General features: G+C 37.5%; 1 protein-coding gene across 6 annotated transcripts; it reads right to left on the reverse strand.

The window, feature by feature from the left end:
* Window positions 1–13,003: 13,003 nt before the first annotated feature.
* On the reverse strand, window positions 13,004–180,925 carry SPHKAP (SPHK1 interactor, AKAP domain containing). 6 transcript variants are annotated; one of them, XM_082464599.1, is made up of 12 exons: window positions 180,787–180,925; window positions 145,305–145,410; window positions 124,082–124,189; window positions 58,063–58,122; window positions 55,948–56,082; window positions 51,811–52,066; window positions 46,068–49,836; window positions 36,438–36,623; window positions 34,518–34,604; window positions 32,298–32,350; window positions 32,026–32,210; window positions 13,004–22,976 (listed from the first exon to the last, which is right to left on the reverse strand). In XM_082464599.1, exons 1-12 carry the CDS (start codon window positions 180,816–180,818, stop codon window positions 22,833–22,835), a joined length of 5,121 nt encoding a protein of 1,706 aa, XP_082320725.1. In that variant the 5' UTR covers window positions 180,819–180,925; the 3' UTR covers window positions 13,004–22,832. The 6 variants fall into 6 exon arrangements, with proteins under 6 accessions (XP_082320725.1, XP_082320729.1, XP_082320727.1 ...); XM_082464603.1 differs by lacking the exon at window positions 180,787–180,925 and adding an exon at window positions 158,440–160,312; XM_082464601.1 differs by lacking the exon at window positions 34,518–34,604.
* Window positions 180,926–288,358: the final 107,433 nt, after the last annotated feature.

Here is a 288,358-nt window from a genome sequence, read left to right on the forward strand (position 1 = left end):
TTCCTTATTTTTTATTCTAAAAAATTAAAAAAAATTTTTTTCTTAATAATTTTTTCCTTATTTTTTATTCTAAAAAATTAAAAAAAAATTTTTTTTCTTAATAATTTTTTCTTAATTTTTATTTTAAAAAATTAAAAAAAATTTCTTAATAAATTTTTTCTTAATAATTTTTTTCTTATTTTTTATTATAATAGCTTTATTTTATTTTATTTTATCCTCTGTCTTTCTCTCTTTCTATTTTTTCTCCCTTTTATTCTGAGCTGTGTGGATGAAAGGCTCTTGGTTCTCCAGCCAGGCATCAGGGCTGTGCCTCTGAGGTGGGAGAGCCAACTTCAGGACACTGGTCCACAAGAGACCTCCCAGCTCCACGTAATGCCAAACAGCGAAAATCTCTCAGAGATCTCCATCTCAACATCAAGACCCAGCTTCACACAATGACCAGCAAGCTACAGTGCTGGACACCCTATGCCAAACAACTAGCCAGACAAGAACACAACCCCATCCATTAGCAGAGAGGCTGCCTAAAATCATAATAAGGCCACAGACACCCCAAAACACACCACCAGACGTGGACCTGCCCACCAGAAAGACAAGATCCAACCTCATCCACCAGAACACAGGCACTACTCCCCTCCACCAGGAAGCCTACACAACAAACTGAACCAACCTTAGCCACTGGGGACAGATACCAAAAACAATGGGAACTACGAACCTGCAGCCTGTGAAAAGGAGACCCCAAACACAGTAAGATAAGCAAAATGAGAAGACAGAAAAACACACAGCAGATGAAGGAGCAGGGTCAAAACACACCAGACCTAACAAATGAAGAGGAAATAGGCAGTCAACCTGAAAAAGAATTCAGAATAATGATAGTAAGGATGATCCAAAATCTTGGAAATAGAATAGACAAAATGCAAGAAACATTTAACAAGGACGTAGAAGAACTAAAGAGGAACCAAGCAACGATGAAAAACACAATAAATGAAATTAAAAATACTCTAGATGGGATCAATAGCAGAATAAATGAGGCAGAAGAACGGGTAAGTGACCTGGAAGATAAAATAGTGGAAATAACTACTGCAGAGCAGATTAAGAAAAAAGAATGAAAAGAACTGAGGACAGTCTCAGAGACCTCTGGGACAACATTAAACACACCAACATTCGAATTATAGGGGTTCCAGGAGAAGAAGAGAAAAAGAAAGGGACTGAGAAAATATTTGAAGAGATTATAGTTGAAAACTTCCCTAATATGGGAAATGAACTAGTTAATCAAGCCCTGGAAGCACAGAGAGTCCAATACAGGATAAATCCAAGGAGAAACACGCCAAGACACATATTAATCAAACTATCAAAAATTAAATATAAAGAAAACATATTAAAAGCAGCAAGGGAAAAACAACAAATAACACACAAGGGAATCCCCATAAGGTTAACAGCTGATCTTTCAGCAGAAACTCTGCAAGCCAGAAGGGAGTGGCAGGATATACTTAAAGTGATGAAGGAGAAAAGCCTACAACCAAGATTACTCTACCCAGCAAGGATCTCATTCAGATTTGATGGAGAAATTAAAACCTTTACAGACAAGCAAAAGCTGAGAGAGTTGAGCACCACCAAACCAGCTTTACAACAAATGCTAAAGGAACTTCTCTAGGCAAGAAACATAAGAGAAGGAAAACACCTACAATAACAAACCCAAAACATTTAAGAAAATGGGAATAGGAACATACATATTGATAATTACCTTAAATGTAAATGGATTAAATGCTCCCACCAAAAGACACAGGCTGGCTGAATGGATACAAAAACAAGACCCGTATATATGCTGTCTACAAGAGACCCACTTCAGACCTAGGGACACATACAGACTGAAAGTGAAGGGATGGAAAAAGATATTCCATGCAAATGGAAATCAAAAGAAAGCTGGAGTAGCAATTCTCATATCAGACAAAATAGACTTTTAAATAAAGACTATTACAAGAGACAAAGAAGGACACTATATAATGATCAAGGGATCGATCCAAGAAGAAGGTATAACAATTGTAAATATTTATGCACCCAACATAGGAGCACCTCAATATGTAAGGCAAATACTAACAGCCATAAAAGGGGAAATCGACAGTAACACAATCATAGTAGGGGACTTTAACACCCTACTTTCACCAATGGACAGATCATCCAAAATGAAAATAAATAAGGAAACACAAGCTTTAAATGATACATTAAACAAGATGGACTTAATTGATATTTATAGGACATTCCACCCAAAAACAACAGAATACACATTTTTCTCAAGTGCTCGTGGAATATTCTCCAGGATAGATCATATCTTGGGTCACAAATCAAGCCTTGGTAAATTTAAGAAAATTGAAATTGTATCAAGTATCTTTTCCGACCACAACACTATGAGACTAGATATCAATTACAGGAAAAGATCTGTAAAAAATACAAACACATGGAGGCTACACAATACACTACTTAATAACGAAGTGATCACAGAAGAAATCAAAGGGGAAATCAAAAAATACCTAGAAACAAATGACAATGGAGACACGACGACCCAAAACCTATGGGATGTAGCAAAAGCAGTTCTAAGAGGGAAGTTTATAGCAATACAAGCCTACATCAAGAAACAGGAAACATCTCGAATAAACAACCTAAACTTGCACCTAAAGCAATTAGAGAAAGAAGAGCAAAAAACCCCCAAAGCTAGCAGAAGGAAAGAAATCATACAGATCAGATCAGAAATAAATGAAAAAGAAATGAAGGAGACAATAGCAAAGATCAGTAAAACTAAATGCTGGTTCTTTGAGAAGATAAACAAAATTGATAAACCATTAGCCAGACTCATCAAGAGAAAAAGGAAGAAGACCCAAATCAATAGAATTAGAAATGAAAAAGGGGAAGTAACAACTGACACTGCAGAAATACAAACGATCATGAGAGATTACTACAAGCAACTCTATGCCAATAAAATGGACAACCTGGAAGAAATGGACAAATTCTTAGAAATGCACAACCTGCTGAGACTGAACCAGGAAGAAATAGAAAATATGAACAGACCAATCACAAGCACTGAAATTGAAACTGTGATTAAAAATCTTCCAACACACAAAAGCCCAGGACCAGATGGCTTCACAGGCGAATTCTTTCAAACTTTTAGAGAAGAGCTAACACCTATCCTTCTCAAACTCTTCCAAAATATTGCAGAGGGAGGAACACTCCTCAACTCATTCTACGAGGCCACCATCACCCTGATACCAAAACCAGACAAAGATGTCACAAAGAAAGAAAACTACAGGCCAATATCTCTGGTGAACATAGATGCAAAAATCCTCAACAAAATACTAGCAAACAGAATCCAACAGCACATTAAAAGGATCATACACCATGATCAAGTGGGGTTTATTCCAGGAATGCAAGGATTCTTCAATATATGTAAATCAATCAACGTGATACATCATGTTAACAAATTGAAGGATAAAAACCATATGATTATCTCAATAGATGCAGAGAAAGCTTTCGACAAAATTCAACACCCATTTATGATAAAAGCCCTGCAGAAAGTAGGCATAGAGGGAACTTTCCTCAACATAATAAAGGCCATATATGACAAACCCACAGCCAACATTGTCCTCAATGGTGAAAAACTGAAACCATTTCCACTAAGATCAGGAACAAGACAAGGTTGCCCACTCTCACCACTATTATTCAACATAGTTTTGGAAGTGTTAGCCACAGCAATCAGAGAAGAAAAAGAAATAAAAGGAATCCAAATTGGAAAAGAAGAAGTAAAGCTGTCACTGTTTGCAGATGACATGATACTATACATAGAGAATCCTAAAGATGCTACCAGAAAACTACTAGAACTAATCAATGAATTTGGTAAAGTAGCAGGATACAAAATTAATGCACAGAAATCTCTTGCATTCCTATACACTAATGATGAAGAATCTGAAAGTGAAATTAAGAAAACACTCCCGTTTACCATTGCAACAAAAAGAATAAAATATCTAGGAATAAACCTACGTAAGGAGACAAAAGACCTGTATGCAGAATATTATAAGACACTGATGAAAGAAATGAAAAATGATACAAATAGATGGAGAGATATACCATATTCTTGGATTGGAAGGATCAACATTGTGAATATGACTCTACTACTCAAAGCAATCTACAGATTCAATGCAATCCCTATCAAACTACCACTGGCATTTTTCACAGAACTAGAACAAAAAATTTCACAATTTGTATGGAAACACAAAAGACCCCGAATAGCCAAAGCAGTCTTGAGAACGAAAAATGGAGCTGGAGGAATCAGGCTCCCTGACTGCAGACTATATTACAAAGCTACAGTAATCAGGACAGTTTGGTACTGGCACAAAAACAGAAACATAGATCAATGGAACAGGATAGAAAGCCTAGAGATAAACCCACGCACAAATGGTCACCTTATCTTTGATAAAGGAGTCAAGCATATACAGTGGAGAAAAGACAGCCTCTTCAATAAGTGGTGCTGGGAAAACTGGACAGGTACATGTAAAAGTATGAAATTAGAACACTCCCTAACACCATACACAAAAATAAACTCAAAATGGATTAAAGACCTAAATGTAAGGCCAGACACTATCAAACTCTTAGAGGAAAACATAGGCAGAACACTCTATGACATAAATCACAGCAAGATCCTTTTTGACCCAACTCCTAGAGAAATGGAAATAAAAACACAAATAAACAAATGGGACCTAATGAAACTTAAAAGCTTTTACACAGCAAAGGAAACCATAAACGAGACCAAAAGACAACCCTCAGAATGGGGGAAAATATTTGCAAATGAAGCAACTGACAAAGGATTAATTGCCAAGATTTACAAGCAGCTCATGCAGCTCAATAACAAAAAAACAAACAACCCAATCCAAAAATGGGCAGAAGACCTAAATAGACATTTCTCCAAAGAAGATATACAGATTGCCAACAGACACATGAAGGAATGCTCAGCATCATTAATCATTAGAGAAATGCAAATCAAAACTACAATGAGATATCATCTCACACCAGTCAGAATGGCCATCATCAAAAAATCTAGAAACAATAAATGCTGGAGAGAGTGTGCAGAAAAGGGAACACTCTTGCACTGTTGGTGGGAATGTAAATTGATACAGCCACTATAGAGAACAGTATGGAGGTTCCTTAAAAAACTAAAAATAGAACTACCATATGACCCAGCAATCCCACTACTGGGCATATACCCTGAGAAAACCATAATTCAAAAAGAGTCATGTACCAAAATGTTCATTGCAGCTCTATTTACAATAGCCAGGACATGGAAGCAACCTAAGTGCCCATCATAGGATGAATGGATAAAGAAGATGTGGTACATATATACAATGGAATATTACTCAGCCATAAAAGGAAACGAAATGGAGGTATTTGTAGTGAGGTGGATGGAGTTAGAGTCTGTCATACAGAGTGAAATAAGTCAGAAAGAGAAAAACTAATACAGTATGCTAACACATATATATGGAATCTAAGGGAAAAAAAAAAAAAAGGCCATGAAGAACCTAGTGCCAAGACGGGAATAAAGACACAGACCTACTAGAGAATGGACTTGAGGATATGGGGAGGGGGAGGGGTAAGATGTGACAGGGTGAGAGAGTGGCATGGACATATCTACACTACGAAATGTAAAATAGATAGCTAGTGGGAAGCAGCTGCATAGCACAGGGAGATCAGCTCGGTGCTCTGTGACCACCTAGAGGGGTGGGTAGGGAGGGTGGGAGGGAGGGAGACGCAAGAGGGAAGAGATATGGGAACATATGTATATATATAACTGATTCACTTTGTTATAAAGCGGAAACTAACACACCATTGTAAAACAATTATACTCCAATAAAGATGTTAAAAAAAAAAAGTTATCCTAATTATTTCTGGGAGTCCCTGGAAGTGTTTCTTGCCAGCTGAATTTACTCATGGTGTTTTGTTCTGGACTGCCTTGGATATGTCCTTGAACTTGAGGGGAACCATCTACTCTGCAAATCTGCCTACTTGGTACCGATTAGTGAGGACAGGTCATAGGTTGGTTTCCCAGAGCTTCGAAAGCTGCGAGGCCTGATGATGACAAATGGCCTTCTGCTTATATCCCCATGCCTCCCATAGTTCCCTGTGAAAACAGTTCCTTCAACTTTAATCTGCAGACTCGCCCTCCACAGGCTTAGACATCTGATGGTGGGGCTTAGTGTGCGGACAGATATCATACTACTCTCTGTTCTCTTTCTCAGTCCAACTCATAAACCTCTTATTTCTTGCAGATCATCTTTACTGAAATCAGAGTACTGCTGAGAGGACTACTGCATCAGGTACTGTCGAACATGCTCCAATTCCTCCAGTACCTGTATATCTAATATATTATAGAGGAAAGGTTCAAACATGTTTGATTTTGGCAGCTTCTTGTTTAAAGAATACATTTGGAATGTTCAATTATGAGTTTTAATCTTCCCAACTCCCACTCAGTATTCCTATCCAGCTTTACGCATGTTATGTAACTTTATTCTGTTAAAATTTTAGCGTCTCCATCATCTGGAAACTTGTTAAAATGTAGAATTCTGGTCCTCACCCTAGGCCTACTGAACCAGAATCTGCATTCCTGTTGAAAATCCCCCCATTTAACAAGGTACCAGATGAGTTGTAGGTGTCTTAAAGTTTGAGAATTCTGACCTCTCTTAGTCTACCATCCCCTGAATTTATGATTTAGGTAATGGTGAGCTGGGTAGTTTGAACCAAACCACCACTGAAATAAATAAAAAGAACTGGATAAGATACAAAGTGAACTTAAGGCAGTCTGGACTGAGAGACTTAGAAGTCTGACAGAGCAAGAAACAAATGCTTAGTGAACAAGCTAGAAAAATGGAAAAATAAAAACAAATAAGCCCATTTATCCTGATACATCTAGAGTAGTTAGACCTTAATAGTCAATCAACCCTTGATTAACTCTCTAGGCTCAGTTGTATTTCAACCCCTAAGTCAACCACTGGTTCCGATGAAATATAAAGCAGTGACTGGTTTAGCCTAGGTCATATGCCAACCCCTGGAGGCTGGGCAGGTACTAGTTTCCCTTTAAACAAGCAGATACAAGGATGGAAATTGGGAGTCAGTGGCATGGGAAAAATAGATGCTAGAAGATCCACTATCAAGAATCCATGATGGGAGAATGTATGTTCCAAACAGAGAAAACAGCTGGTGTAAGGTTCTCTAAGATCATGGATCACTTTTGGATTAAAGGAAAGGAACTGTTATGGCTGGAGTAAGTAGTGTTTGAAAATCTGTGCCCACAAAACCACAGGAACCAGACCATAGCTGTATCACACTGAAGGATGATTACATAACTGATTCATTATCAACTTTCTTTCAAAATAAAACAGAAACCTGTATTTTCATGGAGCTGAGATATGAGACTTGGAAAATATAGGGAATAGGAGAGTATAAATGCAGTAATATTACATAAAAGTTTCATTAAAAAAACACTTATGCTCTTCAAAATCTTAGCAACTGTACTTCAAGCTAAAGTTGACTACCCTCAATTATGGGTTCTATTCATGGACCCATGGACTTGACACTTGAAAGCTTCCCCTGAGAATCACCTGTCAAAGTATACTTTGCCCAGCTGAAAACTAGATTTATAAATACTTTAGCCTGTTTTAACTCTGTCTCAGCAGACTTATATGTCATTTTCAAGCAGGCATCAATTTGTGCGAGCTTTGCGAAACAGAATCAAGGATTCAGGAATTACATTGACACTGTAACTTGGATAGCGCCTTGCTGCTTACAAAGCATGTTTGCGAGTGTTGTCAAATTGAATATTTACAACAACCTTGTAATGAATGTATACTGATGCTCATTTTATAGACAAATAAGCTGAGGCTCAGAAAGGTTAGTGATTTTCCCAAAGATACACAGAGATGATCAGTGGCAAATGAGTCTCAAGGCTAGACTCCCTTATTCCAAATCCAGCACTCCGTTGGCTGTTGCCCTTTCCTATCATGATAAAGCAGGCACTACCAGAAGCTTGTCACTTATTAAAGTATGACTTGAATCACAGAATCCATATCTTGCTTTAAGTAACTGGAATTTCAGCAATAATTTGCCTCTAATCAGAATACTAGGATAATAGAAAATACAAGTAACCTACTTTCAGAACAAATGCACATAAAACACCACCTTGCTTCGATGAATCCTACGTCTTAGTTGTACATTCAAGACCTTCCAAATTTTGGCTCCAACCACTTCCAAATCATAAGTACTCCATTCACCCATCTCTGTGTCCTATATTTTCTTGGCTTTGAGACCGCATCTCATTACGTACTCTCTTCCTTTTGCTTAAAATTATTTTCCCAACACCACTTCCATTTCTGCTTTTCCAAATCTGATCTGGGATTTAAGGCACAGGCCACATGGAACCTCAAAGTCATTATTCTCCAGCTGAACCCTCAAGCTATCTCACTGTAACTCTATGCCTATCCAATGCTATCTCTCTTTCTCAAAATGTGTGTGTGAGTGTGGTGATAGAAAGGCAGATGGGAGCATCAAAGTTCTCTGAAGTTGTATTAGTCAGCTTGGGCTGTTGTACCAGAATACCATAGCCTGTGGGGCTTAAACGATAAATATTTGTTTCTCACAATTCTGGAGGCTGAAAGTCTGATATCAAGGCACCAGCAGGTCTGATGTCTGGTGAGGGGATGCTCCCTGGTTGGCAGATGGCCATCTTCTTGTTACATCTTCACATGGTTGAGTGCAGAGAGAGAGATTATCTCTCTCATGTCTCCATTATAAAGACACTAATCCCATTCATGAAGGATTCATCCTCACGACCCAATTAGCTACCAAAGGCCCTGCTTCCAAGTACTATCACATTGGGGATTTAGGCTTCAACACATGAATTTTGGGAGGACAAATATTCAGTCTGTAGCATTTTGCCTCTAGCGTCCCCAAATTTATGTCCTTTTCTCATGAAAAAGATATCCATTCCATCCCAATAGGCCCAGAAGTCTTAACTCATTTCAGCATCAACTTTAAAGTCAAAAGACTAATATCTCATCTAAATATCATCTAAATCAGATATGAATGAGACTTGAGGTAAGATTCATCCTGAGGCATAATTCCTCTCCAGCTGTGAACCTGTGAAACCAGACAAGTTGTATGGTTCTAAAACACAATGTTGGGACCTGCATAGTATAGACATTTCTGTTCCAAAAGGGAGAAATAAAAAAGAAGGAAGGCGTGATGGGTCCCAAGCAAGGTCAACACCTAACAAGGCAAACTCCATGATATATTAAGGCTCAAGAATGGTCCTCTTTGGCTTGATGCTCTGACTTCTGGACCCACTGGATCATGTAACCTGGGCAGTCACACAGGCCTCACACTTAGAAAGGACTTGCACTTGGTTTAAGGCTCTGCTGTTGCAATCTTGAAATTTTTAACGATTTTTGAACAAGGGGCCCTACATTTTCATTTTGCACTGAGGCTTGCATATTATGTAGCTCGTCCTGCTTCTTTGGTTTTAATTATCCCAACAAGTTGGTGGAAGGGAGGGAGAAGGAAAGGAACAGTCATCTCCTACTTAACTGGCCAATTTTGAAATCCTGTCTCTAGAGATGAGAAGAATTGATCTCTAGAAATGAGAAGAACGTGGCTTCAGAGCTGTACTCCTCAAGCCACTTCAGCTACCCCACTTTGTTCTTGGCTGCATGACTAATGGGTCATCAGCCTGTGCTTTTTTCCCTGTCCCCCTTGTGGGGAGGGTATTTTTCCTTCCCTTTCCTTGAAATCATGGGAGGGGAGCAGCAAGATTAGCCAAGATCACCCTGTAAGGAAGGGATTCTGATTTACTTACTTTGCATTGGCTGCCTGTTTGGCAAGCTGACTAGATGATTTTACCCTAAGCACATCTGAGTGAAGAAGAAAATTCCAGAAAAGACTCAGCTTAGATGAGAGAGGAAGAGGAACAACTTCGGTGCAGATAAGACTCTTACTGCTCGGCATGATGAGTTCGCCTAAGTTTATTGCAGACATAGTGGTAGATGACTGTGCTTGAGCTGTTTTGATGGTGCCCTTCCCATGGGGTTGTCTATTGGGTAAGAGGTATTGGGAACCAGGAGCAAGAGGCTTGGATGGGAGCCGGGAATAGAGAGGGAGAGAGAGAGAGAGAGAGAAAGCACATGGGGGAAGGCTACTGGCTGCAGGAAGAAAAGGTAAAGCTGAAATTATAGTTGTGTCTTCTATTCAGAGGCATATTCACAGTGACCCCACAGGGCTCTCCAAAACACTCACACATGTATCCCATGGGGACAGGAGATGTTTGCGTTCCTGCCCCAAAAAGGATATTATCAATAGGGTGATATTAACTAGAGAAACAATCATAGTCAACAGAGAGTTGCAGTTGAACTTCCAGATAAAGAGAGAAACATTTGCCCTGCTTCCTTTCCATCCCCCAGTGCCCAGCATTGGCAAAGATAGAACCAGAAAAAGTAGGGGAGGAAGAACAAAAAAAATAGCAGACACTGTCCCTTTTCTAAATTCAAGCTCCTCAGGCCAAAGCCTAGCTGGTGCTTAGCAGAAGGGAATAAGAGCTTTAAATCACACGCAAGAGCCAGGCTACAAATTGGATTAGACTGGCTGGAGATTTTAGTAATGAGAGAGAACAGAAACTGTGGGATCTGCCCTAGATTCGTAATAGGATGGCAAAAAGATATTTGACAAAACACAGTTGGCCTAGTTGTTGAAGAAACTTAAAAATGCATCATGTTTTTGTTTGCCTCATGTAATTCAGATTGTTTAATAAACCATTTGCATTTGCAAGTTGGCTGCCAGAAGCAGCCAGGGAAATGCTTTCCTGTTCAATTTTTCTTGGGAGCTGGAGAAAGATAGAGAGAGAGAGAGAGAGAGAGAAAGAGAACCCTCTATACAATTGCTTCCCTTCGGTTTGGGCAGTTTAGGTCCCAAATCTAGCCTTGAACTGATAAGGATTCTAATAAGGGAAGGCTGGCCCCAATGGGCTTAGTCCAGCTTGCACTCATCCAATCCCTGGGATAGAATGTGGAGGAACATGAATTCCTGCGTATAATCAGGTAACAAGGAGAGGGGTGCTGCTGAATAGGCCACCAAAACTCTCCACTACATTGGGGCCACCATATGTGATGATCATCTGCTTCCATCTGGCGATGACCCAGGTTGCCCTGGGCAGTGTGGACCAATTTCCTTTGGGCTGCTCCATGCCAAGGATCTCCTCCATTCCTCACAGTCAGTGGAAGTTGCTCATGCCCAGATAAGGAAAGGACAGGTGTCACTTCCAGCATGTAATTGGTGACCAATAGGACTGTATGCTGTGGTCACTTAGTCATCCTTACCCTTCTCCCCATGGCCTGCCTTAAGAGAGATTCCTCTAACTCCCAGACCCATCATGAGTCAGGCTTGGCATCTGTTTCTTTGAAAACACTCTTATTTATTTTTTTCTTTTTTCTTGCCATCTTCCGGAGTCAAGCTCTAAAAACAGAATTAAAAATTCATCTCCCAGTGTGTCTCTGTGATGTTCATTCTTCCCATGCTGAAAATTTGGCTGGCACACAATTCCTCTGGGCTCCATTGAACAATTCTGCTCTTTAGTTCACTAACTTTTATTTTGAGCAGATGAATGGTATGGCATTATTTGTTGAGAATGTTTAATATAACATTTTAAAAATGCTTCTGAAAGCATTGTGAGAGAAGCCAAATACTTTTTTTTTTCTTTTTGGTGATTTAAGAAGAAAATTTTATTGCCATTTTAAACTTTTGGAAAACATCTTATAGCCGGGTATTTATCCAGATTGAGGACATCTTTACATTTTGCAGTTAAATGATGTCTTTACCTGGAGGAAGCTTGTGTGAATGATCTAGAAGTACAGTCTCCTTGCATGGGGTACTCTAAATAGTTAACCCAGATTCTTGAATAGTCATCAACTCCACTTTCCCAGCCTTAACTTCTGTCAATGTCAAGTAAGTAACACGGAGTTTTGTTCATTTGTTCTCTCTTTATTTGGGGGGCATAATGGTAGCTGAGAAAATATATGATTGAACCAACAAAGGATGACTTGTGGTTTGTGACTGCTTCTTTTTCCCTCTGCCTTGTCTATCTTTTGACCTTTCTCACTTCTCATGCCTCCAATTTATGCCAATTTAAAACCTTGCAGCAGAAGTTGAGTGCAGGCTCTGGAGTTAATCTGACTGGGATGAATCCCGCTTTACCCGCTTTACCCGTTTCTAGTTCTGTGACATTCAACAAGCTACTTCTTCTTGCCATGTTCCAGATTCTTCAATAACGAAATGATAATAACAATACCTACTTCATAGGGCTGTTGAGGAGCTTAAATAAGTTAATATATGTAGAGCACTTAACGTGTGTCTGGCACATGGAGCAAATGCTCAGTAAATTTTAGTTGCTGTTGCTATTTTTCTTATTATCCTTTGCTACCTTGATTAGGTCCCCTCACACCTCTGAATCTCAATTTTCTCACCTGCAAAATTAGGGCCATAATTTTTTTCCATGCTCAAATGATTTACATGGACCTGAACAAGAAACAGAGAGGGAGTAGTCATTAGTAAAATGTTGGAGAATTAACACCGGGGAGCTTAATGCCAAGGCTGCCCTCTGTTTCGAGAATCGTAAGTTGAGGCTCAGACTTCAGTCAGATGCTAGTGGATATCTATCCTCCAACTCAAGGGCTTACCCAGACCTCCAATGTGGAGTCTGGAAAATTTATTTTCTCCCAAGGATAAATTCATTTATTTTTAAATGTTATTTATTTAGTCAGGGAGTTCTGAGGATGACGGTATTGCCCTTGACATTCTAAAAGACGAGGCTCCATGCCTCAGGCAACGGCGTGCTCCCGAGTCATCCGCCCATGGGCTCCTGAAGGGCAAGTAAACACAACATGCCGGAGGGGGGGGTGGTGGTGGGGGGTTGGGGGGGGAGCAGCAAGAGTTGGAGACAGGTCAGAAAACGTCAGGGTGGAATGTACTGAGATCTTAGTTGAAAGTGGAAAAATACGTAGTCTGAGAAACATGGGGGTGAGAGGAAAAACTGCCCAAAGAATAGGGATATATTGGCTCCTGTCAGACTTCTGCTCTTTTTTAAAAAAAAATTTTATTTTTAAAATTTTTGTTGAAATAGAGTTGATTTACAATGTTGTGTTAGATTCAGGCATACAGCAAAGTGATTCAGTTATACATATATATGTATATATATATATATATATATATTCTTTTTATTTTTTTTAATTTAATTTTATTAAAAAAATTTTTTTTTGGCTGTGCCTCCCGGCTTGTGGGATTTTAGTTCCCCAACCAGGGATCGAACCCGGGCCCTCAGCAGTGAGAACGCAGAGTCCTAACCACTGGACCTCCAGGGAATTCCCTATATATTCTTTTCAGATTCTTTTCCATTATAGGTTATTGCAAGATAGTTCCCTGTGCTATACAGTAGATCCTTGTTGGTCATCTATTTTATATATGGTAGTGGTATATGTTAATCCCAAACTCCTAATTTATCTCTCCTCCCCTCCCACCACCATGCTATCCCCTTTGGTAACCATAAGTTTGTTTTCTGTGTCTGCGAGTCTATTTCTGTTTTGTAAATAATTCTGCTCTTTGGAGTAAAGTTAACTCTTCAACCCTGTTCTCACCGTCGCCCACTAGAGGCATTTGTCAACGTTGTGATGGTGACAGGCTAGCTGAGTCTCTCTCAGTTGCTGAAGTGTAGGCAACAGCTGACTTTGTCACAACCTCCTTACTTAGTACAAAAATTACGTGTTTATATTGACCAGTGAATAAATAAATGGTGAGGGAACATTTCAAGTGATAATATTGAACTTCTTTAAAAACTTGCAAATTTACCTAAAGAGGAACTTGGAACCTCTGGGGTTAGGCATGATCTAAACGGATACTTTCCATCACTCTTTAACTCTCACTCTGCTTCTTAATTATGTTTTTCTGACACTTTTCACTGATGTTATTATATGCTCAATTAAATTTATTTTATATACTTATTTAAAAAAATTTTTTTTCTTTTTTTAAAAATTTTTGGCTGCTTTGGGTCTTTGTTGCTGTGCGCCGGCTTTCTCTAGTTGCGGCGAGCGGGGGCTACTCTTTGTTGCGGTGCGCGGGCTTCTCATTGCGGTGGCTTCTCTTGTTGCAGAGCACTGGCTCTAGGGTGCACAGGCTTCAGTAGCTGTGGTGCGTGGGCTTCAGTAGTTGTGGCGTGAGGGCTCAGTAGTTGTGGCTCACAGGCTCTAGAGCACAGGCTCAGTAGTTGTGGTGCACAGGCTTAGTTGCTCCGCAGCATGTGGGATCTTCCCGGACCAGGGATCGAAGCCGTGTCCCCTGCATTGGCAGGGGGATTCTTAACCACTGCGCCGCCAGGGAAGTCCCAATATATACTGTATTTTTATTATGGCTTGTCATCTGTAATCCTTGCTAGAATGGAAATTCTAAAATGCCAAGGAACTAGTCTTTCTCTGTTTCATTTCCTTGTGTCATGTCCAGTCCCAAATAAATGTTTGTGGAATGAACACCTATCAGAATGCCAGACATTCTGTTGGATTTCTTTTCTTGGCTTTCTTTTCTGTGAGTTGGATACTGGGCCTAGAAAGGCCTATGATGGAATGTCAAGAAATGCTTAGTTAGATACTAAGAGGCTGTTACGCGCATAAGAAGTTACAGCTTATTATTTTTTCAGAGCTATGTATAGGAGTTCTGTTGTAACTGATGCATTTTTTGAATGGTTTTTTTATTATGGTAAAAATATTAAATTTACTATCTTAACAATTGTAATTGGTGCATTTTTAATGAAAAGTAATACATTACATCTGCTTTGAGTGGCAGGTGGTTAAAACTGTGATCACTGTTTTCAGCAAATCTACACGAAGGAAGAACAAATTCACATGATTTGATTGGGGAATTAACATCAGGCCCTCGTCCCATAGGAGCTGAGGAGAAACTAGAAGTTCTTGGAGTTGAATGGAAACCTCTTTAGGAGCCATGAATGGGGCCCAGGGTTTTCGCTGAGGCATGAAACAGCCAGTGTGAACATTTATCTTGTTGTGTATTAGCCATGACATAAGTTATGTGAACTCAACTCTGTACTTCTGCTGGATTTAGAATTTTTGTACTTTAAAAGTAGTATATTTCTTAAGAGTAATATAGATTTCTTTATTCATTTTCTCTCCTTCCCTTCCCCTTCTTTTCCCCCCCTTCTTCCTCCCTCCCTCCCTTCCTCCCTCCCTTCCTCCCTTCCTTCCTTCCCTCCCTTCCTCTTTTTCTTTCTTTCCTTAATGTGTACATATTCTATACAAAAAATGTCTTTAAATAACATTTTCTGAGGTTAGAATCTGAGTCTTTTATGGGTTTTTCTCCAAATACATGAGTTCCTAGAGGACGGGGTTTCTTTAAACGAACATGTATTAAGGATTGCTTAGACACCAGGATAGATTAGGCACCAGAGGGAGGGTCTAAAAGCTGATAGCAAATGGAGAAGACATGAGCTCTACTTTCTAGACATGTAGAGTCCAGAGCAGGATTATGAAAACTGCATCCCTCAAAACTGTACAGGTCATCCATGAATTGTGTATGTGCACTTTTCCTCTGATTTTCAGAGAAGACTGTACCACAAAAATGTTAAGAATAACAACTACATTTTTTCTTTGTCTCTCTGAATACTCTCAAACTTTTCCTTACCTCTTTATCCAGAATTGTTCAAAATTGATTTCTCTACGTATTGCCCTGAGAATTTGGGAATCAAAGAAACAAACTGCTGCTTGATGTTTACTAGGAGGCCTCTTCTAATCATTATTTTCCTGAGACACTGAATTCCACACAACAATTGCTTTGCTCCTTACATTGGTATCACCTTTACCTTTCTCTCTGACAAATAGCAATTTGTAGACTATTACATTTGGAAGTGTTCTCATATATAGCATTATCTGTATCCTTTATTTGTTACATTAAAAAAAAGACAAAATGTTTCAGAAACATTTATTCATATGCTGGAGGGCACATGGCAGATGGGACTTAAGTTACTGCTTTTTCTACTATATCTTTGCACTTACATTTTAAAAGGAGATGCTGATGTCAAAAATTAAGAAAGAAGGAAATAAGTGAACTAATTTGGTGAAGCTTTATTAGACATTTCTATGGGTTTCACGAAAGGTCAATATGTGGTCTACTGCCTTTTTCACTAAAAATGTTGCTAGGTTTAAATTAACTGTCCTGTTGTTTGAAAGAGTAGGCAAGAGTAACCTTCACAAATGGCATACGTGACCATGGAGAAGAATCCAGTGCCCTGAAAACTAGAGACCCTCCTGGTATCATCCATCTTTATTCTAGCTCAACAAACGGTGATTTGATTCATTCTGCTTTCCTCTGTAAGAAGGAAAACAGAATGTATGCTCCTACTTTATCTGTGCCACATGCTACTCTTTGGGGTGTGACAGAGAAGGAAGGGTTGTGTGTGTATAAAGATTTGGGCCAGGGGTTCAGCTCAGACACAACACAATCTGCCGTGAAACAATCTTTGCACCTGGGTTTTGTGGTGCTCAGAGCACCATGGTAGAATCTGGACTTCCTGCAACATTCTGTACCAGAAACAGGCAGAGCAGGGAGTAAAGTAGAAAATGGGACAGAGTTCAACAAAGCAGTGGGAACCTTCCAAAGGCAAACAAATAATCGTTGATACGTATTTAATGAAAAGCCATTCTGAAGGACAGTAGGGGAAGAAATAGGAAGGAGATATGAAAACTGAAAAGAAGTGAAACTGGATATGAGGCTTTGAAGGGGCATTTTTGAGGAGATTATTTCAGGAAATGAAAAATTTAAGTGGTCAAAGGATTCTTGCAACAATAACAGTGGATTAGCATTTTGTTTGTTTGAGCACAGACAATATTTCTTGATAGGAAGGGAGGCCCAAAAATTCTTCCTCCTGTGCATTTTGTTCAGATCTGTCTGCACTCAATTGGCCTTCAAGTCTTGCTGATAATGTCCTGGATATCACTTAAATTCATCCCCAAACCATGAAAACATTCTCCTTTCTGTGATCAAATGTACTAATGCAACTAAAATAAAAGGCAAGTATTTTTAGAAAGTTTCACTTGCATAAGTTCAAAAGTAATTTTATAAAAAGTTTTGAGACACTTAATAAACCAGGTCTCTGGAAAACTAAGGAGAACGTTAAAGTAAAGTTGTGTTTCTTGAACTAATGGTTGAACATCATTACATATAAACCAAAGCCTCAGTTACCCAAGGCCCATTAGCTTTATCAGTTCAATTCGATATCTACCTTGGACAAGGCATTGTGATAGAGACTCTGACCAAATCCATAGGTGAGTTAAAGATGGCTCCACCCTCAAAGAGCGTACAATCATCTATGGAGACGCAAGTATTCAACTTCTCATGCTAGAAGGCAGATGGCGATGTGCTAGTTCAGGAAATGGTTAACCTAGGAGGCCTGGGTGCTCACACCCTGCACACCTCTTCCTAAAAGAGGTCTGTTTTCAGGTCTTGCCTTTGACTGGCTCCTAGGAGTTGAGCTGTGAGCCTCAGACTCATGAACGCCCCCTTTGTTCACAAAGACCCTCCAAATTTCTATTCTTTGTCTCATAAATGATTAGCTGAAATATTTGCACCCACTGATCAACTAGAGCAAAACGCTTGTTAACCAAACTTAAGTTTCTCCCCTTTCTCCAGGCTGCTGAAATTTAACCCATCCTCAGCTTGGTCCAGCATACAGCCTCTCCTTAAAGAGCCCCTTTGGGAATAGGCTGAGCCCAGGATAACATGTTCTCATCTACTGTCTCATCATGCCCGCCACCTGCACTGGTTCACTTTGTTCATCTCACTTTCCACACCTGGTTCTCTCTAGTCCTTTAGTCTTCTCTGTGAAAGAAAACCCCTTTTTTGCCAACCCCTGAGACACTCTCAGATCTCACAGCTGCAGCTTTCTTTACAATAGACACCAGTCCTCCTTCCTTCCTGCTGCAACAGTCCCTTTCCCCTTCTTGTAATAATCCTTTCCAATAAAGTCTCTCCTTATTAATGTCCAGAGTTTGTTTATTTCTTTTTATTTATTATTATTTTTGGCTGCGCCATGCGGCTTCCCCGACCAGGGATCAAACCCGTGCCCTCTGCAGTGGAAGTGCAGAGTCCCAACCACTGAACCACCAGGGAATTCCCAGAGTTTTATTTTTATTTGCCATTGTCCTCTGGCTGACTGGAGAATTCTTTACCTAAGCACATCCAAGCCTTCTTCTTAGTGAATAAAATAAAGTGCTCAGGAATCTCAATACTTTCTTTCTATAAAATCTAATAATTTTTGAGATTGAATATGTTTTTATTTATGTGGGCTGGTGTTTATAATGAGTGATTTTTGTTTACCAGCATAATTATCCTATAGAAAAAAGAAAATATATTTGTTTTGTCTAAGTTTCTGAATATCAGTACACACACACGCTTATAGTCACATACGTAAATTAATCTCAGTAAAATAATTTTGATTTTAAGAGATGCATTGTGATTTTTGCCAGATATGACTTTGTACTTGGAAAACATCAGATTGTAATTAAAATATTGACACAATCGTTCAGCTATTTCTACGATACCTTCCAGTTTTCATGTAGATATTAGGGAAACAGACTCCAATTTTGCCGCTCGTTGTTTTAAGCATGGTATGGATCATTTAGGGTCTCTTCCTTTTGGAAAATCACCATAAAAATTGCAATTAATAAAACTGTTGAGAATAGGAGATGTGTTATTATCCTTATTGTTAATTACCTGAATAATATTCCTTCTTTTCTTTTTTTGCTATACAATATATTCTTTTTTTTTTTAAATTAATTAATTAATTAATTTATTTATTTATTTTTGGCTGTGTGGGGTCTTCGTTTCTGTGCGTGGGCTTTTTCTAGTTGTGGCAAGTGGGGTACACTCTTCATCGCGGTGCGCGGGCCTTTCACTGTCGCGGCCTCTCTTGTTGCGGGGCACAAGCTCCAGATGCGCAGGCTCAGTAGTTGTGGCTCACGGGCTTAGTTGCTCCGCGGCATGTGGGATCTTCCCAGACCAGGGCTCGAACCCGTGCCCCCTGCATTGGCAGGCAGATTCTCAACCACTGTGCCACCAGGGAAGCCCTATACAATATATTCTTGTCGTAATAAGTTCTATTGAGTTCAAAGAGCACTGGTCCATTTACTTCTAAGACTGAAAATTTACCTCTAGTTCACTTGCATCTAGGTTGGTTTACCCCAGGTCTGTAGACTCCTTTTTGTCTTGTGACTCGTTCTCCTGTTGTTAAGACTTACTGTAAAGGCCACAGCCCATCAGTCTTGGGAGGGTGGGGGGAGAATGCCTGGTTTTCATGTTCCTACTGGGGTTCTCCAGACTAGGGGCTACAGAGACCTCGTCCTTTACCCTAACTCCTCCTAGAGCCTCAGGCTCTGCCTCTTCAAGGCATTACTTACACTAAAGGTCCTCAACCTGTGGTGATTTTGCCCCACAGGAAATGCGATATTAGGAGACTTTTTAGAGGCCCGTGAGGGGGAGTTACTAAACATCCTACAATGCTCAGGACAGATCCCCACAACAAAGAATTATCCAGCCCCACATGCCAGTAGTGCTAAGGTTGAGAAATGCTGATATACATAAATATTACTGATCCTAACTAATTTAGTCAAAGAATATTTTCTTTTTTTTTTTTTTATTTGTTAGTTCACTTTACTGTTCATTCAACAAATATTTATTGAGTACTGTGTGCCAAACACTCTTCCAAATGCTTGGGATACACATTATTTACACAATGGACAAAATTAATTTCTTCACCCACTGTGCCTAGGTGGCAGCATGCCTCAATACAGTGGGGTGAAATATTCTGCTAAGTGGTGTTCCTGCTATCAATTTTGCACAAGATAACCCAATGTCCACAGAACAGAAAAAGTGAGCTTTAAAAGTCAAATTTAAAAAAATATTAGTCCTTTGCTACCTTCAACTGTAACTTAGCCATCTACAAAGCTCCCAATAATTTGGCCCTTCTTAGTTCTTAGCCTTACTCTTTTTTTATTTAACATCTTTATTGGAGTATAATTGCTTTACAATGGTGTGTTAGTTTCTGCTTTGTAACAAAGTGAATCAGCTATACATAGACATATATCCCCATATCTCCTCCCTCTTACATCTCCCTCCCACCCTCCATATCCCACCCCTCTAGGTCGTCACAAATCATGGAGCTGATCTTCCTGTGCTATGCAGCTGCTTCCCACTAGCTATCTATTTTACATTTGGTAGTGTATATATGTCCATGCCACTGTCTCACTTCGTGCCAGCTTACCCTTCCCCCTCCCCATGTCCTCAAGTCCATTCTCTGTGTCTGTGTCTTTATTCCTGTCCTGCCCCTAGGTTCTTAAGAACCTTTTTTTTTTTTTAGATTCCATATATATGTGTTAGCATACGGTATTTGTTTTTCTCCTTCTGACTTACTTCACTCTTTCTGACAGACTCTAGGTCCATCCGCCTCAGTACAAATAACTCAATTTCATTTCTTTTTATGGCTGAGTAATGTCCCATTGTATATATGTGCCACATCTTCTTTATCCATTCATCTGTCGACGGACACTTAGGTTGCTTCCATGTCCTGGCTATTGTAAATAGTGCTGCAGTGAACATTGTGGTACATGACTCTTTTTGAAATTATGGTTTTCTCAAGGTATATGCCCAGTAGTGGGATTTCTGGGTCGTATGGTAGTTCTATTTTTACTTTTTAAAGGAACCTCCATACGGTTCTCCATAGTGGCTGTATCAATTTACATTCTCACCAACAGTGCAAGAGGGTTCCCTTTTCTCCACACCCTCTCCAGCATTTATTGTTTGTAGATTTTTTGATGATGGCCATTCAAAGAATATTTTCTTATTCAAAAATTGAAAGTGGAACTGTAACACTTGTCTAAGGGATAAATCTACCTTCACCCAATTACACTGTGACTATTTTTTTCTATGAGGCGCTTAAGCTCTTGGAGAAAAAATGATCAACCATTTGACAACAAAAATTTATTGATTAGTTTGCAACATTAGGTACAACAAATATAATTTCATCACATGATTACAATTCAGTATTTGTGCTTTGTAGGATAAGTAAACATTCATTTGAACACAACAAAAATCTACACACAATATTCTGGGGTTGTGTAAAAAATAAACATATCCTTTTCCATTTAGTACCATGAAGAACTTTCAGTTTGAGATGGTGGATAAATGTTAAAATTTGACATTTGTTTAATGTGTCAAATTAAACATACAACCTAAATTTGGACTATTTTTAATAATAAATGCCTAAACAGTCCTGGAAAGGATTCCTGGGGTGGGTGGTATGGAGGAAATAGAGCTTCCAATGAAGCTTTCTTGACATTTCAAGAAATGTCAATTTCTTGTCAATGTGGATGACACACAAGGCCAGCACTGATGGTGTGGGATCTTGTTCACATTTAAAATTACTTCACAATCTTAAAAATAGTGTAAGAGCATAGTATCTCAGGAAATCTTTAATAAACACTTTCTTTGATCAAGAAAATAAAAACCAGTCTAGTTCATTCAGTTGAAGGGAAAGAAGACTTACTGGGGAGAAGTTAGATACCTTTATTTTTCAAAAGAGTAAATTCCTGTTTTTAAAATACTTAAATGTGATAATATTTTCTTTTTCTCAAATTAAATGCTAGTATCCTTAAATCAGGAAGTTTATGCTCCTAACTGGTTATGTCAAATCCTGCATCCATCATTATAAATGTCATAAGACTAGCAAGTCTGCCATACGGGTACTTTTATAATGAAACCACAGAGCTCAAGGCTCAATATACGACTTAAGACAATAATCTCTTCATATTTTATGAACCTCTAAGGCTAACTCAATATATTATTTAAGATAACAATCTCTTCATAATTTACAATAAAAATAAAATGAAAGTTTATATTTTATATAATTTAATATACAAGCAGATTTTATCTCAAAAGATGCTCTTTTGTAAGAAAGCTTCTTCCTTTTGGGTAAGAGTTCTGTAATCATTTTACTCATGTAATATATAGAAGGAAACAAAACAATCTTTGATCTTTCTCTCTCTCAGCTGAACACCAATAGTTTTCTGATTAGCTACGAACCCAGATATTGTTGGGAGATGTGGAATATTTATCAGTGGGCTGTAGTGGATAAATGAAATCACCTGGTAGAGGACATTGATATACTCTTGTATTTCTGTTAATAACCATTGATAACGGTCTGAAACTGGAAAGCTTTTATATCAAAGTTTTGGAAATGTCTTGCCCATATCTTAAGTATTTACCTGGGCTGATAGACCCCTTAATCTGCTCAAAAAAGTAAAATAAACATTACAGCAGAGTTTATAAAATGATTTTGACCAGTGACTTTGTTTCCAGTTGATTCACATAATTGGAGACATTACATAACATTTTATATTATTAAAAATATGTAAGTGCAACTTTCCTGGAGTTTGGGCCTAGTTATAAGTTTTTAATTTGGGCCCATTAAAATTCTGTTTTTTCCAGCCATTCTAATACAAGTTCCTTTGAACTCACCCACCGGTTGTATTGATCTGTACAGACTGATATTTTGCTTTTCCTCAGATTTATTCTATGTGCAGCAGACTTGAACAGCAGATTTTTTCATAGCTCTGCTAATGTGATGTGATGTTTTGAGAAAGTTTAGCGCAAACCACTGTAATCTAAGCTGGAATGAAGGAAAGGGGTACTTTAAAGGCATAGCTGCCTTATCCCAGTTCCAAGAGCCAGTCAAAGAGACTCGGGGTCCCATCCTTCTGTTCCTCATGCAGTTTGCAGTACTGCACAACTGCATGAAAGATATCTCCCACTTTCCAGGACTTCTGATGAACCAGCTGCATGACATCTAGAAACTAAAGTAAAGCACAGGGTTAGGCTCACATATCACAGAGGGTCCTCAAGTTATCTCGTTCAACCACTCTTCCAAAGCCAATGGCTCTCCAGGTTATTTTCTAATATCTCTAGTGACAGCAGACTATATTCTAGGACAGTCTATTTTCTTTTTAGACAGTTCAGATTATTAGCGAGTTCTTTCAACTGAACTGAAATGTTCCTCATAGAAGTTGCCATACTTCGATTTTGGGAGACTACATGGAATTCTTCTTTCAACAGTCTATCTTTTAGATATTTGAAGAGTTTCCTCAGATCTGCTTTTCTCTGGGTTGGACTCTCTGTAACAGGCCTGTATAGCATGGTTCCCAGTCCCTTCTATCTGTGTCACAAATAATTTCTCATTGGATGTATACATTTATGCCAAATAAATTGTGTTACACTTTTGGGTAGGGTTATTTACTGGTTCCTCATTCCATGTTGAAAATTTCCCTCCCTCTTCATCAAGTTTCGAGAGACACTGGCTTTCCATTGGAACAGGAAAAGGAAAGATTGAGGAAACATCCTAGATTCGTCACCTGGTTAATGGTATCAGCTTCAGTTGGCTACAACGTAGAAAGTTTATGACTACAGATGAATTGTGAGTTGGAGCACTGGAAGGTGGGAAAAGCATTATAGATGGTTCCCTTCATGAAACTGTGGGATGAAGCCCAGAATGAAGGCTTCTCAAACTCCTTAGTCAGATACGTATAAAGAAAAGTAATGATTATAAGAGCCAAAGCCTGCAGGAAGTATTTACTTTCATGAATGTAATCTCATTTAATTCTGTCAACAACCCTGTAAAGCAGGCATTTAAAGATGAAAAATTGTGGGTTTGTGGGATGAAAAGTTGGCAGTAGGATGCATGGTCTTCTAACACTCCAGCCCAAAGCTCTTTCTACTATTGCACCCTATGCATTTTGGTCGTAGGAGAATAAGCCATTGATATTTATTTGGAACACTGGGAGAAAGGATAAGCTGGGAATCTGGTATCGTTTAATGAGGAAGAAAACCCTATTTGTTAAAAAAGATCAGGGCTGTGGTTTAGTTACTATTTCTTTAATGTTTCCTTCTAGAATTTCTTTCCTCTGCTCATTTCGCATTTGTTCACACTTTCAAGATCAGCCAGAAAATGGAATGCTAATTTTTTTCTGGTCTTTTCCTCCCCCCTCTTCAGTTTGAATTTGCTAATTCATTTCAATTGCTGAGAAGTTGTCTTATAGAGAGCTACTATTAAATTATGTTTCTTCTCCCAGCTGTGATGGCACCAACTACTGCACAGTTACAGAAATCAGTGCTTTATTGTACTCACTCGCCTTGTGTTGGCTTAATCAGAATAAAGTAATTTTCTAGGCTGGAAAATAAAATGCTTAACTTTTAATACATGGAAACATAAACATCATCTAAAAGATGATGTAAAAAGGGAGACCAATGGGAAGCTGATGGCAACAGTATTACAGATAGTAAATCTCCCAGGAAAGGACATCATCTTAGCCACCTCTTTATATCTAGTGCTTGCACCTAATAGGGACTTAATAAATATTTGCAGAATGACAAAAGGAATGAACCAAATGTGAGTCAAATGCATCAAATGCATTCAAAATGATCAAGAAGGGCTTCCCTGGTGGTGCAGTGGTTGAGAGTCTGCCTGCCAATGCAGGGGACACGGGTTCGAGCCCTGGTCTGGGAAGATCCCACATGCCGCAGAGCAACTGGGCCCGTGAGCCACAGTTACTGAGCCTGTGCGTCTGGAGCCTGTGCTCCACAACAAGAGAGGCCACGACAGTGAGAGAGGCCCGCGCACCGCGATGAAGAGTGGCCCCCGCTTGCCACAACTAGAGAAAGCCCTCGCACAGAAACGAAGACCCAACACAGCCATAAATAAATAAATAAACAAATACTTCAACAACAAAAAAAAAAAAGCAAAATGATCAAGAAGACTATTTGAAATATGGAGTAACATCCAGAATCCTTGAAGATGAACCTTGTCTAAATATTCATTCTTGAGTTTTATATAATGTATTTGCACATATATAGTTAAAAATTAGCATGCACATCTTGGGGCTTCTTACTCAATAATTTTCTACTGATAGGATGCTCCAAAAAAATGATTGGGGGGCCATGGATCTAGGCAAAGGCTGGGCAGAGCCTAGACTGGTGCAATGGTAGTGGGCAAGGAGGAGAGTCAAAGCTGGTCATAGGGCAGGTGTCTCATCACACTGTGCCTGGGAGTGGGCATGTATATTGTGGGGGTAAGGTGCCTAGGACCTTTCTTCATTGGTCACTGTAACAGCCATGGAAGGTTACTGCCAATCAGCTCCATCAGTCTCAGTGATAGAATTTCAGAGACTATTAGTTGTCTGGTTTCCCTCATAATTCTGCCTAGATTTCTGTCTGTTAGATCTGAAATTTTAGAGAGCTTAATCCTTTAGGTTAAGTCTTTGCTCAAAACACAAATACCCTCAGAAAGGGGAACATTACAGGTGGCTGCTAGTAATTTACGGAGATGCGTTAAAAATAATTTTGTGAGCTGTTACTTGTCTCTTGGTGTGTATAAAAGATCCCAGGCATGTTTTCTATTGCACAAAGTGGTAAAAACATAAGGCCTCAGGGAAAGGGGGGAGAAAGGCTAGGATGTCTTTGCATGATTTGGTTAATCGACTTTTCCAGCTCTTACTGGAAGTCTAGAAATCAGGTGCTCCTAGTGGAGAAGACTTGAACATCAAGGTTCTGAGGTCTCACTGAGAGAGGCTCATAATTCATTGACTTCAAGATTTCCCTTCAGGGTCATCAGTGGTCTTAGGCCAGACTCATCCCTTGAGGGTATTTGCTCTTCCTTAACATGTCTTATAAAGAAGCAGTCAATATAAAGTACACAGAAATATAAAATTAGCCTTAGCACTTTTCTTTTTTCTTTCTATACACACTGGTTCACTGGGCCACCATCTTATTCCCAACTTTTATCTCTCAGGTATTGCTCTGAGAAAGAATCAAAATTCTAGGGCCGATGCCAATATTGGTTAAACCTTTCCCAGAAGGCTGTCTGTTTCAGACCTTTCTGGAAGCCCAAGAGTAGCTACTTTCCATCTATTTGGGGCTTGCTGAAGCAGGGTCTCCCACTGTGGTGATGACCATAAGATGTTGTTGACTGGCCAAAGCTGTCAAAGTGCCCCATCACCTAGGCCACTCTGTCAGTAGTTTGTCGAATGGTCACACGCTAGAATCTGTCTCATGATTTCTAAATCCAGGCCAATATCCCAATAAAGCAACTTTTAAAAATGATCTGGCCCCACTAAATATAGCATGCTTTTAGGCCGTGATGACTTCATCTCAGACATCGAGATCTTGAACCATCTGTGGGGCTGATGAGCAGGGAAGGTCTTACACTTTCTTTTCTTCCTTCATTTAAAAAAAATTCTAGACAAAAATGAAGCTAAGATTGTGAAGAAACCAGAAAAGGACATTTCCTCCTTATTACTACAGCCTTGAAAAACTGCATTCTATTTAGCAGCTGGTTCTAGATCTTTCACTGTGTCTGTCCATGTTTTTGACTTGGGAATTTCATAATCAGCTTTAGTGTGTCAGAGATCTGAGTTTTTCTTTCCAATGCACTGACATATAAAAATCAAAATTTTTCATTTCCTGCTATTTCACAATCAATAATAATTAGGTTCCCTTCCTATGTATCATAGTTGGCATTTCCTTGAACAAATGTTTCGCCTTAGGTAACTAGAAGAATTTCTATCCTGTGATGGTATATCATTGGTAGACTCGTTTGAAGAAAAGTATCACATGGTAGATGCCTTGTATACTCTCAGGTGCATTTACTAAATTAGATTAATTGTTTACCAAATCATATGGTGGAATCTATGGGAGTTGTTGCAAGTCGTATGGGTTTTTGAAAACATTCAACTTAGATTTCTGAAAGCAGATACCTTCTTTTGCTCCAAGGTGAATTCCATTTCATTAAGCACAAGTGAGCTAGTCTTTATATTGCTCCTGCAATTATGGCCTGTAGAGTCGTGATTCTCAGCCTTGGTTGTACCCTAGAACCCCCAGGGACCTCGAGAAAACCCCAAAGCCTGGGTTTCATCCCAAGAGGAGAGTCTGATTTAATTGGCTCACGCACTGGGGTCTAGAAAAGCTCCCCAGGTGATTCTAGCACGCACTGAATTTGAGAACAATGACAAAATATTCAGTTCAAGGCAGACAATTTCTTACATTCACAAATGAAGAGACAATGTCTGTTACGGACTGAATGTTTGTGTCACCCCCTTCTTCACTCCCATTCATACATGGAAGCCCTAAGACAAAAATATGATGGCATTAAGAGGTGGGGCCTTTGGGAAATAATTAGATTTAGATAAGGTTATGGGGATGGGGCTCCCATGGTGGGATTTATGCTGTTATAAGAAGAGGAAGAGATGCCAGAGCTATCTCTCTGCTACATGAGGACAGAGAGAGGAGGAAGCCCGTCACCAGGAAATGCATCTGCTGGCACCTTGATCTCAGATTTCCTAGCCTTCAGAACTGTGAGAAATAAATGTCTGCTGTTCAAGCCACTCTCCATGGTGTTTTGTTAGAGCAGCCTGAGCTGACTAAGACAGTATCTAATTCTTCCGTATTTTTCCTTCCTTTGTCATGTATTTTTTTCAAAACTGAGACTTAAAGTGTAGTATTTTGGGGAAAGTTAGGTTAACAGTAAATGCCATCAACATTTTCTCTCTCATTCTCTTCCCACTGCTTTGCATGTGGAAAAGAATAAGAAATTAAAGGCGAGGCGACTCCTCTTCTGACTCCCACTTTCTTAGGAAGGTAAGTTTACATCTGTTTCCTCTTTGCACATTCTGTTCTATGCACTGCCTTCAAGAAAAGGAAGTAATTCTCAAAATGAGCTTAAAGATGAGAAAGGCACCTGATGTATTGCGAGGTCAGTCATCAGCCCATTCTAGCTCACAGAAGCTCATTGAATTTAAACAGAAGTAAAAGAGCTAGAGAAAATAATGCTTTGGCTTCAAAAAAGCAGAACAATTAGCTAATTGATATCTATTTTTAAAAACAATTGCTCTCATGATTCCCCCCCATCCCTGCTTTGAATTAAGTAGATTAAATTTAACTGATGTCAAGGTCATTGTGAATTAAATTCACAAACTGTTTTAGATTTTCAGGTGTTGGAATTCTCAGCAATCTTTCCTCTGGAATTTAGCATACTTTAAAGCCACCTCAAATTCTGCCACTCCTTCAGGATATTTCTTATGGAAGGGAGTCTCAAATTTTGGATTTCATTAGCATCACTGTACTTGAGCAAAGTTGTTAAAAATGCATATCTCTGGGCCCCACTCTTAGAAAGTGAGTTCCAAGAAGGGGTCTAGGAATATGAATTGTAAGTAAGTGTCCCAGGTGATTCTGTGCATTTGGCTCATGGTCACAGGGTGAGAAGTACTGTTTCAGTGTGATTCTCATTTTCCTTGTCCAGAATAAGCTCCCATCACTTTCACATTTGGTCTTTACAACCTGAGCCTCTTGGTTTATGTTCTCCCTACCTTGGGTCCTTCCTAGACTGGAATGTGAACTCCAAAAGGGTAGGATATTTTGTCTCTTTTGTTCCCTGTGTCCCCAGAGCCTAGAACAGTGGCGGCATGTTGTACATATTCAATAAACTTTTCATGAATGTTCCGAATGTACGACATTCAAGTGGACTTGGAATTTTAATGATTAGACAGAACACTAAAAGAGAAAGCTTGAAAAGGTGCCATTTATAGGAGAGGAGTGACAGTACATTGGGCACCCAGAATGTTTGGAATTTGCCTTTTGAATAGAAATAAGGCTGGAGGTAGTTAGAAGCTGACATTAGGTGCCCTTCAACTCCAAGGCTAAGTTCACAGGCAGTGGTGGGAAGGATGAGCTGCTTCGGTATTCATTCATGACATCCTCTGCCATTTTAGCTCATGCTTGAGACCACCATCAAGGGAGATGTGTTGGCTAAATTAATTTATCCAAAAAATTCAGAATTTACGCAAATAGGGACTCAGGGTATGTATCTGTGAATGGTGTTTCATACTCTAGTGACAGTGGGGGAATGTCATTGCTGAACTTAACAGAGACATTTCTTTAATCTTCTCCAAGCCGATGAGGAGCTAATGAGACACTGCTGCTCTCAAGTGACACAGACTCCTCGGTAGGAAGCCACAATCTCTCTTCCACACCACTTGAAAATGGCCACTTAACTTCCTGGCTAATTTAAAAACAATCAGAATGAGGTCTTCAAATGCGTTATCGGTAAAAGAAAGGATGTCAAAATTTTGCATAAGGGTTTGCTTTATTTCACCAGTTCTGTCATAGAACTGGGCACAGGCAGCGCCCTTTTATGGAGAAGCCACTATGTGGAGAGAGCCCTAACTGACTCGGAAAAAAACTGTTAGAAGATTCAGTCCATAAAATTACATTACTTGGAAATAACCTCCTTGAACTGATGCTAAATAGGAGTGAAACATCATTAATGCTTATCTTGATAACGCTAGTGGAACATTTATATTCTCAGAAAAATAGCTATGAGCAAGGCAGGCATCCTCTTGGAGAACTGAAAATCAGTGGGGATAAATAAATATCGTGTCAAAGCATCATGTACATAATTAAGGTGTTAATGACATATTCCTTGTCCTTTCATCTAAGGGGAATTTATGAGACATATATTCACATAGAGTGTTACATTGTTTCTTCAAAATGGTGGATTGTATAAAAATCTACTCCATTAAGAGACCATCTGAAAATGCACCAGGTAATGCTTTTATTCAGGGAGAGGCTCGAGATAAATTTGGAAACCAAACTGCCTTTCATTTTTCCAGGAAACTGAGAATGCACTCTGGCTGAGAATGTTCTTATTCTCCTCCCCATGGCAGGGGGTCTTGGGATTGTGTATGGCAGGAGGGAGGGGTCAAAAGTGAAGTGCTCTTTCACTGCATCCTTTGCACTAGGCAGGCTGGATGGTAAGGTGGAAGGAGAATTTATTAAATAGCAAACCACTCATCACCTTGCAAATAAAGGTATGCCAAGCATAGGATCGTATCTAGATTCAGAGAGTGTAGAACTGTAGGCAGTTCTAGGCCTGAAGAGAAATATGAATTACTGGCTGGAGAGAGAGGCTAAGTGGAAGAGGGCATGGAAAATAAATTAGGTCTCCTTCTCGAGTTTTTCAGTAGCCAATCCCATTGGCTGGGGATGCAGACATAGATACGCTGTTCTAATTACCATGTGCCTGAGCAAAAGGGTAGAGGACCTTTAATTTCAGGCTGTTGGATTCTGGCAGTGAGGGTTAAAATGCAGTTACACATTTTAAAAAGTCTAGATTGTAACTCAGAGGCAATCTAACTTGAGAGAGACACACTACTGACAGGTATCTGTGAAGAAAGTGGGGTTCTACCACTAGGCTCAAATATCACTATCTGAGGACTCTCTCATGGACTAGCCTCTGAGTACTGAGTTGCTCATCAGTAAAAAAGGGACAATAATATCCATTCTGCTCTTTTCACAGCGTTGTTGAGAAACAAGTATAATGAGTATGTGGAAGTGACTATAAGACATTAAAAAATGCACAGTGGCAGTGATAGGCAGTATGCTAAAGCAGCTTCCAAGATTTTCTGCCCTAATCCTCAGTACCATGAATAGGATGAGATAATTATGCCCTTATTATGTTATCTTAAATGGCAAAAGGGATTCTTCAGTTAATTTTAAGTCAATCAAAAGGGAGGCTATCTGGTGAACCTAATCTAATCCAATGAACCCATTAAAAGCAGAGAGTTTTCTCTGGCTAGTGGCAGAAGAAGTAAGAGAGACTGACAGCATGAGAGCCTGAAGGGACTGTGTGACAAGAAATTGGGCAGCTTCTAGAAGCTGAGAGTGGACCTCAGCCAATAGTCAGCAAGGAAATGGGGACTTCAGTCCTACAACCACAAGGAACTCAGTTAAGACAACAGCCCTAACAAGCTCGGAAGCTCATTTCTCTCTACAGTTTCCAGATAAGTGCCCAGCCAGGCTGACATGTTGATTTCTGCCTTGTAAGTCCCTCAGTAGAGAGCATGGAATTCACCCAAACTTCTGACGACAGAGCTGGGTACTGTTGTTTTAAGTTAGTGAATTTGTGACAGTTTGTAACACAGAAATAGAAAACCAATATAGCAACATTATTATTAATTTGAATTTTTTAAAAAACATACTTTTAAATTATGGAAAATTGAGCTTGAAGACATTGGTAGATGGATTCTTGCTTTAATCTTAATAACTGAGATTCTACAACAGTAAGTGGTTGGTCTTAGAGAAAGGGAGTTAGAGCGAGAGTTGCTATTAATTTAGATGTTGGCTAGGGATCTATTTCTTAGCTTTATATTTCTAGGTGGAGAATAATAATGAGAAAGCCCATCCAATGCAAATCTGTCCCATAGGGAATTAAAAATGCCTTCTCTTTGATGCCATGCAATAGTTTAATTATCAGGGTGGCCTCACATTGCTATTGGCTGAGGTCCACTCTCAGCTTCTAGAAGCTGCCCAATTTCTTGTCATGTGGTCCCTTCATGCTCTCATGCTGTCAGTCTCTCTTACTTCTGCCACTAGCCAGAGAAAACTCTCTGCTTTTAATGGGTTCATTCGATTAGATTAGGTTCACCAGATAGCCTCCCTTTTGATTGACTTAAAATTAACTGAAGAATCCCTTTTGCCTTTCCTTCTCTACTTTTTATTTAAATGAATGTTATGAAGAGGTTGGTTCCAGAGTGAGGAAACACACACAAAAATAAGAGTCTTAGAAAAATATCCCGTCTCCTCAATTTACTTTCTCATCATCACCACTAGCTAAGACAAACTGACGGTCAAAGAATTATCATGATTATATTTATGCAAGTGGAAGGTTTCAAAGTTCTAATCACAATTTTAAGGTGAAAAGTCAAGGAAAAAATTTAAATGGGTTAACTGGGCATTTACTGAGTTTTAAGCAGGGATAAAACACAAAGCCTTATGATATACAAACAGGGAACATGGTACCTTTTCGATTCTGTTTTCTTGAGATTTCTTAAAGTAGATAGTAGGGATTCCGAGTTCAGAGGCAGCTATCCACTGCAGAGTGGCTCGAAGCTCCGTGTCAGGACATTCTGGCTCCAGGTCAAAGTTGATCACCAGCAGGCTCCCCTGGCGGCTGGCCGTTCCCACTGGCATTCCAGAGGCACGTTCTGAATACAGATACAACTGCCTTACTACACTTTCCATAGGAAGATCACAGGCAAATTGTGTCTCAAAATTATGGGAACGTGGCTTACCCTCTGTGTTTTCTGACTGTCCTTTAAGAATCTCGTTTTCTTCTACTAATTCACTTTGGGAGAAAACAACAATATATGGTTGGTAATGTTTAGGAAGAGCAAGCTGTAAATGTTAGATGAGGTGATGGGTCTTACTGATCTAAAAGCTTCTGAAGTTTCATATATTTATTGTTTTTGTGGAATAAACTAAACAAATACTTGGGAAATACCAACGTGGCTATTACGTAGGACTACTGGGTCTGCAATGAATAACACCACCCCTAAAATAAAGGCTAGATAAACTGCATGGTTTTAGTTGGGATAATTGGTGTGGGAGACTCTGAGAGATGCAACCTTTTCTTCTTCTCAACCTCCCTTCCTTAAACCTTCACAGGTTTGAACAGTCAAGGAAGGATTTTGTAGGTAACTAGATCAGATTTGAGGACTTATCCTTCTTCTGTATTTGCTTGTCATTTACAGGACCATATATTTCCATCTTGAGACAATGATATTTTTCTATACTATGATAGCAACATAAACTTGCATTTTCATTTAGGAAAATATTTTTCTATCTATACTTGGTTCTTTGACCTGAAATAAGGGAAAAGACAATCACAAACTTTAGAACTTAAGAAGGGTGACAAAATATCTCAATTAGTTGAAAATTTTCTTTTTCTTTCTTTTTACCGGGAAGATGTAGTAGTCTGGGGGTGGTTTAGAACTAGATACTCATAAGGGAAGTGAGGATTTCATTAAATATAGTCATGTTCAACATCTGAAGCACTTTCACATAGTGAGTACTTATTAGGGAGACTTGTAAATAGTGAGTGGGAAGACTAAGTTAATGCTTTTAAAATAAGAGTATATGACCCAACAGCTGAAAGGAAGTGACCATCTTGGGAAGCCCATGGTTGTTCTGTATTTTTGTCTTGTCTAGAAATTAAACTGCAGGTGCTGTTAAAGATGTGTCTCTATGTGAGAGGATTCTCCGTTATAGTCTCTGTTACTGCTAAGATCTGGCTAATTCCATTGTATTCCTGGTGTCGAGAGAAAGTGTAATTGTTCTTTCATGAACACCTACTTATTTGTAGAAGAATGGCCAATTTCCCAAGGGTCTAGATTTTCTGCTAGATCTCTATCCAAGTGACATAAGTGAAATGACATATGGTACATACAATTTCTACTACTATGGAGATGCAGGATGCTGATATGCGTAGAGGTGGTCTTGGTTTTTTCTATCTGTAGTCTGTGGGGTCCTAGGCTCATACTGGGGAGAAAGATGGACAAAATACCTAAACAAATGTTTCCTGTAGGAGAAAAATAAATTTACCCCAAAGTGTTTTTGTTTGTTTTGCCTCCTTTAAAAAACAAAACAAACCCAAGATAATGTTTATGTTCATCTCTACCTGTGAATGATGGCTGTGTGGAACAATAAAGAATGCACTGCAACCTTTAATCACTGAGAAATATTCCCACAGGCAGGAAACCTGATTAAATAGTGAAATAAAAATGATTTAGCTATAGATAATAATTGAAAAAATAGATCAGGGAGCAACTTTAGTCCTATACTTCATTTTCCTTTTTCTGAAATTTCAGAAATCTCCAAATAATAAGTCATAATGGTCAAAAAGAGGTTTCAGTTCATTTAAATTTTCAGGACAATCACAAACTCTAGATATAGTCCTGACCTCATGTTGCCCTCGCTTTGTGCACCATATTTTATGACACATATTGTACTTTTTTCCCTTGGTCTTTCAGAAGGTCCTCATATTGTGGGGAGCAGATATAAAAATGACACATTCTACCATGGTGCCATTTGGTATTAGACTCATTAGTGGCAATAATCCCAGGCGTCTACAAGTAAAGGAAAAGCCATTCACACTATATTCTATTGAACAATAGTCTTTGCTGGTTGGCATAGTACAATTTAAATGGATTTTTGTTTCTCTGTGTCCAACTAGGTAAAATGACATATATGTCTGATTATATGGATAAGCTTTATCCAAAACGATTATATTATAGGGGGCAGATTTGAAATCCAGAAAGCAGGTGGTGGGAAGGGTGAGGCTACAGCAGGCCTGAGTTCTTACTCAAGTGACATGAAACCACACATGTCTGGGAACCTCAGCAGGACAGACATGATGAAACCAGTGGTCGGGAACAACCTGAATGATCAAAATGGATTGCCAGATGGAATCGGAGTAGTGGTCTCACAATCACTGCATCTCAGTGGCTACTTACTTAATCATGGGAGAAGATGGCATGCTTTCCTGATAAATGTCCAGGTCCATAATGCCAAGACTGCTAGTGGCACTACTGTTGCCATTGCTGACAAAGCAAAAGTTTACATATTAATGCCAGTCTCCACCACCTGGCCACACTGCTGACACTGATGTTCTACCGTTCTAAGAGGTTCTTCCTTTGGTCCCCAGAAGAATACTGCTTAGTGTCTAGGACTCCTAAATTGATGTTTATTTTGGACCAAATCAGGGGAAAACACAACAAAAGACATTTTTGGCTCAAGCCAATTGTCATCATCATCGTCATCAATGTTTCATAATTTCTGCAGCGGTCATACCTGGTGGATCACACCTAGTGGGTGACAATCAGCATGACTCCTTTCTTCCCCATCCTAGTGACAGTAAGGATGTTTATCCATCAGCAAGAGACTCCTTGGCTATCCCTCCAGAGACTAAGATACTTCTGAGAATGCTGGCTGAGGGGGAAGATACGGGAATGCTTATCTGCCTGCTTCTTGGCTTTTGACAGAAACCAGCGATGCATGTTCTCTTTTCCCTTTGCCATTCAGGGGATTTTTGTCAGGGATATTCCATAGGATATGCACTTGTCTCATTTTTTTCCTGAGGGGCTACAGAATTTACAAGTACAAAGTTGGGCAATGCCAAAGTTTTATAACTCCTTTACCTTAAAATCTTTGAGAAGGAACAACACCTGATACTTTGTGTGTTGTAGGGAAGGAGGGATCACATATTGCAACATTTTTGTAGGATGCACAATCAACATACGGTCTAGTTACTAGCCTGGAATTTGTTTACTGAAACACAGAAGAGTTGAGCCCATTTTTAGGTTCTGTCTGTACTTGCAAAATGGAATGCATCCAATTTCACCAAACTCACTATATTTCCTCATACCTTCTCTATTTTCCAGTGACGTCTCTTCCAAGTAAGGTTTTCAAAGGGTGAGTGCTGGGGTATCGTGTAATGGGACAGTCTTCCCTCAGGAGTTCCATGAATAAGCAACTAAATCCCCTCATTTCAAATTCCTGTCTTGGTCTTCGTGTGGGGTACTGAATGTATTCAGTGATTGAAATCTGATGACTCAAACATTGCTCTGGAGGTAATTAACTGTATAAACTTATGCTAAGTCCAGAGATTCAAATTCTCTTTGCTTTTTATCTCTATAGGATAACATTTCCCACCAGTTTTTGAAATTTTAGATAAATCATTTAACATGGTGAAATTTTCCTAAGTCTAAACAGACTGAACCGTCAGAAGTAAAATTTTCAAGGAGCCATACAGCCAGATGCATCAGAAGCCCATTTTCCAATTGGCCTTTCTGGAAAGTCTGTGGACTTGTTGGCCCATATCCAATAAGATTTTGGGTAGAAACGTGAAGATTCTTTTCATTCTCACCTCACAAAGGACTAGTTTTTAGTTTATGTCTCCTGATTGGCTCAGGTCCTCCCAAATCTGACCTCTCTTTAGCACCTCTCTAGCTTTTCTAGAGCAACAATACGGAGGGCAGGCAGAGAAAGGGGAGGAACAGTCTGGCCAAACAACACAGCACAGTGTGGAAACGCCTCATGTAAACCCAGCCTGTCTTGCATCTGAAATACAAATGAACCAGAAAGAAAGTATCAAACACACCAGGTGTAATAGCTGCTCTTATTTAAAAACTCACAGTTGTCATCATCGAACGCACTAGCTGGAGCTTGCAGAGAAGGGAACACACATGACTCTCAAGCTTGGCCAAGCTAATTGAAGCCATAACTGGATATTAAGCTAGCTCTCAGCACAAATTATGACGGGCAGTCTTTCCTTTTTGCGCTATTAGGGACCCTTGGCAGAGAATGACTAAAATGCAGTTCTGGAATCTGTGTTGAGACCTGTTGCCCTGGTAAGTCGTTTAAAGAGCAGGCACCTCATGGGTCGCTCGCTGAGCTGCAGGAAGCTGCTGGTGTCATCTGGGCTATCTTCCTCATTGGCGAGCTGGGACCAGCTGTCTGCGCTCTCTCCACTGCTGCCGGGAGGGCTGGAGAACTCATCGGGGGCTCTGCCTTCTGTTGACACTTCAGCCTCTGGTACATCTCGGGCATCAAGGCTGTCACTGTAGACCGTAAGATATTACTAAGAGTGCAGGCACAAGACTGACCTTTTCAGGGGAAAAGGTCAAAGTCAGAAGGGCAAAGATGGATAGCTGTTCAGTGGCTGATGAAATTGTTTGCATAATTGAAAAAATCAACTTGGAATTAATGAATACTTTCAATGAAAGCATTCTAGGGATTTTAAACATATAAAAGAAATCGGTAATCTAGAAAACGGTTGAACGGGCAACATGCGTTGATCAGTACACTGCATGCTCTGTCGAGCATGGATCTCCGCCATAGTGAGCAGAATGTCCTAGGACATAGATGGAATCTTCCTTTTAGGCTAATCCTCTGCTGATGCCCTAGGTCCCATTTTGCCTTTTCAGGATTACTCTCTACCAGCTTCCTTATTTCTTCATTTGATCTCTTTCTACTGACTCCCTCCGTTCATTTAAAAAACATGTTGAAGCAACCCGGCGTGCATACATAAGAATTATTGAAGGGCAGTGGTGTTTAAAATAAAGATACCCAGAGCATCCTTCCCCTGAGATTACGATTCAGGGCTTCTGCAGGAAGGCCCAGAAACCTGCATTTTAAACAACCACCCCTGGTGATTCTAATGCAAGTTGTATGTGGACCATGCTGGGAGAACAACACCCAGCCCAGTTTTGGTGGTTTACCAAACCACTTCTTTGCCATAAGTGCCTCTATACATATTTTACACTTGCAGCCACCTTTTTTTTTTTTTTTTTTTTTACCCCATCCTCTCCCTCTGAAACTGCTGATTTATATCAGCATCAATTTTCTGGATGAGCACCTTTTTATATCAAGCATTTAACCCTTGATCTGACAAGTTTTTTTCTTTGAAACCTTTCCTCGTTGGCTTCCCATGAATTTCTGCCTTTCTGGACACTCCATGCCTGGAACCTGGTTCTCTCTTTGTCCTTTAAACATAGTATAGCCAGCTCTGATTGATTCACTGCCCTCCTTTCCAGTCTGTCCCTAAGCAGTCTCATCTATGCTGCCTGTGAAAATAGCTTCCAAATCTGAGCTCCAGGCAGGGTCCCTCTTCCTGATTCTGGGGCTCTTTTCCTCAGTCGGTCTTCTGAACATCTCCAATCTGTCTCACTAACATCTCAGAATCAATCTATATAAAACAAATTCTAATTGCCCTCCCATCCTCTTCCTGTATTTCTTATTTCATTGACTTTTCTGAGTGTCTGGGCTTAAAATCTTGCAGAAAATTTCTGATTTCTCCTTGACCTTTACATTCAATCATTTGCTATGTTTTTCAGTTCCATCTCTAAAGTATCTCTCACATACTTATCTCTGTCTCTGTGCTCAGGTAGTTATGTTAATTTAGGTCTTCCTAAATCTCTAGAATTTAGATTTGGAAGGAACCTCACAGATTTCCTGTAGATTAGGATGCCAAAGCCCAGTGAGGTGGAATGATTTACGTGAAGTTACAACAAGAGTTGGTACCAGACATCGGATCTCAAGTTTTGAGACTCCTGGGCACTGAACCTTGACTTCTTGCCTGGACTATATTGTGTCAGCCTCCTAACAGTTCAGCCGCGACTATTCTTCCTCTTTCAAAACCGTCTTCACACATATGCCAGGTTAATGTTAATTAACATTCTCAAGGCATATCTTTGGCCTTTCATGTCAAAAACCTTCAAGAACTTCCTAAAGCTAAAGTCTTTCCTTCATGGTCTTCCCTTGCCTCTCCAGTTTTATCTGTCTGACTCTAGTTCATTACTGAGCAAAACCAGACTCTCTGCTGCTCCTCAGATGTGCCGTAAATTTCCTGCCTCTTGATCTTTGCCCCGTTGCTTCCTCTGACCAAATGCTGGAGACCAGGGTGCTTTGAGCACTGTTTCTGCAGTCCAGAGCTGTAGCTTCCACTTCTACCACGTGTCGTCTGTTCAACTTGGACAAGTTAATAAAACTTTCCAAGAAAAATAAGAATACTAACCTCATAATGGTTTTTGGAAGAAATAAGCTAGAAAATAAAATCATTTAATGCATTTATCTTAGTGCTTGCTATGTAAGTATATATTATTCTTTATTAGTAAATTACATAATTCATTAAGAATCATTAGTCTAATAACATTCTTTCCTGGTCCTTGTTTCTTACCATTCCTTAGCCAAGATGCTCTCACCTCCCCGAAGTCGTCCTTAATCTCCCTCCCTAGGGCCATCTCTCTCTTGAATGATCAAAGCAATTTGTCTGTTTTTCTTTCTTTTCGGTAGCACTTAATGCTTCCTAGTTTGCAGTCTAGTGTATATACCATACATTATTATTAAGAGTTTTTATACCTTTTTATGTATTTGGGTAGAGCTATGAACACATTAAATATTTTTTAGATGAATATGTTATTGTTAAAATTGCCTAGCTTCATAAGTAGAACCATATTCAAATTTAGATAGCCCTACCTGTTAAGTCTTATGTGGAAAGATCTGAGAAAGGTCTTTCTTGCAAGCTAACGGCATTCTGAATAACTACGGTATTGAGGTGTGGCAGTTTCTATCACACTCTACTGCTAACACTTGGTGAAAGCAGGTTTTTAATAAGCTTGACTTTCCATTTGTTTGCCTGGCACAGTGACACACACACACACACACACACACACACACACACACACACACACAAGTGCTCTGGATTAGAGATCAGACCATTTCTTTTCTCACAGAGCAGCTTGCATTCATTCTCTGTGCCCCAATTCCCTACTGCACACTACACCTGTAGTGAGGTTTGCACCACAGGAGAGGAACTTCAAAATTATCATGCCTGGACACATCTGCCTCTCTTTTTCTCCAGGGAGAGAGAGAGAGACGATGGAGGAGAGAGCACTTTGCTCTAGATTATAAACACATTCAAATCTTTTCTGCGGAGAGGAGGAGATGTCACCACCCTGGAACTGAATTAAATAGCTCCAGGGAAATGAATCACTGTATCTCTTTAGAAGTCTCTATCTTCAGGGTGAGTATTTGATCAACCTTCAGTCCAGGTGCCAGTGCTCTTTGCTCAGAAAGCCAAATGTACAGAAATGTGAACAGATTCATGGAAACTTTTCCCCATAGGCTCATCAAAAACAAATAGCATAAAAAAAAAAAAACAAAAAGAAAACCAAAACAAAAAAACTAATAGCATAAAAAGAAGGACATTAATGTTTGCAAACAAAAAGCAAGAGTGTATTTCTCAGTTGACGATGAAAAATATGGTAACTCGGTGAGTGGAGACTGGAATGCTTTCCTTGGCCCTTGTGCACGGGCTGTCGAGAGTAATGGCAGCTGCCAGTCCGCACTGAGAGCTGTCCTGAGGTTGGGAATTGCCTTGCCAGGGTTATACCCTCTCCCAGTGAGCAGCCCAATGACCAGCTGACACAGAGATACAAAAGCCCACCCTTGCCTCAATTTGCACTAAACAGGACAGACCATCCCAGCTTCAGGGTTTCCTATAGGATGCGCTGTGCCCTCAGGTGCAAACATATTTGGGGGGGACCATCTCCCTCTGTCCACTCTTGTCTTTCCTTCCTCCTTACCCATGTATGTACACTTTCCTCTGGCGAGCACTCCTTCACAAATTATATATATTTGCCTGAACTCTCCTTCTCGAGGTCTGTTCCCAGGAAATACAACTTAAGACACTTGATCACTTTTATGCAAAACACTTGATCGGTTACAGAAAGAGCTACATAATTTTCCTCAATCTTAGAATTAGTACTGTTATCCTTTCTCCAAAAATGGTTGTACTTTTTACAATATTTGTTAAAATGTGTTCTAGTATATAGTGTAGAGTTTCAAATGTATAAGTTTTGGGGTGTGATTAAATATCCCCTTGATATGTGAATGAATTACATAGGTAATATCACACCAAATCTTGTCCCTAAGATTCCTTCTCAAAGCATCTGTACAGGTGCGGTTTTGACATGTGGCTGGTTGTAGTGTGATCTGTTGCTAACATTTGGTGAAAAGAGATCTTTAATAAGCTTGATTTTTCTTTCAAAAATGTTGAGATTTTTCTAAATTGAGCAGGTAGAAAGGGGAAGAATGGATGTAGCCAAAGGAACATTCACTGAATTTAACTAAATTCAAATGAAAGATAAGTTAGTTCACTGATGACAAATAGAAACAATATACATATTCCCCAAAGTGGAAATGAGGCAAGTACTCAGCACAAAGGGGAGGGCTCCTAAACCATTTGTTTACTTGGTTAAAAAATAATTTCCTGGACTAATTCCTTACTGAATTAGGACCTTATGTTATTAAAAAAATTCATTATAGGGTATTTCTTACTAAATCAGAAGTTAAATCTCAGTGATTGACGTTAAACATCCAGCTTAAAAATGAATCTGTCAGTATATTTTATTTTATCTCAATTTCCCACTCTATTTACAGTAAATCTCATATCCCATGTCACATAACTAGGGATTCAGAATGAATAGTGATTATATCTAAAACACTAGTTTCCATTTTCTTTTGAGAGAAATTTATAGGTTTGTTCATCTTTCCCAGACTGAACCAGGAGGAAACAGAAAATATAAACAGACCAATCACAAGCACTGAATTTGAGACTGTGATTAAAAATCTTCTAACAAACAAAAGCCCAGGACCAGATGGCTTCACAGGCGAATTCTATCAAACATTTAGAGAAGAGCTAACACCTATCCTTCTCAAATTCTTCCAAAATATAGCAGAGGGAGGAACACTCCCAAACTCATTCTACGAGTCCACCATCACCCTGAATCCAAAACCAGACAAAGATGTCACAAAGAAAGAAAACTACAGGCCAATATCACTGATGAACATAGATGCAAAAATCCTCAACAAAATACTAGCAAACAGAATCCAACAGCACATGAAAAGGATCATACACCATGATCAAGTGGGGTTTATCCCAGGAATGCAAGGATTCTTCAATATACGAAAATCAATCAATGTGATAAACCATATTAACAAACTGAAGTATAAAAACCATATGATCATCTCAATAGATGCAGAAAAGCTTTCCACAGAATTCAACACCCATTTATGATAAAAACCCTCCAGAAAGCAGGCATAGAGGGAACTTACCTCAACATAATAAAGGCCATATATGAAAAACCCACAGCCAACATCGTTTTCAATGGTGAAAAACTGAAACCATTTCCACTAAGATCAGGAACAAGACAAAGTTGTCCACTCTCACCACTATTATTCAACATAGTTTTGGAAGTTTTAGCCACAGCAATCAGAGAAGAAAAAGAAATAAAAGGAATGCAAATCGGAAAAGAAGAATTAAAGCTGTCCCTATTTGCAGATGACATGATACTATACATAGAGAATCCTAAAGATGCTACCAGAAAACTACCAGAGCTAATCAATGAACTTGGTAAAGTAGCAGGATACAAAATTAATGCACAGAAATGCACAGAAAAATCTGAAAGAGAAATTAAGGAAACACTCCCATTTACCATTGTAACAGAAAGAATAAAATACCTAGGAATAAACCTACCTAAGGAGACAGAAGACCTGTATGCAGAAAACTATAAGACACTGATGAAAGAAATTAAAGCTGATACAAACAGATGGAGAGATATACCATGTTCTTGGATTGGAAGAATCAATATTGTGAAAATGACTATAATACCCAAAGCAATCAACAGATACAATGCAATCCCTATCAAACTACCAATGGCATTTTTCACAGAACTAGAACAAAAAATTTCACAATTTGTATGGAAACACAAAAGACCCCGAATAGCCAAAGCAATCTTGAGAAAGAAAAATGGAGCTGGAGGAATCAGGCTCCCTGACTTCAGACTATACTACAAAGCTACAGTAATCAAGACAGTAGAGTGCTGGCACAAAAACAGAAATATAGATCAGTGGAACAGGATAGAAAGCCCAGAGATAAACCCACGCACATATGGTCACCTTACTTTTGATAAAGGAGGCAAGAATATACAATGGAGAAAAGACAACCTCTTCAATAAGTGGTGCTGGGAAAATTGGACCGCTACATGTAAAAGAATGAAATTAGAACACTCCCTAACACTATACACAAAAATAAACTCAAAATGGATTAAAGACCTAAATGTAAGGCCAGACACTATCAAACTCTTAGGGGAAAACATAGGCAGAACACTCCATGACATAAATCACAGCAAGATCCTTTTGACCCACCTCCTAGAACAATGGATTTTATTGTCTTTCTTTAAAGACTATTGGACTCATTCTAGGTTAAATTAGCTTCAGTTCAGCCTGATTTTTCAATGCTTCTCTTCAAGTTTTGTTAGGGCAAGTTTAGATCAGTTTTTATTTTTCAGGGATAGTTTAGCCCTAATTCTATCGTATGATTTCTTTCAGGGTCTCTGCTAAATCCTGCATATGTTTAACATGGTTTCTCCACTGTGGCTGGTTGGAACTAAACTTTTCCTAGTCCTGTGTGAGCGTGTGGCATTGTTTAGCTTACAGCTTTCTAGCTTCATGGGGTTTCACCTAACATGCATGGCTTAGGGTTCAGTAACAGACTCGAGGGGATCCCTCTACAGACTTCTGGAGTTCTTTCTCTGAGAGTGCCCTCCAATCTCTGAAGCTTCAACTGAGTGAGCACTGAGTTCTGCTCAAATTTGTCCTCTTTGTACTTCTGTCTGAAAAGGGAATCCAGGCAGAAAGTTGGACTATTATAAAGCTCACCATGTTTGTTTTCCTTATCTCAGAATGCTGCTTGTTGTGAAATGTCTGACAACAGTTGTTTCACATATTTTGTCCACTTTTCTAGTTATTTACAGAGGGCGAACAAGTTCATCTTCAGTTACTCCATCATGGGTGGAAACAGTAGTCCTTTCACATTTATCTTTTGTTATAGTTTTCTCTGCAGATATGCCATTAAAGTTTTGATTCCAATAATCTAATTTGAAATAATTATGTTTATATCTAGCAATGTTTAATTTCAATGATTATACTTATCTCTTGTAGTAATTAACTGACTTTTAACTCTACCTCATTCTATTTTGATTGCAGTATTTCCCACTCCTCTTTTGTATACCTTAATTTTTCAAATATTTAAAATATGTTATATTCTGTATCTGAGCATCCCCACATCTGCAATCTTTGCTAGCGATAATTCTACTTTGATATTTGTGAGTCTTGCGTATAGTGCCTTGATTCCTGTGTATCTTGAAATTTGAAGTTCTGAGCCCATATTTGATAGGCATTATCTATCGAAATCCTTTGAGACTTGGGATTAAATATCAAGAGATTTATTTTTGCCTCTGCCAAGGTCTCACAGTGTTGTTAACCTAAGATTGCTTTAAGGTAATTTACCAGTTTGTGGTTTCCTACATCACACAGATGGTGCAAATTAGAACCCCAAATATGCATTAAGGCAAGCTGTGTTTATAAATTCGCAGGGGAATTTCTCTTCTACTCTGAGCTCTACTCAGAAAGATACGTTTTCTTATCATGTCCTTTTTCTGGTGGGTGGACTAGTTTCTAGCTAGAACACCATAATGCTAGAGATACACGTCCTTCAATTCAATTCTTCATTTCGCCGGCACCCTTTCTCTCTTCCTTTAAGTCTCGTCTCAAATGTCAACATCCTGTCTTAAGTGGCCACTTCCCCCAAAAGGTAACTCTCTACCACATTACTCTTTTTATTCTCCTCTCATCACACTCTACATCACACACTTTTTCCAAAGGGTTTTTCCATGCATCTTGTCTGTCTCTCGCGCTGGTGTGTAGGAGCCATGGAAACAGACACTAAATCTCTATTTTCTTCTGTGCTGACAGCCCCAAGGGCAGTGTGTATCACAGGTGAGCATGCAAATATTTGTTGGATGAATAATTATTTTTCTTGAAGCAAATATAAATGAATACACGACATAAAATATATTTCTAAAAAAATTATGTTAGGTCAGTGAGTGCAACATGTGAATGCTCAAAATTCTCAGTTTGGTGTTTATACCTTGTGGTCTCAAATTATCAAAAAGTTAGGTAATTGCTTTTCAAAAATCTCAGAGAAGGTGGCTGAGTTAAGAACGCATCGCTGCTCACCAGTAGGATAATATTTTCCCCCAAATCAAGAACTGGGTTATCCTAAATCACCCTTAAGCTCTTTATAATTGATATAATTTGGTACCTGGACAAACGTGCTAGCCTAAAATACAACAGGTATTTCTATTTGGGCCTGCCATGATGAATTCTGAATTCTGTTTCAAATAACAAAAAAGTAAAAAAGTAAGAATGTGATTTTTATTTCATCCTGTTGAGATTTTATGACGTTTTTAGTAAGAATTATGAAAATGTCCCTCAGAGAATAGCCTAAAAATATCTTCAGGACATGACACCTCCCCACTTCCAAACAATCAAGAGTGCCTGTATCATTTCCCTCCCTCTTGTGTATAAGAGGGTAGGAAGTCTTTCACAGGGCATTGATCTCCATGTTTAGCTATTTTGACATGTCAAATCCCCTGATAACAACTCTGAGATTAGAAAATGTGATCTAAATAGAACTAATTTCCCCTTTTGCAAATCCTGAGCATTCTCTAGTTTTAATAAAATTCTCACACTGTTCATAACAGGTTTCTCTTGGGAAAAAGATCTCCTGGAATAAAGGCAACCATATACCTTAACCCCAAACAACAACAACCATAAAGTAAACATTTATTGAGTGTTTGTAATGGCCTAGGTACGGAGGTAAGGGCTTGTGTACATTTCTTTATTTAAACCTTAAGAATCTTCTTATGATGTAATTATTACTATTATTCCCCCCCACAACAGGTGAGTAAACTGAGGCAGAGATAAGTAAAATTGCTTAGAGTGATGGTTTCAAGGTTATTTAGTGGAGATCATGTTCCATAACAATTCTTTATATTGCTCCACAAAGAAAAATATATTCAATACTTAGTCCTTATGTTTTGGAAAAGATTCAGCTCTCAAATTCCTAAGGCTGGTGATGTTGTTTTGCACTTATGCTATCATGGTATACCATGCGTCTAAAGGGCCAGCACTGTGGGACATGGTGTCCTTGCAAAGACCTTTAGAATAAGACAAAAAAGAAAAACTTGAGAGACCCTGGAGAAAAATGATACCAAAATATTTAATGTCAGATTCCAGTATTAAAATATATTTACATTTAACTGTTTTCAAATGCACAAGTTGATGTAATTTTCTTCTTTTGCTTGAAAACTGCCATGAATTAATTTCAGAAGGTAGCATTCTATGGGAGATAAATTGTAATGGGGAGAATGATACCTCATTTCTTCTGTTATATACATAAATCGAATTTGTTTTAGAGATTTAAAAAAAAAAACGTTCCATCTTTCTATTATAAGTGCATAGTAACCCAGGGAGGTCAATCACTATCTCAGAAATTCAGTTCTTGTGTCAGTAAGTCCCTAAGATTTAGAATAAATACTAATTAAGATGCAAACTCCAGTCTCATGCACCCTATCTCGTCTAAGAGGTCATTGACTCACCTAGGGTTTTGGCAGGAACTCACAGTAGTGTCTCCACCCCTCGCCACATGTGGGACCTTTTCTTCTTTCAAGCACTCTTCTGCTTCCTCTAGGGGGCTGCGTTTGGAAAGGACGTATTCAGGTTCTCCAACACATTCTTCTCTCTGATCTGTTTCGATCTGAATTAAAGGCACTTCCCTTGAGCAAAGTGATTGCCTGGTGTGGCTTAGAAGGACAGCATCCTGGCACGAGGACTTTTCCTTTCTAGAATCTAAACTGTCGTGGTTTGCAAGAGGCGCAGCTTTGCTTGGAGACGACATTGGGGGATGTTTGTTTTCAGTAATGGAGTCTTTCCTTGGGTAATCAACAGACTCCTGAACAAGCAGAGCTGGCCCACTTTGCACTCTGCTCGAAGCCAATCTGCTCGCACACTCCTCCACCTGCAAGGAAGAGCCACCGGAAGCAGGCTCAGCATCAGCTGCCCGGGCGTCGTCCACTATAATTTTGTTCTTCCGCATGAGGGCTTCGATTGAGTTTGCCCACGTCTCGTGAATTAACATGTTTGTGATCTGGTCGGCCCCACCTCTCCGATACAGGCAAGAGTCAGATTTGCAGAGACCCGACGAGGAAGCGCTACCGACCTGCTGCACGCTGAGGAAATCTTGCTGGCTGTTTTGAGCAAAGCCATCTAAGGAGTTGGCTTTGACGGGCACGTTCACCGTCAGCCTGGCGCCCAGGGATCTGCTGTTGGGCATGGATGACTGTCTGTAACACACCGGGGATCGCAGAGAAGGCGACAGCAAGCCAGTCGTCCAGTCCTGGCTGCTTCGTCCGGAGGAGGCGCCGTCTTTGCTCTCTCGTTCAATGTCCCTCAACATGTACCTGTAGAACTCCTCGGTGATGCTTTCGGTGCTGGACTGCTTTGAGGAACAGCTTGGCCTCACACGGAGGTGGTCATTTTTCCGGCAGGCCTGTTGCATAGCTGAGTTCAGAATACTGCTGGCATTCTTGCCTGCGTAGTAATCCAGCAGCAACTCAAACCCTCTTCCTTCATTTTCCATCTGGTTCACCATGAACCTGGAAAACTCATCCGTGATGCTCTCACAGCTCGACTGCTTGGACACGGAGCTGGCCCTGCTAGCTGGCTGGCTTAGGGTACTGGCTAAACCCAGGCTGTTCACAGACGCCCTGGCATTGGGGTCCTCCTCTGGAATGCTCTCACAGCTGGAGGCCTTCAGCCGGCTCCACCTGTCTCCACTGAGTAACCGACTCCGAGGGTAGCTCTGGGCTTGCCAGACACCGTCCACCATACAGAACTCTGTGAGGTTCCTGATCTTGGCCGCCACTTCGTCTGCAAAAATATTTACAGAATCTGGGACGTCCTCAAGGTTCATCGACTCGTCCACAACCCTGTTCATCAGCTTCTCTTTAAGCTCCGGGTGCTCATCTGTTTTCCTCTTGATCTCGCTGAGTCGCGGTGGCTTGTGTTTCCTCACAGGGGCCCCACCCGCCTGGCTCTCTTTCTTCCTCTTCAAGGGTCGGCAGGATACGTTGGGGGTAACCAGAAACTCATTCCCTCTTTTCCATGCACAGAACCAGGGTTGTTTTCCATTGGAGTTGTCAAGGCAAATCGCTGCTATTTCAGTTGCCATGGAAACAATGGTCTCTGCTAATTCTTCTGCAAAGTCTGCAATGCAGTATATGTCTGGGTGTTTTGCCGGTAGCGTGGACTGAGCAGGAAGCAGCAACTCATTCCCTAACAAAGACAGGTTAGCTTGAACTTCATTGTTTAGAGGTGAGGCACAATTGTACTTTTCTTGAGCATTTGGATTGATGCTGTCCTCAACGTCCTGGGAACTGATGTACTTGCCAACGGTTGGTGTCATTTCTCCCTCTGAAGGGGCTCTGCATTCACTCTCATTGTGACTGGATTGTTGATGAGGGTTTTTTGTATCCTCTCCCACCATTCCTTTCAGATGTATTTCCTTGGGGGCTGTTTGAACAGACACTCTGGGAATACAGGACAATTCAGATTGCAGTGGGGGGTTCTGGGAGAGGCCGGGCTTCTCTGGGCCCTTGCTATCTTGCTTTGCATGCTCATCGTCTACAAGATCATTGATAACAAGGCTGGTGCTATGCAGGTTGCTAAGTGGATGGCTGCTGGAGTAGTCAGTGGCTTTTGTCCATGCTTGACAAGTGGCCTGATTAGTTGGCTGGAAGTCTAGTTCGGTTTCCCTCCATCTGATGGTCTCCTGAGAAAGGACAGCGGGACGTTCACCAAGCTGTACAAGGTGGCTCATCTTCTTGAAAGTGAAGCATATCACATTGAAGAGCAGCTGATTTGTACTTTCCATTAAGGTGTCCAGGGTTTCAGATGAGTGCCTGCCACCGTTGGGGTCGATTATTTTATTTTTCTGGTGAACTTCATCGATGGAATGCTTCAGGATAACATTGGACAGGGTCTGTGCCACTTCATTCCCAAGGGCATTTTCTGAGCACAGGGTCTGAGGCTTTGAAACAGTTTCTACGATCCTCCTATTCATTGATTCCATGAGGTCTCCAATGCTGCTGTAGGCATTAGGTCTTGTTAAGACCAGAGTGGCCTCCTTGAGCAATGCCTCTGCAATGGCTTCGTACCCCAGCTCCATGCTCTTCCCGGTCACTGAACCACAAAGTGGGGGCACTGCTGCAGAAACCTCAGCTGCAGACAAGAAGCCACTTGAAGCCACAGGGCACTTCACCTCTCCTGTTTCACCCAGGCCACAGACAGCAACAGCACTTGCCACCTGAGTCATGCCACACAGAGCAGATGGAAAGGAATATTTGCTGATGGAGTGTTCCTTGAATACTTGAGATGACTGAGCTTGCACTGCTTCATTTCCTCCCAGTGGATGGTTTGAAACCAGGGATTCTTGCTCCATTTTGAATCTTTCTGTGGCCTGTGGACTGGAAATGGTTCCAATCACAGTGGCTGCACAGGCTAACGCTACTTCTAGAGCACTCTGGGGGTGTTTGCTGGAGTTCTCTCCAGAGAGGATGCCTGAAGTTTCAAGTGAGGCTTCTGTCTTGGGCCACGAGGAGACACCTGGCTCAGGGCCAGCATCGCTGCCTTCTGGACTCTCAACAATGACAATTTGGGGGAGCTCATTCCATGACCGAGGGACCCCGATATCTTCTGTGGAGCAACCACTGGCGAGCAGTGCACTTCCTACAGAAACACTGACTGCAGATTCCTGGGGTAGGGTAGGCTGCGACTGAGATAATCGAATAAATGCATCTTGCAGCACAGATTCTGCTAAATTCGTAGCATACTCGCCGGTTGTGGCTTCTCCATCTTTTATGGGAAGAATAGAGTTTGTGCCATCTTCATGGTCTCCCGGGTCTAAACTGCTGTCATGCTCAGAGAAAGTACCACATGCAGAAGGTCCATCTCTCTTAACCATCCCTGAGAAATAAGCATTGCCTGGAATACATAGTGCCTGTGATTTTCCCTCTTGACCTTTAAAATTTTCTGAATAATAATAATTTGTGGTTGGCTTATCATTCCCCACAACTTCACCTTTCCACTCTGATGGCTTGGTTGAGGGATCTAGACTCTGCAAACCTGTATCTTCTGCCACTTTTCCCAGAGATCCTTCTGTTTTAATCAACGGTGTATGATATTTGCTAACATATTTATCTTCCAAAGCATAAAGTAACTTTTCCTTTTTGTAATTCCATTCCTCCTGAGTGGCTTCCTTTGGCTTTTTATTTTCCAAAACATTGTCTGAGACATTTATATTTTCATAACCTAGTGAAGAGAAAATGAGGGTTACTATGACTATTTATTTATTTATTTATTTTCTTTTTTAAGACTCCATTTTTTCTAGAGCAGTTTTAGGTTAAAATTGAGACAATATACAGAGATTTCTCATATATTCCCTGCCTCCACATGTGTATAGATTTCTCTATTATGAACTTCTGCCGCAAGAGTGGTACATTTGTTACAATTGAAAAACCCATAATAACACATCATAATCACCCAGAGTCCACAGTTACCTTAGGGTTCATTCTTGGTGTTGTACATTCTATGGGTTTAGACACGTGTAATGGCATATATCCATCATTATGGTATTGTACTAGTTTCACTGGCCAAAAAATCCTCTGTGCTCCACCTATCCATCCCTTCAACTACCATCTGCACCATTGCCAAACTCCTGGCAACCACTGATCTTTTTTTACTGTATCCATAGTTTTGCTTTTTCCAGAATACAGGCTTTTCAGATTGGCTTATTTCATTTAGTAATATGCATTTAATTTTCCTTCCTATCTTTTCATGAATAGCTTGTTTCTTTTAAGTGCTGTATAATATACCCGCTATTACATTTTAGATAGCAGGTTTCCACGAGTCTAAAATAACATTTAATTCCTAAAGATGCCTTAAAGAATCAGGTATCTTTTTTTTTTTTTAAATAGCATTTTGAATGTTTCTTTAAGAAAAATGAATCCGAGAAGTCTTTTGAGTTTCACTGTGGACTGCCGCTCAACAAAATGGCTTTCAATGCGGGGTACGAATGCAAGTGCTAGCTAGAGTGCGGGAGGGCATTTGGGAGCTGAGGGCTGGTCACCGTGTTTCAGGGAGAAAGTAACACAGACAATTGTGTCTTGAAGCTTCCCAGTGGGTACAGGAGGAGAAGGGAGGATCTTCAGGTCACCTAAATCATGGCCTTGTTGAAAGAGTTATCCTGAAGTTGGCACAGGATTTGCCCCAAGGACAGTGGTGACAGCTTCTGGGGTATCCCTTCCTCTGTGGGGAAGAGTAACCCGTTGTTCACTGAGCTACAGACGTAGATGTAGAGAACGGACCTGTGGACACGGAGGGGAAGGGGAGGGTAGGACGAATTGAGAGATTAGGATTGACATATTACACTACCATGTGTAAAATAGATAGCTAGTGGGAACATGCTATAAAGCACAGGAAGCTCAGCTCGGTGCTCTGTGACGAGCTAGATGGGTGGGATGGGGTGCGTGGGATGGGGTGGGTGGAAGGGAGGTCCAAGAGGGAGGGGATATATGTATACATATAGCTGAGTCACTTCATCGTACAGCAGAAACTGACACAACATTGTAAAGCAATTATACTCCAATTAAAAAAAAAAGAATGAATAAATGAAAGCTAAGCACTTTCCTGGGTTATTTCCCTCTGTCCTGACAACAATAATAGTTAAATATAATAAATATGTATGGTTAAGTAATATATACAACAAACATATATGGTTAAATATAATAAATATAATAGTGCTAGGAGCACTGCTATACTTCCAAAATGTGGACAAGGAAACTGGGGCTCAAAAAGACTGGATAACTGGCCCCAGGTTTCACAGCCTCAAAGAGGCAGTGGTAGGACTCAGGTCAATCTAACTCAGTTTCAACTAACACATGGCTTTAATGGAAAACTTAGGGACGTTCACTTTCCTCCAAGTGAGAGTCTCCATCTCTTGGCAGGCAGGAGGATTTTGTTTTAAAACACATAGATTTCCTTCAGCATCCCTAAGGCATCTTTAGGGAGAATGGGGCCATCTAACCATTGAATCTGTTAAAGTGCCTCCGTCAGCATCCCCGCTAGTGTTTTCTTATTCTCTCTCCCTCTTCAAACTCCTTAAGTGAAGATTGTGATGTGTCAGCCAAACTGATGTGGCCTGAAACTTTTCTGAAATTTAACCCAGACATTTTGATAGGGTGACTAATTTCAGGATGCACATTGTTTTTGTTGGAAAGTCCTCACCGTTCCTGCATTCTTCCACCTCACTTTCCTCCTCCAAGTGCTCGGATGCGGTGAGAAAGTCTTCTTCAATTGAAGACAAGGAACAGTTTGTGTCATCCTCCACTTTTAAGATGTTTGTTCCCAGGTGGAGCTGCCGCTCCTGCACCAGTTCCAGACCAATCAAAAATTTGTTGATTTCAAAGATGATGCAGTTGGTACTGTTTGGTCTGTTCCCTCTTGCACACTGGACCAAGCAGATATCTGACAACCAAGGACACTAAAAGCAGAGAGACAAAAAGGCATTTGTTAAAAGAGAAAATATAAAACCATTCCCTCTGACCTTTCTTCTTCTATCAATCTCTCCTGTTAGAAGGAATGGGGACCTTTAAAATATTTGGAATATTTTCTGGGCTTTTATTGATGAACTGCTTGAAAACAATTCAAGTGGTGCTTGGGAACACAGGGTACCCAGGAGAAAGTTTGACTTCGTGGAAAATAGACTAATTATATCACATATTTTTGTTCTCTCCTGTCGAAGCAAAAATTGCCCTGAGCAACATTTACCAGGCACTGAAGACCTTATTCAAAGTTATTAAAATAGGAGAGAGAGGCCAGAACTGAGTTGGACCACAACTCCACTGAAACAAAAGGCAATTGCATTTTTAAGAGCTGGCATAAGAGGACTGACATCCATCTGTGTTTGGTAAGGAAAAGTAAACTTTCTTATATCTTCATGGCTGGAAGTAGTCTTGCAAATTGGAGCAAAGTACCCGCAGAAGTTAGGCTCCCACCCTTCCACAGAGACAAAGACACTAGCTTCGCTGATGGTTACATTTCAAAGAGATGGGTCCTAGGTCCTTCAGAAAGACATTCTTGGGGTGTAAAACTGGCAAAAGGCTTTTAAAAATAATTTACATCTCAATGGGGCAGAGAAACAATTTATAATGATAAGTTTACTAAAGTAAATGTTCTGAGAAAAGGGAGGTTTAGGGCCTGGAGTCAGGAGGAAGGCTATCTAAAGTTTAATCAAGCTGAGGGGAAAGTTAAGGCTGTCTTGGGCACCCCTCTTGATTAAATTGAATCCCACGTTCTCAGATCAATATCTTTTTCTGCCTTGGTGATATTCAGTACAACCTCTGCCAGTATTTCAGACGGATAGCGAGTATTTTCTCAATTACAGTTAAACTTTATAATTTGTATTGTTCATTTGAAGAAGTAGTCAAAATGAGATTTAAAGAAATCCCCTGGAAGTGAACGAATTCTGTCTAAAGGATGGGCATATGGGGACAGCAGTGAAGGAGGTCAAGTCATTGGCTGGTGTCCCACCGAGACCTGTTCATTCTGTTCAGTTCCAGGGTTACAGACCATCTCCCTATTCTCTGCTACACATTTTCACTATTCATAGTATTATTCATTAGAATAGCAGTAAAAAAAAGTTTCAATTGCCCACGCACAGATTACTAGTAAATCACAGACGTGTCTTGTGCGTTGGGGTTTTCATTTTTGTAAGAGGAACAATATGCTGATTTATAGTAATTTTTAAGAGAAAATTATTTGAATGGAAACAACAGTTAGTGGACAAAGGGAAGCAAAATAAACTTATCTCAAATGGAATTCAAAATGTCTGGGAATACTTTATGTCTAAATGGGATTATTTAAAACATGCTGACTGTGCTTGGAGTTGCTTAGGTCTCATCCTAGTTAACTTGACATTTTAGAGTCCTTGAGTCTGAATGTATGTGTGTGTGTGAGTGGTGAGGATGTGTAGATGCAGAGGAACACATACACATAGACATTTATATTGTATCTCTGGACGTAGTGTATCTTTTTCTGACATAAATATCATGTATCAATCTCTTTGATTGCATATTATAATTAGAGTAATTCTAGGACAGACGATTATAAAATGAAAAATTCAGTAATTCTCTAAGGGTCCAGGGATCCCTAGGGGGCTCCGAAATAGAATTTATCTCTGTGCTTATGTGATTAGGTCTGTTCTCAAGGAAGGTGGTCCATAATCTTGCTTTTCAAAGTGTGGGTTGTGTACTAGCAGCCTCAGCATCACAGGGGAGCTTGTTACAAATGTATAATCTCAGACTCCACCCCAGACCTGCTAAATCAGAATCTGCATTTTCAAGGAATCTTTTGGTGATTCCAGCATGCATTAACATTTGAGAAGTATTGGTCTATACCTTTTATGAAATTCACGAAGGATCTGTGGTCCCCCAAATGGTGAGGACCCACTGCTATAGAGTCATGAGAGCTGGCTTGATTAATTTTCTTTCCACTGAATTCAGACGTAATATACTAAAGTGAAATTTGATAGATACTTTCTGAGTGCCTATTATATGCAAGGTGTGCTGGGAGGTACAAAGATGAATCAAATAATTACTCTAGGGGATGGGGCATAACATACTCCCAGTAGATCAGACACGAACAAAAATAAAGTTGAACCCTAAGAAGCTGTCAGATTTGCAGGTCAAAATGATTGCATATTGTCATTTCATATCATTTAGACTAAATATAAATAACGAAGTGAAATGGGGTAGAAATCAAAAGAAATGTTAACAAAGCAATATGAGCAGTTAAGTAATACTTCAAGACAGACTTAGGGAAAGGTTGTTATTAAACATTCAATATTACACCGCTGTGGTACCCTTAGCAAGAAAATGTATTTTCTTTACAATCTTCTTGAAAGTAAATAAACATCCTGAGAGTCTTAGGTAAATGATGGCAAACAACAGAGCCTGTAAAATAATGGCAGATATTATTATATAATTTTTATGATAGTCTACTAGGTGTTTGCATATCTTATTACCTTTAATGCAAACAATTTTCTGTGAAGTGACTGGTGCTGCTGCTCTGTTACAGATGAGAAATCAGAAGCACAGAAAAGCTCACCGATTCTTTCAAAGTCACAGCAATATAACGTGGAAGAGCCAGCAATGCAATCCAGGTCTGCTGGACTCCAATTCCTGTGTTCTTTCCAACTCTCCTCATGGAGAGTTTAATTAGAAATCCTTACTAACAGGCCTGGTCCAGAAACCACTCTTAAAACTAAGTTTTGAAAATTGCTTTCGGTCACCATGGTTTTGCCTAGTATAAAGAGAGGGTACTTAGAGCTGTTTCTGTATTCTCTTTTCAAACAATTCATTTTCTCACTAAGGAAATGTGTTATTGGATTGACTGGGAAGAATTTTGTTCTAGGCTTGATGAGCAAATTGTAACAGGCTGTGTGTAGATTTTCACTAAGTATCTGGAGTACAGCAAGAAATAGTGGGTGGACCTCTGAATTTTTTGATATTTTGAAGGATTAAAGACTAAAAGAAGATTTTAAAACATTCCAGCAAAACTAAAACACAAGGAAGAGCAATTTAGAGGAAAACAAATGCTCACTATTTTAAACTGTAACTATCACTATCAACATATCTTATTTGAGAAAATTCGCGATCTTTTATACAGTATGTCTTTAGAAATCTTTTATGTGTTTTTCTGTAAATTGGTTAAACAATTTAAAATTTTAAAGTTTTCTTCAGTGTTATAATGATATATCTAATAATAATGAACATTAGTAGATTGAATGATAATAATAGTATTTTAAATTCTACTTTATTTTCGGTGATATTCTTTTACTCTGGGAACTTCATTTTTGGGCCTAGGAAACTCCATTTCCATCTTTCAGGCTGCTATCCTATATTTATTAGCTTGGCTGGTTTGATATATCCTAAGAAATAAATAGTATCCGGAAAGAAGAAATTGTGCAATTCTAGGACCACAAGGTATGAATTAGAATTTTGCTATTGTTCCTGAAACAGAAGACAATTCTGTTTTTGATTATACAGTAGATTTGTAGAAAACCAAGCTAACCAACCAATGCCTAGTGTGTCTGCTTTAGTTTAAGTGCAACTCAGAACCATAAACTTGAGAAGATAACATATGTCAGGAGTTGATGTAAGGGAAACTCTGTCAAGCTATGAGGGGCAATATTTAAGAGAAATACAAGTAAAGCCTATTCTTGAATACAAGGACATTTTTGATTCTTATTCTATGGGAGTCTATGTATAGCATCTATTTGGGCCTTGTACTGATTTGTGTCAAGGGCTGACCACAGACAACCTGCTACTAGTGAATAGGTTAGCAAGAGCTTATATTTCTTACCTGTGAAACTTCAAAATCTGCCTGGAGATTTCCAGATGTTAACCCACTTAGGAGGACAATTTCATTTTCTTTTGGCTTTTGGACATTCATGGAGCTTATAAATTTTGGAAGATCTGGTGAGACATTGCCCAATTTCTGTAGAACAAGAATCTTTATTAGCTTAGATGTTTTATTTTCACTTCCAAAATACTACCCCAAAATTATTTTACTTGCAAAAATAATATACTCAGTAACAATTCATAATATAGATTACTTAATCTATTAAGATTATTACTAGAAGAGATTGTATAAAATTGAAGCATAAGGTTTAGATGGGAATAGAAAATTTCCTAACATAAAGATTTAAACATTTTTACTTCTAAGTTTTCCAAAGTAAACACTTAATGATTATTGTGACACCACAGTTATACATGATAGTTTGGGAACTTTTTCCTTTTAAATCCTTGAATAAGAAACCCATTAACTAATAACCATGTGTTCTAATAAAGCCAATAATAATATTAATAATAAAATAATTACTAACATTGATTTTTCTGTATGTACTGATTACAAGGCACCATATTAAGGACTGTACATATGTTACATTACTATCTTCAATCACTGCAACACCCCTATATGGATTAGGTACCACTATTACTTTCCTTTCACACATAAGTAGCCTGAGATCCAGAGAAGATGAGATGAGTTCCCTGAACACCTTTATGTAGCTTAGTCAGTTTATGTATACCCTTAGGCATAGCAGAAGGTGGTCTCAAATCACACCTAAGTTCGTTAAATACAATGTTCTTTTTTTTTCTTTTTGCTTTAGTCTTTTATTGTGGTAGACATATATACTTAATTTTCTTTTACATATCAAACAGAAGAGTATCAAAACCTGAGAACACAAGCAGGGAATACTAAGAGATCCATACACAGCACAGATTAATTAGAAATACACATCTACATATGCATTTTATAGATTCTAAAAATGTGATTTTCATAATCTTACCAAATTTCCATTTCACATATATTTAAAAATTAATATCTGTCATCTATTTGCATATTTAAGTACTGTAATAGCTGTCCCAAAGATCACTGCTGAAACAGTTTTGTTTCCATGAAGATCACGTTAATCAGAGAAATGAGTAGGAAAAAAATGCTGTTAAGTTATAACGTGTCTTTTCTATGTCATAAAGTTTGATGGAAACACAGTTCTTAAGATGGCAATTGCTTTGGTCCTTCCTGCTCTCTCTTTGATGTACTCTGCACCATAAGTCCATCAAATGAAATTATATGTACAATTTCTTTTGAAGATCTCTCCAGTACTACACAGATGAGTGATATTTTGGAGCTCAGTGGAAGTCAATAATAAACAATCTGTATGGGCAATTGAGCTGGAGAAGCTTCAGGTGCAGCATCGTCAAGAAAAGAACATTGCGGGAGTAACTGAGTAACTTCAGGTCTACCATACTGTGATAATCAAGTGGCAAATGGTGTGCTATTATGCATTAAAGAGTGTTACACCAAATAGTGAAATCAAATCATCTTCAGCTTTGGGAATGAATCCTTCCCACTGTACCCATAGGCTCTAGTTCCGAAGGATTGAGTGGACCTTCAAGTTTTTGCATGTTGTCAAGGATTTACATCAGGATCTTACAACCTTGGACGAGCCTGGAATATTTAGCTGCTGCAGAGTGCAAAAAGTTTGAGTCCCAGATGAGTGTAGGGCTAGGAAACTGAGGTTAGATATAAAACATTTGATGAAAGCAGCAGGAAGGAGCAAACCAGAGGGAAGAGCTAGCTGGTATCAAGCGGGTTTTGCAAAAACCTTGGAAAAGTCACCACAGACTGAGTGTTTGAGAGTGGAGAAGGGGAGAGTAGAAAAGCCACTCCTAGGCACTGGCGGGCAGGAGAAAGCGCCTGTCTGCTGGGGAAAGCAAGTTTCACAAATATAAGGAGGGCAAACTGTGTAGGAAAGTGGCAGAAAAGGGATCAGGGAGATGGACTGTGATGAAACCACCTAATTAAAGAGTCTCCTACAAAGTGAGCATCATTTACGTGGAGTCACGTTAGTTCTCTCGTCAGTACAGCCAGTCGTTGAAGTGAGTTCCCAGAGAGTCCAGCTCCCAGTGCTACCTGCTGCAGGTGCTCTGTACTGCATGCGTCTTTGTTCACATCCAGGTTCACAAAGCACACCTGCGAAAGAGGGCAAATAGTGTCAATTAAGTGAAAATCATGACAGTCATTTTTGAAGAAAGCAGGAATTAGTTTGGGGCAAAGGATTAGAGAGTCATACATATTTTGTACAGTTGATCTGGCCTAGAAACATCCATCTTACCTTTGGACGTGTGCACCCAATTCCTACTCGTAGTTCCAACTGATCCCACCAAATGCCCTCCGTCTTTCACGGCCCGACAAACAAAACAAAGCCCCTTTGTATAGAACCAGTGTAACAGTCCCAAGAAAATCTTCAGGTTTATAAAGTGTTGTCAAATCTCATGAAATAGGAAAAAGACTTGTAATACTCTCAACTTCTGTTTATAATTGCAACAAACACTTCTTTCTATTTCCCTCTTTCCTCTTATTTCCTGCTCCCTTTCTCCACCCACTTTTCATATCATGTACAATCAATGGATTTCTCTGTCTCATTGTTTTAGTTAATTTTAATGTATTTCATCTTGTTGTAGTGTTTGCCTCTTCTGTAGTTATCTTAAACAAGTGTCTGAATAAGTAAGAGTATGAAAAGAACAGCTACAAGATTAAATAATAATTCAGAGCAACAGTAAAAGAATTGTACAATTTAAACACATCACATAGATTAAACAAACCACCATGGGCATTCAGATGGGAATGGTGAGAAGAAAATTTTAAGAAAATTTGCAAAGAGACAAGATACGTTATTGAGAGATGAATAGGATTTTGGTGGGTAAGGAAAGAGGCTGACGTCCCTGGGAGGTCAGATAGTATGAGTAATATTTGGAAGTAGGAAAGTGCAATGCACTGTAAAGAAGCAGGGAGAGGGGTCCTCGGGAAGATGGCGGAAGAGTAAGACGCGGAGATCACCTTCCTTCCCACAGATACAGTAGAAATACATCTACACGTGGAACTGCTCCTACAGAACACCCACTGAACGCTGGCAGAAAACGTCCGACCTCCAAAAAGGCAAGAAACTCCCCCCGTACTTGGGTAGGGCAAAAGAAAAAAGAAATAACAGAGACAAAAGAATAGGGACGGCACCTGCACTAGTGGGAGGGAGCCGTGAAGGAGGAAAGATTTCCACACACTAGGAAGCCCCTTCGCGGGCGGAGACTGCGGGTGGCAGAGGGGGGAAGCTTCGGAGCCACGGAGGAGAGCGCAGCCACAGGGGTGCGGAGGGCAAAGCGGAGAGGTTCCCGCACGGAGGCTCGGCGCCGAGCAGCACTCTCCAGCCCGAGAGGCTTGTCTGCTCCCCCGCCGGGGCGGGCGGGGCTGGGAGCTGAGGCTCGGCTTCGGTCGGATCGCAGGGAGAGGACTGAGGCTGGCAGCGTGAACACAGCCTGAAGGGATTAGCGCACAACAGCGGGCTGGGAGGGAGACCGGGAAAAAGTCTGCAGCTGCCGAAGAGGCAAGAGACTTTTTCTTGCCTCTTTATTTCGCGGCGCGCAAGGAGAGGGGATTCAGAGCGCCGCCTAAACGAACTCCAGAGAAGGGCGTGAGCCGCGGCGATCACCGCAGACCCCACAGCAACAGGGGCACAGAGGAAAAAAACGGAGAGACTCCCGCACAGAGGCTCGGCGCGGAGCAGCACTCACCAGCCCGAGAGGCTTGTCTGCTCGGCGGGCGGGGCTGGGAGCTGAGGCTCGGGCTTCGGTTTCGGTTGGATCGCAGGGAGAGGACTGGGGCTGGCGGCGTGAACACAGCCTGAAGGGGTTAGCGCACCACAGCTGGCTGGTAGGGAGTCCGGGAAAAAGTCTGCAGCTGCCGAAGAGGCAAGAGACTTTTTCTTGCCTCTTCGTTTCGCGGCGCGCAAGGAGAGGGGATTCAGAGTGCCGCCTAAACGAACTCCAGAGAAAGGCGTGAGCCGCGGCGATCAGCACGGACCCCAGAGACGGGCGTGAGACGCTGGGGCTGCTGCTGCCGCCTCCAAAAAGCCTGTGTGTGAGCACAAGTCACTCTCCACATCGCCCCTCCCGGGAGCCTGTGCAGCCCGCCACTGCCAGGGTCCCGTGATCCGGGGACAAGTTCCCCGGGAGAACGCACTGCCCGCCTCAGGCTGGTGCAACGTCACGCCGGCCTCGGCCGCCGCAGGCTCACCCCGCCTCCTCTGTACACCTCCCTCCCCGCGGCCTGAGGGAGCCAGAGCCCCCGAAGCAGCTGCTCCTTTAACCCCGCCCTGTCTGAGCGGGGAATAGACGCCCTCAGGCGACCTACACGCAGAGGCGGGTCCAAATCCAAAGCTGAACCCCAGGAGCTGTGCGAACAGGGAAGATAAGGGGAAATCTCCCCCAGCAGCCTTAGAAGCAGCGGATTAAAACTCCACAAACAACTTGATGTGCCTGCATCTGGTGAATACCTGAATAGACAACGAATCATCCCAAATTCAGGAGGTGGACTTTGGGAGCAGGATATATTAATTTTTCCCCTTTTCCTTTATTTGTGAGTGTATATGTATATGCTTCTGGGTGCGATTTTGTCTGTATAGCTTTGCTTTACAATAGCTTTATTTTACTTCACTATATTATAGCCTCTTTCTTTCTTTCTTTCTTTCTTTCTATTTTTTCTCCCTTTTACTCTGAGCCGTGTGGACGAAAGGCTCTTGGTACTCCAGCCAGGCATCAGGGCCGTGCCTCTGAAGTGGGAGAGCCAACTTCAGGACACTGGTCCACAAGAGACCTCCCAGCTTCACGTAATACCAAACGGCAAAAATCTCTCAGAGATCTCCATCTCAACATCAAGACCCAGCTTCACTCAACGACCAACAAGCTACAGTGCTGGACACCATATGCCAAACAACTAGCAAGACAGGAACACAGCCCCATCCATTAGCAGAGAGGCTGCCTAAAATCATAATAAGGCCACAGACACCCCAAAATACACCACCAGACGTGGACGTGCCCACCAGAAAGACAAGAGCCAACCTCATCCACCAGAGCTCAGGCACTAGTTCCCTCCACCAGGAAGCCTACACAACCCACTGAACCAACCTTAGCCACTGGGGACAGATACCAAAAACAACAGGAACTACGAACCTGCAGCCTGTGAAAAGGAGACCCCAAACACAGTAAGATAAGCAAAATGAGACGACAGAAAAACACACAGCAGATGAAGGAGCAGGGTCAGAACATACCAGACTTAACAAATGAAGAGGAAATAGGTAGTCTACCTGAAAAAGAATTCAGAATAATGATAGTAAGGATGATCCAAAATCTTGGAAATAGAATAGACAAAATGCAAGAAACATTTAACAAGGACGTAGAAGAACTAAAGAGGAACCAAGCAATGATGAAAACCACAATAAATGAAATTAAAAATACTCTAGATGGGATCAATAGCAGAATAACTGAGGCAGAAGAAAGGATAAGTGACCTGGAAGATAAAATGGTGGAAATAACTACTGCAGAGCAGGATAAAGAAAAAAGAATGAAAAGAACTGAGGACAGTCTCAGAGACCTCTGGGACAACATTAAACGCGCCAACATTCGAATTATAGGGGTCCCAGAAGAAGAAGAGAAAAAGAAAGGGACTGAGAAGATATTTGAAGAGATTATAGTTGAAAACTTCCCTAATATGGGAAAGGAAATAGTTAATCAAGTCCTGGAAGCACAGAGAGTCCCATACAGGATAAACCCAAGGAGAAACACACCAAGACACATATTAATCAAACTATCAAAAATTAAATATAAGGAAAACATATTAAAGGCAGCAAGGGAAAAAAAACAAATAACACACAAGGGAATCCCCATAAGGTTAACATCTGATCTTTCAGCAGAAACTCTGCAAGCCAGAAGGGAGTGGCAGGATATACTTAAAGTGATGAAGGAGAAAAACCTGCAACCAAGATTACACTACCCAGCAAGGATCTCATTCAGATTCGATGGAGAAATTAAAACCTTTACAGACAAGCAAAAGCTGAGAGAGTTCAGCACCACCAAACCAGCTTTACAACAAATGCTAAAGGAACTTCTCTAGGCAAGAAACACAAGAGAAGGAAAACACCTACAATAACAAACCCAAAACATTTAAGAAAATGGGAATAGGAACATACATATCGATAATTACCTTGAATGTAAATGGATTAAATGCTCCCACCAAAAGACACAGGCTGGCTGAATGGATACAAAAACAAGACCCATATATATGCTGTCTACAAGAGACCCACTTCAGACCTAGAGACACATATAGACTGAAAGTGAGGGGATGGAAAAAGATATTCCATGCAAATGGAAATCAAAAGAAAGCTGGAGTAGCAATTCTCATATCAGACAAAATAGACTTTAAAATAAAGACTATTACAAGAGACAAAGAAGGACACTATATAATGATCAAGGGATCGATACAAGAGGAAGGTATAACAATTGTAAATATTTATGCACCCAACATAGGAGCACCTCAATACATAAGGCAAATACTAACAGCCATAAAAGGGGAAATCGACAGCAACACAATCATAGTAGGGGACTTTAACACCCCACTCTCACCAATGGACAGATCATCCAAAATGAAAATAAATAAGGAAACACAAGCTTTAAATGATACATTAAACAAGATAGACTTAATTGATATTTATAGGACATTCTATCCAAAAACAACAGAATACACATTTTTCTCAAGTGCTCATGGAACATTCTCCAGGATAGATCATATCTTGGGTCACAAATCAAGCCTTGGTAAATTTAAGAAAATTGAAATCGTATCAAGTATCTTTTCCGACCACAACGCTATGAGACTAGATATCAATTACAGGAAAAGACCTGTAAAAAATACAAACACATGGAGGCTACACAATACATTACTTAATAACGAAGTGATCACTGAAGAAATCAAAGGGGAAATCAAAAAATACCTAGAAACAAATGACAATGGAGATACGACGACCCAAAACCTATGGGACGCAGCAAAAGCAGTGCTAAGAGGGAAGTTTATAGCAATACAAGCCTACCTCAAGAAACAGGAAACATCTCGAATAAACAACCTAACCTTGCACCTAAAGCAATTAGAGAAAGAAGAACAAAAAAACCCCAAAGCCAGCAGAAGGAAAGAAATTATAAAGATCAGGTCAGAAATAAATGAAAAAGAAATGAAGGAAACAATAGCAAAAATCAATGAAACTAAAAGCTGGTTCTTTGAGAAGATAAACAAAATTGATAAACCATTAGCCAGACTCATCAAGAGAAAAAGGGAGAAGACTCAGATCAATAGAATTAGAAATGAAAAAGGAGAAGTAACCACTGACACTGCAGAAATACAAAAGATCATGAGAGATTACTACAAGCAACTCTATGCCAATAAAATGGACAACCTGGAAGAAATGGACAGATTCTTAGAAAGGCACAAACTGCCGAGACTGAACCAGGAAGAAATAGAAAATATGAACAGACAAATCACAAGCACTGAAATTGAAACTGTGATTAAAAACCTTCCAACAAACAAAAGCCCAGGACCAGATGGCTTCACAGGTGAATTCTATCAAACATTTAGAGAAGAGCTAACACCTATCCTTCTCAAACTCTTCCAAAATATTGCAGAGGGAGGAACACTCCCAAACTCATTCTACGAGGCCACCATCACCCTGATACCAAAACCAGACAAAGATGTCACAAAGAAAGAAAACTACAGGCCAATATCACTGATGAACATAGATGCAAAAATCCTCAACAAAATACTAGCAAACAGAATCCAACAGCACATTAAAAGGATCATACACCATGATCAAGTGGGGTTTATCCCAGGAATGCAAGGATTCTTCAATATACGCAAATCAATCAATGTGATACATCATATTAACAAACTGAAGGAGAAAAACCATATGATCATCTCAATAGATGCAGAGAAAGCTTTCGACAAAATTCAACACCCATTTATGATAAAAGCCCTGCAGAAAGTAGGCATAGAGGGAACTTTCCTCAACATAATAAAGGCCATATATGACAAACCCACAGCCAACATTGTCCTCAATGGTGAAAAACTGAAACCATTTCCACTAAGATCAGGAACAAGACAAGGTTGCCCACTCTCACCACTATTATTCAACATAGTTTTGGAAGTGTTAGCCACAGCAATCAGAGAAGACAAAGAAATAAAAGGAATCCAAATCGGAAAAGAAGAAGTAAAGCTGTCACTATTTGCAGATGACATGATACTATACATAGAGAATCCTAAAGATGCTACCAGAAAACTCCTAGAGCTAATCAATGAATTTGGTAAAGTAGCAGGATACAAAATTAATGCACAGAAATCTCTTGCATTTCTATACACTAATGACGAAAAATCTGAAAGTGAAATTAAGAAAACACTCCCATTTACCATTGCAACAAAAAGAATAAAATATCTAGGAATAAACCTACCTAAGGAGACAAAAGACCTGTATGCAGAAAATTATAAGACACTGATGAAAGAAATTAAAGATGATACAAATAGATGGAGAGATATACCATGTTCCTGGATTGGAAGAATCAACATTGTGAAAATGACTCTACTACCCAAAGCAATCTACAGATTCAATGCAATCCCTATCAAACTACCACTGGCATTTTTCACAGAACTAGAACAAAAAATTTCACAATTTGTATGGAAACACAAAAGACCCCGAATAGCCAAAGCAATCTTGAGAACGAAAAATGGAGCTGGGGGAATCAGGCTCCCTGACTTCAGACTATATTACAAAGCTTCAGTAATCAAGACAGTTTGGTACTGGCACAAAAACAGAAATATAGATCAATGGAACAGGATAGAAAGCCCAGAGATAAACCCACACACATATGGGCACCTTATTTTTGATAAAGGAGGCAAGCATATACAGTGGAGAAAAGACAGCCTCTTCAATAAGTGGTGCTGGGAAAATTGGACAGGTACATGTAAAAGTATGAAAATAGAACACTCCCTGACACCATGCACAAAAATAAACTCAAAATGGATTAAAGACCTAAGTGTAAGGGCAGACACTATCAAACTCTTAGAGGAAAACATAGGCAGAACACTCTATGACATACATCACAGCAAGATTCTTTTTGACCCAGCTCCCAGAGAAATGGAAATAAGAACACAAATAAACAAATGGGACCTAATGAAACTTAAAAGCTTTTGCACAGCAAAGGAAACCATAAACAAGACCAAAAGACAACCATCAGAATGGGAGAAAATATTTGCAAATGAAGCAACTGACAAAGGATTAATCTCCAAGATTTACAAGCAGCTCATGCAGCTCAATAACAAAAAAACGAATAACCCAATCCAAAAATGGGCCGAAGACCTAAATAGACATTTCTCCAAAGAAGATATACAGATGGCCTACAGACACATGAAAGAATGCTCAACATCATTAATCATTAGAGAAATGCAAATCAAAACTACAATGAGATATCATCTCACACCGGTCAGAATGGCCATCATCAAAAAATCTAGAAACAATAAATGCTGGAGAGGGTGTGGAGGAAAGGGAACACTCTTGCACTGTTGGTGGGAATGTAAATTGATACAGCCACTATGGAGAACAGTATGGAGGTTCCTTAAAAAACTACAAATAGAACTACCATACGACCCAGCAATCCCACTACTGGGCATATACCCTGAGAAAACCATAGGTCAAAAAGAGTCATGTACCAAAATGTTCATTGCAGCTCTATTTACAATAGCCAGGACATGGAAGCAATCTAAATGTCCATCGACAGATGAATGGATAAAGAAGATGTGGCACATATATACAATGGAATATTACTCAGCCATAAAAAGAAATGAAATGGAGGTATTTGTAATGAGGTGGATGGAGTTAGAGTCTGTCATACAGAGTGAAGTAAGTCAGAAAGAGAAAAACAAATACAGTATGCTAACACATATATACGGAATCTAAGGGGAAAAAAAAAAAAAAAAAAAAAAAAAGAGGCCATGAAGAACCTAGTGGCAAGACGGGAATAAAGACACAGACCTACTAGAGAATGGACTTGAGGATATGGGGAGGGGGTGGGGTGAGATGTGACAGGGTAAGAGAGTGTCATGGACATATATACACCACCAAATGTAAAATAGATAACTAGTGGGAAGCAGCCGCATAGCACAGGGAGATCAGCTCAGTGCTTTGTGACCATCTAGAGGGATGGGATGAGGAGGGTGGGAGGGAGGGAGATGCAAGAGGGAAGAGAAATGGGAACATATTGTATATGTATAACTGATTCACTTTGTTATAAAGCAGAAGCTAACACACCATTGTAAGGCAATTATACTTCAATAAAGATGTTAAAAAAAAAAAAAAAAAAACCACAAAAAAAAAAAAAAAAAATGGTCCACATCAAAAAAAAAAAATCTTAAAAAAAATAAGAAAATATTTTAAAGCAAATGCTAGACCAAAGTCATTTCATCCCCACTTACTTCAGTATGGATCTCATAAAGGATTCGTGTTCTTATAAAGGAGAGCCCACTGAGCTCCCTAGCCCCTTCTACTATGTGAGGACACAGCCAGGAAGGGCCAGCCATGAACCAGGAAGAGGGTCCGCACCAGAACACAACCCATGCTGGTACCTTGATCTTGGACTTCTAAGCCTCCAGAAATGTGAGAAATAAATTTCTGTTGTTTATATGCCAAAAAAAAAAAAAAAAAAAAAAAGAAGCAGGGAGAGAGTCCGGTTGCAGCAAAGTCCTGGAGAAAGAAAAGTGTTAGAAATAAGGCCTTGGAAGCTTCATGTTAAATGAGGTCATGCAAATGAGGTTTTACAATATTTTACTAAAAATCATTCAAAGGTTTTTATTCCTAACATGCCGATTTGATGATACAAAACTGGATGAGAACATTAATTATCTGGGTATTTAGTCAGACGTTTGGACTTAAGTAGATGCCTGCAAGGATATGGGGACTTCTGATTTCAGTTAGTCGTTTGAGGTCATGGTTCCTTATAGTCCATTCTTTTTCTTTTTGAGGGAAAAAGAACCAGAATTGAAAGATTTTGGGAAAGGCCTTAAAAACTAAAATAGTTATATATTGCTGAAGTGTAAAGATCACTACTGTCTTCATCCCAAGTATTGGGAGATTTCTTCAAGTTTCCTGGGCTCAAAATATCTTTGCAGTGCATCCTACAGTATTTGCTTCTTAAGAGTAACTCGATGGGCATTTGGGGCAAGGAAGGGCATGAAATGCCACCCTCACTCTCATTCAGAGGTTCTCTTCTTTTGGGTTAATAAGATGGGTAAACAGGGAGGACTCGGGCCTGAGTCCTTTTGCAGACAATGCAAATGGAAGCATAAATAGTAGGTGATGCTTGGAAGGGGTTCATGCTCTAGAGGAGTTTGAGAATATTCATATAATGATAGTTACTTTGCCCTTGGAAAATTGGTTCAATACCCGTTAGTACTCAGGGACTTTTCTTTACATGCACTTGGGATGGCAGTTATTGAATTGATTAGACAATTTTCCATTCATCTTAAAGAAAGGTGCATTACCTGCCCCCTGGGCATCACAAAGCTCTATTATCTTATTTCCCAGTGGGAGAGGGCAAAGCAGAGAGACCAAAGAAAAGCATCTATAATAACCATTTATCTGCCCTCCAATATTGTCTTTAGTTTCTGAAGATGAACAATTTTTTCATTAATTTTCTGCTACAATGTGAAACTCTACCTATATTTGGAGGAAACCCTCCATATTTGCTAGCTGGGCCAAGACCAAAACAAAGCAAAACATAAACCAACCACTTGCTTATATTTAGTCCATATATATTTCTGCATCTCGGTGGTAGGGGAGGTTTTTAGGGCCTAATGTAAATCCAATTTTAGGAGATGTTCCTTTTGAAAAAGAATGATGAAATTCAAAATTCTAAATTAGATGTGAAAGTGAGTATTTATTTATTTAGAAGGAGAAAAGAAAACACAAAAAAATCTCAAATTTAAAAAGACTGACAATAGAAAGCCCAGAGATAAACCCACATACATATGGTCACCTTATCTTTGATAAAGGAGGCAAGAATACACAATGGAGAAAAGACAGCCCTTCAATAAGTGGTGCTGGGAAAACTGGACAGCTACATGTAAAAGAATGAAATTAGAACACTCCCTAACACCATACACAAAAATAAACTCAAAATGGATTAAAGACCTAAATGTAAGGTCAGACACTATCAAACTCTTAGAGGAAAACATAGGCAGAACACTCTATAACATAAATCACAGCAAGATCCTTTCTGACCCACCTCCTAAAGCAATGGAAATAAAAACAAAAATAAACAAATGGGACCTAATGAAACTTAAAAGCTTCTGCACAGCAAAGGAAACCATAAACAAGATGAAAAGATAACCCTCAGAATGGGAGAAAATATTTGCCAATGAAGCAACTGACAAAGGATTAAACTCCAAATTTACAAGCAGCTCATGCAGCTCAATATCAAAAAAAACCCAAAAAAACCCAATCCAAAAATGGGCAGAAGACCTAAACAGACATTTCTCCAAAGAAGACATACAGATTGCCAACAAACACATGAAAGAATGCTCAACATCATTAATCATTAGAGAAATGCAAATCAAAACTACAATGTGATATCATCTCACACTGGTCAGAATGGCCATCATCAAAAAATCTACAAACAATAAATGCTGGAGAGGGTGTGGAGAAAAGGGAACTCTCATACGCTGTTGGTGGGAATGTAAATTGATACAGCCACTATGGAGAACAGGATGGAGGTTCCTTAAAAAACTAAAAATAGAACTACCATACGACCCAGCAATCCCACTACTGGGCATATACCCTGAGAAAACCATAATTCAAAAAGAGTCATGGACCCCAATGTTCATTGCAGCTCCATTTACAATAGCCAGGACATGGAAGCAACCTAAGTGTCCATCGACAGATGAATGGATAAAGAAGATGTGGCACATATATACAATGGAATATTACTCAGCCATAAAAAGGAATGAAATTGAGTTATCTGTAGTTAGGTGGATGGACCTAGAGTCTGTCATAAAGAGTGAAGTAAGTCAGAAAGAGAAAAACAAATACCGTATGCGAACACATATATATGGAATCTAAAAAATAAAAAAAAGAAAAGTGGTCATGAAGAACCTGGGGGCAAGATGGGAATAAAGATGTAGACCTACTAGAAAATGGACTTGAGGACACGGGAAGGGGGAAGGGCAAGCTGGGACAAAGTGAGAGAGTGGTAGTGTATATATGGACCTATATACACTACCAAACGTAAAATAGATAGCTAGTGGGAAGCAGTCGCATAGCACAGGGAGATCAGCTCAGTGCTTTGTGACCACCTAGAGGGGTGGGATAGGGAGGGTGGGAGGGAGGGAGACGCAAGAGCGAAGAGATATGGGGATATATGTATATGTATAACAGATTCACTTCATTATAAAGCAGAAACTAACACACCATTGTAAAGCAATTATACTCCAATAAAAACGTTAAAAAAAATTGTAAAGCTACTATACCCCAATAAAAATTTAATTAAAAAAGAAAAATAAAAAAATAGAAAGACTGACAAATGCCACAAACATGAGAACTTTCAGAAAAATGATATTTTAATTAATAAGCTGCCCGGTGCACCTCCATGATACTTTTTCTCTACATTTTTGGTTCCATACTCTGATCATCTCTTCATATAAAAGCAGTTTTATGACATCATTTTCTCTAAAGAGAATAGAAAGATAATTCAGTCTTTAATACTGTTGATTTAAGTTTTTTCAACTTCACAAACTTTTATTGATAATATACATTTTCCAGGTGTTTTCAAATTTAGTGGGAAACCACTACATAATTTCTTTCATATATGGCTTGTTATATATTCATTAATTTTAATACCATTACAAGTTTGTGCTCTACAAACATAAAAATTTGGATAAATTCTCTTTTGTTTGATTCCAATTAATAAAGAAAGAAAAAGTTCATGGTTCATTTATAACTTTCAATGCTGTATTATCCAATTTCCCACCAGGAAAGGACTTCTGTGTTTTCTAGGCACCAAAGAGAACCCAATCTTGTATTTGTATTATAGCTAGTCCACAGACTAGCTTCTGGCACATAAAACCTTGTTTTCCCTTCACTATTTTATGTTTCTGGTATTGGGGATGATAGGACAGCTCATATTGTGAAACTGTCTCTGATCTAAAATCTTCATGCCGCAATGTCTGGCTGAGTCCATGATGGGAGCATTCAGGAAGCCATTCCTACATGTGGATGGCTAGCAGTCACTTAACTATACATGAAAGTGATCTCAAGCAACATAAATATGTCTCCTGTAAACACTAATCTACTCAATTTCCCTAAAGCTAGACCGCACACATGTCTGTGGTCACTCTTTTGACCCTCCACATGAGAAGAGATAAGATGTAGTGAGAGTCTGAATGGAAAGACACAATTGCAGTTAAAATGTCTTCACTTTGAAAATCACACAAACATACAACCATGTGAGTACCTGGGAGTGGGTTCTATGCAACCAAGGAGCCCTGAACTTTAAGCTTTGATGGTTTTACAGTAAGTGCCCTTCATGGTGAAATGGCCTCTGTGGTGAGAATGCTCTTAGCTTGTGCTCACTCTCTATGACCGTGGGCTGTTTACTTGAGATTTAGCCATCTTCCGTTGCTGAACTCCAAGTGGAGAGTATAAGACAAGACTCTGTCCAGAAGGGCTGGGGAATGGTGGGTATGGGGTAGCGGTTGTGTAGGTTGATGAGGGCACTAAGCGCCCTACATCTCTGAGGTTTATGGCTTGGTGTCAGGTGTTGAGAAGACAAACAGGTATTTTTCTTGCTCTCAGGGAGTTATGGTCTGCTGAAGGCAGAACACATCCCTAAAACGATGAACATGAAGTGCTAGAGAAGTGACAGGCCTGTGTGATGGTGAAGGAAGTTGGGAAAAGGGAACCCATCACAAATGGCATCTCAGAGAAGCTGGATTTGAAGTCAGCTTGGAAGGCAGGCAGGGCACATTTAAAAGCAGAAGAGGGAAAATGACACAAACAGTGCGTGGATGCTTTTTCCCCTGATCAGCACCTGCTGAGTAATGGTAAGAGGCTCTGTTTTAAGCACAAGCTGAGGAGAGGGAGAAGACAGAGGCTGTGAAGTCCAAGGCGAGAGAAGCTTCCTTGAGAAACTCCAGAGTGAGATCAAAGTGGGTGGAAGAAATGCCTTTCTTTCTGCACAATAAAAGACTCTGGCAATAATAGCAGACTTTTAAAAGAGTCAAATGAAAGAGGAAGTCATAATTTTGTGATACAGATGCTGTGCAGTAAGAATTGAGGGAGACCTATGGGTTAGAGTTAGGTATTTCCTTTCTTACAAACGAGGCTGCCGCTTCCATGTTATTACAGGAGGATATAAGGAAACTTGGTAATGGGAAGTTAAAATTTCTAGAGGCTTAGGGTGAGTGTTATGTGTGATTAAAATATTAAAGCCTGGGAGATTATTCATTATGGTTTAATGGGCTGAGTATTGAAAGGGGTCCCTCAGGGTCTGGAAAGAGCACTGCGGGCAGGGAGGTTGAGGCTGTATGTCTGAGACATCAGCCAATTAGGAATAAGATGTAATTACTCTGCGTTGACTCTTTGTCTCAATCTGGAGTGATGTTATTGAGTTATCTGTAAAATGCCTGAATGTGCAAATCCAAATATGTCAAATGATACAGAGAAAGATTTTTTTTAAAGTAGGCATGTTTGCTTAATTACCTTTGTTTTTAAACACAGTTCATTTCCTTCAGCCTTGACTAGATTAATAGCTCATGAGGGCAGGTCCTGGTCATTACTGTATTCTTAGTGCTTAGCATAGCTTGGCATTTGATAGATGCTCAATAAATCCTTGCTGATAAATGTACATGCATGAATGAAGGGAAAGCACTGTCACAGGTGATAGGTGTAATAATTGTTATTTTAAATAAATATTTTCCTTATTTATTACATAGTTTTCTTCCAACAAGTATGCAAGGGATTAAATAGAGAAGTTATCGGAGAATTAACTGGGCTAATATTAATCCAGTGATTGATATTGTTTAAAGTGCTTAGATTGGCTTCTTTATCCCATGAATAAGGATTTGCTAAAAAAATAGAAATAGGCAAAAAGTTGAGAACCATAATTGGTAATAAATGCACATAAAAGATATTAACGTTTTTCTTGGACTGAAAGCTCCTTTCTCTTCATATAAAATACATTCCACTCTGTGTCTGCACATGCCCTTGTTCAGAGCATCTGCAAACATATTCAGCCGTAGCAGATGAAAACACAACATCATCACCGAGAGAACACAAATATCTCTTTTCTTGCCTAAAGGCTAATTTTGTGGTTGTCCATAACTTTTAAATTCAAAGCCTCTCTTCTGTCATTATTATGGTTTTAAAATGAAATGTTATAGGAATAAGAATCACTGAGAAAATGATGCCACTTTATGATTTTGACTTTTAAATAATCTAATAAAATATTCTTCAAAGGTATTCATAAATAGTTAACCTTTTAATGTTTGTAGGCAATACATTGTTTTCTCTGTTTAGTTTTTATAGATTATTTAGTCAAGCCGTCTCAATTGTTTATTTTACCTCTAAGTCTAGTTTCATAAATGGAGGACCACGTAGACCTGTTTAAAAATAAAATTTTACTATGACGGTTTATTAGATAGTGATATAAGATATATTTTGGTAAAAGACTACTATGAGAAAGAGGTTAACCTTAAACCCTATTAAAATAAGAAAAAATAATTTTAAGTGGATTGTAATTCATAACAACTTTTGTAAGTTAATTGTATTTAATAGTTTTATTTCAATGCAAATTAAGTCAAACGAAAACAATACTAATACGTAACGTAAAAAATTCATGTTTGACTCTTTGAATTGACCCACAGAAAAAGAACTGGTGATGATTGTCAGGCTCAAACTTATATTGTATGTGGCCAGTTTTATTTTATCATGTATTCATTTCAGTCAACATTTTGGATTGTTCAGATAGTCAAATGCAACAGTCGAGAAATGCCATTGCATATCGCACTCACTAAAGGCAAATCCTGTGCAAAAGGATATATGACAATGGAGTTTTAGCCCAGGATGTGGGACCTTTGATTTTCTTTCCCGGGTATGTTTTCATCTCTCCTGAATTCAGCTGAAATCTATTAAGGAAATCATTCTTATGGAGATCCTGCTTAGAAAATGTTAAAAAACATGATGTCAAATTGCCTTTGGCATCTAGGCATTTGAATGTTTACTATGACCAAATATATACTTATGCGTTATCTTAGAAGAAACCCAATTCCTTATTTCTGCAGCTTCTAACAATGCAGCCATCTGGCCATGTGGCAATGATAAGATCTCTTAATTTGGTATTAAAATGCTGATCCACAAACCTTTCGAAGTAAAAATTGCTTCCTTTCTTCCCCCAACCAAAAGTCTTCAGCTAGATTCAGGAGCCAGGACCAAAAGCATCTTTTAAAGAATATGGCTTTTTCCCTATTAGTACTTTAGGCTGACGATAACTAAATTAGGAATTTATACATCAATGTTGTTATGTCACAGAGCTGTCAGACATTTTGGAACACACTTGACTATTTGGAATGATACTGCATTGGTATCCAGTTATTATTGCTTTGAAATGATTGAAGCAATCACACAAAATGAAATACGAAGTTTTATTTACACTTGAGACAGTCAAACCTTTCTGCTTTTTTCATTGTCAATATTTTTTAAAAATAACTTTGAAATGCTGTTTGGGGGTAGCTATTCAAGCAGTTTGTGATAAGAGACACAGGAAAAGGCATAGAGATTTCTGAACAGTGACAGATATTTTAACTAGCCATACATCAAGCCAATTTTATTGCTAACCTAAAAAATAAATTATAAATAAGGATGCTACTCAAGATTAATTGTTTATTTTCCCACAGTTTTTGTTGTTTTAAAAGACATTTCTTTTGGAGCAAGAGGATAAACTGGTATGCAATATCTGATATATATTTACCAGGTAAAGAACACATGGTATTTATTTTAAATTTCCATTTTAAAGATACTCTTTATTGAGATATAATTCATATACCATATGACTTACCCATTTAAAGTGTATGCTTCTATGTTTTTAAAAAAAATTTATTTATTTATTTTTGGCTGTGTTGGGTCTTTGTTGCTGCACACGGGCTTTCTCTAGTTGTGGCGAGCGGGGGCTACTCTTCGTTGCAGTGTGCAGGCTTCTCATTGCAGTGGCTTCTCTTGCCGTGGAGCATGTGCTCTAGGCCCACGGGCTTCAGTAGTTGTGGCACGGGGCCTCCGGTAGTTGTGGCTCATGGGCTCTAGAGCACAGGCTCAGTAGTTGTGGCGCACAGGCTTAGTTGCTCCTCGGCATGTGGGATCTTCCCAGACCAGGGATTGAACCTGTGTCCCCTGCATTGGCAGGTGGATTCTTAACCACTGTGCCACCAGGGAAGTCTCACTTCTATAGTTTTTAATATATTCACAGAGTTGTGCAACCATCACCACAAAAAATTTTAGAATATTTTTATCATCCACAAAAGAAAATGTATTATTAGCAGTCAATCTCTATTTCTCCCCAAATACCCTCTCTCTAGCCCTAGACGACCACTCATCTACTTTCTATTTCTATATATTTGCCTATTTTGGACATTTAGTGTAACAAGCATCATGTGTTTTAGAAGCAAAATATATATTTTTTGGTGACTGATCAACATAATGTTTTTAAAGTCCATTCATGTCATAGTATGTAAAAATAATTTGTTTTTTATTGTTGAATAATATTCCATTGTGTGTATATATACCTATATATACATATATATATTGCATTTTATTTATTAATTTATCAGTTTATGGATATTTGGGTTGTTTCCAAGGAAATATTAATTTTTCACAATCTCCCCTGGTAACTGAGGATTTGGGAATCATAAGATAAGATGATTTTTGACTGTAATTTTTTCATCTCTCATCTTGGCGATGAGAGCTTTCTCCTGTCACGTCTTCCTAATAAAAAGGGGTGATCTTAAGGAAAAATGATGCCCAAAGATGGTGGGGGCAGGGATGAGTCAAATTTCCCTTAGAACAAGGTTTATCTGGAAGTTTTATCTTTTTTGTATGTCAAATTGAAAGGAAAAAGAATACATTAGACTTGGCTCCATCTTGCTTACTTCTTCGCTCACAGATTATTAATACATAAAGAGCTGAGATACATTCCTGAACTCTCAGGAGTCATGCCCTGGGATAATGCAGGCAAAGAAGAGTCAAATGCTGATCAACTATCAAGTAGATGAATTATTATAGACATCTCGGTTGATGGTGGGGTATCTTCTACTCATCAGCACACTTCTGTTTTCTTTCTGATCAAGATGATTTCTCAAGTCTTCGCTTTGCCTACTGTAATTAAGCCAAGTTTCAGAGAGTCACACAGCAATCACTAGCATGTTTAATAGGGAAAATCTTTTTTTCTCGGGTACATGGAGCCTGTGTCAGGGAGGGGAGTAGTCAGAGGATTTATGTCTTCTGATAGATGAACAGCACCTCAGGAGGTGGTAGATGAGATATGTTTGCTGATCCTAAACATATCTAGAACATGAAATTCTTACCTGTTATCAAGTTAAATATGACGGTTCTACACATCTCACTCTTCAAAATTCGTTGTGCTCAAACTGCTGTTTTTTTGTTTAATAAGTTCTTACCACTCTCTTGGATGCCTTCAGTTCAAAAGGTTAACTCTACTTAATCTGGATAAGCATCCTCTAGCAAAAGAATGCTTGAGGGAGCAGGGCAGTCCCTGAATCATGGAAGCCAGGAATAACCCAGATTCTCAAAGTCTATGAACAGCCATAATAAAAGAACTAACAACAAAGAACTGAAGAAATAAGTAAGCTATGCAGCAGAGAGCCACCTAATTTTCAAAGCTTTCAAAATAATCCTGTTCTCATGTAGAGGACACAGTCATTGTTCAGAATATTAAAATTTTATAGGTTTCACCAAATAGCAATGGAGGAAATCCCAGACACAGTAAATGGGACAATATGCTCCCCATATCTGGCTGGACCATTCTCTCATCTTTGAGGCACAGTAGTGCAGAAATGACAGGAGGATGTGCTCTGCCTAAAGTGAAGCTTAGCTTCAAATCCTGGCTTCACTCCTTACCAGTTTGTAGTCTTAATAAACCATGGGGAAAATGGGGATAATAAAATATATCTGCTTTGCAGAATTTCTGTGAAGATTAGATGAAATACAAAATAAACAATTTTGGAGCAAACTGGATGACACTTTATTGCTTTCTGTGTTATAGTCCGTAAGGGTGAACTATTTGAAATTGTTGCTCTTTAATTTTTTTCATACAAAAAAATTTCATAAGGTCTAACCTAAATAACCTAAATAATTTGAGGTAGAATATTTATAAAAAACAGCTATTTATGAGTGTAAAGCAATTAAAATTTTGTTCCTTGCGTGTAGCTACTTCCTCTGCTACCCAAATCTTATTTACTTGGTATAAATATTTGTTTTAGTTCAATTATGTAAACATTATTTATTGATGAAAAACATTAAATTATTTTTTCTTAACCTTTATTTCTTATGTTTGGAACCAAATACATACAAGTACAGTGTGTTACCTTATTTTTCAGGGCTATAAAACATTTAATTAAGAAATGCCTTCATTCTTGTTCCCAGAGGTGTTTATGACTTAATTCATCTAAATACCTACAACTGTTATGGATGATGTTGTTATCATGTGTCATAAAACCAGTAGATGATTGCAACAGACATGAAATAGGGAACCATTTCATGAATATGAAAGTAAAAAAAATTATAATTTACAGCAGAAATGTAGACATATTAAAAACATGAACCACTGCTTAATCATCATCACTTATTTAGTTCCTTAATAAGAATAGTGCCGTTTGGGAGAACTTATAGATCTGGAGAGAAAACAGCCTCTATTCTTAGAAATAAAGATCTTTAATGAGAATGAGTAAACACAAACTTTTATACATACAGATCAACCATTTGAAGCCAATGCATGATTTCAATTTCTCAGTACAGCGTATAAAAGGATACATGGGTTAGCTTTATTTTAAAACATTTAAAAAGTCAGTTGAGAATGTGCTTTTCATCAGTATTGAAGCATTAATCAGTTAATTGACAAAAATCTTCCTCCAGGCATGATGAGACAGTTCACCTTTGACTATGGCATTAGGATGAAATGCTATAGATTTGAATTGCATATTGAAATATTGCATGGTTTTAAATTTTGTAGAATTTTATGTTTTAACTCTTCAACTAAACTTCCATAAAATTATTTCTCATTTTTCACCTTTAAAGTAATAAAGTTACCTTTTTCCTCTTCTTAAAGTCATACATATTTGCACAAAGGAAATGTAAAAAGTGTAGAAATTGATGTTTGTAGTCTTAGTAGCTCAATTATTTTAGAGTAGATGAAAGGCAATTTAAACACTTAAAATCACTGGGAATAAATGATAGTGAACCTAATTTTAAAATGCAAATAATTAAACCAAACTAATAAATAACTCCAAACTTTACCTCTCCAAGATATTTCAGGGATACTTGAGCAAACACTTATACCTCTTCAATAATTGAGATGCTGCAATTCCATTGGCATACGTAAAATATATGAAAAACAAAAACTCAGTAGCAACTGCTAAACTTACATCCTGATTGACGCTACACAGGGAAGTGAAGTGATAATTTAGATAATTTAGTCCTCAAATCAAGCTGCTAATGGGACAATGGTACTTTTTCTTCTTTTGAAAAGAGCTGTCTGGATTGACCATCTACATTGATGAAAGGCATCAGAAAGTGGTTTTCAGTTCTATTTCATTGGGTCTCTAAGAACCACTTTATTTGGCCTGCTCTGTATCTACATATGAAGTCATTAGGTCCAGGCACGTATCTGAATTACCGCTCCCAATAGCTTGGATTCCTGGAGCCCTTCAGAGACTCATTAATGTAAAATGTTCTAACAGACAGGCAAGTGCTTAGATGTAATTTGCTTTTCAAATAAATGACCATTAAAGTCAAGTCTTTGAAAACTGGAATTCTGAAGTCTGTCATTTCCACACAATGAATAATTAGATAGTCAGATAAAGCAATTAGAAACAAACAAAAAATTTGAGAGAGAATACATATGGTTCTGAAAAAGATAAAAACTAGTCTTTCACATTTGTTTCCTTTGACAATGATTCTGATTAATTACAAAAATATCCATGTTTCAAATAGACTTTCTGCCTGATGAACACTGTTTTTTGTTTGTTTTTGTCTCTGTTGGTAAAACTGACATATATCCTGATTTCTGGCTCAGTTTCCAATTTGCTTCCTTGAACTTTTTTCATTTAAGGCAATGGCTTCTGGAAAAATGGCCTTTGTAATGAGGTGTTCAAGTTAGCTCTGGCTATTAACAAGATTTGGCAAATCTCTGCACTTAAGCTTTGATTATGGGATCAAGTGTTTGAAATAGGTGACTCAGAAGCTCTTCAAACACTTTATATCCTCTAACCACTCCAGAAATCATTGACAGCAACAGAGCAGGAAAGTGTTTTTTGTTTTGTTTTGTTTTGTTTTTAAGCTTCATATTTCAATGTTTCTGACTTCAATCATAGAGAATTAAAAAAAATATATCATTATAGTTTCCTGTCTGAGATCCCAGATGTCAGCTTTCAATTGAAGGATACTATGAATTGCTTACTTTTACCCTTTGGAAAGCCTCAAAAAGAGCCCCCTCTCTGTGCAAGAGGAGCTAACACCATCTGGGCAAGGACAGCTTGAGCCTTGACTTTTGTTCCTTTGTAATGTACAAACCTCATCATTATACCATGTCTGTTGCCAGCTAACATTTTCCCACTTGAAAGGAAAGCAGAATAGAGCATAAAAATATTCTTGGGCTTCAAATTGGTCTTGTCAAATAAATTTTTATTTTACTAGGAGTAAATAAATAAAAATTGGAATTCTAAGTTGAAAAATCATTTCACTGAAAAATCTGAAAACATTGTTCTGATGTCTTCTATCAATCGCTTCCGACATTGCTGTTGAACAGTGTTATGATGTTCTGATTCTTTATCCTGCTAGTGTGGCTTATTTATCTTATTAGAAGACATGATAATCCTCTTTGTTCCTGGTACTTTAAAACTTCATGATGTTAAGACTGGGTGTGGATCTTTTCCCCCCCTGGCATTAGCCTATTCTCTGAACTCCCTTAAGCAAAATACTCAAGTCTTTCAGATCTGAGAAATTGTCTTATGTTTTGATTATTCTGTCTCCTCTACTTTCTGTGTTTTCACTCTACCACTTCCATTAGATGAATACTGGATTTCTTGAATTGATCTTCAGACTTCTTATTTCCTCTTTTTTTTTTTTTTTTTTTTTTGCATTTCTGTTCTCCTTTCTGGAAGATTCTCTTGAATTTATCTTCCAACACTTTTACATTGAATTTTTAAATTTCAACTCTCACAATTTAAATCTCCAATCTCCCCCTCTTTTTATCATTGCTTAAAAGAAAAGGTCTTGTTCTTGTTTTGCACTGTTTTTCTTATTTGATGATAAACATTCTAGGTGTTTACTTATTTATTTATGGAGGGATTACCTTTGTTCTTACACCTTTGTTTATTTCTTTTGAGTCCTGCTTGTCTATTTTATTGTTCTTTCATGTTAGAAGATTTTAAAAATCTCTGTCTTCTGTTGTACATTTTATACTTAAGAGTGATGAACTAAAACACTGATTGGAAACCCCTGAGTGCTGCTTGTTAATTAGTGGATTTCTCTGTAGGTTGATTGGATGGGGCCAATCATATCTTTGGAAGACCTGCTTACTATCAGAATGTTTAGGTTTTTGTCCTGCAATCCATCTATTTCTCCAAAGAGGAATTCTTCAATTTATTGCTTGGGGTGTGGGTGTTACAGTTCTGGTTTCCTGTATTCTTGCACCTTGGTGGCACAAGGGGTTGGAAGGAGTGTCACATCACTTAGTGTATGGACTTCTACTTAAACTCAGTTTTCAATACTGTGATCTTCCCTTGTATTTGTCTGGAGCCTGGCTTATTGTCACTACGGAATAAACATTCAGTTCCATCAATTTACTGAAAACCTATTGGCTGAGTACCTACTATGTTAGGTACCGGGAGTGTGATGGACAAAATCCTCTTGCTGAGATGGAAGGGATGGTGGTCTCTTGTATACGACCAGAGAAGGAGTTCTGAGAAGGAGTTCAGAGTTCTAACTCTTCTTTACACAGACTGTCAATGAACATTCTTATTTTCAGCCCCTCTGCCTACTTGTCTCTACCATGTTTATTACCTAATTTCTAATTGCTAAATTATTTCCCTGATTTAAAAATGAGAATTGACTTGGTGTTCTCCTCTGAAGTCTTGGTGTTCAGCATTCTTAGTTCTCCTACAGTCAATTTGGTTTTTATTTTCTGAAAACTTGGCATATCTCACCTATCATTCCATTCTCTGTCCTTTTGGCTTTATATTTCTTTTATTCTACTTTCATTTAAGTGTGGTTTTAGGAGGGAGATAAATCCATGTATTTAATCATCTATGTTTAATGGAAGCATTCCAGACACCTCATTCCATTAAAGACAAAGTTTCTCCAGAACTGAATTTTGGTGCCAGCTATTAAAACCAATAAAATTTTCTTCAATTATTGCATTGAGGTGATTGCTTTGGCAGCAATGGGGAGAAAGAAATACAAAGGAAATCACTGGATACAGGCAGTAAAAGTGGCCAAGGTAACAGAATGGAAGGGAGTAAAGAGGCGTTTCAGAGACAGCCTGGAGAAAATGATGACTACATGGGTGTGACTGAGGGAGAAGTGGCAAAAAAAGTTCCTATTGACTTTTTTGTTTTTACCCTGAGTTATTTGGATAATAACAATGCCTTTCAGGTAAAATACATAAGAGGTTAAAGAACAAGGTGTTTTCTTTGGAGGAGAGGTAGATGATAAAGAGGAAAATTCAGGAAAATTGTAAGAGGTGGACATTGCAATGGATTGAGAAGTGGTTAGGAGAAAGTAGTAGCCGGTATAGAATGACATATTGAGAAGTTTAGCAATAAATCACTTAATTATAAACTGTTATGATTGGTAAATTTAGAGATTATCTCATTTAGTTGTACTCAACTGGGAAAGGGAAAGGAGGGGAGGAGATATGAGAACTATCTAGGGAGCTTCATAAAATATGCATGTTTAATTCCAGGCTAACCTCTTCACTGGGTTTTAGGCATAGTATTTTGAAAAAGGTCCCAGTTGATTTTGATGTGTACTTGGAGTCAAAAGCCATTTGTAGATAAGCAAATGGAGGTTCAGAAATGTTAAATATTTCATCCAAAGTTCTTTGAGTATAGTGAGAATTAGATCTGGTAATTAACATATTGGAGTTTCAACTACCATGTTCCAGGTGGGATAAAAAGTTATTGTACAAAAAAATTACTTGCCAGGATTGTGGAATAAAGGGAAGGGTAGAAGAGGATTTAATAGAAAGGAAATGGAAACCCAATATTTTCCTAGAGTGATCAAGTCAATGGGGAGGGTGATATGGCGAAGATGAGAAGGAGAGGATAAATGGTAGAGTAACTGGAGTAACAGGAAATGACCATACTAAAACTAAATGGTAAACAAGGCAAAAATGATAGTTTGACTATGAAATGTCAAATAATAGTGCTATCTATTGGCTCCTGGGATTTTCTTTTTTTTTTTTTTTTTTTTTTTTTGAAATTCACGTTCTTTTATTTATTTATTTATTTATTTATTTATGACTGTGTTGAGTCTTCGTTTCTGTGCGAGGGCTTTCTCTAGTTGCGGCAAGTGGGAACCACTCTTCATCGCGGTGCGCGGGCCTCTCACCACCGCGGCCTCTCTTGTTGCGGAGCACAGGCTCCAGACGCGCAGGCTCAGCAATTGTGGCTCACGGGCCCAGCTGCTCCGCGGCATGTGGGATCCTCCCAGACCAGGGCTCGAACCCGTGTCCCCTGCATTGGCAGGCAGACTCCCAACCACTGCGCCACCAGGGAAGCCCTCCTGGGATTTTCTATTTCACATTGGGGAAGGTTCATTCTTTGTCACTATTCTCTTACACCTGGAGGGGAAGCCTCAAGAAAATAGGGTGGCTGGTAGGGGAGACTTCAATAACTTACTCTTCTTTCTGATGGCAGCTTGGAGGCTCTCTCTTTCCTTGTATCTACCGTGAGTGTAGAGAAGATTAACAGTGGTGACAGCGGAATCTCAAGTGAGAGTTCCAGCTCAGAGGCTGGAACTGGGGCACCTTTCCTCAGCGGGTGCTATATGCATACTGATGACAGTGATGATGTCGGGGGTCCCAGTGGTGGGAGCTGAGGCTGCCGACTGAAATCTATTGCTCCCTTGCAAGCTCTACTCTATGGCAAACCTCTGTCTCCTGCAAACACCAACAGTACTATTTAAGGGCTTAAGCACAATTCTTGGAGATTCCATGACCTTAAATTGCTACTCCAGTTCTTTTGGGTACATTGCTATGTGTCTTCAACAGCCCAGAGACCCCAGGTGTGAGAAACAGCCAATGCGAGTTTGATGAAATAGTTCTGATGCTGCCCTCTGGATGGAGTCTTATTTGTTTTGCATACTTGATCTCCACATTCAATCTTGAAGGGTAGGATGAAGGTAGGAAATGGGACTACATTTATTTCTTCTTATCTTTCGGACCTCTTAAGAACTACCTCCTCAAAGTGAATTTTCCTGATCATCCTGTTCTTGTCTCTTATGGCACCATGTAATTCTCCTTTATAGAGGTTATCACAATCTGCACAAGCTTTAATTCTTTCCTGTCTTTTTTCCCAACCAGAAGATAGATTCACAAAGAGTGGGACTGCTGTCTGTCAGTGTGTATCCTGCATCTATCAAAGTGCATGGCACAGCAGATGTCCAGTAAACAGCTGCTAAATAAATGAAGAACAACCAAGTCCAATTTGACTGGGAACTATGTTATAATGAATCTTGGCATAATCTGGTGGGACCTACTTTCCTTAGGCACTGAAATAGCAATTCTCATTCTTTCTGACCTAAAAGCTTCTTAAAATGTTTCTTTTTCACTTTAAATATGAACAAGAGAATAAAGTAAATAAGCAAAAAATAATATCTCTAATCTTCAGGAGGTATTATATTGATATATAAGGACGGGCCAGAGGAAATCATATTTCCACAGGGAATAAACACAGTACATAAAAACTTGCTTATGAAGTATTGGCAAGTGTACTTTTAAGTCAATCATCAGGCAGCTTTGAAGTATGAGTAGGCAGAATTACCTTCACACTCCCTGTGGCTTGCACTAGATAAGCCTCTTTTACTTTGAATGGCTGCATGTGTGTATGTTCAGGAATATTTTAAGGTGGGTTGTTCTAGCAGTATTCTTGAGAGTATCTTAGATGGTCCCCATGGTTAGGAAAGAAATAAAATTATAAATAATCAGTGCTCAAAGGCACATCTGACTTGTTCAGTGGACTAAGGAAGTTGCATCAAACATCTGCATTTGACAACGTAAGCATATAGTCTCAAATACCACTGCACAGTTAGGAAGGCAGGCATGACTGAAAGTAGAAATTGACTTGACTTGATGTTCTACCTCTTTCTTTAAAATTATCTTATATACCATACATTCAGAAAATGTTCTGATGTTCTTTACAAGTATTCTAAATTATCTTTAAAGAGAATTTTATTGAAAAATTGTGCTAAAAATTGTGCCATAGGTAATGAATATTAAAGAAGCCTTTTTATTCATATAACTCCTATTATTCACTCAAAATACCTTGACATGTATCAATGAATGTACAATATTTTTATTGAGCCAGTAAGCAAAAAATTCTCTAATGCAAAGCAAAATTCAAGCAAGGCTGTCCCATTCAAACTAATTCCTTTCCCAGTGTTCTCCATTTCTACATGCTTATTTGAAGTTCAAACTTATGAGTTTTTTCATTCTTGAGAAAATATTTGAGTGCCTATGAAAGTAATAACTGTGAAATCAAAACTACAAAGAAGAGTCCATGGCTTCAGAGGGTGTGTGTCGGACAATATTGAACAGATAGAGGAGGAAGGGGAAGGCTTCCTGAGGAGGTGAAGTTTGAATGAAGATCTGAAAGCGTTAGAGGTGAGGTGAGGGCATAGATGGAGGATGAGGGGAAAGACAGTAAGTTAGGAGAGGGTTCTGGGCAGGGAACAAGTAACATACACCAAGTCTTTATAACTAGAGGGAGCATAGTGCATTTAAGAAGTTGTAAGGAGAGTGGTGGGAACGTAGGGAGTGAGCAGATGAATGGTAGACTCTGAAGCCAGAAGAATGAGAATGTTTCAGAGAATGCTGGACTTTGGAGGGAATTTTAAAGACCTTGTCTTTATCTTGAGTGCAATGGAACCCTGGTGAAGAGAAAGACCCCCAGATAAGGAGAGACATAATTATGTCTTAGTCAGTTTGGTCAGCTGTAACAAAAACTATAAACTGGATGGCTTATAAACAGTAGAAATTTACTGCAATCCCAGCGGCTGGAAATGTGAGATCAGGGCGCCATAATGGTCAGATTCCGGTAAGAACCCTCTTCCAGGTGGGAGACAGCTAACTTCTCATTGTAACCTCACAAGGCAGAGAGCAGAGCAGAGGAAGCCAACAAATGCATGAAAAATCCTCACCAGCACTAATTATTAGAGAAATGCAAATCAAAACTACAATGAGCTATCACCTCACACTAGTCAGAATGGCCATCATCACAAAATCTACAAACAATAAATGCTGGAGAGGGTGTGGAGAAAAGGGAACCCTCTTGCACTGTTGGGGGGAATGTAAATTGATACAGCCACTGTGGAGAACAGTATGGAGGTTCCTTAAAAAAAATAAAAATAGAACTACCATGTGATCCAGCAATCTCACTACTGGGCATATACCCAGAGAAAACCATAATTCAAAAGGACACATGCACCCCAGTGTTCACTGTAGCTCTATTTACAATAGCCTGGACAAGGAAACAACCTAAATATCCATCAACAGAGGAATGGATAAAGAAGATGTGGTACATATATACAATGGAATACTACTCAGCCATAAAAAGGAACGAGATTGGGTCATTTGTAGAGATGTGGATGGACCTAGAGACTGTCATACAGTGAAGTAAGTCAGAAAGAGAAAAACAAATATCGTATATTAACGCATATATGTGGAATCTGAAAAAATTGGTATAGACAATCATATGTACAAAGCAGAAATAGAAACACAGATATAGAGAACAAATTTATGGATACCAAGGGGGGAAAGGAGAAGGTGGGATGAATTGGGAGATTAGGATTGATGTATAAACACTATTGATGCTATGTATAAAATAGATAACTAATGAGAACCTACTGTATAGCACAGGGGACTCTATTCAATGCTCTGTGGTGACCTAAATGGGAAGGAAATCCACAAAAGAGGGGGTATATGTATACGTATAGCTGATTCACTTTGCCGTACAGTAGAAACTAACACAACATTGTAAAGCAACTATACTCCAATAAAAATTAAAAAAAAAAAAAAAAAAGACTCTCATAAGGGCACTAATCCTATTCAGAAGGACTTCACCCTTATGACCTTATCAAACCCTAATCACCTCCCAAAGGCCCCGTCTCCTGATGCCACCACACTGTGGTGGTAGGATTCCAACATATGAATTTTAGAAGGACACATTTAGTCTATAACATCATGTTTCTGTTTTGGAAAGACCACTATTTGGGCAGTTTCTTCTCCCTGAACTCTATGCCTCTCCCTAATTTTAATCTCAGATTAAAAATTTGTTTCATTCAATCTCATTCCTTGTATATCTGCAGAGTTGCAGATATAGGTCTACATGTCTGTTTTGTTCCTGCTGCCATTGCTTGATTCAGAACCTCCTTCTCTATAACCAGGAGCAAAAGACTTTAATTAACATCCCCAACTCTAGCTCCCTCAATTTTAGCCCACTCTGTGTCCTGCTCCTCCCAGACTAAGAAGCTTCCATTTTCCTTAATATCTAGAGAAATATCTAAGTGGTATAAGTCATTCCATGCCTTAAGTGCTTATACCTACATCATTATACATGCATTGTTACATTTTGCATCCTTTAATCTTCACTTATATTATACCATTATACCTGCATTATATCATTATAGCATTTAATCCTCACCACCCCCAGACAAGGTAGGTACCATCATTTCACTGCACTCTGCTTGTCAACCCTGCTCTCTAAGATCCAGCCAAATGAGACCAATGGTGTTTGTTGAATATGCCCAGGGTTTGTTTTTTTTTTTCCTCTGCACCTATGCTCACACCCTTAGCACTACTGGAGTGGGGAGCTGTTACCTCTGCTGTGCTCTCTACCCCCTCATCAGAACATCCATTCAGACTTGAACTAATATGCTACCTTCTTCAATACCTTTACTTGCAGATTTTCTGAAGTGCTGTGCTCCCCTTAGCATTTGTTCTTAAGAACGGCTATATAGCAGTAGAATATTCATGTGAATAAATTAAGGGGTTTCTTTTAATAGTTCATCAATTCCCTATTTGTAGGGTCTGCTTATTTACTTTCTTTTTTTACTTCTTAAATTTTTGTATGGTAAAATTTACACACAGTAAGGTTCACTTTTTTGGGTGTACATGTCTATGCAGTTTTATACATACATAGAGTCCTGTAACCACTACAAGATATAGAACACTGTAGCTACCCCAAAGAATTCCCTTTTCTTTCATAAGCAGACCCTCTCCCCATCCTTAATCACTGCAATCACTGACCTGTTGTCTGTACCTATAGTTTTGCCTTTCCGAAAATGCCATGTAAGTGGGATTGTATAGTATATAGCCATTTAAGACTAGGTTCTTTCACTCAGCAAGCTGCATTTGAGGTTTGTCCACGTTGTGTGTATTTATTGTTTGTTCCTCTTTATTGCTGTGTAGTATTCCATTGTTTGGATGTATCACAGTGTATCTATTCACCTGTTTAGCCACTGACTACAGGTTTTTGTATGAACATAAGTTTTGATTCCACTTGGGCAAATACCTACAAATGGGATTACTTGGTTGTCTGGTAAGTGTATGTTTAACTTCTAAGAAGAGGCCAAACTGTTTTCCAGAGTGACTATAACAGATTTTATTCCTTGCTTATTCACTTCTGCAGTTATTTTAATGTGACTGTGAAAAAATGATCTTCTCCAAGCATTTTCTAAACTGATTTATACAAGTGACAAGACTGAACTGCCGTCATGGTGTTGCAAAAGAAACTGCATGTGCTGGCTAAATATTCCAGCCAGTGAGTGCAAAGGCTGAGAGAGAAAAGAAAATTTTTTTCTTGTGAAAAATAAAATCTGAAACATGGGTTCATTATTTGCTACTTTATCCTTCAATTCTTGTTGTTAGATGAGATGAAACTTAAAATACAGCAAAGGACATTCATTCAGGTGCTACTATATGGATTGGGTGGTAAATTTTATCTTATAGAAACTGAGCAGGAACCACCCACCCCCTTGTCCCCTGCATCCTGTGAGTAGAAAACCTTTAGCCTTTTAGGACTTCCCAGAGTTCCAAAGAGCAAATTTAATCAGAAAAGTGAGAAAATGCAGAAACAAAGGAAAACAGTCAAGCAAGACAAAATAATAATAGTTTAGTCATAAAACAAAGTCAAGGACCTTTAGTTCCTCCTCAAGGTCTATAGGTAATTTTCTGAGCATATCCTTGAGTTGTTTTGCAGATACTGAAACCCCACCAGGTGGAAGAAGTTAAATGCATGCTGACCACAAACCTACTGATGTCAATGCTCTATACCACATTAACACACTGAAGAATAAAAATCGTATGATCATCTCAAAAGATGTGGAAGAAGCTTTTGACATTATTTAATATCTACTTATGATAAAAACTCTCAACAAAGTGGATATAGAGGGAACATACCTCAACATAATAAAGACCATATATGGCAAACACACAGCCAACATTATACTCCATGATGAAAAAAGCTGAAAGCACTTCCTTTAGGATCAAGAATGAGACAAGGATGTCCACTCTCACCACTTTAATTCAACATAGCATGAGACACTGGGATAAACTGCTCCCATCCAAGGTTTCTGTTTTCCTTTTTGATGATAAAAATAGTCCTTAGGAAGAAGGTTAATTAAATTTCTACAGAGCTTCAAACATTGATACTTAGACATAAATTAATTAGAAAAAGAGTTTTTTAAGCAATTTATACAGGTGTCCAGCTGAGACCTACAGAGCTAATGCGGTAGCAGATACTTTCATTATGAATCTTCTCACGCAGACATTTGGTCCTTATAAAAATCCTACAAAGAAGAGGCTATTATGACTCCCACGTGAGGAATCTGAGACCCAGAAAAGTTAAGTAACTTGTACAGAGTCACAGAGCTGCTGAGTGATAGTCAGGATTCATTCCCAAGCAGTCTGTCTCAGAGGTCTGTGCCCTGCTATGCTTTTTAGCATAGTATTTACTGTATGCTATATTATATATTATATAATATAGTATGTTACATATGCTGTGTTACATACTATATTATATATATAATATATATTTTACTATGTTATTTTTAAAGGATGATGACTTGTATAGACTGTCAGGGGTTCTAATTTGATTAAGAATTGGATACATTTTCAGCACTTCATTCTAGTAGTCTAAGGTGGTCTTTTTCTTTTTTTAAACCATGGCTTAGCGATTGGAATGTGATATTTACTTCCAGGTCTTTAATATATTTGTGATTGAAGCCATGATGGTTGTTGAGAATTTTTCTCTTCAAGAGGCATCTCATGTCAGCCTCAGTTGTGATTTGGTTAAATCCACGAAGAGCTTGAAGTAGGAACCAAGATGGATGGCAGCACTTGGGAAAGGTGTTCCACAGGGAGAGGGTGACAGTTCTCAGGAACTGCTCTGAGTTTGATGGGTGATTGAGGAAGGACCAGGGGAAGAAGAGACATTACCAAGAGCAGCCCATGAGGGGGGAAAGTAGTGGCCTCATCTCTAAGAGTGGAGCACAGGTTGAAGCTGGTGACAGAGGCTCCATAAACCACGCTGGGTTTGGGACCAACTTTGGACAACCTTTGGGGCATCTTGAAGTTCTCCATTTTCATGGGTGTGCTTCAAATATGATATATGTGGATATTCTTTTCTTAGTGTTAAACTTTCTCCATAACAACATAATAATAGGCGATAATAGCAGCATGCATGACAGACTCTACTGCTTCCAGGGATGTGCACCTAGGGACAGCAAGACCCTGGATAAGAGCTTAAGTCAATTAGCTTTATTATTGTGTTATTGTTATTTATTAATATTATTATTTCTAGTTGGAGTCTCAATTTTACCCTTGACCTGGTAAACAGAAGTTTACAATATGTGATTCAAACAAGGATTTTTGCTTGGCGATAGCTGTGATATTTGGGTCAAGGTATTTACACTCTGAATATCCAAGACATGAATTTTTTGGAAAAGAGTATTAGCTGTGGCTCCTACAAAAAGGAAAAAGAAAAGAAAAAAAATATTTTCCTTGAAAAACTGATGGATCTCATAGTGACCAAATCTAGACTCTGGCCTTATTAGCCCTGGTATAATGAATGTCACCCAATTCCTTTCACATGTTGCAAACTGGCACTTTCACTCCAGAATTAGACAATATAGCCTGGAAATGTGTTTAGTGTGCATTGGTAGTATTTTAAATGAAATCAAGGTAACATGAAACAATTGAGTGATTTCTCATAAAAACTCTGGATTTCCAACCTCTAGAGAAACTCTGGGACAAAAGCTTTCATTTCCATATGACAGTCTCCCCCAGATCCTTTTAAGTTTCAAGTCTTCCATCACTTCCTACTGTATCCTGAACAGTGAGGTAGGATGGTAAACGCCATGTCATTGGTTTTTGCATGGTAATTTTTTTAAGAGTAGAGAAATTTATCTCTGTACCCATGTCTTTATTAAAAGTGGGGAAATAAAAATGCCAAGACTGTGAGTTTTAAGAAAAATGGTAGAGAGCCCATTTCTTTGTGAAAGTTAGTGCTATATCCATGTTCGATATGCAGAGTATATCTGTGTTTAAAAGAAACAAAACAAAATCATAAAATAATGTTATGAAACATCCATCATAAAGAACTACACAGGTATAAAAAAAAGATGCATGATGAAACAATTGGTGATCTGTTAAAACGGACTGAAATTTTAAAAACATGTGTTTTGGATGTGAGTAAAATAACTGATGCTTCTGTGGAATTAGTTATGCATTAGGGAAAATAATTTGTCTGGGCAATTGATTTTTACAGATGACAGGTTTATTAAATAGTCTACTGAGTATAGCAGAAATCATGTGTTCTGAACAGAAACAAGTTTTACAAACAAAAGTCTAGCTGGAAATAATGTTGCTTGGCATGCTGAAGGACTGCTATTTTACTATATAATTTACATGGAAAAAGTTATTTGTGGCATCTGCTGAAAGCACAGGTTGATTTCTATCTATCTATCTATCTGTCTGTCTATCTATCTATCTATCTGTCTATGTAGTACCAACCAGTTAATTCTATTTGTTCTCGGTATTGATAATTTTGATTTTACGGAGAACTTTTGGATATAGTGCTCCTGATGGCATAATACCAGGAAATGAGCTACTTTACTGAGAGAAGTTGAACAGCTTATTGTAGACTAGTCAAAACTGGTGAGACATTAGAAAACTAACATACCGGGTGGTAACCTTTTTCAAGAATGTAGAATTTTAGTTCATGTAGTACATTATGAACTAGTTTTTGTTTGTCTGTTTTGGTTAAAAAGTTAACACTAGACGACGTTATGAACATTGCAATTAACTCCATCAACTCAATAAGCTCCCATTGCTTGAGTCAAGATGAGATTTCTGGATGAACTGGACATGCAGTACTACACGGTTTTGATGGCTTCATATGGCAAAGTGCTGAGGAGAAGTTTAACTGTTCAAAACATTGACTTATTCATGGGTTCATGACTGCATTAAAGATTTGGCCATTTAAGTTGGCAGTACAACTCTTCCAATCACTGGATGGCTATCAAAATGCATGATTTCACTGCTCCAGTAATCCTGAAAGTAGGTATTTGCAGATGCCATTTGGGAAGGAGTAACCTGGCCCACTTTTATATGCTAAAATCAGTTCCCCAAATGAAGCGGAACCACATTCTTCACACCATGGTTTTGAAGGCTGATGTTTAAAAAGATTTCTCTGGTTGATGTTAAACTGCAAGTAAATTTAATTAATTTTGCTCAATTTCTCTTTCTTAATATTTCCAATTGTGAAGGAAGAATTGGATATTACTGAAATACAGAATCATAAAATCATAAGTACTGGAATCTAAAAATGATGACTTTGGGACACAGTAATTCTATCTTTCCAAGATGGAATTACCTAAAATATAGGAAGCACAGGTGTATCCAGCCTTGGCAGTACCTGTATTTAGGAGCAGTTGTTTTCCATTATGGAAAGCAATAAAAGTAAATATCATACCCAGCTAGAGGAACCATGACTGAACTTGGTCTTGCACATTGTAAACTGAAATGTAAAACCTGCCATTGACATCTTGTGTAGAAGGAAAAGTTTCAGATTTTTAGTTTCAGATCAAGCTCTAGTAACTTAAAATATAAAAATGTAGTAATGGGATGTTTCTATTTTTAGAGTATATAGTTAAAAATTTTTGACTTTAAAGTTATTTTCAGTATCAATCATGTTTGTATTATGTTAAGTATTTTTCTCTCCGTTCAGTAAAAATGAATGGCAGATGATTCTATTTCTGGCAGATGCTGGCTTTCCTCCTGGTGTGTGTCACTCATTTACATTACCTGCCTCACTGCTGTAGGCATGTGAGTTTGTGTTCCCTGATACAGATGTTAATTAAAGCACGAAATCATGAAGAGAAAGAGTATGCAGAACAAGAAGAAAGGAGGGACCAACAGAGAACTCATTAAAATGCTCACATAGGGGCAGAGTAGGAGAACTGGGTCGCCTGAGAACCAGGAAAATATGGGGTTACAGAGCTTGACAGAAGACACTGTTGGCAGAGGTGATCTGCCATGAGCCCTGAGCATCCTTGTATGCTCCTGCTGGCTACACCAAAAATGCAAGGCCCTGAATGCTCTTTCCCAGGGCCATTTCACAGCCTTGTGTTTGTAGAAAGCAATCTCAAAAGATGGAGTAATGTCTCCATTCCCCTCCGACAAAGAGCAAGCTTGCTTGCGGCTCACTATAAAATCAGTGGATTCTCCACGCTCAGCATACCTTGGTTGTGATGCAAACTCACTGTGTGCATGGCATATACCTGGGACCCACCTGTGTCATCCCTGTGGTTCTTGGGAGGCAAGAAAAACTGACACAGACATACTGACTCTGGCTACTGCTGTGCTGTGAGTAATAAAGTACTTTTTCTCTGACCCAGAAATCTCATGTTTTTTCTAAGCATTCATTTAACAGTAACAGTCAGCTTGAAAGTAGGACAAAATCTCAGCTCTTTCACAGTCTTTACAGACACTCATTCAAGAAAGGAGGTACCAGCATTGCCAAGAGTTCAGGAAAGGTAAATACTGAAAAGGGTCTATTGGTCCTTGATAAACTTGGTAAAGAACAGTATCCATGGAGTGCTGAGGGCTGAAGAGATAAGTCTAAACTATTTCAAAAAGTTTGACTATAAATGGGAGTACAGAGGGTAACTGCCAAAAGAAGAAATAGGATCAAAGGAGAATTCTAATTTCTGGCAGTGATTTTTCAGTTATTTCATTTTGCCCCCCTCCCCTAATTTTGTTTGTGATTCCTGTTAAGACTGTTGATATGGTTGTGCAAGTGTGCCCTGTAGTATAACTCCAAGGAGTACTATTTACTTTCTAGTTACAATGCAATTGTAGGGTTATTATAATAGCTCTCTGGAGAGAGGCAGTATATTGATTTGAGGAAGGAATGCTCTTTGGATCTGAGGCAAAGCTGCCTCAGGGGACACTCAGGAGGAAGCTGTCCCTGAGTAAACCAACCCCAGTCTATAGAGATGACTTCCTTACTTGCACTCAAAATTCTCATTGTGAGTCAGCTAAGTACCAGGAATAGTACTGGGTGACGATACATGGGTGTAGAAGGTACAGTTGCAGACCTCAAAGTTCCAGAAGCCTTTCAGGGAGAGATAGATGCTGACTAAGATGAGACATGAATAATGAAGAGCTATTAGCCACCAAAGTAGGGGAGGGAGGGTTTGGAGAAGTGTGAATAGTTTGTGTAAAGACTTTGAGTCAGAATGATACATGTAGGAGTGGCTCAGGAGCGGAGGGGTGAAGCTTCAAATAGCATCCTTTATCCCAGGAGGCCCCTGCTGCTTAGGTTGGAAGGGCATAATTCACAGCAGAACTTAAATATGCCTTTAGAGGCTAAGAACAAAACAAAAACCTGTAGTAGTAGCAGAAAGAAGGAAGGAAGTATGCTTAACATTTTTTTTCTAGTAATTAGGCAATTAAATAAAAGCCAGAGAAGCTCCAAGTGCTTCTTTTTCATTTATCTCATGTTTTCCCTTGCATTTTGTCCCCAATTGATTTTCCAATGAAATATGGTTTATCCTACAGCTGAAATATGCCTGCGTCCAGAAACTTCAAAGACTGTGATTCCAATGCTCACAGCTGACCTCGTCATCATCCAGAGGTCGCATCCTTTTTGCACCTTCCATTCTTGTCTCTCTCCCGTGGGTCTCACCTTGACACAAGCTAATTCACTTTCTGGAAAATGATAATTTGTGTCTCTTGGAAGTTTATCCTCTTTTAAAAAGGTTATCCAATTACCCTCTGTCCCCTTAAAACCACAGTCAACCTGTTTGAATCTGCCCATGCAAAGTTCCCCCTCACCTTCCAGAGAAAATGCCTTCCAGGTCAGCTTGTGTCACCCTGAGTCCCACATTGTGTGGAGGCAGTAGACTCAGATCCCAGGGCTGTGATGAGCACACCATTTCTAGTTTCTAGGTTGCACATTGCTCCGACAGAGACAGATCACACTCATTTCTGCACCCTTGCAAAAGAGAGCATGTTTCTCGGCTAGTAGAGCTGTCTGGAGCAACAGGACAATCCATTCTTCCATGATGAATTCTCATTATAACACAAACCGACCGGAGAAGATAATCTCCTAAAATTCACCCCTTGTTTTTAGCACCCATTTAAACAAAGCCAGGAAATCGAAGGGATAATATTTCAGAGACTGTAAATGTGTTTTTGATATACTATCCTGCCTATTAAACACCTTTCACTTCTTTACTCATCTGTCCTGCTTCATTGAGCTTACTCCTTATTGCAAACATATCTAGGATTGCCCTTCTTCACCTAATTTGAAAATTCAGGTCCGTGGATGTGATTTCAAAAGCACAAACCACAGAATGTGTGCTGAAAGACCCCACAACCTTGGCCTCAGGGCTGAAGGTTCTTCTGCTTCTCTCTTTCAGCATAGGAGTTAAAAAACTAAGATATGGGGGGAACATTTGCCTTTTATATTTGTGCACTACCGAGGCTCAATTATTTGAATCCCGTTGACTCAATGATACCTGCGGAAATATTGATGGACCTTCCCAATCACAGTAAAAATGGATCTGTTCTTAAAATCACCACGAAATAAACTTGATAGAAGCTAAATATCCAGCTTACAAAGCTAAACGTAGTTTACAAAATATAAAATTCTATACAACTGCACATGTGGAGCTAGAAATCTGGGAAAGGGAAGGTACTCCATTACATATGCTCCAATTAAGTCATCTTGTCTTAGTGTTGATAGGCCTTCCTGGGGACTGAACCAGCCATGAGACAGACAGGAAGACGTCAGAGAGACAGACCGTCATTCCATCATCTGTCATGTAACTAGGGGCCTCTGGTTTAGAGCTGTAAGTGAATTTGATTGAAATCAGGGATCCAGGCCTTCAAATTAACACTTAGACATTTATTCTTGTCTCTGTTTTGTATACTGGGAGACAGGTAAGATTTCATTTGAAAAAAGGATTTTGCTGCTTAAAAACTGACACTGAAACAGGGCACATTCAAAGGCTGTATTTGAATTATTTACAAATATACGTGCTTAAGCACTGAAATTGCAGAATGAGTTATTAAATATATAAGAAGAAAGAAATCTGCATTTCTCTTTGGGACCAAACAAATTTTAATAGTGTTAACTAAAGCAGGTTAGAATAGACTGGCACTAATATTTTGAGCACCTTAAAATTTTAAGTTCAGAGGTTGTTGAGTTATCTTTAGAAGATGTTTGTTATTGTTTAAAGTTTCAAAGATTTTTCTCTCACTTGTGGCATTTTATATTTTATTCCTTTGTATTTTAATAATACTAAGAGTATCATTTTTGATGAAAATCAAATGCCAGATAATTAGGAAGTGATTGAGTTCTGGTTTTAAAATCATGGAACTAATACCTATCCTTCTCAAACTCTTCCAAAATATAGCAGAGGAGGAACACTCCCAAACTCATTCTATGAGGCCACCATCACCCTGATACCAAAACCAGACAAAGATGTCACAAAGAAAGAAAACTACAGGCCAATATCACTGATGAACATAGATGCAAAAATCCTCAACAAAATACTAGCAAACAGAATTCAACAGCACATTAAAAGGATCATACACCATGATCAAGTGGGGTTTATCCCAGGAATGCAAGGATTCCTCAATATATGAATATGAGTCAATGTGATAAACCATATTAACAAACTGAAGGAGAAAAACCATATGATCATCTCAATAGATGCAGAAAAAGCTTTCCACAAAATTCAACACCTATTTATGATAAAAACCCTCTATAAAGTAGGCATAGAGGGAACTTTCCTCAACATAATAAAGGCCATATATGACAAACCCACAGCCAACATCATCCTCAATGGTGAAAAATTGAAACCATTTCCTCTAAGATCAGGAACGAGACAAGGATGTCCACTCTCACCACTATTATTCAACATAGTTTTGGAAGTGTTAGCCACAGCAATCAGAGAAGAAAAAGAGATAAAAGTAATCCAAATCAGAAAAGAAGAAGTAAAGCTGTCACTGTTTGCAGATGACATGATACTATACACAGAGAATCCTAAAGACTCTACCAGAAAACTACTAGAGCTAATCAATGAATTTGGTAAAGTAGCAGGATACAAAATTAATGCACAGAAATCTCTTGCATTCCTATACACTAATGATGAAAAAACTGAAAGAGAAATTAAGGAAACACTGCCATTTACCATTGCAACAAAAAGAGTAAAATACCTAGGAATAAACCTACCTAAGGAGACAAAAGGCCTGTATGCAGAAAACTATAAGACACTGATGAAAGAAATTAAAGATGATACCAACATATGGAGAGATATACCATGTTCTTGCATTGGAAGAATCAACATTGTGAAAATGACTATACTACCTAAAGCAATCAACAGATTCAATGCAATCCCTATCAAACTACCAATGGCATTTTTCACAGAACTAGAACAAAAAATTTCACAATTTGTATGTAAATACAAAAGACCCTGAGTAGCCAAAGCAATCTTGAGAAAGAAAAATGGAGCTGCAGGAATCAGGCTCCTGGACTTCAGACTATACTACAAAGCTACAGTCAACAAGACTACTGTATGGTACTGGCACAAAAAACAGAAATATAGATCAATGCAACAGGATAGAAAACCCAGAGATAAACCCATGCACATCTGGTCACCTGATGTTTGATAAAAGAGGCAAGAATATATAATGGAGAAAAGGCAGCCTCTTCAATAAGTGGTGCTGGGAAAACTGGACAGCTACATGTAAAAGAATGAAATTAGAACACTCCCTAACAGCATACACAAAAATAAACTCAAAATGGATTAAAGACCTAAATGTAAGGTCAGACACTATCAAACTCTTAGAGGAAAACATAGGCAGAACACTCTATGACATAAATCACAGCAAAATCCTTTTTGACCCACCTCCTAGAGAAATGGAGATAAAAACAAAAATAAACAAATGGGACCTAATGAAACTTAAAAGCTTTTGCACAACACAGGAAACCATAAGCAAGACGAAAAGACAACCTTCAGAATGGGAGAAAATATTTGCCAATGAAGCAACTGACAAAGGATTAATCTCCAAAATTTACAAGCAGCCCATGCAGTTCAATATCAAAAAAACAAACAACCCAATCCCAAAATGGGCAGAAAACCTAAACAGACATTTCTCCAAAGAAGATATACAGGTTGCCAACAAACACATGAAAGGCTGCTCAACATCACTAATCATTAGAGAAATGCAAATTAGAACTACAATGAGGTATCACCTCACACCAGTCAGAATGGCCATCATCAAAAAATCGACAAACAATAAATGCTGGAGAGGGTGTAGAGAAAAGGGAAACTTCTTGCACTGTTGGTGGGCATGTAAGTTGATACAGCCACTATGGAGAACAGTTTGGAGGTTCCTTAAAAAACTAAAAATAGAACTACCATACGACCCAGCAATCCCACTACTGGGCATATACCCTGAGAAAACCATAATTCAAAAAGAGTCATGGACCCCAATGTTCATTGCAGCTCTATTTACAATAGCCAGGACATGGAAGCAACCTAAGTGTCCATCGACAGATGAATGGATAAAGAAGTTGTGGCACATATATACAGTGGAATATTAGCCATAAAAAGAAATGAAATTGAGTTATTTGTCGTGAGGTGGATGGACCTAGAATCTGTCATACAGAGTGAAGTCAGAAAGAAAAACAAATACAAATATGCGAACACATATATACGGAATCTAAAAAGAAAAAAAAAAGGTTCTGAAGAACCTAGGGACAGGACAGGAATAAATGCACAGATGTAGAGAATGGACTTGAGGACACAGGGAGGGAGAAGTGTAAGCTGGGACGAAGTGAGAGAGTGGGAAGGACATATATACGTTGTCAAATGTAAAATAGATAGCTAGTGGAAAGCAGCTGCATAGCACAGGGAGATCAGCTCGGTGCTTTGTGACCACCTAGAGGGGTGGGATAGGGAGGGTGGGAGGGAGGGAGATGCAAGAGGGAGGAGATATGGGGATATATGTATATGTATAGCTGATTCACATTGTCATAAAGCAGAAACTAACACACCATTGTAAAGCAATTATACTCCAATAAAGATGTTTTAAAAAAAAATCATGGGACTCCTATAGTCCTTTCTTTCAAAAATATACTAGGATCTTTCTTTAATATAAATATTAAACCTGGTTTATGATTATATGTATTTACTCTTGGTCATATTTCTGCACTTGACTAGAATTCTCTTTCCTGCCTTCTTTGTTCAGTTAAAGTTTTCTTATTTGTCATGCTATAACTTAAAGACAAAATCACATTTTCTCAGAAATCTACTTTGGGTGTATAGTTATTTCCATCACCTTCTCTGACCAGAAATAACTCTTGCCTATCCTGTGATCCCACCTTCCTTCATCTATATTTTTAGTGCTAAGATATCACACTGAAGTTGAGTTGAGAAAATCTACTTTCCCCCAACTCTGTGGGGTGCCTGGTAGACATGACTTATCTAGCTTTATTTAATTTATTTTTAAAATGTTTTAATTTATTTTCTATAGGTAATATGGTCATTATAATAAATGAAACAAAAAAATAGTAAGAGATATGTAAAGGTAAAACTGATCATTTCTACCGTCTCTCACCTCTTCCTCCAATACCCACCAGTGTGGTAATCAATTTTAATAGCTTAATGTATGTCCTTCTACATTTCTCCAAGCAAATCTATATCTATATATCTACATGTCTAAAGGTTCAGATCTCTCTCCATCTCTATCTCTACATCATCTTTATCTATCAATATGTATATGTATGTACATACAGATATAAGGATTTTGTTTTGCAACAATAGAATTTAACTATAAATAACATGCTTTCTCTCATGGACACCCATATATCTAACTTTATATATATATTTTCTAGTGTTGCATACACACTCTAGAGTTTTCAATAAACGCGATCATAATACATGTTGGGTTTTCCATCGGCAACATGTAAAGTGTATTTTTGTGGGGAGGTAATATGCTGAGACAAAATGCAATCTCTATTATATTCTTTTCCTTTCTACTGAATTTACCCTACTCCTTTCACTGTCATTTCCGTGTAAAATCCCTATTCTTTGGTCTTAGGATGAGAACTTGGCATATAACATATATTCGTGTGTGTGTGTGTGTGTATTTATATAAGGGGGATTTGGACATTGCTTTATAAAAATGAGATCATATTATAGACCTTTCTTTGCATTTGACTTTTCTCATTCAACAATACATTTTGGTAATCACTCCCAGTATAGTGATAAAGCCCCAGCTCATTCTTCAAAATGACTGCATTCTAGCCTGTGAGCCTGGGTAGCATAATTTATGCAACCATTTTCTCATTAATTTTCTTCCAGGGAATTTTCTTCCAGGTTTGTTGGTTTGTTTCTTTCTCTTGTTGCCACTATGAAGAAATTTCATATTAAAGATTCTCATTTTCAGTTACTTTTATGGGTTCAATACAAAAAATGGGATTTTTGGGTCGAACAGCACATATGTAATTTAAATTTGAACAAATGTTTTGGTTTACTATTTAAACGGGTTAGAACAATTTAAATATCCATCAGCAATATGTGAGAGCATCCCTTTCCTTGCATCCATATCAGTAATATAGGTATATTGCTCTTTTAAACTTTTGCTTTTATCATTAAGTATCATAAATTGGAACATGCTTCCTCAGTGAAGTGCATGGTCTCCCCTGTTCTTTTTTTTTTTTTTCCTTTACAGTCTGCTTTTTAATGGAAGAATTCAGTTCACATACACTTAGTTTGCCATTTCATCTTTTATTAATCTTTCCAGTCGCTTGGTGAATCATTTCAATCTGTAGATTCAGGTCTTTTTAAAATTCAGGTAAAGATTTCTTATTTGATTATTTAATTATTGTTTTCCTTTCATGTTCTTTTTTCTCCTTCAGAAGCTTCTGTCATTCTCATGTTAGATTTCCTAGGTCTTTTGTATGCTTTTATCTTCTAAAATTAATGGTTTGAGACATTTCTTTTGCTTTATCTCCTAGACTACAAATTTGAATCTCTATAGTGGCTGTCTTCCATTCAACCTAACTCTTGAATGTTTAGCTATAAAATGATGGTTTTCAGTTTTAAGAATTCATTTTTGTGTTGTCAGTAGGTTTCTTTAAGTGCTCTATACCTGAAGCCCAAGCCAGTCTAGAAACCCCAACATCTGCCCCCGTCAAGAGAGGCAGCTCTGTTGGAGTGAGAGTTGGGTGAGAAAGTTACATGGTACTCCTTAAACTACCTCCTTCTAGGAATATTCTGAATTTTATTCATCGTTAGATTGTCAGCCCCTTGCATTATACCTAGTATATAGAAAGTACCTTATTGACATGTATTAAATTTATTTAAAACAATTTCCTAATGTTTAATTACCATAACCATCAGAGTTCTTGTTTATAAACAACTGAAATGGATTTTGGCTAACATGAACAGAAAAATATTTATTGCATGGATATTAGTAACTCATAGAACCAGAAGGAAGAAGTTCTAATGAATCAAGCCCAGAAAACAGACAGGAGCCACAGGAAGCTAAATGGCTGGATCCACTCCATGGGACGACTGATTAGGTGCTACTGCCATTGTCACATCGGTAGCTGTGACTTGTACTATTGCCACTCAATACTGAGTGTCACCAGCACAGAATGAGTTCTGAACTGCCGCCACCTCATGTCCCAGTTGCGACCAGGAATGTGATTGCCTAAGCTTCAGTCAGATGCCTGTGCATTCGCTGGAGAGTGAGTACCTATCTGTCCTTTTCACCTTCTAAAGGAATTGAACACAATAGATTCCCTAAATATAGGAAGAAATTTCATATGCTAAGCTGCCAAAGAAACTCCAATAGCAGTGTGATAGTTAATTTTATGTGTCAACTTGACTGAACCATGAGAGCTAGTTAAATTTTATTTCTGGATGTGTCTGTGAGGGTGTTTCCAGAAGGGATTAGCAACTTTCAAGTATACGATACAGTATTGTTAACTATGTTCACCATGATGTATATTAGATCTCCAGAATTTATTCATCTTATATCTGGAAGTTGGTACCCTTTGACCATCTTCACCCATCTCCTCCACCTCCCCACCTCTAGGAACTACAAGTCTATTCTCTGTTTCTATAAGTTTTTTTTTTTTTTTTTTTTAGATTCTACAAATAAGTGAGATCACACAGTATTTACCCTTTCTGTCTGTCTTATTTCACTGAGCATAATTCCCTCAAGTTTTATCTATGTTGCTGCAGATGGAAGGATTTCCTTGTTTTTGTATGGCTTAATAATGTTCTATTTTATGTACACACACATACACAAACACACAACATACATTTTCTTTATCGATTTACCTATTGATGGACACATAGGTTGTTTCCATGTCTTGGTTGTTGTAAATAGTGCTGCAGTGGACCTGGGGGTCACATATTCTTCAAGATACTAATTTCGTTTCCTTTGGATATATATATATGCCATGCGTGGAATTGTTGGACATATGGTAGTTCTATTTTTAATTTTTTTTAGGAAACACCATACTATTTTCATAATGATTGTCCCAATTTACATTCCCACCAATAGTGCACAAGGTTTCCCTTTCTCCACATCCTTGCCAGCCCTTGCTATTTGTTGTCTTTTTGCTGATAGCCATTCTGACAGGTGTGTCGTGGTATCTCATTGTGGTACTGATTTGCATTTCCCTGATGATATGTGATATTGAGCACCATTTTGTGTATCTGATGGCCATTTGTATGTCATCTTTCGAGAACTTTCTATTCAAGTCCTTTGTCCATTTTTAAATCAGATTATTTACTTTTCTGCTGTTGACTTGTATGAGTTCCTCATAAATTTTGCATGTTAACCTCCCATCGGTTACATGATTTGCAAATATTTTCTTCTATTCCATAGAATCCCTCTTCATTTTGTTGATCATTTCTTTTGCTGTGCAGAAGCTTTTATAGTTTGATGTAGTTCTACATATTTATTTTTGCTTTTGTTGCTTGTGTTTCTGGTGTCATATCCAAAAAGTCATTGCCAAGACCAATTGTCAAGGAGCTTTTTCCCTACGTTTTCTCGTAGTAGTTTTACAGTTTCAGGTCTTATGTCTAAACCTTTAATCCACTTGGAGTTAATTTTTGCGAGTAGTGTAAGATAGGAGTTTAATTTCATTTTTTTTGGCATGTGGATATCCAGTTTTCCCAACACCATTTATTAAAGAGATTGTCTTTTTCCCATTGTATATTCTTGACTCCTTTGTCAAATATTAATTGACCATATACATGTGGGTTTATTTCTGGATTCTCCTTTCTCTTTCATTAGTTTATGTGTCTGTTTTTGTGCCAATACCATACTGTTTTGAATACTATAACTTTTTAGTATAGTTTGAAATCAGGAAGTATGACACCTTCAGCTTTGTTTTTTCTCAAGATTGCTTTGGAAATTAGGGGGCTTTTGTGGTTTAATACAAATTTTAGGACTTTTTTTTTCTATTTCTGTGAAAAATTCTATTGAGATTTTGATAAGAACTGCATTGAATCTATAGATGGTTTTGGGTGGTATGAACATTTTAACTATACTAATTCTAATGGCATACAAATACCAATGGCATATCTTTCCATTTATTTGTGTCTTCTTCAATTTTGTTCATTAACATCTTACATTTTTCAGTGTATAGATCTTTGACCTCCTTGGTTAAATTTATTTTTAAGTGTTTTGTTGTTTTTGATGCTATTTTGAATGGGGTTGTTTTCTTTATTTCTTTTTCATACAGTTCATTTTTAGTGTATAAAAGTAAAACTAAATTTTGTATGTTGATTTTGTATTCCACAACTTTACTGAATTTGTTTATTAGTTCTAACAGTTTTCTTAGTGGAGTCTTTAGGGTTTTATATATATATAAGTCGTCTGCAAACAGACAAATTTCCTTCTTTCTTTCTGATTTGGATGACTTTTATTTCTTTTCCTTGCCTGATTGTTTTGGCTTGGACTTCCATTACTATGCTGAATAGGAGTAGTACGAGTAGGTGCCCCTGTCTTGTTTCTGATCTTAGAGGAAAATCTTTCACTGTTAAGTGTGATGTTAGTTGTGGGCTTGTCATATATGGCCTTTATTACATTGAATTATGTTTCTTCTATTTGCAATTTGTTGAGAATTTTAATCATGAAAAAATGTTGAATGTGCCAAATGCTTTTTCTGCATCTATTGAGATGATCATTTAATTTTTAAAAATGTGATGTATCACAATTATTGATTTGTGTATGTTGACACATCCTTGCATCCCAGGGATGAATTCCACTTGATCATGGTGTATATGCTTTCAGTGTGCTGTTGAATTTTGTTTTCCAGTATTTTTTTGAGAATTTTTGCATCTATATTCATCAGGGAATTTGTTTGTAGTTTTCTTTCCTTATAGTGTCATTATCTGGCTTTCTTATAGTGTCATTATCTGGCTTTCTTTTCTTATAGTGTCATTATCTGGCATTATCATTCAGGAATGATCCCTTTTCTTTGATTTTTTGGTACGGTTTGAGAAGGATTGACATTAATTTTTAAAATATTTAGTAGAATTCACTAGTACAAACATCTGTTCCTGGTCTTTTCTGTGTTGAGAAGTTTTTGATTTCTGATTCAATCTCCTTACTCATTATTGATCAGATTGATCTGTTCAGTCTTGGTAGGTTGTATGTTTCTAGGTTGTATGTATGTATCCTTTTTTTCTAGGTTGTCCAATTTGTTGACATATAAGTTTTCATAGTGGTCTCATAATTCTTTGTATTTCTGTGATAACAGTTGTTATGTTTCCTCTTTCATTTCTAATTTTATTTATTTGGGTCCTCTCTTTCTTTTCTTGGTTAGTCTAGCTAAATGTTTGCTAATTTTGTTTATCTTTTCAAAGAAATAACTCTTAGTTTTGTTCATCTTTTACTGCTTTCTTATACTCTATCTCATTTATTTCTGCTCTAATCTTTATTATTTCCTTCCTTCTGCTAACTTTAGGCTTAGTTTGTTTTTCTTTTTCTAATTCCTTGAGGTGTAATGTTAGGTTGTTTATTTGAGATCTTTCTTTTTTCTTGATGTATTCATTTATAGCTATAAACTTTCCTCTTAGAATTGCTTCTGCTGTATCCCATAAGTTTTGGCATGGTGTTTTTCCATTTTTGTTTGTTTCAATATATTTTTTATTTCTCTTTTGATTTCTTCCTTGATCCACTGGTTGTTCAGGAGTGTGTTATTTAATTTCCATGTATTTGTGATTTTTCCAGTTTTCCTCCTTTTATTTATTTCTAGTTTCATACCATTGTGGTCAGAAAAGATACTTGATATAATTTCTATCTTCTTGAACTTGTGGTTTGTTTCGTAGCTTAACATATGGTCTATCTTAGAAAATATTTCATGTGCACTTGTGAAGAATGTGTCCTGCTGCTTTTGGATGTAGTGTCCTATATATGTCTCTGTATATATCTATTAGGTCCATTTGTCCTATGGTGTTGTTCATATCCATTGTTTCTTTATTGATTCTCTGTCTAAATGATCTATTGTATTGCTGTTTATTTCTCCTTTTAATTCTATTAGTATTTGCTTTATATACTTAGGTTCCCTAATGTTGGGTGCATAAATATTTACAATTGTCATATCTTCTCGATGAATTAATTCCTTGATTATTACTAGCTTCTTTGTCTCTTGTGACCATTTTTAACTTAAATATTCTTTTGTTTGATATAAATATAGCTACCTCTTCTTTCCTTTGTTTATCATTTGTTTGGAATATCTTTTTCCATTCCTTCACTCTCAGTCTATGTGTGTCATGAAAGCTAAAACAAATCTCTTGTAGGCAGCATGTTATTAGCCATCAGTGTTTTTTAAATACTTGAATTCAAGAAGGTGGAAACCATGGCAGATTAATTCTATGCATACCAGACTAAACTTATTGAGAAGCTACTTTTGCATGATATGATACTGCATTTTCCAGAGGTAGTCACACCAACATATACACCAGATGCTTTTTTATGATGTAACACTAACACTGCTTCATTAATAAGTGGCATTGGTTTTCCTTCCCCTTTTATCTGAAGCCTGTGTCTACAGTACCCATGCTGGAAAGACCACTTGGGGAGGCCACATAGAAATAAAAAGAGACACACAACAAGGCCCAGCTGTTTGAGATCCCAGTTGTTTGAATTTTTCCAGTTCAGATATCAGACGTGAATGAACAAGCCTTTGGATGATTCCAGCCTCTAGCCTCTGGCTAACTTATCTGATGCTCAGTGGCGCCAGCCTTCCAGTCTTCCAACTGAGACCCAGACAGTATAGGGCAGAAGAAAGCCACTCTCCTTCCCCCACACCGCTCAGTGCCCACAGAATGTATGAAAGGTTGTTTGATGCTACTATGGTTTGGGTGATTTGTTGTGCATCCATACTAACTAGGACAGATGTTTGGAAAACCATAGACTTTCAGAGATGGAAAAGAACTCTGAGAATATCTGGTCAAAGCAGTTTATTTTATAGATGATAAAATTTGCTCAGAGAGTCAGAATAATTGACCCATCATCTAACAGCTCATTAATGGAAGAGCAATGGTCTTTCCCTCCTTGTGATGTGAGGAGAGCAGGGAAAACTTACATGGGTTATTTATTTATTTATTTTATTTTTATTGGAGTATAGTTGTTTCACAATGTTCTGCTAATTTCTACTGTACAGCAAGAGTTATTGGATTTGGTAAGCCTTCTCTCTGAATGAATGTTGGTTCATATACAGTAAGTAAGTTCCAGATACAGTAAGTCCCCTATATACGAACCTTCAAGTTGTGAACTTTCAAAGATGCAAACGTGAGTTCGCATGTCCAGTCACATAAGGCATGAGTGAAATTGCAGCTTGCCCTCCGTCTCTTATTGCTGATGATCTTCAGCTCTACCATCTCCCACCTCCTCTCCCTCCTCCAGTCAGTAACTCTTCTTGCCTGTTCACGCCATGCCAGCCCCTGTATGCCAGCTGTTGTACTGTACTACAGTCCATTGCAAGGTACTGTACTGTAAGATTAAAATTGTTTCTTTTTTGTGTTTGTTTGTTTTTTAATGTATTATTTGTGTGAAAAGTATTATCAACTTATTACAGTACAGTACTATATAGCCGATTGTGTTAGTTGGGCACCTAGGCTAACTTTGTTGGACTTACTTACAAACAAATTGGACTTATGAATAAACTCTCAGAATGGAACTCATTCATATGTAGGGGACTTACTGTACTCAGGGTGGGTAAGGCAGGACCAATGAGCTCTGAGTTCTCCAAAAGTTAACACATGCCTTATAATATACTAGGCAGAGCCAGTCTAGAAGTGATAATTGCATATGTGTGAGTGAGTGTGTGGTGTTAGGTGGAGGGTAGGGGGATGTAGGAATTTTTCCAACTCTGATTCAGCCAGATATATGACTACTGAGAGAGCATATCTAGGAAATTTAGGTGAGTAGTCTTGAAAAACCATATTATTAATGTACTGCTTAACATGCAGAAAGAACATATGCCATAATGCTCTACAAATTAAATCAACTTATCAATAATTACATAATTTCTGGTGCACTGTGAACTCTTAAACTATTGCCACATGGCCACTTCACTTTATCAGTTAAGAGACAAACTTACTGGTCTCAGGACGACATGGACTAAAGGTTTACATGCTTCAGCCACTCTGAGAGTGATTTTGATATATGTTACTTTAGCAGGTACTCCTACCATCATTTAAAATCTTTTTTTTTTTTTTTTGTATAAAATTAATACCTTTGAATCTGAAGTTAACAGTGATGTGGTGTCACGGGAAAGACCATTTCCAATGACCTATAGTTAACTTAGGAGAGAACAGCTCTATGAAATAGTAGAGACAATGTTAAGAAAACTAGGGGAAAAATCAAGGCAGACATCTTGTTCGGTTTGCAAAAATGACGATACAGGTGGACAAAGATAAACTTCTGGAGATTAACCTTAAGGCTAAAATTTCCATAATGTGCCCCTACGACCTTAAGCCAAGCAACTGTCTGCACTGAGGCAGGTGGTATTTTTTGACCATTTGAAAAGAGGTGTTAGCAATGCAAAAATTACTGTAAATACATGCTGTGATTAAGAAGTGTATTTAAACGTAAAAAATGTTCTATAATGGGGTAATTGATATAATCTCAGATCCATTATCTATATTCTATGTTAATGCCCATGAGAAGTTAATCTTGAGTTACTGAAGTCTTCAGAAGTACCCCCTATAGTATATAGACTATGCCTTCATATGCCTATAGACTTTGCCTATATGCATATAGACTTTGCCTTCATTTTATTTGAGCCTGACTGCCTGCCTTATTTCCTTTCTCCCTCCCTCCCTCCCTCCCCCCTTCCTTCCTTCTTTCCAGCCCTCCTTCTTTCCTTCCTTCTCTTTCTCTCTCCCTCTTCCTTTCAACTAGTATTCCTGCCAATCAGTTTCTGTTCAGCATGATATAACAAATGTTATCATAAAAAATGAGGCCATTCTATTCCAAAGCCAAGAAAATTTTGGATCCAGGAGGGCAGAGACTATGTCTATCTCAGTCACCACTGTGGTTCCAGGGAGTAGCACAATGCTCATTAAGCTAGGAAGAACATAATTATGGAAGTAAATTCAAATGACAGAATATCATCACTAAAATGGATCTCAAAGATGAAAAGGTTTCTATAACACCTGCATTTTTTCTCTTATGCTATGGATGTAGTAACCTTTTAGTACCTTGTCTTTTGGTATACACAAATATGTCTGGTTTTCAAATTAATAATGACTTAGGTAGGGCTCAGGTGTGTATGTGTATGCCCCTGCTAACTTACTTCATGAAATCTGAGGCCCAAAAATAGGGAAATGTATCCTCTGATCACACCCTCTTTGAATTACCAAGGACTTGTTTTCCTTTTCTAAAGAGCTGACAAGTGTTTGTTCTTTTTTCTGAATTGCCCAGCACACATCAAATATTTTTCAAAGACCATGACCATGGCTTTTGTGACTTCTGGTAGGTTGTGATTAACAGGCTACAGTAAAATGGGATGGCAAATTAATGTTTACAGAACTAAAAATACGATTAGTAATTACAGCTTTGAGAAAAACAAAAGCTAGATTTATGCAGGAAGCAATAGTGTTCTCCTAAAAGACGCCAGATTACTCTTCAGAGGGAAAAGAAAAGGCAATATTTCTGTCTAATTCTCAAATGTAAGTCAGGAGAAAATGCTATGAAACATGTAATTTCTTAGGGCACTTTGAGTAGTTAAATTGGAAGCCACTAAGAGGTAAAGCACAAAAAGGTTATACTAAAGTGAAACAAGAATAAGCGAGTTTGTGGGAAACAGTCATGAAAATGTCATTTTGATAAAAATTTCAAAACATTTCATGGTTTTAAGTACTGGGAAGCAGAGAGCAATGAATTAAAGTCTTGATGGTGAAAAGTAATATCCTTCAAAGACTTGAAGTATAACAGACCTGAGACACTCCTCAGGTAGAAGAGAAATAGTCTTGTTTTTATCCATACTAAACCAATAATGCAAAGAAGCAGTATTTATCTTTCAAAAGTCTTTGCTGCATTTACTCACCTCTTCTGTGGTGGTGGGGAAGCAGCCATAGACAATACATAAAAGAATGGAAGTGACTGTGTCCCAATAAAATTATTTACAAAAACAGACAGGGGGCCAGATTTGGCTTGAGGACTGTATTTTGTCAATTGCTTCTCTAGAAAATTAAGGATATGAAATCATAAGACTTTACTTTCCCTGTTAATTGTTGCTTGGCAAATGTAATTGGAAGACCTGATTTCAGGCAATAACTCCATCACTTTATGTTCCTGGACAAACATTCAACCTTTCAACACTCATGTACATCTCTTTACTTATAATACCTACTCTGGCTATTTAATAGGGTTTCTGTAAAAACTCAGTGAAATATTATTACTTGCCCATTTCATCTTGCATGGGCAGCGTGTATTATTAGTGGCTTCCTGGCATTGATAATTAGTATTAAAAATAAAAAAAATTTAAACAAGAGATGACGTTAATAATAGTAGGACTACAAATAAGAAGGCAAGTAAATGTCTGCACAGCTGATTTGAAAGGGGCTTAGAGCCTGCATGAATTTTTCCCATAACCATCAACACACTAAGAAAACATCAGTCTTTGACCTATGGGGGTGGGATAGGGAGGATGGAGGGGAGGCACAAGAGGAAGGGGATATGGGGACATGTGTATGCATATGGCTGATTCGCTTTGTTGTACAACAGAAACTAACACAGTATTGTGAAGCAATTGTACTCCAATAAAGATCTATTAAAAAAATAAATAAATAAAATAAAATAAAATAAAAAAAGAAAACATCAGTCTGTTAGTATCACATTTTAAAAATATTCATACATAAATATTATTTATTATAAGCTACTCATGTATTTTTGGTTTTGTTTTCAAACAAATGATGTGATATAAATTTTCATGTACCACAGGAATTCATATGTTTGTGTCATCTGAAATGTCTTGTGGGGTTTCATTTTCGGCAGTTTCTAAAATGTTCACCATTGATTAGTTGTAAAAAGTGCTTTCATAAACTAAAAACCCAAGTGGATTTTGCCTAAGCAAATCAATTCTCCCTTCAGTTTCCAGGCACATGAACAGGGCTCAAGTCCAATTCTTTGCTTTCCCATTTTCGAATAACTTCTCTTTAGATCAAAGAGATTCCTGCCCATATGAAGGGTGAGAAAGGGTTGTGATGGATAGAGGGAAGAGGGCATCTTTAAGACAAACTTACTGAAGGAAAAAAAAAATAGTCAGTAAAATTGAGTTGTCATAAGAATAGCTCAAAGCCTGTGACACTGATTGATGAATTCCCTTTGCAGTTACTAATGTAAAGCAAATATACACCCCTAGTTCTTTGCCTCTTAAGAAATTCAGACAGAATGTGCTTTCACAGACTAAAACATTAGAACAACAACACTCTGCTGAGTTAACAGAACACCACACTGAAGGTCAGTGTAAAAAAATAAAGGTAGGAAAATTATGCTGCTTTCACTAATCAAGCAAAATATCACTTTCTTCCAATACTGGACTGTCAAGAACAATGAATAAGCATTTGAAAAGAGGCTTCAAAATTGGAAGGAACCTTTGAGGTCACATAGGCCAAGTCACTTAGAATTTGTTGTGATAACTAAAGTATGGCCCTTAATTTTAATATCAGTTTTTTTAGCCTGCACCAGCCTCATATTATTAATGTTATTAGATGAAAATTGCAGTGACCAGAGAATTTTCTTTAATACAGATATATCTATCCATGAATTTCTGGTTGAAAATACACAAAATTCTGGTGATTTCAAGGATACATGACTAAATTCTCTTGTAGGTTGATAATATAATTTATTGGAACAAATGAGTGACATAAATAGACAACTGGGCTTGTTATGCAGTTAGTACTAGAGAGAATGACTCAGTTTCAGCTATTTGACATTTATCATCCTTTGCCAGGCCTCATTTAATGTCTAAGTAGCTTCCAGTCAACAACTATATTGTGAATCAATTCATGCAGTATCAAGGGGAACATTTTGCAGTCTATTTTGTGGGCTGATGATGAAATTATATTCCTTAAAGTTGAAAAATCAATGCTATTTAACAAGTTTTTAATGGCTAGCTTGACATTGAGTGGCATCTGTTAAATGTTTTCAGAATAAAATCAGCAAAAGCATCTCTTGAAGTTGGACTCCATAGATTATAAAGAAACTCCTATTTTTCCCTGAGGAAAATCTTGGCTCTCTCCCCAAACATTCACTTGTCAACTTTATACAAAAATGAGATGCTCTTCCTTAGGGACATTAGATGCCTGAACTTTTGTGAAGAATGTCAGTTCTACCCTCAACAAGGCTGAATGTTAAAGAATATAAAACAACCTTTAATTGGTGACATGAAACACTTGACTCTAGTTACAAACCCTGCCTGGGTCACAAATTCAAACACCTCCAAGGGCCAGCAGGTGACATAGAAATGGTAGTGAGTTCCAGGTCTGGGATGACAGTGTGAAGAGCTCTGTGGACCAACTCCCCAGTGAAGGAAGCAAAGCTGGAAAAAAACCTATAAAAACAAATGTTTTAATTCTCTAGAAATTGTCCTAAGAACATACAGAAAATGAAATATTTTTAAGAAAATCTACTAAAACTCAGAACAGAGAGAGAGTCTGTGGCATTTACACCACACCCCACTTTCTCCTTTCCCCTGTCTCTCCTTCCCCAGTTCAACTTGATAGAGGCTCTGTTTGGGTCTCCTCTCCCCTCAGCTCCCAAACAAGGGTTACTGTATCTCACTGAGAGTCAGAAACTGCCAGCATTTCTCATCCCCTCCAACTCCAAATAGAAGAGGTTAAATTCCCGGTGAGTGAAACCAAGAAGTTGGGGTGCTTATTTCCACTACCCGGGCCCTGCCCAGGTGCTACTCAGATGTAGCAGGCTGAGAATACTAGGTCCATGAACACCGTCACTCTAGCTTCTTGTAGAGTAGAGGTTCTAACTGGGAGAGGAAAGCCAAGAACATCAGAGACTACTGCCTCACCCAGTGCCCTGAGTGGCCACTTAGAGAGTCAGCCCAGGAGGAGGGGTAGTCTATAAGAAAAGAGAGCTCAGAAGCTTTCCCCCAAAGAACTGAGATTATTTAAGACAGTTTCTGGGGAAGTTCAAGCCTAAGGGCATCCTCAAAAAAATAGCTTCTATTAATTAAGAGCAACAAGTTAAACCTTAAGTCAGCTAGTTTACTAGAGAGAGCTAGAAAGAGAGATATCTAAGAACCCTCACGGGGTCAGAACAAAATTCAGAACTGATTTCAGAAACTACACCTGCTCAAATTTAATTGCATCAGACTGCTGAGCAATTTATACTCCTGGGCATTTTTAGAAGCAATAGAGTAATCAACTGGCAAATAGTGGAGTCTGACAGGCAAGAAAGTAATACCAAATTAAACAGGCAGGCAGCTTAAAAGAAAGATCAGAGAAAGACACAGTCAAAGAGAGACCTGCTAGGACGAGTGTCGTCCTAGGTGACTGTGCAGAAGCCCAAGGCTGTGAATCTCTAAGGAGTGACACCAAAGTCTTCACACTATGAGAAGGAAATAAACTTCACTAAGTCAATCCAGTCAAATAAAAAAAAAAAAAAAATTGAAAAAAAGAACAACAAAATAAGCCCAGAAGAGTGGGGGTGGAATCAGTATCCAGAGTTTCTATGACACATTGTTTAAAATGTCCAGTTTTCTGAGCTTTTTAAGACGCAGAGAATTTTTGCACATATTTTTATATATCTCAGAGATTCTGGTAGGTAGATTGCACATCATAAGACCCAATAAATGCCAGCTCGAGCAGTTAAGTGTAGGCACTGCCACTTGAGGTGACCAAAGGCTATGTTGCTTTGGTTGATGCTACAGGCATACCAAACTTTAATGACATTTATACCTATCAATGATATAACTAGCTATATCTTAGCTATAATCTGACAATATCTTATATACAAAATGTGATAAAGCTAAGGATCTTGGAACTTTCCAATAACTTAGTGTCTTCAGCATAGCTTAGTAATAAAAATCTTTTTATGCCTCAAATAAAATAATCCTACAATAAAGAAATAGTACATTTTATTCCTTTTTAATAAAATTATTATATTTTCTGTGAGGGTATCTATCAGAATATTGAAAAAGTGCTGTACTCACAGTGCTAGGAGCTGGTGGATTTGGGCTTTAGACCTGGCCTTGCTACTAATTTAATCTGTGGCCTTAAGCAATCTTCCTCCTCATTGCTATTTTGTTTTCTCACCTGAAAAGTGAATGGAGTGAGCAATATATCTTCTCAGGTTTATTCCAGCTCTTGGGTTCTGCAATTTCACTAATGGAACTTTAGTCACTTAGTTTGGCAGAACAGGAGAACTCTAGTACATTCTGTTTGTTTAACATGTGATGTAAATACACTCACCAAGAGCTATTTTATTTTGTTGCTACCACTAGGCTCTGTCAAATCCATGTTGTGATTGTGTTCACAGTGTCAAATAGTACCAATGTCAAAGTGCTTCTTCATTGGCCTGTCATTTAGCGTAGTACTTTAAAAACTAGGGTAACAGTGGTGAATCATATTCACATTCCCTTGGAATTCATCTTCAATTCAATTAAAAACTAGAGTCATGGTCTTGAATTAGATACTAAATTGACTCAGCAGTCCCTGGAGGAATTATACGACGTGGAGGGTGGTAGTAGGGGACTGGTAATGTAATTATTTGTACCACTGGAATCTTAAAGTAAGTCTAGGAATTTGATGCTACAAAGGAATTCAGGAGAAAAAGGCACCAAGATATCAGTGGCCTTTTAAGGTTGCTAAGGACTTCTTTGTTTTTTTTGATTTTTGCTTTCTGTGTTTGCTTCAAATTTTTGCACATTAAATATTTAGAAGAAATACGTGGGGCATTAAACAATAAAATAGTGACAGTGGGGCTGAAAAGGCACAGCCAGAACTGAAAAATAAAAGCAACTTTTGATAACCGATTAGAGATGAAGCGTGAGGGAGAAAAATAAGATGAGTGCGATCCTGAGGATTATAGCTTGGGAAAATGTGTAGATTACAAAACCATCAATAGAAATTTTGGGAGGAGGAACATATCTTTGGATGTATACCCAAGTTATGTTGACTATGGGTTATTTTTGAGATTTTTCAGATGGGTGTATCTAACAGGCACTTAGAAATAAGTCTGTAGTCCTGAGATGGTGGCCATTGGTATACAGATGTGGCTGAAGCCGTGAGGTAAGGATGAGTGATCCAGTGAGAGCTGTGAGCAAGACAGGACAGGCTTTTGCAAAGACCTTTGGGAAAAGCCACATTTAAGTGCAAGGTTGTGGGGAGCAGAAGTCCAGGAATAAGACAAAGAAGAAATGATCCTAGAGGTAAGGAAATAATTAAAGAGAGAATGATGTTCTTGAAGCCATGGAAAAAATAGCCAGTCTTCAGAAGCTGGGTGGGGTATATGTTTAGTTAGTTCTTAGCTCAAAGCTAAGGAACATAAGCAGTGACAACATGTGAGTGGATTTGCTGTCACAGATAAGAGCAATTTCAGCAGAAAGGTAAGATAGCCAGATAGTAGCCAGATAGTAGAGACAATACACTTTTCGTTAGTTTTTAAGTCTGGTGGTCAAGAGAAGGAGGAACATAGGGCGAGTGGTTTCACAGGGAGATAGGGTCAAAGGAAGTGTTTTGCTTGTTTTAATATTTGCTTTTTAAAGAGGATTCGGAGTAACATAAGTATTTATGAGGAAGGAGGAGAAGTATATATGTAAATATATGTGTACATGTAAGAATGCTGTGGTGAAGAGTACTTTCATTTAAGAATGATGACATTTGTTCTCTTTTAAGACAAAGCAGTTTTGAAGGAATACAATATTGAAGTAATTGACAAACTAGCCGTCAGTTCCAAGTGAAATCAGTAATGCAAGGAATTACAGTAAGTCCCCCAGGAATTAATCTGAAAGAAATAATGCAATATTTTCCCCCAAATTGTCCTGAATAAGTTATGATTAAAAATTGATAAAAAAGTGGAAATGACTGTTTTGTATAAACACAGATTGACTGACAAGTCTGTAAGAATTTTTGAGGCAGCAGGCTGGTTCCAGGGCAGCCTGGGGTACAGAAACAGAATGGGCAAAGGGACATAGGTGTTTGAAGAATGGCAAGTATTCTAATGAACCCAGGGAAAGGGTGGTGAGGGGAAGTGAGAGCTGACTGAGAGGCAAATTTGGAAAGGGCAGATGGTGGAGGATATTGAACTGGATGTTTGGGTGCAAATGTACTTGCAGGATTGATTTTTAACTTTTGGACCATTCTTTCTTTGTTAGGTCTTCATGAAATCAATTGCTTACTTACCAGAACAACATTTCAACAGAAATATATATATATATATATAATATATATAATGTGTATATAGTGTATATATGTAATGTATATTTATATATATAATATATTTCAATAGAATACACATTATATATTTATATACACATATAAATAAATTGGTATAATTCATGTCCACTGTCCTTTATATTCCAGGTTAGGTAAGACTGTATTTTCTAAATCATCCTCTGAGAATAAGGCCACAGAGGGTGGTATTGTCTACTTGTGGAGAGTGGTAAGATTTTGGACAAGCTAATTCAGGTAATGAGAAAGGAAGTTCTAGTAATGTACTTAGTCCTGGACTCACACAATTTTTGAGCTGGAAAGCACTTGAGAGATTGTTTAGTGACAGAGATCCTAACTTCAAATGCAAATAGAAGTTAGCAGGTAACAAGAATGAGGCCAGGTGGACACAAGATGAAATGACAGAGGTCAGAAACGAGTCCCACCAGCTGATTCCATCTGATACGGGTGGTCTGTTTTGAAAGAAAATTTTATTGCTGGCCAACATTTAGAAATCAGATTTCATGTAGAAAACTAGATTTCTGACTTATTTTGAAATATTAGAGGATCTTCAACCCAAGACCTGTATTAGCATTTGGAATCAAGGTGAATTGACATGCCTGCTCTTTTTAGCTTGTGGGGAAAAGTGTGGAAGGAAATAACCAGTGTCAAGAGTAGATCCATTAACTAGTAGAGTTAGGGAGCTTTTCTTTCTTACTGCTTTCAAATGTTCTGTTATGAAATGGCATTATATTTGATCAAAGAAAGAAAATAAGTTATAAGTAAAAATAATACATCTCAGTCTAAAAATTGGTCACCTGGGATGTCCAAGTGGTACTGAATTCTGTTTGGTGGTAGAAGCAAGAGCCATCAATTAGTTGATCTTGACCTACAGGCAGGTGTCCTGAACCGGCTTTGACTGTCTCATGAACCTTTCACTTTCAGTCCTTCCTCCGAGTGCACATGGCCTTTGATGAGAGCTACAGGAGGACTGGGATCTTTTGGGGGAAGCAGAGGCTCTTTCCTTTCCATGTCTGTGCAAGAGAGAGGTGGCAGCTCAGTTTGAAACACATGAATAGGAGGTACTTTAGGGGAGACTAGAGATTAAAATTTCAGAAACTTGAGAGCCGCAGTTGCAACTGGGTGTGAATCTGCCCCTTGCCCACCTTCCCCAGCCAGGGGAAGTTGGTGATACCTGGAGACATTTTTGGTTGTTACAACTGGAGAGTAGGTGCTACTGGCATCTACTGGGTAGAGGCGAGGGATGTTGCTAAATAGCCTATGATGAACAGGAAAGCCCCTGCAACGAAGAATTATCCAGCTTAATATGGTGATGGTGCTGAAGGTTGAGAAACCCTCCCTAGAAGAATTCATCCCTGGGTACTTAGCAAAACTACCCTACTCACTGCTGACAGACTGTCTGCTTAACTGATTATATACTATTAAAGCAAGCCTGAGGCATAACTTAGCAATGGGCAAAGTTTCCTTCACTCGTTTCAGCCAATTCAGATGCTTCTGGTAAGTACATTGAATGACTCCAGATAATCCAATTAAATTCCACCAACATCACAGGTGCTATGGACCAGCTGACATGCCAGGTACTGTCTGGAATATACAGGGAGGGCTGTCTCTGGCCTTAAAAAGAGTGTAATAGCCGAGGATGGAAGGGCAGGAATTCTGCTTGTAGCACTTTCTCATTTCCTAATAAAGGCCCAGGGTGAGCTTGTCTCATTGTTATAAAAGAGAGAAATAGTACTCCAGAGGCTTGGAACTGAAAACAGACATCCTATGGTGGTCATTAGCCAGGCCCACTTTTGTATTTCTTCCTCTTATTTATTTATTTATTTGTTTTTAAACTTCAGTCTCTAAGTTGTGAAAAAAAAAAATTAACGCTATTACTTCTAACTAGTTTTCCTGGGACTTTGGAAAAATTGATTAAGAAAGACAAGTTAAACCAAACAAATAATTCTGCTAAAAAGATATCTAAATTATATAGTCAATATCCTTGAAGCTTAAAGGTATTTTAATGAGAAACACTGTTTATTGCTGTTGGTTTTTCTTGACTGATTGGCTTTCAACTCAAAGGAAATTTGCTGTAATTGCAGAAATTGTATGGAAATTGAAACTCAAACCAAATCTGAGCTATTATAATAATGCATTCTTCTGTCAAAACGGATTTTTAAAAATTTAAGAAATGGTCTGAACACCCAGGTTTAAAATTACGCTCAGGTTTATTCATCTGTCTGTATTTTTGTGGCAAAAATACCACTAAAATATTTATTATGTACTTGAAACTCGGCTTACACATTTCACAAATAATCTCTTGCTTCTGGGGTGACCCTGAAAGATAGAGATCCCTGTATGTGCACTTATCAGAACACCCCAGCTCTCAGCTATAAGCTCCTTTCTTCATCCACACATTCTTCCTGGTGTGACTGATCTCTACTTTCTGAGGGTCACCCCGAAGACCCTCAAATCTCTTCTCTCTCTCCCTGATCTTGCCAAAAATTCCCACTTGTAATCCAACTACCAAGCTGGATTTCCACTTGGATGACTAAGAGACACCCAGCACCATCCCCCTCCTCCTACCTCCAACCAGTTCCCCCCTCCCTCAGTCTTCCCCATCACAGTAAATGAAACTTCCATCCACCTAGGAGCTTATGCCAAAATCGTAGGAGTTATCCTTGACTTATCTTTCCTTCATTCAATCCATTAACATGTCCTTTTTTTTTTTTTAACATCTTTATTGGAGTATAATTGCTTTCCAATGTTGTGTTAGTTTCTGTTGTATAACAAAGTGAATCAGCTATACATATACATATATCCCCATATCCCCTCCCTCTTGCGTCTCCCTCCCACCCTCCTTATCCCACCCCTCTAGGTGGTCACAGAACAAGGAGCTGATCTCCCTGTGCTATGCAGCTGCTTCCCACTAGCTATCTATTTCACATTTGGTGGTGTATATATGTCCATGACACTCTCTCACTTCGTCCCAGCTTACCCTTCCCCCTCCCCATGTCTTCAGGTTCATTCTCTACGTCTGTGTCTTTATTCCTGTCCTGCCCCTAGGTTCATTAGAACCGCTTTTTGGTTTTTTTAGATTCCATATATATGTGTTAGCACATGGTATTTGTTTTTCTCTTTCTGACTTACTTCACTCTGTATGACAGCCTCTAGGTCCATCCACCTCACTACAAATAACTCAATTTCATTCTCTTTATGGCTAAATAATATTCCATTATATATATGTGCCACATCTTCTTTATCCATTCATCTGCTGATGGACACTTAGGTTGCTTCCATGTCCTGGCTATTGTAAATAGTGCTGCAATGAACATTTTGGTACATGACTCTTTTTGAATGATGGTTTTCTCAGGGTATATGCCCAGTAGTGGGATTGCTGGGTTATATGGTAATTCTATTTTTAGTTTTTTAAGGAACCTCCATACTGTTCTCCATAGTGGCTGTATCAATTTACATTCCCACCAACAGTGCAAGAGGGTTCCCTTTTCTCCACACCCTCTCCAGCATTTATTGTTTGTAGATTTTGTGATGATGGCCATTCTGACCAGTGTGAGGTGATACCTCATTGTAGTTTTGATTTGCATTTCTCTAATGATTAGTGATGTTGAGCATCCTTTCATATGCCTCTTGGCAATCTGTATATCTTCTTTGGAGAAATGTCTATTTAGGTCTACTGCCCATTTTTTATTGGGTTTTTGTTTTTTTTGATATTGAGCTGCATGAGCTGCTTGTATATTTTGGAGATTAATCCTTTGTCAGTTGCTTTGTTTGCAAATATTTTCTCCCATTCTGAGGGTTGTCTTTGTCTTGTTTATGGTTTCCTTTGCTGTGCAAAAGCTTTTAAATTTCATTAGGTCCCATTTGTTTATTTTTGTTTTTATTTCCATTTTTCTAGGAGGTGGGTCAAAAAGGATCTTGCTGTGATTTATGTCATAGAGTGTTCTGCCTATGTTTTCCTCTAAGAATATGTCCTGTTTAATATACAGTATGTACAGTTTTGAAGCATATTTTAAATTAATAATTACATTGTGAGCTTTTATTTCTATTATGAATTATTGGAAGTCTCAATCCACTTATTTAATGCTTAGATATATATTGTAATTCCTTGTGGCAGTAAACAAAGTCAATGATCTTAATTTTTATTATGTAACATTTTACCTACAACTTATAAGGTAGAATTTGGACTCAATTTTCAATCAAAATAAACTTATAAAATGTTTCTCTTTAATAGTTTCAGGATCTAAGACATTGATAAATATTATGGACTAGGTCTAAGACCTACCTCCAAATTACTACTGTATTATTTGGCCACACACTTTAGGCTCAGCCCTCAAATTATTTATCAAAAGCTCCTTCTCAGTTTTATTGATCACTTTTCTAGGTTTTGGTTTCCTACATATGACTTTCGTGGATATAGAGCCACCTAGTTTCTTTGGTGGCAGACTCTTTTCTCTACCATCCCTCTGTGTCATGCTTCCCAATAAAGTGTCCTTTCTAATTTATTGGCTTCTAGAAGCTTGGGAAAGTTCAGTGGAACTCTCATTTGACTGAGACTCAAAAGTTTTCTCTGGGACTCTTGGATTTTTAAAATGTGTCCGGAGCTACTGCCCAGGGTGAGGTGAGGTCAAATGGACCAGCTCTACTGCCCCAGTGCAGACTTGCTTTGTCTGTTTTATCTAGAGCTTCTGTTTTGTTCAGTCTGGCTGACTCTGCCACCATTGTTTGATTTTTCACTTTTATGCAGGCAGCATTTAGCTTCTCCTTGAAAATCGTTGAATAAATATTTAAAGAATATTGCTTAGATATACATTGTAATTCCTTGAGGCAGTAAACAAAGTAAATGAACTGAATTAGTAGCCTAAACAAGGGTTTCTGCAACTCTGGGCTCAACCTGAGTTTAAAATATTTACATTTCACACAGAAGTATGTAGGGATAAAGGGGCATCATGTCATTCTTAGAAGTTTTAGAAAAAGAATCATATATGTATGTTTACACACAGATGTATCAATAAATGCATGCACAAAGAAGAGGGTAAAGCTAATGCAGTAAAATTTTAGCATTTAGGGAATCTGGGAATTCTTTGCCCTCTTCATGCAATTTTTCTGTAAGTCTAAAGAATTAAAAAATAAGTTCAAAAGTTGATTTTTTTAGGAAAAAAACCATTAAAAGTTGTTTGAAAACTTGGCAAATATCTGGAATAGATAATGTAAATGTCTTTTCACAGTTCCATAATTATATATTTCCTTAATCATGTAAATCTAGATTTTTCCATAGACTAACTTATCAAGTGGGGTGTTTGTCTCTTCTTTAACTTTTCTATTAAGTTTCAGAATAGACTAGGTCCAGACATATTTGAAGAAATAATATAAAATAAAAAGCAGTCATTCAAGATATCATTTTGTCATTGTTGCCACTGGGTTGCATTCGTATCAGAGACTCACTGAACAGCTGTCAAATATCTTCGTAGTTTTACAATATCATGTACAGAATGTTGAAGGCTGCTTGAGAATCTGATTCATTTATTTACAAATTTATGGCAAATATAACACATTTTCAAATGCCATGATTCATCGATTAAAATGCATTCTAGAGGCTATAATTTACTTGCGGGGTGATGATAACCTAAAGTCTTAAAATGATCAGTAAGGAAAAAGTCTGACTGTAACTATGAATAGCAACTATACCCCAATTAAAAAAAAAAAAAGAAAAGAAAACTATATGTTCAATTTCTTTTGTAAATATAAGTCTGTTCAAATTAAAAAAAAAAAAGAAATAATGTGAATTGTCAAGGTAATTTTAATGAAGCATTAAACCAAAAGATGGTTCTTGAAATATAAAAAATTAAATTCTAGTAAAGAGCAACAGGGCCTTAAAAAGTAATTAAATTAGTTTTTAATTTAAAAAAGTCAGGGGTCCTGAAAAGTCCAAATCCTACCACTCATGTTAAGGACCTCTACTAAGATAATGCTTCTGTTGTTGGGTTTGAACATTGGCTTCCAATTTCATTATCCTCCTCCACATTTCCCTTTTAAATAATTAGGTTAAAAAAAGAACACGGTGAAGGTTGGTATATGATTTTTTTCTCAGAATGGCAAATCAGAAATAAAATAAAATTGTATAGCTTGATTGGAGAACTCTATTTACAAAAACAAAACCACAGTTTTCATATTTGATATCTTTTGAAAAAAATTTAAGGGTAAATTTCAGGGGCCTTCTGAGTCAGACTTCATGTTTGGCTGGCCTATAGTATTTCTTTTTTAAACATTTTATTATTTTTAAAAAATTTTTATAGGAGTATAGTTGATTAAAAATGTTGTGTTAGTTTCTGCTGTACAGCAAAGTGAATCAGTTCTACATACACATATATCCACTCTTTTTTAGATTCTTTTCCCATATAGGTCATTACAGAGTGCCCATTTCTGACAGCTTCAAACTGCTCTTCACTAAGACACCTCATTTTACCTGTGAAATGAAAGCAGTTCTTTATTGAGATAATGACCAAAACTTATTTTTGAAGCTTGTTTGATGCTTGAGAACAAGCAGCTGTACTGACCCATGCCCATAACACCCTGAAGGGTTTCTATGCCTGAGATTGTCCCTCAATAAAAATTCTAAATGAACATCTTCAATTCAGAAAACATTGGTCCTCGGAGGCACTTAGTTCTGAGAAACTGCAAATCCAGATACTTGGAGTTCAGTATGATGGATACCAAGCCAATCAAAATTGGATATAAAAAGGTTGGCTACTGAGTTTGATCAGGAAGAAATGAGTTAAAGAAGCAACAATGAACATAGGGTGGGGTACCCCAGAGTTATGAATAGAGTATAAAGCAATAAAATATGGGACAGCTTTGCTACAGGTTCCTCAGAATCTGTTGTGATTATTTGTTAATAGATTCAGATTTGGGATTATTTCATTAGACTAATTTTTTAAATTAAACTTTAATGAAGATATTATTTTAAAATACAGTTCTATTAATTTAAATTACAACTTCATTGTTATCCTTTTGTGGGTAATTTGTTTTGAAAAGGAATTAAGTACTTTTTCCCTGACCATCTTAGTGACTCCTTCCTTGTGTATGGCTGTTTTGATCAAAAGATCCTTGTCCTGTCAAGCATTGCTGTAGATCAACTCTATTTTCCTCTAGATAATAGCTTCCCCTCAGCAATGTCCTGCTCTGGATTCTGTTTCTTCTCCTCACCCCAGAAATCTGTGCCAAGTAAGAAAGAGACAAACGGACTCATAAACTAAGAAAAAGTAACTACAAGATACTTTTTGAGAGATTAGGGTTCATTTTTCATAGGGATTCTGAAATTTTTTTAAAGTTTAGAGTCATGGATAATTTTTAACATTTGTGTCAGTTTCATTTATTATAAACTCTTGCAGGAAAACTAACCTTCCAGTATGCCTTTTACTTGTGTTGAGATTTTTCCCCTTTGGGGAAGTATAGAAAGAACCATAAAGGCAGTATGAATCAGCTAGCTCAAGCTCACTGATGTCATCTGAAACTATAAAGGGACAAAGAATTAAGATAGAAAGTCATACAGTTTTAAGTCCAAATTTGAGTTCATTGGGATTGGTGGGGTTGTGAGTAGAGTTTTCTTATACTTAGGAAGATCCAATGGTAATCTTAAATTTGGCTATAAATTTACCATTTCTAATTGTAGATCTGCAATATAGATTCCAAAAATATAAAGTTTAGAAAAGGCCTCTTTGCCCTTTATTACACAATTTTTAGTGCCCCAACTTTGGTGCCTTCTCCAAATGGCAGACTCCTTAATACAGGAGCTGCTTGGATGACAACTTTGACTAAAGTGTAGATGCTGATAGCTTTTACTCTCCATTTCTCTTCCTTTTACAATTCAAAGCTGTGTAATTAGAGATCCATATCAGCAAATGCCTGAATTTTCCACCTCATCTCAGAATTGAATTTGCAAAGAAGATATCGCTGTTAAATTACTTGCCACCTAAATCCTTTTTCGTTTTTTGCCAAAGATTTTTAGCCATCAACTGGTTTTCTGGACAAGGGATTAAAAAGTCCCCAAAATAGCAGGATCAAAATCATTTTGCCTAAACAAAGAGAATGAATTAAGTCTGTTGAATGGACTCTGCTTTCCTTGTGCTATGAGACTCTGCAGTGTGAAATGTTTTACATCCTGTCTGCCCGTTCTGGTTCTGCTCATTATATATAAAAAGCTCCTCCATCCCATTTTCAGCTTCCTTTTTTTTTCTTTTAACAGAAATGCTGGCCTGCAACTTACCTCCAGGAATAGCTCAGAGCTGATGCTCTCAACTTAGTCATGAGAATTACATTTCTCTCCTCTTTGGAAATATTCTCCCCCAGTCTCTGTAATCATGACCCCATAAGAGCTAGGTGATTGCAGTTAAAATGAAACATATAGTTTTGTAGAACATATAGGAAGCAGACTACTTCATATAGGAAGCAGAAATCACGTTGTTGATTTCTCGTATCAACAATACGCCCTTACATTCTAAGCCACAAGAAATATTTATCTGTAAGGACGTCTCTTCCCTTAAAAAGGAGGGTTTTATACGTAAAGCTCAGATCCAGTATATAATATTAAAAAGCATGCCTGTATATTTCTTATGTTGAAAATGTTTTCAAATAATGACTATAACTTATAAGAATGGTAGAACATTTTTACACAGTTTTCATGTTGGAAAATACCTACTAGTAGAAGTTATAAAGTATATTGAAAAGAATCCAAGAGCACTCTTGAATAGGCTTTTATTTCTCATCATACGATGCTATTTCTGAATCTTTTACACAGTCAATTTTGAAAATGAAAACATCGTTTTTCCTTTTCAGAGAAATGATAAGATTAATTTACCTGTTGAAATGAGCAAAGCAGAAGAATCATGAGCTTCTGCCTGTTATTTTGTTAACACTGTATAGACCAGTTATGTATTTTCCAAAGGATGCTTTCCAAATCTTGTACTTAATGATTATGTCCTTGGTATGACTACATATGCCCGACTCCCCACTTTCTCAGCCTGCATCCCCAGAGTTGTGTTTACTTACAGAAGCGCAGTTTTCAGACTTGTCTTCCACAAAACCAATTTGGCAGGGCGTCCTCTGATTCTGCAGCCAGTAGTCTGTAGATTCCAGCAGGCTGTTGCTGCGGAGAACCTGAGGGAACCAAGACAAACTTCTCAGTGTTATTGGCAAGATTTTCTATTTAAACAAGGAACTCTTTTCTGAAGAATCTGTAAGTGTTTTGTTTGCCTCAGAGCATCTGGATATTAGAAAAAACTTCCAGGATAACAGCACCTCTAGAATGTGTAAAATATTCAACCAGGAACCCCCTTTAGAGGGATACATTGAAGTGAATACTGTTGTTTCTTCTCTCATCTAATTCAGCATCTGGAAACTTCAGTGTACCTGTGACTTTTGCATAATTTGCAATCAAGTGATTTTTTCTGGGTGTGGTTCAATTGGCAATGGGGAATCAAACTTCATTTAGTGTTGGAACTCTTTTACATTCTACAATATGACAATTTCGATTAAAAAAATGTAGTTTTTCCATTTGGTGCAATACTGTTACCGAAATTATGATTCTTTAGTTCTTCAGCTTTGCTAGTATGTCTGTGAAATAGGGCACAGTTCTTCTGGAACACTTAGGATACTATATTAAATTTTAAAGTTATTTGGAATAAGTAAGTGTCTTACAACAACCCTTTCCCTTGTAGAAGCAGTATGGTAAAGTAAAATCAATTTCAGTACATAAATGAACAACACCGACTATGATTTACAAATGCCTTGTTTCTGGGCTTTGATTTTAAAGCAATGAAGAAAAATTGCATTTCTGAGCCAAAACATTTTGGAGATGCAATCTCATAAACAAACAAATGACTCAACTTCTGATGTGTCTTAACTCCATTCAAATATTGCATAGGATTTTTCTCATCTTATATAAGATTTCCAATGCTCTCCTGGTACCCTCTGCTTTATTAGGGTACATGTCTGCTACTATTTGACAACTACCTTCACTTAAGTAATATAACACATTTAATCAGTTTGGTTAATGCCACAAAAATAGAATGACACTTCAATTACATTTCATTTGCACAGTGAAGTAATGTCTTCTTTTGTTCTATAAAGATAAAAGTACATTAATTTTGTCTCTGCATGTTGAGTTAACCAAATATGTCTGACACATTTTTCTATAACATTTTTGTTTCAGCTAAGTGATATTATTACTTTTTAAATATTTTTCCCACTCAATGTTTATTATTCCTGGAGATGACAAACGCTCATCATTTTTTTCCAGAACAGTACAAAGAGACACTTTGATGAGAAGGTAATTGAATGATGAACTTCAGTTATCACTGCAGATTCAAGTTGGCAATGGAACCTCTCAGGTCTCTTCAAGATTTTATCTAAACTGTGGTTCTTAAAGTTTGAGCTGGGACCCCCTAGGGGGTCACTGAGATCTTTCAGAGAGTCCAGCAGTCAAACTATGCTTTTTATAATACTAAGATTTTATTCGCCCTTTTCATTCGAATTATCTCATGAGTACTCAGTGGAGATCTTCAGGGTCCTCACGAGGTGTGATGGTGTAACAGGCTGACTGCAGAAGCAAATAGGAGAGTCTAGCTGTCTTCTTTTAAGTTATTAAGGAGATTTGCTAAAAATGTAAGATGAAATTACTCTTCTCACTAAAATGTTTTGTTTTGGAAAACATAGATATTTTCCATAAAAATATGTATGTTAACATGTAATGTGTTTATGATTATTTTAAAATTATTTTCAAAGAATAAATTATGGTTATTTAAATTGTTACTGTCATTTTAAAATTACACATATTTAGAATTTTCTTAGCTTTTTTTCTATGAATTATAACTTTATTTAGTTTCTTTAAGCTTCAGTATTTTCATTTCTTTCTATGTGGCATCAAAATATGCTGAAAATACAATTTAGTATATAGCAAAAGCTGTTTTTTATAATTTTTATTTTATATTGAAGTATAGTTGATTAACAATGTTGTGTTAGTTTCAGGTGTACAGCAAAGTGATTCAGTTTACATGTATCTATTCTTTTTCAAATTCTTTTCCCATGTATGTTATTACAGAGTATTGATATGTCAACCCCAAACTCCCAATTTATCCTTCCCCCCCACCTTTCCCCTTTGGTAACCATAAGTTTGTTCTCTGAGTCTGTGAGTCTGTTTCTGTTTTGCAAATAAGTTTATTTGTATCAATTTTTTGATTCTGCAAGTAAGTCAGACAAAGACAAATATCATATGATATGGCTTACGTGTGGAAATTTTCTTAACTTTAATTTATAATATGGAAAATATCAGTAAGTATAAACCCTACAATCAGAAGCTTCATGAGGTCCCCCAACATTTTTAGTGTGCAAAGGAATTTTGAGTCCAAACAAAATAAAATTGAGAACCATTGATCTAGACTAACTTTATTTAAAGAAGAAAAATCTTCTCAGTCCACCTCCTCCACTGCCATTCACTTTTACTTTCAGCATATTTAGAATAGAATTTAAGAGAATGGACATTAGTGATCTAACTGCGTTGAAATCCAAACCTGGTCATTAGTAGCAGGAAGACCTTGGGTGGTTGCCTAAAATCCTGAGTCTAGGTTTCTACACCTGTGAATGGAGAGAGTAACACCCACCTGGTGGGGGGATCGTTGGGGTATTCAGTGAGATGACAGGTGTCAAACACTGCAGCATGCAAGATGACAAGTCATCCTCTCAATACATGGTTCTCATTGTTACTATTTGATACGAACTTCAAAGGAAAATAGAAAATTGGATGCCTTTGCCTGAAATTAGTGGATTGAAAGCATTTCAGATGTATGAAGACAAATTTTCTTCAGCAAATATTCTGACCTAAGGTGTAACTTCAGTTCAGCATTTTGTAGTATTAATAGTTGCAGCTACTATTTTTTGTGTGCTTAGAATGTGCTGGGAAATGTGCTAAATTTTTCATATATCTATTTATTTATTTATTACTTTTAAATTTAATCCTTAGTGCAATACTGTAAGGTAGGAATTAAAGAGAAGGATCTTCGTGGCAATTGTCATTTTGCAGATGAAGACCTTGAGGTTCAGAGAGATTTGAGTTCCTGCCCCAAGCTGCTCAGAGCTGGACTTTGAATTTGGTTTTGAATACACCAAGTCTGTGAGTGAAATCATTTAACAATGTTGCCTTGCATAACCCCTACAGATAGGTGTGATTTGGGGTATGTTTCTGAAGCGTTATGTGCCTCTAATTTTTGTAAACATAACTACGTTTACTCTGCATCATAATAATGTTAGAGATTTTAAATGGAAGCATCAAATGAACATACCCTTTAAGAATACTTTGGGGCTTCCGTGGTGGCGCAGTGGTTGGGAGTCTGCCTGCCAATGCAGGGGACGCAGGTTCGAGCCCTGGTCTGGGAAGATCCCACGTGCCGCGGAGCAACTAGGCCCGTGAGCCACAACTACTGAGCCTGCGCGTCTGGAGCCTGTGCTCCGCAACAAGAGAGGCCACGATAGTGAGAGGCCCACGCACCGCGATGAAGAGTGGCCCCTGCTTGCCGCAACTAGAGAAAGCCCTCGCACAGAAACGAAGACCCAACACAACCAAAAATAAATAAATAAATAATTAAAGAATACTCTGCAATGCAGTTTAATAACTTCTCTGACTAAAAGTCCCTTCTTAGCCATTTCAAAGCTCACTCCACAGAAATTAGGCCCTGGACCTTTTCTGTATTCTAACGTATTCAAGGCACATGTATGATGGTTGCAACAAACTGTGTGTCAACAGGAGAAAACAACTGCCACTTACCGGAGCTTATGAATTATTCCTGTCTTAAGTCAGCCCTAAGAGGGGGGCAGAGTTCAGACACAATTCACTTAGGTCTTCCAGAAAAGTGGTGGGCTGGACTGGCATATTTTCGAGGTGAAACACAGAGAGTCAGAGATGGAAATGCCAAAAGACATCAGCCTGACACTTCCACACTGCAAGATTCCCAAGGCCATGAAAAAGACTGTCTCATGATGAGGCGGACTGAGAGAATTGTCAGCTACCTAACAGATTTCTCCTGTGTTGAACTTCTCTAATATAGGGAAATAGCACAGAAAGATTAATTTGTTGAGTCTTCTACTATAAGGGCATTTTTTGCACCTATTTTAAACATAAATAATAACTAAACATATACAAAGATCTTGTTCTGCCCTATCCTAAGAGGAGGGGAAAAGTCAACAGCTTTATGGACCTGCTTACTCAGTGGAAAATGCTAGAAAGACTTCCCACTTGGCTATTCCATATCCTTTGGATCCTGAGTGTCTTCTCAAAGGTCCATCTTTGCTTTAGAGGAAACAGAAATGTCAGAGAGAGGAAGTGAAATTTAAAGTGCCAACTAAATCTTTCAATTGCTTAAGAACAAATGTTTTGAGGAGAACATCTTTCATGAGAATATTCATTCACGGTGTAATTTTAAAATGTGAATTTTATTCATCATAATTTAAAAAATAGTTTATTTGATCTTATCAATAATTAAAATACATTTCATTGATATTTAGAGATTATTAATTATTTAATACTTATATTCGTTCATTACTGACCAAGAAATAATACATTTAATTGAGAACTCTCTGGGCTTAGGCCCTAATAGATGTTATCTGAATTAAACTTCTAGAGTTATGAGGTAGAATTTGAGAGCTAATATGTGAAATGCGCTTAAAACAGTGCTTGGCATATAGCAAGTGCTCAATAAACATTTGCTATTATAAAAATTATTATTCTGTTTGTCCAGACTTAGAGGGGTCAATAATTTTCTTGTTAGTGGAGAGCTAGCATTTGAGCCAGGCTCTCTGGTCCCAAAGCCCCCATTAGGCATGGCTTCATTGCAAGCTGGTAAAATTACATAATTTCTCATCCTTGGATTCTACCAAACATATGTCTATGGATTTACCCATCTCTCCCTCAGGGGCCTGGTCTGGGTGGTCAGGAGCTTTGAGTGCCAGTCCTGACCCTGCTGTCTGTGTGGTCAGGCTACCCACCAGCTCCCAGCCTCAGTTTGTCCTTTGTGTACAATTAAATCACGTGATCTGAAGGGCCATTCTACATGGAACATCAGTAATTCTCTGCCTTCCTCCTCCTTTCATTCTTTCTGCTGTTCCAATTCCCAAATACATTAAGAGCCAAATAAGCAAAGAAAATAAAAATGCAGGCTTCAATAAACCACTTAGAATCATATGTTAAGCAATTTTAACCCGTGAAAAGCTTTTGGTGTAATGGTTTAGCCAAGCCATTAGAAAAAGAGGAATGCTTGAAAGAAGAATATGTGTATGAGAATTTAATGATTTTGAAGCTTTATGAATATAATCTCCCTGCTGAGACAGTCACTTTCCGATGCGGGGGAGGGAAAGAGAAAAACTCACCAGGCTCTCAATGGCTCATTCATTTATCTGCTATTTTTAGCTGCAGGTTCAATTATTTCAGATGAAGAGCTAATAATAAACATGCTGTGCATTCACTAGTTTGAAATAACAATGGCACATTTTCTCTTAAAATTTCCTGAGTGTCCTAAACAATGAAGAAAGATTGTTCTGCTCTCTTGTACACTGACTTTCCTTTTTTATATAGAGAACCAAGTTGTAGGAATTTAGTATTGATATGGCATGGGGAGGGGAAAATGGACTCCTGGTAACCTGGACACAGCTCTAAACATTGCTGAGCAGAAAAAAAAAAAATAGTAATTAGATCGGAGAAGACAGTAATTTAGGTTAGTCACAGAGGTTTGGAGGCAGAGCTGATATTCTCTCCTATCTCATCACTTACCGAGTGATCTTGGGCAAGTCATTCAGCTTCTGCAGGACTTAGTTTTTGCACTTATAACAGGAAGATGATTAAAGGCACTTCAAAAAGTTATTCCAAGGCTCAAATAAGAGAAGGTTCATGAAGGACTACCCTCTTACCAGAGTAGGCGATTGATAGGTGATGGCTTTTATTATGAGAATGCAGTAACATTTAGACAACACATTTTCCATCTTAACATTTTCTTGATCTCCGCACAGCACCTGGCAGTTTCTCTTTATTTGTATTTGTGGTGCTCCATTCTTATTTTACCCCTCTTGCTTCTCTCATCTCCTCCTTCACTCAATGTTCGGTCAACAGAGGTTCATTGAACTCTTTTGATGTTTGACACTGGGAATATTAAGATGAACAAAAATGACTGCTGTGCCTTGGAAATTAAACTCTAAGAGGGGAGAACAAGCACTGACAGGCCCGTGATAAGAGAAAGCAGGTGCTTTGATCAGGACGATCCGTGTCAGAGATCACCCAGGAAGGAGTAGCCAGTTCAACCTGCGGAAGGTTGAGACTGTGCACTTGACCCTCATGGCAAGTTGAAAGATGCATCTGAGTTGTCTGGGGATGTTGGAGAAGGTTGGGAGAACATGTCTCTCTTTCTAACTAGCTTTCCTCTCTGATGCCCTAAAAGGGAGTAACCCCTCTGCATAGGGCCTCAGCGCGTTGCTCTTCCCACTCCTCAGAATCCTTTTCCTCGGAGGTCTTACTGACTCTCAGGGCACTAATTCCCACCTGGGGGGATGACTCACTGGTCTACGACTTCATCTTTGACCTTTCTCTAGAGCTTGGCTTTTCACAGTTCTAGCTGTTATTTTTCTTGGATCTCCTGCTGTCACTTTGGACTCTTTGTGTCTAAACCCAAACCCTTCCCTCCCCAATTCCGGCCCTTAAAAGAAACCTGACTCCCTGACTTCTGTATTTGCAGTTAATGGAAGAACAAGTCTCTCTTACCTTGGCTTGAAATGTCTGTGCCATCTGGAACACCTCTTCATCTGTTTCTAGTCTTATATTCTGCTCTAATTTTTTCTTTAATTCACTTAACATTTGAGTACATGCTATAGACTAGTCTCTGGGTAATACAATAGTGAATAATGCAGACCCGATCTCCACATTTATGGAACTTAAAATCTGGCATGGAAACCCAGCAGTAAATAAAGGAGCACTGAAATACACTTTTAATTATAAATCGTGGTAGGTAGTATAAAGAAATTCAACATGGTGCAGTGATAGAGAATAAAAGAGATGGGGTGATACTTGGGAAGGGCAATTAGGGAAGACTGGACACTCACAGGGTCCTTAACAATTACAATTGTTAACGTTGTAATGGTCTGTCTCTTCTATCTCCTTCACCCCTTACCTCTCAAATCCATCTAGCTTACTGAAACCAGAATCAAGAGATAAGTACTAGGCTTTGAAGACAAACCTGGTTTCAAATTCCATTTTTTCCATTAATTAACTGTGCAGCCAAAGGCAGTCACTTAACCTCTTTGAGACTCAGTTTTTCCACCTACAAAATGAGGTCGGTGTTGCACTCACAATGAGGAATTTTTTAATAGACATTAGAAATACTAAACACACACAGTATCTGACTACTTTAGGTGTTCACAAACAGTGAATAGTGAATAATAAATAGCTATTATTATCACAAATACGATGACTGATGTTATGTAATTCTCTCCCAAGACCTTAACCTCAATTGATTAATTGACCCAATAAACATTAGTGTTATACCATCTATTCCTACTGGAAACTGGACCAGGCCCTGGGGAACAAGGAAGGACATATTTGCTATCAGTGAGCCTCAAATTTTATGGGCTTATTGTCAAACTATGGCCTAGTATTCAAGACAGAACCTAATTCAGCTTCCACTGGTTAATCATTTCATGAATATGTATTAAGCTCCAATGTTCAGGATACTGAACTATGCCCAGTTTAGGTGTTTTCCAGGCTTTGTCTCCAATACTTTCCCTGCACACACCCTCTGCTAGAATCTCCCAATTACTAAAAGAGCTCCACCTCCTAGTCTTTATAATGCACATTCTTTTCCTCATATCTTTCCACCAGCTCCCTGAACTTTTCCCCAGAAGTTCCTTCCCAGCTATCAAGATATAATTGAAACCAACCTCTTTTCCCTATCAAATGTTTCTCTCTTCTTCATGATGAAAACAATTTTTTATCTCAGAATTTTGGAATGTGCATGCATGTCTTGTCCTTCCCATTAGATGATATGAGTATTTTTTCTGCAAGGCTTTTGTTTTCCTCAGAGATTTTATGGAAAGGTTGCAAAGAATTTTTATGTTGAGCAAGATTCCCATTTTCTACTTCTGTATTATCAAATATTGTCAAATTTTATTTTCTGATAATTGTTAAGTATAATGATGGTAAGAAGCATCAAAGCCCTTAAAGAGAAAAATTTCAAACACAAAATGCTACATTTGCCTAATGTATGTATCATGATTAATGATAGAATGGTGCTTAAAATTAATTGAATAATGTCAACAGAACAATGAACTCATTCTTCAAAAGCAGAGATTTATCGTTCCCCCACCCCCAAACAGGTAGACTCAGAGAAGTTAAGATGTGTTGGGATTTTGAGACATTGACTCTCTCAGTTGTCTGGAGGCTGGAGAGAACCTGGGTTGGCCATTGCAGGGCAAGCACCTCTGGCCATCTGCTTATTCAAGAGTTCCAAACAAATATTATTTTAAAAAATATGCATAATAATGTGGAAAAGATTTGAAAACACCGTCTAAAGAAATCATCCTTTCAAATGTTGCACACAATTTTCATGAATGTGTGTTGGAGATGAGGAAAGAAAAAGCAAGAGGAACAATAAAATGAAGGAAGCCAGATAAGTCCATTAATAGAGTCCTGAGTATCTCTCAGAGAAGGATCTCCAGGACCCTATTGCTGTTCTAGCCTTTTTCTAGGAAACTCAATTAAATTTTTCTTGCACAAAGAGATTGTAATGTGAGCAGGGCAATTAGATTTGCATAGTGAGTGTTAAAGATGGCAGAGAGTTGACAAGAATGATGTTAAGGAGGAATGAAGGCAGCTATTCATCAGATATTATTACCTATTTGCTCTGCAATAAACAGTGGCATCTCTACTGCAGGTAACATTTTCTTCATAGAGATATCACATCCCTATAAAATTCACCCTTTTATCAATTACAGGAAAAAATCTGTAAAAAATACAAACACATGGAAGCTAAATAATATGCTACTAAATAACCAGGAGATCACTGAAGAAATCAAAGAGGAAATCAGAAAATACCTAGAGACAAATGACAATGAAAACACGGCGACCCAAAACCTATGGGATGCAGCAAAAGCAGTTCTGAGAAGGAAGTTTATAGCAATACAATCCTACCTCAAGAAACAAGAAATACCTCAAATAAACAACCTAACCTTACACATAAAGCAATCAGAGAAAGAAGAACAAACACAACCCCAAAGTTAGCAGAAGGAAAGAAATCATAAAAATCAGATCAGAAATAAATGAAAAAGAAATGAAAGAAACAATAGCAAAGATCAATAGAACTAAAAGCTGGTTCTTTGAGAAGATAAACAAAATTGACAAACCATTAGCCAGACTCATCAAGAAAAAAAGGGAGAAGACTCAAATCAATAGAATTAGAAATGAAAAAGTAACATTTTTCATTTCATTTTCAAAAGTAACAACTGACACTGCAGAAATACAAAGGATCATAAGCGATTAATACCAGCAACTATATGCCAATAAAATGGACAACCTGGAAGAAATGGACAAATTCTTAGAGAAACACAACCTTCTGAGACTGAACCAGGAAGAATAGAAAATATAAACAGACCAATCACAAGCACTGAAATTGAGACTGTGATTAAAAATCGTCCAGCAAACAAAAGCCCAGGACCAGATGGCTTCATAGACGAATTCTATCAAACATTTAGAGAAGAGCTACCACCTATCCTTCTCAAACTCTTCCAAAATATAGCAAAGGGAAGATCACTCCCAAACTCATTCTACAAGGCTATCATCACCCTGATACCAAAACCAGACAAAGATGTCACAAAAAAAGAAAACTACAGGCCAATATCACTGATGAACATAGATGCAAAAGTCCTCAACAAAATATTAGCAAACAGAATCCAACAGCACATGAAAAGGATCATACACCATGATCAAGTGGGGTTTATCCAAGGAATGCAAGGATTCTTCAATATATGAAAATCAGTCAATGTGATGCACCATATTAACAAATTGAAGGAGAAAAACCATATGATCATCTCAATAGATGCAGAAAAAGCTTTTGACAAAATTCAACACTGATTTATGATAAAAACCCTCCAGAAAGTAGGCATAGAGGGGACCTACTTCAACATAATAAAAACCATATATGACAAACCCACAGCCAACATCATTCTCAATGGTGAAAAACTGAAACCATTTCCTCTAAGATCAGGAACAAGACAAGGTTGCCCACTCTCACCACTATTATTCAACATAGTTTTGGAAGTTTTAGCCACAGCAATTAGAGAAGAAAAAGAAATAAAAGGAATCCAAATCAGAAAAGAAGAAGTAAAACTGTCACTGTTTGCAGATGACATGATACTATACATAGAGAAAGTTTTAAGTTTTTATTTTGCTTGAGTGAGATTACTAGGTAGTATGGTAACTCAATAAGAAACTGATAAACTGTCTTCTAAAGTGGATTTGCCATTTTCATTCCCATCAGCAGGGTATGAGAGTTCAAGTTGCTCTACGTCCTTGTGAGTGCCTGGTGTTGTCAGGATTCTTTTTGCTTTCAAATTAATTTTAGTCATTCTACTTGGTGCACAGGGGTACTTCATCGAGGCTTATTTTCCTCTTATTTTTTAAAGATTTTTTTTCCTTTTTAAGATTCGTTTATTTAAAATTTAATTGGATTCTATATTGGTACAAATCACATTCCTAAAACCATAAAGCATTAATTAGACTCTCTCTCTCTATATATATATTTCTTTTTTAGACTCTATATTTGATGCTAACTTTGGAATACCATTTCCAAGAGAAGGATAACACCATCCATATTAAGTTTTCATTCCCTCATTCATTCATTCATTGGCTGCTTGTTGAGCACCTGCCGTTTGTACTAGGTGTTGCTTATTTACTGTGCGATCAGGGGTGGACAAAACAAAAATAATGGCAAAACAAACAGCTTTGTGCTCATCCTGTTGACAGAAGACAGACTTTAATCAAAGAAATTTTCCATATTTATATATGTTCTGATAATGAAGACCACTGTGAAAACTACTGTGACTACTGTGAAGATAAAGCCACAGAAAGGGATAAAAATTAAGAGATGTATTTTGGAAAGTATTTTCTGGCCTCTCTGAGGGTGACGTTGAGCAGAGATCTGAATGAATCAAAGTGCCAGTCACGTCTTACCACTAGGTTCTTCATGACCTTTTTTTTTTTTTTTCCCTTAGATTCCATATATATGTGTTAGCATACTGTATTTGTTTTTCTCCTTCTGACTTACTTCACTCTGTATGACAGACTCTAACTCCATCCACCTCACTACAAATAACTCGGGAATAAAGACACAGACCTACTAGAGATTGGACTTGAGGATATGGGGAGGGGGAAGGGTAAGCTGTGACAAAGTGAGAGAGTGGCATGGACATATATACACTACCAAACGTAAAATAGATAGCTAGTGGGAAGCAGCCGCATAGCACAGGGAGATCAGCTCAGTGCTTTGTGATCACCTAGAGGGGTGGGATAGGGAGGGTGGGAGGGAGGGAGATGCAAGAGGGAAGAGATATGGGAACATATGTATATGTATAACTGATTCACTTTGTTATAAAGCAGAAACTAACACAGCATTGTAAAACAATTATACTCCAATAAAGAGGTTAAAAAAAAAAAAAGTGCCAGTCACACAAGCACCCGAGAGAAGAGCATCCCAGGCAGAGATCGCCAGCAAAAACAAAAGCTCAAAGCAGAAATGTGTTTGTTGACTTTGAAGAACAGCAAAGAGCCCATAATGGCTGGTGCAGAGTGAGTGGTAGGGGAAGTGATGAGAAAGAACTTTTTATCTTTCACTGGAAATAAATCCATGGCTGAGCTGAGCCAGATATTCTTTAATGTCATGAAGCACTCTAAGATTCTACAAAATGTTTAATTATAATTTTTGGATGTTTAGTCACTGGCTTAAATAATGCTTAATTATTAGCTTAAATTTTTATAATAGCTTAAAACCTACCCCCCGCCACACAATGAACTAGAAGTCAAAAGATTTTGTGTAATTTTACACACTTATTTTATGTTGATTTAATCTGTGCCTAAGTGAACTTTTTGGAGAACTCTGTAATCTTTTGTTTTCCACTCTGGGATATGATACCTTTTCATTACCTCACAGGGAAACTCTATTGCTTATTTAAAGCACACTGAACTCCTAAAAAGAGACAAGGAAACAAATTGGAAATGAAATTATTGTGTGGAGGGAAAAAAGTGGCATAGAAACCTCAGTGGTTTCGTCTCAGTTTCTCAGAAGGTTGAATTAAATGTTAAGATAACATTTTCCTTTTAATGATGATTCTTCTGGCTGACTGCCTGACGTTTTGTGTATTTAGCCTCCTTTGACAAAAGGGGGAAACTGTTTCCAAAGTATGAATAATCATGTTTGATTATTCATAGGACATATTCTGCAATATGATCATCTGGTTGGATGTGAAACATTCTTGCATTACACGACTGACACCTAGTACAGTTTGGAAATCTTGTAATTGATTATTACAAAAGTATTGGAAAACAAAGTTCTTTTAAGGCCTTGGAACTAGCAATTCTCCACTGTCAAGGAGCAGATCAAAGGCATAGGTGGTTTGGAAGTTTGGGAAGGAAATGCTTAGCAGCGGATCTGCAATTCTTTCTTTCTTTACTGTGGAGAATGGTGGGAGGGAATACCCCCAGAGAAGAAAGAAGGTGACATTCTCATATCTCGTTATAAACACACTAACCTCTAGATAAACTGTACTTTTATAGTGAGAGAGTCCTTATCTATGGGATGCTTTTAGCAATCCTGGTCGAACTAAGCTTGCCTCTGGGAAATAAATATGAAATATACTGATTTATAAATATCTCTGACAAATGTCACACATGCAAGTAACTGAGTATAAAATGGAAATGTTTCACGAACAAAAGGGCTCTCTTCTTTGAAATTAACGTCTCCACGTATGTAATCTGGAGACTTTGTGTATTAACCGGGCACAGAGTTTATCCTAATGGGGCAAGAAATTAACTAGGTAGACAGTTTCAGATCCCTCCCTGCTTTTCTTGCGCCACACAATTACTCTGTCTTGGAAGCTACATTGTATTTCTTTTTTTTTTTTTTTTTTAATTTTTATTTATTTATTTATTTATTTATTTTGGCTGTGTTGGGTCTTTGTTTCTGTGCGAGGGCTTTCTCTAGTTGCGGCAAGTGGGGGCCACTCTTCATCGCGGTGCGCGGGCCTCTCACTGTCGCGGCCTCTCTTGTTGCGGAGCACAGGCTCCAGACGCGCAGGCTCAGTAGTTGTGGCTCACGGGCCCAGTTGCTCCGCGGCATGTGGGATCTTCCCAGACCAGGGCTCGAACCCATGTCCCCTGCATTGGCAGGCAGACTCTCAACCACTGCGTCACCAGGGAAGCCCTACATTGTATTTCAATGCAATCACAAGAAAGGTATAAGAGCACAGAGGGCAATTCATCAGTATCAAGCCAGGCTTGTTTACTTCTGCCGCATCACACTTCAGCCAGTCAGCTGGCTGAAGAATGCTTTGAAAGTTGATCAGAGCTTTCTCCACATGAAAATGAAAACCAAGTTTGAGTCTCAAGTATAAAATACAAGAGTTTCAAACACAGATATACTCAGGAAATGCAATTATAGTATAATTTATGAATGGTCTGATTTAGAGTCAAATTAGACATAAATGGAGGACAGCTGATTAATTGCTATTTAATTCCTATTTAGATGCAGTATAATGCTGTCATGTTGATATGACCAGTGATGGAAATGTGATTTTTAATGTTAGGAGAAGCAAAATATAAGAAAAAACGTGCGTGTAGGAAAACACATGATGTGTATCTAGACCTACCATTGACTTTGTATGATATTTCTGCAAAGTGTTAGTAGCGCAGATTTTGCTGTTCATCCAAGGGACAGCGGATTTGGCCACGTATCCCTTAAGTACTGATGTGTGCCTTTGGCCTTTGGCAATTATAAGAAAGTGGCAATTCTCATTTCTTGACTCTTCTCTGGAAGAAGCTGCTGGGAACAACTACCTTCTAAGATGTCAGCACATGGACACGTAATTTGCTAAGGTTCAGAGCTGCTCCTCATCCTGGAGAGTGTGAGCCCTCATCTGGATCTTTTAGGGCAGGTCTCCTTCTCAAAATGTAGAGATAAGCCTAGTAAACGTGGGCATGCACATGGCAGGGCTCATTTTCAGAGATTCATGAGCCAGAAGGCCCCTATGGAGGACTCTTCAAGTTTATCTGAGCCAAATCTTTCCATCCCATTCTGGCAGAACTGAAAAGTGGGCACTTTTATCAGAAGGGTGAGCCTGGCCAGATACAGGGAAGGTGGATGCTGTTAGGACTGGGGCGGGGGGGAAACATGGTGTTTACTGCAGGCTACAAGGCTGAGAGGGTTGTTTAGATGGGGGACTGAAGGGAAAGAGAGGAGAACCTTAAGGCTAGGGATGGGGAACCCTGGGATGGTAAGATATTTTAAAGGCCCACAGAGAGAAAAGAGAGTTTTGAATGCCAGATTAGATATTTAAAAAAATTTAGACCCCTCCCAGTTTTGGATAGAGATATTGAATACCTCATATAAAGGTTTGGTGTAATTGCAACAATTCAGGAAAAAAGATCACTTGCCTAGTTTCAATAGGGCAACACCACTCTCAATTCCACAAAATGTTTTAAGCTATTCTGGGTTTTCAGAGTCCTACTTTTTGGTTAAAAAAAAAAAAAGAAAGGAAAGAAAAGGCACTGCAAAATCCTTCCAGGAGTTCTTCACACATAGCAAAAAGGACGCTCAAGGAACGGAGCTGTAGAGAACAGAATAAGACTAGCATATTGGAGTCTCAAATACTCTATATAGCAATTGTTGGCAGGAAAGAGAGGTGGTGTGGAGTCCTGAATAGAAGTCTTGACTTTTGAAGTAAGAAGCTGAATCATATTCAAACTGCAAAGTGAGCCATTATTGCTGGTTTTCAACAAATTTTCCCACATAAGATTACTGAACTGACATTTTCCAAAGAATAAACTCGCCATGTAGCACATATAGCCCCACCTCTCTAAAGTTCAGTGTGGACCAGGCTGTTTTAAAGGCAAGAGAAGACATTCATCATTTCCACCTGCTTTTGGTGAAGGCAGAGGAAATTAGTCCCCACCAGAGCCCGCATCATCTTTGTTCTGGCCTCAGTGCAACCTTGAAGCCTCCTGGATGTCAGTGTGGCTCAGGACATGAGGCAGTCAGCGAAATGGCCCCCAGAGGGAGTTCTGTGGCTGGCTCTTTAGATGCAGCTCGGCTGAATCTGAACCTGTGAACTCGCTACCTTGTCTCCTAGCTCTTCTTCCTAATGACCTCAATGACACCACCACTCATGGACGTCTTGTTTCAAAAAGAGTTCGTGGTTCTGTTCAACTCTCAAAGCCATGGAGACCTATTGACCTTGACTTCCAAATGTGTCTCATCAGAGTTCGTTTTTCCCTCCTCCCACTGCCTGTATACAGGTTCTGCCTCTCTGTTCCCTGCCTCCCTATCCACATCAGCTATGCTTCTCCTGGCATCCCAGACTCCACTCTCCCTTTGCTCTAAGGAATTGTCTTTAGAACTACTATATTAACCATCTTCAAATATCACTTTTAGTAAGACAACTATTTCTTTTCTTTTTTTAAAGGTTGTTTTATTGCTGCACAATGCACACTTTTCTTTTCTAAAAAATTATATATATGTATTATATATACATATTATATAATAGATACATATTTTTTTCCCCAGCACCACGCGGCATGTGGGATCCTAGTTCCGTGACCAGGGATCGAACCTGCGACCCCTGCATTGGAAGCGCAGAGTCTTAACCACTGGACAACCAGGTAAGTCCATACTATTTCTTTTCTTAAAAATCTCCCTGTTTCTTCAATGCCTCTGATTACTCCTGCAGGAGGGCAATAAAACAAGACACCTAGCAGTTTAACAAAATTTGGATAGGCCATTCTCTGGTATCAAAATCTGAGCCTGAAAATCACTACCAGGTTGCTTGATCAGAAGAGAGTATTGATAGAGCTCTGAGTGGTTTACACTCCAGAGGGAAAAGCCTTGTGTCTTCCTTCTATAGAAAGGTGGCTATGGCTCAATTATGCTGGCTTTGTTTTAAATTTTACTTATTTAGTTATACATTTTTAAAAGCCCTTCCTTCCTTTAAAGATACAGTTTCTACAAATACAGAATATTATAGCTATTTTCCATCATGTACTTCCTAGAATTAATACTGGGGCTTTTGGCCAAGAGCAGTACAATTCTGACTAATAAAAATGTCTTTAGAGATATGGATCAGATTCTGAAAAAGCCTCTCAGTTTGTATGCCATGCCTGCACACATTAATTGAATTGCTTTTGTTAATTACATGTCATCAAAATGATATGGGCTTAGATGAAAATGTGTATTACAGAGTAGGATGAAACATCAAGGGGCATCCATTCTGTTCTTCAGATGTATCTGTGCCGCTGTTGACAGCAAATTTAAGTCAGTTTAAAGGAGGCCAGTCACACCAAAGAACGCTCTTGAAACTTCAGAGAGCTGATCAGATGTCATATTAAGATCAAACTTTGCCTCTGGGAACCTGAAATGTTATCAACCTGCTTCCTTTGATAAGTCAAAGTTTAAGGTGGATTTAATTAACATGACATAAAAAGAGAAGGATATTTGAGGTATTGATTCTTCTCCAACAATTCTTTCCTCACATGAATCCTATTCAGAGACTTGGTTCCACTATATCCCAAGTTACAAATCTTCAGTCTGTCAAGTAAAGCATGCATCGAAAATGTCCAGCTATTGTAGAAATACGGCATTGACTATAATGCTTTAAAACTAGAGGAAAGTCTAACAGATACTCAACACAATGAAGGCACAATGCATGCTACATCCAGATTAGTTTTTAAATTTTACTTACATAAATTTTGCCCTTGTGTAAAGATTATTTACTTGGAACTAGTAATTATTGAGCACCAACTATGTGCCAAGGGCTTACACAAAACTTTTTGTATATAAACGTCACACCAACCCTAAGGCGTCTGACTCAGAGAAATTACATCGCTGGCCTAAGATCACACAGTAAAAAGAGAAACCTGGAATTTAACTCAGGACTTTGGATTCCAAGTCCAGCTTTGTTACACAACATTTCATTACCTCCCTTTAGATAACAGATTTTGATTTATTATAGAGACAATAGAAGGACCTTTCACTTAGTGTTTAACAGACATAAAAGGATAACATTTATAATAATTGATCTCATTTAAAGGAAAGTCCCTATGATTCAGTTTCACAAAGGTGGTTGCATTTGTCTTGTAAGGAAGAATTGTCCTATGAGAGGAGGAAACATCAGGGAATGTCCGTGTGAGATACAATTTTAAGAGATACCACGGAGGGCTCCAGTGTTGCCTCTCCACCAGCAGCTCTCTTTCTTTCTCTCAATTTTTTTCTGGCAATATTTGGAATTCTATCATTTAAATGCATTATTTTACATACATTAAAACTTCCCCTGGGTCTTGGTGCTCATTAAATTAGGGTGACATAGGGCTTAGCTTACATCTCAACTTGGATGGATTGATGCTTTGTGATGAATGGAATTCTGAAATCACGTCCAGGCTCAATAAGCTCAGTTGTCAATGTCAGTTAAGGGAGGGGGCAATCGAACTAGTTCGGCAGTAGTAGTAGTTAAGTAAAAACAGATTTTATTTTTGCAGCCACTATTTTATTGTGATGGCAATTTTATTGCTTTATTTTAAGCAATCACTAACACCTCAGTGTGAATTTATCTGATAACTTTCTTAGCACTTAGAGGAAGGGGAGAAGGAAGAGAAAGAATAATTCTGAAGCTAGAGCTGGGATAATCGTATAACATTGTGCATACCAGGGAACTTTTGAGAGCGAAAGGGGAGTCTATCCACAAAATTCCAGGAGAGTATATATAGACTGTGACTAGATGATATGGTAATCTTAGCTCTGGGGAAAGACTTACTGATAAAAACATATATTAAGGAGTTAATAAGTCCTTCAAATAAGACCACCGAAGTCTTTTTCCTGATGATATGGCTTTTTCACAGCTATGGTGTCCAGTGACCATTTTTCCCTAACAAGAAAATTGCGCCTGGGTAGGATTCCCAAAAACCTTAGAGATTCACTGTGAAGCACACAGCACATGAAATACATTCGGTCAATTTGCAAGTTTTCAGAGGCTGATTATTCAACTAATGCATTATCTTCTGGATACTTGTTTTATTTCTTCCACCGATTAATTTAACGATATATCAGCTCTGATAAGAAGGTTTGATGGGGAAGAAGATGAAGCTATTACATGAAATGAGTTTGGGGAATTACCAATAGACTTCAATTACCCATGTTACTCTTATAGAAGGTTGACTGACCGTGAAGAGTGGTGATCCAGCTGGACAGCCTTGCTATTTCTAAGACAATGCTGTCCTTATTCTTTTTGTCATTTTTGTACAGAATATACATTATAGTGCATTTGTGAACATATAGATCCTCACTTCCCCAATCCCATTATCTGTGATTAATGCAATTAAAAATATAATCATGATCACTTAAATCAGCTTGCAGTAATATATAATAATAAAATAAAGGAATAAAGTCTCAATATTCATGCCTTTCACTGAGGGCCCATGTTCCTGACACAAAGAAGAGAAGAAACACCGGTGAGCTACTTTTTTGAAGGCAAGGAAAACAATTATAGCCCACATGGTGTATGACACGTGGCATATATGGCTACTAAATTGTCTTAAAATGCAATTAGTATGTGAGCTTAAGAGAATATTTAAAATGAAAGGAATGTGCTATGAATATTAGAAAAATATTGCCAGTACTCAAAGGTATTGACTTCTCCTGCATTAATTTGTAACAATCCTTCCTAAATTTAGTTGGATAATGTCTTTACTCATTCAAATCTTAATCATACTTCAAAGTCCAAATTAAGATGCACTTGCCTATCTTGAGATATGCCTGTGTAGTTACCTTACATAATTATTTAACTTATTAATTATTGTTTGACTTTTCACATGAGGAACCAGTATTATCTCCCACACTAGACTGTAAATTCTTCCAGACCAGGGGCCATTTGTGATCTATCCTTGTATCTTTCCTCAGGATGTAACAAAATTTTAAAAGTATTTGGGTTGGACTGTATGGAATTACCCATATTTGATCATTTTTGATCCATAAAAAAGTCAGTTTCATATGGTTCAACCTAATACTAGTTGTTCTAGAAATAACTGTGGAATGAGTAGAATTATATTTAAAACTTTAAATTCATATATATATACATGAAGTCATTTAGAATAGATGACTGAATTTTTATTTTACTTTTTCTAGTAGCTGCCCAGTCCCAAACAGCTCTATTAGTTCATTAGCTTCCAGACATGATTTTTAAATAATGAATATGACTACCTATTTTCTAGGGAAATAAGCATAATTGAGATAACAGATCATAAAGTACTAACTCTCTCAGCACGGTAATGCTAATATTGAATTTTTTTTCTGGCACTGCTTACTTGTTGATAAAATCATTCTTTAGAATAATGTTAGTTGTAGGTAATCATTATTTTGAGTGCTTACAGTACGCCAGGCACTGTTCTAAACATTTCATGTCTATAAACTCATTGAATCTGCACCTCAGCCCTGTGAAGTGGGTAATACTTTTTTCAGATGAGCAAATTGAGGCATGAAGAGGTAATTTGCTTGAAATCACACAACTAGTAATTATAGAACTGGGTGTCAAATTCAGGCAGTCTGGCTTCAGTCTTTCTTTTAAATGCCACTGGAATTCTAATCAATAGAAATAGAGTTATTTAAAAATTAGAATAAATTAAAAATTATTTAGCCTTATGAAAGATATAGCATCTGGTGAAGACTTTATAATTTAGAGTTACAGAGTTGAATAGACCATACCTAGGGCTTGAAAACCTGCTGCTTTAGCTCTTTCATAAGTAATTCAAAATCATTTTGAATTATAGTGCCTCAGTTTTCTACATTAAAAACTGGAATTCATAGCACTGAATCCTCTGTAAGAATTTTATGAGGATCATATAACACATGATAATAAGAATCCTTAATTAATCAGGCAGGTATATTTTTATATTTGGTTATGAATATATGCATGAAAATATTTTGTAAAATTATGTTTAATGCTACTTTTTTAATAATCAATATATGTTTTCTAATGAAGATATTTGTTTTCTTTGGTACTTAAAAACTATACAAAATCACACAAGCAGAGAATACGTAAGGCTGCTTAACTGGGTACAGTAATCAATAAATTGAAATATATATACATATATAATGCACATTATGTATACGTAATTATATATACATATACAATATGATTAGTAAAAAAATTATCTTAATTTATAGCTATAAGTACTTTTTATAATTGAACTTTGTTTTAACAATAAATGAACTAATCCAGTGTGATTTCCTCTAAGTTTTCATGAAAAGGAACACACTTTCCTCTGGAATGCAGCATCAAATAGTGATAAAAACATTAGATGAGGAATTGGGCATTTGGCTTTAAATTTCTGGGCCTGAAGTTGGATTGGCTGGAAAAATCGGACAGTTGAATTAGATGATTTTATGTTGTTCAAATGACAACTTTCTGCAAGTGTCTTAAAGCAAGATTTGTTTATCAGTTCTAAAATCTATACTCCAGGAAATGCAATTCTGTTCCTAATAAAATAACCAGGCATACCCTTCCCTTTAAGAAAATAGCAAAAGGAGAAGAGCCATGAATTTTTCTTAGATATAGACTTAGGAGCTTAATATAATAAGTTGGGCCATTCAAAACCTGTGAAGATTTTTCTGCAAGGAGATCCAAGAAGCCGTTATCCATGGCTATGTTTGGAAAGAGTTACTAGAAAAAGTTGGAGGTGTGGTGAAGCACTGGAAGCTTAGAGTTTTTAAATCAGACCTTTCTGAAATGCTTGAGTTTTCTGATCATTTCCATGAATTAGATTTTTGAATGTCATCAGGGGGTTGTCCTGGAGAGCAAATTGTGGGTGATTTTGTGGTGTGTTTTTTTGCTGTTTCTGCTTTAGAAGAAGTGTTTGAAAAGTCAAACTAAACTAGTGTTGACAAGTTCAATCGGTGAGAAGAGAGCGGTGTTAGCCAGTGTTAGGCAGTGTTACCTTCTTACACGCAGTGATGGAGCTACCCAAGCTACTTCCCGAGCTGCCGCTGGCGCTGCCCTGCTGCAGTTCCGGAACCTCATACATCAGGGGTGACTCCAACTCGCTGTTTGTGCCCCAAAACACAAAAGAGAACACATTCTGGTGAATCATCTCCATATGCAGAAAGAAAGAAGCATGATGTGGTTTTATGGAAAATCATCTTTTCAGATTGTGCTGAACACTGCAAACCCTCCTGCTGACATTGATGTTTGCCTCTTTGTTGGCTTCACTTTTCTAATTGGTGGAACCGCTATGACCTATTCCGTTGTGAGTATAAACTTGCGACCCATCACCTTCCAGTGTAGGTGGATGGACACATTGCATCTGCATGACTTCTAGCAGGGTTGATATCTTTTCTTAAGCAAGCAGTTTTAAAACCCAAGTAATATCCTTTCAATTTTCACATTAATTCTGCTCGGCCAAAATGGACACATAAAAAATACTCATTTTATTTTTTAAAATGAGGGAAAAACATAATTTTAACTGGGAGGCAGGGTGGTACCATGAAACGAACATGAGCTTTAGAAAACACAGGTCATCTCTTTATCACCTCTGTGGCTGGAGATGGTATCTTAACTTCTCTGTCTCCATAATTCTAGACTTATATCCTTTTCCCCTATTTCTGTCAAATCTTGGTGGGCTTGACTATATATGGGGCTGTATAAATATTTTAAAAGATTTGAAATTATTTCTGCAGCCTCAAGATGTGATATAAATTGAAATTTTTTTAGAAAATATTTTTAGAATATTTAGAAATATTAAGATTCAGAGGGTTTTTTGTATTTAAATTAGGCTAAATAGTTTTCTTCTGAAAATATGCAAATTTGGGTTTTAAAAAAAATGTACTGATATCTCAAGTCTACACATTTTATTTTCATGGTTGTTTGCCACATAGAACATGTACAATTCATTAAAATACATTTTTTGGAATACTGTCTAATGATTCTTTATGTAATTATCAACCCAAAATATAGAATATTTTTCTTAAAAGAAGCACAATAGAAAATCAGTTAAATAAACAATGTATTTCTGAATAACATATAACCCTCATGCTTTAAGTTCTGAATTAGTCAACTTTCACTGTATTGCAATTAACCATAAGTCAAATATTGCATGTATGTAGTCTGTTTGTATTTCTATTATTAATTACTATGAATCACATTTTTACATGACTGCTGATGGTGCTATGTAACAGATCAGAAATTTGGGTAAAAATTTCAAAGAATAATTCAAGTAAAATCTGCTTTATTTTAAACTTTATGTATTATTTTCTGAGAAATTGCCACCTTGAGGAATAGAATGCGTATAATTTAAATGAAAAGATAGCACCCATGTTATTTTTGTTGAACTGGGGAAAGGTTGCCGAAGGAAGGAAGGAAGGAAGGAAAGAAAGGAAGGAAGGGGAGGGGAGGGAGGGAGGGGGAAAGTATGCAAAGGCTAACTGGCTCCAGATACTGGCTCTAACTTCCTAGCCAGGATACTGCCTAGCTTTTCAGGGTCTGTCTCTTCTTTTATAAATGACATGTTTGGAGTAAAGTCTGTGGTCCCTGCTAGCTATGGACATCACTTTCAAAATATCATAGAGAGTTTGAGTTTTCAGCCGTATTTTTACAGGCTTCCCACACATGGGGTTATAGCTTTTTATGCTATTAAGCGTGATTCTCCCTCAAACGCAACTGCAGATGTCCCCCTGAATGCTTTCTTGGCCACAGGACAGTTTGGCTTTTACACAAACACCAAACAGGTGAGGTTCCAAATCATTTTCACGTGGAAGACAGGACCACAGACCAAGCTAACTTTGGGCTGTAATAACTTGGCCCATAAGTCAGAGAAATTGTATATTATTTCTTCTAGGAGCCAAAGCTCCATGTGCAGGAGTTCAGGCTGAAGAGTCTACAAAGCTACATGTCCTGCTTGCTACTGGGTCCCTTAGGCAGCTCTGGTGAGCTGGTGGATCTCTTCCATCCAGGCCACGAAAGGACTTATGTTCAGTGTTAGGACACCTCCCATGTCTCTTTGCAGGGTTATCGGTCCTGAGAGTGGGAAGTAGGCAGACTGAGAAGTAAGGTGGAGACAAACCTGATACAAAATGGAGTAGAAACAGAGCTTCAACAATCTGTGATCGTTCTAAAGGGGGATCACACCTTACTTAGGGAGAGTAGGTCCAAAATCAGGGAGTAATGGGAACATCGGGAAAAGTAAAACATCACCCATGGAAGTTCCTTGTTTTCCCATGAAGCACACTGTATATGACAGCAAGTAACCACGGGTGCTATAGTAATTACTATGCACACAAAAGTTTAACTGCTGAGCTAGTCTAGTGGGAGGAAGAAATGACAGGTCTACCCACATGTATCCTGAAAGCCCTTCTGCCTTTAAGATGATTGTGAGGTCCTGGTCGGAGATGAAGGTGAAGAAGGGAATTTGAAACTGTTGCTTGCCTGTAGGGCTCACTCCATTTGTTCTAAGGCTAAGCATGTAGAGCATTAAAAAATATATATATATTTCTTTATTGTTATAAGAATTAAATGAGGCAATAGAGTCACATAGTGGAACTAAAATCTGTGCATTACTTCACAATAACTGTGAGGCAACTCCTTGCACCAAAGCCAACGCATCTTTTACTCTCCTGAAACACATTATGAATCAACTTATTGACACCTATATCCAAAATATATCTAGAGAGGCATATCTTTTAAATCATGTGACATGGATATAAATTTCCAGTAGGTGGCTACAACACAGCCCAATCTGTTCCCGTGTCTTTGGAATGGAAATGGAATTTTTAGAGGATTTGCAAAAATGTTGTCTCTAGAGAAGCAGAACATTTGCTGCTACAGGATGAGACAGAGATGGCAAGAACATGAAACTCATGCATTTATTAAAATGAGTTCAAACTGAGAGTAAAAGAACTGCTGTCAAGATACAGTACAGCCTTATAACTCGCTCCTAATGGGTATAGTTGCAAATACTTTCCTGGGACATTTTCATTTGATTTTGACAAGTGTTGACAGTATTTATTAAGCACATCCTTTCAGACTGGTTTCATGCTGAAACTGCTAAATACATTTCAGTGAGGAGGAAGATGAAGGTAGGAAAGAAGGTACAAAAGCAGAATTTAAAGTAGTGACTTTAAAAATATTATAGGAAGAGAAGCAGACTCCTTTGTAGAGCAATGTTATATATGAATTGCCCGACTCCTGAGCTGTCACCACACTGCAATCATTAATGATTCATGCAGTGTGAGTAAGTAGGTCACCATCAGAAAATAGCTTAAGGAATATTCAGTTATTTCACCAGAGAGTGAAGTGTCCAGTTACTGGAAACTGAGTTGTTTATATGCTGCTACTCAAAGTTTGGTCTATGAACCAGCAGCATTGATATCTCTTGGAAGCTTGTGAGATACCCAGGAGCTCAGGTCCTGCCCTAGAACTACTGAATCAGATCTGTATTTTGACATTAAACTCATGTGATTTGTATTCCCATTAAAGCTTGAGAAGCATTTATCTAATGTATTAAGTTAAATATACATTCTTTTTTGCCCTTGAGCTCTTGCACATGATGTTACTTCTTTTAGAAACACCCTTCTCAGTCCCCTTTCTTCCTCCTGGATAATTCCTTCTCTATCCTTTGAGTCTCAGTCTATAAATCATTTCTTGCACTTTCTCCCTTCCCTCTTTCTGCCAAGGAGGCCACTACTCCTCTCCAACCTCCATTGTCCAGTGCACAAACACACACATACGCTCTCATCTCTTCCCACCCTCTTCCCAACACTCAACCCAACCCAAGAAATGAGATCGACACTCTTCTTGTGTGTTCCAACAGCACCCTGAACCTTATCCTGTTATAGCATTTGTCAAAATGATATATAATTATGTAATGTTTGTCTGTCTCCCCCTTTAGGCTGTAAATACTGAAAGATTAGGGACCCCTTACAACCTAGGACAGTGCTAGGCAGTGATGGATGCTCAATTAGTATTTATTAATGTTTTTTCTTATCTTTCTGAGCATCCTGTTTGACCTCAAAAGATTACTCACAAAAGAGTGTTTGTATTCAATGTTTAATTTTCTGCAGTGGTGACATATGGTGAGATAAGCCACATCTGAGAAGATAATCTAAAGAATTTCCCAGGATAATTCTAACGAAAAGGGATCCTGCTGCTATTGTTGTGAGAGTCTAGTAAACACAGTGAAAGTTAGACAATTTTAAGATTCTAAAAGGTAAGATTTCTTATCTTCTTCCCCACTTAAAGAATGCTTTCAGTGAAATATAGTAATTGCTTTGATTGTCTCAGTTCTGTTAAGGATATCCACTCTTGAGCTTTAATACTAAATCCTCTAATCGTGACACTCAGAAAAAAAATAAAAGCTCACATCTATCAGAAGGAATTTTGAGCAAAGAATCCAGTTGCTCTTGTTAAAGCCAGTTTAACAATGTGCCACAACCTAGAATTTAGAGGATTTTAAAATACACACTTGTGTGGTTCAAAATGAAAATTTGCTAAAGTGAATGTCCTTCTTTTACCCTCAGCTAAAGGGATTAACCTGTTAGATGAAGCTCAGGGGCTTAGGTTAGTCTTTCAAAAACTGATTTGTTTTTGGAAACATAAAAAAACCCTGAAAACCCACAACAATCTTGAGAAAGAAGAACAAAGCTCGAGGCATCACACTCCCTGATTTCAAACTATATTACAAACCTATAAAATAGTGCGATACTGGCATAAAAACAGACACATAGATCACTGGAATAGAATAGAGAGTCAGACATAAATGCACACATATAGGGTCAATTAATTTATGACAAAGGAGCCAAGAATATACAATGGGGGGAAGACAGTCTCTTCAGTAAATGGTGTTGGGAAAATTGAGCAGCCACATGCAAAAGAATGAAACTGGACCACAACCTTACACCATACACAAAAATTAACTCAAAATAGATTAAAGGCTTGAACATAAGACCTGAAACCATAAAACTCCTAGAAGAAAATATAGGCAGTAAGCTCACAGATAACTTTTAAAATCTGACACCAAAAACAAAAGCAAAAAAGCAAAAAAACAAACGAATGGAACTGCATCAAACTAAAATGATTCTGCACAGCAAAGGAAACCATCAACAGAATGGAAAGGCAAACTACTGAATGAGAGAACATATTTGCAAATCATGTATCTGATAAGGAGCTAATATCCTAAATATGCAAAGAACTCATACAACTCAATAGTAAGAAACTGAACAACCCAATTAAAAAGTGGGCAGAAGATCTGAATACCGATGGCCAATGAAAAGATGGTACATGAAAAGATGCGCTACATCGTTAATCATCAGCGAAATGCAAATCAAAACAACAATGAGCTATAACCTCATGCCTGTTAGAATGACTATTAGTAAAAAGACAAAATAACAAGTGTTGGAGAGGATGTGGAGAGAAGGGAACCCTTGTGCACTGTTGGTGGGATGTAAATCGGTGCAGTCACTATGGAAAACAGTTTGGTGGCTCCTCAAAAATTAAAAATATAACTATCATACAATCCAGCAATTCCACTTCTGGGTATTTCTCCAAAGAAACCAAAACCACTCATTTGAAAAGATATATGCACCCCACGTTCATTGCAGCATTATTTACATAGCTAAGATATAGAAACATCCTAAATGTCCATCAGTGGATGGGTGGATACACATACACACACACACACACACACACACACACACACTGGAATATTATTCAGCCATAGAAATGAATGAAATCTTGCCATTTGCAACAACATGGCTGGACCTTGAGGGCATTATGCTAAGTGAAATAAGTGAGGCAAAGAAAGACAAATACTGTACAGTCTCTCTTATATGTGGAATCTAAAAACATATACATATGTGTGTGTATATCTATATATCTATATCTATATTTATATCTATATCTATAAAACAAGAGGGAGAGGTAGGTGGGAGAAATAGGTGAACTGTTTTTTGTTTTGTTTTTTAAATTTTAAATAAATTTAATTAAAAAATGATTTGTATTAAAAATCGCATGATATGTTAGTTTCTTTTACCTTCATCTTCTGACCAATCTATTGACAAACACTCCCTCCTTGACCAAACTTTAGTCAAGTTCCTCTGAACCATCTTTTCAACTACATTTTGACCTTGGTCTGCTGAGCCCAATTTTAGCAAAGAATCCTGCTAAGTCAGTTTAGTAAAATTCTCCCACCCTTGATATCTACTCAAATTCCTCATCCTTCACCCTTAATATCTAAGTCCTTGGTCAGCCTCTAGCAAGAATCCTGTCAGGCCATTTTAGCAAGGATCCCCCTCCCCTTGATATCTCCTCTTAGCAATTTTCTATCCACTGAACCCCTCACCCGGCCCAATGGTTATAAATCCCCAACTGTCCCCATTGTATTTGGAGCTGAGCTCAGTTCTATAAAGAGTTATCTCTCTCCCCTACTGCAGTAGCTCAAATAAAATGTCTTGCATTTCTTTCTTTTTTTTTTTTTTAATTAATTAATTTATTTATTTTTGGCTGTGTTGTGTCTTCGTTTCCGTGCGAGGGCTTTCTCTAGTTGTGGCAAGCAGGGGCCACTCTTCACCGTGGTGCGTGGGCCTCTCACTATCGCGGCCTCTCTTGTTGCGAAGCACAGGCTCCAGACGCGCAGGCTCAGTAATTGTGGCTCACGGGCCTAGTTGCTCCGCTGCATGTGGGATCTTCCCAGACCAGGGCTCGAACCCGTGTCCCCTGCATTGGCAGGCAGATTCTCAACCACTGCGCCACCAGGGAAGCCCCAGTGTCTTGCATTTCTAAGAAGTGTCTGGTGCAAGATTTTTCTTCTACACTGTGTAATCTTCTGTTCCATCTCTGGTAAGAAATTCACATTTTTTTCCTTCTGTACTCATGTTTTTCTTTTCTGGGTTGGAGACATCAGAGCATAACTTTCTCATCATGTCATCCATGAGAATTAAATATGTCACCAGCTTACCAGCGACTAGCAGACCTACAAACTCCTCATTAATTTTGTAGGATTTTACTAAAAGTATTACAGGAAATGACTATTCAACCCTGAAAATATTTAAAAACAATCGTTATGCCCTGTTTTAATTTTTAAAGGTAACCAAAGAACTGTAGAATGGTGAATTCCAGACTTTTTGATCTCCTGGACCAGTAAAATAACAATAACAACAGCAATAATATTATAAAGCAACCAAGCTTTTATTTTCCCAAATAAGGACCTTTAAAGAAAATCCTTTACTACCTCTGTCTCATGTTCATTCTTCAAAGAAGGGACATATAAACAATGTAACGACACTATGATTCATTATCTAAGAATGAAGAATATTTCTTTTGAAGAAAAGATGGTTGACAAACTTCACTATAATTTTTGGTCCTCAGATCAGTGAAAATGTTGCAGACCTGAGTTTGTGTACTTTTTGTGAGGTACTATTAAAAAATGACAATAAAAAGAGTATAAACAGATCATTTATTATTAATCATAAAACAAGTGGCTCAACTGAACAATATTCTGTGGGTCAGAATACTGTGCTTTGCAAATTCATATACTATCTCTGAGTAAATAGATGACAACAAATAATGGCCTCAAGAATTTAATCACTACCTTCGGAGTTTATTTTTGTACCTTAAAATGTAGTTTCACAATCTCAGCCTTCACCAAGACCCCAAGAAATAATTTTGATATATAACTCCTTGTTCAGAAAAGAGGATCAAACAAAAGAACAAGATAGCTTAGCTTTCTTTCCCCCTTCTGTTAATGAGGGCTAGAGGGAGACTTTTGAAAACATATGCCCTACAAATGGTGTGTGCAAAAATATTATTTTAATGTCAGGCAAAAAGTACCCATCACTGTTGCTAAGTTAGTGTTGCATGAAAATGCATTTATACATGAAGACCATTAGATGCTTACTATTGATATATTTACCCCAAAGTGCTTTATTTCTAAAAAACAGATTGAGGTGATATTTGTTTGGAGGATCAAAACACAACATATATGTCACTGCATTCTGCTGCATCTTGATTTTAGTTCAGATACATTAATAATATATGTTACAGTAACCACCTCCACTCCCAGCTAATTTCTGTTCTTCCACCAGACCACCTGGGCAAGTGCCTCATTCTGTTATACAATCTTCTCTATATTACTTCTGAACATATTACCATCATTTAATGCATAGCAGGTGCTTAGCATCTATGGAGTGTTTTACACAGTGTTTTAATTATATCTGTTTTATAGATGGGAAATCAAGGATTAGAGGTAAATGTAATCCAAGTTTATATCACTGGTAAATAAGTGATCTGAGACTTGCCCTTCTTCTCTTATCTCTACATCATGTTATTTTCCATTGTAACTTCTAATTTTCCTTCTAATCCTTTGTTTCTATGACCATGACCTCTAAATGAGTCCCAATGTAGCCAAATCCTAGTGCTTTGGTATTTGAGAAACCTAGGTTCAAGTTTCTATTTTACCACTTGTTAGCTGGATGAAATTAGACATGTGACTTAAACCTCTCTACGCATTCGTTTCCTCATCTGTAAGATGCAGATTATAATACAAGCTGTGTCATGGAACTGTTCTGGTGGTTAAATGGGGTTATTCTTGTAAAGCAGTAGCATAGTGTTGGCATAGGGAAAGCACTCAATATTAAATTGAGAAATGATACCGTGTTAAGCCCTGTAAATTTACTTACTCTAAAGAGTCTCCTTATTAGATTTTAAGTACATTTTGATAGTAAATTAAGCATAATACATGAAGGCCTTTTGAATAAATGCATAAATACTTGTTATAGTGACATTCTTCTGTTCTCAGTTCTGAGTTTCTAAAATATATACATACTTATGCTGACTCTTGACTATTACCATGAGGTTATAAAATAAAGAATGATGAAACTTTTTTAAATCCAAGAGAACATAAAATTCATTCAATTAGTCTAAAGCTGTACAAATATATGGCCTGTTCAGACACACAGTCTTATATTTGTCAACATGGGGAAATATTCAGATCATTGAAGCAAAGCCCCAAAGCTTACAGAGGACTAGTCTGACTTCAGTGAAAATTTGAATTGAAAGTGTTTCTTGAGGAAAGAAGTTGTATTGCTTCAATGCTACTTTAGCTGAAAAAATTTAATAAGACTAATAAATACATAAGAATGATTTTTCTAAAGCATTTAATATATATTTTCCTCTGTGTTTCTGTTTGCCCCCTTCATTTGCTTGGCAAACCCTTTCTTCCGAGATACTGGGAGTTAGGATTCTCTGAAGCCTCTGCTTCAGGAATCATCAAAAATCACATTGCGGAACTGATATAAGAAATGTTAGGAGAGGGAGGAAAAGGGATGTATCCTGGCTTAAGCCATGCATGTTGGTCATTTACATTCGAAGTCAGTTATACGAAAGTGGGTTAATGAAGAAAAAAGGAGTGAAAGAAGAAAGATAAGAAATGTAGGCGTGTGCAAAAAATATGGGCCTGTGTCATTCTGATGTGTCTAGTGATTGTTGTACAGTATAGATTTTAAGAAGTCTTTGTTGATAAATAAGTGAGTGAATGAGTTTTGTTGGTCTCAAGTTAGGAAAACTGGCATACTATTCTGTCAATCAAGATAATATGCCATATTTTACATGTTGCTTCTGAGGGTATAAATGTATGTGGCTTTTTTGAAAAACAATCTGGACATACGTTTCACAACTGTTATTCATACATGATACTCAGTACCGCCCCTTACAAGAATCTATTCTAAAGAACAGACACTGAGATAAAGACTCACGTACCGGTTGTTCAACTCAATGTCATGAGTGGAGAAAAACTGAAAATAAATAATACATTCACTAATAGGTACATTGATGGAATTAGTATGCAGATATTAAGATGATGCCTCTTCCCCATAAATACAGAATGACTTGGGAAAATGCTCCCCTGTTGAATGAATACAGTTGAACACAGAATGTTATACAATATGACTACTGACATAGGTGGCATCCTTTTAAAATGTAAGATTAATCAGGTCATTTCTATGCTTAAAACCTCGCCATAGGTTTGCATTTCACTTCGAGTAAAATTGTAAGTCGTTGCCACGGGCTACAAGGCTCTATATGCTTGAAATCCCGTGACCTCTGAGACCCTGTGTCCTTCACACTCTTCCTGCCTCTCTCCACTCTGGCTACGCTGGCCTTCTTGCTGGTCCTAGGACAGGACAGGCACACTGCTTTCTTAGTGCCTTCCCTAGCTGCCCCCTCTGCTCTTCGTCTGCAAAATCCCTTCATATTACCTCCTTCAGGTCTTTCCCAAATGCCCCTTCTCAATGCGGCTTTTACTGACCATCCTGTTGTCACCCAGGCCCCCCATCCCTGGCTTTTCCATCTCTCCTACCCTGCCTTATTTTTCTCATTATCAATATCATCTTCTAACATTCTATAGGATGTATTTATTTACTATGTTTATTATTTATTGTGGGTCTCTCCTCCCTGCGCTCCCCCGCAGGTTTATTACCTGCTGGTTATAAACTCCAAAAATGTGGGGATCTTTTTCGGTTTTTCATGAGGCATTCTCAGGCCAAACATAATACCTGGCATATAGTAGGAGCTGAGTAAATATTTGTTAAATCAATGAGCTAATTAAAACAAATGTATACATAGTTTCATGCACATAGAAACATATGAAAATGTTAACAGAACTTACCTTTGGGTAATGGGATTACTTGTGAAATTTTCTTTCTTGTTCTTTTCTACACTTTCTAAATTCTTTACATTCTTTACACATGTGTGTGTGTGTGTGTGTGTGTGACTCAAAAGAATTCTTTATTTTAAAATGTGTGATCTCTGTAAGCTCTGAAAATCTAGTGCTTATGAAAAAAATTAGAAATGCAAAATCTATTATACTTACAGTCATAAGGAATTTCCCCGATTATTAAATAATTTTTTTTCCTTCAAAATCTAATGAAATTTGCCATCTTAACATATAGGTTACCATTTTAGTGATGAGTTCTCATGGGTTCCACCAAAGCTACTACAGTGAAAATGGACTAATGTGACTGTTAGAAGTAATAAAACAACAAAACAAGCAAATACTTCCTTTAACCAAAGGTAACCTCCATGACAAAGCTTTTATGCTGAAGAGTCCTTTATCATGGTCTACTGTATATGAGCCTACATCTGGTTTTCCTTATATCTCTGGGGGATAAGGCTGTTGAACGGCTTCATAGTTGTCTATACAAATAACTGTCCAAATGAAATTAAACTTCGACAGTCCTATGGAGCAAGTGCTGATTTTGGATAATGAGATTTTACTTAGATCAGGAGCAGAAGATCTTGGAAGCTGCTGGATGGCATTACCTGCACAGTTTAAAATAGCATCATCACGCCAAAATACCGATCACCTCAAAAGGAGTAGCTCCTGCTCTCCTAATGGGTAAGGACAGCCAATGCTAGTGGCTTCATTTTTCTGAAACTATCTTAATAGTCTAAAGAATTTTTATTGAGGTCTTTTTTGGGTATATTAGATTATCTTTTAAAATATCCAAAGCCTGTAGGAAGCATCTCATGTGTTAGAATGAGGTTGAATAACATTCCTTTAAAAGGGGCAGGGGGGATAACATTTCCCGGATCATTCATGTGGTAAGCATATTAGGATTTATACATCTGAGTCACTATGGAACCCTACAAAATACTTAGCACCATGTCTGCCAATTAATCAGCACTCAATAAATATGATAGGATCAATAAATGGCACCACAAAAATTTTAGTGATTTATCCCCAATTGTCAGATAAAGGTGAACATGATCTTTTAATTCTATCTCTATGCTTTTGTCTGTGAGAGTCTATAGTCCTGAAATACAAATGTTAGTAAAACTAACATTTAGCTAGAAATAATGTATATAAACCATAAGTGGAACTGTCATTTTTTTATCAAGAAAAAATTCATGTAAATTATAATTGTAATATTTGAAACCAATAGAATGAAGAAACATATAACAACATCCACACACTAAACAATATGCCATATGAGAAGATTTGTGATTAATATAAATATATATGTCAAAATTTAAAAAATATCCTTATGTCATGTGATGTAGTGAAAATACTACTCTGTGCTGGAAGTTGGAAGACTTGAATCTGGGTCTCAACTGTCCCTTTACTAGCTTTATCTTGGGAAAGTTACTTAATCTCTCTGAGCCTCAGTTTTCTCATCTGTTAAATGGGACTAATATTATTTACTTTACTGTACAAGGTTTGCTATTAATGAAAGGAGAAAATCTCAGTCAATATTAATAGGTACACTTGGCTGAGCACCCACTCTATCCCAGTTGTTGTGACAGGACCTTTACATTTGTCACTTCCTATCTTCGGAGTAGGGGAAGTGCTATTACCCTATTGTATTCGTAAGAAGACTGAGACAAAGAGGTTCGGAGTTTGCTCAGGGTTACACAGTTAAGTGGCTTGATTTGGGATCCAAGCCTAGATGAACGTGACCCCAGTCTGTGCTCTTTCCCCGAGGCCCGATGTCTCCACATGGTGCCACTTGCTTTCGCCACGTGCTAATTTTCTTAAGAACTGTGTTTTCTCAGGGTCCTCCCGTTTCATGGGGACCCTGGGGTCCAGACAAGAGCAATGCGGACAAGGGTGAGGGTTTGCAGGAGGAGATGAGCTGCTGCACCAGACTGGATGGATGGTCCTGTTGAGGGAAGAGGGGGGACTTGAATCATAGAGAAGCATCACCAAACACACTACCAGGCCTAGACCTCCCTGAAAATGAAATAGAAAAACATCCTTCTTTTGTGGGTGGAGGAATGAGGAAAACTGTCTAAAAATATCCACCTCCTACCTAATCTTGATGATGGAATCCCTACTAATGACTTGGAGTCATTTAAACTAGAAGAGGGTAGCAGGAACCCAAAGGGATGGGGCACAGAAAGGGTAAAATTTGATGTTAAAAAAGTGGTCAGGTGCACAGCACAATTTGCAGTTTGGCACCATGAACCAGGAAGCCTGCAAAGTCACAGTCAGAATCTGAGGGTTGGGAGCCCAGGGGGCGGATGGAATGCTGGCATGAAAGAAGAGGCCCTGGTCATGACTTGGCTGTATGTCCCCCTGGACACCACACCCTACAACCAATCTGGATTCCTGGGAATGTCTCCTGGCGGACAAGGCAGCATAGAGGTAGGTGGGTGAGTTTGGTTCAACTACCCACATGGCTGATGGAGAGGACCACACCCACAATAAAGGAGTTACAAACACGGGCAGATTTGGAGAGGAAGCAGGAGAGGAGAAGGGTGGGGGGGCGGAAAAAGAAGCAAGTTTTAGTATCATTCAAGGAGAAAGACACAGCAGAGCAAGCTGTCTTGAAAAAGAACAAAAATAGCTAGATGATGAAGTTGTAATAATTTTTAGAAACTCAGAAAAGGGTTCAAAGATTGCATGCATATTTTCAGGTAGTGTCTGTCCTGGGTAATACCCTGGATGTGTGTCTGAGATTGGACTCCACATCTTGGATGCATCAAAAGGTAAATTAATCTTGTAGGTAAGAGTTTCAGAGACTTCCAACCTGGTTTATAGGTGAGGGGCTCAGTTTGTGCTACTCAAACTTATTATTTTAATGTTAAGATTAATATTAAGAGAATAGTGGGGCAACAGATTTTTATGGACATTTGTTATAGCTTCATTGAAAGCCTTGTAATTAATTTCTGTACAATGCTTACCTGTAGGCATGCTCTAGCTCTTCGTTTTTCAGTCAAAATGAATAGTATATTACCTCAAATCTCAAAGGCTATAAAGCCATTATACTGTGAAAAAACCAATAATATCACTATATGTTGGAGCACAAAATAAACCAGAAGGAGTCGGTGAAATTATCGTCACATCTCCATTGCTGGTAGTTACTGGTACATAATTAGAATTCAAGGAAACTTTACTGTGTGGATGAGGATGCCAGAGAACAAAGGCAGTAAAACATCAGAGATATCAAAGCAGCAGACACGTGATTTGGGGGCATGGGGTAGAGCAAAAGGCGTGAATGAGTGACCATTTGTGGTCACATAATGTCCAATCTACATCATTAGCTAAGGGTGATAATTTTCTCCAGAAATGTCTTTCATGTTTTCTTGAGCTTTAGTCCTAGAAAATTCATATTTATTGATACCATATAAATGATCTCAATAATTATCCAATAATTTATCTGCAGATACTTTTGGATTTTTTGTGTACACAATCAAAAAACTGCAAATGTGGAGAGTTTTGTTTTCTTCTTTTCCATGCCTTTTACTTTTTGTTTCTTATTATTGCCTTCCTGCATGGGCTAACATCTTCAGTGAAATGTTGAATAAAGTAATGAAAAAAAAAATCCTTAGAGTTACACCATCATGTATTATGTTTGCTGTAGATTTTTATGAAGTAAAATTTTGTATTTTTCTAGTGTTTTTACAATTGCTTGTAATAGGATTTTTTTTTTTACCAAATGCTTTTTTGCATTTATTAATATAACCATATTTTTCTCCTTTAGATTATTAATTTGAGGGCTTATAGTAATTGATTTATAATATTAAATCAGTCTTGAATTCCTGAGATCAACTCAATTTGATAGTAATCTATTATACTTTTTATATTTTGTGGGACCTAGATTGCTAATATTTTCTTTGGGAATTTTTTCCCTTTGTGATCATGAATGAGATTGAATTTCTTTTCTTCCCTTGTCATGTTGGTATCAAGGTTATGCCAGTTTCATAAAATATATTAAAGCTATTCCTCTTTTTCTGTTTGCTGGACGAGGCTGTGTACTATGGAAATTATCTATTATCAAATGTTTAGCAGAACTCTCTAACAAAGAAAGAGTGGCGATTTTCTGTTGGAAGGGTTTGATGCTTATCACAGTTTCTATTTCTTCTTGAGCTACTTTGGTCAGTTTTATTTTTATTCAAAATTGCCCATTTAATCTAAGTTGCATGTTTATGTATTGACATAATGTTTTATAATATTACTATAATTTTTTTAAAATTATTTATTTATTTATTTATTTATGGCTCTGTTGGGTCTTCGTTTCTGTGCGAGGGCTTTCTCCAGTTGCGGCAAGCGGGGTCCACTCCTCATCGCGGTGCGCGGGCCTCTCACTATCGCGGCCTCTCTCGTTGCGGAGCACAGGCTCCAGACGCGCAGGCTCAGCAATTGTGGCTCACGGGCCCAGTTGCTCCAGCGCATGTGGGATCTTCCCAGACCAGGGCTCGAACCCGTGTCCCCTGCATTAGCAGCCAGATTCTCAACCACTGAGCCACCAGGGAAACCACTATTACTATAATTTTGTCTGTGATATCTGTAGTGATGTTCACTTTTTTTCACTCCTACAATTGTTTTTGTGCTTCACCCCCATTGTGAAATTAAGTATACCAGGGATTTGTCAATTTGATTTGCCTTTTCAAAGAACCGTCTTTTGGTTTCTCTATCCTTTATAGTCTATGTTTAATTTCAATTGTATTAATTTCTGGTCTTATCATTATTTGCTTTCCTCGGGGTTATTTTGTTTTTTTAAAAATCTCAGAAGATAAATGTGTAGTATCATCTTTAGTATTTTCTTTTTCTTTTTTTAAAATGTATGCTATGTATGCTTTAAGGCTGTAAATTTTTATCTTATGATGGCTTTACCTGCACTCCACAAGTTTTGAAATATGTCATGTTCATTATCCTTCGAACCAAAATACTTTCTAATTTTCATTATAATTTTGTTGATTTTACTTCTATTTAATTGGAAAATTTTATTTACCTTTTCATTATTGACTTCCAATTGAATTCCATTTTTCTCAAATAACATAGTCTGCATAACATTAATCTTTGGCATTTGTTAAGAATTGCTGTATAATCTAGTGCATGGCCAGTTTCTGTAAATGTTATATGTATTCTGCAAGTTTTGGTTGTATTATTCTATATATGTAAATTAAGTTAAGTTGGATGTGATATTCAGATCCTTTAAGGTCATATTGGTACTTTTGGATATTTAAAAAAATATTTTTGTCAATTTTTTCTGTTATAGTTCTGAGGCTATTTTATTACATGAATGCAAATGTAAAATGACATGTGCTGGTTATTCAACCTTTGTCATTGTCAGTGACATACTTAACTTCTGGCAATGCTCTTCTGCTTTAAAGTTCATTTTGACTGATAATGACAAAACTATATCAGTTTTCTTTGGTTAGCTATTACATCATTTATACTTTTCCATCTTTTTTAGGATTTTATGTTTTTTAATTAATTAATTAATTTATTTATTTATTTTTGGCTGTGTTGGGTCTTCGTTGCTGTACACTGGTTTCTCCAGTTGTGGCGAGAGGGGGCTTCTCTTCATTGCGGTGTGCAGGCTTCTCATTGCGGTGGCTTCTGTTGTTGAGGAGCACGGGCACTAGGTGTGCAGGCTTCAGTAGTTGTGGCACGTGGGCTCACTAGTTGTGGCTCGTGGGCTCTAGAGTGCAGGCTCAGTAGTTGTGGCGCACGGGCTTAGTTGCTCCACGGCTTGTGGGATCTTCCTGGACTAGGGCTCGAACCTGTGTCCCCTGCATCGCCAGGTGGATTCTTAACCACTGCACCACCAGGGAAGTCCCAGGATTTTATGTTTTAAAAATGCCTTACCGTATTTGATTTTTTAAAAATCCAAATGATAACCTTTGCATTTTGATTAAAGCATTCAGTCCATTTACATTTTTTTTTAGTATATCAACTTTTTTTTATTGGAGTATAATTGCTTTACAATGTTGTGTTAGTTTCTGCTGTACAATGAAGTGAATCAGCTATATGTATACCTATATGCCCTCCCTCTTGGACGCCCCCATCCCACTTTTAATGTAACCACTTGATATATTTAAAATGCACTACAATTTTCTTTTTAGTGAGAAACAGCATTACCAGTTTTTGTCTGTAAGAAAATATTTGTATTTATTCTTGCAGGATATTTTCACTGAATATAGAATTCTAAACTGGCAATTATTTTCCTTCATATATCAAAGATATCACTTCATTATCTTGGGAATCCCAGTTATGCTTTTGTGAAGTCAGCTGTCAATCTAATTGTCAATTTTACTTAAAGGCATTGTATCTTTTTTTCTGGCTGCTTTTAAGATTTTCTGTCTATCTTTGATGGCCTGTTGATATTTAGCTAATAATTTATTAAATGATCTACTCTTCAATTCTTTTAGTAAATTTTAAAGCAATTTTAGTCATTTTAAGCAAGAGGAATGATGAATAATTTTAAAAATATTACTGGAGTTAAAACTGATAGGCCTTGAAAATTATCTCATGGTGTTGGGAAAGACACAGAGAAAGAAAAATATTACCAACAGATTTTAAGGTTGAGAAACATGTGGGTGGGACAAGAGAGATCTAATAATGTTTGTGAGCAGACAAAAAGATCAAATTAGGAAAAACTAACCTATCTCCTGAAAAGCTTTTCATAAAGAATTAGAAGCAGTTGGATGGAGAAGGAAGTAGATAATTAAGTGACCTAAATGTACCTACTTACTCAGTTAAACATTTCACGCAATAGCAACAAGCTGTAGCAAAAACAATAACAACAATGGTAATGATTATTACCATGGATAATTATTTTATAATACTATAATTAGGTAATAATAATTATATGTTCCCCTCAGAAGTTAAATAAAACCATCTTCCTTTTAAAATAAAGTTAAGTGCATAGCTAAAATGACTTCCATTTTTCAAGATGGACCTGATTTCAAATCATTTGCTGAACTGTACTTCAAAACCACATACGTGGTAGAGTAGGTGTCTTGATTTTTAGTTTGAAAAACATGGTACTTATATATAGTTATGAACAGCACACAATCTCTTTCTTGGAAAGCAAGCATAGTTTAGAAGTTTACTTCTACACGATATAGCAAACTGCTCAGGCAGAGAAAACACAATATGTGAATTTATTAATAATCTTATTAAATCTTATTTTTTGTGTTATAAATTCATTATAACAATACTTTGTCATTGTGTTTATAGATTTCTTTTTGCAGGAAAACCTTAAATAAAGTGACTCGCATACAAAATTCAAGTAGCATGCATCATGCCTCCCTGCCAGTTCTGAATTGCTTTCCCCACAAAAACATTTTTACCCTAATGGAAGTTGAGTAGCACAGTCCAGCATATTAGAGATGGCTCTTTACTCTAGTTCAGTTTAAAAAAGCAACTTTAAAATGATCAGGCTTTAGAATGAGACGTAAAAATGGAGGAAATAATCAAACATCTATTTTCTCGTTTCTCATAGGTTCATTCAACTAAAATAATAGTGAATGAATTAATAAAAACAGATAAATGAAGCTCATCATATTAGGTCCCAAGCTATAAGGCTTAAATACATTGAGCTTTCAAGGGAAAAAATATATCTACATTTTCCACTTCATGAAAAATAGTATGTGGGCCAAGCGACATGTAAACCATTCTCAATGTGCAAAGAATATTAGGGAGATTTTTATAGTATACCTCTAAGCTTTTATATTTAAGAGGAAATTTTTAGTTAAAGTTTTAATTTGAGCAACACTTCAGAAATTGTAATAACAGGTATTACTGGCTAAATTATACCTTTGCACAATTTATAGATAAAATTTTAAGCCAATTATACCAGCATCTCTGTTTGAAGGTTAGCAGTGAATACTCTTCTCACTCATTCAGCGGTAGCTATTTCTGAGATAAAACTTGATAAGAGTAAAAATTTTTTGCTTTCTAAAAGTAAATGATGAGAATAAAGCAGTTGGAACACAAAATATTACACAGCTATCATCTATATGCAACTATTATTAATGAGAACCTCAAATATTAGGCCACAGATGAATTATAGCAGCATAAAAAGGTTGTTCACTAAAAAGACCTTAAAATATGATATGTATATATAAATATGCATTTCAGATTTTATAACTCTGTAGATGCTCAAATAGCCAAGATTCAAGAAAGTGCGGCTTGTTCTTAGAAATCACATTTCATCCTTTCTAGGGGAAGTGGAGCACAGAATTTTAGTGAGGCTGAACAGGTTTCCTCATTATTAGGACAATATAGCCATTGGCACAGTAGATTTATACTATTGCTTCGTTAGATGCCACTGAGAAAAGTGAGCTGAGAGCAGACAGTGAGCAAATCCAACTAGAGAGGTTATGTAAAGAGACGTCCAGGCTGCTTAGGGGCTTAAAACAATTAGTCCCTATTTCTAAAGTGTTCAAGAGTGCTATAAACATATTTCTGAGACAAATCCTGTAAATTTAATATTCATAGCAAATTCTAGTTGCACACAGGAAGTAGAACTTCTATGTGGCACACGCAAAGAGGGCAAAGCAAAGCCTCAAAGTTTAGGAGCCCTTGTTAATCATAGCTCAGGGAGGGAACTCAGCAAGCCATCCAATTCATTAGCCAGTTTCCTGGGAGAGCAGAACTGAGCGTGTCCTACATAGAAGATCACCACGGCGAGGAATGTCTTCCCTTGTGAAAGAATTAAGCTAAGATATGCCAACTAAGAGAATAAGACTCCTTTTTCCCCCTCAAGACCTACTTTGAAATAAGATTACTCTCTTTTATCTATCCTGTCATAGCGTCTACAGTATGATTTCCCAAAGAATCTGACATGCATGTCTCAAATGTAGCTACATGTCGATTGCGAGAGAACTACAAATGGGAATTATGAAGAAGCTTTACTTATATTGGTATTCCTGATATATTCTTCTCCACTGCAGATGGACTTAAGCTTATCCCACCAACCAAAATTACAAGTGCAAGAGCTAATTAACATCAATAAACAGTTATAGTTATCTATTCCAGACCTTCTAGTCATTGACTCAGATTTACTTCGGAAGTTCTCATTTTCTAAGGTAAGATCTTCTAGAAACACACAAACATTTAATTTCTTCTGAAATTCAATCAAAATGAGATTTCTTTCTAATGATATGTTAACAGTTCCATTAGCCACTTTGTAAGCAGAAAAAGCAGAAGGAACATATTCATTCTGAGCAATTATAAAACTAAGTAGAAATCTGCATTCACTTGTTTTTACTGTTTCAACAAATAGCTACTGAGCACCAAGAATTGTGTGAAGTGCTCACGATACTGCAGTGAATAAAACATACAAAACTCCTCACCATCTTGGGGTGTATGCTGTATTGGAGGAGAAAGACAAAAAAAAAAAGCAATATATAGAAGTAAAAATATGTAAGAGACTGAAAAAATCACACTTGAATATTACTTTTATATAGTGAATATTTTCACACAGGTTGCCTAGTTTTTTGGTTTTTGTTTTTTTTTTCTGCACACAAATAATGAGAAGTGATTCAGGAAACATTAATGCACAAGTACAGAATAGTTTAACCATTTTGCCGAAGTCACACAGTATATCAAAGAATATGCTCTTAACCCCAAGTCTTCCAATTCCACGCCTTGGGATTTTTCTATTATAAAGCATTGTCTACACAGCAACAACAACAAAAAAGTAAATTAAATGTTCACAAAGAGTTGTGTACTGAATATCATGGAAAGAAAATAGCCAAATGAACTGAACGATTGAATATATATCTGAATATTTCAGGGCTCTCCACTCACTGTCTCAAAGAAAGCAGAACAATGAGAAAGAAATAAAGCAGCTGGATAACTTGCAATAAAACACCTGTTATCCTCTTTTTACATTTTTTTTTAATGGAAATTGCTTTCAGAGGATTTCTGAGTTTATTTGCCTCATTGCATGTGCTTCTATTACATAGGCCTATTAATATGGGGGATAAGGAGGTATTATTTGGGGGAAGGCAGTGGAAGAAAGCTCAGGAACAGTATATGTATGTAAGGACAGGGATAGCCAATGGAAACCCCTGGAATTTGGGTGAGTCTGATTGTTTTACAATTGCTAGGACAGCTTCATTGGATAGACTTGGAAATAAACACATAGGCTGAAATATTTTCACAGACTATTTAGATCGTCACAGATGGGCAGTAGTTGTTTTGTCTAGGTTGAATAATTATGATTCTTGAAAGGAAAGTAAAATTACCCAGAAAAACGAGAAACCAAATTTTAAATAGAGTTGCTTTTTATTAAGCCATAGTTATTAATCTGCTGCAAAATGCACAAGACTGATGTGGAAATGCCAAGGGCACAACAACATGCCAAGCTCACTGAAGCTAATTATGACTGATGTGCTCGCAAAAGGTCAGGAATTATGCGGTAGTATGGCCAACACACTCACGGATTTGTCTGTGACTGCACAAAGGCAAAGCAACAGGGAGGCTGTTAATCAGTGCTAATGTTCAGTGTTGATCATCCAAGCAACTTCCTATTTATTGTCCAAATTGTCCACTGACTACACTCTTCACCTACTTTCTTCTTTTTCAGACCTCAGAAGGCTATGTGGAAATAAAATATGCACAAGTAAGATCATTGTGATTGTATTTTACTTCTTTCTTTTCCAGCATCGTCTGTATTATTTTACCCCTTAAAATAGGGCCAAGAGACCAACCACAGTCAGTTCCAGTCTGGAGGTGGTTAAAATAGCCAGGAGTGGGAAGAACTAGAGGCAAATTTAAGGCATGTCCTAAGGAGCATGAAAAGTCAAAGTCCAAGAGACTGAATTCTATTGTCATTGCTATAGAGTGAAAATGGGGCCCACCAGGAAAATTAAAATATATATATTTAACAAGATATTAAAATTTCAGGAGGATGAGAATTGGGAGTGAGAAAAGGAGAGCTATTCTTACCTAACCAATTCACCCAAGAGATCTCATGCCTCTGATACATTGGTCTAGATTCATTCTCTCACTCCAGACTTCTCCTTGAGCTTCAGATTTGAATATTCAACAGCCTGCGGGATGTCTCCATCGATATGTCCTGCATCTATCTCAAGGTCAACTTATTTCTACCTGATCTGCCTTTCCCCATGGATTTTCAGGTCAGCTTTTTCTGTTACAATCAACCCCAAATTTCCAAGCTAAAACAACTTGGAATTTATCTTTGAATCCTTTTCCTCTCACCCTTAATATCTAATCGATTATCAAATTCTTCCAATTTTACTCTCGAAATACATCTTGCATCCTATCCCCTTCTTTCCATTCTTATTATCTCTGAAAGAATTCAATGCCTTTTCGTGTGTCATAGATGAAGAAACAGACTGAGGGGTGAAGTAATTTACAAATGAGCAGTGGAAGAGTCAGAATTCTAGTCTAGGTTGTAGGACCGCCAAGTCTGAGCTCTCCACCACTGTCTTACTAACGACCTAGACATAATCAAGATTCCTAAGCATAATCTCAAAGCAAATTTGTACCAAAGTTAAACAGGTAAGAAAGACTTTATTCAAGGTGATTACAATAGGGGAGAGAGACCAGAATTCAGTCTGAATTCAATTCCATTGAAACAAAGGGTGGAGATTTTTTAAGAACAGGGATGGTGGTGGTTGGTGGTGGGAGCATAGGCCATCGTTTTTGTTAATCGTCCTTACCCAAAGGAAAAAGAAACTCTCATATCTCCATGACATGGGATAGTTTTATAACTTGGAGCAAGGTACCCACAGAATTCAGGCTCCTACCCTCCCAAAGAAATTGGAAGATAGACATGTTATGTCCCATGATGTTTATATTTCAAACAGAAGTCTTCCAGGTCCTTAAGAAAGACATTCCTGGGTTGTAAAACTGGCAAGAGGCTTTTGAAAAGATTTATATCTCAGAGGGGCAGAGAAAGTATTTAAAAGTATAAGTTATCTAAAAAAAAATAACCTCTAAGAAAAGATAAGTCTGGTCCTGGAGTCAGGAAGATGATGACTAAAGTTTAGTCAAGATGAGGGAAATGTTAAGTCCATCTTGGCCAATGGACTGTGGGTCTTTCATCGTCGAGCCCTTGGCTTCTTCTCCATCCTTATTTCTCATCACAGAAGACCATGCGCCTCACTTCTATGCCATCCTCACTATATCTGAGGAAATAATTTCCATATAAGTGTGCGTTTAAAATCTCTCTCCAGACTGCTGCTGGGAATGTGTTCTGGTGCTAGGAGCCTGAAGCCATTAGAGTCCTGTTCATTAGGAAAGGAAGCAAAGGGAAGTGGCATTCACTACCTTCAGCTGCAAGATAAGGCTTTTAATATAAAACCATCATTTTAGGGAAGACAGAAATGAGTCAAAATATAGATTGGAGAGGAGGAAATTCAGCTTAGTGTGATGTTTTGAATGAATCTGAGAGTTGATACCGTCAGTGGAATCTGTGGGCTTGGAAGTAGGGGAAGTGGAATATTGTATTAATCATGTTAGTCTTCTCCATGATCATGAAATTCAAATGGTCTTTAGCTGGATCTGTGTGAACCTTCTAAATGAAATATTGTAATATACAGGCATACCTCATTTTATTTCACTTTGCAGATATTGCTTTTTATTTTATTTTATTTTATTTTTACAAATTGAAGGTTTGTGGCAGTCCTATGTCAAGCAAGTCTATTGGTGTCATTTTTCTAACAGCACTTGCTCACTTCTTTTCTCTGTAAAATTTCAGTAATTCTTGCAATATTCCAAACTTTTAAATCATTAATATATTTGTTATGGTGATCTATGATCAGTGATCTTTGATTTTACTCTTGCAAAAAGATTATGACTCGATGAAGCCTCAGATGATGGTTAGCATTTTTAGCAATAGTGTTTTTAAATTAAGCTGTGTACATTTTTTTTTAGACATAATGCTACTGCACACTTAATAGACTAGAGTATAGTGTAAACTGTGATCTTTAGAGGAAGGTTTGAGTTAGTAAAGAGAGCCCAGGGAAAGCTTCACTGAAAATCCGGCTTCCAAAGAATGAATAGGAATTAATCAGGTAAAGAAGAGGAAGGCATCCAGGCGAAGAGACCTGGTGTGTAGGAATGACCAAAAGTAGATCAACCCAGCTGGTGCTTAGACAGTGAGGGAGAATGTAAGCCAAGGAAAGGTTGGATAGGAAGGTAAGGGTGAGTGTATGTGAGACATTGTAGGCATTCTCAGTAGATGTAAGTGAGAGGCTACTGAATTGGTCCAATCTAGAAACAATGCTGTTTTGCTTCAGAATGACAGTGACTGAATTGTCACCTGCTACATGAATTTCAGCCATCAGTGAGGAAAAAAAAGGTTTATGAGATATTTGCTCAGAAGCACAAATCCTCATGACACCTAATCCAATTTTACAAACTTCACCTGATTAGAACCTTTGATTCTTTGTTCTTGCCACCTTTACCTCCAAGCTTTTGTGCCCTTCTATTAAGTATGTGTTAATCAGTTGCAATGTCTTGTTTGTAGGGTAGCCAGTACCATAGGCAGAAATGATTCTGGGTTTGCTACTTACTATGTTGTATTAAATCAGAGCATGGTTCAAACTCATATTCCTTCAGAAGTACAATTCGTAAACAAAAATGGTGACTCAGGGGAAGGAGTCAATAGAAGATGAAAGGTGTTTAAAAATTACTCAGAATTCACTGTTTTTATTTTTGATAGACTTTGGTTGTAAACCATTCATATTCTTTCTTTAAGAAATTACTCTTGAGCCATGTAGGGTCAGGCATCAGACTCTTCAGAGCCTGGGATTGGCTGTTTCTATGCACTTTAATTCCAAACAGATGAGGTTAGGGGAAAAAAAGTAGGTCCCCAGAATGAGAAACTCTTTTCATGCTTGCTGCCTTTTAAAAACGGCATTTGAGAATCAGAAGAGTTCAGTTGGAGAATTTAGGTGAATTTCAGTAATTAATTATGACATAGGTACTACTTTATGGGAAAGTCCCTTAGATTTGAATTATACTAATTGACCAAATCAGTTAGATTCTTCCCCTTGATTATCTATTGGTAAGTTTTATCTTAGTTTAAGCCTGAACAAGACCACGAAATGGGCCATTTTTAATACATTATATTCATGCATTCACTCAAAAGTTGTCAATATTTAGTGGAAAGAATTCAATAAAATAGTTGTTTACTGTTAATATTGACAACGGGGATTGTGTCGCACACATATATCACGTATTTCTATACTAACTTGACTTTGAGAAGCAACAGGAGCTAGGAAGGGTATAGAGGTTGGTAGAAACCACAGAGAGAGGGAACCCAGCCTTTCTTAGAGTAAATGCCATGAGAAGGTGGTAGAACTCTGGAAGGAATGGCTATGTTGAGCTGACAGAAGCTGAGTCATTAAGTATTAGGGCTCTGAGATAAAGCAAAGATCCTGTTGTCCCACTTTTAAAGTGAGCAGAAAGTGATTGCGTGTCAGTGGAAGACAAGATGTCATCAGAAACAATGATAGATTGGGGATTACAGACACTACCCAATTTTTTCTGGTAGGTTTGGATTCTTGTGAGATCATAGAGAGGGGAAGAGAGTCCCTTTAATGACTGAGATTGATTATTAAGCCGATTGAGTCATATGGAGACTAGATAGATAGGGATTGATTTTTTAGAAAACAAAGAAAATTATATTTATTGTACACTTAGCACATGTTAGGGGCAAAATATTTATGATTGAATTCCATCAGCTTTTTTGCCCACCATGTAAGATGCAGCTTAAGGTACCTAAGTGACATATTCTCACCGCCCCTCCCCATTTTTTACATTTGTTTCTTCTCTCTCTCTCCCTCTCATTTTATACCCCTCTCCTTCTTTTATTGAATAAGAGATACTGAACAGACAACTGTACCTAATTATAATGAGTATAACTGGTCAACATGAGTGTTTTCAAATGCAGGCAGTATTTTTTTCCAGCTTTTCTGAAATATAATTGGTATATAACAATGTGTAAATTTAAGATGTACAATGTAATATGATTTGATATATGCACATGTTGCCAAATAGTTACCACCATAAGGTTAGTTAACACGTCCGCCAGTTTACATAATTACCATTTTTTTGTGTGTGTGGCGAGAACTTTTAAAATCTACTCTTTTAGCAATTTTCAAATATACAATACAGTTGTCTCTCGTTATCCGAGGGGGGAATGGTTCCAAGACCCACTTCAGATACCAAAATCCACAGATGCTCAGGTCCCAAGGTTGGTCTTCCTTATCTGTGGGTTCTGCATCTACAGATTCAACAAGCTTTGGATCATAAACATAGTACAGGATGTGCAGTTGGTTGAATTTGAGGATGCAGTACCCACAGATGCAGAGAGTGGTCTGTCTGTACTAAATAAATACATTAATGAATGTATTTTGTTTTTAAAGGCTTATATCTGTCTTACATTTGACTCTAATCCTCCACAAAAAAACTTGTTTCTGTGTTAGCATTTTTTTTGCTCTCCTCAGAGGCATAAAGGGACCCATTATAGGGATTAGTGATTCGGTGACTGTGAGGGATTAGACCTGGATCTGTTTCATCCAGGCCTTGGTCACCACAGACACCGTTAGAAGACCTACCACACGGTTTTAATCCAATTGATATACTTGTTGCCTTTTAGACTTTGATCAACACGGTAGTCTTATAGAAAGGGAGAAGAAAAGGATTGACATTTATCCTGGAACACTGTTTGGTGTTTTTCATTCATTCAATTCAAATTACTTCCTGTATGTTAAAAATGGACTAATAATTGTGAGATATTTTGGAAACAGAAAGACCTCTGTAGTCTTAACTACAGTGGAGAACTACAGCAGATTGTTTGAGGTTTTTGAAATAGTCATTGTACCTGCATTGCTTCATTAGATAATGCACTCATCTATAAGATAATGTTTGGAAAAATGGAAAAGATTTTCAGCAGTGCCTTCAATGGAGAAAATCTGGTAAATTTAAAGTCATTGCAAATTGTCTCCCCAAAGATCAGGTGTCCTTGTTATTCATTTTCCAGTCTTTTCAGTTAAAAGGTTGTGTAAGAAAGCGAAAGTTTCACTAACTAATGGACTGACAGCTCACAATTACTCTCCAGCGAAGATCCCTCCTCACCTAACTTGAGTGTTTATCTCTGCCCATGGCATCAACACCTTTGGTAGTTGCCTGTTGGTGATTTAAGATGTCGTGAGTTTTATTTAAATAAAACATTAATAAATTGAAATGGCAAATCTTGCATAAAATGCAGGGTTTCAGAAAGGAGAAGAAAATGATGTGGGAGAACTCTTTATCACATATCAAACTGTCGGCAAATGAGAGTCTGAGCGAGATCAGTTAAAATCGGAGGAAGAGAAAATCAGTGAGGTTTGTGACATGACAGATATTTCACAGGGGACTGATTTGAGAATCGGACTTAAAAGAACAATTGGCACAACTGATGAGGCTACTGAATATATTTACAGAACTGACATTCTTCATGATATTGTGACAGAAAGTGCCATGTTAACATACAACTTTAAAGGAAAAATTATGATCTTCCAATCCGATCAACACCACATTCATTATTTGTTTATTACATAATTCACACTTTCTATTTTTAAAATATTGATAAATTGAACTGATTTTTATAAATTTTATTATTCTTAAAGATAAATTTCTAATCAAACAGATTTTGTTCACTATTTAATGACGTTTAGTCTTCTCTGTAGGAAATTTATGTGCCCTTTTCCAGGTTCCAATTATCCTCACATGATGAAATGGCATTCAAGTCACTAGGTTTCATTCTTTCCTTTCAAGTAGACAAGTATTTTTTATTTTTATAGGATTTTTGGTCTGAATTACCCAGACAAATTACTGAATGTTTTTGTCTGCATAAATTAAGTGGAAGAACTGGCAGATCAAACTGTAATTGAACAGATAAATCTATTCATAGGCACAATGTATCAGAAGTCATTTACTGAATTCTTATTCTGTTCTTTTTATTATGTTCAAAATTATAGATTTTTAGGACAGAAACAACTAAGTATGTTGTTTAACTTACGTTAATACTGAAGTATGGGAGAAAATGATCAATTCTCCTTGTATCTTTGGAAGCAAAACTAAATATTTTAAAATTCTTATTATTTTATTTAATGCATTTTAACACCTGAGCAAAATAGTCTGAAATGTAAAATGTACAAACTAAAAATGGCACTTTTAGGTAATAATACCCTTGATACAAATTGATATTCATTACGTATCCACATACATTTAAAATAAATGTGTAACATCATGTTTAATAAGTAATTGAGAATTACATCCCACAAAACTTTCACATTTTATTTTACATTTATTCTAAAACAGCTGGTTTTACTTTAATGTTAATAATCTAATAATCACTTTGAAGAAACTGCTTATGACTTTTCAGATACAGTCAGTCTGTCATCAAAGAAAGTCTAATTAAATATGAATAGACCATTGATCCATATGAGTTCCAATTTGTCACAATCAATTTAATTCTTCTAATACAGAGGAACATTATTCTTTTGCATTGCTTATAAAGAAACTGATTGACTGACTGCACGATTGGTTTAATAATGGATATCCATCTTGTTCCACTAAAAATTTATGACAGCTAACAGAAAATATATATACAATAAAATGGTCGAACATGAGTTAAAACTCCGCTAAGGAAAATAGACATTATGGCAAGAGGTTAGTATCATGGTTAAAATCAGCATAGATATTTAAGTTGTAAACTCCTACACTGTTGTCATAATTAAACTTTTAACTTGTTTCTGGCATTTCTGGCAGCTGAAGTGAAATGGAGACATGAGCAATCATAAAAATATTATTTTTCTTAAGGAAAAATAAGAAAGGTATTTAGACATAGGTGATTGACAAGTTCTGTTGTACCCCAAAATTCCAAGAGCTTCCAACTACTTTTTGGAGCTGACTATTATTATTATTTTAATAAATCCAATGCAGTGGTAAGTATAGGAATCAGGAGGTCAGGATTTCATTCTTGGCCCCATCTATAAATATTTGTATGATTTGATTAATTCATTTAACTTTTCTTGACTTCAGTTTTTTAATCTGTAAAGGAAAAGGGCTGAGCAAGGTGGCCATTACCAATGTCCTCTGGAGCTCCAACATCCCATGCTCAATGGGTTCCCATTTCCTCAGCACAGAGAGAAAGGGATGTGAAATTTCAAAAGGCATATCGTGTAGGTAAATTTCTCATTAGGGAAAACTTGTTTTAAGAAGTTAGGGGTCAACTCTCCTTCATGTCAATGCGCTGAGAATCAAAAAGAGGACTGATCCATTTGGTTAGCCTGAGAGAGGTCACTCAGGAAATGAAAAGAGAATCTAGTCGCGGGGTGCTGGGTATCAACTTCCTAGTATGTCTCCTTCCTCACAAAGCCCAACTGCCACCAAGATGATATGCAAGGAGGGCAGGAACTGGGTCTTCCTCTATCCCAGAATCATGAAGGTGTCAGGAGAGAGTGCTGCCTGATTGACTCTCCAGTCTTCCTCTTCTCATGGAGACATGTTACCAAAATCAGTGTTTTGACAATCACTGTGAAACAGAGAAGCAGCTAATGTGGGATTTCAGGTCTAATGTCATAGCCTATCTTGAAAATTGTGTGGAGTCAAAATAACCTTTGAAAATCCTTTAAGAAGCTTATAAATCATGGCATGTTGGATTTTGCGAAAAAGTCTAATAAAGTTTTGTTTTTTGGTGTGTGCATACTATATAGAAATATACAGTATGTGATAGAAATACAAGTTAAATATAAGCTTACCATATTTTTAATAATGAAAAAGAGCCAGAGAAATGGAAGAATAAAAAAGGAAAATGAACGTGTAGTATTGAATTTGCATGAGTTAAATGTGTAGATGATGCCCTACTATGTCCTTAAATAGCAGCAGTTGTGTGAGACTGTGAAATGGGCAGGGTGTGAACTGATATCAGGATGAGTGAGATTCCTAGTTCGCACTCCATGTCCTTAGGAGGAGAGACCTACAGGTCCCTGTATTTATTGTTATTGCCTAGAACTGGTCTATATGGCCTTGTTCCTGACTGATTCAACAATTAGGGTGAGTTCCATTCCTCCCTTTCTCCAACCCCATCCTTATATCACTACACCAGGAATATACTGTTAGATAGTGATGAGGATATTTTGAAGTTCTGGGCAAGAAGAGAATCTGTGAGATCCTTTGGAAACCTTCACAAGCGAGTCAGCAGCCCATCAGACCACCTACCATTTCAAGCCTGAAGGTGACAGGGTAAGGCACAGTGGGCTAGGTGATGCAGCAGAATCAAACAACTCCAAAATCCCAGGGGATTAAAATGACAAAGGTCTATTTCTTTCTCATCCTATGTGTCCATCATGGATTGGTTGAGGGCTCTGCTCCACGTTTTGCTCATTCTGAAACTCAGGTTGATGGGGATTTAAAAACAAGTTAACCCATTCTCTGAACTGGGCTTTCTTTTGGATGGGTGAGTGTTTCTTCGGGTTTTTTTGTTTTTTGTTTTTTTAATGCCTTGGTTTTGCCTGTATATTTCAAGAGAATGAGATGCTTATCCATATCATGCCCAGTTGAGAGTCACTGCTACAATAAAGGTCATGGCATTAGAGACGGTTAGAAGTGAAAAGGACCCAGAAGATCAGTATATGTAGGGTATACGTTATTGTAAACAGGAGGAGGCGGAGAATCAACAAGTCAAGCAATTAATTCCACAGTCACAACCGTTAAGTTAAGAACAGCATTAAGCACTACATCTCCCAATAGTCTCCCAATATCAAATACACCATTTTTTCCTCTTCCCCTCCTTACAATTCCTTATAGCCGTAACCTTCAATCACAGAGTAAAACTCCATTCAGATGAATAATACTAGATGAAGGTGCCCTTTGTGAATGAGATGAGTTCTAATAGTTCATTTGCAAATTGATTATCTGGCAGCAGATACATAGTTTACTAAAGGAACCACAGGGATGGAGATCAGGGGCCCCTAAAAGTGTCAGGGTGTGAAAAGTAGCACAAATGGTGGGTTTCAGGACTTTTTATAATGTTTCTATGGGAAACTGCCTTCACAGTTTCCAGCTCTTCTTCAGATATTTGTTACCCCTCAGCAATGTAGGATCTCAGAGTCCTGAGCACCAGGGCTTTCTAATTTCTAGTTTCTTTCTCTATAATAAATAGCACCTCCTGGGCAGCGTTTCCCTGAGAATTATAAATTGGGGAATGTGGCCACATCAGCTCTGGTCTTGTAAAGAACATGCATTCCAAGATAGAGAATAATCTCAAGTTTAGATTTAAGACAGAATCGGATATTTGTCCCTGATCCCCAACTTGCTAAGGGTGATAGATTAATTTTTTTCGGAGTTTCTGATAAATAGAAAAATAGAAATGTAAATATGCTCTTGAATTTCTCTTTTTATTTAAATTTGAAAACAGATAATCTTTCAATAAAAAGTTGTTGATGGAGGACTTTAGTTTATAGCATTGGGTTGCTTGCCCCATTAAAAAAATAGTTTGTTTGTTTGTTTTCCCATAAAACTAACATTCTTAGAGACAAAATTTTGATTCTGATGGGCTTTAGTTTTATTGCTAGGTTAAACTTAGGCTTGGTTAAAATAAACTGATGGGAAATTTAAATCAAAATACCTATTTTTCAAAAGTCTGTCTTTAATGTTTTTTTCATTCAGAGTGCCATGGAGGGGGGAAATTAGGTGTTTGGGATTAGCATATATACACACTACTATATATAAAATAGATAATCAACAAGGACCTACTGTATAGCACAGGGAATTCTACTCAATATTCTGTAATAACCTAAGTGGGAAACGTATCTGAAAAAGAATGGATATATGTATATGTATAACTGAATCACTTTGCTGTACACCTGAAACTAACACAACATTGTAAATCATCTATACTCCAATAAAAAACCTGACATTATTACTGAAATAGAATCCAGTAAGCCAAACAGAATAAAAAGAACAAAACTAAATTATAAAAACTGCAAGTGACTTAGAAAATAAGAGAAGGCATCTTTCTTAAATTTCAAATTCAAGCTTAAATACGGTCAAGGTGACAAATTATTTCTGTTTGCAAAAGTGGTATTTTCACCGTTTGCTGGCTTTAAATGAAGATCTGGCTTTTAGTCTGCCCCCATGTGTTCTAATGATATCAGCGTTTGTCCAAACTGTGCACCAGGATCTCTTCCCCTCTACCCCTAGTTAAAATAAAGTGTGGATTTTCAATCAATACAAAAAAGAAAACTGAACTTGAAGTCAGAAGAACTTTGTAGACAACCTAGCTCTGCTACATACTACTGTGTAGATTTTTTAATCTAATTATTTTCTTCATTTAATTTCTTTTTACTCCAATTTTTTCAACAAGGAAGTGGAGACAATTATATCTGTCATAATTAACTCACAGGGATGTGATGATCAAATAATTTAATATATGGAATAACATTTAAAAAATACCAACTTTACTATCCACACACTAGTTACCAATGTGAGACCGACATTCCTTTTGTAAGAGGTAACTATGTATTGTAGTATAATGTACTACAGCAATAGAACACACTGGGTGAGAATCCTGGATTCTGTTTTATTTTCATAATTCCTAGTTATGTAACCTTAGCAAATCAAATAAACTTTTTGTAAAAGAGATGACTAAAGAATCTTTACCCAAACTTTTAGATCTAAAAAAAAAAAAAGAAAAAGAAAAAATCCCTCTTTTTTTTTTCCTTGAACTAGACTACTAGTCAGAAAACATTTGGGTTCTGGGTCTACAATGCAACTAACACAGGAAAATTTCATCCTTCCACAGCTCAGCTTCCTTCTTTGAGACACCTCCCAGCTTTGATAAACAGTGGTTTAAACAAATCTGTAATGTAATCCACATAACACTGCACATTTAAAGATGAAAATATTCAAAGTAAAACCTCATTGGAGCTTTCACAGAGATAAGGTAATTCAGTGGGATAACTTAAAAAAACCATAAATAATTCCTTTTTAAAAAACCATCCTTCAAAATTTCTAAAGTATATGCATCAAATAAAATTATAAGATCAATCTCCACAGAACACTGATTAAAATTTCAGTAATTTCTATCTTTGATTCATTAAAAAATTTAAAATCTAAAATCCAACACAAAAATATATTCCATAATTAACTTGATATATTACAAAATCATTTTGTCATATCTGCCCAATTGTTAGTGTCAAATTGTTTTATAATTCTTAAGAGAAACAGTGATTTATAATCACCAGCTTAATTTTATTAGATACTGAAAACATTTCAGATTTTGACAACACAGATATTGATTTATAACAATTTGATTTTTCCCCTTGAGTGCCATTTTCTTGAAAAGTTTGTATAAAGTATCGTCATCAATTATCTAAATTTCAAAGTTTTGTGGCCAAGTGGTACAATGAATATAATATTTCTACACATTGTTTTAAAATTCTAGTTCATTTTTGGCATATCAATTAAATATTATAGAAAGAAAATTGGATTTCTTGTAGTCAATGAAATAGGCGATAAAATGGACTGAGTCTTTTTATATGAATAAGGACCCTAATAAAGTAGCTGAATTATTACACTGAGTTGTAGAAATGTGACGTGTCTTGGTGAATAAACAGTAATATTCAAAAGGTTTAATTCGCTGCAGCTGATGTTAATTCTATATTAAAATTTTTACAGGCTACTACAAGATACAGAGCAATTTCACTGCAGTTAGTTTGCTCTTTAAAAGGTCACTTTAGAGTACTGCAATAGAAATAATTTTAAGGAGTTATTGGCATAATGTGTTTCTAATATTTTAGAAAATGTCTCAGCATTTGAATAGATATATAATCCCGATTCGAGCACGACAGTATTGGTCAGCAATACTGGATTTAGAGCAAGCACTCTCCTATCGAAAATGTCTCTCTTGGGATGTTGGAACCACACAGCTCACCATTTCAATTCTAAAGATCTTAGGCTGTAGAACAGACAGGGCAGAAAGTGAACCCCCAGTTTGCTTGACTTTCAAATGCCTCACACTTTAAACTAAAAATAATGACTATCTATCTATCATCTATCTATCTATCTATCTATCTATCTATCTATCTATCTATCTATCTATCATCTATCTATCTATCATCTATCTATCTATCATCTATCTATCTATCTATCTATCTATCTATCTATCTATCTATCTATCCATCTATCTATCTATCTGAAGTTTTAAAAAGTATTCCTGTGGTTCTTATTAACTTTTTCATACATTAGGATGGAATGGAATGACTTAGTGGTAGTTTGACCGTGTTTGGCTTCACAAAGATTTGAGCAGCTTCAGGCCACGCTTAGAAATCTTTTTAGAGCCCTTTGCTAGCCCGCCGGGGAAGGGATGCTCAAAGAGGAAATGCCTGCGGAGCTGGGAAAGCTCTATTTCCTTACGGAATATAAATACTTTGCGCCTCTAGATGGCAGTCTTTAACAGGGTTGAAGAGCGGTGTCCGTCCTCCTCTACCACTCCCCGCTCCAGGCCCACCCCCATCTCGACTACTCGGCAGTGTAGTACCAGCTCCGTGTGTGCTTTAGCCTGTGGATGTTGGATTGACGTGCTCTCCAAGAATTCGAGCTTCATATGTTTATCCCAGTGCCTGATACGCGGCGGGAAGCTGCCTAAACGTTCGCTTGGGGAAAAGAGGAAGGAAGGGATGACAGAACGGTCAACACGAAGCCCCTTTTGCCTAGGAAGGGTGGGGCTGTGCCGGCGGCAGCATCCTGCGCTCTCGGTGCGCACGCTCCGCGCGGAGCACAAAGAGAGCAAAAGCCACCTGCCCGGCTGGCGGAACCCAACCAGTGACCGCCTCAATTCACCCCTGAGGTTTATGCGGGTAGAAACATTAAAATCTGTTCCTTCGATTCGCAAAGGACTGAGTTGGAAGGACCGCGGAGCAGAGGCAAAGGGAGAGGAGACAGGACGAAACGCAAATCAGGGAAAATATGTTGCTGCCACCTGGCAGCGTCTAAGGTGGGGGTCCCGACTCCCCCGTGTGCGGACCCCAGGGCTGGTGTGGTCGGGGAACGCTGGAGGCCAGAGATGTTAAGGAGGAACTCGTGGCCTGGCAGGAGGTTGGGGGCAGCTGAGGCGGGTGGGACTGGGGCGGACAGAGGTCTGTTCTATCCAGGGTCTCCGTCGGGGGCAGTCTAGGTCGGTCGGGCGTTAGGGGCAATCGCTCCCATCTCTCTCTCCCCAGCCCAGCAACCGCAGACACTCGCCCGGGTCCAGAGGGACGGGAGGTAGGGGTACTTTACCCTAGCGCTGCTCCCTCCTATTTTCATCCCTGCCTTGGACCCTGTCTCTCTACAGGGCGCGACACCTCTCCAGGCTGGGTCCACAGAAAGTCCAAGCTCCAGGCTTCCCCAGCCCCCCGCCCCAGAGGCTGACACGAGCTCTCTCCCACCCTGCGCTGCTCTGGCTCGCAGGCTCACCCAGCACCGCTCCCGGTGGGCCAGTTGACAGGGACCTCGATCTCCCCAGAGCTCCTCGCACAGCCGCGGCCGGACTTAATTGTAAGTTCAGGGTCCTCGGTTTCCTCGCGAGCCCCGCACAGACCGCGGCGCCCGCAGGGCAAGTTCGTGAGCGACTCGTAGCAGAGAACGGAGATTGATGGGCACTGGGTTGGGCAGAGGGGGAAGCAGGTCTTACCTTGGCGTGGAGAGCAGGGAGTTGCCATCCATTGTCTATGGGCGCGTTGAGAAGAAAGACGGAAAGGGCGGGCGAGGGATGGGAAGTCTGCGGTGCTAGGACCCGGTTCCCAGAGCGCAGAGACAGACGCGCGCGGGCACAGGGGCGCGCGGGCTGGGACCACCGCGGCAGGGTGCTGTCTGAGCCTCGCTCCGCCCGGGCGGGGAAGCGTTGCACCCTGCGACCGCCAGATAGTCTCCTCCCGGGCGTCCCCTCTGATCTTGCAAGTGCGCTTGGCCAAAGCTCCAACCCTTCTACCCAGCTCCTGCCCTCCTCCTAGGCAACTCCAGTCTTCGTTGCCAGTGGCGCCTTCTGAGTTTTCCCTGCCTCTCCCTGTGCCCAGCAGAGGTGACTCCGACAGAATTTCTCTCTCCCCGCCTCAAAGTCTCGTCCCCTCCTCTCTCTCTCTCTCTCTCTCTGGGAAAGCAGTCTGAACCCTGAAGTTCACCCACTTTCCCACATTCAGGCTCTACTCCTGGCAATGCCTACATTCCCCTCTGGTCGTGCACCACCCCTTTGGCTGCCTCTCTCAATTTTATCTTTATTTGTCTTCTACCATGTAATGGTTCATCACTCAGAGCAATGCTCTTTGATCTGCCAACTATTTTGCCTTTACTTGGATTAGATTCTATTCTCACAATTCTGCAACGAACTCATTTTGCTTAATTGTGATTCACTCATACCTCATCTGTTAGAAGCCTGTGTGCACATAGAGATTTCAGAACCTATGACAGTGGTCATCCATCAGAGGCCAGCACCAGGCCCTGGAAGGAAGGGCTGTCACAAAAAAATCTGTATTTTCTGCTTCAGCGTCTCCTTGAGCAAGAATGACAATTGTTTTAAGAAGGAAGACATTGATAATAGCAAATGACTGTTAAGATGAGGGTACTGTTGATTATGATCTTTTTTTATTAAATAAAAAAATATTTAAAGAAAACTATGGGACTTCCACAAATGGGACGATGGAGGACATGCACTTGGCCCTATTCCTCCTGGTAATCACAAATAAAAGCTCTGGAGATTGTAAGACAAGCATAAGAAGACAGAAGGATGGACAGAAGAAGGTCGGCAAGCTAGAGACCTTGGGACCCAAGAATGACAAGATAGTGAGTTCCCGGGCTTTTCTTTTGGCCTCAGATGTCCCAGACTTGGAGCTGAAGGAGCTGACAAAACCAGAAATGTCCATGAATGCAGACAGAAAAGGTCTCTTCTCTTTAGCCAAAGGACCAGGAAAGGGACAGCCCAGAAAGACAGAAACTCTGCAGAAAATAACAGCTTCAGTCCTGCAGAGCATCAAATAAAACAATCCTGTGGCCCCACTCAACCCATGCCATCAAAGACCAAGTGAGGCACCTAGATTCATTCTATGAATACCACGTCTAGGCTCTTAGGAGGCATCCCAAACCCCCAGCCCAGGTGGTATCAGTGAAAACTCCAGCAGGAAGTATCAGCCTTCCCTCCCTGCCTTGGTGTCACCGAAGCCACCAAAACCAAGTGAGAGTCACAGTCTCCTAACATAGTACCCTAAATGTGCAGGCTTTACAGAAAATTACTCATCCTACCAGGAACAAGGAAGATTTCAAGAGGAATTTCAAACGGATTATCCAATATGAACAAAGGAGAGAATATATGCTAGAAAAAGAAAAGAAGGAAAGGAGACGAACACAGTCCCAAGAACATGTGAAGAAAAATGGCTGAAAAAAATCCCCAAATTTGGCAAAAGACTTAAAGCTATAGGTTCAAGAAGCTGAGCAAAATCCCAACATAATAAACCCAAAGAAATCCACACAAAGGCATATCATAGTCAAACGTCTAAAAATTAAAGACAAAGACAAAATACTGAAAGCAATTGTAGAGAAACATCACCTTACCTCTAAGGGAAAACAGTACAAATAATAGCAGATTTCTCATCAGAAACCACGGAGGCAAGAAGTGACATAACATTTTTACATTGCTGAGGAAAAGAACTATCAACACAGAATCAAGTATCCAGTGAAAATATTGTTCAGAAATGGAGGTGAAATCAAGACATTCTCAGATGAAGGAAAACTAAGAAAATTTGTCGTCTGTAGACTTACCCTAAAAGAATGGCTAAAGGCGGTTCTCCAAACAGAAAGGAAACTATAAGGAAGGAATCTTGGAATATCAGGAAAAAAACAAAACAAAACACGATGAGCAGTAATATGATAAAACAATAGGTTTCCTTTCTCCTCTTGAGTTTTCTAAATCATATTTGACAGTTAAAGTAAAAACTATAACGTTGTCTGATGTACTTCTAAATATATGTAGAGGAAATATTTAAGACAATTGTATTATAAAGGCAAGAAGATACAGGGACATAAGAGACATGAGGTTTCTACACTTTGCTCAAACTGGGAAATTAATACCACTAGAAGACTTTGATAAGTTATGTGTATTTAATGCAATATGTAGAGAAATCACTAAGAAAAGCTATACAAATAGATATGCTCAAAATATTATAGATAAATCAAATTGAAATAAATAATGTTAAGTAACACACAGTAAGGCAGGGAGAAAGGAAATAGGAACAAAAAAGATAAAACAAATAAAAACAAAAAAAAGTCAGTTTTAAGCTCTAATATATCAATGATTACATTAAATTTAAATGGTCTAAATACAACAGATAAAAGACAAAAATTGGCAGAGTGGATTAAAAACATGACTCAATTATATGCTGTATATAAGAAATTCATTTCAAATATAGCTATATAAGAAAGTTAGAAAAAGATATATCATGCTAGTGTTATTCAAAAGAAATCATGAGTGGCTATATTAATACCAGATACAGTAGACCTCAGAGCAAAGAAAATTACTAGAGACAGAGAGGGAGTTTACACAGTGATAAAAAGGTCAATGTACCAAGATGACATAGGTACTCTAAATGTGTACATGACAAAAAACAGCTTCAAAACCTGTGAAGAAACAAAATCATAGAACAGACTGGAGAAATAGACAAATCTACAGCTATAGTTGCAGACTTTAACCACTTTTTCTCAACAACTGATAAAACAACTAGACAGAAAATCACAAAGGATATAGAAGGACTTAAAAACACCATAAGCCAACAGGATCTAATGAACATTTATAGAACACTCCACCTAAAAGCAGCAGAATATATAATTTTTTCAAGTGTTCATTAAACATATACCAAGATAGATCTGAAGCACAAAGCAAACCTCAACAAATGTAAAAGAATTGAAATCATACACAGAGCATTCCCCAAACAAAATGGAAACAAAAATATCAAGAACAGAAAGATAAAAGGAAAATATCCCAACCTTTGAAAACTAAACAGCATACTTTTAAATAATCCATGGCTCAAAGAGGAAGTCTCAAAGAAAGTTAAAAAACACAATGAATTCAATGAAGATGGAAATACAACATATCAATATTTGTGAGAGATAATTAACTAGTCCTGATGGGAAAACTTATCATGATAAATGTATATATTAGAAAAGTGGAAAATTCTCTAATCAATAATCTAAGCTCCCACTTCAAGCACTTAGAAAAAAAATGGCAGAATAAACTTAGAGTAAGAAAAAGGAAGGAAATAATAAAGATAAGAGTACAAATCGACAAAATCAAAACAAAATGTAGAAAAAAATCAGTGAAACGAAGAGTTACATCTTTGAAAAGATCAGTAAAATTGACAAAGTTTTAGCAAGATAGACAGAAAAATGGAGACGGTACAAATTACCAATACCAGTCACAATATGAAATATCACCAGAGATCCTGCAATCATCAAAAGATTAATAAGGAAATACTATGAAAAACTCTGCACACATTTTATTTGACAGCTTAGATGAAATTGACTAATTCCTCCCAAAACTGAAACTACTTATTATGTTTGAATTGCATCCTCTCCAAGAAGATATGTTGAAGTGCCAACCCCAGTGTTTCACAATGTGAATTTATTAGGGAATAGAGTCTTTGTGGGTTTAAGCAAGTTAAGATAAGGTCATTGGGGTGGGCCCTAATCCAATATAACTGATGTCCCTAAAACAATGAGAAATGTGGACACAGACACACATAGAGCGAAGATGATGTGAAGAGACACAGGAAGAATGCCATGTGATGATGGGAACAGAGACTGGAATTACATGGTCACAAGCCAAGGAATGTCCGGGACTACCAGAGGCTGAGAAAGTCAAGGATCCTTCTCCTACAGGTTTTAGAAGGAACGTGACTTTGCCGACACCTTAATTTTGGACTTCTAGTTTCCAGAACCTGAAGGCAATAAATTTCTGTGATTCTAAGCGACCCAGTTCATGGTATTCTTTTATGGGGGGCATAGGAAACTAATACATTACCTAAACTGACCCAATATGAAACAAGTAATTTGAATAGCCCTATAACTGTGAAGGAAATTGAATTTATAATAAAAGAAATCCCTCCCTAAAAAATCTCCAGGCCCAGATGGTTTCACTGAAGAATTCTACAAACACTTAAAGAAAAAAAAATAACTCTAATTAAACATAATCTCTCCCAGAAAATAGGAGAGGAGTAAATACGTCTCAATTTATTTTATGAGGTTGGTATGCCTTGATGCCCATATCAGAGGGACACAAATAAAACTATGAACTAACATAGCACATGAATATAGATGTGGAAATCCTGAACAAAATATTAGCAAACAGGGCTTCCCTGGTGGCGCAGTGGTTGAGAATCTGCCTGCTAATGCAGGGGACACGGGTTCGAGCCCTGGTCTGGGAAGATCCCACATGCCGCGGAGCAACTGGGCCCGTGAGCCACAATGACTGAGCCTGCGCATCTGGAGCCTGTGCTCCGCAACAAGAGAGGCCACGATAGTGAGAGGCCCGTGCACCGCGATGAAGAGTGGCCCCTGCTTGCTGCAACTAGAGAAAGCCCTCGCACAGAAACGAAGACCCAACGCAGCCATAAATAAATAAATAAATAAAATTTAAAAAAATTAAAAAAAAAATATTAGCAAACAGAATTCAGCAACAAGTAAACAGAATTATACACTGATGACCAAGTGGGGATTATTTCAGGAATGCAAGGGTGGTTCAGTATTGGAAAGTCAATCAGTGCAATCCACCATATTAACAAGTAAAAAGAAAAAACACATGATCATATCAACTGATGCAGAAAAAGCACTGGACAAAATTGAACACCCATTTATGATAAAAAATATTGGAGAGAAATAGGTATAGAGGGGGACTTCCTCAACTTGAATAAAAATGCATGCCAAAACCCTATGTTTAGTTATGTTTAATGACGGGAGATTGAATTCTTTCTCCCTAAGATAAAAAACAAGGTAAAGATGTCACCTCTTGCCATACTTATTCAACATAGCACTGAAAATTCTGGACAGTGCAATAGACAGGAAAAGGAGATAAAAGGCATACAGATTGGAAAGGAAGAAATAAAACTGATCCTACTTGCAGAATACCTAATTTGTCTATGTAAAAAATCTCAAGGAATTTATGATAATAAAATTTGAAAAGCCTAGAGATAAAAACTTGCAAGTTTGCAGGATACGTGCAGAAACAAATTATATTTCTATTTACTGGTAATGAGCACATGGACATTGAAATTAAAAATACAATGCCATTTAAATGTACTCAAAAAAATGGAACACTGAGCTATAAATCTAACAAAACATACACAGGAATTGTAGCTGCAAAGTCAAAATACAGATGAAAGAAATCAGAAAAACTCTAAATAAATTGAGAGACATACTTTGCTCATGAATTAGAAGACTCAATATAGTAAAAAGGTCAATTCTCCCCAAATTCATATGTAAGCTTAACACAGTTCCTATCAAAATCCCAGCAGGTTTCTTTTTGGAGATATAGACAAAATTATTCTAAATATTTATATAGAAAGGGAAAGGAATTAAACAGCTATAACAGTTTAGAGAAAGAAGAATAAAGTGGTAGAAATCAGTCTACTTGATTTCAAGAATTAGCGTGTTACTATGTTAAATAAGACTGTAGTATGGGTGGAAAAATAGATAGATAAATCAATGGAATAGAATAGAGAAACCAGAAATATACCCACACAAATATGCCCAACTGATGTTTAACAAAGCTGCAAAAGCAATTCAATAGAGGAGAGACTGACTTTTCAACAAATAATTTTGGAGCAATTGGACATTCGTATGTTAAAAAAAAATGGACCTGGACCAAGTTTCACACAACATGCAAAAATTAACTCATAACAAATCTCAGACTGAAATGTAAAATATAAAACTATAACACTTTTAGTACAAAACATCGGGGAAAATTTTTGGGATCTAGGGCTAGGCAAAAGTTCTTAGACTTTTAAAACTTTTTGTTCTGTGAATGACCCTGTTAAGAGGATGCAAAGATCAGCTACACATTGGAAGAAAATATTTTCAAACCAGATATCAGACAAAAGACTAGTGTCTAGAATACATTTTTAAATCTCTCAAAATTCAACTTTAAGAAAATAAACAATTCAACTAGAACATGGGCAAAAAACAGAAGCAGGCGTTTCACTGAAGAGAATTTACAGATAACAAAGAAGCTCATGAAAAGATGTTCAATCTTACTATCCATTAAAGAAATGCAATTTAAAACCACAATGATATGTCACTATATACCTATCAGAATGACTAAAATAAAAAAGAGTGACAAGACAAAGTGTTGGTGAGGATGCAGACAAACGAGTCACTCATCACTTATCCGTTACCGGTAGGAATGCAAAGTGTAAAAAATCACTCTGGAAGCAGTTTGGCAGCTTCTTAAAACTACTAAACCTGCTAGAGTCACAGGACCCAGCAATTTCAGTCCTGAGCATTCATCTCAGAGAAATGAAGACTTAGGTTCACACAACATCCTTACTTGAATGTTTGTAGCAGCTTTGTTCATAATAATTGAAAACTAGAAACAACACAGATGTCCTTCAGTGGGTAAATGGCTAAACAAACTGGTATATCCATACCATGAAATAATACTTAGAAATTAAAAAAGGACAATCTATCAATATAGGCAATAACCTGGATAAATCTCCAGAGAATTATGCTGCGTGAATAAAGCGATCTCAATGGTTACATTTTTGTATGACTGTATTTATAGAACATACATGAAGTAACAAAACTATAGAAATGGAGAGTGGGTTAATGGTTGCCAGGGAGGAGATGGGAGCAGGAGGGAAGTGGGTGTGGATATAAAAAGGCAACATGAGTGATCCTTGATGTTATGGAAATATTGTATATCTTTACTGTATATATGTCAATATTCTAGTTGTGATATCCAACAATAGTTTTTACAAGATGTTACCATTGGGGTAAATTGGTGTTGGAGGAGGTTATCGAAAAGCTGTGACCTCCGGTTAACCTGAGAACTTGACCTGGGCAATCGAACCCTCCTCACCCCCTCCCCTGTCCTTGGAATGTATACTCTGCCCACTGTTGCCACAGTGAGAGCCTTTGAAGGATGTGGCCTTGAGAGAGAAAGGTATTGTTGAGACCATCTAGACTGAATATGTGAATGAACCCAGGTAAGCCTTCTGTATAAACTTTTAAGATTCTGGAGGTAAGGTGCAGAGATCTAGTCTTGAGCCCACCCAAAACAATTCTCATATGTAAGTTCCCTTGCTTATTAACACTGCCACCTACCAATCTATAATGGTCTGCCTCCTTCCTCTGTCTCTCCTTGCCCTGCGTGTAGGGGCCAGTTTCAGATTTCATCTGGGAAGCTCTGGAGGATGTGAACCAAACATTGGATAAAGAGTATGTGGGATAACTCTCTTTTCTTTCTTACCACTCTATGTGAAGCTACAGTTATATAAACATAAAAGTTTAATTAAGAAAAGAAAATATTGTATTTTGTGCTTTTTTAAAATTAATTTTTATTGGAATATAGTTGCTTTACAATGCCGTGTTAGCTTCTAATGCACAGCAAAATGAATCAGCTATACGTATACATATATCCCCTCCATTTTGGATTTCCCTCCCATTTAGGACACCACAGGGCATTAAGTAGAGTTCCCTGTGCTATACAGTATGTTCCCCTCAGTTGTTTATTTTATACATAGTATCAGTAGTGTATATATGTCAATCCCAATCTCCCAGTTCCTCCCACCCCACCCCTTTTCCCCTTGGTATCCATACATTTGTTCTCTACGTCTGTGTCTCTATTTCTGCTTTGCAAATAAGGTCATCTATACCGTTTTTCTAGATTCCACATATATGCATTAATATACTATATTTGTTTTTCTCTTTCTGATTTATGTCACTCTGTATGACACTCTCTAGGTCCATCCACATCTCTACAAATGACCCAATTTCATTCCTTTTTATGGCTCAGTAATATTCCATTGTATATGTGTACCACATCTTCTTTATCCATTCCTCTGCTGATGGACATTTAGGTTGCTTCCATGTCCTGGCTATTGTAAATAGTGCTGCAATGAACATTGGGGTGCATGTGTCTTTTTGAATTATGGTTTTCTCAGGATATATGCCCATAGTGGGATTGCTGGGTCATATGGTAATTCTAGAAAATATTGTTTTAATATTATCAACTGGTACATTACATGGAGTAACTAGTATAGATCCTATAGAGAGACTTAGACTTTTCTTCTAGATGTTACTGTCTCCATTAAAGAAAGAAAAAATTGCCTTCTCAGTGTCCATAATCAGTGGCAATGCAGGAGTAAGAGACAGAAAGAGATAGAGATAGAGATAGAGAGACCCTCTTTACCACAGTGGAATAAAGAGATGTGCTATCATGGCTTTGCTCTTTAAATTCTTTCAATGCTTTAAAATAAAACTTGAATAAAATAATTTTGGCATATTTTGTTGAAGAAGGTCTCTGAAAGATCAACTCCATGTAACTTGAAACACAGATCAAAGGACACATCAGAGGAGTGGATGAGGGGTTAATTGTCTGCACTCCACCACCACATGTGTACACTTATTTTACTTGCATTTCATTCTGCCATATTTTTCTGATTTAGGGCTGTTGTGATCAGTTTTCTATTGCTGCTGTAAAATATCATCAAAAATATCACAAAACAACAAAAAACCTGTTCACAGTTCTGGAGGTTAGAGGTTAGATATTGATCTCATCAGGCTAAAATCAAAGTGTTGGCAGGCTTTGTTCCTTTCTGGAGATTCTAAGGGAGAATCTACTTCCTGGTGAATTCAGCTTATTTGTAAAATTCAGTTATTCAGTTCCTTATGGTCAGAGGGCCAATGTCCCCATTTTCTTTCTGCTGGAAACTCAAGGTTGTTTCTAATTCTAGAGGTTGCCACATTTCTTGGCTTGTGGCTCTGTCCCTCCATCATAAAAGCCAGTAATGCTGGGTCAAGTGTTTCTTACATGTCATTTCTCTGGCCCACTCTTCTGCACTGCTCTTCCAATTCTAAGGATGCACACGATTAGATTGGGCCATGTGGATAACCCAGGATAATCTCAACTCAAAACCCTTAACATAATCACATCTCTAAAGTCCTTTTGACCTTGTAAGGTAACACGTTCACAGGTTTTTGGGGATTGAGGCATGAACATATTTGGAAGGCTGTTATTCTGCCTACCATCATCAGCTGTTTTGGTGGGCTGGAGTGGTGGGTAGGGAAATGCATCTCAAATGCAGTGGCTTGCCAGGTTCTTCCTTTCTGAGACATGATTTACTATTACAGTGATCCCCAGGTTGTCTCTGCCCCTGCCCCTCCCTATTATGGAGATTCTAAGGGACTGTACTTATTGACACACTTTCACTCTTTCCTCTGACTATTCATGTTCCCATTAATCAGTAAATACCCACCGTGCATACCCTGTGACCCAGGTACAATTATAGGAAATGTACATCTTCAGGAGTAACAGGAATAGCAAGGTTCCTGCTTGCTCTTGTGGAGGTTATATTCTGAAGGAGGGAGCAGACTAAATGAGAAACTTTTAGATAATGATACACAGTATAAATTACATCAAGATAATTTTGGATTGAATGGTTGGAGAACATAATTCTAAAAAGGGAACAATTAAGCTCATACAAGACCAGAAGGAGTCAGATGTACAGAGATCTAGGGGGAAGAGCTTGGGCAAGAGGCAGAGGGAACAGTTACTGAAATTGTTCCTGACCCAGTCCCAATGTGAAAATGAACTTAGTGGCTTGGGAGTGCAAAGAAAGTTGGAGCACATTTTCTTCATTGTGATGACTTTCCCTCTTCCCTATGCAGGATTTGCCCCGCTAAATCTTTCTTTTTTTTTTTTAACATCTTTATTGGACTATAATTGCTTTACAATGGTGTGTTAGTTTCTGCTTTATAACAAAGTGAATCAGCTATACATATACATATGTTCCCATATCTCTTCCCTCTTGTGTCTCCCTCCCTCCCACCTTCCCTATCCCACCCCTCCAGGTGGTCACAAAGCACCGAGCTGATCTCCCCGTGCCATGCGGTTGCTTCCCCCTAGCTATCTACCTCACGTTTGGTAGTGTATATATGTCCATGCCACTCTCCCACTTTGTCACAGCTTACAAACCTACTAGCTAATGGACTTGAGGATATGGGGAGGGGGAAGGGTAAGCTGTGCCCTGCTAAGTCTTGAACTTCACAATTCATTCCCAGGTTGAGTACAAAGGCAAAGGCAAATCTGAGAAGTGAACGTCATAATAGTCTTTGCTCCTCCTCCCCCCACTCTCCTCTGAGTCTCCTCATGTCTGCATGAATATCTGTAACGATTGTACTGATTACTGACTGACTAACATTGAGGCTTTTCTTCCAAGATACGTGACAGGCATGATATACGTTTCTCCATTTAAAAATAAAGAAAAGAAAAAGTTAAAGTATCAGGAAGGAGATCAATGTTGTAGGGAAGTGGTTCAGTGTGTAATTTGTATGTCCCACATTAGGGTATAACACTTGTTCAGAGACAAAGAAAATATCTATGAGCATTCAAAGTCCTAAAAATTTCTTGATTACTGAGACTCAGAGTCTTAATTTGTAAAACAAAGGAGAACATTCTCCTGCTTGGCAATTGCAAGTGATCACAGCACCTGTTAAAACAACTAAGCAATGAAGTTCCAAAAGAATTAACTGGGGATATTTGTAACTTTTTGTGCGTCATGTTAAAATAAATAGTTGGGAAGTTTATATTTTAAAAAAATGTAAATGGAAGATATGGCATCATGGAAACCTCAAAAACATTAGTTTGGCTGAAATTTTCCTTTCCAGTTTCTTAGCTTTGCCAGTGTTCTCAATTCTGGTGCCTGAGGCACTGCTCTCCAAAATGCAGGCTTCTACCAATTTTGAGAGCAAGAAAACGGAGGTGCAATTAGGCATATGATGCTGGATGATGGCTATCAGAATTTGAGCTCCTGAGGGTGTGGGAGGGCGCCAGGCGCTGTTCTTTTAATGTGGTCTCAAAACACAGTCAGAAATTAGTTGGTTTGGTTCAGATTTCTGGAACAAGTCTAAGCAACTAATTGTGAGGATTCTGAAGTTTCAGATTCAAGATTCGATCAATGGTAGTCATAGAACTTGAAAGGATTTTGTACAAGTTCTGCACAGTTCCTAAGAGTGCATGAAAATAACGAACATCCACCTGTGCTGGCATAAGCAAGCAACCTACTTAGCTTTAAGGATATAGGTATAGAAGGGAAGCAAGTGAGATGTGAAGTGTATTTAGCAGCTTAAGGAGTTTGGAGATCAACAGAGTCAATGTACTGAGAGGCAGCAGTAAAATGGGAAGACACCCCCATAGAGCCCAGCTTCAGCCACTCTTGTCTGTGCAGACTCTTAGTATCCCTCCCTGGTGTCTGCAGCGGCACTGGTGATATTGATCAACTTAGCAAGACACACCTCAATATGATCAACTTAATGTGATCCGCATTTAACTTTAACCTGAACACACTAACCTATCCATGGAAGACTGTTCTTGAACATGGTTGAACCATGAGCTTTGGGTCAGTGGCTTCCAATCCTGACTGTAGGTCTATGCTTAAGCTCCACAGAGATCAATTAAATTAGAACATTCGGAGATGATGCCTTCCCAGGCATCTGCATTTTATAGAAGTTTCTGATATGATTCTAATGTGCTAAGTCTATAAGAATTTTTACTAACTCTACAGCAGCTCTTGAAAAGCTTTTTTCCAAACACCTTATTTTATAGAACAGAAAACAGGTCTAGGGAGAAAATGACTTGCTTAAGATTTCATAATGAGTTAGACATAGAGCCAGGTTTAGAATAGAATTGTTCTAAAGCTTGCCATTTGAGAAAGCCATGATAGTGCTAGTGAAAGTGCCAAGTCATGTAGAACAAATATAATTTTGCTTTTAATGGGTCATATTCTTTTTTTAAAATTTTTATTGGAGTATAGTTGATTTACAATGTTGTGTTAGTTTCTGCTGTACAGCAAAGTGCATCAGTTATACATGTACATATATCCACTCTTTTTAAGATTCTTTTCCCATATAAGTCATTATAGAGTATAATGGGTCATATTCTTTTATACATTCTTAAGAGTTCCCAGTAAGTCTTATAAACTTCCATAGCTTTCAATTATTTATTTGTTCCACAAATATTTATGAAGCTCCTATGAAATGGCAGAATCTCTTTTAGGTACTTAGTTTACGTCAGTAAATAAAAAGTACCCAAACTCTCGCCCTCTTGTTGCTTACATTTTAGTATTAGGATACAGACGATTGACACATAGAAATACACAGAAATAAATCAGTTAGTTTAGAAATAAATTAGTTTAGAAGGAAATAAATTAGTTTAATGGAAGATGATAAGTGCTAGGGGAAAAATCATTGAACAGGGGAATTGCAATTACTGGGTAGGGACAATTTCTAGCATTAAATAAGTGTTCAAATTTGGCCTTATTGAGATGGTGATCATTGAAGAAAGCCTGAATGGGAGTGAATATTTGGGGAGTGAATATTTGGAGGAAATAGGGCAAAGGCCCCATGGCCAGAGAGTGTGTGTGTTGAAGGCGAGTCAATAAGGAAGTCAGTGAAACCCGAGTAGGATAGGACACAGGAGCATCCTAGGACAGGAAGTGGGGAAGAGCAAATCATAGAAAGTCCCTTGTGGGCCATTTTAAGTACTTTGGTTTTAGTCTGAATGAAATGGGGAGTCTTTGGAGGGTTTTGAGCAGAGGAGTGACATCTGACTTAACGTTTCTGAAAGTTTATTCTGTCTGTGATGTGGGAATAGAGTCTAGAGGGGCAAGAAAGAAAGCAGTTGCCTGATTTATGGTGGTAGCAATGCAATGGTGAGAAATAGGGGGATTCTGACTATATTTTGTGATTTGGTTGCTTTGATTTTAGGTACCTTTCTAAAATTTGTTTTTTAAATGTATATACAGTAAAATTCCCTTTCTTTTGAGGGTGTACAGTTCCATGAGTTTTGACAAATGTATCAAGTCAAGTAACAACCACCTCGATCAGGATACAGAACATTTTCCCACCCCTGCCCCCAAACTTCCTTTATTTCAGACCTTTGTAGTCAAACCTTCCTCCCAAACTGAATGCCTGGCAACCAACGACCTCTTCTCCATCTCCCAAGTTTTTCTTTTTCCAGAATGTCACATAAATGGAAGTGGTATGTTAATCATTTGTCTGACTTCCTTTTCTTAGCATTATGTACTTGAGGTTCATCCATGTGATTGCATGTATCATTAATTCACTCCTTTTTATTGCTGAGTAATATTCCATTGTATGAATGTATCACAGTTTATTTACTCACTTAGGAACATTTAGTCTGTTTCCCTTTTTTTGAAGAATAAGAATAGTGCTGTTATAAAATGGGCACAACACTTTTTCTGTGAATATAAGTTTTCATCTGTCTAGAGTAAATACCTGGGAGGGGGATTTCTGGATCATATAGGTATGCTTATGTTTAACCTTATAAGCAACTGCAAACTGTTTTTCAGACCCATCACACCCTTTTGCATGCCTACCAGAAATGTTTGAGAGTTCTATTTCTCCGCATTCTCATCAATACTTGGTGGGGTCAGTTTTGCTTTATTTTAGCCATTCTGGTGGGTGTGTAATGGTATGTCAACACGGTTTTAATTTGCATTTAATTAGTGAAACGGTGTTAAACAGCTTTCCTATGCTTCACTGCCGTCCACACCACTTTAATGAAGTGTCTGTTCAAATCTTTGGCCCACTTTTGTTTGTTGGTTTGTTTTTTACTGGAATATTGTTGCATTTATATAAACACATACACACATTCTGGATGTAATACTTTGTTAGAGGTATGACTAACGAATATTTTATCCCAGTTTATAGGTTGTATTTTGTTCTTTTAACAGAATCTTTTACAGATACAGAGTTTTTCGTTTTCATAAAGTATAATTTATCAATCTTTTAAATTTGATGAACCATGATTTTGGAGTCATATTTAAGAACAGTTTCCCTAACTCAATTAAAAAAATTTTTTTCCTAAAAGTTTCATAATTATATGTTTTACATTTAGGTCTATAACCGTATTTTGAGTTAATTTTTGTATAAAGAATAAGCTATTGGTCAATGTTAAGTTTTTCAGTAATGATATCTAATTGTTCCAACACAATATGTTTGAAAGATTGTCCTTTCTCCATTGAGTTGCCTTTGTACCTTTGTCAACAGTTGACCATATTTGTGTACATCTATTTTTGTACTTTCTGTTCTGCTCCATTGATCTATGTGTCTATCCTTTTGTCAGTACTATACAGTCTGGATTACTGTAAGTCATAATAAGTCTTAAAATAATAAGTATACTGTGTACCCTTTAACACTGCTTTTCATTATCAAAAGTGCTTCTATTCTAGTTTCTTTGCTTTCCATACAAACTTTTAGAGTCAGCTATTACTCTTGTGTTAGTCAGCTCAGGCTGCCGTAACAAAATATCAAAAACTGCATGGTTTAAACAATGGAAATTTATTTATCACAGTTCTGGAGACGAGAAAGTCCAGATCAAGGTGCCGACTCATTTGTGCTCTTATATGGCACGATAGAGAAAAAGAGAGCGATATCTCTTATCTCTTCTTGTAAGGACACTAGTTCTATTGAATCAAAGTCCAACTCTTATGACCTCATTTAACCTTAATTACCCGCACAAAGACCCATATCTCCAAATAGTCACATTGGGGTTGGCGATTCAACATATACATTTTGAGAAGACGTATGCACTCAGTCCATAACAGATATCTACAAGAAATTTTGCTGGAATTATAATTAGGATTGCACTGAATTTATAAATCAGTTTGGGGAATGTGGTTTTGAATTACTCATTCTCATACGGAAGATGTTGTTTTCTTACATTCTGGAATGCTGTATTTCTTATACCAGAGTTAAATGTACTTTGAATGTTTAATTCTTTATAACTTCCAAGTATTAGAAAAACATATACATGTGGAATAGCTAAGGTGGTTTCTGGCAGTGAGTAACAAAACCCCCATATCTGTGAAGTAATTACCCCATGATATTATGGACCAAGTCAGAAAAAATGTGCAGGCTTGATATTGATATATACAGAAAATATGGTGAAAAATACTTGTGTTTATGAAATTGTATTTTTTATTTATACAGAATAATTAAAACCGCTCTAGTGAAAGTTCAACAATTGGACACTTGTCTTTTATTGTCTCTTTGTTAGATTTAGTACACTATTTTACAGAAGTTTCATATGTCATGTGAAAAATATTGGCCTTTGTTGATTTTTCAAATCTTCCCTTTGAAAAGATCCCTTGAAAGAAAACCATGCATTCTACTTGTATTTAAAAGAGATGAGGTGAATTTTGGGAGAGTGAATGGTGTTGCAGAAAAAGTACAGAACAAAAACCAAAAGATCAAAACTGGGAGTCTTGTCTTTCTCTGTCTAACATGATGAATGATCCTATGTAAGGCCACCTTCCGCCCAGGCACACTGTTGACATGTGCTGTACCTGTGACAGTGCACCAATGGAGGCCCCCAGGCCCTGTGTTCCAATAGTAAGTAACTTAAGAAGCTTTAAATAAAACAGGTTTTTATCTCTATATTTGATTAAAGTATTTTCATAATGCCTTGGAGGCCAGGTTCTTATATGCCTCCAAGTTCCATGAGGGAACTTGTCAGGTGAAGAGAGAGCTTGCCCTGTCCTGCAGACCCTACCCCTTCCTCTGCACCCTGCTTGCTGGAGAATCCATCTTCAAATGCCTGTGATGGTGCCTTGTGTTTATAGGGCGAGGGCTGGTTTATCAGATGGCTTTACTCGGTGTCTCTTCCATCTTCACCTTTACATCTTCCCTTTGTTCTGTCTTCTTACTGATCTGCTTCTTTGCTACAGCAATTACCCCAGCAGTATTTCACGTTCCTTGGTACTCTACACTTGTTATTCTGGTGGTGAAGGGAGGGGCAGGGGGTGTTCTTTCACTTCTGATTAAGCCTCAGACTCAAGCAAGCATTGTGGCCCTGGGTCTCCTGGCTGTGACTTTGTCATTGCTCCCTCCCCCAGCTGTAGTTCTGAGCCCCATCATGGTATTCCTGTTCCTTCCTCAGGGGTGGAAACTTTTTCTGTTCATTTCTCCAGCTGCAATGGGTTACAATAGGGCATAAGGTTATAGTGGGTTTGTCCTCCCTCCTTCCCCCCAATATTAAGATTTTTGTTCTCTGAGTCAGGTGTGGTGGGTTTCATGCTTTTTCTGCAGACATCTGTTGTTCCTCTCCCCCAGGCCTGTACCACAGGGACAGTTTTCCAGACTCTTATGAAACATTTTTGTGGGATCCATAGAGAATAGCCTGCAAGACGGTGAGAACTCTCAACACAGCTACAATTCTTGGGGCTATACGCTCTCCTGCCAGACCTCACTTGGCCTCCGCCAATGCCTTAACTATTCCAGCTGGATTTTTCCTACTAGTGTCTGGCAGCTTCTGCCTCAGGGAAACAAATACTTTTTCCCTGTATATTTCTGAGACACCTGTCTCTTCCTAGATTTTAGGCTAGTTGGTTACCCAGTGCTCTAGATCTCTAATGGGTTTAATGAAAGTTATAAACTTGCTATTTCACTGCTTTTGTTGTTGTCTTTAGAGTGGGAACAAGGACATTTTCAGCTTGCTACATCCCAAGGCGAAAAAAAAAACCAAACCTACTATTACTTTCTAAAGAAATAATATGTCTGAAAACTAGAATGATTTATATAAAAATGCTAACAATGGTTGTTTCTGGGTAGTGGGATTATAGGCAACTTATTTTACTCTGTGTTGGTCTGTACATTCTAAATTTTTTTCTAATCAGAAAAGACTAAGAAATATTTTAATGCAAAAATAAAGAAAATAATAAATAAGAGATTGTGACTTTATTTTATAGGATGAGTCAAATTTTGGCTCCTCAGATGTACTGGCTCGCTAATCATGCAGTCTGGGTGTTTTAAAACTGAGCAGCTGTCTTCTCCCTACCCCAGGGCTAGTGATTGCCATGCCCGGGAAGCATGGGTTGTACTTGGGTCAGTTTCCTCCTGGTTAAGTTGAGTTAAGCCCTGGAGGCCAACTTGGGAGGCAGCAAATTGGGAGATGCTTGATCAACAAGCACAGCAGGCCAAGATGACACAAAATAATACGTGTCTGTCAATTTTTTCTTTTACTTCCATGTCTCTCTGACCATCCCATCCTCCACCCTTTTGTTTTTACCAGGCATCACTTCTGTCATTATTCAGGTCTAAGACCCAACATCTCTGGAATACCTTCTCCATGTTCAGACAAATAAAGCCATTACTCGGAGATCCTCATGTACTTAATGTATGCTTAATTTAATTATTATTTACTATTAATTGATAAAATTTAAGATTAATTAACATAATATATCATTAGTATATAATTTGGCTAGCAACTGTTATGTACTGATTTGCAATAAAATAGATTTCAGGAAGCAAATAACTCCTTTAAAAGTTATTCCCTAGTTTATTTTCTTTCTTTTTTTTTTTTTTGGTCAAGTTTATTTATAAAGAAAGAAGCTTCATGGTGCTAAAATCTCATACGAGTTCTTACATTCCTCATCTACTACATCCTGTTTACTATCTTTTTATACAACTTTATATATTGGCCTAGTAAATTGAGTTCTCATATCAGCACAAACTCATTTGGGGATGTGGAATCAAAGAACCTCTCAACCCATAAAAAGCTCTTGGTGAGGTATCTTCTCATCATTCCTTACCAGCCTTTTTGTACAAGTTGTGTAGATGATAGAAATGAGTGACTAAGGCTTAAAACAGAGGCAGAAATCCATAAACAAAATGAAGATTCATAATCAATGAAATGGTCAGATGAGACCCTCTCCTAACCAATCAAGGCAATGGACACCTGCTTTTATTCTTTTAGATTTTTTCTCTCCATTTTTTAATGAAAGAGGGAAGTATGTTTGGGACGTTGTTGTGGAGAAAACAGTGTTGTTCTGAAGGTAGAAGCTCGAGCTTCATTCCTTTACTGCTTCCTAGCTGGGTGACCTTGGCCAAATCTCATAATGTTTTTGAGCTTGTTTCTTCACCTAAAAAATAGTAGAAAATATAACCCTGGTAACAATACTCTGCGGTAGGTATTAAGAGAGATTTTATAGAGAGACAGAGAGAAAAAGAAATTTATATAGCCTTGCTGTTTGCTTTTATGGAGTAGTTCTGAAAAAGACTCTGTGTAGGGTTTTTAACCCCCTCTGATTTGGAAAATAATTTGCATGCTGACAAATGAACAATGACTGTAACTTGTGAATAATTTAGTTATTGTTTTTATTGTTGACTACTTGAAATAATATAGCTTAAAAGATATTGGCTATTAGTATTAACGGATGTGTTTTTCACATTTTCAGAGAAACCTTTATTCAGAAGAGAATTCTTCTAGACTTTTAGTTATAAGTAAAATGTCCCTTGTAGGACTTCAGAATATTTTGTAATCTGACTTTTCCCCTAAACAGATTTTGCTTATAGCATGGAATCTATTTTAGATTTTTCACATCTTTCAAATACAAATAGTTCTTTCACTGCTTCATCCAGAAGAGTTGCTAGTTCAGAACTCTTAATTTCCCATGTGGGACAAAAAAGGACTAGCTTTTCAAAGTTTCTAAAGCTAAGTAGTGTCAGGATATGACTAAAATTCCAGTAAATATTCTTATCAATTCTGATAGGCAGAATAATGATCCCCTCCTCAGAAAAGATGCCCATGTCTTAATCCCTTGAAACAGTGAATATGTTAGGTTATACAGCAAAGGAAAATTAAGGTTGCAATGGAATTAAGGTTGCTAATAATCTAACTTTGAGATGGATAAATTACCCTGGATTATCCCAAGGGGTCCAGTGTAATCACATGGATCCTTACCAGTGGAAGAGGGAGGCAGAAGGGAAAGAGAGAGACATGAAGATGCTAAAATGCTGGTTTTGAAGGTGGAGGAAGGGGTCTTGAGCCAAGGAATGAAGGTGCCCTCTAGAATCTGGAAAAGGCAAACAAATGGATTCTCCCCTAAAGCCTCCAGAAGGAACATATAGCCCTTCAGGATCTTGATTTTAGCCCAGTGAGACCCATTTTAGACTTCTGACTCCCAGACTGTAAGATAAATTCATGTTGTTTGTTACAGCAGTCGTAGGAATATAATATACCAATAAATCACAATATTGCCTGAAACACTTCAGATTCAGGAACTTTAATGTTTAAAAGTTATTGTGATCTGGAAAGCTGGGTGTGCTTTTTCTTAGATATAACTGTCAGGATAGGTTTTAATTTTCATCCCAATTGTGTGTATAACACAACTGACGAAGAAATAAATATTGTAAGAAAAAGAAATTAGATACTGCTAGAAATTAATGGTAGACTGAGTCAGCAAAGGTCTATTTACAGGACATTCTCAGGAAAAAAGTACCAGGTGAGGGTGGAAAAATTACTTTCTTGGAATTATAGGATATGTGTTTGAAGAAGAGAGAAGTATGGTGAACACCTGAAATACCACTAAGAAACTGGCAACTTTTCACTGTTGTAGAGCCTTTGGTTGAATAAACCCACTTCTCAGCCCAGGATGGCTCACAGATTTTTCAAGAGGTAGAAATAAGTGGTACACATACCCAGGAGGTGGGCTAGTGGAGCAAAGAGAGAAGGTAGTTTGGCTTCAAAGATGAGAAGGCAGCTGTCAGGTTTCATTAGAAGTTTACAATTTATATTGCAAGTGTATTAGCTTCCTATTGCTGCTGTAACACATGACCACAAACTTAGTGGCTTAAAACAACACACTTTTATTCTTTTATAATTTTGAAAGTCAAAAGTCGGATAAGAATCTCACAAGTCTAAAATCATGGTGTCAGCAGGGCTTGTTCTTTCTGGAGGCTCCAGGGAAGAATCTGAATCCATTCCTTGCCTCTTCCAAATACTAGAGGCTGCCAGCTTTCCTTGGCTTGTGGCCACATGATTAATCTCTGCTTCTGTTTGACATTGCCTTCTCCTTCATTTGACCTTCTTGCCTCTCTCATAAGAACCCAGTGGTTACTTTTTGAGCCCGCCCAGATAATTTAAGATAACCTTTCCATGTCAAGCTCCTTAACTTACTCATATCTGTAAAGTCCCTTTTGCCACATAAAGGAACATATATATATAAGTTTCGAGAATTAGGACAAGAACTTCTTGGGGGCCATTATTTAGCCTACCACTGGAGATTATTCATATAGAGATTTTTGTAACTTAAAAAATAACTAAACTTAGGTTAAGAATATATGTATATATATATATAATATTTCAGGTATTTTTAAAAGTTCTAGAAAAGGGGACTATAGTGCCTGGAAATAGCCCATACACTATCTGAACGAATTTATAAACTGTTGCATTAATGTATTAAAAGGGCTACATTTTCTCTAGGCATAAGTGCTTCATATAAAAACATAGCAATGTTGCTATAGATTTTATAGATATATATGTGTATAATACAACTATAATATACATGTGTATATAATATAATATATAATATGTATGTGTATAATACAACTATAGAAGAAATAAATACTGTAAGGAAAGGAAATTAGACACTGCTCGAAATTAATGGTAGGCTAAGTGAGCAAAAGTCTATTTACAGGACATTCTCAGGAAAAAAGTACCAGGTGAGGGTTGAAAAATTACTTTCTTGGCATTATAGAATATGTGTTTGAAGAAGAGAGAAGTATGGTGAACACCTGGAATACCACTAAGAAGCTGGCAACTTTTCACTGTTGTAGAGCCATTGGTTGAATAAATCCACTTCCCAGCCCAGGATGGCTCACAGATTTTTCAAGAGGTAGAAATAAGTGGTACAAACACATATTCTGTAATGCCAAGAAAGTAATTTTTCAACCCTCACCTGTAAATAGACCTTTGCTCACTCTAGTCACCAAGCAGTTCAGAAGCCTCTCTTAATTTGCATTTTATGTAAGTATAAAGGGAGACATAGAAAAGAATAACTTTTTTCTGAAAAATAGACTTCTTAATTTAAATGTTAATTTCAGCAATAAAAGTGCTTATTAAGGGTCAGATAGTGAGGGTGGGAAGGAGATGCAAGAGGGAGGAGATATGGGGATATATGTATATGCATAACTGATTCACTTTGTTATAAAGCAGAAACTAACACACCATTGTAAAGAAATTATACCCCAATAAAGATGTTAAAAAAATAAAATTTAATTTAAAAAAAATGCTTACTGATCTCAATATTAAAATAATCCAGAATCCAATATATTTTTGACAAATATTTTATATTCATTATAACATTTGATAGCTGAAGTTATTGTTTTAGTCTCATTCAATATAAGTTAACAGTGACTAATACATGCAGATGCATTGCAGTTAGTACTGTGGGTACATCAGTAAACAAAGAAATCATGATTCATTTCTCTATGGAACATATGTCCTAGTTTGGGAGGCAGACAAACAAACAAACAAACCAAACCCAATTATGATCAAGTAAGTGTCTGTATGTACAAATAAATACATTGATAAAAGTCATATTATTAAAATTCCTTTGCCATGTTCTCCCTGGTTAAAAAATATTAAGTTGCTAGGATTATTGAAGGCATTAAAATTCCCTTAATTCTTTTTTTTTCATCCATTAAGCATGAAATTAAATCTTGCTGTAAGTATTAATTCTTGCAAGATACCTGTCTTAACTTTTAGCTTCATTTTTGATGTTTCCATTTTAAAGAGAGGGTGCTGGCATTAAGAGATTTCCAACACCCCAGTCACCTTCTCCAAACTTCCACTTCTCAGAAAATAATACTAAAGTTACCCAGTAGTTTGAAATAACAATTTAATCATTATCCTTGATCCCTTTCCCTTTCCCTCTATTTTTTAGCCTCTATATTCATGGAGAGAGGGCAGTAAGTTGGCAAGGTGGCTCAGGACAGGGAGAGATGCTGAAGAGTTGCTGGTTCCTATGCTATTTTAATCATCTCTTACAGCTCTGCTATGTGTTCTAGGAATATTTAATATGACGATGAAGGCTGTGAAGGTGGAAAAAGTCCTATGTGTTTTCTGTTCTAATGTATTGCAACAAAATGAGTAAGCAAGACATTGAACTAGAACCAGAGGCAGACCAATCAAGGCATGTAGCTAGAAAGGATTTTTTAAAAAAAAGTATTGATGGAGAATCTGTGAGAGTTGGAAACAAATAGGGCAGAAAAAGCTGAATGAGGTATAAATGGATATAGTGGGGCTGATTTCATGTCTACTTCAGGGAGGCATCAGAGAAGGGTGGCTGAAGACACACATACCTTCCAGTAATGGGGTATTGCATTCTAAGCCAAAGTTTGGCACTTGGGATTTACCACTAGTTGCCTCATTTTCCTCATCCTAAAATCCTAAAAACCCTATGTATCCAAACAATTGTTCTCTTATGTAAAATTATCGGATGAGAGAATGTATGCAAAGAACTTTGCATGTAGTTGACAACCAGTTGTCACCAGAGGTGGAATTACTGTGGTGCTAGTAAATCTTAGCCTTCAGGTCTCCTCTAATTAGTGGTCCTTTTCACATCCTTGTAGAGATTTATGAGGTCATATTTGGGATAAAATAAGTAAAAGTAAAATATTTAACTGCAATTTATTGCCTTCTATTTCTTTCCATTCTAGCTACTTTTCTTTTACATTTCCCTTTGTTTCAGGGGGTCCTTATGAAGCCACAGAAATGCATCTCAGGGTGGGGGTGCTTCAAGGAGCTCTGGTTCTTTTTTTCTCTGTGCAGAAAGAATTCATAAGAGGTAAAGTGATAGATAAGAAGTGATTTATTAGAATAGGATGCTGTGAGGCTTACAAGTGGGTGGACAAGGAAGTGTCATCCCAAGAACTTAATGGACTACAGTTTTATGATCAAAGGAAAAGTGGGGAGGGGAAGACCACCTTCGTCCTCATTCTTGAGTAGACATCAAGGCTTACATCATTAATTACTCCTCCAAGTCAGGCCAGGGAATTTCCCTGTCCCTACGTGGTCAAACTGGGACAGTCATGGCACAATGGAAATGAGCAAAAAGGTGGCAACATAAATATGGTAAATCATCTCAGGTTTCAGTACAATGTCACCTTTTCCTTATATTTTTGTTTTTAGTGCGCACAGAGGAGCATGTCCTGGGAATTATTAACTTCCTAAGTTCACTGAGCAGGATGTGGGCCTCATTCCACCACATTTTATTGTTCTGTGGCATGTATCATGCCTCTGTTGCATGGTTTTCTTGCTAAGCAAGCCTGCTTGGTGTTGTGGTTAAGCAAACCTACTTTCTTGAGTGATCATTAACTTACAGGGGTCTCCGTACTTTTTCCTTTACTTATGATGCCTCAGTGGGATTAACTATTTCACCGACTTTGTCCCTTTACTTTGTCCCTATCACTTAGAGTGCCTGTAAGGAATAATTTGAAAAAAGATTAAAAGAAAGCAAACTATATCAGAAACATAAGGCTCAAAGAAAAACAGATTCCAAGGAAAATTTAATAAGGTATATCAAAGAAAGATAGAAAAAGAGCCAGGAGAATGAAAATTAAAGAGAGAAACAAAAAAGGTCAGAGAAAAAGTGGTTAAAATGGAAGCCAGGAAAAGAAGTTCCAACATACATGAAATTGGAATCCTTGAGGAAGAAAAGCAAGCAAATCAATAAAAAATAAATCAGAACTAATATTCAAAACTATAATCCTATAAAACTTGTTTTGGAAATAAGATATTGAAAGAGCTCATTTGAGAAAATTGACTTGGAGAAAATAAACTCTAAGACTTTTCTTAGTAAAGCTCATAGTCTTTAAGAACAAAGCATAAAGAATCCTCAGGGCCTAAGACAGGCAGATCAAACTACTCATAACGGTAAAAAAAAAAAAAAATTAGGCTGGCATTAGATTTCTCAAGAACTGAATACAAGACAAGGGAACAGTAGAGCAGCATTTTTAAGATACACAGAGAAAAATAACATGAGCCAAGAATGTAATACCAGTCAAGCTGTATTTGAAATACTGAGGCTATAGAAAGGCAGCTTTAAATATTCAGTAACTCAGGGAATACTAAACACATCAGCCTTTTCCAAGGATTCTACTATATGATGAGTTTCATCCTACCAAGAAATAACTGGAGAAACTTCAGCTAAAAGACAAATGGAAAGGATTTAATATACATAGTTGTAGAATTATGACTACAGTGAGGTTGGTGACGTGGGTGGGAGACAGCCAGGTAAATACATGTTCTGAAAAAGTGGAATGAATGCAAGTAAAACATAGGAGGAAAAGGGAAAGTGAAGGGAGAAGTAGAATAAGACCATTGACTGTTTTACTGTTAATAGGTGGGAGTCAAAGCATGCTTGTTAAAACCAGCAAATCAGATAGTAAAAGATTAAGTAGGAAAAAGAGACATTAGAGAGAGTTAAAGGATTTAAATACAAATGTTTCCACTAGAACAAAAAAGAAAGCTTCCTAAATGGCAAATGACATTTGGAAAGATGATATACCACCTAGAGAAAGAAACTTAGCAAATATTACATAATACACACAGTAATGGTACCATAAAATACTGTGATGGGGGGAGAAGGGTTCCTGGTTCAGATAAAGAAAATTGCAATGCAATGTTGCTACCAGCCTAACAATGAAAACAAGTTGAATAATCTATATAATCATATGTTTTCCAAACCCCCCAAAGAACTGTGGGCACAAGAAAAGCTAATGAACTAAACTTCAGAAACTAACATAATCTTTTTTTAATTGGTTATTTTAATTAATTATTTATTTATTTAATTTTTATTGGAGATAGTTGATTTACAATGTTGTATTAGTTTCAGGTGTACAAATGAACTTATTTACAAAACATAATCTTAACAGCAGAGAAGGAAGAAGAGATTTCTTATGACAGAAAGGGTGAGAAGAAGAGAAATCCACCCTAGAAGAGATAAGACGAAAACCAGCCTAATATGTAACACATTTTTAAAGTTGCATTGGGGCTGGCCTCACAGGTGTTTCATGCCAGGTCTAAGAATGACTTCCTCAGTATCACTAAAAGAGTAATAGACTTCCATGAAGTACCTCTTCTTAGTGGCCTGAAAACAGGATTCCTTGCAACTTTGATCGCTTATCAACCCTTTTATTGATTAGTGGAGAACGGAGTGTTCTTACTTCTTCATAATGTTCATGTAACCTTTTTCTCAAATCAGACAGTTAGGTGGCTTCACTGAGAAAAAGCTTATTCTCTTTCTTTCTTTTTCTGTGTCATAATTTCCCATTGTCAACCTCTTGACATGAGTTTTTAATTTCCCTGTGGCTGCTTCATAGGAGTGCTGTGAAGATTAAATGAGATAACCAGGGAGAAGAGTTTCCCACAGTGCCTGACATATACCGAGGGCTTAATAAATACTAACTACAGAAATGATCATTATTAGAGATCTCATCTTTTCCCAAGTAGGAGCAGAGAGGAGCATTCTTCAAGCTCTTACACCACCTCTTCACAACCTACATTTCATGTTCGTGTAATTGGTGTCTCCGTGAGGCAGTGGGCTTCCTGGCTGCCATTGGCTGTCCTCAAAATCCCACAGAGCAAGTGGGATTTTGCAACCCCTATTTGTTGTTTCTTTTTCTCCTCAAGGCTCCTAGTGGAGGAGGTGCTTGACCAGGAACAACTGATTTGAATTAGGAATAAATCATTTTGTATCAATAAATGACAGCAGGAAAATCAGGGTTGCTCAGAAGAAATGATTTGTTGTTGTTTCTCTGCTCAAAGAAAATGTTTTGATGGTTTAACTACTTTATAAAAGTGTATAACGTAAGTCATATTATTGCAGTTAACACCTTCCAATCAGTCTAGGGCAAATTGTGGATAAGTCATGTTTGGTCTTCCCATTCTCACCTCTTGTTCTTATTATTTCCTCCAGCTTTCTAGCTATTCCTCATTTCTTTTACCTCTACTCTTAGCTGCCTCTATCGCTCCTTCTAAAGAACTAGCTGATAAAATTTTAGAAGTGTTAATCATTTCAGTTATGTTTGAACTCACACATATTTGTGAAATAAAATGAAAAAGAAAATTCTTCGGGTCTGGACTCCAAGAGGACACCATTAACATAGTTGGTTTACATGTAATTTTCTCTCTTTTTCCTCCAGAAAATTAAACACAATGTCTGGGAATTTTGCTATAGATATGTAGTTTGCCATATCTTACAATGCATCTCCATCACATTAGAAATGGTAATTGAATAAAGCTACATGGACTCAAGCAACTCTCTGAACTTCTTAACTTCTGCAAGTTTCTTTTTTTTTTTTTTTAAAGTTATACAATTTTTATTTATTTATTTATTTGTTTATTTGCTTATTTATTTATTTATTTATGGCTGTGTTGGGTCTTCGTTTCTGTGCGAGGGCTTTCTCTAGTTGCGGCAAGCGGGGGCCACTCTTCATCACGGTGCGCGGGCCTCTCACTATCACGGCCTCTCTTGTTGCGGAGCACAGGCTCCAGACGCGCAGGCTCAGTAGTTGTGGCTCACGGGCCTAGTTGCTCTGCGGCATGTGGGATCTTCCCAGACCAGGGCTCGAACCCGTGTCCCCTGCATTGGCAGGCAGATTCTCAACCACTGCGCCACCAGGGAAGCCCCCTTCAAGTTTCATTTTAATCATGTGTAAAAGAAGGTAGTTACACTAAGTGACTTTGAAGGCCCCTCACACCTAACTTTCTCTAACAGGATGATTCTTAAATATTCATTATCTCTAGATGGCTATTTGGTGATCTGCATATGAGGTAGACATAAGACTTCTAAATCTAAAACTTTTTTTCAAAGATTTGTATGTGTGTGTGTGTGTGAGAGAGAGAGAGAGGGAAGGAGATGGGGAGAGAGAGACATGATGATGATGATGATGATGGTGATGATGTCTGCTTAGGGCTCCTCTTACTGGTGAAGAATCTTGCCTCTCATGGCCAGGCTTTTGCCAGTTCAGTTTCAGCATCTCTATAGGACATATAATGACAAGTGGAAGGCTTTCTTAAGAAGGACTCAACCCAAATTCTGGAATGAGAATTATGTGCAACTGCAAATGCTACATGATATTATTATCACGTTGCCCTTGATTTCCTCCTTAATTCGGACCTGGTTTGCCTTTAGTTACTGTGGCTAACAGGATAGTCTGGACATTCTCTGGATCCTGTGAAAATGCCAAGGTACTTAAACCTTTACAACAGGAAGATTATTTCTTGCCTGGGGACCAAGGTGAAAATCATCTTGCTATTCCCTGGAAGTGGCAGTTTGGGACTTTCATAACCATTTCATGCCCATATACTTGAAGGCTGTGCTTGCTTCAGGGTGTAGAAGGTCCTTAGGTTGTGTCCTAATCCAATCTAACTGGTGTCTTTTAAAGAAGAGGAGAGTAGGGCACACGGGGTGCCATGGGTGGGCATGCACAGAGGCAAATGATATGTGTGATGGTTAATGTTATGTGTCAACTTGGCTAGACCATGGTGCCCAGATATTTGGTCAAACATTATTCTGTATGTGTCTGTGAGTGTATTTTTGGACAAAATTAACATTTAAATCAGTGGATTTTGAGTGAAGCAGATGGCTCTCCATTATGTAGGTAATCCTCATCCAATCAGTTGATGACCTGAATAGAAAACTGACTAACCTCTTCATAGAAGGAAGGAGTTCTGCCAGCAGACAGCCTTCGAACTTGAACTGCAACACTGGCTTTTTCTGGTCTCCTGCCTGCTGGTCCACCCTGAAGATATTGGGCTTGCTCCATAATCTTGTGAACCAATCCCTTAAAATCTATCTATCTATCTATCTATCTATCTATCTATCTATCTATCTATCTATCTCTCTCTCTCTCTCTCTCTCTCTCTATCTATCTATCATCTATTGGTGCATCCTACTTGTTCTGTTTCTCTGGAGAACTCTGACTAATACAGTGTGGTTACAGGAAGGAGTGGAGAACTGAGATCCTTAAATGCAGTTTTCTTCACTGCCCGTCACAAGCTAAAAGAGTAGAAGTCCTGGAAATAGTTTCATTAACAACCCAATGCTTTAGTCTTCAAAACAGGTTGCACAGGAAGAGTTGCAAGGGGGAAGAAAAGAAATAACACATGCTAAGAAGAAAGAAATTGTGAAGAAAATGGAGAGCAGGCTGAAGTTCTGTTAGGGAGTGAATTAACAACTATGACAATATATATTTTAAATATTGAGCCCATGCCAGTTTAACTTAGAAGTAAAAAATTGGAGTTTTAACAAATAGCTTTAAATGAAGGAGATAGCTTAGGTAAAAGCTCAATGCTTTTCCTTATCTAGGATTTCGATTTTCTTTTCTCTGAAACCATTAGTGAGTGTGCTAGATAGTGAAAGAAGACAGGGTACCATTGGAACGACTTGAGTTTGCTTGCACTAGTGTGTGGATCGGCTAAGTACAAATAAACCTTCTGCTATTAATAGCTGAAGGAGTTTAAGGTGATGCCATGAAAGGAATAGGAAGTTAATGTTTAAAATTCTTATCTATTTCCAAAACAACTCGTTTGATAAAGCTTGGAAATTTCTCTAACTCAAATCTAATTCCTTAGGGTACAGAAAATGGTGAGAGAAAAATAGCATTCTAAGACTCTCTCTAGGAAGAATAAAAACTGAATAGACCATGAAACAGAACAAAAACAATAGTGGAAATAGGAAATGCTTGAAGGTGACTTTCAGCGGTGAACTAGAATTTCTAGAATGGATTCAAACTTTAAATATGATTCTAAGGAAGATGCAGCAGATTGACATGAAAGGGAGAATAGTTCTTTTTTGTTATCTTTGGAAGACTGATATTAGGAGTTGTTTCTGAAATATGCAAAATAAATAAAAGATTTCAGAATGGCGGGACCTCTGTATATATTCTCTAGTGTTAGAAAACACAGAATGCATTTATGAAGATGAAGAGAGCAAGACATTTCTAACACAGGAACCCATAAGATAAATAACCTCTTGAAACAAAGATTCAAAGTTAAATGGATTAGTATGAAAGAAGTCTTCATTATTGACAGGCATATAAATATAAAGAGGAATATAATATTATATTATGAAAAAAATAAGCCCGAGTCCATCTCTGAAGTTTGTAATAAAAAATAGTTAAGTTTACATTTCCTGGTCCTAAATCTTGGAGTTAAAGAATTAGGACTTTATGTATTCCTGCCAAGTTGCCAATTAGATAAATATCTTGGTAACAAGATTTGTGTCATTTTCTTAACTCTTGAAAGCCCCACAGTCAGAATTTACTTCATACATCAAACATTTGAGAAAATAGATGAAAGAAAAGAGAGTGATGGTTTGACACACCAAAAGAGGGCGATTTTAGCTTTCCTTTGTCATGGAAAACAAGCGGGGTCCTGTCTTTTAGCTGGTGGTATTAAATCAGTGATGGTGTTGGTGACATCAAGCAGTTGATGGTGCAAGAGTTTTGCCTGCTGACACCACATATAGCATAAGAGGAATTGCCCACCAGAACCCACAGGTCTACTCAGCATGTGGGCACACCAGATACCTCAGGCATTTCCGTGCTCTGTTCAGGACCTAAAAAAACCAAATTGAATTTTAAGTCAATTTATTAGTCATTAATACAGAAAACAGATTTGCTTCTGTCCATTTTTTTTTAACATCCAGAAAGAAAGTTGGATTATACATCTTCTTGGAATTCCTCAAAATGTAGTTGCAGTCACCCTGAGATTTGGAATGTGCTGCAAAATACATAAGGTTACTGATTGTCATGAGTAACGAGAGGTGGATTGTAGACTGTGCTATGAAGAAGTCTTTTACGTTGGACTTACTGACAAAATACACCGTGATGGCTCTTGAGTCACACCATCTCTGTGCTAATAAGCAAAGCATTATACCTTATTATTTTCCCATTCGTTCCTCTTTTGCATCTTCCTTTTAAAATATTTGGATTCTTTGAATAAAATAACCCAGAAAAATGTTCTGATTGAAATACATGAACCATTCAGTTCACACAAATATTATCTAAAATGTAAATTTATTACTCAATAGTGCAAACAGCAGACCTGAATAACTAATACATGTAAATACAGTTATTTTTCTGGAGCGCTGATTGAAAATTCATTTTATGCTCATTACTGCTGGTTAACTATTCCTTCACAAAAACTTTCTGGATTTTTCCTGATCCTAAAAACAATTGTAGAAAATATGGAACATGCTAAAAAAAAAGTATAGAGCAATATAATAGAAACAATCTATAACCTCAACAATCAGGAAGGACAAATACCTATCCTAGATTAAAAGACTGAAAATCAGGTTGGATGGAGGAAGAAAACACAGCAGCTCATAAATCAGACCCCAGGACAGATGTAGATAAAGCCAGCTGCAAAGTTAACAAGAAACGTGGTTTCTCACGGGTCATGCATCAACTGTGAAATGCCATGATGACCCCGTCTTGGAGTCTATTTTCTTGTCAGTGATACCCCCAGACCTGCTTTGCTTTCCCATAATTACTAGAATACCATTGCTAAACTGCTCTCACATGTCGGTATCCAATTCTTAATTAGTCCCCCTTCTATTGCTGCCTCAGAAATGGTAACCAGCAAAAAGTACAAACTTCCAGTTATAAGGTAAATAAGCCCTGGAGTTGTGACATCCAGCATGGTGACTATAGCTAGCAATACTTTATTGTATATTTGAAAGTTGCTAAGAGAACAGATCTTAAAAGTTCTTATCACAAGAAAAAAAATTTTCTAACTGTGTGTGGTGATGGATGGTAACTAGACTTATTGCCATATAGTATATATTGAAATTTCTCAATATATACACATATAAATTCATTATGTTGTACATCTAAAACTAATCCAATGTGATATATAGCAATTATATTCCCAAAACCCATTAGAAAATTTTAAAAATTATACGATGTGATTGAAATTGCTATCATATTTGAGATGGGACATTATGCAATTGTTGCTCTAACTTTGCCTTTAACAAATTTGTCTCGTCCAATATTAAAGCATGCAGTGGGCACTTAATCAATGTTGGACTTAATGAGTGAAAAAAACAATGAATCAAGAATGGATCCTGCTCGCCTTCTGACTCTTTCAGGGGAACTCAAACTTTACAAAAAACACCTCCTTTTCTCTTTTGTCTTGGTTAACACTGAGGTTCTCCTGGAGTGTCCTCTCTCACTGTATTAAGTCAATAAATCTACTTTTGCATTTTTTTCTATTCAATGGCTTTCAGACTGATCTTTAATGACAAAATATAAAGTACTGAAAGTTAACTGGCAACATAAGGCAGATTCTTAGTGTCAGCATTAGCATGGTTTCTAAATAAATGGAAATCATACTTGGCTTTTTAAAACTACAGCAAGGTGAAATCTTATCATTAAGATATCAAAAAACAATTATGAGGAATGTATATTTTTCTAAATGAAAAAATATATAATTGTTTTTGTTATAATCAAACTAATTAACAGAAGGGAATAATGAGAAAGGGTATGGCAGAGTGAGAAGGATGTCTGTGGAATTAGTCAAACCTGGGTGCTATGGACTGAATGTTTATGTCTCCCCCCACTCCTGAAAATTCATGTGCTGAAGCCCTAATCCCCAACGCGAAATATTTGGAGGTGAGGCCTCTAGGTACGTCATGAGGGTTGAGCCCTCATGAATGGGACTAATGCCTTTATAAGAAGAGACACCACCTTGAGCCCCTCTACCCCTGACCACGTGAGGACATAGTGAGAAGGTGGCCGCTTGCAAACCAGGAAGAGAGTCTTCACCAGGAACTGAATCTGCCAGCGCCTTGATCTTGGACTTCCCAGCTTCTACAACTGTGAGAAATAAGTGTTTGTTGCTTAAGCCACCTGGTCTATGGTATTTCTTATAGCAGCCCTAACTAACTCAGACACTGGATTTAAGTCATAGATATGCAACTCATTACTGTGTGATTCTGGGGGGAGTTCCATTAATTTCTCTTATTCTCAGTTTCCTTCTAGATAATATCTGCCTCTCCAGGTGGTTTGTAAAGTAGAGAAAGAATGTGTACAAAAAAGCTAACGTAGTGCAGTTAACCATTAGGGAATGGATAAATGGCATGTTTCCTATTGTTATAACCATAAGGTTAGCAATCATTTGTGCATATTTACTTGCAGCTCTGTGTGCATGCACACACACATATCAACACTCAGGCTTTGTTCTTCATGAGATCAATGACTTAGCATGCACGTACACACATTTACATCTTCTTTCCAGCATTTGAAGACATAGTTCTCATTTCTATAAAAGTTAGGCTTTTAAAAAGCAGAGAGATGTGAAATCCAACACCTATTGTATAGGTTTTTGGACTTCATCTATTTAATGATGCAAAATATGTACTATAAGACAAAAGTTCCAGAAGGTTTTAGAATTTCTATCTTTAGATTAGTTTTAGAATCAGGAAACCTGTACTACTTGCATAATTATTTCCCTTCAACTAAGAACTCACCTGGTAATAACAGAAGCATTATCAATGAAAATTCTTTAACTAGACAATATTATACAGTAACTATACATTAATTAACTTAAGCGGTCTTTATATTTCATACTATATTGACAGTTTATTTTTTAGTTATTGTAAACACAAGTCTCAAAGTAAGTTTGGTTTTAGTTATAGATGATTAGATATAATTTTCAGGGTGTGTGGGGAAGAATCTTCCTTCCTCTCAGCATTGACAATTCTTTATTCACTCAATAACTGGTGCCTACATGAGATTTGCTCATTTCTTTTAGAATTTTGGGGTATTTAAAATGGGAATCTCTATGGGAAGGTAACTCTATATGTGCTATAATTCCTTATTTGGTACCTGAGAGTAAGCTTTAATTGGAGAAAAGGAGAACTAGTGTGAAGATACTGGACATCAGAGAAGGGTGGACCAGTTCTGTGACTACTGGAAGAAAATTTTTTACCAAATCAGTTAGGTGATGACTCCAGAATGCAATCTTCACTATTTCATAATTTACTGGTGAATTTCTACTTCAAGAGGTATTTTCTGTCCAATGAACAGAGACGTTGGGTTTGTCCATAAGACATGATTATTTATGTATAGCTGCCTATGTGTAATGCTGCAGACACCACCATAGGTTAATTTTCATCATTTAGAAATTTTACCAACATTATCTTCCTGGTAGGTAATATCTATATAGTACTACGTTCTAGGCATTAGGATAACTATGATGCAGATATTTTCTCAATAACACTACTTGCAAATAACTCAGTGAAGAAGGTATATATCATTCTCATTTTACAGATGTGGACCAGACACAGAATATTTACATAACTTGCTATTATTATCACGGATATAAAGTGTGAACACTAACCTAATTGTATATGAATACAAAACTTGTGTGCTTTTTTTTTTTTACCACCTTGATATGCTGTTTTATCCCCTCTGATAATTTCCTTCAATCTGATTTCATTTGTTTAAACCTGAAGCTATGTCTCAGAGTTAATGCCTGGGAAATGGGGTTTGGAACTTTACCATTACTATGCCATCTTGCTGGGAAACCCACTTCATTCTTTTCATGATATAATACTACCAGATTTACAAAATACTTATTTGAATAAGTGTTTTGAATTTTCAGTGAACTGCAGACTACTTGAGACAGACACCAAGTGTTATTCATATGTATCTCAATTTCATCTAGCAAGAAGACTTTAAATTAGATGGTGCTGCAGAAATCCATTTCTATTTATTCATACGTATCCATGTAAATTCTAAGGATGGATGGATCTAGGTGAGCCTGAAATTTTGCCTAAACTGAGGCTACAAAACCTTACATAATGTGGTTTGATAACATTCATCTTCCTTCAGGAAAAGATCTCTAAATAGGATGGATAGGAGTTGCATATAAGTAGATGTAAAACAATAATTAATTTAAGGCCCTTTTTTGAAATGAAGCCCAGAAACTGACAGTGAGTTAGTTTCAATGGAACTAATCAACCTTTTATAGAATGTATTAACAGTTTATTCTGATAAGACTCAGAGTGATCAGTTGTTCTTATGTATTTCCTAGAAAATTAAAGAACAAAATACCTGGTAACTTTGCCAAGAATGGTCTGTTAGTCTTTGAAAGACACATAGTTCATGAGTGATAAATTAGTGCAAAGAATGTCATGAATATACAATTTTGGCTTAAGATTTTTCCGAAATTTAAAAAATATGATACATGCCTTTTCCCTTCATATAGTCACATATCCTTAAACATGTAATAATTTTATAGGCAATAGATACAATTTAAATCATAGAACTGGAAAGAGACCAGTTAGTATAATCTCTTCATTTTCAGATGGGAAACTGACATCTATAGAGTCCAAAAGACCGGCCCAGGGTTACAGGGCTAATTAGTGATGCAACAACTCACAATTTCTGACCTCTAATTCCCTATGCTTTTGGCTATACCATACCAAATAGAAAACCTTATTAAAGAAAATGTTTTTACTTGTAGTTTTGCTTTACTTTTTCTGTAATACATTTTACCCCAAACTTGGTCCTGATCCCCTCTTGTATGTTACAGGCCCATAGACCTTCCCTCAATGACACTCATTTTTGCGATCATTTGCTTGGTCTCCCACTGTCCTCACTAAACTTTAAGCTCCAGGAGGGCAGCAAGTATGTATTCCACCATCTATTGCTGTGGAAATATCCTCTGAAAGCTTAGTTGCTTAGAAGACCAATTTATTACTATTCCCTGTAGTTCGGGGAATTGATGGACTCCACTGGGAAATTCATGCTTTGGGTCCTTCATAGAGTTGAAGTCAAATGTCAGGTGAGACAGACTCATTTGAAGACATCTTCACACAGTATGGTGCTGGTGCTAGAGTAGCCAGAGACTGACCAAGGCTGACCCCTGCCACCCCCATCCCTGCCCTTCTCTGTTTCTCTCTTCCCATGGTTTCTACACATGGCTAGCTTTGGGCTTCCTCAAGAATGGGAACCTCAGGATAGTTGGAATGCTTACATGATGGGCTCAAGATTCCACAAGCCAGTGCTCCAACAGGCAGGAAGTAGAAGTCTTCAGTCTCTTAAAGCCTGGGCCCAGAATCTGTCACCATATCAATTTTATTATATTCTATTGGGCAATTATTTAGAGCCTATCTATATTCAAGGGGAGGGGAAATTGATTCCATCTTGCAATGGGGAAAATGAACATGTGGGGAGGGAAGAAACTGATGACAGCTATCTTGAAGACCAGCTACCATAATCTGTTTAGGGTAATCATTGTATTGTTAGTATCTAGCACTGTACAGAGCCTGGAGAAGACACTCAATGAATATTTGTTTAATAAGTGAATAAATGAGAATACTGAATACCAGAGCATTTAGGTGAACAGCACAGGGTCTGGCATCTGGTAAATGGTGGGGATAAGAAAATAAGTCTTTTCACCTTAAATCTAATGCTATTTCCATGACACTGTACTGTATAGCTAAGGGGTCAGTGACGTGAGGATGATCTGAAAGAGTTTAGAGACATTCCTGTGAGATAAATGCTTGAGCTGGGATTATTTTTAGACTATCCAGCACAGGAATAGACTAGAAAGAGGCATGGAGACAGCAAGAGTCTCAGGGAACACTTACTTAGCACAATACTCTTTTTCAACTCTTTCTCCCCCTTCAATTAGTACAATAGGCACTACCCACAAATTCCTTTAAATGGTTTCCCCCTCAAAGGAAATTGATGAGATATTATCTATTAAACAGTTCAAGTCTTCAGACTGGAACACTGAGTGAAAACATTATTCTCAGCCAGTGAAGGTAGCAGGATGTGTTGCTCACTCTGAAATTCATATCCTTGTCTATAAACCAACCTGGACTCCACAGGGGAGGAAAGAATATAATGCACTGTTCTTACATAGGATGCAGAGCTTAAGGGCTGCCCGTGAAGATTTTCCCAATTCATTCAAATCTGGAAATGTGAGAGACCTTTCCAAAAACCTGTCCTTGAAAGATTTCTGGCCTAGTTTGAAAAAATATTTCATTGTGTGCAACTTTCAGCTTCATGAGCTTTTAACCAAACCAAATTTACTCCCAGGAAATTGTCACATGGCCAATAAGCATTCACTTTTGCCATCATGTCTTTTGTTGGGGATTTGGGGGTGATGAAGGGGAGATTTTAAGTGGATAGTGCTTGTAAATCACCACATTTGACACTTTAAAAAATCCTCTGACTGATCATGCCAGATTTCTTTACAAAATGCAGGAATTAATCTCCATGAATAGCAGGGTTACATGGGAATAAAGGTCTGTAGATGTTGCTCTACTTCACTCAAGCAGAAACTCTTGTTACTCTAAGCACTGACTGGGGAGCATTTTAACTGAGCCATTTATGTTTACTGAAGATGTGCAGATGCACCCATGGGAAACATAAAGCTCAGTGTCCCAGATTGGAAACTTGAAGGTCAATGTCAGCTCTAGTATATTTGTAAACTACTTTCATTCCCTAATTCACAACCTAGTTTTGCTTCAAAGAACAACCTGTAAAATCCCAGATTTAGATTTTTTTTTTTTTTGGCAAAGCAATACTCACCAGGGCATCAAACTGTCTTCTACGGCTAAAGAACAAGATGACACAGGAGGCTGATTTCCATGAGGCAGGTGGATCCTGCCTAAACGACCCACCCTCATCTTGAATGCAGTTTCAGATTTTTCAATAGCTGTCTGAGATATTCCTAATATCTGTGATGACATGAATAGGATGTCTCAGGAGCACAACCTGCTGACCAACATAAAATAGCTTTTAGCACAGATGGTAGTCTGTTGAGTCAACAGTGATAAAACTTCATACCCTGCACTTCTTTGTTGGAAGACCAGCATACAAACATTTGTGCTCCACGTTGAAAGGTTTGCTCATATCACAGCTAAGCTTGGGCACTGCTGCTAGATATTTTCTTGGTAATAAGGATGCATTTTAGTTTATATAGAAAGAAGTCAGAGAGATGAAAAACGTTCCCACTGGTTTAAAGAAAAAATTCTGATTGATTTGCAAACTTTAATAAAAAATTTTATACATTTTCTAAAGGCAGATGTAACTAAGGGGTTCCTTCAAATTGCAGTCTGTGGTAAAAAGACAGGGGGGTCAGTTTCTTTAATTTATTCAGTCAACAAATATTTATTGAGCATCTAGTATATACTCACTGTGTTATTAGAGTTGCTGGAAACTACAATGTGAATAAGATACAGTCCAAGACAAGAAAGGGTTTATAATCTAATTAGATCATTAAATGAGTTACAAATTTAAAGTTAAACATTTATGAGTCATTTTATAAAGTTGTTTCATACGTATGATTTCTTGTAATGTTCACTACCTTTTGTGATCTTAGTAAAACAGATATAATTCCTATTTTATGGATGAGGAAAGAAAGAGAAATTAACCTTAATGGTGATACCAGAACTGGAGCCAAGCATTAGTTTTTCTTTTTTTAAAAAAAATTCTTAATATTAATTCTTTTAATTACAAAAAGATAATTATATTACTCTAGGTTACATCAGGAATATGGTATTTTTTCAGGCATAATTATTTTCAGCCACTCTTTTTTATTCTTAAGGTAAAAAAACCCAATAAATTTCATAAAATAACACAAGCATATTCCATAGAATCTGTCATCTTTATAGCTAATAATTTTCTTAACTTTAAAACTTACCTTTATTGAGATCTAACACATAGATAACACTCCTTTAAAGGGTAAAATTCAATGGATTTTGGCAAATGTATACACACCAATCTAACCACCTCTCAAATCAAGGTGTAAAATATAGGACACATTTTAATCTTTGAGTTTTCCCACTGTCCTCTCTTGGACTTGAACTCAGTGCTTGAATGTAGGTTTCTGAGGACCATATGGAGCAATAACTCTGGTTACCCATTGCTTAAAAGGAGATGAGCTCTCTCATTTTATCTTTTTCTGTTTGGAGACACATATAGAAGACAATTTTAGATAGGGAAGCGATAGGTAATTGAGGTGATATTTCTGCCAAACATAAACGAAAATATACCTGTAGGCAGGAGGTTTAGAATGTAACTGCTGACCTACCATCAGGAAGCTGTTCTGCAAATTATTCCTCCATGAGAATGGGAATTACAGTCTTTTACATGAGATGTCAAATGAAAGTAATGTGCGAGTCATATTAGATGACTCACAAAGGAAAATTCTCCCCGCAACCAAAGGAAGTCAACCAGAAACAAAGAGCATTTCTATAATAGTAGCATTTGTCACTTAAGCAAGCAACATGAAAGTTCTGCCTGTCCTTCCCTATGCGTGAAAATAAGATATTTCTGCTGTTGCAAACGTGCACTGCTGCTTGTTGATGAAAAGCAAATGAGGAAAACTTTGACTATCGATTACATTCATAGCACATGAAGTGGTTGTTATTTACTGTGAAGCTAGGAGTGGGAAACACACATGAAGCATGAAAATAAAAAGCCTTTGTTTTTGCTCCTTTATAAAATATACTAAGCCCACCAAGGGGATCATTTCCAAAGATGTGTCAAGCGGTGGACTGAGCAATTGAAATGAGAATTAGGAGATTAAAAATAGCAGAGGTGGTATTCTGCATTTAAGAAGAGATCATGATGTGTTCTGTAAATAGAAACAATAGAAAGGAAGGTCTGTTTGAAAATTGATTACTTGGACTTGAAAAATTAGAACTTTTCCTTCCAATTATCTACCTGAGATATACTTAACCTATGTTTTCAAGAGATGTGATAGGCTCCTTAAACCATAATTGATAGCTTTAGTTTTTAAAAGCAATATAGGAAAACTATATATAAATATAAATAAATATATATGGATATATAAACATATATAAATGCACAAATATATATGAATATATGTGTATATATATATACACACACACATATATAAAGATGTCTAAGAGACCATATATATTATTATCGAAATAAAAAGAACACGTGCATTATTAAATACAAGCAACTATATCTTTATTTTATTGTCCATATCATGTTCTTTTCTACCCTTCTAATTTCAAAAATGAAGTGTCTGGGATAATTTGAGTGAAAAATCTCAGGAATGTCATGTATCTAACTATGAACACTCAGCCCAGCTAAAGTGACATTGTTGGGTAGTTGAGGTTCGTCTTTGTCAGCCCTTCAGCCTGTGCACCCTCCTTCTTTGGGGGTAGTATTTTGTACATAGTAGATGCTCAGCAAGTTGTATAATTAGATGTGTTCTCCCATATAAACTTGCTCTCCCAATCTTTACACATTTTACCAAAAAAAAAAAAAAAAAAAAAACTTTTTCAAAACTTCTTCATTCTCCTTAAATCTACCACCCATTCCCATCTCCACTTGTACCCTTCATAGAAAGTCTCATCTTTTACTCCACAGAGAGAACAGAAATCATGAAACTGGAGCTCTCTCCATTCCTGCCTAAACATCCTAAAAGTCTTCCTGAGTTCATACTTGTCTGACAGTCACTGCCACTCTTGTCCCTATGGGACAAGCCTCTCTCCTCCTTTCTATTGAATGCTAAGGTCCCAATACTAAAAAAGGTGAGAAGTTTTCCTCTGTGCTAATGTGACCATATAAGAGCTCACCCCACGGCATACTACAAGTTGATCATACCAATTCTGAGACTTGCCACCCAACTGGCCTAACCAGTAGACTTAACCAGTAGAGAACAAACAGCCTAACGATGAACCCCCCTAAAAAAATGAAAAAACCCTGAGCAAGACTGAGATTCCAAGCAAGAATAAGAGACCAGTACTGTTCTACTGGATAGACACGTGCTGTAGAAAATCACCCATGCATATTTGGGCCTGCTGTGGGGGCAAAGTGCTGTGCATGGAACTTGGGGAGAGCCTCATTGGCACATCCTGGAGTTGGGGTGTACATGAACACCAAGACAGGTACCTGATACTATGGAGAATTCTGTAAGCAGGAGAAGAAGAACAAGTAGCATTCAGGCAGCCCATATTCCTGCTATTTGTGATGGCAAGAATTCATGGATTTTCCTTGGTCTTAGTGGACAAAAAATTACAGCTGGTTCCCTACCCAAGAGGATGGTCTGCCAGCATAAGTAGACTCCAGCTTGGAAGGCTGTGGTATATACTTCCAAATACAAGTCAAAGTGGGAGAGTGATAAAATAATGGTCACAAATCAGGTCGGCCACATCAGGAAATTGTCCAGATCAGAGCTCTGGAAGAGCTTCTCAAGGACACTTAGTCCTGGAGCCCATGAAACATCACTGTTTCCCAGAGGGTATCAAACATCAAGCACAGACTCCAACAGGTTGACAGGAAGCAGTGAATTTTGGTCCTTTTCTTTAATCTTGTTTCTCGCCCCTTGGAGGTACTGGAAGTAATGAGATGGAAGAAGAAATACAGAACAAGGAGGAATAATTCAAGAAAAAAGAGGCACATTCTTGTCTGTGATATAACTGATAGTGACACTTGGACCAGATCCATTTTTTAACACCATCCTCCATATGAAAAGGTTGTTTTCAGCAATAATACTTTTGAAAAAAAATTATATGGCAAGAAGAGAAATGCAGAAAGTGAACATTTTCTTTAATTGAATTTCATATATATGTACATAATCATGCCAATTTAAAAAATTAAAGAAATTAAAAATTTAAAATAAAATGAATGTTAAGATACAAAAGAGGAAAAAGTAATGGATTGATACATTTAAATTACATTACTGTATTTTTAGAAAGAAAAAACCTACACCAATATATTAGTCTATCACCGTAATGAATAATACTATAATTTCAGTTTTCTCCAAATTTTCAACGACTGTTAAAATTATTCTTTGCATAGATATGCTCATATCTGATTGATGAATGCATGTTATTCATTTTAATTATGAAATGTTTCTTTCACATGTAGCAACAAATCTAAAAATAGTTAACAAAAGTCTTAAACATAAGTATGTTTGGCAGAAATTCATAAAAATTCCAGAAGTTGCAACACTATTTAGATCTTTATTTCATCAGAGTCAATTCTAGAAGCAATCAAGTATCTCTATAGTTGAAACATTTCCACTAAAATATCTTAGCCAAAAATTCATTTTACACTTCTGTTATATTTGGAAGAAACCTCCACCTTTTCTTTCGTCTGCAAAAGGCAGAATAAATGGCTAAATGACTTTACTTGGTTCATTAATTGAGAACAAGTGTCCAGTTTTAGTGAAAATGATCAAAGTGTTTAAACATTGTCTTTTTGATATCTCTGGCAATGCAAGGCCAGCACCTTTTGTCATTTCTCCTGGCATTTTTGGAAATTATTTTCTGAATATAAATTCTGTTTCCTTACATTTATTGTTACATAGTGACATTCTCCACAAGGAACATTTTTAAAGCCCAATGTATCACTGTACATTGTTCAAGTTTGATTCTGGCTGTTTGCAAATTTGTGTCTGAATAGCCTCGTCTAAAGCTTCACATTGGAAGAAAAAATAACTTAGAAAAAAATATAAGCTACCACTTATGGTAGTATACAGTTACCACTATACTGAATCTCCTGCTCACACCCAAGAATATGTAGGGTTTGGAGACATGAACTGTGCCTAATCAAGCCGGCAAAACTTCCCTAACTTCCTCTTGTAACGAATGCGTGTCTCTGAGGCTGTGTGTGTTAGGAGTCGACGCCATAACTGGAAGTTCCCCAAGTTAGCTTCCACGTAGAATACTACGTTTATTAATACCATATTTACTAAAGGAAAGTAAGACACATGTGCTCATTTGAAGCTTATATGTGTATTATTAAAACTTGTCAGTAACCTTGGCAAGTGTTTACATGTTGGAAGATTTTTGGGGGACAGGAATATTTCATTACTGGTGTTGTTTAAAATTACTTATTGATGGTGATTGAAAAACTGAATTTTCATTGGTTGTATTATTGCCTGCATCCTGAGATACTGTTCTCATCTCCTTGATCAAAGTATTCCACTGCCTCAGCTCACTACTGGTCCCCGTGCTGGACTGAGCTTGAGCTGCAGGTGGTGGAAGATTTGGACTGGATGTGTAAAGGAAGTTTTGACTTAGATAAATGCACCTTTTATATCTGAGATTTGGCATTAGCACAAAAATGAGACTACTGTAACTTAGAGTGATCAAAAAGCTATAACATCTACCTGAGATGTCATCAAGAGATAGAGAAGAAAGTTACAATAGAGCAGCGATGCATGTAGTGAAAGGGAAAAAATGAAGGCTTTTCCTGTGAATTATTATTATTCAATAAAATTATTACAAAACTATACTATTTTCTAGAGTTGCAAAGTATTTTCTAATCCTATATCAATTATTCTACCCACATGAAGCATAAAATAAATGTCAAAATTAAAACACATCAATAATGTTAACTGGAATGTTAGTATTCCCATTCTTAATTCCATACTATTAAATCATCATCGTATGGTTGCCTAATAACAAGATATAAGTAGAGAACTTAAAGAGCTTTCTAGATCTTTAGGGTCAGGATCAAAAGTAAAAGGGGAAAGTATTGCTTAATGTGTGTCATAAACTGAGTATGTATTTTCAAATAATGGACCATAATATTTATGTATGTGCCTGGGAGAAAAAAAAGGAGAGAGGGAGCAAGCTTGATTGACCAATGACTGATTTATGGGTAAACAATATATATTTGTATAATAGTTATCCGATAAAGAATCTCTAACCAAGTTGTCTTCGGCAACTTTTAAAGGTGCCTGTGCTGTTTACTCTCCATTTGTTGTCCCCTCTCCCTGAGATCTATTCTCCACCCTTCTCTGCCCTGGTCAGTGCCCCAAGGAGACTGACCCAAACATATCAACTTTTCCAGATCCCATGACCCTGCTTTGACCCTAGGGAGCTTTCTCGGCATCCCACTTTGATTTCTTTGAGCTTTCCCATACCTCTTTTAATACTGCATTCCTTAAGGTTGAGCCACGATCTCAGCTGAAAACATCTTCTGTCTCCTGCTGGGATTCTGATTAATGCAATGTCTTTTGTTCCCTTGCAGCAATCCCTTTGTAAGAACCCTGATCTGACTGCCTAAAGGTCTCTCAGTTATAGCTATTCTGTCTGCCCCTTAGATGTCATCTCTGCTACATTCTGGGCTGGATCCTTAGGCAAAATAAACTCTTTGAATGTCAGTTTTCTTGTCTGTCCAATGGAAAAAGTGATATGTATCAAGTAACAAGGATTAAATCGGATAATGCATGTAAATACATCTATCAGTGTGTCTGGTACCTCAGAGGTCCTGAGGGTGGAGGAAAGCTAGCTGGTAATATTACTGTAGAAAATCCCAAAGAGCCATCTTCAATACTTTACGTTGTCCTCAGTTTGAAACGCCCTACTCCATTTCTTTGTTTTGAGTCTTAGTTCCCTCAGCCCCTACAAGGATCGTAGTGTTTCTTCTTTGGAATTGAGGTGCACAAGAATTGGGTGATTATAAATTTCATGGTCATGGCACACTGTCTTCATTTGGCCAACTATGGTCCCCTTGTATTTATTTAGTCAGTTACTTCTAATGGTATAATAAGCACCCTTACGCTGACCACTCGGAAGTGAAGTTCTTGATGTAACAGTTGATACATCTAACCTTCCGGTCCATCCTGCTTCCACCCATCTGATATGAACATCATCTTGAGTCTAAAATCCATCATTCCTTTGTTTCCACTTTTGTCTAGATTTAGTACATCTATATATACTTCTGAAAAAGTTAGTACATTTTATTTTAGTTGTTTTTAATTTATAAAAATGGTGTGTGGTATGTAATGTTTTGATCTTTTCAGATTCTTTTTTTCACTCACTTTTATTTTTCTAAGATTCTTCCATGTTGTCGCATGTCGTTACAGTTCATAAATGTTGACCATTATGCAGCATTCCAGAGTATGAACAGTTCATTCATTTATTCTCTTTGGGTGGACACTTGGGTTGTCTCGAAGTTTTTATCGTTGTGAACAGTAATGTTATTGATATACCGTTACTGACTCCTCTGGTTCTTGTGCAAGAATTTCTCTTGGGATATTCCCAACAGTGAAATTACTGGGCCTTAGGTGTATGAATATTCAACGTTAGGAGATACTGACATGATATTTTCCAAAGTACTTGCACCGATTATCACTTCTAGTAGCCATGCACAGAAGATTCTGTGATTCAAAATCCCATTCAATCTTTGGTTTTTGTCAGCCTTAAAATTTACCACTTGAATGGTATGTACTTATATCTCATGAAATGATAACAAGTCATTGTGTTTATAATGTACTTTTTCACTAATGATGTTAAACATCTCTTAGAGATGTTTCTTAGCTTAATGGAATTATTTTTTCCTGGAACTGATTCTTTTAGAAATACTTTTCTTTTTATTGTGTTATTTGTGCTTTTAAAATTGAGTTTTAGTGTTCTTAAAGTTCTTGGAGTTAGTCCTTTTTGGTTGTGTGTACAGCTTGTAAGTCATGTTTTCTATGTTCTTTAAAGCATTTTTGATGCACAAAATTAATTTTAATGCAAACAATTGATTGCTATTCCCACTCAGTGAATGTTTTTGTGTCACATTTAAAAAATCTTTCTTTACCCGAAATCTAAAAGATATTCACCTATATTTCTACTAGGGGGTTTAAAATGTTGTTCTTGACATTTAAGCAATGACCATCATTTTAAAAACAAAAATTAGGGGTATCTGAATACACATTTTCATTGCACAGTAAGAAAGCTTGTAAAATGTAGCTTGAATATCCAAATATAATAGCTTTAGACACATGTTGATTTGAGAATAGAGCTGATTGTTGAAACTATAGTTATCACTGTTCCTATTTGTGAATGATGATAAACATTTGTCTAATTATTAAGCAAATATTTAAGATTTTAAACATTTGTCCAAATACAGTTATATTCTTTTGAATTTTCCTATGAGTATTTTTATTTATTATGACCATTAGATTGCTCTCATTTCAGCTCACTTAATGCTATTGAGTACCAATTCTGGGTCATCACAGTTCCATTAAATGCCCATTAAGTCTTGTCTCATGGTTAATGAATACACCTGTATTTGAACTAATCAAAAATTTTGTATGAAAAAAGAAATATATTTCTTTTCATAGATTTTCAAATTTGAAAAGCAAATTTTTTTTAATGCTGCAGCTGAACATATTTGAATATATTTTGGAAGAATCAGAAAATAATTACCTATCTTCCAATAGATTTTCCTTACTGCTTGTTCCTCCTCACTTCCTTTTTAGTTCTTATCTTTCTTCAACCTATATTCATATGTGCTTTTCTTTTCTTTTTTTTTTTTAACATCTTTATTGGAGTATAATTGCTTTACAATGGTGTGTTAGTTTCTGCTTTATAACAAAGTGAATCAGTTATACATATACATATGTTCCCATATCTCTTCCCTCTTGCGTCTCCCTCCCTCCCACCCTCCCTATCCCACCCCTCTAGGTGGTCACAAAGCACCGAGCTGATCGCCCTGTGCTATGCGGCTGCTTCCCACTAGCTATCTATTTTATACTTGGTAGTGTATATATGTCCATGCCACTCTCTCAGCCTGTCACATCTTACGCCTCCCCCTCCCCATATCCTCAAATCCATTCTCTAGTAGGTCTGTGTCTTTATTCCTGTCTTGCCACTAGGTTCTTCATGACCTTTTTTTTTTTTTTCTCCTTAGATTCCATATATATGTGTTAGCATACTGTATTTGTTTTTCTCTTCCTGACTTACTTCACTCTGTATGACAGACTCTAACTCCATCCACCTCACTACAAATACCTCCATTTCATTTCTTTTTATGGCTGAGTAATATTCCATTGTATATATGTGCCACATCTTCTTTAACCATTCATCCGATGATAGACACTTAGGTTGCTTCCACGTCCTGGCTATTGTAAATAGAGCTGCAATGAACATTTTGGTACATGACTCTTTTTGAATTATGGTTTTCTCAGGGTATATGCCCAGTAGTGGGATTGCTGGGTTGTATGGTAGTTCTATTTTTAGTTTTTTAAGGAACCTCCATACTCATATGTGCTTTTCTAATTGTAAGTTTGAGATGTACAAAAAAATTCTTTAATGCAAGTACTTCAGTATTTTTTCATTTTGTTGAAGGTGATTATTTTAATCACCTTCTGATTATTTTAATCTACCTGCTACTGAGACTTGATGAATCGACAATTATATACATAAATAGATGCAGAGCAGTTGTTTATGAGATTCCTTTTCTAAGGCAAAGCATTCTTCTTAACAAGAATTCACTTTATCTAGCTACTGGTCTGAGTTCTGAGATAAATTTGAAATAGAATTAAATGAAAAAAAAATAAAGTTGTATTCCAGTATGATATATTTAATGTTTATAAAGTCAAATAGTTTAATTTTCATGTCAAAAAATGGCAACGATCAGACTATAGTTCGTACCATGTGCTGAACTTCTGAACCTAAACACTCATGCACACACACACACACACACACACACACATTCTCAGAGACTGAGATTGTTCTTGCCAATAATTTATTTAACACAGGTTCACTGAGGGAATTATAATAATTTCACAAGCCAGTAGCATACAGAATGATGGTTCTTAAGCCAATAATGAAATAACATACTCCAAACAAATAATAGATTAATTATGCTATTATTGTTCCAGGCAAAGGAAGATGAAAGGAATACAGCCCAAATTTAATTTGCGGTGTATCTTTATATGAGTTGGGACTAGGGAGAGGCAGCTTAACCAACTAAGAGCTGATGTCCAGCTGTCGGGAAAGGAAAGTGAAAAGCCTTCTGTCGCTAGAGAAAGTTGCTAAGGAACAATGACATGGGCATTGACTGGCAAGATGATCTTCATGGTTTATGGGGCTGCGGCACAGCTTTCACCGCTGCTGGTAAAAGAGTCACTTTTACCATGGTGGGAGCTAACGCAAGGTTTTTAGAGAGCTATTTAGATCAGCAAAGGGTGGCCTTGCCCAGACTGGACACTCTCAGATTGTCCTAACAACTCTGGGTATTTATAGGAAATAACGATGTATACTTATTGTATATACAAATAAAATTATTTATAGCATAATTTAAATAATATTTCTATTATAAATAAATATAAAATATGCTGGGTCTCCTCACCATAGTTGCTTCTTCATGTTCTTATTTTTGGTAAAAAAATATATATATTTTTTTTCTTGAAGTATAGTTGATTTACAATGTTGTGTTAGCTTCAGGTGTACAGCAAAGTGATTCAGTTATATATACGCATATATGATATAGTTCCCTGTGCTATACAGTAAGTCTTTGTTGTTTATCTATTTTACATATAGTAGTATGTGTCTGTTAATCCGAAACACCTAATTTATCCCTCCCCTTTTTCCCCTTTGGTAACCATAAGTTGGTTTTCTATGTCAGTGATTCTATTTCCATTTTATAAATAAGTTCATTTGTATCATTTTTTTTTAGATGCCACATATAAGTGATATCATATGGTATTTGTCTTTCTCTTACTGATTTACTTGACTTAGTATGATAATCTCTAGGTCCTTCCATGTTGCTGCAAATGGCATTATTTCATTCTTTTTCATGGCTGAGTAATAGTCCACTGTGTATACATACCACATCTTCTTTATCAATTCATCTGTCGATGATAAGCCCCCACCAGGACCTTCAGCAGCTGAGCCACCACAGATGTGGCTGATGACATCCAGACACACAATACAAAATTAAAGGAATAGAAAAAAACTTTTTTCTTGTGATGAGAACTCAGGATTTACTCTCGACAACTTTCATATATAACATACAGTAGTGTCAAATATATTATCATGGTGTATATTACATCCCAGTACTTATTTATCTTACAACTGAAAGTCTGTACCCCTTGAATACCTTTATCCAATTTCCCCTCCCACCATGCCCTGCCTCTGGTAACCACAAATCTAATCTCTTTTTCTACGAGTTTGCTTGATTTTGAAGTACAATTGACCTACAACATTATGTTAGTTCCCGGTGCACAACATAGGGATTCACTATTTCTATAACATTACAAAATGTTCACCACAATAAATCTAGTTACCGTCTGTCAACATACAAAGATATTACATTATTCTTGACTGTATTCCCCACACTGTTCATTTCATCCCCGTCACTCATTTATTTTATGACGAAGTTTGCACCTCTTAATCTCCCTCACCTGTTTCTCTTATCCTCCCCACCCCTCCTACCCTCCAGCAACAACCTGTTTTAAATGTTTGTTGAATGAATGAAGTTAGGAGCTTAAGTGCAGAGCTTCTAGGGCAGAGCAAGCATGGCACGTTTGGGGGGCCTGAAAAGAGGCCAATATGGTGAGAATGTGAAGAGCCAGTGTGGTGCCAGAAGAGGCTGGGAAGGTAAGCAGGAAGCCCGGTCAGGGTCACAAAGTGGCATGATTGCAAGAAGGACCTTCCATATTATGGTTTATGTAAATGGCACCCCTGGAGCACAACTCAACTGTGAATGGCGCCCTCTGGGCTGTGTAATGCAGCCTACCTGGGACAGGGGATGAAGAAGGGGGAAGAGCACCAGGTTACTTCCAGACCCAAGGAAATGAGGCAGAGACATCTTTGTTGCAAGGGAAATCTCATAGGCTGCTGAGGGCATCTTTTCCATACCCATCATTGTTTGTGGTTGACCCATTTATCCATTCTGAATGCACACATAATCAGCAATTGCTACTGCCAGGAAACATCAACACATGTAATTTACTTTAGCACATACAGAAACATTTATGTATGCAATCCAGTTTTCAGGACTACAAGATGCCAAGTGTCCAGATGCAATGAATTCTCGAAAGTAACTAACTAAATAATTAACTAACTAAATAAAACCATTCTACATGCACTGCTACAAACTAATGGCAAGGCTCCCAGTAATGTTTTGAATGAGTTTTTGTATTTTTTTGTTGAGAATATTTTTTCACACTTCACTTTCAACTCTTTTTGGTCTATTAAAATGAAACCATTTTATTGCCTCTCACCTTCCTTACAAATATTGCCAAAAAATCATAATAAAACCCACATGTGTTTCCTGAATGTTATGTAACTTTCTAGTAAATAAGAAAAGTAAGATACGCAATCTCAACTTGACTCGCTCCTGAAATTATTTGCCTGGTGTGTGTTCTTCCATGAAAGAGCTGTTAAGCAATCATATGTGAGATTAGCACACGTGAAAAGAAGAGCAGAAGTTTGCTTTTCCACTAGCTTAACAGAGAGTTGCACTGGTGACTTAAAGAGAAATCCAGTTTCTCTTTGTTTTATATAACCAGTGATCTCTCAAAGGACATTCTTCACTCATTGAGTCAGAGTAAAGTTAATTCTTTGGCTCATTTGCTGCAGTAGCCAAATATATCTAGGTTCAAATTATGCCTCGGCCGTGTTCAACCTCTATCACCTACATTTAATGCTGCTTAATCTCAGTGCCCTCAACTGTAAATGGGGATAACAGTGATATTATTGTAGGGTTTTTAACAGATGTGAAAATATAAATACCTAATGTAGTGGTTGGTATAGATGTTATCATTTTATTACTGCATTTAATGGTATTTTATCTATTTGTAACTAAATTGCAAACATATTCCATTTATATGTAGTACACCTGAAACTAACTTAATATTGTAAGTTAACTATATATATTTTAAAATTCCATCTATTATCTAAATCTTGACCCCTTTGGGATATACATGTATCTTAGGATGTCAAATCCTGTCCTCTTGAGTATATTCTCCCTCCCAACTTGATGTGCTTCTTCAAACTGAAGATTTTTAATTTTCTTTCAAGAATCAACAATTCTTAACCATATTGATGCCTGCCTTGACATCTTTTTCTTTTTATTCTGAAATATAGAGCATGTCGAACCTGTCGTCTTATCCTTTGTGTTTCTTAATCTTGCATTCATTTTTTCCTTCTCTCTTTTTGTGCTACATTCTGTTAATTTCCTCAGTTACAGTGTACAGTTCACTAATTTTCTTTTCTACTCTAACATACACAAGGAATTTTAATTAGTCAGTGGCAAGTGTATCATGAAGCTATTTAGGGATGGGCAAGGTGGTGGCTTTCAACCCTGACTGCACATAGAACCTCTTTAAAAGTTCTGATTTTAGGGTTTCATCTCAGACAATTAAACAGAATCTCTGGGAATGAGGACCCAGACACCAGTAGTTTTTAAAGCTCTGTGGGTGATTTCAGTGAGAATCCAATTGTGAGGATTCCTGGCAAAGCAAAGAGGGAGGTCTAGTTTCCACATCGTAGTTTGCAGGTGACCCAGTGGAGACTAATGACTAACCAAATAAAAGAACAAAATCCACTTAACTTGAGCTCTTACATTTTTCACAAGATAATAACTGACTTCAAAAGTATTTATCATGTTTTTCAGCATGTAAAAGGAAAAATGTTCAGGAAACGTTTATTTATAATTTAAATTCCTTTTAGATCTACATTTCCCCAGATGAAAATTCTGTGTTGAAACTACCTTATTGTGTTATGATTTTCTTCCTTTAACTCAGTGGATATGATGTTCTGCTATGTTAGAGGAAGTTTTAGGTACATGACTGGAAAGTTTAGGGAGAGTAAAAATAATAGTAGTAATCGTAGTGTTTGCGTATCTCCTGTATGTCTGACACTTTATATGATTTCTTCTAATTTTTACAAGAAATTGAGGGCTATTATTATTGTCTTGTTTTAGAGCTGAGGCAACAAACATGCAAAGGTTCAGCTAATTGTTCAAGTTTGCACAGCTCGTGAATGGCAGAGCTCTGATTCCAAACCCAACCTTTATAACTCCAGAGCCACCTCTTACCCCTTCAGTTGGTATTGGCCTTGAAATAAGGCCAGTCTTGGTTTGAATCTGCATGCTTATACTCATAAATTCTGTGCATGTAAATTGTTTAGCTTTCTGAGCTTGGGCTTCCTAATCTGTAAGTGGGCTTAATAACAATGATCTTTAAGGGTTGTTTTACAGACAAAAAATCAGCATATGTAGACTGCCTAACATAAATAACTTCTCAAAATGTGGTCTCTATGTTCATGGTTATGTTTTGACCTATGAAGTTAATAAATGTCCATAACCTGCTGACTTTTAAAACTGGAAGGAAATTGATGTATTTTCTGCAGAGATTTCCATCACATATTCTGGATGGTCTTTTAGTAGCATTGAGCACAGTGGAACTCTCACGGGAGCTAATTGGTAACATAAAAGATTTAAATTATATATATATATATACAGTTAAAAATTAAAATTACTTCTGACTTTTGTTCAGAATTTTGTGCTTTTTTTGAGACTACTAATACTTTTTTATTATGCTTATTTGCCTAATAAAATACCTGCCTGGATTTTCACTAAGTGATTTAAAATAAATATTTTTAGAAAAAAGAATAGTCATGATCCCAGGTCTGGTAGATAAAGGATAATTTCCTATGATTTTCTGAGCAAAAACAGGAGAAAAAACATTGACCCAAATATGAGAGAAATACAAAGAAGATAGTTTAACCAGTGACCCCTAGCAAGTAAATACTTAAGCCCTTGTTCCCTTTCTCTTTCTGCAGTCCAAGTTTTTTAATGTTAATCTTGAACCTGGGAAATGATTTATAGGTTGCTTTAGCAGATTTGCTCATAAAAAGTCTGACATTTCAATTGCATTCTGAGCACATTCCTGTTTAAGGCCACCGAAAGTTTTATTTTATCTTTGGAGGAACTCCATCTTTCCACATTCTATTATTTCAGTGACAGATGTTTCTAGCCAACCCAGTGAATCATCACATGTTTTTTGTATTTGACTTTCATCACAATGTGCATATTCTAAAGCAATCCTTTATAATGGCAGCCTTGAGCCAGCATACTTCTAGTGGACTAGCTTCCCTTTGAAACCATGTGGCCTTCCATTAAAAAGCCAGCTAAAACACTAGGAAAATACAATCGTTTTAAGTAGGTTTTCTGGGAAGGCAAGTCTTTTTTCCCTGAATTTACTGGCATTTTTATACCATTACGTCATGTGGTAGAACATGAGGCTAGTCAGATATGTCTGCTTCCAGGGATAATTTCTTATTTTTATAGCATTTAGCTGAGTTTACCAGTATGCCTAATGGAAACCAACCACTAGCTCAATTTTTCTCTGTTTAGGGATGGGAATCCAATATGTAGGTTTCTTAAGTGAGAAGGTTTCTTTCCTTGTAATTATATAATTTATCTCCTTGAACAACAACTTTCACCTGGGCATGGGTTCCTTATCTTCTCCCCCTGCCTCTTTATTAGCTGTAAGCAATATCTTTAATTTTATGTTTATGCGTTCCCAGCTTTTAAAAATAATTTTATCATATATATAATTATGCCTAACAATATAACAATTAATTTTTCTTTTTTTAATGAGTCATATGTAATCTCCCATGATTTGCATTTTTAACTCAGTATATTTCTAAAATTCATCTAAGTCATTTGTACATGAGACCCATTCATTTTTACCACCGTGTAGTACTCCATGGTGATTATACAAAATTTATTTGCTTCTTCTTCCTGTGGATAGGCTTTTGCCACCTAAGCATTTGGAGCATTCTTGTACCCTTCTTATGGCAAACATATGCAGGAGTTTCCTTAGGATAGGAATTTCCTGGGCCATGTATATACATGTCTTCACAGCTACAAAATGGAAAATGAGATGTTTTCCAAAGTGGTCGTACTGATTATAACCTCCACAAGAGTACCTGTGTTTTTGTTGCTCCATGTCCTTATCAGCATTGTCAAGTTTCTAAGTATTTGTCGATCTAATGAACGTAAAACCGCATCTCACTGTGATCTTGACTCACATTTCTTAGCGTACTAATGAGATTGAATGTCGTTTCGTATGTCAGCCCTATCTATTTACTCTTCTGTATAAAGCTTTTTTCATGTCCTTTGTGCATTTTTCTGTTGTGCAACCTATTATCTAATTTTCATGTGTTGAATAATTGTTCCATTTCTTAATGATCTTCAATGTTATTTCTATCATATATCATAATTATTGTTTCTGGACTCTGTGTTTGAACTATTTGGGAATTCCTACACCAAAATTAACTATATTAATTATTATAGTTTTATAAGCTTTTATTTCTGATAGACAGAGCCACATTTTATTCTTTTTTTCTTAAATTTAGGAATGTTTTGAGTATACTTTTGCCCTTTGCTTTTCCAAATAAATTTTCAAATAATTTTGTCAAATTTCACATAAAATGCTATTGGAATTTTTATTGAAATTATATTGCATATTCAGATCAAATTGTGGAGAATGGAAAAATGATTCTACCTCTCTAATAAAATAAAATATCTATTTGTTAAGGTCTCTCAATATATTTAAATAAAACTATATAACTTTTTTTCACATCTTTATTGGCGTATAATTGCTTTACAATGCTGTGTTAGTTTTTGCTGTACAACAAAGTGAATCAGCTGTATGCATACATATATCCCCATACCCCCTCGCTCGTGAGCCTCCCTCCCACCCTCCCTATCCCATCCCTCTAGGTCATCACAAAGCATTGAGTTGATCTCCCTGTGCTATGCAGCAGTTTCTCACTAGCTATCCATTTTACATTTGGTAGTGTATATATATCAATGCTACTTTCTCACTTCATCCCAGCTTCCCCTTCTCCCCCTATGTTCTCAAGTCCTTTCTCTACGTCTGTGTCTTTATTCCTGTCCTGCCACTAGGTTCATCAGTACCGTATAACTTTCTTGATATAGGTGATGCCTATCTTTTATTAGATGAATTATTTGCTATATTTCAATATTTATGTTTATTATAAAGGCTATATATTTAAAAAAATTTCTGTTTGTTGCTGCATTTAGAAATGCAATTGAGTTTTGTATATCCATTCTATGTCCAGCCACGTTTCTAAATTATCTTTACTATTTTACTAATTTGTAGATTTTTGTGGTGTTTTATGTACATAATCATATCATCTGCAGATTAAAAGTTTACTTAGCTTCCAATTGTTTTTTTCCAATGTTTAGGCTTTTAGTTTGAGGATTTAATTTATCTTCATGGATGGGTGTTTAGCATATATATATATATATATATATATATATATGTCATGTTTTTCATCAGTTTAGAATATTTGCAGTTTTTATATTTTCAAATACTGCCTCTTTTTTCTCTCTTCTCTTCTTAAGAAACCTCAGTTAGATATACATACCCCATTCTAATTCTAGCCTTATATCTCTTAAAGTTTGTTCACATTTGCCATTTTCCCCACTCTGTATGTGATACATTCTGTATAATTTCTGTTTTTTTAAAACATTGTTTCAATTAATCCTCCCAAGAATCATGCTCAGTATTTATTCAATAGTCCATTCTTTAACCCATTGATTTAAAATGCCACCTTTAACATAAACTGCATTTCCATAGATACATCAATTCTGTTTTTAACTCTCTATTCTGCTCCACTTATGTGTCAACTATTTCTGCCTCAATACCAAAGCCTTTGTTATGAGTTTTTTTATTGTATCTTTTTCTATTTGATATCATTACACTTTTTTTTCAAAAACATCTCTTTTTTTAAGTAGATCTTCCCCATATGAAACCTATATTTTAATTTTATTTAGTTTGTTGTCTAGGGAGCAAATACGCTTGGTGCTATATGCAAAAGACACAGGAAGGTAAACAATGAGTAAATAAGTCTCTCCTATAACCTATCACTCAGTTCTGTCTCAAGAAGTGACTGATGTTACCAGCTTCTTTTCTCCCTTCTAGAAATAGTCCATACATATGAAGTTCAAAATAAGTTTATTAAGAATTCAATTAATAACCAAATAATTCAATAAAAATTTGATTAATATTGAGTTGAATTTATAGATTAATTTGAGGCAAAATTGACAACTATACAGTAAGAAACCTTCTCAACAGCTAGAATGTCTTTCCACTTCTTTTGTTCTTCTTTTGTGTCCTTCGATAAACTTTTACAATTTTATTTATATCTTACATATTTCTGATAATATTTATGCCTAAGTATACTATTATTTTTGTATGTGTGGCAATAATGAATAGAATCCTAGTGAACTGATTTTGTATCTTTCTTATAAGTCTAGTAATTTCCGACAATTTTTCATTTGACTTTCTTGCATTTTCAATTCAGATGATCATACTGTTTACAAATAATGACAGTTGAGTCCTTCCTTTCAGTCTCTATACTACTTTATTGATTTAGTAAGACTTTTAGTATACTTTAGAATGATAGCAGAGGTAGAAGATAACGCCCTGTTTTCCCTGTCTTTGTGGAAATACTACTTTTACATCAGTAAATATCATGTTTGCTGTGTGCTGTCAGTAGTTAAGTTTCTATTCCATCAACTAAGGTTTTTTTTTCTTTTTACCTTTTGTCCCTCTTAATCCATTTCTCTCACTCCCACCCCACACTTCTGGCAACCACCAATTCGTTGTCTGTATCCATGAGCTTTTGTTTGTTTAGATTTCATATATAAGAGAGATTATACAATGTTTATCTTTCTCTCTGTAATTTCTGATATATCTTCTGTTCTATATCCTCTATTTCACTAAATGGTTCAACTATTTCTAAACTGATAGTTAGGATATCCACTGAATTTTTTAATTCAAAAATGTATTTTTTGTGTCACTAAATATTCTATTTTTAAGTAATTCTATCTGTTCTTATGATCTCTTATTGCATGCTCATCTTCGAACCCTTTATTTCTATAATACTTGCACACATAGCTGTTTGATATTCTGGACCTGACAATTCCAATATCTTTGATCCTTGAAGAAATAAGAATATCATTTTATATTGCTGTTGGCTCTCTCATGCATTGGGTCTCATGGTTTTTTTGGTGCTTGTTGATGTTTGCAGACTTATTGCTTGGACCTCATTTGTGGAAGATCATTATGCTTTCATTGGGATAACTTTTCTCTAAAGAGGGTTTGCCCCAGCTTTGTCAATAGCCAAGGAACATCCCCAGTATGGGTCTGTTTCCACCTCCCTCCCCACTGTGACTCAGTATGGGATTCTCAGGCTCAGATTTTTTACAACCTGCCTCTCAAGGCTAAATTTTCATCTTCCTTAACTGAGCTACTGCTGGCCTCTGCCCTAAATATAACCCTTCCTCCCTCACTGTTCACTGCTCAGTCCCAGCTACTTGATCTGATTCCAGATCACATTAGAAAAATAAATCTTGTGTGATAAAATGAGGAGGAAGATTGCGGGTGAAATTCCTTACCTCTTTTGAAACTATGTAGACATGTATTTTCTGCCATAAGACTGTATCTCTATTCAGCCATACTATTGAACACAAACGATCTACATGAGAATTATTTGAGCAAGTTTCGATGGTTTTTCCACATTTCAGTGAATACAGGTTAGTTTAGAAAATTATATTACAGTATAATAATAATAATTAGAATTTATTGAATGCTTCCTGTATGCCAGACGCTATCCTCCACACTTTTCATTATAGTTAATTTCTCCAGCAAACTTATAAAAGAAGTGCAATTACTATCATTCCAACTTGAACAAAATGTGGAAACTGATACACAATAACATTAAATATCATGCCCAAAGGACACCTCTAGGAAGTGGGGTGAAGTGAGACCATTGTTTCAACCTGGGTAATCTGACTCCAGAGCCAGCTTTTTTGCAACATTGTTATACATTTCCTAAGAAACAAATCAAAGTAGTCAAACATCTTGGGATTCTCCGGAGAGGGAGGTGCCAGTGCAGAGTTCATGAGCATCCTCAAACCCCAGGAGGTGTGTATGGGCTTCTCCGAAGGGCTCACACCCAGGGCTCTGTCCATGGTGGCCTCAAGTGGTGGATATGAGTTTCTGGAGCCCTTCAAGATTCCCCCTGGTGGACAAAGCCTCCTCTTCCATGCCCAGTGGTAACCCCAGTCTCTCTCAAGGGTTCACTTGGAGGCCCTCTCACTAGCTTGTGTAAGGTTCACAAAGCAAAATGGTGTGTGCAACCACTTTCCAAACAGTAAAACTGCAGGAGTACAGCAGGGAACGTCTTCCTTTTTTCCCCCATACCTCTACTTCAGAAAATTAAGAATATGGATGGATTTCTATATTACTAGTTTTAGAACAGCGTATTAGTTTGCTAGAACTGTCATAACACAGTGCTACAAACTCGATGGCTTAAACTACATAAATTTATTGTCTCGCAGTTTTGGGGGCCAAAAGTCTAAGATCAAGATGTTGGCAGGGCTGGTGACACCTAAGGACTGTGGGAGAGAATGTGTTCCATGTCTCTCTCCCGGCTTCTGACACTTTGCTGGCAATTTTTGGCCTTACTTGGCTTGTAGATCATCACCGAATCTCTGCCTCCACCTTCACATGGCATTCTCCCTGTATGCATATGTGTGTCCAAATTCCTCCTTTTCATGACTCTAGTTACAGTGAATTAGGGGCCGACTCTACTCTAATACGAACTCAATTAATTATATCTGCAGTAATGCTATTACTATATAAGGTCACATTCTGAGCTATGGGGGTTAAGACTTTAATATGAATTTTTAGGGAACACAATTCAACCCATTACAGTCGATATCCTTCCTTTCTTAAGTGTTTCTCCCCTGCCTCAGACATAATAATAATTAATAATAATAATAACTATAACAATAACTTACATTTAAAAAATACCTATTATGGGGCTTCCCTGGTGGCGCAGTGGTTGAGAATCTGCCTGCCAGTGCAGGAGACACGGGTTTGAGCCCTGGTCTGGGAAGATCCCACATGCCGCGGAGCAACTGGGCCCGTGAGCCACAATTACTGAGCCTGCACGTCTGGAGCCTGTGCTCCGCAACAAGAGAGGCCACGATAGTGAGAGGCCCGCGCATCACGATGAAGAGTAGCCCCCGCTTGCCGCAACTAGAGAAAGCCCTCGCACAGAAAGGAAGACCCAACACAGCCATAAAATACCTATTATGTAGTAAGCACTCTTGTAAGTGTGTTACATATGGCGACCAATGAACTGTTACCACCATTGAGGTAGGCGCTGTTGTTATGCTCAGTTGACAAAGGAGAAAACTAAGGCAGAGAGGTCAAGAAGTTTGATCAAGGTCATAGAGCAAGAAAGGCTCTATGACAGGAAGCATACCTGACATTGGCTCCTGGCACTTGCTCTTCATCACTAGGCAATACCACCTTTGTGCATCTCTCCCTCCATGTATAACACTCAGCTTTCGGAAGAAAAGGAGTTGTGGCTATGGCTGGCATACCATTACTGTCTTTAATTGTGGGCCTTGATAACAATCTCTTTTATGTGCCATAAATGTTGCTGATCTAAATTTTTTTGGAATGCAAGAGTTTTTGAAATTAATCTTATTATCTTTCAATACTATCTATGAAAATTATGTGACTTCGGTAGCTCTTTTTTGACTTTTGTATTTCGATTTAGTGATGCATTTCCCTTTAGGACACAATACTCTTTAATCCTGGTTTAGGATTTTTCTTCCTAGTCTACTTTCCATTTATACTCATGTAAGGAATGCTTAAATTAAAAATCAGGACTCAGTTCTCTACTTGCCCCCCAAATATGCAATTTTCTAAAATAAAAACTGTGTAAAAACATATTTAAACCAGAAGTCTCATAAAAACATCTTAAGTTATTGATATTGTCCTATGTTTTGAAATACAGTGAAGAAGGAAACCGTGAAATGAATTTGCTTTAGAACAGGTGCAAGTAATTAAAGCTGGAGACTGATGGAAAAAAACTGCTCACTGTAACACTTAGGTGGAAAAATATTCATTTGACGCAGAACTGTCCTTCTGAATTCTAGCCCAAATGTGATATATATTTCAGTGTGTGACTTTTATTTAATATATTTTCCTATAATTTGATCTTAAGACCACAAGACATATTGAAAACATTTATCATAGAATTGAAGACATTTTGCAAGTCTTAAATTACTATTGAATTTTAAAGATAAAATCTAATCATTTTATGAGAAGAGATTTAAAACTAAGGTATAGCTATTTACTTTACTAGAGTGACTTGACCCAACCATTATTTGTATGGAAATAAAAGTAAATTTTTCTAAGGAAATATTCTAAATACATTTTTTTTTTTGGCTGCTTTGGGTCTTCGTTGCTGCACTCGGGCTTTCTCTAGTTGCGGCGAGTAGGGGCTACTCTTCGTTGTGGTGCACCGGCTTCTCATTGCGGTGGCTTCTCTTGTTTCAGAGCACCGGCTCTAGGCGTGCAGGCTTCAGTAGTTGTGGCTCGTGGGCTCTAGAGCACAGGCTCAGTAGTTGTGGCGCACGGGCTTAGTTGCTCCGCGGCATGTGGGATCTTCCCGGACCAGGGCTCGAAGCCATGCCCCCTACCTTGGCATGCAGATTCTTAACCACTGTGCCACCAGGGAAGCCCTCTAAATACATTTAAAAAAATTTTGACTAAGTATGTGATTTCAAGTGAGGGAGTAATTCAATGTTTAAATAACTATAAACTTCAGCTGCCATTTCATATTTAACTGTAACATAAATACTCATACCATATTTTCTAGATCAAAAAGTTTATAAATGCTGACATATTTATCCTCAGCATAAATATTAGGGTCAACTAGTGCATCCCTAGAATTATTGTAATTTTGGTTTAACTCTACTTTTTGTTTTCTACATAATTAAAGAGACTTAATACATTAAAAAAATTAGTGTATATGTTTTGGACACACAAAGCATAAAGGTGGAATCTTATGACTTTGACAACTGAAAGGGAGTTGGGATAGAGCTGTATAGGAGTAAAGTTCTTTTGTATGTGATTGACATCAAGCTGGTATAAATTCAAATACAAGTGTTAAAACTCTAGGATGTTAAGTGTCATTCCCATAGTAACCACAAAGAAAATAGCTAGAGAATATACAGAAAAGGGAAATGAGAAGAGAATTCTAAAATTTCATGATAAAAAATCGAATAAACACTAAAAAGACAGTAATGCAAGAAATGAGGGACAAAAAAAAGCTGTAAGGCATATAGAAAACAAATAGCAAAATGCAGAAGTAATTACTTTCCAAAACAATCTTGAAAAAGGATAAAGTAAGAGGACTCAAACATCCTGATTTCAAAATTTACTACAAAGCTACAGTAGTCACAATGGTGTGGTAATGGCATGAGGATAGATATATAGCACAATAGAATAGAATAGAGAGAACAGAAATAAACCTTTGCATGTGTGGTCAAATGTTTTTTGACAAGGCTGTCAAGACCTATCAGTGAGGAAAGGGCAATCTTTTCAACAAACAGTGTTGAGAAAACTGGATATCCACAAGCAAAAGAATGAAGACCAACAAAATAACAATCCAATTAAAAAATTTACAAAGAATTTCAATAGACATTTTTCCAAAGAAGGTGTATAAATGGCTCTATACACACTTGAAAAGATGCTCAACATCACTAATGGTTAGGAAAGTGAAAATCAAACCCACAATAAAAACACCTCACACCCAATAGAATGGCTACTATTAAAAAAAAAAAACAAAACAGAAAATAACAAGTGTTGATGAGGAAGGATGTGGAAAAATTGGAACCCTTGGCACTACTGGTGGGGATGTAAAATGGTGTGTCTGTTATGGAAAACAGTATGGTGGTTCCGGAAAAAATTAAACATAGAATTACCATATGATCCAGATATTCCACTGCTAAATATATATACTCAAAGGAATTGAAAGCAGGGACGTAAACATATATTTGTATACCCATGTTGATAACATTATTTACAATAGCCAAAGAGGTGGAAGCAACCCAATTGTCCATTGATGGATGAATTGATAAACAAAATGTGGTGTAGGAATAAAATGGAATATTCAACCTTAAAAGAGAGTGAAATTCTGATACATGCTGCAACATAGATGAATCTTGAAAGTACTATGATAAAAGAAATAAACCAGACACAAAAATAGAAATACAGTACAATTCCACTTATTTATGGTACCTAGAGTGGTCAAAATCATAGAGACAGAAAGTAGAATAATGGTTCCTAACAGGTGAGGGGAAAGGGGATGAAGTGTTGTTGTTGAATGGGTATAGAGTTTCAGTATGGGGTGATGAAAAAGTTCTGGATGTGTAGAGTAATGATGTGAATGTACTTAATGCCAATGAATCGTACTATGAAAAATGGTTAAATAATAAATTTTATGTTATGTACATTTTACCCCAGTTAAAAAGATAATATTTTTTAAAATTTCAAAAATAGTAAATGCTTGTTAAAATTTGCCAACAATACAGAGGTGCATAAAGTGAAAAGAGAAAGCCTTACTTCCCTTGCTCTCACTCCTCCAACGATTCTTTACTTTTGAAATGGTAAGATGTAAACCAATTTTATAATATCAGCCTAGATTTCTTAAGTAAAGAATACAGGCAAATTGGGGGCTTCCCTGGTGGCGCAGTGGTTGAGAGTCTGCCTGCTAATGCAGGGGACGCGGGTTCGAGCCCTGGTCTGGGAAGACCCCACATGCCGCGGAGCAACTAGGCCCGTGAGCCACAACTACTGAGCCTGCACGTCTGGAGCCTGTGCTCCACAACAAGAGAGGCCGCGATAGTGAGAGGCCCGCGCACCGCGATGAAGAGTGGCCCTCACTCGCCGCAACTAGAGAAAGCCCTCGCACAGAAACGAAGACCCAACATAGCCAAAAATAAATAAATTAATTAATTAAAAAAAAAAAAAAAAAAAAAAGAATACAGGCAATGTGTAGGAAGTGCTAGTAAAAATTAACAAAAATATGGGACTTATAAAGAGGAAGATAAAAGTATCCATGACAAAAGAGCAATTAGTTACATGGGATCATAAGTGTTTATCCAAATATAGGACTCAGGCAGAACTTGAGTTCTTTCTAAGATGGTTAATAATATCTGGAGCACAGATGGGACTTCTTGGCTCCTAACCCATGTAAAATGTGATGTGTGTTTATAAGACAATCCCTTATGGCACGGAAAAGAATATCTCTATTTTATATAGAACTTATTTTCACATTTAATAGCTCCCTAATTGTGAATTTTAGCCTTAGAAATATACTCTGTGACAACGTTTAGTTGAACAGATTTTCACCATAGGTTTGTTTACTCACATATGTAGTTCACCAGGATAAGCATTGCGTTCAAAAGCCAGTGTGCTCTTAATTACTATAATTCTCATCCTCGAGTCAGCCAAACTTCATCCTTATTATCCAGAGAAAGTGGTTTCTTCTTCTTGCATGTTTTTGGGCATATTTTTATGCCTCTCTATTGTCCTAACTCGGTATTTCCTCTCTTGCCCTTAACTCTAAGTATTCTATCCCATCTAAGGCAGAATTTTCCTCTGTGAAGACTTCTCCATCTACTACATGGGATGTGCATACTCTTTATCATAGTACTTGGGCCTATGGCCATTGAAATGTCTATTTCTTGTAACTTTGCTTGTTGCTTAGACACTTCATGTGGGTAAACCTTGTTGCCTCTATAGACTGTCCAGACACACACATAACAGGACATTACTGCCACACTGGATAATACATAATACATAATCAACAAGTACATGATGATAGTCTATGATATTAATAAACATTCTTTAATAATGTTACCTACCACCTTCATATCTGCCTATTATAATAAAAAACTTATCCAAATCATTATTTGCATATGTTATATAGTCTCTTAGACATGTTCTCTCAATTTCCCTAAACTCTACCCATAAAACTGTATTCACTAAACTGATTTTTCTACTCCTGTAATTGGTTTGAGATTGTTAATCCATGCTAAGATTCTATTTTCCAGGATGTAATGTTTTTAGAAAATGTAAAACATTATTATCCTTCTCATTTTACATATTCAGGAGTTTGGGAAAATGCAATATTTGATTGCATTTACATTTCTTAAAGTAATTCTTGATTTTTTTGAATGATCTGGGCTGGCCAGCATTTTGAGTTAAAGTTGATGTGTTTTACACAAATAAAGTGTTTGTTACTTTATAATTTGTGTCCCTATACATTTGACATGATGAAACACATCAAAAAATTGATTTTAAAATTATGAAGATTGGCATTGATTCAATGCATGTTTCTACTCTGAATGTGAGGCCAGTATCAACCATTGTCTACAACTGTAGGTGAGGCCACTGATAAACCTTGTCTGCATCTACAAATGAGATCAACACTAATGCTTACCTATGATTGTAAATAAGCCAGCAGTCAGACTTGACGTCACCTGGAACGCATGGAGTCTTGTGGTAGAAGCTGATGTTTGTCTTCCTCGGTGGTTCTCAAAGTGTGGTCCCCGGAGCAGCCGCACCAGCATCACCTAGGAAGTAGTTAGAAATGCAGGTTCTCTGGTTCCACATCAGACCTTCTGAAGCAGAAACTCTGGGGATTAAGGCCCAAGATCTGTATTTTAATCAGTATTCCAGATGACTATGATGAACCACATGGTGTCCGAACAACTGACCTGCCCAACATTTACTGCTAATGTAAATCCTACTTCGTTCAGTAGCAACAGGCTCAGGCCCTTCCTCCAGGCATTGAGACAAGTCCTGACTGGTCTAAGCCAGTCTTGTGCATGCTACTTATCTTTGGCAGGATTGTCGTAGGGGACTAACTACTTTTAGCCAATGCATTATAAAATTAGCTGACTGTTCTCTTGTGGGAAAGACTCTACTCCCTGATAAAAGTGAGAGTCAGCCCTGTGAAGAAAAAGCTATTTTAACCACCAACACATCACCTACCCCCTGCTTTCTGCATGAATATAGTTGTGTCTGGGATAGCAGCTGCTTAATTGCAGCTAAAAAGGGAAGGCTAAGAGAAATGCAGAAGTACCAACTCAGTGGCCTGATACTGTAGAGCTGCTAAGAAACCTGGAAACCACCTGTCCCAGAGTTCATGGTAGGTAAGATATACTCTCCTTATGGTTTAAGCCACGGAGAGTCAGGTCTTCCTTCATTTTCAGTCAACAAATCTTAACTGATAAAAACTGTGAATGCTGACATTTTGGCAGACATCATACCAATGGCAGCAGTTTATAAAGGGATTGCCAGCTGAATTTAGTTTTAGATCTCTTATGGCTCATAAATAATTATGAAGAAAGCATCCAGATTTGGAGATTAATTCTAATATTCAATGCCCACCTTTTCTAACTGTGCTTCAGATTAAACAAATTTTAGGGATGTGGCAGAGCAGTACATTTGTGAAGGCAATAGGAGAATCGAGGAGAGAAGCAGGCCCATCTGGTGAGTAGATGTAATGCATGACTCCCTTCTGGGATGGAGAATATGGCTGAATTCCAGTGGGCAAGGGAACAAGGGAATTGAGATGAGGTTGGGGAGGGAATAGGTAGGTATTCATGAGGCATTGGAATATTAAGTGCAGTGGGTTGTAAAGGCAGGTTTTTTTTTTTAACATCTTTATTGGAGTATTATTGCTTTACAATGTTCTGTTAGTTTCTGCTGTATAACAAAGTAAATCAGCTATATGTACACATATAACCCAATATCCCCTCCCTCTTGCGTCTCCCTCCCACCCTCCCTATCCCACCCCTCTAAGTGGTCAGAAAGCACCGAGCTGATCTCCCTGTGCTATGAAGCTGCTTCCCACTAGCTGTCTATTTTACATTTGGTAGTGAATATATGTCCATGCCACTCTCTCACTTCGTCCCAGCTTCCCCTTCCCCTTCCCCTTCCCCGTGTCCTCAAGTCCATTCTCTACGTCTGTGTCTTTATTCCTATCCTGTCCCTAGGTTCATCAGAACTTTTTTTTTTTTTTTTTTAGATTTCATATATATGTGTTAGCATATGGCATTTGTTTTTCTCTTTCTGACTTACTTCACTCTGCATGACAGACTCTAGGTCCATCCACCTCACTACAAATAACTCAACTTCGTTTCTTTTTATGGCTGAGTAATATTCCATTGTATATATGTGCCACATCTTCTTTATCCATTCATCCGATGATGGACACTTAGGTTGCTTCCATGTCCTGGCTATTGTAAATAGAGCTGCAATGAACATTGGGGTACATGACACTTTTTGAATTATGGTTTTCTCAGGGTATATGTCCAGTAGTGGGATTGCTGGGTCGTATGGTAGTTCTATTTTTAGTTTTTTAAGGAACCTCCATACTGTTCTCCATAGTGGCTGTATCAATTTACATTCCCACCAAAAGTGCAAGAGGGTTCTCTTTTCTCCACACCCTCTCCAGCATTTACTGTTTCTAGATTTTTTTGATGATGGCCATTCTGACTGGTGTGAGGTGATACCTCATTGTAGTTTTGATTTGCATTTCTTTAATGATTAATGATGTTGAGCATTCTTTCATGTGTTTTTGGTAATCTATATGTCTTCTTTGGAGAAATGTCTATTTAGGTCTTCTGCCCACTTTTGGATTGGGTTGTTTGTTTTTTTGATACTGAGCTGTATGAACTGCTTGTATATTTTGGAGATTAATCCTTTATCGGTTAGAAAGCCCAGAGATAAACCCACGCATATATGGTCACCTTATCTTTAATAAAGGAGGCAAGAATATGCAATGGAGAAAAGACAGCCTCTTCAATAAGTGGTGCTGGGAAAACTGGACAGCTACATGTAAAAGAATGAAATTAGAACACTCCCTAACACCATTCACAAAAGTAAACTCAAAATGGATTAAAGACCTAAATGTAAGGCCAGACACTATCAAACTCTTAGAGGAAAACATAGGCAGAACACTCTATGACATAAATCACAGCAAGATCCTTTTGCCCCACCTCCTAGAGAAATGGAAATAAAAACAAAAATAAACAAATGGAACCTAATGAAACTTGAAAGCTTTTGCACAGCAAAGGAAACCATAAACAAGATGAAAAGACAACACTCAGAATAGGAGAAAATATTTGCCAGAGAAGCAACTGAAAAAGGATTGATCTCCAAAATATACAAGCAGCTCATGCAGCTCAATATCAAAAATACAAACAACCCAATCCAAGAATGGGCAGAAGACCTAAATAGACATTTCTCCAAAGAAGACATATAGATTGCCAAAAAAACACATGAAAGGATGCTCAACATCATTAATCATTAGAGAAATGCAAATCAAAACTACAGTGAGGTATCACCTCACACCAGTCAGAATGGCCATCATCAAAAAATCTAGAAACAGTAAATGCTGGAGAGGGTGTGGAGAAAAGAGAACCCTCTTGCACTGTTGGTGGGAATGTAAATTGATACAGCCACTATGGAGAACAGTATGGAGGTTCCTTAAAAAACTAAAAATAGAATTACCATATGACCCAGCAATCCCACTACTGGGCATATACTCTGAGAAAACCATAATTCAAAAAGAGTCATGGACCCCAATGTTCATTGCAGCTCTATTTACAATAGCCAGGACATGGAAGCAACCTAAGTGTCCAGCATCGGATGAATGGATAAAGAAGATGTGGCATATATATACAATGGAATATTACTCAGCCATAAAAAGAAACAAAACTGAGTTATTTGTAGTGAGGTGGTTGGACCTAGAGTGTGTCATACAGAGTGAAACAAGTCAGAAAAAGAAAAACAAATACTGTATACTAACACATATATATGGAGTCTAAAAAAATAAACTGGTTCTGAAGAACCTAGTGGCAGGACAAGAATAAAGACACAGATGTAGAGAATGGACTTGAGGACACGGGGAGGGGGAATTTTAAGCTGGGATGAATAAGAGAGTGGCATGGACATATATACACTACCAAATGTAAAATAGATAGTTAGTGGGAAGCAACCGCATAGCACAGGGAGATCAGCTCGGTGCTTTGTGACCACCTAGAGGGGTGGGATAGGGAGGGTGGGAGAGAGGGAGATGCAAGAGGGAAGAGATATGGGAACATATGTATATGTATAACTGATTCACTTTGTCATAAAGCAGAAACTAACACACCATTATAAAGCAATTATACTCCAATAAGGATGTTAAAAAAAAATAACCCCCCACAACAAGAACAAAAAAAGACAATGATAAAATTGTAAAAGTGGCCATAGAAAAATTACTTATTTCTAGCGGAAAATAATTTGAATGACAGCAGATTTCTCATCAGAATCCATGGAGGTCAATATTTTTCAGAAACTGAAAGAAAGAACTGTCACCCTAGAACCCTATACCTTTTGAAATTATTCTTCCAGAAGAGGAAATTAAAACATTCTCAGAGGAAAAAGAACTAAGAGGATATGTCATCTGCAGACTCATTCTAAAAGAACAGCTAAATGAAGTTCTGTAATCAGAAAGGAAATTATAAAACAAAGAACCTGAAACCTCAGGGAAGAAAAAAGAATATGCAATAATAAAAGTGGGCTTCCCTGGTGGCACAGTGGTTGAGAGTCTGCCTGCCAATGCAGGGGACACGGGTTCGAGCCCTGGTCTGGGAAGGTCCCACATGCCGCGGAGCAACTAGGCCCGTGAGCCACAATTACTGAGCCTGCGCGTCTGGAGCCTGTGCTCCGCAACGGGAGAGGCCGCGATAGTGAGAGGCCCATGCACCGCGATGAAGAGTGGCCCCCGCTTGCCGCAACTAGAGAAAGCCCTCGCACAGAAACGAAGACCCAACACAGCCAAAAATAAATAAATAAACAAATAAAATAAAAAAAGAATTAAAAAAATAATAATAATAATAAAAGTAAATACAACCAGCCCATATTCAATGATGGTGTACTAGGACAAGAGTGTCCATAAAATTCATTTGGTACATATTATATGCTTCCTGAGAGATGCTAAATTTCAGAACTAGCAGGAATTTTGAAAACATCTAGTGTCCCTTCCTTTAAAGAGGAGCAAACTGGGCTGCAGAGTGGTTCAGTAACATTTCTAATTTCACACAATTCAGGGCTCTTAGTTGCATTGGAACATCAGGTTTTTTACTTTCAGTGTATCTTTTCACTATATTATACTATCTTCCGTGTTCAGTTACTTTTTTGTATAATCTCTCAATTTTTACATCCTTTAATTTCAAGCATCATTCTCCTCACATTTCATTTATATGCTTAAGTAATTAACTTTTAAAGCAAACTTTTACTGAGCACTTTATATGTTCAAAACACTGAGTTAAATGCTTCACATGAATTACTTTCTCATTTAATTCTCTCAATGCTTGTATAGTATAAGTACTGCTAGTATCCCCATTTTAGAGGAAAGGAAATCGAGAATTAGAAAATTCAAGTAACTTGTACAGGGTCACATACTAATATTAAAACAAAAAAAAGAAAATTATAAACTCTGCATTTTAAAGTTCAGTCTTGAACATAAGCCTTTGTATAATTCAAAGCAAAGGAAGATTTTTGATACAGCTGCTTCCAGGAGACAAATGTTCAGCCTTCATAGCTTATTTAACCAGATAAGGAAAATGTCAGTGAATATTTACATAAAATTACCACAGCAATTATTTTAGTCTATATTTGTTTTGTTTAACCACAAATTTCAGTTTCTACCTAAGTTTTCTTTCATAAGAAGAGAGAAGAAATTTTTTGTATAATTAAAGGTTAGTTTTAAAAGTTTAAAAGACTGTTTATTCTATTATTAAAATTCAAAATACTTTTTAAAGAAAACTGCATTTGTTAAAATTTGTTTACTCCAAGTTGTAAACTATATTTTCCAAATAAGGTTGATTTTATCCATAAACCTTCTGAAAATTAACTCATTATGTACTCCATAATCTAGCTCTAATAAAATAAATCTGTATATCTGTGAAGATTATTTTAAAATTAGAATCATAGAGGTCATATCCTCTTTGAAAACTGTACAAATTAAAGTAACCGTGGAAGATTAACTTAAAATGCCACACAGAATTTCAATATTCTGTGACCCAAATAAATTAGAAATTGGGGATTTGGGCTTAGTCAGTCTGATTACCATAATTTGAGTGGCCTGAAATTTTGTTTAAACTTGTTAGTGGGCAAGGGTCATTTAAAAATGCTTCCCTTCTAGGTCAAAATATTAGACATTTAATATGAACTTCAACATTGTACATTACCATGGCAATGACTAATTGGAAGGTGATAAACATTTTGGGGTAGAACTCTGCCAATGATGCTATATTTGTGGCTGTTAATTTCACTATTCTGTGTCCAGCTCCACTTGCCAGGAGATGACCTCTGGTGACTACACTTTTACATAATTGATAACAATATATTATTTCTATGAATTTTAGGACGTTTGTGATATGTGTCAGCTTTTTAAAATATGCAATTTTGTTGTATTTTCTTTTTTCATTCTTAATAACAACTCACTTTCTAACATAACTTTGTATTTATAATTTTGTATTCTTTTTGTAAAGAGGGCTCTACAATTGTATAAATTTTAAGCCTCACAAAACTGGATATGCCCCAGATATTGACCACTGGCTATTTGATAGTATGGCTTATTGTTCGTTTTCCTTTTTCTCTAAGAGGAACCAGGTCCCATTCTCTTGTTAATTGATTGGTGATAATAGCCTCTTAATTCTTTTAACTCTCTCCCCCTCCCTATTACGTATATGTATATATGCAATTCCTTCTCTGAATCACACAATATCTGACATCAAGGAGTGGCATCACTATTCTTAGTAACAGAGGAAAAGATGTCAGAGGGTTTATCATATGTTGCTGATGCCCCTCTTCTATGGCATATAGTATGTACTTACAGAGTTTTTATTATTTTGAATTTTTGTTAAACTCGATTATACTTATTCATGGTGCATTAGTTTTTAATGAGATATATATTATTTGGGAAAATAATTTATTCCTGGGATAGTATTCCTCACTCAACAGAAAATGTAATAAACCTCGTTAACAACATAACTAAAAGAAAGTTGTACTGAATAAATGTTATAAAATATTAATGCAGATTAACAAGGGTTAATTTTTGTGTGTGGGATAATAGGATAAAGGCCATTGTCTCTGTCAGGGATGACCTCCTGTTTTGATATATTCATGCACTGATCAACTTCTAGCCTTATACTGATTGTACGTAGGTTGTAAACAGTGTTACTCTCAGGTGTCAGCTCTGATTCATGGGTCAAAACTGCCTGAAACACTGTACTGAGATGAACTAGGCAGCCCAGTGGGAAACAGTGCTATGACCCATGATGAATACTCTCCATGGCCAGGTAAGGCTGAGCGGCACCCCATGTGCTCATCTTGACCAACTCTGGTTTATGACAGTCACAGCCCGGGGCTCTCACTCCTTAGGGGTCAGGATTCTCTCTTGGACACTGCTGAATCCCTTACATCTAACACAGTACCTGACTGAGGATGTGGTCAAAAGGCAGTTATTGTTCATTGGATCCTCTGTGACTCTGTCTTATTTTTTCCATAGTACTTAGCACATTCTCACATAGTGTATTATTTACCTACTTACTATGTTTATTTTCTGTATCCTTATACTAGCATGTAAGTTTCACAAAAGCAGGCGTTTCTTATTTTCTTGCTTTCTTCACTGATGTAATCTTAGTACTTAGAAAAGGGCTTGGCTCATAGCCAGCCTTCAATGAACATTTTTTGAATTAATGAATTAATTAATACAGTTGGTGTTATTTCACCACCTTACACATCAACTTTTATCCAAGAAGTTAGACTGTAGGGGAGAGGAGAGAAAGTTCTATTCAACCACCATAAAACGAAATCTACACAGCCACACAAAAGAATCACCTCCACTGTCCTCTTTTTACTCTGCTAAACAGAAACTTTTTGAATTTTTCAAGTGCCCTCATAATAAAACACCATGTTTTGTTCCCTATAATTTTCCTGATGGGAAAACTACTCCACATGTACCCTGAGTAAGAAACCCAAAGACAGAAATACCATCATCTGATCATCAATTGACTGTGCCACCCATCTTCTGGACCACACGTAGTACATTCTTTATTTCTTTCTAAGAAGAAACAAGTCAGGCAGAGAAATTCTAATCTTAAGGTTCACCTGCTTATTTCAGATGTTGAGTAATCCTTGTGGGCGGGTTAGGAATGGAGACATCTTGGACAGAAATGGTCCAAGGAAGCTAGAGAGAAGGAAAACTTTAGGAAAGTATCAGCCCCTTCTAGGCAGATTCACTGCCTTAACAGTGAACAGAGGTCTATTTAGTGTATCTTAAGGCATATAACTAAGTGTGTCTCTGGCTTTTTAATCTCCAGGAAAGTTAATCCTGCCACTTTACATGATAAGCTCTCTAAGTGGTTTCTTTTGTTTTGTTTTTGTTTGGTTTTTGTTTTTAGTTGGAACAACTCATTTTTATTAAATTATTTGTGTAAGTGTAAGGCCAGACACTATAAAACTCAGAGGAAAACATAGGCAGAACACGCTATGGCATAAATCACAGCAAGATCCTTTTTGACCCACCTCCTAGAGAAGTGGAAATAAAAACAAAAATAACAAAATGGGACCTAATGAAACCTAAAAGCATTTGCACAGCAAAGAAACCATAAACAAGACGAAAAGACAGTCCTCAGAATGGGAGAAAATATTTGCAAATGAAGCAACTGACAAAGGATTAATCTCCAAAATTTACAAGCAGCTCATGCAGCTCAATATCAAAAAAACAAATAACCCAATCCAAAAATGGGCAGAAGACCTAAATACACATTTCTCCAAAGATATACAGATTGCCAACAAACACCTGAAAGGATGTTCAACATCACTAATCATTAGAGAAATGCAAATCGAAACTACAATGAGGTATCACCTCACACCAGTCAGAATGGCCATCATCAAAAAATCTCCAAGTGTTCACTATGCACAAACTGATTCATTTCTGATTGACTTCTGAATTACAGAATATTGAAATTCTTAGGGCTTGAGTCCTTGACCTTCGTACTTTGGAGACACCAAGTATGAGAAATGACTTTACAGTACTTTGCATTTTTAAAGATTTTTATACCGAGGTAAGCGTTACTACTAATAAGGTAACGTTTGCCACTGGCCAGAGTGGCAGAGTACCGAGAGGGAGAAAGAGTGGAGTTTCAATTCACAGCGGCTGTCTTCAGTGATGCACCCACACACACACACACACACACACACTGAGTCTGTTTATACTGATAGGCTGCCCAGGAGTTTCTGCAGAAATACTCAGTAAAAAATCATGTTAAAATTGTCATGCTCTTCTTAGTCAAGAATCCTTTGAGAATTCAAGCTATTTGTAAAGATGTAAATTCAGCAGATTATGACACACTCTCCTCCCTCTTTTTTTTGTGCATTCATGCTGAAAAATAAATCTCAGTTTTTAATACTTATGAATAATTCACATACAGTTAAAAAATGCAAAAAGAAAAGAGTGTGCTGATATTTCCATATGAAATAACCCCATGAGCTCCTGATTTGAAAGTCTCCCAATATCAGCCTTGGAATTCTACAACATCTGGATAGTCATGTCTTTAACTGCAAATAGAGAAAAGATTACCTTTTTATGTAATAAATCTCTCAAATTCATAATGTAATGAAGTCCATGTTTTTCAATTAAATTTGGCTGTTGAATTTAGGATTCATTTTTGTCTAGGAAAATAGAGATTGCTGCAGTTAGTAACTATCACCTGTTTTTGAAAAGAAAATTATAGCATTAAAACAAAACATAGCTGCCTTTATCCCTTTTAAATTAATCTATTTTTTCCAGACTGTCTCAAGCTGCAGTTCAAAAGAGAATAGAATGTTCTATTGGGAAAGAAATATTGTTAACTGTTAGGTCTGAGAAAAATTGTGAAGCAGGCAAAATTTGGTGCTGGTGTTGTCAGCAGCTCTTTTATAGTAGCTGTTGCTCCCATCTGAGAAGCCATTACCTGCATGCCAGCCTTCAAGCACTAAATGGTTTCTTTCCTGCCTCAACTGTCTTCTTAAAAAAGGGGAGAGGAGAAGGAGAAGGGAGGGAGGGAGGGAGGGAAAGATGGATTTGGTATCATCCATCCATACTTTCAATCCAATTTCATTCAACACTTTGATTTTTTTCCTCCAAAGATCACTTATATTATACTCATGTTGAATTATAAAAACAAAGAAAAGAAAAAGAAAAAATATTCAGCAGCCATGTGGCAAGAATCTAAGATAGGAAGTAATATTTTTGTTGGGAGACTCTTCCTGGGGTCATCCTTTGAGGGTATCTATTTTCATTTGTGCCTCTTGTGTCTGAACTGTCCAAACCCTTAATGCAAAGAATATAGTATAGCTGTCCAGGAAGACTGGGCATGGAAACAGAGATTGTTTATGTAAAATTATTGAAATGGTAGTAAGTCTTTCAGTAATTATCTTCCATCTGATTTCAGAGGCCAGCATTTATGAGGTGATATAATGAAGATTCCCCACAATGATTCTATTAAAGAGTTTTAAAAGGCAAATCCTAAGATGAAGCCTTTTTTTTTTCCCTTGGGAAAGCTTGTTTGTTCTTTATTAAAATGAACCAATGGCCTAATGATTTTCTGAGCCTGATATTTAAAGTGCAGTTTTCTTGCTCTTCCTCCTGGCAAATGCAAAAGTGCTGACAGGTATTGTGGCAGGCGTTATCACTGCTGGCTAGTTAAATATGCAGTTGTCAGAAATCTCAGCCAACCCTTTTCCATTGGCAGGCCTGTATTTTAATCATGCAGATTTAAATAAAGACTAAGCAAGCGAAAGCAGATAATTGTCAAGATGGGTGGACAGTCACCTCTCTTTTCAGGGCCCCCAGCATCTCCACACTTGCGCTACATACCTTGCCCAGGGCTCTCGACCACAAATTCAGAAGAAATCGGACACACGTTTTCTTTCCTTTTTAAAAAAATTCAGTATTATAGCTAGTTATATAATTATTACATAACAAGGAGATGGGAACTGTCTGGGGTATTGTTCATTTTTAAGTGCATTTTTTCCTCAGCATCAGGGAGATATGATTTCACATACGTATGTTTAAAATCTGCATACATTAGATGTTATGTGAATACAATTTTCAATTCACCATCAGGTACATTCACTTTTCCTAGCCCTAGATATTTATGTAACAGCTCAAAGATAAAACATCAACCGGACATCTTCAACAGGTAAGGATATTGAGCAAATTCATTACTTAGGGTCTATTCATACTTCTTTTATTCTCAACCAAGGGGACTACTAAAATGGTTAGAATCAACTCTAGGTTAGTTACCAATAAAATATTTTTTGACTTGAAGCAGATTATTCTAACAGTAAATACATTGGAAGGTGTGAGGTTTTATTTAACAAAAAATCTATTAAACATGTATAGCAGTACACTAGCTGTGTAGTTTTGGAACAAGTCATTTCTGTGTTTTTTTTCTCATCTGTCAAACAAGATTAGGATAGGTAATCTCTAAGATCACTTTCAAATCTTGTTCCCTAATTATGTTAGTGATTATAAACTGGGATTTAGGTATATTTTTTAAATAAATATTTATCAACTATATCTGTACCTGGCTTTTCTATAGTAAATAGTGAAGCATTTATAGGCAATATTTAGCCTTGACAACAATTCTGTAAATGGGTATTTTATCCCGATATTATCAAGAAGAAAACGGAAGGAAACTGGGTGACTTTCCCAAAATTCCACAACTCTTGATTGGCCCAAGTGAGACTCAAACCCAAATATGTGTGTGTGTGTGTTTGTGTGTGTTTGTGTGTGTGTGTTAAACTTTGAGATCACTTTTTATCAAGTGCTTGTTATGAGCATAATGGTGTCTTGGACTTTATGACAAATATAAATAAGTAAAATACAAGGTCCCTTTTCTCAGGAAATTTGTGTCCTAGTTAATGAGACAAGACCTACAGAATGTTAAATAACATTGACAATAGATAATGCAAGCAGTTTCAAAAGACTGAGAACAAGTGTCAAATGAATGGGAGAGATAATAAATGTCATGGGTTCCTGTGGGTGGGAAGATTAAGGGGAGTTTTGGGGGGACCTAGTCAACCTAAGAGAAGAAAGACTTGCTAAGGGCTTCTAGGCTCCTCAGAGAGGACCACAGAGGGATTTCCTCATTCTGGAGGGATGATTCTAGAATTCAAAAAGCCTGTTGGTTGATCATATCATTTCTTTTAAAACAGAGAATGCAAACCTTTTCTCAGAACTTGGAAAATGCCATAAAATACTTCCAATACTTCCAAAGCTGAGGCAATTGGCTTCATCCATTGCAATGCAGGATGCACCACAATTACTCTCCCTTTAAATACATATTTTGTGTCTCCTCCTTGGCCTTCCTGAAGTGAAATCCATGGAAAGTCCATGTCTTTATATGTGTATGTGCTTTTGCTTCTAAATCAAGTAGATAGTAGTGCTTACTTCAGAAGGCTGGCATTAAGTTGAATGCTTCTATATAAATTATTAAAGCAATTATTGTTTGAATTGTTAAAATAAGCATGTGTTACTTTTCTAATTCCAACAACTGGCATTTAAAACATGTTTCACTGCATCCTGTTGAATCTATTGAACTTCACATTTCTGAACGAATATGAATATGTATCAAAGGAGTTCAGCATCCATTCTTATTTCAGAAAGTTCTAGGTGGCACAAAAAGAGTGAGGAGGGACTTGTGTAGAAGATACCCATGGCTGGTTAGCTCAGTTGGTTAGAAAACAGAATTACTACTGGCCAAGGGATCAGCTTAATCCCTTAGTGACCTTTTACTTATGATCAGATCCAAGGCTCAACCTGTCTGCCCAGACAAGCCCCAAACGGCCTCTTGACAAAGGCATGTCGTTGTTCTTAATGGGAATCAAGTGACAAAATGTGGATGGTTCAGTGAAATCTCAATCAACTGTGGAGAAAAAAGCCCCCTGCACATTAGGGATGGGAATCAGTAATTGCTTCATGCATGAAGAGAAGCAATATCTTTCTATCGTACAATTTATCTTTGAAATATTTCTCTGATGCATGAAGTGACAATCTATTTTTTTTTTTTAATTTATTTATTTATTTATGTTTGGGTGTGTTGGGTCTTCGTTTCTGTGCGAGGGCTTTCTCTAGTTGCGGCAAGTGGGGGCCACTCTTCATCGCGGTGCGCGGGCCTCTCACTATCGCGGCCTCTCTTGTTGCGGGGCACAGGCTCCAGACGCACAGGCTCAGCAGTCGTGGCTCACGGGCCTAGTTGCTGCACGGCATGTGGGATCTTCCCAGACCAGGGCTCGAACCCGTGTCCCCTGCATTGGCAGGCAGATTCTCAACCACTGCGCCACCAGGGAAGCCCGTCAATCTATTTTTATAAATTATTTTGCTTACCCTTTACTATCAGAAGTATTATTTGAGAAGTCTTTGACCAACCAAATTTTCACAGAATGGATTGTCTAAGGTAGATTTTCAGACTCTCATTCCTACCATCCCCAAACATAGTCAAGATTGGACTAGGGTGGGTCCTATTTTGGCTTCAGTCTGATGGCATTTTTATTAAGTTATGAAAGTCACTGGAAAAACATATTTATAGATTAATTAATTAATTAATTAATTATTTTATGGCTGTGTTGGGTCTTCGTTTCTGTGCGAGGGCTTTCTCTAGTTGCGGCGTGCAGGGGCCACTCTTCATCGCGGTGCGCGGGCCTCTCACTGTCGCGGCCTCTCTTGTTGCAGAGCTCAGGCTCCAGACGCTCAGGTTCAGTAGTTGTGGCTCACGGGCCCAGTTGCTCCGCGGCATGTGGGATCTTCCCAGACCAGGGCTCGAACCCGTGTCCCTGCATTGGCAGGCAGATTCTCAACCACTGCGCCACCAGGGAAGCCCGAAAAACATATTTGACCATAGAATGAAAAATTCACTTTTGTAAAGATGAAGTTTTCCCTATGCTGGTCCATAAATTCAAAGCCCTCCAGTTAAAGTGTCTATAGGAATTTGTTCTGTGGGATTTCATAAAGAAAAATTGTAGCTAAAAGTTTTTGGAAAACTAATCATGCAGAAATATCCAGGATTGTTCTGAAAATGAGAAGTAATAGGAGCAGGTCTCTGTTTCGACTAGACATTAGAGTGTATTAAAATTGTATATTAATTAAGACATTTGGAAAGAAGAAAGAGAAACAAGTCAGTGGAACTGAATAGAGACTTCTGACTGTGATATGAAGATTTTACATATAATGATTATGACATTTTAAATAATGGGTGAAAATTAAAACATTAATTTTATACTTTACACAAGTATATTTATTAAAGCCCTTTAACATAAGCTAGAATGTATACATTCATAAGCATCAGAAGTAAATATGAAAGTGTATGTCGAAATGTGAAGTCAAATATTTGCAAGATGCTGGAAAGTTGTTCATCCCAACCCTTTATCTATTCGATCAGTAAGTATTTATTGCAGTCTTAGAATGTGTTGGTCATTATGTTACACAATAAGCCTTTGGAAAAACAAAGGTTAGCTTTTACTTGTCTCAGTAGTTAATATACATACAAGCGGAACACTCAGATATAGATGGTTTGACACACTGTAAGAAAAATTATTTTATATATGTTTTATATTAAAATATGAGTCTTTACCCTTCTTAAAGGAAGCTGTTATTCCATCACTAGTGTTGTCAATGGCTGTTTATACTCGGGGACTTGTTTTTCTGAAAAATTGTAAAGGTATTTCTAATTCTAGGGACATAAATATTACCTGTGTCTTTAGACTAGAAGAGAAGGTTGCTTATTTAGAAATCTATGTGTTGTGTCCTCTCAAGTGTCTCATCTTTCATATATTGATCAGTAATGGGTGTATATAGAACTAAGAAATTGAATTTTTCTGGAAAAGTACGTGATACACAAAGGGAGCTCAAACAGGACCCTTTCCTGGCAGCGCTGACCTGTACAAGAAGGGGCCTCAGACCCACGCAGCAGCAGGGTTGTGGTTGGGACTGGGGAGATCAGAAATTATGGAGAAGACCTTGGATGGAGGGGAGAAGCTAGAAGGATGCGAAGTAGGGCTGCCTGGAGAGAGGGCCACCCTGTGCTAACTGATTTGGTCCGCCTCCCGCAATTGACAAGCCAAATGAGTATATTTATAAGATAACTGAATTTTAGAATTAGGAGGGCATTTAGCCTTACTGTTCCTCATTCTGAACAACCCAGAGAGTTTTATGCCTTGCTCCTACTCTTAGTAGGAAAAACCATTATGAATTGCTTGCATGACTTCAAACAACATCTAGAAATTTCCTGCCTTCTGCAGGTAAATTTTTGTTTTTGTTTTTTGAAATCAAAAAACAGAAAGGTAAATTTATAGCTATAGCCACGGTTGTCTGGATTTTCTGTTTCTGGTTTGCTTGCTTGTTTGGATGACTCCAAGGCATTTGGGTTCTATTGATTTAAAACTCTTCAAAGAAAATGAGAAAAAAGAATATGTGAGAGAGGAAAGAGAGTTACTGTTTATCTTTTCACAGTGGTTATTTCCTCACTGCGAGTAGCAGTTATTTGTCAACCATCCTCAATCCATCTAGGTGTTTCAGTCTGGATGGGGACAGGTGAACAAATTCCCAAGTTGAATAATTGTACCCAGAAAGCTTGAGAGCTTTGAAGAGACAAAGAAAGAAAGTGACAATATTAGTTATCATATCATTCTCCTTCCCCCTAATGGGCCCAACACACTTTTTGTAAAGTCCTCATAAATCTATTTTTATCAAATTCCTGTCCACGTACTCTTACTGTTCAGGGACATAGTACTTACCATACAGAATGCCAAATAAGCCTAACATATTGGGTGTTCCATAGAATTAAGAACTATGCAAGGCACTGATATTCCTATTGAGCAGCTAAATTTTATAAGCAAAAAGCAGAAGAACAATGGGTCCCCTAATCAAGGCTTACCTTTTCATTCTGCCTCCCCTAATGAATTGCATGGAAATGAATAAGCTGTGTGGTAGAACTGTACAAACACCTGGGTATTTTCTCCATCACCAACTCATTAAGTTTGTTTTCCAGATGAGAAATTCAAACTTACCTATTCCAATTATATTTAATTTTGTTTATCCTAGTAATTTTTATCATGGATTGTCAAATAATAAAAGCTGAAACTTTACATAGTTTTAAAATACATACATACATACATACATATATACACACATACCGAGTGATCAAAGACTTCACTGAGTAGAAGGGTTTTACTTCCAAGTCTGGAACAAGAGTCCAGACTCTGGGGATGAAGTTCAGGTTAGGAGAAATGAGGGAGGTCTTTTTTTTCCTTTGAAATATAGTTGACATACTATATTATGTTAGTTTTAGGTGAACTACATAATGATTTCACATTTGCATCCATTATGAAATGATCAGCATGGTAAGTCTAATAACCATCAGTTCCCATACTTTTGTATTATCACAATTTATTGGACATATTACTTAGGCTGCATATTATATCCCTGTGACTTATTATATAACTGGAGGTCTGAACCTCTTAATCCCCCTCACTTATTTTGCTCAACTCCCAACCTCCTCCTTTCTGGCAACACCCCATATGTTCTCTGTTTCTGTGAATCTGTTCTCAATATTTTTTGTTTGTTTTGTTTTTTAGATTCCATATATTAGTGAGATCATGGGATATTTGTCTTTCTCTGTCTCACTTATTTCACTTAGCATAATACCCTCTAGATCCATCCATCTATTTTGTCACAAATGGCAAGATTTCTTTTTTTTTTTTTTTTGGACTAACATTCATATATATATCTTTATCCATTCATCTACTGATGGCCACTTAGGTTGTTTCCAGATCTTAGGTATTGTATACAGTGCTGCAATGAACAAGAGGGTACATATATCTTCTCAAATTAGTGTTTATTCTTTTTTTAGACTAAATACCCAAAGTGAAATTGCTGTATCATATGGCAGTTCTATTTTTAATTTTTTGAAGAAACTCCCTTCTCTTTTCCATATGTTTGCCTTTACCAATGAGGTTTTGCTTTTAGCAATTGTTATGTTTCTAGTTGTTGTCTTGTCTTTTCTGCTTAGAAAAATCCTTGTAACATTTCTTAGAAAGCTGGTTTAGTGGTGTTGAACTCTTTTAGCTTCTGCTTGTCTGTAAAACTCTATCTCTCCTTCGAACCTGAATGATATCCTTGCTAGGTAGAGTATTCTTGGTTGTAGTTTTTTTTTTTTTTTCCTTTCATTACTTTGTGTATTTTATGCTATTCCCTTCTGGCCCACAGATATCTGCGTAAAATTCAGCTGATTGTCTTAAGGGAGTTATATTGTATGTAATTAGTTGCTTTTCCTTTTTCTTCTTTTAAGTCTCTATCTTAAATTTTTGCAATTTTAATGAATGTGTCCTGGTGTGAAATTTTTGGGTTCATCTTATTTGGGACTCTCTGTGCTTTCTGGACCTGAATATCTGTTTCCTTTCCCGGATTAAGGAGTTTTTCAGCTATTATTTTTTCAAATAAGTTCTCTGTACCTTTAACTTTCTCTCGTCTCCTTCTGGGACCCCTGTAATGCAAATGTTAGTAGACTTGGTGTTGTCACAGAAGCCTCTTAAACTATCCTCATTTTTAACCATTCTTTTTTCTTTTTTCTGCTTACCTTGGGTGATTTCTACTACTCTATCTTCCAGGTTACTGATCCATTCCTCTGTATCATCTAATTTACTGTTGATTCCTTCTAGCGTATTTTATTTATCAGTCTTATGTTCTTCAACTCTGTTTAGTTCTTATTTATATTTTTTCTTTGTTAAACTTCTTACTGTGTCCATCCATTCTTCTCCAGAGTTCATTGGGCAGCTTTATGACCATTACTTTGAACTCTTTATTGGGTAGATTGCCTGTCTCTACTTTGTTTAGTTCTTTTTCTGAGGTTTTTTCTTGTTCCTTCTTTTGAAACATATTCCTTTGTCTCGTCATTTTGTATACCTTTCTGTATTTATTTCTATGCATTAGTTAGTTCAGTTGCATTTCCCCATCTTTAAGAAGTGACCTATATAGGATATGTCTTATGGACCGAGCAGCACTCTCCTCTTTGGTCACCAAAGCTGTATGCTCTAGAGGTGTGTCTCTATGTGTACTGCTTGGACTCTTCTCTTGTGGTGGGGTCAACTACTGCTCGTAGGTATGACTGGCTCCTGGCCCATTTGGCTGTCAGGACCTGCCTCATGCCATGGCTGCAAGCCCACTGGTGGACAGGTAAACCCCCAGCACTAAAAGGTTAGAGGGAGGAGTACAAATTGGTACTCGCCAGCACCAACGTCCTCATGGTAAAATGAGCTCCTCAACATAGCTGCCGCCAATTACTATGTCCCCAGGGGGAGTCCCAATTGCCTCCTGCTTCCCTGGGAAGCTCTCCAAGGTCAGTAAGTGGGTGTGACCCAGGCTCCTTTCAAATTACTGCTTCTGTGCTGGGTCTCAGAGCATATGAGATTTTGCATGCACCCTTTAAGAGTGGAGTCACTGTTTCCTACAACCTTCCTGTTCTCCCTGCTGACCTTCAAAGTCAGATATTCTTGGGCTTGTCTTCTTGGTGCAGGACCCCTGAGCTAGGGAGTCTGATGTGGGGCTCAGACCCTTCACTCCTTGGGGAGAATCTCTGCAATTGTGATTATCCTCCCATGTGTGGATTGCCTACCCAACAGTGTGGATCTTGACTATACTGTGTCTCCATCCCGCCAAGGTAGGTCTTTTAAAGCCCAAATATCACAAACTTCTTGTATTAGGAAAATGGTAATTCTGGGCACTGACAATTAGCTGGCCATCTTTGAGCTGTGGTCAGGTAGGCAGTGGCTGGCTGGAGATGCTGTGCTGTAGTCTAGGGGAGCCTCCCTGGGGTTGTGGTGACCAGAAGCCACTGCTGCATTCATATCATGTCTCAGTAAGTGTTATGGGGCCCAGGCAGGTCTGCACTGGTGTCAACAGGCTAGATGCCCTGGTCTAGGTTTGTCAGGGATGATCATGTGCCAGGCACTTCTCTGAGAGCTTTACATATATTTATTGATTTGACCCTCATCAGACCAATGGAATAGCTCTTTTTATTAAGCTTCATCTCACAAGTGAGAAAATTGACACATAGAAGGTTCAGAAATTTGCCCAAGGTCCCGATACCGGTAGTGGTGGCTGCCTGGATTTAGCCCAGATAATCTGGTTGCAGACTCTGTATTCACATTTACTGTGTTACCTACATATAAGGATAATAAATTAGATTTTTAACATTCATATAACTATTCTTTATTATATAGATGGGAAGAAAAAGAAAAGAATTTTGTAAGGAAAGAAAGCATAGTTTCTTGACACTTGAGTGGGAAATTGTTCTCTCTTTGTCCTCCTTCCCCTCCCCCTCCCCATTCCACTCATCACCTTTTTTTCCCCTAGATTTGTTATCTGGAGAAAATCATGAGAGGTTATTTTAAAATGGTAAACTTTTAGTTCCAGAGAGATAGAACTCTGGTTATATTTTTAATTATTATTGCTTCAGAGATCCTTGTGGGCCACTTAGCCCACTTCATAGCAAAATGAATGAAGAAAGAAAGCAGGTACAATTGCCTGTTAGTGGACAGAGTAGATGTGAATGTACAGACACAGCAGAGACCTGGTGACAGATGGAAGTGCTTCAGGCAGCAATCGCCATACACATTCCTCTATCCGTACCTCCATCTGTCAGCACAAGTGTGTTACTATTTTGGGACTCAATTTATACATTGGGAGAATCATTTTCAGGCTTGTTCTTAAGGTTAAAATGAAACCTGTAACTCACCAAGACTTCCTTTTAGCCACTGAATTCCTTCTCTTTTTCACTAGAATAAGAATTATTGGGGTGGGAAGATAAATGTACATGGGGGGAAGGGTGTGCTTGGAGGGGGTGGTAGGATATTAAAATTTGACATTAATGCAAAATAAAAGCAATTGAAAAGAGGACTGAGTATATCATGCCTTCTGCAAGGAACACACTAATTTGAAAATGTAATCTGAGAATAATCCATGAATAGGAAAATCCAGACTCAAAACTAAAGGTTTTCACCATATTTATAAAGTCACTGTGAACCTAATTCCTGAATCTTAAAAGGAAGATTCAAGGAGTGAATTCTTAGCCAAATGACCTTTTTTTTCCCTCACAGCTGAGGAGCCTGGAAGTTAAATCAGCCATGGTTTTGTTTCCGTAGAAAGAGATGAACAAAATCATGTTTTGCCTGCTCCCTATAAGAGTGAAGTGTGTAAGTCTATAAGAGTGAAGACTCATTCTAAGCTTATTTAGAAAACGGGGTTCAAAGAACACTATATTCTGTGCTCCACTCAAGGTAACAGCTAACAAAGGTTGCCTCACTTTTGCCTGAAAAAAAACTCAGGTGTCCTTCCTCTTTTGAATTAACAAAGAAAATAAAAAGCTGCAATAAATACAAAGGAATTAAATCTTATGTATTTAGACCTTAAGGTGAACCCATAATGATGCTCTTAGACCAAGATGTCTTGATAGACATCTCAGACACTGGCATCAGGGTTCACATATTGCTTATTATGAAGACTTTTCATTTCTAACTTTCAGCAGTGGAACTCCCCAAGGAAGAAGGGTCTATCTCCGGTCCTTCAAGGATACCTTATGTTTGCCCCCACCCTTTCTTGTGCTCCTCTTGCCAAAATTGCCCTGTCTTTTTTCTGCTGCTTATGTAAATCTTACACAGCCTCTGAATACACATCCAACTTCTTTCTCCTTCCATGAAGTTCTTCCTAATTTCTGTATTCTACACTTTTCTCTACTTCTAAAATACATAAAGTCCAGTGGTCAATCAGGCACTCCTAGTATACTGTCTTGTGCCAGTTCAACATGAAGACACTGAGATGGGGTTAGGAATAGAGAGGTTTATTAGGGAGGGGGTGCCTGGGAAAGATCATGAGGAAGGACTCAAGATGGTGCAGGAAAAGCCTTCAGATTGTGATGTAGATCTGACATCTGTGAAAGGAAAGAAGGAAGAAAGCAGAAGTAGACAAGGTAACTCTCAGCTTTGATACAGGTCTGACAGTCACACTCAGTGGAAAAGGGAATTGAGAGCAAAGATTGCCTATTAGAAGAGTCTTGTGTTGGGCAGAAATGTCTCTAGAAGCTCTAGTAGTCTTGTTGTGCTCAGCCATTGGCTGGAGATTGTCCAGGAAGAGCCTCACATTTGCTCCAAAGCTGTGGTGGCTACAGAAAGTACTGCAGCTAAAGGCTGTCAGCAAAGTGCGCATCTTGCAAGCTCTTTCTTGAAGGGAAATCCTAATGGTATATTCCAGGTTGCCACGCTTATCACTTGCTGATTGTTGTTTTGCACTATTATTTGTGTCTCTTGTTCAACTTACCAGGTGCAGTAGGCTGAATAATTCCCTCCCCACCAAACGATAGATGTCCATGTCCAAATCTCCAGAACCAGTAAATGTGTGAATAAGTGAAAGGGACTTTGCAGATGTGAATAAATCAAGGATGTTGAGATGGGGGATTTTCCTGGTTTATCCAGATTGTCTCCATTATAATCACAAGGATCTCTGTAAGAGGAAGGCAGTAGTGTTAGAGGCAGAGTAGGAAATGTCAAGGTAAAAGCAAAATTGGTGTGATGAGTAGAAGCTTTCATGAGCCAAGGAATGCAGATAGCCTCTGTAAGGCCAAAGAATGCAGAAGCTGGAAAAGGCAAGAAAGTGGACTCTCCTCTACAGCCTCCAGAACAAACAGTCCTGCTGACCCTTTGATTTTAGGACTTCCAACCTACAGAACTGTAAGATAGTAAAATTGTGTTTTGTTAAGCCACTAAATTTTGTTGTAATTTTTTATAGCATTAACAGGAAACTAATACACAAGGTATTTATGATTTTTTTCCTTGTGCAATATGACCCTCTTATAATAGCCCAAGGAGATGAATGCCTACTAAATTTCTGAGAGATCATGATTATACAGATTTTATTGGCTCAGACAATAGCTCAATACCAGCTGCAAAGCTAAGGCAACCAGCTTTGCCTCACTGTTGGGTTATAAACGCCAGTTAATTAAACCATATTCATCAAAACGTTTGCAAGAGATTGGAATTATAGCCCCAGGATCCACTAGTGAAACTGTGTGGATCTCAGAGAGAGAGGAAAAGAGGCCTTTTGCCGAGTGGATGCCAGTCATATTAGAAATAAAATCCACTAAAAGGAGCAGAAATTGCTACCCCAAAATATGCCCCTTTGACAAAAGAATTATTTTAAAAAGTTATTTTTTGGAAATGGCAAACACAGGGAAAGCTCTGGAAACCAAGAAGTTACTCTTTTGTAAGAGATACGTACATTTATAAGGGAAATCTCCGTTTGTAAGGGAGTCCTACTCTCTGTACCTGGAAGGGGAGGGAGACCACATCTCTAGAAACTCTTATTAATGGAGAAAGCTAGGATTTAAATCTGCATAATAACCATGCACTTGCTCATTGTGCTTTTCCTGGTTACCTCCCAAAACTGGCCTCTCCCATGCCCATATTTTGTGTTTTTAGCTAGAGACAGTCTTTAAGATGGTGGTTTGACCCATCTTGGGAGTTACTCAGCTATCAGGTGGTGGCTTGACCCATCTTGGGAGTAACTGAGTATCTCTGAAACTGAGTCTTTCTAAAACTGAGTTCTCCTGCCAAGTTTATGAATAACCTCTCTATCCAAAACTGTATTCCTTTTCTTGTTCCTCCCCTGTTCCCCTCAGGATTGAGGAGTATCAATGAAAAGGAGGGATTGAAACTGAGCAGGACCCTGCAGGGTCCTCCCGGGTACAAAAGTCCCTCTGTGTCCCCTGATTCATGTTTATAGAGAAAGCCTTTAGTCTCCTAGGCCCTCCCTGAGTTCCATAGAGCAAACTCAAGCAGATACTAACTACAGAAGTGAGGGAATGCAGAAACAAAGGAAAGCAGTCGAGTAAGAAAAGTAATAATAGCTTAAATAATAGTTTAACAGTAAGACAGAGTCTTAGTTCCTCCTCAAGTGATATACATGACAATCTGACACATATCTTTGAGTTTTTCTGTAGAAACTAAGCTACCCCTCCCCCGGCCACCCAGGTGAAGGATGGTGACTACATGCTGACCACAAGCACGCAGACCCCAGAGTGGTTGGAAGCAGAAAGCTGATGATTAAGATTCCCAAAACATCACCCTATTACCGCATCACCAACCAGTGAGAAGAAAGTCACACACCCTGGAACCCTCACTCTAAATGTTACCTTTAAAAACCCTTCCCTGAAAGCCAATGGGGAGTTCTGGTTTTCAGCATTAGCTACCCCTTTTTCTTGCTTGGTGCCCTGCAGTAAATGCTGTACTTTCCTTCAGCACAACTTGGTGTCAGTAGTTTGGCTTTGCTGTGTGTCAGGTGAGCAGACCCAAGTATGGTTTGGTAACATCTCTCATGTATACAGGAGGTATACATGTTATTAAACTTTTGCTTATTTTTCTTCTGTTAATTTGTCTATTATTACAGGGGTCTCAGTCAAAACACAGAAGGATGGAGAGAAAATGATTTTTCCTCCCCTACACCACAAAGGAACACCAGAATCCAGTGGTCCTATCAGCAGATTCGAGCCAGGTCCCTACCCCACTTTACACAAGGAAGTGAACAAGCTCCAAAGCAACCACACTCCTCCATGGGTCAGTATCCAGATTTCTTGCCCTAAAGGAGGCCCCTGAAAACTAATGCAAATGCAAATGTACTCCTTTGTTGTGGCTATTGCTGTTATCGTGTACAACCTGGATAATAAGGTTGCTAGTAGACCTCTCAGGCTTACCCCTGTCCCAGGAGATGTGCTGGAACAAATTCAGCCAGGTGCACAAATGCACCCAGGATAACTGAGCACCAGTTGCTGGCAGGCTGTTTCAGAAGGGTTTCAACTAGAGTGCCACCAGGCTTGGATTCTGAACCAGAGCTCACATCCCTTTACATGAAATGATGCCAATGGAAATGATGCTTAAATGAGTCTCTTTCTCCTTATACTATGCCTCAAATTATATCCCAGGTGGAATGGCTCTCCCAGTGTAACCAAATCAGACCCTTCTGGCTGGCAGGTTTGTGTGTAAATAATCTTACTATAATTTTAATGGGACAATCTCAGGATTGTAAAGCTGCCATCCACAAAATGTCCTTAACCAATGTGCCCAGAATTTGTATGCATCATGGATAGAGTCTCCACAAAGCTCAGTCAGGGTACCCAATGCTTCTTTGCAAGGTGAGGCCCTGATGATTCAAAGGAGCTTAATGAGATCGGCTCAAACAGCGGTAAAGCCCACCCTGAGCCAGGCTTCTAGCACATATCAGAACTTAACACCAGCCTGCTCCTACCCACTTTTCATGAGCCCCTATGTGGGAAGACAAGCTCCCCATCCCCTCTCCTGGGCTGGCCTCCGACACCTTGAAGTACACAAGTGCTTCAGATGTTGTCACCACAGCCCAAGAGAACAACAAAGGGAGACAACACACCACAATCTTATTAGACATTGTAATTCCTGCCTTCCCTAGATTGCCTTCCCACCAGGAGGGAAATGACCTGGAGGCCAGCTTGCGACAATGCCTCCAACTGATCCACCCTGAGGACCCCATAGAATACTATTTTTCTGAAATTGCTAGCTGCTTATCCTGTGAATCTTTCCTCTATCAAAATGCTTGCAAAACCCTAAGTTCCCTGCCAACTGCCTGGCAGCACTAGATCTCATTTCACCTTTATGGCAAGTGAAACAATGTATTCTAAACCATACTTGGTATGATAAGGCACTTCCTTAAAAGACTGCTAGGTTAATCTGCTTAGCCCCATCGTTGGGGATCTTTTGCTGCTGTGTTCACTGCTCAGTGTCCTATATTACAGCTTTTGCTTTCCACCTGATGCATCCAAAACAGACTTTACTCCCCTAGATAACGGTTCTTACTTGGAGAGCATTTGGAGTCTCAACTGGCAACCCAAGATGCTCACCCAGGTCTCTCCAGCTAGTTATATCCAAATTCCTTTACCTCCCCTCCTGCTGAGATCTCTGAAATCTATGTTCATCTCGTCAAGCTCCCAGTGGCTGTTTCCTGCTAAGTCTTCCAAAGCTTTTCCCTGTACATGCGCAGGTGGGATTCATCCAAGGAACTGAAATAATTTATTTTTTTGGCAGATATTCAGGGCTCATTTTCTGCAGGTCGCTCCTCTGTAGTAATCTGCTCCCAACTGCCTTAGCAACCCAAACTTTAATCTCTGTTTTTTTTTTCCCATCCAGAAAGACTTCTGTTCTCTTTCTGTGTTCTATTTCTTTGCACCATAGTTATGAAGAATATTCTTGAATGGGAAAGCCAGATGAATGTGGGTCACCTGTTGTGCATCTCTTCTCTCAAGGACTTTAGTGTTGATTGCTGTCCAACGTTTGGAATATTCAAACAGTATTACAAAGCATACATTCAAATGTATTAGTTATTTGCAGCAGCATGGTAGGTCAGATATTGGCTATTCTATCATGGCCACAAAGTTTTTTCTCATTTGCATAAGTCTATGTACCTATGTTCATGATATCATTTTAATGTTATATTCTAGCTGTCTTTTTTTTTTAAGTTTTTTTTGATGTGGACCACTTTTAAAGTCTTTATTGAATTTGTTACAGTATTGCTTCTGTTTTATGTTTTGGTTTTTTGGCCGGGAGGCATGTGGGGTCTTAGCTCCCTGACCAAGGATTGAACCCTCACCCCCTGCATTGGAAGGTGAAGTCATAACCACTGGACCACCAGGGAAGTCCCTCTAGCTGTCTTAACTTTTCTAAAAACCACACAAGCATGGTGCAGTTGCTTGTATTACAGTAAATAAGGATACTATGTTTCTTTGTACACAGCCTAGGACTTCAATTTTTAATGTATCTACATCATCTTCTTCTTGACTTTAGCTAAGTTTTGAGTATCTTTTTCACAAAAGTTGATCTTAAAAAGGATCTTTCCCATTCAGTCCTGTATGATTCACTTTGAATCATCTTATTTTAGGGCTGTATATATACTATTGTTGAATTTTACCTCATTAATTTTGTACCAAGTTTTCCTAGAATAGGATTTTCTTAAAGCTTAGTCTGCCATGTGCTGAAAGGAAATTTACCAATATTTAACAAATATGACCATTAATTCATATTTCAAACCAAAATACAGTTTGTCAAACTAACATGTGATTAGTTTAGTCAGTAACGAGAACTGAAATCTAGCTATCCCCAAAGAGCTATGAAACTGTTTTTAGCACTAAGACATGCCATCTACAATTTTAGCAAGTGCTATTTCTGTCTAAATGTAAGGTCAAATACCTGATTGAAAATGCTAAGGAATGACAGCAGAACAGAGGTAAGGCAATTAGTGAATGAAAACCATTAAAGTAATTTAGTGGCATACATGAAATTAACTCTGTTAATTACTAGAAAATACTAGAATGATTTGGATTTAACACTTCTTTTAGCAGCATAATTCTATCCCTCATTAGGATCAAGTAAATGGTCACTTAAAGAGTACAATTTTGATGATGATGAACATTATTAATATTTAAAAGTTATTAAATTAATAAATATTAATGTAATATCTAATATATACAAACTACTTGCAAGTACTGTTCTACAAAGTATCATGATGTTGGAAAGCAAGAGGATGTATCAAGACATGTTATCTTATAAGTATATTAGCATTAGTTTGAAAAATACATTAATTTACTCTCTACATTTTTAAATAAACTCCTTAAAAATAGAGGTCTATTCTCTATAGAACCATGAAAATGGTTTCCATAAGGAAACTGCTTTAACAATGTACTTCGAGAGTAGATAAAATGGTGCTCTGTGCATATAACTACTTTCTCACTAAAGATGGTGGAAAACATAATTTTCAAAAAAATATTATAATAAAAGTTGTAAACAAGAAACATGATATCATTTACTGCTTGCCAGGATACATTGAGGTAGGTAATACCCACATTTTTCAAAAGGGAAAACTGTCTTGGGGCAGAGCTGGGATTCAAACCCGATTCTGAATGACTGCAAAGCCTGATCCTTAAACATTGTGCCAGTTTTTTTTAGTGATTTATCTGCTTTCTCTAAGATGGCAAGACTTTTCCATTCTCTACTCACTGAGTGAGTTGTTCAACCCATGTAACCTCCTGCCTTTTACAGTCATTTCAGGGCTTAGCTTGTTTCAGGGAACATTGCACAGTAAGAAGATCTAAACTAAGAGCTCTTATTGAAATGAAAGCCAATAAACTAGTTTTAAAGGAAACTAGCGCTCATTGAATACTTAGATAGCATTTCCTTTTAACTGCAAATTAATTTGAAAATTATTGTGACATGTGTCAAAATCCATACTGTAAAAGTATCATAAAATTTGCTTCCTGCATGAAATTAGTTTACTTTAGAATCAGTATTATTTGTCACAGATTTTATTGAATTCAATCATTGTTGCTGATTGCATTCACATTTTCAGTGATGTAACCTTGTTATTCACTATCAAGACATGGAGTTTACTTTTCCACCCCCTTGATGTCTGGGCAGACCCAGCAATTCCTTTGAGCAAAAGAATTGAATAAAGTGGCACTCCGCGGTTTCTACGAAGACCTTAGGAAGGCTTTCTGCCTCTTGGAACACTCCCTCTGTGGAACACTCCCCCTTGGAACCGAACTGCCATGCTCTTAGAAGCTCAAGTTACATAAAGAGACAGTGTGTATGGGCTCTGGTCAACAGCTCCAGCTGACCTCCCAAAAGGCATCCAGCAGAAGCTGACAGCCACATGAGTAAGCCTCCTTGGACATTCAGCCTAATCTAGCTTTCAGATGACTGCAGCCCCATCTGTTATCTGACTGCAACTGTCAGCTTCTCATTTCATGAGAACCACCCTGCTGAGACCAGTCAACCCACAGAAACACGACAGATAATAAATTGTCATTTTAACCCACCAACTTTTAAGATGGTTTATTATGCAGCAATGCATAACCGGAATAGTCATAAAGACTTTTTAGGTTTTTATTTTTCCCTATAGCCCCAAGGAATATTTGAATGGTTCTACATTCGAGTGCTTTGCATAAGGCTACTTATATAAGAAACCTAATTTTAAAGCAGCAGCATGAAGTGGGTTACTATTTTTATCTTTAGTAGATGTTGAAAATAGATGTAGAAAAGCAATCACTAAACCAAAGTATTGGGCAAATAGTAACTAATTATATGCTAAATTTATATGAGGATTTAAGTAACCTGTAGATTCCTTAGGCTCTGTGACCTCAGGATAGAGCCAAGGTTACCAGGCACTAGAATTCGATTCTTAGAGACTCATTTGAGGAATTCATGCTTCCTATCCTTGCAATTCTAGTCTCTGAAGGTCTAGTAGTCCTGGTTCTCAGAGCAGTAATGATTTCATTAGGAAACACAGCAAGGGTTTTATCAGTTGTAAGCTATACATGCCACGTGGTTTACGCCACCTCCTGGAGGAGGTGAAGGAAGCAAGAGGATCTCAGTGGTGCAAGTGTTGGACAATAGTGAAAGCTGTTCTATTCTATTCAGATTCCCCTTTCAAGTCTGAGTGACTCATTCCCTTAGATGCCAGAAGTGTTGCCTGCTGGTGGCTCATAGCTGAGTCCATCAGCAGAACTTGCACATGGTCTAAAGGGACCTCATCCAAATATATTCTCCCTGAGGACAGTCCAAACACAGAGGCTACTCAGTGCAGGTGAGATGAGTTTAAAAGGTCTACCTCCTTGATTAAATCCAGTGACTCTCTGAAGGGCCATCTTAGCTTCCAAATTCCCCTTGGGATCAGCCGAAGCCTGTGCTAAAACTGCACTGAAGTGTAACTTCTACTTCTGTGCAATACCGTTTCCCGCACTCCTTCACGGGTGCTGCTCCGGAGAACTCTCATCTATAAACTTCATGCAAGCAAATCTCTGTTTTGAGTCATTTCGTGGAAAATCTGACCTGAAACTTACCCTAACTGGACCCATTTTTTATACATCTCTCACCCTCTCAAAATCCTGTGCAACTTACAGACTGTCGTTTGTAACATGTATTTATATCTTTAAATGTTTCTCTGAATATTCCCTTTACCTTACGGCTTTCATTAAAATGTGAGAATTTTTTGAGGACACTGTTTGCTGGGCAGGTCTCTCAAGAAATGGATGTTCCCGGGACTTCCCTGGTGGCGCAGCGGTTGAGAGTCTGCCTGCCGATGCAGGGGACAAGGGTTCGAGCCCTGGTCTGGGAAGATCCCACATGCCGCGGAGGAACTGGGCCCGTGAGCCACAACTACTGAGCCTGCGCGTCTGGAGCCTGTGCTCCGCGACAAGAGAGGCCACGATAGTGAGAGGCCCGTGCACCGCGATGAAGAGTGGCCCCCGCTCGCCACAACTGGAGAAAGCCCTCGCCCAGAAACGAAGACCCAACACAGCCAAAAATAAATAAATAAATTTATTTAAAAAAAAAAAAAAAGAAATGGATGTTCCCATCTTCCCCTGCCCCCTACCATACAATTTACAGAGATTCTTGAGATTGGGTAGATATCTTCTTCCTCTTCCTACATTAACAATAAATAAATAAATGCAAAGGTAAAGAAAAATTTTAAAAAACATAATTCCGTTGAAGTAAATGGAATAATACTCTCTACACATTATTCTCACTCTTGGTGATTGCCTACCAATACCACAATATCTCTCTCACATCACTGAAGATTGGAACACCTGGTCTCACCATCTTTCTTTTCATTACTAATCTTTTACACTTATATAAGTGAATGAAAAGCACCCTACCCTAGATCCAGTTCCAATCTTATATTTGACGCTTTATTGCCATGTCAAAACCCTCTATTTTGACCATCTTACTCTTTTTTATCACACCCAGTCTTTCACTCACTCCATTATCTCTATTTGAGCCATCTTTGTTTCACTGTCTCTAATCCACGGACTCTTCAATTCTCCCATTGTCCACAACTCCCCACATATCCTTATTTCATTCCGTAAAAAACTTGGATTCCATTATTCAACATTATTACCAATGTTGTGAAATCACTCTCAACTCCCTTGCCCCTCTCTCTCTTTGTGTTATGAAAGTGGCAAAATCTCCACCCTAAATAACTCAACTCTGACTATTTTGCCTATGTTTAAAAAACAGCAGAACTCTGATATTCTCCACCTTATAGAAGAAGAGGAGCTAGGCACAGAAATGGAGAAGAAACTGCCAGAAATGTAGAAGGAAACCCAGGAGAATGGATGGTTTCAAACAAAGAACTTCCCACAATTTTGTGTATTTAATTGGACATTTCAGGAACCCTATTTCTGGAAAGTTCTTCCTAAACAAAATGGTCGAAGCAAAAGGAGTGATCAATGGTGCCAAATGCTCCTGAAAACTCAAGAAAGTTGAGTCATGAAAATTGATCATTTGGTTAGTTCCTTCTCTCTTAGTCAATTTCTCTATGTTGCAAAAATTGTGAATGTTTGCCTTGCCAACCCGGGAAGAATGGCTCTGCCCTTAATCTCATGCCTCTCCTTGTATAACACAGGGTCCTCCTGACAGGTCCAAGATCAACCTTTTGCAGAGTGAAGATAAGGGAGGGTGGGGTCGAAGCGAGATGGGAGAGCTGGGGGAGTTGCAGGAGTGAGATGATAAGGAGATCCCAGGACCACTTGTAGACAGGGTGTATGAAATTGGGAAGAGACAAAGACAAGAAAGGCAAGAGGGGTTGGAGCAAAAACCAAGAAGGCAAGTGAAACTGGTGACCAATATCTGAAATAATGATACGGCACCAAGAATAACCTTGGTATTTACCTGCTTTAAATTAGCACTGATGCTGCAATACTGGAGAGCTGAATATTGAAGTTCCCTCCACGGTATTGAAGTGAGACGTAAGCACTCTGGATTAATTTATATTGATTGTTTGTTTTATCTAACCAACTTCTCTTTACAGTATCTAAAGCAAAATAGATGTTACTCTCTACTAGCTTATGTCCATAAAGAATCTGAGTTTCACTTTCATTTTCTTCATGTTTTTCTCCTATCCCTCAGTTACATAATTCAGCTAGAATAAGGGGTGCTTTGAGCATTGAAATAAGCTGGTCAGCCTCATTTCCTCTACCATGTGAGTCAAGTCTCATGTGACTGGTTAGCTGAGTAGACAAGAGCTAATGAGTTCATGACATAGGGTTTAATTTCTCTGGGGATCTGTAGTGATGACCAGATTTCTTCTTCAGGGATGACACACCCATTTCTTTCCCCCGTCAACCTTTGGGAATATTAACTCCTGATTATAGCTCCATCCCTCACTGGGAGTTGCCGGCAGCCATAAGAAACTTCCTTAATCAGGGTTATAGTCTCTCTCTGGGGTGACTTGCTGCCGATGACTGGCTGATGCAAAGATACAAAGATCTAGCCACATTTTCTTAATTTGGGGCAATACCAAAGGTCTTTCCCAGCTCCAGAGCTCTGCATAGAATTGGCTAAAGCTTCAACTATGACAGCAGTGCAGGTCAGTTTGCCCTTTGCCCAGTCCTGCCTTCCTCACTTCCTTATAGGTATCATCCAAGAATAACCCCTAATCCATCTGCACAGGGTACTTGTCTCAGAGTACGTTTCTGGGAAACAGTGTAAGGCAGGTAACAGGACCTGACAATCATTGACATGGTCACAAACTACACCTGTAAAAACTTGGCTATTTTTCATGAGAAAGCTGGGAGAGATGCAAGCATATCTTCTGCCATGGGCATATTCTTCCAAAGTCAGGCAGGATATTCAGCATATTTCTCAGATGAGGAGAACAGAAGATAACTTCCACTTGCACCCAAACAATACAAGGGACATTAACAACTAGGGGTATTTTAAATTATTATTACCACATGGCATTGTTTGCCAGCAAAGAAATGTGGAAAAGTAATCCAAATTGTTGGTGCAGCAAATGCAAATGCAGATTCCAACACCTACTGAAAATTTCCAACATAGAAACTGCAGAAAATAAACTGCTATTTTAGATTTCAATCCATATGTTGGGCAAACTAAGGAAGAAGTTGTGAAGTAGTAAGTTTAATGTGTAGTAGAGATAAAAGACTGAGAAACTGGGAAGAGGCTAAATTCAACAATCTTTGCTAGCATTCCAGGACTCCATCTTTTACTGACATATTTATTGTTTTTGTTGTTCTTGTTATTGCCCTTATGAAGTTACTTCTACTTTCTAAACGTTTGCTTCCCAGGTGAACAGGTTACACAAAAGAGATATCTTCATCTGAGCAAGAATTGCAGGTTCTCAGGCATGAGGTCACTGCTTTGTGGCTTTGAGGTTTAGCAGGCTAGGTGGGTGTGACATGCACATTGTTATACTGATGAATTCCACTTTATCCACAATCCTGCTGGTTTATCTTCAGGACATTTGCTCATGATTTGACCTCTGTGCAGGTGAACCAGGAGCCCTCCGAAGCCAGGGAAGGAGATAAGATTCTAGATCTAGTTTATTACTGGCAGTACGGTTCCAAGAACCTGAGATGTGTTACTACTTCACAAATGCTACCTCATTTGAGCCTTATACCACCTCTTCTGAGATAAGCGTTGAGTCCAGTTATAGTTAAGGAGTTTGATATTATGTAGTGTAATTTGATGGGGGTATTCTAATAAATGTGAACCCAGAATTTGAACCCAGGTCTATTAGACTCCAGAGGTTATTTTATTATGCATACCCACAAAATACAAGTTTTTTCCCTCCCTATAGAGTTTAGTCTTTGTTTTATGAGCAATGAAAGTCCTCAAACTTTTAGAGCAGGAGAGTAAACCAGTCAGTGAGATGGTACAGGATTACTTCCCTTCCTAGAGTAGAGAGTTGGGTGGGGAGCTGGAAAGAAGTATGTGGAAGTTATTCATTGTTCACATGTAAGGTAAAAAGGTTCTGATTGCTATGGTATTCATAATGCAGAAGTGGATACAGACATGAGAGGTATTTCAGAGTGAAAATTAATGTCTTAACTGATTGCATAGTAAGAAAGGCAAGGGTGATGGAGCTATGAGGATGGTATCGAGTGAGACAGAAATAGGGAATATAATGATCAAAACATTTATTATTCTTTACACATTTTGATTTTGAGATGCTTCATGGACTTCAGGTGGAAAATAATACTAACCAGTTGGAAATTCAGAGAGATAGTAACAACTGTGTCTCTAAAAATATACTAGACTCTTGCCATTTTGATTAAAAGAATTAGCTTTAAAGTATTATAACAACCAATTGACAGTACCTGGTTTAGTTAAATTTAATTACACAGAATATACAAAACCAGATACGGATCTGGTAAACAATTGAGCAATCATCCAGAGAATTAGATGGCATAGATTTGAAAAATATACAGTGTCATTAAAGGTCTCTGAAGTCTAATATGGAAATATGGAAATCTAGAATCTGGAGTACTAGAGACAAAGTGTCATTATTTTTTCTGGCAATGGATAAAGGCCTTAAATAAAATCTATTTTTTTTTGAAATAAAAATGTGATATGATATGTACTGTTCTTAGCTCAAAATCTGTATCCAATGTTTAAAAAATTGAACATATTTCCTGTATAAAACTCTACAATTCCCCACTCTTTCCACCCCTTCAAAAAAATGGAACTCTGTCTATACTAAGCAATTTTTTTGTTTTTACTTAGCTGCACCTGAGTAAAGTAGTTTCCTTTAGATGGGCATGGGCTCTCTCTTTTATTACAGTTCTCATCTCTTCTGACCTTCAACATCTGCCTGCTTCATTTTTTTTTTTTTTTACCTTACTATTACATGCCTATTCCTTGTAGGTGTTTGAATTTAAGATTCCAGGTTTAGGATAAAGGTAAAACATTCTGGTTGATTAAAAGTCTATAAACTAGATTTACATGAAGATAGACTAAAAATAATTATTTAAGGTTTTGGCTGGTGGAAATACTTTGTTGTATGAATACATTTTAGTGAAGATAGACATAAATGTACATCTCTGACAACTTAACCAAACGAATTACTATAATTTTGGCCATTGAAATATCAAGAAATAAGTAAAGTCTGCAATTATAGTTAGTAGGTCACCAGTGCACAGGAAAAAAAAATGCAATTGTTTTAACATTTACTGCATAAGTTATGAAGAGCTATAGCTCTTGTCTGGCTTGATGACAACATGCCTGGATTTAGTTAGAGATCTCTCCTGCCCAGATATTTTTAAGGTCTTAGCGGTTTGCTTCAAAATGGCCAAAATTTGTTGCTAATTGTAGTGTGCTGAACCTAGAGTTGCTTTGGGCCCCAGTTTCCCTAGAACAGACAGTTCCAAAGGGATGCTTACCATTGATCAGGGGTTTCCATTTCCATGATGCTAAAGCTCAGGGCTTCCAAAGAGTAGAGCTGTTACCTGGAGTCACCTGTTGTGTGGATAGCTAACATATTAGGTCATCTTAATCTGTTCAAGCAGTGTTGGTTCCTCTTATCCTCTTGTCTTCAAACTTCTCCAGTGTAGTTTGTTTGTTTGTTTTTCCTTCATGGAGATATAGTTCATATACCGCAAAATTCACGCACTTGTAATGTACAATTCAGTGATTTTTAGTATATTCACAAAGTTGTGCAACCATCACCACTCTCTAATTCCAGAACATTTTATCACCCCAGAAATATTCTCTGTGCCCATTAGCAGTCACACCCCATTCCCTTTTCCCCAAGTCCCTGGCAATCATGAATTTATTTTCTGTTTCCATGGGTTTCTTTATTTTGTATATTTCATATAAACGGAACCATATAATATATGGCCTTTTGTGTCTGGTTTCTTTCACTGGCATAAAGTTTTCAAGGTTCGTCCATGCTGTAACATGTACCAATACTTCATTTCTTTCTATTGCCAAATACTATTCTATTTTATGGATATACCACATTTTGTTTCTCTATTCATCTGTACATGGACATTTGAGTTGTTTCCACTTTCTTGCTCTTAAGAGTAATTCTGCTATGAACATATGTGTACAAGTTTTTGTGTGGATATATGTTTCCAGTCTCTTGGATATGTATCAATACTTAGGAGTAGAATTGCTGGGTCGTATGGTAACCCTAATGTTTAACTTTTTGAGGAACTGCCAAACTCTTTTCTACAGTAGCTGTACAATGTTATATTCCTACCAGCAATGCACAAAAGTTATGATTTCTCCGCATCCTCACCAACACTTATTGTATGTCATTTTGATTAAAGTGGGTATGAGGTGGTATCTCATTGTACTTTGTATTTTCCTAACGACTAATGATGGTAAGCATCTTTTTCTGTATGTATTAGCCATTTGTATATTTTCTTTGAAGAAATGCCTATTCATACCCTTTGCCCACTTTTTAATTGGATTTTTGTCTTTTTATTTTTGAGTTGTAAGTAGTCTTTATTTATTCTAGATTCAAGTGCTTTATAACATATATGATTTGCAGATGTTACAAATGTCACCCACTGTGTTGGCTGTCTTTTCACTTTCTTGATAGTATCTTTTGAAGCACAAAAGATTTAAAGTTTGATGAAGTCAACTTTATTTATATTTTTTCCTTTGATTGCTTGTGCTTTTGGTGTTATTTTAAGAAACTATTGCCTAATCCAAGGCCACAAGTGTTCATGCTATATTTTTATTTAGGTTGTTGATTTATTTTGAGCTAATTTTTGAATGTTATATGAGGTAGGGGTCCAATTTCTTTATTTTTTTTAACTTTTTATTTTATATTGGAGTAAAATTAATTAACAATGTTGTGTTAGTTTCAGGTGTACAGCAAAGTGATTCAGTTATACATATACATGTATCTATTCTTTTTCAAATTATTTTTCCATTTAGGTTGTTACATAATATTGAGCAGAGTTCCCTGTGCTATACAGTATGTCCTTGTTGGTTATCCATTTTAAATATGGCAGTGTGTACATGTCAATTTCAAACTCCCAATTTCAGTCTTTTGAATATGATTATCCATTTTTCTTCACACTATTTATTGAAAACACTACTCTACCCATTGAGTGGTTTTGTCACCCTTGTTGAAAATCACTTCACCATAGATTTATGGGTTTATTTCTGGACACTCAATTCTATTTCTTGATGTGTATGTCTGTCTTTATACCAGCACCACATTTTGGTATGTGCTTAGAGAATGGATGAAGGAAGTTTTCAATACTTTGAATAGGAGGTCACAGACTTCTGTTTACAAAAGTCAGATAAAAGAATTAGATTATGATGAAAATTAAACAAGAAGGTGAGCTGCTGTAACTCCCTTTGATGGACCTACATTAAATCCTTTTTTTTTTTTTTTTTTGTAGCAACTATGAAAACAAGGATCAGTGTGGTCATAAGACTCTCTGGATAAAAACTCTGTATTTTACCCCACTTCCTTGATGAAAATATATGGCTCTTAAGTACATACAGTCAGTGAATTTAAGATGATAACCATAAATTGTTAGGATGGTGATATCAATTCATTTGAAATGATATCAATGTTCGCTTAGTGGTTGAGTGAATGTCAAACCAAGGGAAGTACTAGAAGTAACTGTAGTGATTAAAATTTTTTAAATCACAGCATTAATAATTCTATACTAAGTTTAAGAACAATTTGCATATATTTGGCATTTAAAATAGGTAAGATAATGTGGTCTTATAAAATATTTAACAGATTAGCTTTATAGTTCCAATGTAAATGCTGACAAATTTAAAATTTTTGACATTTAGTTGAAAGGTGTGTAAGAATTGTACTAAATTTGTAAATTATATTGGAACGATAGAAGAATTTTAATTTTACAGTTGATTTAATTTATGAAACAATGTGATTTTTTTGAAGAGTGAGCCATTTTGCTTGTAGTTAGGCTTGAGGAATTTTTATAAATTTATAAGTAGAAACAATTAATTAAGGGGATTTGGTTTGATTTGGTAAATATTAATCAAGGACACTGTTGAAATTAATTGTTAACATTTACTAGATTTATGAATAGAATACTATTTATATAGTATACTTGAGGCTCAAGGAAAATTAGATTTTTGAATTTGTAACATAAATAAGTTGAGTATTCATTTAAATCCTAATGGGTAACGAGTTTCAGTTATGCTAAACAAATAAGTTCTGGATATCTGCTCTGCAACGTAGTGCCTGTAGTTAACAATACAATAATTTAAAAATGTGTTAAGAGGGTAAATCTCATGTTAAGTATTCTTACAACACACACAAAACACAAAAAAACCAAAGATACATAAGGAAACTCTGGGAAGGATTAGTTATATCTATTACCTTGATTGTGGTGATAGTCTCTTGGGTGTTTACATCTGTCCAGACTCATTAAGTAGTACAGATTACAGGTGTGCAGTTCTTTGTGTATCAATTATACCTCAACAGAGCTGTTAAAAAACATCCTAAGTAGCAAACAGATTTTTCTGTATATAAATATCACATGTAAACATAAAAATATAGTTGTAAAATTATCCTATACAACTGCTTTTATTACCGCTACAGCAGATTTAGGATAGAGACTGAAAATAATATATACTGCAATTTTTATTATTAACACTACAAAATACTTATTTCTCTGCATTACATATTGCATATTTTTAATGACCAGTGTGTTTCTGTCATTTAAAATGTTTGCTTTTAATATTTTTTATTTTTAGAAGTAGAAATATTCCTTTTCAATATTTTTCAATTCATTCACTCAATAAGCATTTCTCACATACTTGATAGATGTATGGATTGAAGAAAAAAAATAAGGCAGTCATCCTCAACACAATCTTGATTTTGACAGAATAGTAACCGGAGAATTTGCTGGGCACCTTCCTCACCTCTGAGGACACTACCATAACCCAAATATTACAGAGGGGTTGGTGTTTCTTTCAAGATTACATCATATTGTTACTTCAGCCTACTTCATTTGTTAACATTATTCTCCATCATGTCCAGTAGGGGAGAAAGACTGCTAATATATAAGGGCCTATCATGTTTTAGGAAGTTGAAGATGCATCTATGAGAGGCTAGGACAGGAGTCATTATCAAAGTAATTAACCACTAGCTTGGCTTAGGCACTGACCAATGAGAGCAGACCCAGCCTGGCTGCTGGAGCCGTCCTTAGAGGTTCCTTACTGTGTCGCATGTTACCTCTTTAGTTACTGGATTGTGGGGAGGTTCTGGAGAAATGGTGGGGTGACTAGGGTGAAAATGAGGCACTTGCAGAGTTATGAGTAGATGTTATTTGCCAACTGTTACAGAAGTTTTACAGTATTTTGGTAAGAAATTTGATATCATTGCATTCTGGCTGAATAGCAGCTCTGGATTAAGCCATTGCCATGGAGTTCTGACTATCTCCTACATTCTTCTATGAAGTACCATTGTATTACAGGAAGGTAAAATGACATAAACTCCTGTTTAGGAAGTAATATTTTCATATTAATTAACAAAGTGATGTCCTTACCTTAGAAATAACTGTGCTATTATGCTGAAGAGTCCTACGTTTTATTGCTCCTCTGACCTTGGCTTTACAGGAGAGCCTCACAAGCTTTGCTTTTAATAGCTCCACTCTCAGATATGTAGAGAGAGATACTAGTGTACATCAAAGTCTTCTACTCAGCTTTTCCCACCAAAAGGAGTTAGAGCCATAGAGGCATATAATCAAGTGTGAGGAATGATATATGGTATTGATAGAATGTTAGTGGGCAAAAGCTGTTGACTATTATGAAAGGCTAGTATTTTAATGATTTATTTATTTTTAAAATTTACACACTTGTTAAATTCACATTTTTTTGGTGTAGACGTTTATGAATTTTAACAAAAATAGAGTCAAATAGCCACCACCATAATCAAGATATAAAACAGAACTTTCAAATTATCTAACGCTATTCCTTTGTCATCAGATCTTACCCCTGGAAACCATTGATCTGTTCTTCATGCTTAGGTTTTACTTTTCCAGAATGTCATATAAATGAAATCATACAGTATGTAACCTTTGTAGTCTTTGAATCCTTATTCCTCTCTATGTAATGTGTCATTTTTTGGTATGATTTAAGATTTTTCTTTATATTTGATTTTCAGTAGTTCAGTTATGATATAACAGAGGTGATTTCTTTGAGTTTAACGTATTTCAGGTTTGTTGAGCTTCTTGTATCTGTCGAATTATGTCTTTCAGCAAATGTGGATGTTTTCAGACATTATTTCATCAAAACTTGTTTCCTTACCAATCTCTTTTTCTTCTCCTTCTCAGATTATAATGGCAACATGCATGCTTTAATATTGTCCCACAAGTCTCTGAGGCTCTTTCCATTATTTTTCAAACATTTTTTTCTTTCATATTCATTGATTTTTATTGATCTCTAAGTTCATTGACTCCTTCCTCTATCATCATTTTTCTGCTATAGAATCCCCTCAGTGAATTTTAAAATTTCCAGCATTGTATCTTTATCAGTTATAAAATTTCATTTTGTTCTTTTCTATAGTTTCTATTTCTTTCCTGAGAGCTAATATTTTTCCATTTGTATCATGAGTGCTTACCCATACTTCATGGCCCCTGAGTACAATAGCTGCTTTAAAGTCTTTGTTGGATATTTCTAACATCAGGGCCATTTTGAGTATGATGTCCTTCTATTGATTGCCATTTCCTGTGAGAGTTATTCCGTGAAATATTTTCTTGGTTCTTTACATGTCAGGTAATGTTTTATTATATCCTGGACATTTTGAAAATCATGTAATGAAACCCTGGTACCTTTGTAATCCCCTGGATCATGTTGTTTCCTTCTTTGGCATGCACTCAATCTGGTTAGGTTCAGGCTACGAGTCTCAATGCTCATCTGTGCCATTTTAGTTTACAAGGCCCTTTGCCATGCTGTCCTCACCTGATTCATGTGTGTACCTTCAGGGCTTCCCTGGGACCTGGACAGTGCTTTACACCTGTGATGGTTAATTTTATGTCTCAGCTTGACTGGGCCATGGGGCCCCAGGTACTCATCAAACATTCTTGGTGTTTCTGTGAGGGTGTTTCGGATGAGATTTACATTTACATTGGTAGACTGAAAAAATGAGATTGCCTTCCATAATGTGAGTGGGCCTCATCCAATCAGTTGAAGGCCTGAATAGAACAAAAAGGCTGACTTCCCCAATGAAGAATTCTTCTTGTCCAAAGGCTTTCAAACTGAGACATTGCTTTTCCTGCCTTTGGACTTGAACTGAAACATGGGCTCTTCCTGTGTCTCGAGTTTTGGACTGGAGCTACACTATTGGATCTCCTGGTTGTTAGGCCTTCAAACTCAGCCTGGAACACAGTTTTAAGAGTTTTAGGAGCCTGTGCGGACACCAATTCCTCCAAACAAGTGCAGTTTCATGCCTGGGTCTTGCCTCAGGACAGATTCAGCAGGGCAAAAATAGAAAAAAGTTAAATAAGGACTTTCTGCACTCTTCTTCCACAGGGGGACCACTCCTTATTCTCTGACCAGAAACAAGAGTTATTTTTTGGAGAACTTTCTGTCCTTCCCACATATGCCGTTCTGGAATTTGGGTTCTTCTAGTCTAGATCAGGAGATAATGGGAAGGGGAAAAAACAAACAAATAGGAAAGTCATTGTCATATCGGCATACTTCGAATTTTGAATTCCCTCCCTAATCTGCTTGTTTTTATTTACTTTTCAGAGTTCTCAGATCTGTCTTATGCAATATTTCCAGAATTTTTATTTGTAATCAGTGAAACAGATGGGGTTGACTGTGCTTATTCCATTTTAGCAGATCCAGAAGTCAGTGTTGTTTTATTCTGACTCTGTCAGATTTATTTGTAGACTTTGCCTCCACGTATAGACGCAAAATCAAGGAACAGGGTGCGTGACATAGCAGTTGTGCCATGGCTGTTTGGTATTAGGGATATCTTAGTGCAGCCCAAAATATATTGTGTCTTATTCTAAAGGAATGTTCACCACATGTATCCTTACCAATTATTAGAAATTAACCTGTTTCTGCATCTACTCCTGCCTCTCTGTAGAGCCTGTTGCTTCCCTGTGTTTTCCCTAAGTCCCTAATTTCAAACCCTATCTGAACCTTACCTTCATGAGTTTCATGTTACCCCTGAATCTCACCCCCTTGCTATCTTAGAAACTAATTCTATTTATGATTCTCACTCTTTTGCTGAAATCACCTGATTTTTGAGTCTTAGCTCTTCCTAAGCTTCATCTCATTTCTTGTCCCATGTGATCATCTCATTTACCCTTGACTCAAGTGCTCATTCTAGGAAGAAAATTTGTTGTACATATTACGTGGTTACTCAAACAAAATAATGTTTCTACATCTTTATGCACCTGGACCAAAAAAAATGCAATAATTTGAAAATTCCGTTAACATAAGAATAAGAAGTCTGTTTACTTTTATTCATCAATTCTTATGCTATTACCATTGTTGAATTATCAGACTGAATACAGTAATGGTAGCATTTTGTGATTAACTCTTTACTTTTTTTTTTGAGTTGTAACAACAGGATACTATAATTATGTTTATTATAAAAATTTACTTGAGTCTCTTTCCTTTCTTGTAGGTTAAGTGGTTCACTGAGTTGTTGCTTAAAATCGAACTGTTATTTGGGAGTCTGCCAAGGCACTGAATTCAATTTTCTTCAGCAATGTTTCATGATATATTAATTTTGCTTGTTTGCAAAAAAAGTGACTTTCCCAATCATTTATTCTTGGTCCCTGTCTTAGTTGGCTCTAGGCTACTGTAACAAAATACCATAGTTTCACTGGATTAAACAACACACACTTCTCACAGTTTTGGAGGCTGGAAGTCCCAGATTACAGTGCCAACCTGGTGCAGTCTGCATCCTGGATTGTGGACAGTTCCTTCTCGCTGTTTCCCACATGGCCAAGAGAAGATGCTCTGGTCTTTTTCTCTCATAAGAACACTAATCTCATAGTTGGAGCTCTACTCTCATGACCTCATCTAAACCTAATTAACACCCAAAGGCCTTACCTCCTAATACCATCCCATTGGGGAGTTAGCATTTCTAACATATGGATTTTGGGGGGTGGGGACAAAAATGTAGTCCAAAACAGTTGCAGTGTCTAGGAAATGAAGTGAAAGGTGAGGTATAAATGTTCTCAACAGCAGACTCAAGATAACATAATCTACAAACTGAAATTTTCGACTTACTGTTTGCATTAGTTTAACTGCTCAGAATGGTGATCACACACTAAAGGAAAGTTTATTTCTGATGAATTATAAAATTTACATATTATTTCTTTTCCTTGTTAGGGAACTTTAAAACAATGTAGGATAAGATTTTAATTAGAAGAATAGAAATACTTGATTAGAAAGGTGGATTTTCTGAAACAACTCTTTTTATCCTTAGATAAATAGTCAACCTTTACATAAAAAAAAAATCACTTAACAGAAATATTCAATATATATGATCAATTCTATAATTAACTTTTAGAAAAAGCAGTAAGTCTGTCGGATTTTTTAAAAAATTTGTTTTTGGTAATAAATTGTATTGAGAAGGTAACTTGGCATTTATTAGATTAAACATGACAATATGCAATGCCAAAACATCAGTAATTGGTGTTTGAGAATGTAATCTTTATAGAAATAATTTTAAAAATTTATGATAATTCCATTTAGTACATGTTGCCAAATCAACAATCTAATTAAATGTGACAGTCATCAAGCAAATGATTGAAATATTGTATAGGGACACATTAGTTATCTGTATATTTTGATGGTGTTTTAATTAACTAAATAACATTAAATTCACTTTATTTATTTTGCATATTTTCTTCAAAACAATTAAAGAAGTAAAGCATTACAGATACATTTGAAGTGCACTTTGGTTCCTTTCCAGCATCCACTCCTTCTTCACTAGATGCCACTAATATTATTGATTCGATATTTGTAATTCCAAAAATTTTAAAAATAGTTATTACATAGTAAAATATTTATTTCCCTGCTTTTAAAATTTTTACAAATGGTGTTATTGAAAATGTATCATAGTACATCTAGCTTTATGCACTCTGCATTTTATTTTCAAGATGTCCATATTATATATGTCCATAGGTGTCTAATTTATTCATTTTAACTCTACACAATATTCCATTTTGTAAATATGTCATATTTTAATCATTCATTCACCTGCTCAAGCATATTTCAGTTGTTTCCAAATTTTCACTATTGTAACAATGCTGCAGTGAATATACTTTTGTACATATGTAAAAATATCTTGAGTTATTATACTTAGAAGTGGATTCTGGTCTCATTTTGGCAGAATAAATTGTTCTCTCACATGTCTGTGGTTCCTCCTCATTTCCCAGCCTACTTTACAAGTTGTACTGGTCATATAACTGAGTTCTAGCCAAAGGAATATATGTGGAAGTAATATAGGCCACTTTATGATGGCTCCTTAAAATTTTTTTGTCATTTTCTTGCATTCTTTTTACTCATTGGTCAACTGAAGAGAGTTGAGTAGAGGAATTTAAAGAAGCCTAAAATAGGAGGCAAGAGGATGTTGATCTTTGACTACTTTTATACACACACACAAGCATGAACACACACACACACACACACACACACAGCCCTAAACTAAACACTTTCCCACATCCTCACTGCTGTATGCCCAATACAAGCCATCACTATCACCCACCTGAACTGTGTAACAGCTACTTGTCCTGTACTGCAACCTCCATATAGCAGCCCTGATGAACTTACCCTTTCCAAGATCATTTCCCTCCCAGGATAAATCTTTTTTCATTACTTTCTATTTCAAACAGAAAAAAAAATTCACAACTTCTCATTATAGCACACAAGGCTCTGTGTTTCTCAATAGGAGCAATATTAGTATTTTGCAGTAATCCTTTTATGTAAAGGATCTGTCTCACACATTATAGGATGTTTGATATTTTTGACCTCAGGCACAATGTGCCATTGACATTTCTCTTCCTCCTCATAGTTTATTACATCAATAAAGAAGCCCCTGCCACCATCCTCTCTCTCTCTGTCTCTCTCTCACACACACACACACACACACACACACACACGCTTCCAGCTCTTGGATGAAAAATGGTTTGGCTCTGCCTACTTTTCTGACCTCAACGTACCTCTATTCTTCCCCTTGTTCACTAAGCTGGAGATACAAGAGAGTTCTTTCTACTCATTAAACATGAGGCTTATTCCACGTATTCAGGCCTTTGTACTTGTCTGTCTTTCTTCCTAGAAAGCTCCTTAGAAATTTGCTTGTACTACCTCTTCATTATTCAGATATCAAGTATACAAAATAATACCCTCAATATAAAACCACCCTCTATAAAATGCCAACTCCTAAACCTCTCTTCCTTTTCAGCTCTCTTGTATTGTTTACATTGTCTGCTTCCCATACTAGGGTGCATTGTTTTTATTAAGAATTATTTTTTAGAACAGTTTTAGTTTTACAGCAAAATTGTGGAGAAGGTATAGAGATTTCTTGTATATCCACTGCTCCCATAAATGGATAACCTCA

Source organism: Balaenoptera physalus, assembly GCF_965194825.1.
Source record: "Balaenoptera physalus genome assembly, chromosome: 6".
Lineage (NCBI taxonomy): Eukaryota > Metazoa > Chordata > Mammalia > Artiodactyla > Balaenopteridae > Balaenoptera > Balaenoptera physalus.

What these genes read in the sequence shown, in the direction of transcription:
- SPHKAP (XM_082464603.1), bottom strand. Translation starts at nt 158,645, where the DNA reads ATGATACTAAAACTTGCTTCTTTTTCCGCCCCCCCACCCTTCTCCTCT. An exon ending in AGTTCCTGCCAAAACCCTAG is followed by an intron (nt 36,624 to 46,067) that starts GTGAGTCAATGA and finishes TACGGTCTACAG; the next exon opens with TGACAGCCTTGATGCCCGAG. An exon ending in ACAGTCAGAAAACACAGAGG is followed by an intron (nt 32,211 to 32,297) that starts GTAAGCCACGTT and finishes ATCTGTATTCAG; the next exon opens with AACGTGCCTCTGGAATGCCA.